At 40.2% G+C, this 288,358-nt stretch overlaps 1 protein-coding gene and 1 long non-coding RNA gene across 9 annotated transcripts; one reads left to right on the top strand and one right to left on the bottom strand.

Annotated features, from left to right (window-relative positions):
* Window positions 1-78,665: 78,665 nt before the first annotated feature.
* Window positions 78,666-199,631, bottom strand: SMARCA2 (SWI/SNF related BAF chromatin remodeling complex subunit ATPase 2). Of its 8 annotated transcripts, none has more exons than XM_082301624.1 (34): window positions 199,508-199,631; window positions 186,139-186,399; window positions 177,699-177,822; window positions 167,885-168,214; window positions 166,928-167,029; window positions 165,244-165,493; window positions 160,028-160,154; window positions 158,608-158,781; window positions 158,210-158,383; window positions 153,279-153,453; window positions 149,783-149,832; window positions 148,629-148,759; window positions 148,376-148,436; window positions 146,416-146,516; window positions 145,992-146,139; window positions 144,337-144,500; window positions 142,667-142,733; window positions 141,985-142,095; window positions 140,242-140,484; window positions 139,838-139,951; window positions 137,730-137,837; window positions 135,208-135,294; window positions 134,259-134,305; window positions 132,729-132,895; window positions 128,945-129,108; window positions 127,989-128,216; window positions 123,975-124,052; window positions 118,247-118,465; window positions 98,355-98,572; window positions 86,885-86,990; window positions 85,519-85,620; window positions 81,441-81,573; window positions 80,202-80,344; window positions 78,666-79,564 (listed from the first exon to the last, which is right to left on the bottom strand). In XM_082301624.1, exons 2-34 carry the CDS (start codon window positions 186,361-186,363, stop codon window positions 79,529-79,531), a joined length of 4,707 nt encoding a protein of 1,568 aa, XP_082157750.1. In that variant the 5' UTR covers window positions 186,364-186,399; window positions 199,508-199,631; the 3' UTR covers window positions 78,666-79,528. The 8 variants fall into 8 exon arrangements, with proteins under 8 accessions (XP_082157750.1, XP_082157752.1, XP_082157753.1 ...); XM_082301626.1 differs by lacking the exon at window positions 199,508-199,631 and adding an exon at window positions 199,194-199,266; XM_082301627.1 differs by lacking the exon at window positions 199,508-199,631 and adding an exon at window positions 198,460-198,475.
* A 13,093-nt stretch (window positions 199,632-212,724) lies between these two features.
* Window positions 212,725-257,854, top strand: LOC309585469. Its single transcript, XR_014227296.1, has 3 exons — window positions 212,725-212,775; window positions 213,308-213,383; window positions 257,741-257,854. It is a non-coding gene; the product is annotated as an uncharacterized lncRNA (long non-coding RNA).
* The last annotated feature ends 30,504 nt before the right edge of the window (window positions 257,855-288,358 follow it).

Below are 288,358 nucleotides of genomic sequence, written 5' to 3'. Positions count from 1 at the left end.
TGTTTTTCTAAGTGTGAAGCATTTGAAATTCTGTTACTACTGGAACTACTAGAGACAGATCTGGGAAGTGATCTTTTCTACAAAAGCACCTTGTCTAGTCTGGTAGGTTTCTTCAAAAGCAGTTAACAATTAATTTGAAAAAGTTTCATTACCTAAAGGGCTGAAATTTATTCCTCTTTTCATCTCTGAGTGGTACTTTAAAGACAAAATAACTATCAACAGGATATTTCGCACCCTAGCTTCTAGGTAGCTGCTTGTTCAGGATGGCTTCTTTTAAGTTTGTCTAGGGAAATACTGTGTTCTAAGAACTGGTCAGCTCTTCAGTGGCAGAACTGGGCTTCTATGGGTTGGCAGTGTTGTGTCTGCTTTGTCCTGCAGACAAATAAAATGCTGCATTATTTGCAGGGGAAAGAGTAATGTTTCTGTGCATGTGGGCCAAATGCAATCTTTGCTGTAATAACCTTTTCCAAGCTACTACTACTACTACTACTACTACTACTACTACTACTACTACCACCACTACTGCCACCACCACCAATACTACTACTACTAACGGTAATAATAATAATGTTATTGTATAGAACATTACATCTACAGATATTACACCAGTGCTATTCTTGGGAGTCTGCTGTGGCAGGTAAACTGTAATACAAAAATAGTCATTCCAAGAAACAGCAACTTGTCTGTAAAAAGATTTCTAGATAAATGTCTTTTGTTCCCATCTTTACTACCCACTCCTCACACATATACTTTGCATTTATACTGCATCTTTTTATGTTCAGCCTGGTTATTTCAGATTTGACAAAGGCCCTTGGGTGGTCAAGGAGTCATATGACCTGTAAGTTCACTGACCCATGTCATTTATGCAGTAAAGCAGTGAGTCTGGAAAAACAGGTAGCCACATGCTTTTCTCACATTCAGAATACTGTTACAGACGTGAGAGGATGTAGGTTCAGCTCCAGCTTTTGAAAGCCTGTGGCTGATTTTGGTTGTTCTCAACAATTTATATGTTTTGCTTTTGGAAGTGGGAGTGAAGTCTCCAAATCAGGTCTCAGCTACTTCCTCTACCTCAGCTGAAATGTTGCACAATGCACAAGGCTTTTCTGCTCAGTCTGGCTGTTTGAAAGCCTTTGTGCAGAGATAAAAACTCTGTGTGTCTTTATGCTCCATACTGTGCACTTCTGTCAAGGTCCAACTTGTTTAACCTTGTTGTGAAAAACGGTGGTGCTTACATAGCCCTGGCCTGGAAACACTGATGAGAAAAGCAGATGTCCTCTCTTGCCTGCCTTTATAATCATCAGGTCAATGCTATGCTCAGGGGTAATTTGTATCATTGTGCACACACTGCTTTGCAGGCTTTTTTAAAGATGATAAAATTCTTGGTCTGTTTTTTGTTTGTTTGTTTGTTTGTTTTTGTAGAAGATAGTTTTAAATACATTCTTCTGGTGCCCAGAATAAAAGCCCTGTAGTCTAAACAGTCTTTGTTTGTACATATATCAAACACTGTCCTTCAGAACCAGACAGTTTAGTTGATGTATTCCCCTTGTTCAGAAACCCCGCTAAAAATCACTGGACTTCATTGCTTTGGGTATTCTCCCCTCTTCTCATTTTAGCTTGTCATACAACTTCCCACAGTTTTTCAGATCTGTCTGTAAGATTATACATGTCCACAGTAAGAGAGAATCTTGCATGCTTTGATGCAAAGCACACAAGATTTTGGGTGAGGGGCTTTCTTTCAGATAAAAAGAAGATACTATGCTGCATACAAATGCCTTGCTTGTCCTGTGGCACTTCTTTTGCTTTTAAAATAGCACTGTGAGCTCTGAACTCTAAACCTCCCAGCTCTAGGCAAACCCCAGGATTCCTCTTAGGGATCTGTCCTCTGGCCAGCCTCCTATGGCAAGAATCAAAAGATAGTTCACAGTCATTAATTTGACAGCCAAAAGTGCAGATACAAGCAAGAGTGTGCAGAGGCTATAGGGACTCTCTTCTTTTTGGAATGGACTCAACACAGATGTAGTGACAGAAGGTAGGCTTAAAACCTTCCTGTCACAACCCTGCTGCACTGACAACATATTATAAGATCCTTCATTCTCCTTGACGCATATTTTGTCAGATGTAACAATGTATACAATAACATACAGTCCTGGAAGGAGAAAGCTATCAGGAAGGTAAAACAGGAAGGTGACATAATGAAAAAACTCTGCAAAAATTGCTCATCTTTTGTGGAACTATAGTCAGATCTAGAACCATTTATGTTCCTCCTAAGTGAAGGGAAATTTCCAGTGATATTTGGTATATCCAGATATATCTAGATTCTCAGCAGGAACAGAATATGTATTTACTTTAACATGATACCTACACATAATTCTTAAATGTAACCAAGCAATTTCAAGCGCTTAAATCAAGACTAGTAATTAACCATGAGACTTGTAATGTACTTTATCTGGGAAAGCTGCTTGCTTTAACCACCATTTAAATCTTGCAGACTCTGCAAAAGCTACAACAGCAACTGTTTTGTAGATTTCACTTACAGGGAGCTATAATGGTCCAGAACAATGTGGTTTTCTGAACATGTTGTAAGTCATGGGAAGTATACATGTTATCTGCCAGCAGAGTACACCTTAGTGGTTTTAAAAACATCTGAGTTCAATTAATTTAACCTCATGTTATATGCAATTCTAACCCTTATGTATGTCAGCAACTCATAACATTAGAGTATCTCTGAGGGGGGGGGAATGCTGAAAAATTCAGCGTCTTTTTCCCTTTCTCCTTAAACACTTAACCCCCCCCATTCTACTGCACTGAAAAAATTGTATCATGACTCAGTCCTCCATGGTCTAAACCCATCTGTGCTGTTTGTTAGCTCAGGCATTAAAGATGTAGATGATTGCTAGTGTTTAACTGCTCTACTTTTTATGTCCAGGGCAGAGATGACTCTCAGGGTGGTGGCCTGAAGAGCAAGGATACTGCAAAATCTTGAATTAACAAAGCATTGGATGTGGCAAGAGTCTGACTTTGGTTTAATGGTGGATTTTGAAACATGTCATTCTTTTCATTGATTGGCAGTTGGGAATCAGAGTAAGTTAGCTCTGATAGACTTTGACAACAACTATTTTTTTTAATAACACTGACTCAGGAAAACTGTTTTCTGTTTGTCTGCCCTATTGCAAGCAACTGCTATCTTAGATGACTGCTTTATGTCTCCATGAATTTTTCTACATAGAGGAAAGCAGGAGGACGAGCATTCTTTTAGCCCTTTTTTGCACATTATTTCCAGCTATAGAATGACCTTAGCTACAAGAACATTTGGCAAATAAGCAATGTCATGTTCACTTGCTGTCCAAATAATAGCTGTGGAGGTGGTTACTGGCTAGAAGGCTCTAAGGCATTCAAATAAAAGCAATTAATAAAATCAGTATTTCAAGTCAGGTGGGCAAATTGCCTTTCTAATTTTGTGGGTTTTTTTGGATTGCCTTTGAAGCACATAGCCTGTAAATGCAGAGATCATGTTTCAGTGAAGACTTCGCTACTACATACCCTAATCTGAAGGAAGGCATTTTCCTAGTGGCTCTTCCTTTCCTGTAAAGAGGGAATCTTGTGCCTATGTACTGGGCTAGGACTTCTTGAGTGTGCGGTCAGCTTTGACACTGTCTAATTGTGAGTTTTTACAAACTGCCACATCTCTGCCTTGTACACAGAAAGCAAGACCTACTTGTTACTCCCTCTCTTTTTGGGTTAGACTGCTTAGGTCTAGGATTAGATAGGGAATTTTGTGTAGCATCAGAAACAGTGGGCTGACTACTGTGTGCAGCTTCTAGCCCTACTGTTGTCTTCTTACAGAATAACAGCTGGCATTACTTGTTGAATCTAAACCTTGTAATCTTTGTGCTTTTGAAGAGGAATGTGGGCAGTGAAGCCCTTGTCTTGTGTTCTTAAAACATCTCAAGGACATGCTGCTGTTTTGTATAAATACAGTAAGGGCCAGTCATGAAACCAATGCTTTGTTTTGAAACCTTATGTTTTTCGCTTAGAATGTTGCGTGTTGTTTTAAAGTGCCAGTGCCTGAAACAAAGCTGACTTATTGTCGAGTAAAAACCTAATTGATTTTTTAAAACTTTGGAAATGTTTAATAAAGTCAGATTGGAAAGAAAGTACATGACACAGACCCTGAGCACTGCTGAGAAGCTGAGCAAAGAACTAAATCAGTGCTCTGCTGCTTTTTGCTTCAGGTTTGCATAAATAATTTTCTAAGTGTATTAAACCCAGAAGGATGAACCCTTCATGTACAATGCAAAACAAAACTAATATTTAGATCTGCAGTTGCTTTGAAGAGGACTGCTTGAAGGGAAAGCAGTAATCAGACCTGAGAGAGTGAAGAAAGATGGATATAGTACGATTTAATTTTGTAAGGAACTTTGAACTTCAACTGTGTTCAGAAATGTTAAAAATAGTCCTGACCTTACCTTAAATAGTGTGACCTTCCTTACCACAACTTGTTTACCAGGACTTGTACTAGCCCCCATAGGATGTGAATTCTCATATTAAAAGACTAATACCTTGTAACATACAAAATGTAAACCACCAACATAAATAAATTAACACTTTCTATCCATCTGGGCTTCATTTTGCTGTGGCATACACAAATTGCCTGGTTTCAGAGCAAGCTAGAGCAAGTAGTGATTAGATCTAAGGCTGTGTTGTGCTCTGGAAACAGAGCAGGAGAACCAAGAGAGTTTTTGATGTTAGGTCTCTGACCTGGTTAAGATATTTTCTCTTTAACATTTCAGTCTCTGACGAAGACTGTCTTAGATTAGCTATAGTTCAGCTAACCTGAAATAAGAGGGTGATAATGAGGCAGAAGAAACTCCGGTCAGCAGAATGTTTCTGCTTTCTGTGCATCTGCCTTCAGTCTCCTGGGAAAGAATGCTATTGCATAGCTCAAACCTTGAGGATTTCTTTTTTACATATTAAATGTCCAGTTATTAGGACCATATCAGGTTCCATTCTATGCGCCCTACTCAGTTTTTGTTCTTAAGGTGGCTATGTAGTTTTTAAGTATGTAATTTAATTATCAGTATGCTATCTTGTTCATAAACTGGATGCTTTCTTATTTTCTCATGTCAAGGGGTTCAGTAGCCATAGATTTACTACACTTGATAATAGAATAAATTTTCATAGTAGAATGCTGTCTCCTGAGAGATTGCTATCTTGTGAAGTTCTGTATTTTGTTCTTCTGGAGAACCACTCATCCAAGAACAAGCTAAGCTTTGCTCTGTTTTTGACGATGGATGAGATCAGTGCCTGATGGGTATGCTAACACAGACATTAAATAATAGAAATTGCAGATTAGAAACTAAAAGCAGCCTGGGGATGTTGTTTAGCATTTTAATGCAATGTGGCTTCCTAGCAATCAAGCTACATTTACTAGCAGTCTTCAAATACTGAGCACGCTCTTTCTAAAAAAAGGTGTTACAAGCTAAGAAGTTCAAACACTCTTCTTCCCAGGTTATGTATGAAGAATAACAGGTTTGTTGTTGAGATCAAGTGAGCTTGTCCCAAGAACTGGTGAACAAGCTAGAGAACAAGCTAGGCAACAAGTTGAAACTTTGAACTGCCTGGGAACATCTGATTATGCATAACTTTCAGCCATACAATTACCTGACACTGCTAGTATTCTGAAAGTGAGCAAGATGTTTGAATCAGTGTGTTGAACTGTTGGCAGATGTACCTGCCATATTTTAAAATAGTTCTATATATGGAAACTTCGTAACTCACTGAATTGTTTTGAACTTCTGGTTTATGAAAAGATATGCGGGACAGTCCTGGTATAGGGAAAAGTAGCTCCTCAGCACCTACCAGTGCCACCCACCTCTGGTCAGGGAGGCTTCCTGGGTAGTATCTTAACCTACTCACAGCTATCAGAGTAGAAGTCCTGCTGTCAGCTTAAACGGAAGCAGAGAAAAACTCTTTGTATCAACATGGCTTCAGAAGATCTTTATTTTTGCTCTCTGAAATATGGAGCTGGAAGGTCTCTTGGTGATGCTGGTTGGTAGATTCTAGCTGAAACATTATGAACATATGGTGATGACTGGTTGTCCCCCTTCTTTCAGTTGAACTCCTCAAAACCCATGAATGAAAGATGAGATTTGGTGTTAAATTGTCCTGTGCTAAAAGCTTACGATCAGTGATCATTTTACAGTCAGTTGAGGTTCTTTAGTTTCTCCACTAAGCACAGAAGAATTTCTGCCCATACACTAACTCTGACATTTGGAATAGTGATTTTATATTAGCCTCTGTTCAAGAGTTACCAGTCTGCCCAAGATGCTGTGAAGAAATTGTGCCAATTTCTGCTTTCTGTTGACTTAGCAGCAACCTGCTAGCACTCCTGGTAAGTCCATTGGCTTGGAGGACCAAGGTTTGATTTAACAACAATACAGTTTATTTTAATAAGAAGATCTGTTCCTGTTAGAGAAGAAGATATTTCCCAGAACACTGATGATTTAAAATAGTGTCTTCACATAGTTTCTTCCTGTTTGCTTGGAACTCCTAATAAGCCTAGGTTTTCTGGATGATTTGGGGCAGGGTGGGGGACTATTGCTTTTCCTTTCAGCTATCTAGTGATTGCTAATAGAAACTATCCATCCGACTCCCTCTGGAATTGCAATAATCATGGCTGAGTTTGCTACATCATTCCCAAGTGACTACCTTGTATATGAACAAGCTAGAGAAACAACCACCATATGAAGACAGATTAAAAGAAGATGAGGTCATAAACCTATCCCTCTTTCTTGTTAAATATCTGCTTGAAATATCAGGGGGTTTGTTTTTCTATCATACTATCATTAGTTTAGTTTCAGTAACCGAAAGGCGCACTGATTTTCATGGTTACACCTGCAACTAGCCCAATTGTTTTGTTACTGAGATAATCTGCTGTGCGAGAAGAAAGGAGAGAAGGGATTGTAACATAAAGTCCCATGGGAAGAAGAGGGTACTTATGAAAGCTAGTATGTACTGTTGATGTACTTTGAAGCACAAATTCTGAATTTAAGACAAACAGAAAGGTGAAAGGAACATGAGAGGGGTAAGGGACAGCTGTGGCTTGATGAAGAACTTGCTCTTGTTAGTCTGGACACAGTGTGTCTTGCAGGTACTATTGTTCTGGCCTTGTGTTGTAGGACTTTATGTCAGATGTGAGTTAAACCAAATTTTTGTAGGATCACCCTCCCTTTCCTACCATTCATTAGAGTTACAGAGTAGTATGAGGTCAGACAATTTCCAATCCCTGAGACCAGATATTCCCCCAAATATTTTAGGCTGTCAAAAACTGGTCTGTCAGATCTGTGAACTGGAAATGCTTCAGCAGTGCTCAACTGCTCAGCCTAAACGTGTCTGTGAAGGGTAGTGCTGCCACTCCATTCCTACCCCAATGTTTTGCCTAATGGCAACTAAGCTATCATATTAAAGCTACATGAATTCAAGCAGTTTGTGAATAGTTCCACAGAAAGAATTGCTGCAATACAGCTGTGCTTCCATGCACATTAAATGTGAGATATAATGAGTTTTGAGAACATATTGCCATATTCAGCTAAGTGGAAAATTCATCTTTTAAATACAGCTGACTGCTTGGAATATAACAGGATAGTGCAATAATTTCACTAGTTGCAAATATGACTTTTGTGGCATTGTACCCTCAAGGCTGATGCCCTTGATGTCAGATATTGTTTCCAGACCTATCAGAAACACACTTAATTAAAAATAAGTTTTATATGCACTATGGGTTGTTCAACATGGCATATCTCAGAGATATACCAATGTAAAGTAGTGGACACAGGCAAAAATGAGTTTAATGTTTTCCAGTGTTGACCTAACTGCCTTTTGACTTTCCTAGGAACTTAGTTTTAGTTTCACACCAGCTTTCCCTTGTTATAGCTTTGTCTTTTGTATCTTAATAGAATCTTAGAATCATAAATTCATGGAATAACTGAAGTCAGAAAAGACCCTTAAGGTCATTGAGTTCAGCTATTAACCATGCACCACTAAACCATATCCACAACTTTTAAACACTTCAAGGGATGATGACTTCCTTGGACAGTCTAATCTAGTGCTTAGTAACCATTTCAGTGAAGAAATTATCCTAATACCAAATCTAAACCTCCCCTGCTGCAACATGAGGCTGTTCCCTCCTGTCCTGTTGCTTGTTCCTTCAGAGAAAAGACTGACACCCACCTCGCTACAACCTCCTTTCAGAGATCGGTGAGGTCCCCCATCAACCTCCTTTTCTCCAGGCTAAACAACTCTCTCAGGTGCTCCTCATAAGACTTGTGCTCCAGACCCTCCACCAGCTCCAGCACCTCAATGTCCTTCTGTGAGACAGAGGCCCAGAACTGAACACAGGATTTGAGGTGTGGCCTCACCAGTGCTGAGTGCAGGGGGACAATCCCTGCCCTGGTCCTGCTGGCCACACTGTTGCTGGTACAGGCCAGGATGCCATTGGCCTTCTTGGCCACCTGGGCACACCCTGGCTCATGTTCAGCTGCTGGCACCAGCACCCCCAGGTCCTTTTCCTGTGGGCAGCTTTGCAGCCACTCTGCCCCAGCCTGTGGCACTGCCTGGGGTTTTTGTGGCCCAAGGGCAGGACCCGGCACTGGGCCCTTGTAGAGCCTCATGGCACTGGGCTTTGTTCAACCTCACACCACTGGCCTTGGCCCATCGTGTCCAGATCCCTCTGCAGATCCGACTGGCCTGTCCAGATTGAGGGATCTGGAGATCCTCTGCAGAGCCTTCCTGCCCTCCAGCAGGTCAACACTCCCACCCATCTTGGTGTTATCTGCAAACTGACTGAGGGGGCACTCAATCCCCTCATCCAGGTCATCCGTAAAGACATTAAACAGAACTGGCCCCATTACTGAGCTCTGGGGAACACCACAGGTGACTGGCCACCAGCTGGATGTAACTCCATCCACCACCAGTCTCTGACCCCACCTATGCTGGTGGTTTTTTTACCCAGTGAATAGGGCACATGTCAAAACCATGAACAGCCAGCCAGGAGAATGCTGTGGGAAACAGTCTTATATGCATTAGTAAAGTCCAGGTAGAAACATTTATAACCTTTTCTTCATCCACTAGGCTGGTCATCCTGCCACAGAAAGAGATCCTGTCAGTCAAGCAGGACCTGCCTTTAACAAACCTCTCCTAGCTGGGCCTGGTTACCTGGTTATCCTGAATGTGTCATGTGATGGCACTCAGGATGAGCTGCTGTATGACCTTCCCTGGCATTGAGGTCAGGCTGACAGACCTCTGTAATTCCCCAGATCATAGAGTCATAGAATCACAGATTGGTTTGGGTTGGAAGGAACATTAAACATTGTCTAGTCCAACCCTCCTGCTATGGACAGGGGCACCTTTCACTAGACCAGGTTGCTCAGAACCCCGTCCAACCTGGCCTTAAACACTGCCAGAGCTGGGGTATCCATGACTTCTCTGGTAAACCTGTTGCAGTGTCTCATCACCCTCACAGTAAAGAATTTCTTCTAATCTAAAATGACCTTCTTTCAGTTTGGATCCATACCCCCTTGTTCTGTCACTACACGCTCCTGTGAGAAGTCCCTCTCCAGCTCTCTTCTACAGGCCCCCTTCAGGCTGAAAGGCTGCAATAAGGCTTCCCCCAGAACCTTCTCTTCTCCAGGCCAAACAACATCCATTCTTTCAGCCTGTCCTCATAAGCCCATCCTCCAACCCTCTGATCCACTTTGTGGCTCTAGATCCTCCTTCTAGGGCTTCTTGTATAAAGGTGACACATTTGCCAACCTCCAGTCAGCTGGGACTTCCTGGGTTAGCCAGAAATATGGTGGAAAGTGGTTCAGTGAGTATTTCCACCAGTTCCCTCAGTACCCTTGAGTGGAATGTGGGGTAGCTGGGTGCTTTGCTTTCCCTGTGTGTCACTCTGTTGGTCAGAGTTGGAGCAAAAGCTCTCAGCACAGCAGGTATTCCTCATCCTACAGCACCCCCTTAAAAATTACAGAGAACAAGTCCTGAAAAATAAATCTTCATTCATCAGGTGTAATTATGCCTTGGATAATTAGAAAGGTGACAGCAATTCTTCAGCATCTAATGAAAAATTATTACTCACTGCAATTACTTCACAGAAAGGTGAAGGCCATTTTTATTTCATGTCCTCACACTAGATAGCCATATGCTGCAATGGAATAAATGCTCTCTGCATGGGGCAATCCATGGAAGTATTTTGTGCTCCTAAAACATGAGACTGGGGGAATCCCTTAGGGGTTTTCTGGGTGCATAAAACAACATTATGATGTAAACTTGGTATTAGCAGTAGCTCAGCAGAGACATGATGCTGAATAATTTGTGTTTCTAAACAGGGGGCCTACTTCCCTACAGGTTTTGTTACTCTGTTAGCTGTGTAGCAGGGGGTCACCACATGTCTTACAGCCTGCCAAGGCACCGCTGTGCTACAAGGCACTACTCTGCTTCAAACACTTTCTTCAACCAGCCAAGCAGTTGGTTTTATCTTCTGACTCACATTGTCAGCTTTGTACTTGACCATGAGATTCACAGGCTTACAACAGAGCTAGGCACCAGTCTTCTGGCATAAAACTGCCCAAGTAGCACGAGCAAGACTGAGGGTTTTGCAATGCCAGTCTTACTAAATGACTAAAATTCCCTTCCTCTTTTTTATTTCCTTTTTCTTTTTTTTTTAACATCTGGAAAGACAAAGGAAGCAAGTTTCATGTTAGCATATAACTATTCTGGCTCAGTAAAAATTTCTCAAACCATTTCCTTATTAAGGCTGAAGGTCTGCAAAAAATAACATCTAATACTTTGGTTCATTTATACAAGAAAAATGCAGCAATAATCGGCATCTCTGAGCAGGGTGCAATACGCGTTGAAACACAGTGTTACATCTTCTGACAACAAGGGCAGTAGTAAATCAGTAGTTAAAGCTGATGAAATATCCTCCAAGCTCAAAACACAACCACTCCATGTTATCATAAATTAATTCTGTGGAGGATTCACAGTTGCTGTCATATGTCTCCTTTAATGCAGATGGATTTCTGTCTGATCCTGCAGACAAACATGTGCAGCTGTGGGGCTGCATTGACTTCAGCAGGTGCAAGAGATTGCAGGTCTCTTAAAGTCAAAAAAACCCAGAAGAAAATGGGTTTTCTCTTTGTATGCATGAGAAACATCCGCTCTTTTATGTGGTAAGGGACAACACAGAGAATCAATCTAAAAATCAGACAACAATCAGCAGTTTGAAGGACTAGGCTTGTAATGAAAATTTTCTGGGAATGTTTCTTTCCTTATATCAATGTGGGTAGTGGGGAAGGCAAAGGAAGAGCAGGAAGCCTGAAAAGAATGCAATGTTATTTTTTTGTCTTGATATTTTAGAAAACACACTTTTTCAGATGTTAATACAGATTTTGTTGCTTGTAAATTGCTCTTTCTTATGGTTTACAATTTTTGTGATATGGCTTATAAATAACTGATGAAGTAGTTCAAGGAAAAGCACAAAAATTGCTTAAAAGGATGCTGTCGAAATGTATGTTACCTTTAAGTTTTTTTCCTAGCCTTGAATATTTAATGACTTAATTTTTCCTGTTTCTTCCTTGAAAAATAGCTCCACCATGCAGCTAAAGAGTTGATCTTTCTACAAGCAGAGCACACTAGTATCTCTGTTATCTTAGTATGTATGTGTTCTGAAAAGATATGAAATAACATGCAAACAGTATGCTTATTATTTTATTAGATACTATAAAACAAAGCCCCTCATGCTTTGTGAACTATCCAAATCAGTTTTGAGATGGTCTATATCTGGTTTGAATGGGACTTCCAGACGCTGAAAGCATGTCAGTGCTAAACACAGGTATGGAAAATGGGAAGACATGGAGCCTATTTTTGTGGAACCCAGGAGACCAGTTTCTCTTTCTTCATACTATTTTTTAATTGAGTTTGAAGTTCAGTGCTCCTCATTGCTTTTCTTAGAGGTGGAGGAGGAATAAATGCTGGAACCATGTTTACTTAAGTGAAAAGTGTATGTCATTCACCGTTTTGGATCCACAATCATGAAATTACAGGGGACCATTTTCTTGCTTCCAGCCACAAAAAAGCTTTCACCCAGCCTTCAGTTCAATACTTCACTTGGCTTTTCCTCAGTCTACACAGAGATGTCTCTTTTGCCTTATTCCTGATCTTTCCATTGTTTTGGATGTATGATCCAAAAATCTGCTATCTAACATGTACTCTTGGTTTTGTATTTATTTGCCATTGCTATTTAGTCCCCAGAGAAATCTTTTAGACCACAATTCAGTCTCTTTTCAAGCACTGTTACGTGCCAATAACTTATATTCTGAAAGACCTTGATATTTTAAAAGAAATAATTATAATTATTCAAAAACTACATGCAAGCTGCTAAGAGTTTAAGACAGACAACAGCAACAATACTTTCTGCTTTAGGAAGCAGTGGCATGAAAGGTGTTCACTGCGTGATGAGACAGGGTGATTCAGTGAAAGGACACGATACAATATTTACAACTGAGTTTTTTTGCATCTGCCTGTTTCCTTGCTCTTGCTGCATTGTATTTGGTACACAACTTCCTCAAACAGTATGTGCTGTGAGGTGAGTAGAAAGTGACAGTCTTGTTACAGCCATTTAGAGTGAATGGATCTTCTCACTGTATAAAGCAAAGCTGAAGTGGTAAGATAAGGGAAAATTTGTGCTGTGGAGGCACTGAATCCATAATCTGTCAGATATCACAATAAGGCTAATTGCTTTCTGGTAAAAGATCTAGAAGTTTTCAGAGAGATTTACAGCTAAACATTTTTTCTAAAAGGTATTTTGACAAATTCTTTTATGTGTTAATATGCCTTGTCCAATACAGCGATTAGGAAAAGTAAAAATAAAGTAAAATTTGTGGAGGAGAAACTTGTAATTATGAAGTTCCCTGGAAATATTTGGAAAGAGAGGGGTACACAGCTTCTTAGTTTAGGTCTAGAGATGAGTTTATTTGCCATCATGATTTTTTATGTTGGCAAGACAGAAAATCCTTTATGATGGTTGAGGACAAATCAAGTGGTAATCATAGATTTCCCACGTAGATCTCCTTCCCCAAAAAGTCCTTGCATTGTCAGTTTATCAGATTTAGGGAATATATCTTAGTGATCTAGTTTTGAGATGTGCTCAGGCTGGCTGGTGACTGGAAGGCAACTGAATGTTTTAAGAGTTCTTATAAAAATGGCAATCAAAGAGTTTTCTTACATGATGTGTCAGTCTCTACAGCAACTTTTCAGGGAGGACGTGATCAGTCTAGAGCAAGAAATATCTTAGGATCTTCACTATCATACTTTATCATCCCAGAATAACACAAATCTCTGGAAAAGTGTACAGCTTGTGGTGCTTCAGACAAGATTGGGTTGCATTGAAACAATTCAGGCTGTGATCCAAAACCGACTGAGGTCAATGGAGAGGTTCCCCATCGCTTTCACTAGCTTTTGAATCAGAGTCTTAAAGATGGTGTTTTGCTGTCAGAAGTGACTTAGGCAGACCATGAAACATAAGTATGTATTTCTCAGAAGAGCTGGAGAACACTGAAACTGGTCCATTCCCTGCAGCTACATTAAGGATTCTGCCTGACTGGCAAAGCTTTCCAGAATGTTTAATCTTCAAATTAATTTGATGGTCCTGCTCAGCACAGGGTAAACACCGCAGCAAACTGTTCTGCAATATTTGTTCGCATTTTTAAATGGATGATTGTCAACAGTGTTTTCTTTCTCTTTGTTTACCTTTCTGATAAATCATTCTAGTGAACAAGTTTGCTAGCTGGAAGGGATTGCTGATACAGCAGACCTTAAATTGGTTGCAATCTGCAGTCTATTAGCGGTGAAGTCCATGCATGCTACAGTTAAAGGTGCAGCTGCAGTTGGCGTGGTTATACACAAGCTGATTTTGTACTGTCAGCTGTGCTGAATGATCTATTTATCCAGCAAATCACAGCACACAGCCATTGCAGATTGAGCTGCCTCCATATCCTAGTAAACATAAGGCTGGCATTGTTTTCTCTCGTGGAGTGACTGTCTGGTACAGCTCCCACCTTTGGCAAGTAGTGTGTAAGAAAATGTATCACTTTTTTGTGATTTATCACCTACTAGTTGCAGGAAATTTATGTATGACAGAGAAAATGCACACCAGAAAATTCTTAATGCAGTGTTCAGTAGTGGTAGGAAAATGAAGGCAGACTGGATGCCTAATTTGTTAATACTTCACTGAGTCTACATTTCTTTTCAAGTAAAGATCCCGTAACATCCATCTCTTGAGAGACTTACTTTTTCTAGTCATTAAGGCCATGCAATGACAATCCAGAGGATTGTACCAGTTGTCTGTTGTGAGCAGAAACAAAGAATGAGTCTGATTCATGATTTGGATTAAGGTTTTAGAAGTCTGGATTCTTTCCTTTTTCATTGCTGTGCGCACTGACTTCTAAGAACTTGCTCAATCTCCCACTGCATTTCTCTACTGTGAAATAGGAAGAATCTCCTGATTTCAGGGGAGAATTTGAGGGTGAATTAATTACTACCTGCCATGAAATAATTTGTATTAGAAGCAAGCAGATCAAAATAAAGACTTAAAAATGTTGCTAGAATGGGTTCTATTTATACTGCAGCGCTATTGTTCATTTCACAATTGTTAAGATAACACAGAAGAAACGGTTGCTGTACACAGGTTTATAGACATTTCTGGAAATCTAGGGGTAGAATCACAGAAGATAAGGGGCTGATGTGTACATCTGAAGCACAAATAGCCAGATAGCTGTGGAGCCAGCCAAGGATTGTTAATAATAACAGCCAAGGATTGCTAGTAATAACACACCGAGAGAAAGAACAAGATGTGGCTGGAGAAGCGGCCATGAAATGGTAGAGCAGCATGTCCTGGTTACAGGAGAAGAGTGCCAGTTTATCAGTATGTGAGTGTAACCAAACTGTGTATGTTTCTGTCATTTTCTGACAAACTGTTAATGATGGGTCATTCGCAGAAGCTGCCCAGTGCACACCTGACGCCTGAGGCTACAAGCTGGGTGTTAAATGAGATAAGGGAAAAGAGGCAAACCCTTCCAAGCAGGGTAGTGGCTTTTTGTCTTCACAAATGACTCAGCTGTGACAACTCCTTCCGGGGAAGAACCAGCACAGTCACATCCATCCTGAGGTGCTTATCTCTGCTAATGGGCCGTAGTGGACTTAATGGCACCAGCAGAATAGGCAGCTGCAATGCCTTAGATCACCAAGGACTTTCAAAACATCCCATGAGTCACAGCGTTACATTGTCTATTGTGGAAGCTCCCTGTCCTGAGGGTGGTGCTGAGCATTCCCACCTGAACCTAAACATATATAATCTTTGGGTTTGGGGATTTGAGACACTTGATGGATCTGGAGAAGGACCAGAACTTCCACGGAACCACTGCTTTTGACAAGAGTGCAACTATTCACCTCAAGAGGACTGCAAACACCACTTGATAGAACTGTGACTACCACCCTGACCAACAGGGTGGTGGATTGTACTCTGACTTTGGGGGTTTAAGCCAGTATTGTCTGTACCACTGCATTTATTGTAGTCTCTCTAGTAAATTGTAACTCTGATCTGAAATCTCTCTTAAGGTAATTGAATGGGGTTCATTACTCCTGCTGGTTTACTTTCAAACCAGCACACAGCACTTTTCCAGGACAAGAATCCTTGTTCTGACTCCTGAGGCTGAGGCGTGGGCATGGACTCTAGGGGTGGATAAGGACCATCAAGCCCTCTGACGCAGTTCCAGAAAAGTCTGAAAGAATGAACTGTGCATGATAACTAATTTGCACAGAAAGCAAGAAACTTAGCTCCAGGGTGGGGAAAACATATATAACAGGTACCCCACAAAGCCTGGCTGCACATGCACCACAGGATCTTGGACACCACGTCAGCTTGACTGGTGCTGGAGCTAGGACTGCTGATGTCTTTTTCTCCCTTTTTACTTTCTTTCTCTCTCTCTCTCTGCCCACCCCCACCTCTTTAATTTATATCTCCTTTTTTCCCTTCCTTTCCACCCTAGCCCTTTATCCTAAACCCACTGCCATGTGCTTATACTAGGAGGTCAGAAACTAACATATCTGTTTCCATGCTAAGTGTGTCATTTATTAGTAAAACTTTTTAAGCTTTTGTGGACCTTCTGACTTTTGTCATTCCCTTTGAACCATGAGCATTTATGAATGTTGTGTAGTCTCTTCTCCTTAAGGGTGGGACTAGGGAAAGAGCTTTTACTCACAGTACATAGTTATCAGAAGGCTATAGACTCCATGGAAACGTTTTGAGACTTATAGACTGCAATCCTTTATGTTCAGAAAGAAATTGTTCTGGAAGGTTAGTCAAACAGAAGAATAAAGTGGGTTTATTATACCATGCATAACTCTTTCAGTTTTAAAACATCATCCACTGTGAAGGACGTGATTATGCACGAGCCGCATGGATAGCGAGATATGCCAGCAAACAGGATACAGCTGAAGGTATTAACTGTCTATAACTAGGTGTCCAGGATGGCTCATCCTGCACACTCATCCTACACAATTCCAAATGGCATGCAAATTTTAGGTATGTATAAATATTTAGTACAATAATCTTCAAGACAAGGCAGTATACTTACAAAAACTGTAAATCCTGCAAGTTTGAAGAAAACTCTGGTTAGTGCTACTGCTTCTCCAAGCAGTAGCAGGATGTCTCCAGCAAGATCCTGGCATACCTGGCAAGATCACAGCATACCTGGTGAACTGGCTTTCCCTTCACGATACTGCTGGGAAATGAGTGCAATTTTAGATGTATTCTATAACACCACCTTTCCATTGGGAGCACAAAGCAAAAGAGGACACTGTGACTGACACTGCAGACAGCAACTTCTAAATTTTTTTTGTCAATGTTTACCAGTCTTCTACTGGGAGTGAGGGGCAAAGAGGTCACTTCTATGAAGTGAAGGAAACCTCTGGGCCTGAAATCAGGCATTATGTATCACATATTAGTATTGAAAACTTGTAGTTTCAAATGTGTGCAGAAAAGATACTAAAAACATTGAAACATACTGCTGGAGCCTTGGGAAGGTTTCATTTTCCTCTTTGGTTTTTTTTTTTTTACCATTTCCTGTTAGCTATTGCGGGTTCTTCTGAACATATCGCTGGAGAATTGAGGAAAAAATGGGAAATTTTTCTTTAGCCATAGGCAGGAATTCTACAGAGTTTCCTTTCTTTTATTAGCAAACACTGAGATGCTTTCCTCCTTTTAAATTACCTGTCATAGCTGAATATATTTATGTTCTGCTGATGCCAATATACCTGCATTATATATTTTATGTTCATATAAACTTTCTTTAGTTCTGTTACACAAACTCCCCCAAAGCACTGCTAACACCAGAAATGACAAAGTACCACTGTTCATCCAGATGAAATAATCATAAGGTATGTCCTAAATTGCATCTTTAGGACTTTACATCTGCTTTACATCCTCTTGTCAAATTCTTAAAAAGAAAATTTGAAAGGCTAGAAACAAATATTCTAATCATTATATTTCCAATAAAACCCTGTGATGTCTGTGGAATTCCCAAACATTCAGGATGCATTGTGCTTTCTGTTCTGTGAGCTATTTACCACTTCTATGTAAACAACTAATGATGCTCAATTTATTCTTCCCTGAAAAAAATTTTTTTCTGGATGTGATGGCCTGGTAGCTCAGTAAAAGGACAATTGCATCTTGCTCTGAAATCTGAAGTTCTACAAAGTGCCCCTGTGTGAGAGGAGGTCAGCGTGTTCCCAGAAGCTGCTTATGGCAAAAAAAAATGTCTCCTGCAATAAGGCACTTGTCTGAACGCTGTGGATAGTGTTTCATAAAGGGGCTGGGAGCTGGTTAAGGAAACATGACTCCTGTGGCCTCTGCAAAAAATTTTTTCTAATAATTTATGGCAGGCCTCATTGATACTGAGCCCTGTTGTCCACACCCTTCCCACATGTTGCAGGCTGGAAGCCAGGCTCCCACTGCAGCTGGACTCCCCACAGCCCCAGCTGTAAGGAGTGCCTTGGTCACCAGTCCCCTGCAAAGAGCAATCCCCCCCTGAACTCTGTTCTGCAGAAATCTGGGACAGCTCTGCTATTTCCTTCAGCCTGCTTTCTGTCGTACATCCGCAGTTGCTTTGGATTTGCTACTGACATGTTGCTCCCTCTGGCTTTGTTTTTTCACTATGTTCAACTTTCCACTGGTGGCTCTGGTCCCATCTCCCACCCAAGGGATGTTCAGGCAGCCCCACATCACCACCACACTGCTGTGGGCCAGGACAGACCACCCATGTTTTTCAGAAGAGTTAATGAGGCCCTCTGTTCATGGTTACAACTCCACACAGAGCTTCCCAGCTCAGATTTTCCAGGACACTGAGTTTAACCCTGCTTTTAAGCAAAGCCAGCAGCAAACCTGATGATTGCTTCGATACTTGCAGAGCTGGATTTTCTGTAAAGGAGAATGGAACAGGAGAAGCAAGTTCAAAGTGCACAACAAACTCCCATAAAGAAGCATCCTTCTTGCATTAACTTGGAAGAAGCTCTAACTCTTATATGAATGGAAGGATATGGGTCCTTAACTTGTGGGAAGCAACCAGTTGTTGTATGGAAAAAATGCTTTGAAAATATTTGACTCCATGAAGAAGAGTAAATTTAATCTGAGTTTTCAGGTGATTTCATTTTGGCCTTACTCGTCTACCCTGTGAGTCTTCAACGGTGTACCCATGCTGAAAAACATTTACTAAAAACTGTCTCCATGAAGAGAAGAGCAGCCTTCTCACACTCCTTTTCTCACCCCATCTGTATTGGAGTGTTGTGAGTAGCAGTGAGCAAAACCAGGTCAAAATTAACACACCTGCCACGTTCCCCATCCCTAGACCAGCAGGAACAGAAAAAACGCAGTTATTTTATTGCACATAGTGCTTTATCATAATACAAATACTAACATCTCTCCATCTTTGTTTCTGAGTAAAGAGGGCTGGACTCATCAGATAATCCAGCAGATGATATTTTATGTGTATCTCGTAGCTTTGTGGGAACACAGTGAGAGAGGGAGAGAAAACTCTTTGCTTTCACTGCTCTGGCATGGTACACCAACCTTGTCTGGGATTAATTTGAGTCCTGGCTCTGTCTGTCTCTTTTATTAACATCCCCAGCAGACCAAAAAACACTTTCATTTAAGAAAGGTCCAGGCTAGTGGTTCTGGAGGCTTTCATTGGAACAGCTTTCATCAAACACTGACGGAGCTTGGGGCAGACCTCTGGCATTGCAAGAGACAGCAGTCTGTAGCAGACAACATGCTGGTTGTTGCAGAACCCATGTATTACTCCCAGAGCTGCCCGCAAATCAACAATGCTGATTCCTGTGTGTGACTGAAAATACACTGCACCACACAGGGACTACAAGGCACAGAATTAAACAACTTGGTCTTTTAGCTACTGTCAGTTGGCTGATGATTAAGTGTATTTTTAAACACTAATCTTTTGCTACAACTCCTTTACAAGAAAAAGCTGTCAAAATTGTCCTTCTTTCCTTTTATTCCTAAAGATGTGTTAGTAGAGAGATTATTATGCTTACATCAGACTCTTAAACTTTTTATACTTTTTTTTTTTTTAGGCCACTGAATAGCACTGAACACCAACCATTATCCAGAAAATTTCTTTTCACCAATGAATTGGTGGACCTGGCAATGCATCCCTCCCGCTAGGTTTTTCTGTGCTTTGATTATCTCTGTAGTCTTGCTTGGGTGTGAGTGCAAAGGTGACAGTGCCTCTGACTTTGACAGTGACTGAATAGTACCAACTATCTGTGAAAAAAAAAAAATGCTTTAGTGAATTTGGTTTCACCATTTCTACTCTGAACTAGCTTATGTGTAGAACTACAAGGGCTTTGAGACTTACAGAGGAAAAAAATGAATTTGGGGATTAAGCTTTAAAATATCAGAGATAAACGGAAGGAGGTCTCTCTTCAGGTTATTTCTGCTGTTGAACTACAGGATCATAAGTAAGTGCAGGTGACACACTCATCTACAACAACCTGAAATACTTCTAGACAGAAAGCGTATCACTGGTGCTGTTGCAGGGCGGCAGGCAGGACTAAACCAGGTCCTAGCCTCTGGCTTCTACCACAGCTTCAGTGCATCCTGAGTGGGAGAAGGGGAAAGCCTAGGGCTGGCAAGATGTAATCCCAGTGAAGCATACAAAGTTAGTAACATGAGATAGTGGCACCCAGAAATACGCTGAGACTGGAAATTTCCTCTTTACCCCCAGCATATTAATTGCCAATATGCACTAACTCCAAAGACACATCTGAAAGAGGACATGAAAATGTGCTAAAATCACTGGCATTAGGATGGAGAGTGTTGGCAGCCGGCATAGTAGGGAGAACTCCTTCATGCCACCTCATTCTTCAAAAGCACAAAAATTGACATGATTTTTTTGAAGTCTTCTGCTGCGCACAAGATTTTTCCAAAGCTATTCAACTGCTATGGCTATTAATCCACATCCCAGATGCACAGAGAAACAAAGTAGTGTAGTGGGATAAATTACACACATTTTGTAGCTATACATCTTCTACTATCTCACCTGAGCAGCTGCAAAGTCATGTGATGACACGGTGACAAGAAGCCAGGCAGATATGCTCTTATTTCAGGCCTTTCAAAGGACTGGGAATTAGCTCAGCAAAAGGGCAAGTCCCGGAGAGTTAAAACTCTTTCAAGAAGCATTTGTCCCTTCAGCAAAGCAATGCGATGAATCACAGGTGAGAAAGGTGCATTCACTTTAAGTGTTGTTGTAAACCTGGTGCAGCTATTTGCAGGTGAGAAGGTCTTGGTGTATGGCTTAGAAATGTCTATGCAAAGCAGGGACAAGAAGAAGCAGTCCAAATACAGCAAGCAAAGGAACTGGAGATTTTCTGCACTTGCCTTCAGGGCGCAGTAACACAGGCACTGAAAGTACTGCTGTAAACAGAACTCATTAATTTGGTGTTTCATGCTGTGTTGATGCATGTTTAGAAGCTGGTTTAGTTTCACAGTCACTCAAAAGTCTTCATTGTGTAGGTCATGAAATAATCTAAATCTATCATCTTGATACCTCTTATCGCATATCCTCTGGGAGATATAAAAATGAAAGACCCCTTCCAGAACTGCATGGCTGGTTTAATCACATACGTCAAATATTAAATATTCAGATAATGTCAGTATGTCTTTTTCTTTTCCTTGTTTAAACTTCATATTTGTTTTCTATTATTAACTGACCATGGTAAAAAAAATATCCAGGCTAACTGCACATTTTCTTTGTACACAGCCATAGACATGAGCTTGCATTTATGTGTACAGCAGGATTTCATGTAGGATTTGGGTATTAGAAAGTGAAGTCTTTGCCCTCCACAAAGTTCAAAACACAGACGTGATCTTGCCAATTATAGAGAATGCATGATCTAAACTGAATAGACTTTATAGCTTACATTGTGCTCATCTGTAAGTTTGTTGGATCAAAACAGAGTTTTCAGCCCTTACACAGTGTCGCATCCTGCATAAGTAAGTGAGCAACGGCTGTGTGTGGAACTCTGCCTGGGCACAAGCAAAAAGCCACCTGAGAGCTTATGGATTAGAGAGCAGAGCAATGTGGGTGATATTGCAGTGAGTGTCTGCTACAAAGACCCAAAGACGTCCTGCTCAGGAGGAGGAAATGGACAAGGGACGTTGAGGGACATCTCAAAACAGTTGAAAGAAGCCTCACATTCAGAGGTCCTCAGACATTAAACTACACTGATACCTGCTGGTGGGCAACACAGCACATCACAAGCAGTCTAAAAGTTTCTGAAGTGTCTCCATCACTTCTTGACACAAGTGATTGAGGAGCCAAGAAAAAAGATGCTTAGCTGAAACTCATGTTTATAAACAAGGAAGAACTGTTCAGGAGTGCAAAGACTGGGGTAGCCTTGACTGCAGTGACCATGAGATGGCAGAGGTCAGGATTCTGAGGGAGAGTAGCAGAGCAAATTACAGAAACACAACCTTGAACTTCTGCAGGACAGAATGTAATCCCTGTAGAGATCTGCTTGGAAAAATCCCATGGGAGACAGCCCTGGAGAGAGGAGGAGTCCAGGAGACTACTGGGCTCCAAGCTCAGGAATGGCCCATGCCAACAAGCAGAACCAGAGAGGGTAGAAGGCTGTGTGGTTGAGCAAGGAGCTCCTAACTTGGCATGGACATAAAAAGGAGGAGTACAGAAGGTGTAAGGAGGGGCAGGTGGCCTAGGAGAACTATAGAAATTCTGTCTGACAGTGGAAGGATGGGTTCAGGAAAGCCAAAGCTCACCTGGAGTTGAATACAGCAGAGTATATGAAGGTAAAAAAGAAAGATTTCTAAAAAGGATCCTCAGGAGTAAAGGGCATCCTATATCGAACGTGGATCTGTGAGTGTATGGACCAGGGATCTGATTGAAAAGAATACAGAAAAGGCAAAGTTGCTCTGTGCTTTCTTTGCCTCAGCCTTCAGGACTCCCCAGTCTCTGAGACAAAGGGGAAAGCCCAGGGCAATGTAGACTCACCCTTGGTGGAGGACAGTCAGGTCCTCTTACAGAACAAACAAACAAACTAGACTTACAGAAATAATGGTGCTGATAATGCCAAGGCTGTGGGGTTGATCCCTGTATTACCTGCTCCGATAGGATTTGGGCTTGATGATCCTTGTGGATATCTTCCAACTAAGAATATTCTGTAATACTGCAAAATTCATGGGTTCTGACGGGATGCACTGGGTGCTGAGGGAGTTGCCTGATATTGTTGCCTGTGGAGTCTCCACCAGTGAAGGAATGCAAAGTTCTGCTGGATACAGTTTTCAGTAGCCTGCTTGAGCTGGTCCTCCTTTGAGTAGCGAGGGTGGACTAGATGTCCTCTGTAATTTTATTCTCCAGCCTCTCATTTTCTTCTCACTATTTCATTTTTGTGCAGGGATGGAATTGTGCACTTCTGGGTGTCCCACAGTGTAAGGGTTGCATGAGCCATCTCCTCAGACACTGCCTCACACATCTGCTGTGTCAACCAATGCCCCAGCAGTTTGGCCTAAGGGGAGAGGGAATGCATGCTTTTTTCCCTAGAAGTCCTAGGCCTTGGCTACTGCAAAGCCAGCAATGACAGAGTTAACCAAGATTGTGAAAGCAGGTTTTTCAGAGCACAGACTAGCTTTCAGCTTGAAAGCATACTGTAGCTTTGAGGAGAGTTTTTCATTATTGGACAGGATCCATCATCTCACCATCTATGTTACAGTTTGCTCAAAGGCAGGCAGATTATGAAGAAATAGCAGCCACATCTGTGCTAACTACATTTATCCCATCTGCTTTTTATTTTATCAACTTGGAAAGTAAATCCTAGTCATCACACAAGCCTGTTTTATAAGGATTAGTGCAAATAGTTTGGCACAGACAAAACATACATATAAAAGTTTTTCCTTCTTGACAACACATATAAAAATTAAATTTCCAGTGGATTTAATTACAGTTAAAAGCTTTCACCATTTATTCAGGACATTATTCAGTGCCTACAAACCTCATTCAAGTAGTTCTGTCTTGGCTGTCATATTTACAACAGGTTATTAAAAAATATTACCACACCATGGTTTGAAATACAGCATGGGTTTGGATGCCCCTGATTTACCTTTACTCAGGTCAGTGCCACTACTGCCAGCAGGTAAAGGTAGGAGACTGGTGTGGATATGGGGATATAACAAAGAGGAGAAGTAAGGGGACACAAGATACAGATCCATAAGACATTCTCCTGTAACTGAGACCTACACCAGGCATCACCAGTAACCACAACATGCAGTACTGTTTATAAAGCAACCAGGCACTTCTCTGTGATCTTGTTATGCTATTAGCCTAAGCACACATAACCTCAATTGTCTGGAAAGGAGAAACCTTTCATTTCTGGTTTAGTTCTGTGGGCACTGGCCATTTGTTCCCATGCCAACGTTGGTTAATTGATTTCTTCTCCCTGTTTTTTTTTGTTCAGATCTCCTCCTTTCTTGTGTATTTCTCTTGAGAAGTCAAAACCTTCTAAGAAAAAAAAGGTTTTACTGCACTAAGCAAGTTGAAGTAATTTATGTTCCCTCTTCCTAATAGTTTTTCCAGTCCTATACTTTTTTCAGTTTAGGTGAATCTTTCTTTGCACAGTGTGCTGAGGAAACATTGCCAATGCCTTGTATAATTACATTAATATGTTCTTATCTCTACTGGAATTGATTAATGCGTCAGACAGAGAGTTTTTGGTCTTCCCAGGTACAGAGAATTTGGTCTCTGGCACTAATGCGCAGCAGGTTCAGTTCTTACTTGCTGGGTTTTACATGGAGTACATCTGAAAGGTCTTTTAAAAGGATTCTAGTATCACTGTCCCTGTTTTACAAAGACAGTTCAGATAATGAAATGACTTGCCCAAGGCCACACAGCAGACTGATAGACAAAATAAAGTGAAGACTGTGTATCTTGACCAACAAATTCTTTGTCCTCTAAGCTACAGATTACAAAGAGAAATCAGATAGGCCTTTTTAAACTAAAGTTTAGAAAAAATAAAGTTAAATATTACAATTAAGGAGGATGGAAGACCTTTTGATAAATCAGAAAGTGACCCCCATATGAAATTCTTTTTTTTTTTCCACAACACTTTTAAAAAAAACCCCAGAAAACATGTCAGAGCACAGAATTGCTTTGTACTCATGACAGTTTTCATCTGTGGAATACAGGCTATCCTTGCCAGGGCAGAAATAATTTCCAGCTTGCAAGGAGACAAGTAGCTGTATTACAGGCTCAAGTAATATTGCAGAGCCTTGATTCTGCTAGACTTACATTTTTTACTTTATTCACTGTGATTAATAGCAGGTGCTTACATGGCTTTTCATTAAGTACTCAAATGCATGTTTGGAAGGTTTTAGTCAAAAAGTCATTGGAAACTGGGACAGTAGAAGCCTCTGAATTTGGGACCTCTGTCCCAATCCACTGTCCTCCTCTAGATTTCTTAAAATGTTGCCATGGTCACCTTTCTCTGAGACAAAGAGAAAGCTTCTGGGAAAGTAGGTACTACTTACATTTCATTGCTTGCATCAAGGTCTGAAAGACTAGCCTTCACTGAGTTTAGATCTTATTGGAAGTTCATAATCATGTTATCTCACACAGAACTGTTGAGGTTGGGAAATATTGGTGAAGATTGCCCTGTCCAACCTCCTGCTCAAAACAGGTCAGCCATGCCAGCTTACTGAGAGGTGTGTCAAGTAACATTGGAATATATCCAAGAGTGGAGACTCCACAACTTCTCTGGGCAACCCGTTCCAGTGTTTGACAACACTCATGGAAAAAACCCCAAAGGTTTTTCTCATGTTTCAGTGAAGTTTCATGTATTTTAATTTTTGTCATTTTCCTCTTGTTCCTTCAAGGGATGTGACCAGGAGGAATTTACCACCATTATCTTTATTGTCTACCCACCACACCAGTCTTAAAATGGATGTTAGGAGGTGGACAACTGGACATCTTGCTGAAGTGCAAAAGAACACTATCCACTTCTCTTTCCATGTTCATCAAGAAAGTCACCCCTTTGTAGAAAGCCATCGGGTTGACCAGATTTGATTTCCCCTCCATGATCAGACTTGATTTCCCCTCCCATTCCAAGTACTCCCTGTCACCTTCTTGTCTGTAAATGGTTTCTAGGATTACTTGCTCTATCACATCATGGAGAAAGGGTAGGTCCCCTCTTTTTAAATGATTTCTAAACTGCTTGATGTCCACTGAAGGTGATCATACATGACTGAACTTTACCACTGGTCTTAGAAGCCTGGAATACTGAGGGTATAAAGAAAGAAAGGAGTAGGGCTTCAAGAACCTCAGCCTTCTCCATATCTTTTTCACCAAAGCTCCCTGCCCACAGTGGGGCTACATTTTCTCTGGTCTTTGTTTTGCTGCTGATGTCCTTGTGAAAACCTTCCACGTTGGTGTTCACATGTGTTGCCATATTCCCTTCCAGATGAGCTTTGGCTTTCCTGAACCCATCCTTCCACTGTCAGACAGAATTTCTATAGTTCTCCTAGGCCACCTGCCCCTCCTTACACCTTCTGTACTCCTCCTTTTTATGTCCATGCCAAGTTAGGAGCTCCTTGCTCAACCACACAGCCTTCTACCCTCTCTGGTTCTGCTTGTTGGCATGGGCCATTCCTGAGCTTGGAGCCCAGTAGTCTCCTGGACTCCTCCTCTCTCCAGGGCTGTCTCCCATGGGATTTTTCCAAGCAGATCTCTACAGGGATTACATTCTGTCCTGCAGAAGTTCAAGGTTGTGTTTCTGTAATTTGCTCTGCTACTCTCCCTCAGAATCCTGACCTCTGCCATCTCATGGTCACTGCAGTCTAGGGTGCCACCAATCCTCATACTTAGTTCCTTCTGGTTTGTAAGTATCTGGTCCAGCTAATCATCTTTTTTCTTGGCTCCTCAATCACCTGTGTCAGGAAGCTGTTGTTTACTATTTTTTCGGAAATGTCTTGAATATCGGGTCTATTGATAACAAAAAGCAAGTAAACCACACTTCTTTCTGAAATATCACATAGCTTCATAGATGTAGGTTTTTTCTAACTGAAAAAATGCTGGCCCCAAGCTGAAACACTCATCTGTAGTGTTTGCTTAATGCACAGATCAGGAGTACATAGGCTTGGATACAGGACTGAGGATTGCAGTGACTTATTCCTCAAATGTAATTGGCACAGATGTCAAGTTTTCCACCTCATCAAGCCGTGGAATGACAGTTCAGATTGTCAGCAAGTTCTCTATTTTAGGAGCAAGACATATATTCTGCTGGACTGCAACTTCCAGAAAAACAGAAACAGAGTTTTGAATCTCTGAAAACTTTTTGCTGCGCAGATCTGTGTATCTGTACCAAATTACATTTAAACTTACATTTTTACTATATTAATTTGCCATCTCATACTACAGTTAATTTGCTGTTTGCACAAGGTTTATTTGCTTTTTATGCTAGTAGCTTTGTTGTGAGGAAGACTTTTATAGTACATCCATGAAGATGTTATTATGCAGTGATAGGCTCTCAAACAGAACTCGGTTTTGCTCCACTCTCTGCTTAATATTTGAATTGCAGCACTAGTTTAAGAGATCTGCTTGGGTTTGGTTTGTGACTTTTTAGTGGGGGGGAATGGTGTGACTGTTTGGATATAAACAAAAAATGGAGGCATAATACCATCCCTGCCCTGCTCCATGGGGTCCCACGTGCCCCCACAGATGCACAGGTGGGTTCAGTGCTACAGTCGGTAGCAAAGAGTCCAGAAGGGCATTTGGGTGCGTTCCGGCAGGGGCATTCATTGCTGCTACACTGTTGAAGGTTACAGAGGCAAATACAAACATGATCCCAAAGTTCACAGTTTTGTCCGGGAGCGGGGAAAAGGCAGGACCAGGGAACAGGGACCAGTGGGGAAGCTCTGGGGGGGTGACGAGGGGGTAGAGGCTGACAGCCAACCAGGGAATCCAAACTGGCATAGATTAACAGAACAGAACAAGCATCTCGGGAGGAGCCCTCTTGGCCACCCCGATACAAAGTGGCTCCTGTGGTACGAGGGACTTGTCTTACTGAGAGCTCTCTGTCCCTTGTAATGTATGTTCACCGGCCACCACAGAGGCATATTTTGTCTGCCAATATGTATTTAATAACTGAGTTTATCTGGAAGCGGAGATGAGGCCTTTTTATTCAGCAAATGCTAAGTCACCCTGTGGGATGGGCCATTACTCATTACCCTTTTATCATTAGTAGCTCTGCAATATTGATTTTCTGTAAGGTTCACTAGGTCTATTCCAAGTCCCTGTCTGGAAAAGGAAATGGAGAAAGGACCATGACTGCAGAAAAGGGGAGACAGCAATACCATGGGCTTAGAGAGTGGTCTTCATGCTGTAAAGGATATCCAGCCCTGTGACACTGAGAGCAGCTGCTCGGGGAACAGTCCTTGCTAGTATGGTGTTCTTACAAAAAGTCTTTCATCCTAGTGGCTGAAATGTCCTGAATCATGGGGACCTCAGGGGACAATGCAGCTTTTACTGCTGAGTAAAACTTCAAGAAGTATTTTGTTTTTCATTTTACCAGCTTTCCAGTCTTCTTGCTCCTTTGGCGTGTTGCTAGCTTCTGCTATAAAGTACAATTGATACTGTGCTTGTTTTTGCAGAGAAGGTGTCACTTGCTAAGTTTAAAGAACTGCATAATTTTCAAGTGCTTTTGTATTACTACACATGTGCAACGAGAGTCTGAAATCTAAGCTCTTTTCCAGGCAGTTATTTAGCACAGAAAAATGAATCACACTTTCCATTTTCTTAGCTAGTTATGTCCATTGTATTAAAACTTGGAGCAAAGTCTACGTATTGATAAACCCACTCAACTTGTGAAATAGCTTGACATCTTCAAATATTTTAGCAAAAAACCTTATTTTATTAATAAACGATTGGTTAATAAGGTAAAAACCTAGAATTAGTATCTGGACTTCTATGTGTTGTATATCTAGACTTCAATAAAGCATTCGACACCATCTCCCACAGATCCCCCAGGATCCTCCTAGAAGAACTGCTTGCGGCTTGGATGAATGGACTCTTTGATGGGTAAAAAACTGCCAGGATGGCCAGGCCCACAGTGGTGGTGAATAGAATTAAATCAAGTTGGTGCCCAGTCACCAATGGTGTTCCCCAGGGCTCTTTTGGGGGTCAGTTATGTTTAACATTATTGACGATCTGGACATTGGAATTGAGTGCCCCCTCAGTCAGTTTTCAGATGGCACCAAGCTGAGTGGGAGTGTTGACCTGCTGGAGGGCAGGAAGGCTCTGCAGAGGGATCTGGACATGCTGGATCATGGGCCAGGGCCAGTGGTGTGAGGTTCAACAAGGCCCCGTGCCGGGTCCTGCCCTTGGGTCACAACAACCCCAGGCAGTGCCACAGGCTGGGGCAGAGTGGCTGCAAAGCTGCCCACAGGAAAAGGACCTGGGGGTGCTGGTGCCAGCAGCTGAACATGAGCCAGGGTGTGCCCAGGTGGCCAAGAAGGCCAATGGCATCCTGGCCTGTACCAGCAACAGTGTGGCCAGCAGGACCAGGGCAGGGATTGTCCCCCTGTACTCAGCACTGGTGAGGCCACACCTCAAATCCTGCGTTGAGTTCTGGGCCCCTCGCTTTAAAACATACACTGAGCTCCTGGAACGTGTCCAGAGAAGGGCAAGACCCCTTGTGAAATCTTTAGAACATGTCATATAAGAAACCTCTGAGAGAGCTGTTTTCCTTTAGTCTATAGAGAAAAGAAGGCTCTGAGGGAACCTCATTGCCCTCTACAACTGCCTGAAAGGAGGCTGCATTGAGGTGAGGGTTGATCTCTTTTGCTCTGCCTGCAGTGAGAGGACAAGAGGAAATGACCTTAAGCTGAGACAGGGGAGATTCTGATATTAGAAAACAATTTTTCACCATTAGGATGATCAAGCATTGTAATAGGTTGCCAAGGGAGGTGATAGAGTAAACATCCCTGCAGGTATTTAACAGGTATCTGGATCTGGTAATATGGTTTAGGGGTGGGCAGCTGGACTGGATGACCTAGAAGGTCTCTTCCAACCTTGATGACTTTTTGATTTCAATAGATGTTTTAGTGTTTTATTTTAGAAGAAAGTAAGTGGAAGGTAGTGAGTAAAGAACAGATGAAATATAAGGGTGACTTGTGTGTTAAGTCTTTACTATTCAAGGCTGGTATGAAAATAAAACAAAATGACATTGTTCCTGGAAAACTGATGATGTCAGGGAATAGCTTGTTTACCTGCATTAACTAGTTGCCTGCTGCAGAGTTGAGGCTGAAACTGCCAGCTATAGGAAATGCTTCAGAAGCTGGTTTTACATGTAAGATCTCATGGGAATGTAATTCAGCCACCACCATGCTAAAACGTATCTCTTCTTCCCCTGTTTGTTGTGCTTTCAGCCAACTCTTGGTATGCATTACAGAATTTGTATGGAGATGGGAAATACATAGAAATCAAAGCATACAACCATTTTTTTTCAGGACTTCTGGAAATTAGAACTATGTACAGGCTACAGCGTGTAGAGATGAGAAACCAATATGATACAGGCACTGGCTAGGTTCTGTCCATGTAAAAGCTAAAATCTGTGCTTTGTATGACAGAGTTACCCCATGATGAAGCTCTAAAGAGTACTTCATCACTTGGTTTCACAGATCCAAGGATTTATCAGTGGTGTCAGAGCTGAAAAGAAGGTGCATTTCATACATGCTGTTAACACATTATTCAAGTTCTTCAAATTCATCCAGGCTTAGCTTTCTCCTCTGACATACTAAATTCTATAGCCAAAGATGCAACTGAAAACAGCTAGGCAGATGCAGTCACTAACCTAAATACTTTCCCATGTTCTTACAGAAGCTGTGTCCTCCGTCTCTCCTAACTGGTACCATCTACACCGCAATGAGACTCACTGCCATGGAGCATGACAGAGTGTTCAATAAAATATTTTCCGCCTCTTTCTCTAAGAGAGGGATAACTTCAATGCCTCAGTGCCTCAACCCCCATCTACTGACATTTAATGTGACCTTAGCGCTGAACAAGTTTCAGCAAGAAGAGTTTAAAGGTCAGGGAAAGCAGCAAGCATGGATGAACATACGTATGAAAACATCTTTACATCTTGTAAAACAAGAAGTTCAGAATTAGCCCTGCTGTGAACAGGTGGACAGGTGTGCCAGTTTCTAGAAGTTCCTAGACAGAGATGAAGTTTAATAGCTAACAGTTTTTAAAACCTTTTAAAAACAGTTCTTAAAAGGGCAGTTTTGGTGCAAAGTTCTTCACCTGGAGAAGCATCTTATTTCTCAAAAAAGTCAAACAGAAATATTTAATGAGTTTTAGTACTTATTTGCATTGCATGCAATTTTAACAGCAGGCAGAACTAAGAACTAATAGAAACCTAACAGACAAAGTCAATTTGATGCCAGATAACATTAGTTCCTGAAAACAGGAGTTGGACTCGATGGAGTTGGTCTCAATGGACTTGAGGATCCTTACGGGTCTCTTTCAGCTTGAAATGTTCTATGATTCTAAATACAAAAAAAAGGGAAGGGAATTTCCTTATAGAACAATTGCATTCAGGAAATGAAGCACAGCACAGAGATTGTTTTGCAGTGCTGATTTCCTTGGCTTGTACTCAAACAGCGCTGTGCTTGTTTCTAGATGATTTCTGATCCAAGCCTTTGGAAAATGTTTTCCTAGAACATGGAATTTCCTCTTGGAGTACATTGGATCTGGAAGCCAACACACAAGAATTTGCATTTTGGCTTTGTATTCTTCAGATTAATTTCAAACCAGATGACTAAACAGAAAAGGAATGGAAGTTTCATAATTCTTAGCTTGAGCACAACATGCAGATAATGTATGGGATATTTGAGGCTGTTCAGTTCAGTTTTGCAAAGTCAGGTGTTTTCACCAAGAATACATCAACTTGAACAGATGATCTTATTTTTGTCTTAACCAAAGTACTTTCGTGAATTATAGGTGTTTTTATGAAATGTAATCAAATGAAGATACTTTCTGGAGTAAAATTTTCCAACACACTTCTCTGACCACATTGCACATCTTGTGTTGTCCTTCATGAGTGCAGAGGATCTCCGCACTTTCTGCCAAGGTCATCTGGGTGGGTTGTACAAGCCAGCTCAGATGGATCTTTTCTGCTAGTCATTCTTTAACGGTAACCTCCAACATGCCAGTATTTCGGAGAAGAAAGGTACAGTTATTCCGTCTTGAAGAAGAGAAAGTCATATAGACTGAAGCTATGTTTCAGGGTTTTTTCCATCAATAGAAAATAAAAAAAACCCAAAAATATGGGTATAGTATATGTAGTCCCAGTACTAAAATGTTCTTCATCCCAAGTAATCATCCTATTTCAATCACTTGACATTCATAGTTGTACTCCCAATGAAGCATGAGATCCCTCAATCATTTTTGTTCTAGTCTTTTCAGATGTAGTAATAAAAAGTTGATGAAATGTTTTCAAGATAAAAGAAAAGACAGAATAGATTAAGATACATCTGTAAGATTGATCACAAGCGCATACTGCACAGCTTCATATTACCAGACCATTTTAGCAACTTATTCAGATTTTAACAAAGCTTATACAGACTTTGTCTTGTCACTCATTATTCCTCCAACTAATTTTCAGCATCTTACAGTCCAATTCAGTCTTCTGTTTTTGCTGTATTCCATACAGTCCAGGTAGAGCAGCACCCATAATGTTTCAGGTTGGATATCCACACCAAACTGGAGCCGGCTGATCTTTCCCTACTTTTTCTACTAGGCTCAAAGAACTTCAGGACAAAAAATTCTGGTTTATTTTAGGTGTAACTGGACTATTAGAGGTAGCACAGCAGTTACACTTTATATGTTCAGACAATCTCTAAAAAGGAGTGGTTCAGACTACCGAGAGAAAAGAAATCTGTGCTAATTTTATAATGCAAAGAAGTGGAGGAGAATGCCTTGCAGACTATTACTGGTACAAACAAAGATTATGCAGGGTAGGTGTGCAGATTAGTGTGCCTTGACTTACATGTTGTAAAACTGAGACTCAGAAGAAGTGAGTAATAAGTCCTATCAACTTCATTTTAAAAGAAAATTCATCAACAGTAGGAAAAGTGGGGAGGTTTTCTTTAGATAAACAAATATACAATAATAAAATGTGGAGAGCAAGCTGCATGTTCATTCTAAGTCACCCTTTATTTACAATCCATAAGGCCAAATTTTTGTTGCTTACCAGTAGTGTGTCACCTTGGTAAAGAACAGAAGATAGTATCCAATGTCCTATTCACTGTAGCCTTAAGTGACCACACACTTTATTTGCTTGATAGACACCTTGCGGCTGACACAGCTAAGCAATGAAATGCTTCCCAGATGTCTCAGTGATGTCCCTATGACAGCAAAGCCTATGTGCTGCAACTTCCCCTAAAGTTATCAGGAACAGGTTCATTATAAATTATTGTTTAACATATCCGGAATATTTTCCTTTCCTATTAAGTGTTCAAGAATCTACAGAATTTGTTGAACCTTTCTGGAGGTAGTGACAAAGTTACGTTCAGTGTCTGTTATCAATAGCTTGAAAAGTGAATGGATGATTGAAGTTCAGTAGCAAACTCATGAAAAACTGTTATTTTCTCCATCTTTGATATCTCACTTCCTGCAATTGGATAGAGCTGGACAGATGTAGAAGACCTTTCACATTAATAAATCCAGACCAAATTTTTCAATAAAACAATTCCTGAAATAATTTTGGCAATGTAATAAGAGGATTATCTACCCCAGCAACCTCCTTTCAGCTTTTTATGCAGAAATCAGGGACCCTGGATTTTTTTCTAGCCTTCTCTAACTACTTTGAAATACGACATTAGCTTGCTGAGTCATTTAATAGTTCAAGTATACTTAAACTGAGTCTAATTTAATATTAATCCATAATTATACTTTGGATCATCCCAGTTTTGTCCCACAGAAAAGTTCAGTCTCCACATTTTGGATAAAGTTGTAGTGATATTCACAATAAAATTTGTATAGATTGTTTTTGTGCTCTGTGAAAAAAAAAATCCTGAGTATAAAACATTAGACTAGCATGGGAAAAAACATGTTTTAATGCAATTCTTAGAAAAAAAGCAGCAAGTCCACATTTAAAAACTTACTTTGGTTGTTCTTAACACTGACAGTCACACAAGTCTATCAGTATGGGTCTGAGTCCCATTTTCAAGATGTCTTTAACTCTCCAGGGAGAATTAATAACCTCCAAACACGGCCATAGATTTTGGTCTTGTTACTGAAAGACAGTCTCCTCAGGAGGCATTTGAAAGGTGTGAATAAATGCTTGGAGTGATAAACCATGGAATGAGTCAAAGATTAACAACTTGCACAGAAACTGCTGTACAAATTATACAATTGACCTGAGGATTTCAGTGAAGATTATATGACTTGAAGTATTTGATACTAGCAAGTGGTAGCAGAAAACATGTTTCTATGCCATGTCTAAGAAGCGTCAGATCCATGGCTTTACAAGTGGTTAAAACATACTTCCTCCAAGTAATATTGAGAAGCAAAGCCACAGAAAACAGAAGGGTCACCCAAAGGGCTTGGGAGACCTTTCTCAGGATAGCTCCTTCTCCAAAGGCTCTGTGGCTGTTTGCACAGACCTTGACAGGTTCAGCCCCTACAGCAGCTTCTGACCTTTTAACTGTGCTTCTCTTTACTCTTTAATACCCCCACTACTTAAGTGAACAAAAGTAGGATCTCAGGTGTAGCTTTGTGTGAAATGCTGGTGCTTATTTCACTGGCACAAATGTTGTTTAGGATCAGTGCTTTCTGCCAGAAAAAGAGAGAACATGATATGCTGGTCTTCTCTGTGTAAGAACTCTAAATATTTGACCACTGGAATGCATCAGATTTATGTTGCGTGTTACTCTCTGCTAAAGATAGAGCCATTCCCTTATTGCCATAGTTTTCAGCTCCATAGTTTAGTCACTCTGCTATAACTTCATTAACTTCAATTAACAGCCATGTCTTCTACCATTTCCCATACAACACTGTGATCTGAGCATCCATTTAAGTCAGATGTACAGTGTATGCCCTTCATCATTCACTTAATGACTAGAGTAATAGACAGAGAACTGTGCTATTTTATCATGATTTTTACTAATTGCAAGGAAAAGTGGAAAACCTGACCATGACCAGTGAGTCCCTTCTTTGAGGAAGACAAATTGTCTTCCGTGTTAATGGTAATCATTAAAAGAAATAATCTACTCCTGTCCACAGGTTAGTAGCTGAACAAAACAGCATACTAAAATGGCACCAGAAGAAGAGCAGCTCCTTCTAGTTTGATTTTACCAGATTTTCCTGCACACTGGAGGCACAGTTTTGTTGCCGTGAATGTTTTGCACTGTATTTCCAGACAGAGATTCATGAAGTGAAAAAAATTTAAGCATCTGCTGCCTGTGTACATCGGTATGTAAATTAATGTATTTAAGCAAGGATACTCAGTGTGGATTTACAACTTACTAACAAGTAACCACTTGAATTATGACAAAGAATTAATCCTACAAAGGGTGCAAAGGGAAGAGGGGACACAGAGGAGGACTCATGGATAGGATAAGGGATTCGAAGATCTTGATTCGCTGGTTTATATACTGTGTCATAGAGAAAGTCTGCTGCCAAGTTTTGGGAACAGCCATTAAAACAGTCTCCCAGAGTATTCCCTTGCTAACATTTTAAGAATGTTTAAGTCAAAGCTCTCAGATCCAAGTAAGTAACCAAGGAGGTCTAGACAGTAGAGAAGGAGGACTGCATTATGTAGCCATGGGCATGGGATGTAAGACTGTCGAGTCCCCTTCCCTGGTGTCACCCAGATGCACTGGAAGCCTCCAGCAGAGCAGATGGGATTAGACTGCAGTTCAGCTAGGTGCCTAGTTTAGCTCTTCACTGATTAATGTTCTGTGTTTGGTTTTAAATAATCAGTAAGAAAAGAATAAAGCAAGGAATAAACAGAAGTTTGGTCCCAGTAAGCCAGTGCAGAAGCCTAGAAGATAAGGGGACTGATGTGTATGTGTCAAACACCGATAGACAGATAGCTGTGGAGCCAGCCAAGGATTGTTGATAATAACAACCTGTGAGAAAGAACAGGATGCAGCTGGAGAAGGGGCCATGCAGAGATAGGGCAGCACTTTTCTGGGACAAACATCCTTGTTATGGCTCCTACAGATAAGCACAAATACAGGTACATCTCAAGGGCAGGAATGAGGCTGAGAAGTGGGCATGGACCTTGTAGGGGAGGAATCAAGACCACTCAAGACCCCCAAAGCCCTCTGGCCCAATTCTGGAAATGTCTGAAAGAATGAACTGTGCATGATAACTGATTTGTATAGAAAGTGAGAAACTTAGCTCCAGGGTGGGGAAAACCTGTCTATAAAAAGGTACCCCCACCAAGCCTGGGTGATACATGGACATGCCATCAGCTGGATTGATGCTGGAGCCATCAGGACTGCTGATTCCTTCCTTCCTTCCTTCCTTCCTGCCTTCCTGCTTTCCTGCCTTCCTCCCTCCCTCCCTCTCTTTCTACTGTACCTCTTTATCCTAAAGCCACTGGCCTGTGCTTATACAGTCCAGAAACTAACATACCAATTTAAATCCCAAGTGTGTAAGTTATTAATGAAATTTGTGGGCTTTTGTGGACCCTCTGATTTTTGTTGTTCCTTTTGGCCATGAGAATCTATGAGTCTTGGGTGTTCCTTCCCCTTAAGGGTGGCATGCCACAGCCAGCTGCCTTAAAGAAGGGAATGTAGGTCAACAAGTAGTCACAAAGATCACACCTTTGAAGGTCAGCCACAGAGTGCTGCCTCCTAAAATGCTGCCCCACAATCAGGCAGCTATGGGTCCTGCCTCTGAAGCATGAAGCCTTTTTAGGTGGTTTTACACATCAAATATAAAAGTTTTGGAAAGAACAGGATGGATTTCTGTTTACCAATATAGAGTCGTGGAGCAATATTTAAAATTCACATGACATAGACAAGCATCTTGCAACATTTGTACTCATCAGTAATTTTCAATAAAGCTGTCAGACCTGGCTGAGGCCCTAAACTAGTCTAAGTCCATGCATGTGTCATTTCTTCAGGTAGACTGAGACAACTTGCTGTATTTCACAGTGCAGCTAGATTTTTGAATAAAAGTAACTGAGTTGCTTTAGGGTAACATTTCTTAGTCATTATTTCTATCTATTAAGCAAATTCTCAATTCTGAATCTGTTTAATTTGAATTCTTCCCTATTTCTGGTGAAAAAAACACACACACAAAAACTAACAAATGAACAAGAAAACAAAAACCAAATCCACAATTGCTTCACAGTCAACACTTCTAATAGAAGAGGGGAATTCACTTGGCAAACTCCGCCTGTTGACTTTGTACCAACTTAAGTCTTCAAATGGGTAACAGTTGCAGCGTTAAGTAATAGAGAGGAAGGGAGAAGGCATCTGTAAACCAATCAGCTGTCCTAAGCACTGTTGTTAAAGTAATTTCCATCCTGACATGGACTAAAGCTATGGAGTTCAGAGCCAATCCCCTCCTGGTGTCAAGGTTCCTCCCCTCACAAAGGATGCTCCTATGAAGGCTTTGGTAGACTTGTGTGGAAGAGAAGGACTTGGGCATTGCTTCTGTCCTTATTGAGTGGTTCTTCTGGGTGCATTTTTTTCTACTTCACTTATATCTTAGCTTCCACATGAATATAATGGCCTGATCCTAAGCAGGCAAAAAAAAAAGAAAAAAAAAGAAAAAAAAAGAAACTCTTGCAGGATTTCTGTAGAACAGTGACACCACAGTAAGTTATTAAATATACCAGTTCTTCCAACATTTCATTTGTAATAGGGAAAAGAAAGCAAACAGAGGGGAGGTTCAGCAGGACAATGGAAGATTTTGGCTTCCAACAAGTATGTCATGTTTGATTTTCAAGCATCCATCAACTCTATTGAGAAAACAAATTGCTCCCTTTTTTCCCTGTCTTGCATCATCTGTCCTTTGTTAGTGCTTTTACAAACTTTATTAACTCAATGGATTGTTAGCATGCATTAGTGTGTTAGTGTGACATGTTCAACAAAACATCCTAGTCATCCAAGATTTAAATACTTCCTGGGAATTCAGTCTCTATGTTAAGTTACAAGATGCTTTGCTTTATCTGCATCATCATCACAAGATGCTATTCAACCTGGGTCCCCTCTAAGAAAGGAAAGAAACATTGAAAAAAATCCCCATATCTAGAGCAAGCAAGATTCAAGTTGCTGCTGACCTCAATGAGCCAGACAGGTTTCGTTCTCTGAGTACGCTGCAATTAATTTTTCTTTTTCAAACTAGAGATTAGCACAGGTGACACATACTTAACCTCACAAATAATCCTCAAATCTGTGAAGCAGATGGATCAAATTGAGGATTGTAAATTCCAAGACTGGCTGAATTCTTCTGTATTTGTCCACAGCTATTTTTCCACAACCCTTCAAATTTTAGTTGATTATAATATTTTCTTTGTCTGAAGTATGGCACAGGCTAGGCAGAACACATCATGACAAGCGAGACTGAGCTGCCTTTTCCCTCCAGTATATGAGGCCCTGCATAAGAAGGTTTCACTGCTTATTGGACACAGAGCCAGTATATTCTAAAGGAAACACTGACTTCATCCAAAATAAGTAGTCTTTGACAGGTAGATTTTAATGAAGCTTCTACGTTGAGATAGTCATTGCCCTCAAGTATTTAGCAAAATAAAAGTTTACTGAAGGTGCTTAAAAGGATTTGTGCCAATTCAAGTTGCAGGTGAACCAGAAAATCAGTGTGAAGCACACTTCGCCTCTTCTGCCCAAGGCCTAAAGGCTACTGAACTGCAACAGGCACTGTTCTGTGAGGAGAGCTAATTGTTAGGTGTTGAAAGGATTTCTCTACCTCTTTTTCAGGGAGAATCAATTCCAATTTGAGAGTTAGATTTAGAGGCAGTCTTTGGACTCCCCTCTACGTTACATTTTTCCAGCTCATGAGGATGGTCCTTGCTGGAAGCAAAGAAATACTAAGCTTATCCATGCTTTAGCAGCCTGTGCCAAGAGCTGGAAATTCCTTGGCTGTATAATTCATCTGCACAAAGGCAAATCAGACTCCTACACAACACAGCTGCATCGAATTGGCAGGCTATGTTTTTGCCTCCTCCTATACTCAAAATGCAGATAAAGCTGTTCTCAGGCATGGGTCTAGCAAGACTTGTACCAAACCCACCCACACTCACTAGTATCAACTCAGCTTCCAGGAGTTCAACAGCAGGGAAAGCTGGGGCACCTCTGTTTGGAAACAGACACATGTCAAACTACACACAAAACCAGCAGCACCCTAGAATCATGGAGAGACATTCTTATATCAGTGATGAATTTGATGCTGAAGTCTGAGTGGATGTTTCTAAGTGCCCCACTCAGAACTTACCCTTCAGTCTTTTTTATAAGAAAAAAGGTGACTTAAAAGCATGTCTTTCATACAAAGTAAATACACTTGATCTTTGTTGAAGCAATGATTAAATTGTAATTTATATATCACAAACCCTCTTGCTTCCTGCTAACTGAAAGAGATGCAAGAACAGTATGTCAGACTCATTACAAGATGCATTTTCATCTTTGTTTTTTTTGAACAAATCCTGATTTGTAGACTGATCACTCAGGCTACATATGAGGACTTGCTGAGATCAGTCCTTGAGAAAAGTAGTCTTCCTTGCTTCCCAAGGACAACTAGCACATTTGCTCCAGCACCATGGTGTGGGGAGTTGAGCTGTGCTTCATCCGACTGATGAGTTGCTGTCCTAGGGGCAATAGGATCCCTCTTGCACACTGCTGAGGTATTTCATTATGTTTCACTTCAGTGTTGCAATTGTAGGTGAAGTACTTCACACACTCCAGTATCAATTTACAGGGCACTGTGTTAGGGTCCTTTGAATGACAATCTCTCCTCACCTTGGAGGGCTGTAACAAAGCTTCTTTTCCCCAGATTCTCTATGGGAACCAGTTGTTCATTCCAGCCACTGATATCATGTCCCTGTAATCCAGTCATGTTGGTAGCTTCATGCCTTTTCCCAAATTACTGCAAGAGTAATATTTCATTAATAGTAATAAAGCAGAACAAAATGGGGGCTTCTAAGGAAGATTAGGCCACAGAAAAAATATGAAATAAAACAGACCTAACACTTAGAGGGAAAATGATAAATATGCACCCAGTTGTCTCTGTGCAGTAACTCAGTGGAATGGATTTATTGCACAGCAGGCTTGCTATTTGTTTTCCCTCTCTTCCCAGCATGGGGGATTTTAAGTTAAACAGTTTTATTCATACCCGAATTCACTTGTGTATCCCAAACTGGCTGCTTGCCAACATCATTGGCATTTCAGGTTGATAACGTCTTAATCTACAGTCATTACAGTAACTAGGAGGGAGTCCGAATGTAGGAACAGACCCTTTCCTGGAACGCTGCCTTTGAGATTTTAATGTAAAGGGCATCCATATTAATTGAAAGCTTACCTGGAATGGCAATATGCATGCAACTGCTAACTTTGTTTACATAGCCATAAAAAATGCACAGGAGTGTTTGAAATTTTCACTTGGCCCCAGAGCAACATTCAACCCAGCAAGTGTCAGCTTCCAGATCATTTGCCAAGGATGTTCATGATATTATACATAGATTTCCCAAAATTTTATCTCATTTTCTAGACAGCAGTGAGAGTAAGAAGTGTAGACAAAGCATTTAATTGTAGCTGAGTCAAGATCTCACAAGAAGTTAGAGTAGAAGGAATCATCTGTTTGATACGGTAAGAAAGGTCCAAGAACAAAGGTTTTCCTTTCCCAAGTCTCCAGTTTCTTAACCTTATTATGATTATGTATTTGTAATAATTATTTGTTTTTTGAGATCATGTATTTTTTGGCTTGGAAACACACTTGTATGTATGTATGTTTATTTAATTTTGTTAAATAGAATTTCAATATGGAATAGGAAAATGTTGTGAGTTAATCCATGACCTCAGCGAACTTGTTCCAACAGATATGAGGAGGCTGTTAATGTTTTTACAGAGTGATGTGATTTTCCATACTCAGCCCTGTCTCTCTAGCCTCACATGGATATACAGGCCAACACTAATTATTCAACACCCTTTGCTTTTGGTTTCAAGCCAAGAAGGATCATCTTGAGGAATCCTACATCTTCTTAACAAAACCTGTTGTCATTTCAAACCTTAGTGGTCTGAGGGGAAATAGGTGATGAAAAGTCACTTAGTCACCTCAACATAATCCGGGTTAATGAGAAGAGTGGCAGGCTGCAGAGAGAGCAGAGAAGATGTGGACAGAAAAAAGATGTGAGGTTGATGTCACTTAAACCTACTCTGATTTCTGTTTGAAACAGGAGGTTTCATACAGTGGCAGCAAGGAGTGCATACCATTGCTTCCCCCAATGACAGGCAACTCTCTTATGAACTGGCCAGAATAAAGGCAGCAGAAAAGCAGAAAAACTGCAGGAGGCAAATTCATTATTTGCAAGAAGAAGGAAGGGATAACCACTCAGACAACCAGGATCTGTGTTTGGTTTTGTTTCAGCTTCATCAGATTTATACTATCTCAATTTGCATCAGATCTTTGTGTCGTTCCAGTTCGGCATTTCAGTCTGAGGCTTTGTTCTGGAAGAAAGTGGGTCAGACAGAGAAAAATCTCAAACTGTATAAAATCAAGCACAAGTGTCTCTATTTCTGATGAAGCATTAACCAAATAATGCTTCCAAGGGAGCACTGAAGGCCAAATAGCTTCTAGCTTGTGGACCAGTTATGTACTAAAGAAAGAGCAACAGAAAGAATGGAATTGCTTGTAGAGATGGAAACAATAAGGTGGTTATTGGCCTTTCAGAAATATGGGCATGAAAGAAAGAGGAAAGACATGAGAGAGTTGCATACAGTGCAATTAATGTCTTATAAGCGGCCTTTCTCCCCATCCCCACTGCCTGACCTCCAGCTGTACCCACCACAGATCTCTTCACTGCCGCTGGACAAAATGCTGGACAGAGGCCAAGGTGGACACATTTCTTGTTTTATTACAGGGGATAAATGCCGGATTAAGTCCTTTGCAAGCCAAGAGCAAAACAGCTGCCTGTAGAAGGATGAGACAAAAGGAGATTGTCTGGGCCATGAGTTCTGCTTTGCACCCACAAGCAATAAGCCAGAGGGCAGCGAAATGTGGCAGTAGAGTGGGATTCCCATGAGGCACCCAGAGGGCTGCTCTTAGCAGTCTTTCTTTGCGTATGCAGCATAAAGGACACACTGGGAAAGAGGGGAACCAGAGAGCAGACCTCTTCACCTGACTTCTGCAGTGACCCTGCTGCTGCCCCCATATCTGCCCATCTCAGAGGAGCAGCTCACAGCCCAGACGCCCTGGGGGCCACATCCTTCTCACAATGCTGACAACGGGCAGATGATGAGTGCTGGTTAATACCTTCACCTCTGCTAGCTATAGCCCACTAAAACCTTGATGAGCCTGTGACCTAAACCCTTGAATCACCCAAAGCACTGCTCCCAAACAGCCCCTAGGCAGCCTCCTGATCCTTTCTTCCATTTATTGTTAATGGCAGGGCATCTACCCACCAGGAGGGTTGAACCCTCCTGTTTGGGAAAACCTGGTGACTTCCCGGGCTCTGCTGATCTGCACCACCAGCAGAAGGCTTCCTGTATCCATAGGCACACAGGTTTAAAACACTTTCTTTTCCATGTCCTTGCTTGTCTTCCAGAGGCTCTTAATCACTCCACAGCTTCATCCTGTTGTTTCTGCCAATGTTCTCTAACAGCATCTGGACCTTCTAGCCTTTTATGGATGCTCTTTACACCTCACAGTAATTAATTCAACACTGCCAAGCACAGCCAAGTTCCCACATCGGACTTTCCCATGCAGCTGGGATAGTACAGGAGAGATTTGGATTCACTCCTTTACCAGCAGCCCCAGTCCCCCTGAATTCTGGACCCAGAAACACATGTATTCTTCACCAGCAGGGCAAGAAGGATAGTTTCTAAAGACCAGCTGCAAGAGGAATCAACAGTGGTTGGTTGAAACTACGGTGAAAGAGTGGATCTTGAAAACATTCCAGAAATTCACCACCTGGGATAAAATGATAGAATAAGATTTTGAGATCTGACATGAGATCATCAAGTCAACTAAAGAGATGATGTTTCCATATCTCTGCAGGCGTGCTGAGGGCCTGGATCACAGAAACTGCCCATCTTTACTGTAGCCTTTACCAGGCTACAATTCACATGAGACGTGACAGGAGATGGTTACAGATAGATTCTGCTTTTGCTTTATGTCCAGGTAATTTCATCTTCTTCCTTTTTGGTCCTCCCAAAATGTTTCTGTGTGAAGCACAAAAGGATTTTGTCTTCTGGCTCTAAAATCAGCTGAAGTTCATTTGAACGAAACTGTAGTTGGGAAACAAATATTATAAGATTACACTAATAACACTGGGAATTTACGATTTTATTAATATGATATACTCATCTGAATTTACTTGTTGATCAAAAACGGGGAAATTTTTCCTTTATTATGAGATGACATAAAGCAGATATACCTGGCTCTTTTCTTCTTCCTTATTTTTATATATAATTTGATTTGGTCCGCATGATGTGTCTTTGTGATGTAGGAAGCAGGAACTGAAAACACATTTCCCTATCTATTACATCAGACGATATTTATTGGTTTAAGACTGTTTCATGGCATTATGCCAGTCTTCTCCTACAAGAATAGGTGAACGATCAGTACAATAATATTGTCAGACCCAGCTTGTCTTTCATGTCTTTTTATTTTACTCTTAGATTCAACATTGAAAAAATCACAAAGCCATCTTCCACGCACACACATTGTGAACAGGCATGTGCAACTCCTCTCCCAAGCCACCAGCAGGGGGGAAAAATAGGATAGGAGAAGGCATAAATTACACTGGCGTCTGGACTGCTAAAATCTAAAGGATGAAAATGACAGCATCAATTCCACCATGGAGAGCAAGAGTAAATTAGTGGGATGAAGAAAAGTACTTTTGTTTCTGTAGTTCATGCTGAGAGGGTGGCTGGAAAGTGGGAATTTTTTTCCTGCCCATAAGCTGTGCTGGGAGATGTAGTCTGTTACTTTTACTGTGACATTGTGGGAGACATTTTCTTTTTAATCACTTAACTGCCATACTGAAGGTTGTTTTCTTGGTAGTACAGCAATTTTGGCAAACAGCTGTAACCTGTACAAGAAGATTAGCATGTACAGATGGTAAGCAAATGATGATTAGTCAGAAGATGGAAAATACTAAAATTATGTATACACCTATATATCTCTTTGAAAAATTTGCTTATTTTTTTCTTACAGGCCCTCTTCTTGTGTTTGGGTGAGAATCAGCAGGGAGCCTGGGGTTTGGAGGAGAGATGAGAGTTGCTGCTGGGCAGGCAGGGGAGGGCAGAGTGGCCTTGAGGACAAGGGGAGGGAAAACTTGGAGATACAGCGAGAAAATTAGCAGAGAGAAAATCATGGGCAGTGCCATGGATTGTGCACATGTACATACTGGGAAAGGGGAATTTTGCAATGAGAAAATTCCACCAGAGAAACTGAACCAAGAAGAAAGTTAAGCTGTGGGATAGAAAGCTTTTTAAAAGAATTTTAAAAACCCCAACCAAACAAAAATATGGGAAAAGGACAAACATGAGAGAAAAAGAGAAAACAAAGACTTTGAAAATGAGAACTTCTATAGGAATAATGTGGACAGGAAAGACAGAGACAACCTAAATGGTATTTTAAAATTTAGTAGGAACATGACATTGTAATGATGATCTCTATATGTGCCCCTCGCCTCCTTAGCTCAACATGTATCAGACTGTGGCACAGCCTTACATAGAAAAAACTATGATTTAGTGAGCAGAAAACGGATAGAAATCCTAAATGTAACAAGGGAAAACTGCAAGAATTTCATCTTAGGTGTGTGTACTATGAGAGGGAAGGAAATTACCAGCTCTGCTGGCATAGCAGGTACCATTGCAATGCCTAACACACATTCCCTGCAGACTCCTTAAGGAAATTGAACTTGTTTCTTTTAAAGTTCAGAAAGGAAAGTTTGTGCAGAAATAGTGATTTCTATATACACCATCAAAATAGTTTGTTGGTTTATTACACAGACAGCCTGAAACTGTTCTTCTTTGTTTCCTAGGACTTCCAAGTCATGTGAATGCTCTGGTACTGCTGGACAGTACAATCTAGTCTTCCATATTGAATAGTTTGGTTTTAAACAGAGGGGCATATTTTAAAGTATTTCTCATCTGCAGGCAGAGGTAACATAATTAAAACCAAAATGCATTGGCAACATATTTTTAATATATTTGTGGTTTCACTTTTTCTCATTTTCTTTTTTCCTTATCTTCTTTTTTCCATTTTCTTTACCTTTTTCTTTTTTTTTTTTCCTTTTCTTTCCTATTTTCCTTTTTATTAAAAAAAAATAATTCCTGCACAAATATTATGAATACATACACTCAGCCAAAGTATCTATACCTACCTAGAGTAGATTTCCTGATCAAATAACATTTTTGGAGATATGACATGTCAAACCCATGTATCTGACTCACTCAACAGTTTAGACCTGAGGCTGAAAACAGACAAGACAGATCAAAAGACACTTTTGTGAAATTAAGACGGGTCAGCATCTGAGCTCTTATAGAAGAGGTCCCTCTGACTTTCACAGAGGGGTCACAGAGAAATAATTGTTAGCACTTTCCAACCTGATAGCTTCAGTGTGGGAACATATCATTGTTATTATAAAAGCTGAGAAAATCAGGACACAGAGAGGTCAACATGATTCCTTCAAGGACAGATAATGAGTCAGAGGTAGACCAACAGAGAGTGTTATTCTTCAGATTTCCAGGCCAGGGTCACAGCTATTGGGTGCACGGACTTGCTTGCCAGTTCCAGATGAGGAACATTTCTAAGTATTTACCACTTGTGGAATTTCTATTTGTACTTCTGATAAAAGCCTCTGAAGTCTGGGAGTCAGGGTCAGACATCTCAATACCCAAGGGGAATTAAGTGTTAGAGAATTAAAGCACTGTTTACACTGGGGGAAGAGTACACTAATTCAGAACCACCTCTGTGCATTTGGGCAGCTTTATGGCAAAACCGCAGTGCCATGAGAGTAACAGGCTTTCCATAGAGGTGACAGTTGTGCTGAAGGGTTAGGGAGATGGGAATTTAGATGCTGAAAGCAGGATTTAAACAGTGCTTGGGTCCTTAAATCCTTTGTAAAATTCAGCCCTTGAATCTCCATCAGTGCTTCTCTTTCTCTATAATCAATTTGTACATCGATCTCTTCTGATTTGAATGACAAGCTAGCAGCAGAAGATCTAGTCCCACTCTAGAATTCTTGCCTATCTGGCTCCAGAAACCTCATCAAAAAAGGAGTTGGTTGCATTGGCAGCCTGTACACTCTAATAACAAGCATTTTCCCCCTGCACAAGATGTTCAGTTGCTGACATGTGGCTTGGCAAGTTGAATTGCATTTGTGCACACAGTGCAGCCAACGGTCCACTGTAAAATGTTATTTATATCACTTAAATGTAGCCATTTCCCTTGACACTTCTAATCTAATACATTGTTGTTGTTGTTTTTAAATTGACAGAAATGGCAATTAGCAAGTACTCAAGGGTGATTGATTTTATGGCACTGGTAACTGAGGCACCACATACACAGACCATCATGCAAGAAATATGCTTGCTACACTAATAAGGCTTTGGACACCTCTTAGAGGGTTGCATTTACTTTTCATGAGTCAAGTTTAGTAAACTGTAGTTTGTCATGGCATGATGTGCACAAAGATTTTGCATTTGTAAAATCATGAGCAAAAAGCTTATGTACCTGCCTGTGTAAATTCATGGTAGAATGAAAATTCATCATTTCAAATGAACAGCTGAATAGTATTAGCTATCAATTAATTTGTCCTGGCAGTTCCAATTTAAGGCGGATCTTCATCTAATTGCTGTGTTGATATGCTGGATTTTCAGCAGTGTAAAGCCTTCTGGTGTCATGGTTGCGATGCTGAAGGGTCATAGAGCTGGATTTTGCTTGTTTGAAGCCATCTTTTTTACTGTCACCAGCACATAGCTCATTATTGAGACATTTAGGAGCAGTTATGGTGCCTCAACCTCAGTCATTGAAAGAAACACAATTTTTCTTGTACTTCAGACCCAGAAGAGTAACCCACAAAATGTAGTTTTTGACATTATTTGTAGCATAACTGTAAATGGAGGGTCCCATCTCAGGTGTTTTTTCCATTTGCTTGTCCACGTGCCAGCCCATCCATGTGGGGCTACTCTGGCCTTTCCTTCAGGTGGAAGTTTCACAGTTGCACCTGCAAGTCCCTGGTTGGCAAACCCAGCAGGTAGGTCAGGTTTTCCAGGAGATGCACAAACGAGCCAGAAAGCAGCCAACTGTGAAATCCCACAGGCTTGTAAATCCAGGCTTGATTGTTTATTTCCAGACATATTGCAGGTGTTTCACATCATGTTCTTATCAGTGTTATTGTGGCTTAAGCAGGAAGCTGCATACCAATGGAGATGGGAGGAATATTTCTACAGACAAGGGAGGGTTACTTGGTGAGGTGAGGGAGTATCCTCACTGCTGACTGTTGTGGCGTATTTTCAGTGAATGACCTTGGATTTTCTCCCTCTTGGAAACCATGGCAACCAGCATTTGTTCTTGTAAAATAATTTCTTGTCTCGCAGTGAGTGATTGTATATCTTCTCCAAACTCTGAGGTAAAATCTCTCCACGAAGAAGAAGAACAAAGATTACTAAAGAGCAAGCCTGAGTTGATTGTTCTGAATTCCTATATCTTAAAAATGTGATACAACATGGTTATCTACTGCCAGCTGAACAACAAGCTAAAGAGTAGCCTCTGGATAATTGTCTGATCCTGTTTCTAGGTTAACATAATTTAGTCTGAAATAAATGCAGACATCTTTGGTGAATGTCAGTTTGTTTCCCCAGTTAGCATCTGACAACCATCAGGAAAAATATTCCAGGATTATACTGCAGCTTTTGTTGAGCTGTTTGGGAATCACTCAGTCATTTCCCTGTTTTTAAATATATTTTAAAATGATAAAGGCCATTCACAAGTTATCCATTCTTCAGATAATCAGTCTGTGTAATTCTCCCTGTAGCACCTTATGTATCCTGCGCTTCATCCATGCAAAACCTCCGATTACCTGGGCATTTGAGGGAAGAAAAATGTCTCCCATACATCTGTACAAGCCAAAACCATCTGCTAAAAAACTTGAACAACAAACACAAACCCAAATACAACAAGAGAACCAAAATCTACCTAAAAAATAAAAATGCGATAGCAGCCAGACTTGTCTTTGCACCATCACACCCATCACTTGTGGCCCCTCACTAGTGAAAAAATGTGGAAAAAGACATGGAAAATCCTCCACACCTGCTTCAGGATCATCTCTGAGGTATGTGGAACTTCATTTCATAGGGAAGAAAGTTGCTGAGGCATTCAACTGTGCTCTACCCATCACAGCTTTGTAGCTGCTTCCTTTCATCTGGAAACAAGGTGCAGGTGCTAAAAATTGCATATTTTAAGCCTAGATCCAAAGGAAACAAGTCCTAAGGGGGAACCAGCTGTTTCTGCTTGTGAGTAATCCCTCTTATGCAGTACCTTGAATCCTTCTGGCAGAACTCAAACAAATCTGAGTGAGGACATGGAAACCTCAAGGACACTGATGCTGTTACAGGCATCTGAGTGTTGGAAGCTGGGTGGGATGCAGAGGCCAGGTTTTCCTGCTTTGTCTTCTGCTTGAGCTCTGCATGATGGCTCTGTGCACCACAGCAGGTCACCAGGTGATGAGCCCAGCTTGTTCCTGAGGGTCCTGGAACTGTCTCTTCTGGCCCCGCAGGAAGGCCCACAAGTTCAAGTCTAGGGTCTTCTGCCCACAGCAAGAGGCAAGAGAGCACCCTGGGGACATGGATCCAACTGCTGTTGCAGTGGCCCTTGTGAGCATTTCATTTACCTGGCTCTCCTTGCAGGCTATGAGTTTCCTGGAAAAGCTAACCCCAGAACAGGTTTGTATGCCCACCCACTACCTGCAGTGCCACCATCTCAGCAGCCCCCATAGCACCCTGCTCTAAGGGCTGCCCTGGGAGCTGAGGGACACAGCTGCTGGAGAGACAAGCTGTGTGGGCTGTCTCCTGACAGCACAAGGGAGCACCCTCTGCAGCCATTTGGTCTCTTCTGATCCTTCGCTTGGGATTTGGGCACCCTTCCTGGAGCTCTAGTCTCTGCTGGTATCCCCCATCACCTGCACACCAGCCAGACTACACAGGCAAGATTTATGCACACTGTAATATCCCACGGCTTATGTGGATACCACGGTATACCAAATGGGTAATACCATTTGTTGCTTTCTTATGTCAGAGAAAAACCTCTCTAAAATAGGCATAATAATGATTCATGGCATTATTAGTGACAATTAAATGCCATACTTGAAAACAGGCAACATAACTCCTATTTCATTACAAGACTGCCCTCCTGCTGCTCTGCTATTAACAGTGACTTCACCTTGCAGCTTTAAATCACTGTGCCACAGCATACAGCTAAGCGAGGGCTCCCCATCAGCCAGCTAACATCCTCTAAGGAAAATGCAGCAAAAACTCATTTCAAGAGGGGCTCTGACAGACACAGGGAGAGCAATCGGGGCAGGTTGCAGTGGGACCAGTTACACGCACCAGTTAAAGGCACTGCTGCCAAAACTACGGCTTCAGAGGGGCCACAAGGTGAATGGGTGTATGGACTGCTGTATGAGGAGGCTCACTGTAGCCTGTGCTGGGGAAGGAGCCCAGTGCAGAGCTCTGTGGTGGGAAAAAGAGGAACTCTTTGAGGCCTCAGATTGGTGTAGGTGCTTGAGACCCCACTGGGGCCCACCACAAACCCTTCTTTAATAGCAGCCATAGTTTAGTCCTGGGAGCATTACTGTACCAATGGATGCACATAGACTTAGGGTGCACACCATCCCAGTCCTAAAGCCTGGGAACCCAGAGATGGGGGTTTTCCCCAGGCCAAACCAAACCATTTGAAGAGGGTTGCAGTGGTGCTGCACCCAGACCTGCAGCAGCCCCTTTCATATCCCCAGCCCTCCTGGGCCACAAAGCACAGTGCCCACATGACTGTGCTGAAAAGTAATGCTTAGCAGACATGTGCATTAACTCACAGATTACCTCTGCAGCCTTTTCCAGCCAGTGACTATGAAGTGGGGGTTGAAATATGAAAGCATTGCATGGGATTAGCCATGAATCTGCCATTAAAATCAACCCTCTGCACTGCTTTGCAAATCTCCATTTGCAGTTATCTGCCTCTTGGACACAAGGTAAAAGAGAGAGGATAAGAAGAAGGGGAGAATGAATCCAGAAACTTTTCAGATACATCTTGTGACTCCATGTCATTTATTAATGATATCCTAGAGGAATGTTCAGATTATTTTAGTACAGTTTCAGGTCAAAATGCCTAAAAAAAGAAAAGGATAATATACTGTTTGGGAAGAAAAAAGTATCTGCTTGTTTTCTGTAATACTGATGGATCCAGGGACAAAACTTACGTCAGGACCTAGACAAACATATTTTTCAGTAGATTAACAAAACAAATTACAGATGGCTATATTCTGTTATTTTAAACTTCTGTGGTTTTTTGTTTTGTTTTGAACCATAGCCTGAGTGAGGAATTCAGTACTTTCCCTGCAGCATGAGTGCCAGAAACATAGTATTTGCATAAATAAACAACCCCCTGAAATTCTTCTGTAATTGCTCAGTTCTGGGTATTGCCCCTTTCAGAATTCAGAACCTTGCAGGCATGGTGCAGTGATAAGCTGGCACCTGCGATGTGTGCGAGGGTGGTCACACGTGCTGTGTGTTGGGAGAGAAAGAAGTCATAATAAAACAAAAACAGTAAAAAAAAGTTGGAGGGGAAAAAAAAAGAGGGGTGAAATCCACGAAAGAGGTAGTTAAATGTTTCTGTGGATGCTCCTATTTTTCTTCCAGAAGAATGTTTATCCTGTCAGTCATATAAAAGATGAGACAACTGCTGGTGTTAAGAAATGACACCAAAACAAAAAATAAAATCACAAAGCAATTGTTGATTACAAAGCAATCACAAAAAAAAATCAAAAAGCAAAAATGTGGTTCCTAGCTTTGGTGCATAGCTCCCTCACACTTGTTTCTTACAGAGGTGCAAGAGAGTGAACAGGGTAACTGACTTGTCCTGTATCCCTCATTTTTCTCACCTGCAAAGAGGTCCAGCAATAAACATTTCTAGGAAGAAAAATGAGATCTGAAAGTGCTTTGAGAGAAACAGCACAGCAAACCAAGAGATGAGAGGCAGACCAGGGGAGAGGAGGGGTGTGTTGTGGAATGGCAGCTGATGCTAGCACATTTCCACGGGCTAGGACAGCAAGGAAGATGAATGGGGACAGTTGGTCACTGGAGGCTGGAGAATGACCCAGCAGTGGAGTTCAGGGGAAGAGGGAGTCTGTGCAGTCAGACTGCTGGATGGGCACTGCAGTTGCTAAATCCTTATTGTGGTACCAAGTACCACTTGGTACTCCTCAATTCATCATTTATTCTTACCAGTTAAGTGGAAACCTGAACATTTCACTTTTGTACCGAATAAATTTAGCATTCTAAACAACCCGAAATGTTTCATTTTGCAGCCGGTGTAACAAAAGTAGAGGAAAAAGCACAAAGCTCAAGGGTGAGCAGAATAGCAGAGAGGGAAGGTCTTGCTTCTTTCTAACCACTGAGGACAAGTGACTCATGTTCCATACACCTTTGTCTACTTTTCTGGTTTTGAGGCAGGGCTCTTGCAGGGGTGGTTAGACTGTTCTCCACTGTGAGTCCTCCCACTTTGTGTGGCACCTTTACAATTCGAGCAGCGTGCAAATGGTTGGGACACTAGTCTCAGAGACAGAGCACGAGGGTTCGTGTCCCAGCTCCACCAGCATCTTAGCGATTTTGTCACAGAATTTCTGTAGCAATTTCCTGGATCAAAAGAAGACACCAAACTTTGATCTCACACTCCCTAGGCAAGTGCAAACCCTGGCAACAAAAGATGTTTCATTGGTGATCTGCCTGTTGCCACCATCCTCCATCTGACCCCCTTATGCAAACAGTATTGCGATGTGCAAAAATACATTATTCAATGAAGAAACCATTTTCTCAAATCCCACAGCTCAGGGGAACAGCTTTCACAACACAGTTCTTTTAACAGCTATAGCAGCAGACAGTGGAGAAGTCTGCGAAACTAAAATGGAGGAGAAGATATGCCGTGTTTCTAAGCAGTAGAAATTAGCCACCCAGTAAGAAAGCACCGAAATACAGAATGACAGTGGCTATCAAAACCACAGAGCAGGGTACATGCTGGGGAAGAGCGTAAGACAGTGTAGGTGTCCTGGTAAAAGCTGCCTGCAAAAACAGAAAGGGGGTGGGGAGCCAGTTTCGTTTGCACACTGTTACTAACCACTTGTGACCAGCAGAGCTTCAAGATGCACAAACGCCTGGAATAATTGGGTCAGTCGTGTCTAGATGCAGAGACAGCTAGATCAGACTTGGCTGTGCTTTAGCTTTCCCCAGGAAACTGTGGTTGTCACAACACCAGAGTTCAGGAGACGGGTATAAAAAATCTGCATCTCAGGGGTTATAAAAACTACCCTATTGTCAACAAACTGAGTGGGCTAGAGGAGCTGCCTGTACCTCAGCCTCCCCTTGCTCCCTGCAGATTGCTTGCATAAGCAGATCTTCAACTTCAGAGGCTAATGAGAGTAAACAGGGGAGATCAAACATACTCCATACTTGTCCTGTTTAAACTGGAGTTGTCTATGAAGCAGGATGCTAAGTCCATGCAACACAGTATGTGTTCAAACCCAAGGATTTCTGTGGGTAGGGAAGGACTGTGGGATTACAGCCTGAATGTTAAGTAGCTTCATCATCTCCACAATGTCAAAACATCATCTGATGCTCCAGGATGGTTCTTTGATTAATGTAATTAACACTACTCTGCCCAGTATGTGAGGCAGTAGGTGTGCCAGGCCTGAGGTCCCACAGGCTCCTGCAGACACAGAGAAGGGAAGGGACACTCCTGGCAACAGAGCTACTCCAGCAGGAAGGCAGCCAGGGCCCGTGGACAGGTTCCCTGCCTTGCTGCCTGGGGGGCTGCAGTCGCACGTGAATTGCCGCAGTGGCTCAGCCTTGCCAGTGTCACTTCTTCAGCATCAATGAGAAACATACTGCTAGGGGAAGGCAATGATAAAGTGTTTCCTGTACAGATTTCAAAACCTAACAGTGGCAATTTGTGTTACAGTCATATCACCAGGTCTCAGACAGACCCGAGTGTCCTCACACCAGAAAAATCAAGCAGTAACACGTTTTTGTTGCACTGTTCTCTTTTTGTTTTCACAACAGAACAAAGCAACCTTGTGAATGAGAGCAGGGGAAATTGATCTGATTTGGTTTTGTTTTGATTAGGATGTTTGCAGGTTCTTGTGACAGCAAAGAGAAAGCTTCCCTAAGTGTAAGCCCCAGGCCCAGGAGTGAGTTCTATAAATTGGATCCATTCTTCTTCTTCAATCACATATCCACTGAAGCATCTCTGCTTCCTTCTCTGATGTGTTTTAGAGGCCACATCATTTATTTTTCATTTGAGTTAAAGTGAAAAGCAGAGAGACCTGCTAGTTAGCAGTAGCACAAGACCACAGTACAAGTGGAATTTAGATGACATTTGACAAGGAAAAAAGAACATTTTTTCCACATAGACATTTACAGATTTTTATACCTACACATAGGACTGCTTCTAGCCTTTGATGCAAGTTATTCTGAAGAAACCTTAGTGGTACAGAAATGTGTTGTTTCATATAAAATTTTTAGGTTTGCCTTCCATTTGTTGTCTTCAACATTTTCAACATTCTCTACAGATCACTGTAATTTCTTTCTTAACTATCACAATAATATCATTAAAGAGCTAGGAGGCAAATGCAAGGGCTTATGCCACAAATGGAAATAGATCAATAAAAAGGCATAGAAAATCACGTGCAAAACAACAGTTATTGAAACAATATTAGCTGATTACCTAAGGTACTCACCAACTTCCTGCATTCAATCACTCCGTATCTAGTAAGTTAGGAAGGAAAGTATTGCATTTAAATATAGATTATACTTATTGTAGTCTCCATAGGATTTGTAATATAAGACCATCCAGCACTTTTCAACTGTGGTAGCAAAAATGTTACTATGCCAAGGACATTACATCATACACTGACCCTGGTTAGCCAGCGAAAATAGTACCTTATGACAGAGCTGTGGTAAAAATTAGAGTTTTATATCATAATTCACAGCATAATTCCATCACCTCAGGGAACAAAGCATGACAGCAGTTGACAGAAATATACTGTATTTATGGACAATAACTGAAGGAGAATTTCAGATGGCATCCTGCTGTGGAGTATACAACAAAATGGGCTGGGCAGGACAATGAACAACAAACACTGCTAAGTGCTGAAAATTAGAAGCAGTGATTCCAGGATCCATCTTTCACTCTCATCTAAAAGGTGGTACTTACTATGTGCCTACGTCCCCTGTCCCACTATTGTTTCAGGAAAAGCCCCCCTTCCTTTCTTCTTATGATAATTAGCTATTTCTGTGGATAAACCATGGCTCTCAAAGGCTCCTTACAAAACTTGCTGTTGGGTGTTGAAGAAAGACACACTACCTGCAGGCTTTAGCAGTTCAGGGGTTTGTTTTCTCTTTTTGAGTCCCTGTGCCTCTGCTTTGAACACCCCCTACCTGTAAGAGTTATGTTTTTTGCTAAAATGCCATTTATGTTATAGGCCTGGGTAAGCAGGCCTGGGAGCCATCCAATGTTCTTTGGTGCCCTCTTTGGTACTGAGAACCACTTAGTCCTTGGGGACACTGGAGTGAGCAGATGACAGATGGATTGACAGAAAGTCAGGAGAGAAAACGTGAGAGGAGGCTGGACCAAGTGCAGAATCAGTGTAACAGCGGCTTGGCTCAAGAAAGGCTTTATCAGCCCAGTTTAGCCTTGCTTTACATTAGCTAGTGGCACATTAAAGCTTTGGGAACAGTTCTCTGCCTATCCACACCAGCAAGGGGTTAAACCACAGCAATCAGTTGCCCTGAAGGCCTGAATCACCTGTGCTTTGTTTGCAAGCTGTACCCACCCTGGGGATCCTCCTGTGGTCTTTCCCCTTTCATGAAGTCTGACCTTGTATTTAAATCTCTCCAACTAATTAACTGCACACCTGTTCCTGAAAATGGGACCTCCGAGAGCTCTATCAGCAACTGGAGATGTGGTTTGCCAAGGTGGGGGTGTACCCAAGCTTGCATCACTTAAACATTTCCAGCCAATCTGGTCTAAAGGGATTGACAGAAGAGATAGAGGCCAGGAAAGAAATCATGGGAACACTTTACACCACTTGGCCTTGATTTACTCTGCTGTCAGAGCCCAAGCACAAGGCAAGTTTGCAATGCTATCTTAGGAGTAGGATGGAGCTTCATGTACCTGCCTTAAGCATCTTGGAAAACTGCTCTAGAGTCCCCATGTCATTTGCTGTGTCTTTTCTTCAGGAGAGTCCCTTGGAAAAGGCAGCACCTCTGAGCATGCTCACAGACAGGCATCCAAGAAGCAGTATCTTGACTTCAAACAAAAATTTCATTCATGTGTTTGAAGGCAGGTCAGAACCCTCATATAACACATATCTCTTTGTCCTAATAGCAATTAGCACATAAATCAAGTCTTGGCTCTTACATGAGTGCTTTGCTTCATAAACAGAATTGTTAAGAGAAAATCAAGGAATGGATCACCTTGATTATTTTGAGCTTACAGTAAGAGAATCAAAATTGAGAGTCAATTCTTCAAAAAAGATGGTAGCACTTCAGAATTTGTCTGCGACAGTCATCCTGTAAATCTTTTTACTTACATTGCAATACCGAAACATCTGCGTGTGTAATGTTCAAAGTTCAAATCCACAGCAGTTAGGGGTTTTTTTCTAATTTATTTATTCAGTCTGTAACAGTACTATCAGTATTATAACTGTGCTGCTGGGAAATACAAAACAACAAAAGGATCCTATATCATCCCCACAGGAAGCTGTTCAGAGAAGCACACACACCTACATCTTGTCAGTGTGTATAAACACCTAAAGGTAGCAAAGCATCTGAACACAATCTGGGGCACCCAGCTCGAGGTAGCCCTGCTTGAGCAGGGGCTGGAGCAGAACACCTCTAGAGGTTCCTTCCAGCCTCAGCCATTCTGTGACTCTGTGGTAAGAGGTATTGCTTTCAACAAAATTAATGCTGTATCTTAAAAAGGCATACAGCTAGTTACTTGTAAGGACAAAGTGCATATTTGTCTGTAGTGCAGCATGCCTCACAGCCCTGTCCTCACCTAGAGAACAACATGTTAGACCAGTTCTTAGGAAGTCACAGGTTTTACACCTATTACATAAGCAGAAGATATGGTCCAGGAATTTTTCATGTATTATCAAACAGTGCTATAAAAGTTGGGTGTGAAATCAAACCAGAAAGTTGATATGCCTCTCCTTAGTGGCAAGCATCTTATGTAACCTACCTTCTATTCATACACATACTGCAGACTGGCAGGTCTTCATCACCAATTTGTTTTAAATTTCATGTTCAACAGGAGTCCAGTGCTGCTTCCTTTGAAATCTATGTTCAAAGTACATTAAGCTTAATAAGAGCCAGACTGGTCTACCTGTCTGAATTTGAAAAGCGAGTCCAATACTTAACAGATGAAATTAAGTCAGAACATTTGCAAATCTTTTCTGTACTCAGCATGTTGTTATGAATGTCTGTGGACATAACTGGGGAGAATGTTAATACAACTGGCTGTTTGCACAGAATAATAATTCTCTGTTGTTAGATTAGTGCCAAAGGAAAGGTATAATTATTTGCAATGCACAAGACATGAGGCTTATGAGAGTGCTGTGTTTTGGTGAACTTTATTTCTTCACAATTGTCTTAATACATGTTAATAATTTTTCTGAGGGATGTTAGTACTATTACGCTTTCTTTCCCTTCTCACCTCCATGCATCAGAAGGGAAAGATTTCAACCTGTGGAGATGCATCAGCAAATCAATTTTTCTAAAGGCAAAATCACTAGATGTTTATCCCATGAACTGGGGTTTTAATCAATGGGGTTATGCTGCAGAAACAAAGTAAATGAGTCTGATTGACTAGGAAACAGCTAAGGAGTGTTGCACAGCTGTGCCAAACTTCAGCTGGGTTAATGTGAATTCAAGTCTGGGGTATAACTTGTTCTGACAAGAGATGAGGCAATGTGTGTCTGTGAGGCTATTACATTACCAGTATTGCTCAGCAGGGTTCAGCAGAACTGTACTCCAAAAGTGAATCCAGTCTAATAATTTCAGATCACACACATTTACTCTGGAATGGTGCTGCTTGAAGTTTCATTCAAAATGGAATTTATAAACTCACTGACATGGGATTCCTTTTTGCATGTGTTATGAAGATAAAAGTAACACTGATGCAATTAGTGCAAAGGTTAAATTCCAGAATCAACTATTAACAATGGTGGGTTCTTTATTTCTTGCTCTCTCCTGGTCAAGAATTGATTTTTTTTTTTTCCTGAAGGCAATGCTTTCATTATAGACAAATTGCAAGACTTCATAAAAAGCAGCTGGGCAGAACTGTAGCAAGTGCATCAAGCAAGACCTCACTGCAAGTGACATAGCAGAGCATTTTGAGCTTAGCATTTAATAAAAACAGGTAACAACAACACTGCTGTATTACACTGTATAGGATGAAATCCCTTTGGAGTGACAATTTAAATTAAGTCAAAAAAATCAACAACTACCAAACCTAAACCTATTACTGTTTTGTATCTGATCCACAAAACAAAAGATTCCAACAGGAATCTGTGTCTAAGATGACCATGACATAAATGCAGTGTATGAGATAAATTCCCAAGAAAGGAAGTAGTCTAGGGGACAAAGATGTAAATAAAGATATATGTTGGGCCATCACTTTCATTTTGGTTTATTCAGACTTATACCCCACAACTTGAATGACAATATTACAGCCAGAAATTAACCCAGTTCTTACTGAAATACTGCATAACCTGTACTGCCTAAGTGTTTGCTCTTTTACTGCTCTCTGTATCTTTCATACACTTAAAATGACAGCTTCCCACCAATGTCCCTGCTACAACACATAAACTTCTAATCCTAGAACACTGTGCCCCTGACCCCTCCTTGTTGGATTGTCATTATGAGAGCAAAGAGAGCACCACACACGTCATACAGGACAGGAGCTTCTCAAGTAGCACACACAGAGATACTTCCTCCTGGTTTGTTTTTTTTTCATTTCTAGCCTGAGGAACACAGTGTATCCTCATTAAAAAAGCCTACCTCATAGAAAATGGTTGTTCTCCAAACTGTGTGACACGGTCGTGCTCTCAGATGTTTACTGAACTTCACTTCTCTCATAGCTGTGGTTCTCTGTCTGCCAAATGTCTTCTCTATCACTGCACCATTTAAGAGGTGAGAAGGAGCTGCATGGAAAAATTGCAGAAAAATTTTCCTAGGTCTTCCTACGAATTTTGTGTCTGTTTTGAAGACTGCAAGCTAGTCACAGCACAAACAGAGTTTTATTGGTGTCAGCTAAGGGCAAGGATATAGTTACTCTTTGCATAGACAGTAGTAGGTAAGCTTGTAATGCCTAAAGTATCACTTTAGGATCAGCAGTACATCAGTTTCCTTGTCCTACTTAGATTGCCTGGATGTGTCACAAAGATAAATGCATTCATTAGAATTCGCCTACTTTGTTAATTGGACTGAAACCCCCTACAAAGACTAAACATTTCAAGTTACTGTCTTTTTCCTGTGGCAGGTGTACTTCATCATGAAAACACAGGTGAGAGAAATTAAGTGCCAGTCATCTGGGAGTTTGGTACCTACAAGGAACATGTTTCTACACAGAGGCAACATCATGCAAAAAACCCCAAACAACTCTTGAAAACATCTTTTAATACATCAGTTCCAGGTAAAGGTTGCTGGTTTGCTGATTCCTGTTTCCCATGATCTGTCCTGGAGCAGTTGGGGTATAACTTCCCAAAGTGTGAGGCACCTGCAGCTCTAGAGAAGCATTCATGCCTTTGGTGTTGCCCATCACGAAGCCAGAAATGCCAATATTACTTGGGCGTCCGTACTGACGTCCTGTATCCACTGAAATTTGTCAGAAACACCTGATCTTGTTCAGCTTTTCCACAGATCAAACTTTTGAAAGAAATTACAGGAAGTGTTCCTCTTTGTAATTGGGTGCATATAAATTTAATACACAGAAATCCACTGAAAATCAAAAGTTTAACTTGGCAGTACTAGTCTTTTTAGATACTTCCTAATATATCTCACCTAATAGTCTTTTTTCATCTCCCACTCAGGCACACATCTTTTTCTATTCCAAGCAAATAATACAGATAGCCACAATGATGGTACAGTCTATAAAAAACATTTGATTTTGCTTACTGTAGATCAAGACAGATGTAACAGTAACACAAGAACAAAAGGAATGACAGAGCACTGGGGTGTTAAGCAAAGTTTCTTTCAAATGAGAAAGTCAGTAGCTCAAGAATCAAGGGAAAAAGATACTACTGCTCAAAGAAGTCACTGTAGTAGTTCTCTCCAGGCAGGATTTCACCCATGATGAAAAAGAGGGATCCACAGAAAGGTAAAATATGAGTGATAATTCTGGGGAAAGCCTTCTTTATTTGGCCTTTATAATAGTAGAACAGGAACAAACAGAAAGGAAAAGCATTTCATATTAGTATCAGGCATGCAGATAAACCCATATGGAACCTATTGTCACAAATTAAAAGTGAAACCAGTAATTTTGGAGGATTAAGGAAGGAGTGGATAACAGATATTGGCAGCATGGCATCCTGCTACAGAAGGCTGTCAAAAAACTAATTACTATTAAAAAAAAAATCATTGTGCCATTGCCATGAGAATGCTAAGAATTATAAAAGGCTTCTCTTTTGTGCTCAGTTGTTAGTGACAGCCTTTCTTGCATGTTCTTCTAATGTATCTAATACTAGTTTCTGTTAGAAGCAGGACAGGTCCCACTCTGGATATTTGTGGTAGTTTATCTGTTTTTACTCATATTTTTGCCTTCCTTTGTTTAGCAGGGACAGTGACCAAAGCAGAAAATGAGGTGGTCAAAAGTGAGGAACATTTCCTCAACTCTTACAGCAGAATTCACCTTAGTTGCTGAACACAGTCCACTCATAAAAGAGATGTCACTTGGTGGCAATCAGCTCTGTTATGGTTCTTCCTAAAAATAAAGCAGATTTTTTTGTAGTGGTGGTTGTCTGAAGATGCAGACAGTGACAAACAGCCTCTCCTTTATCTTTGCATTTTCCTCTTGATGTCTTGATAACACACCCATGTCAAATATTTAAAAGAAAGTCGTTTTTTCCCAATCAACGTATTTACTCCTCCAGAAATGCTAATGGAGACTCAGTACCAGAGTAAGAAAGAAACACAAAGAGGGCAGCAGCACTGTACTTTCATCTGCTACAGCAAGCAGCTGTCAGCACTAATATAAAAATTATCCAGCAGGCATCCAAATTTATGCTAAGTAAACACTTCTTGAATCTATTACATACAGCAGGAACCTAGTTTTTCTTTGGCCTTTGTTCTGAGTAACTATATCCCAGTCTTTCTTTCCTATGGTACATACAGCAAGCCAGTCACCTTGTTGTGGAAGGCCATTAGGTTGGTCAGGCAGGTTTTTCCCTTTGTAAGTCCATGCCAACTACTTCCAGATGCCTTCTTGTCCCTGAAATGGCTTCCAGGATTAGCTGCTCCACCACCTTCCCAGGGATTCAGGTGAGACTCCTCAAGCTCTAGTTCCTCAGATTCCCATTCCCCTTCTTGGAGACAGGAGAGACCCTTGCTTCCTCCCAGTCCTCCCAGCTCTCTCCTCCACACCCTTTTGGTTGCAAGCAGCCTGTAATGACCTAGGCCAGCACCCCCAGCACTTGTGGGTCCATTGCATCAGGGCCATGGATGCCTGTAGGTACAGTTTATTTATATATATCCCCTAGCCTGATCATCCTCCACTGGGAGTAAATGTGCTTTGCCCTGGACTTTCCCACTGGTCCCTGAGATTACTGAGAGCAAGCTATACCAGTAAAGAGAGAGGTGAAGAAGACATTGAATACTTCTGTGGCCTTTGTCACAGGGCTCCCTGCCCACTTGAGCAGTGGGGCCACATTTTCTCTGGTCTTCCTTTTCCTGCTGTTGTCCTTGTGGAAACCTTCCATGTTGGTGTTCACATGTGTTGCCATATTTACTTCCCGATGAGCGTTGGCTTTCCTGAAAATTTCCACAACCAGACAGCATCTCTGCAGTCCTCCTGACACCTGTACCTGCTTCCACCTCCAGCACACTTCCTTTTTGTGTCTGTGTCTAGCTGGGAGCTCCTTGTTCATCCTCTGCACTCTTTGCTTGGTTTCTGCTGGACAAATTTTGCTCCCAAGAAGTCCAAGGTGGTCTTGCTGTTTGCCTTATTACATCATCTAAGGGTCATAATCTCCACCATCTCATAGTTCCTGCAACCAGGCTTGTCTCTGACCTTCAGATCCCTGACCAATTCCTCCTGGTTTGTAAGTATCAGGGCGAGCCAAGCACCTCTGCTCCATGTCTTGTTGGATAAGTGTTGTTTATTCTTGCATTGGAAATGTCTTGAAAATTGAGTTTATTGCTGCAAAAGCACAGTAGATAAAACACTTCCTTTTGGAGAGAACAGTCTGTTACTTCATAGACACAGGCTCATGTCACACTCTGAACTGCTATTGTAGTTAGAGTTATGTTGTTCTTGAAAAGGCTCTTGGACTGTCTTGTGCACTTCTACACGAACCACTGCTCCCTGTTGGGTCCCTCTGTTGCATTTATCACTACCCAAGCTCTTCATTGGCTGCAGAATGACATTCAGTCATTCATTTTCCTTAGAAATCTCTAAGTCTAGAAATCTCTCCATCTTTTCATGCCAGTCTTGTAATGCTCACAACAGCTACACTTCTGAATCTCTTTGTCATCTGTGTTGCAAACAACTCCAGGATTTATTTGGCTTAACTTTGCCATGGAGACAGTGTAGGGTTCTCCTGAGATCACATTCCACAAGAAACTCAGCATTTTTATTAAATCTGGTTGACTGCAAACTAGAAAGAACAATAGATTTCACACAAAAAATAGATTACAGAGGTACTTTAGGTACAGAACAGTTAGAAAAATTAAGGAATCTATATGGCATATGGCGTGGACTCCAGGACAGAGCCACCTTTGCATACAGAGCATGACATCTGATCAGTTGGACACTGACACAGGGGCCAAATCTTAGTTTCACTTTTTTTCCACTGACCAAAAATATTACTTAAGGATGAAATTCCTTTAACAGTTCCTCTAGCTTGCATCCCTTAATCATCAGAAAAGAGCTGCAGCTTCCTTAGAAAAAGCCTTATTGGACACAGAAACCAGAAGCTCAACAGGATGCTGTAAGTTACTGAACCATCATATGCAATTCTAGTGGGAATGCAATTCTTTATTAAACTGAATTGAATGGCTACAGAAAAGCTGGGTGAAGTGCCAGGAAGGAAGTATGGACTGGATATTCCTGCCATTTAACTCTTTAATTGCTAAAAAACCACTCTTCCAGGCACTCCCAGCTCCTCTATACAGAAAGGAAAGAAAATTTTAAGACCTGTGCTAAGAATGAAAATGCCTAAACATGGGGACATGGCAAAAGCAAGGCTGTCTGAGGTATAATTCCCCCTTGCAGGACCAACAAGGGGCCTGTACACAACGGTGCCTTTCAATGAGTCACAGTCTAGTGGTGATCATCAGCATATGCTCCATGGACTTAGCACTAAGCCTGCTTGGCCCCAGGCTGCCATGCTGACCAAAGATGCCAAACTAAATGAGTTAATTCCCAAAACCACTTCATGGGAAACTGTGAGAAGAGGGCAGAGTAGGGGAAATGGTAGGCTGCAAGAAAGCATAAGGGGAACAAAAGGAGAGAGAGACAAAGACACCTACATATAATGCCTGATTAAACATTTCAGCCGACCAAAGCCCTCTGATCAAACTTGGGCAGAAACACATACTGAAAATTCAGGACTATTGTGGCTCCTAATAGAGCAAATTTTTATGGACTTAATTTATTTTCCTAATTAGTTTATATATAGAGCTCTAAGCATAAATATTTGAGAAAGCCAACTTCATACAGGAGAAAACTTAAAGACCTCCTGGAAAGGCTTTAGCTGGCACTGAGGGATGAAAACACTGCCACAAACAAAGCACTTTATTTCAGTGACTTGCTGTAGCCAGAAAAGAAAACAGCTGATCTACTTCTTTCCAGACTCCAGGTCAGTTGGACAGGAAGGAACTTCTTTCAGCCTGAGCAAGCTCTTCCAAGATCTGAATGTCAGCTAACTTTATTATGCCAGCTAATTAAGACTCACGGAGAATGAAGATCCTGCTGAACACAGCGGGATCCCATCACAGGATTCAACAGACTGTACCAAGTCACATGGGGTGAGGCTCCAGGGCTGGTGGTGACCCACATCGACGCGCAGGCTGCTGGTTCTGGGCAGGGATTTTATCTTCTTACAGTCTGTAGAGAAAGTGAGCAGAAAAAATAGAAGAAGCAGAAAAATGTTCTTTCCTTTTCTCGTCTGAGATTCCAGGTTTCTGTATCATTACAAGATTCAAAAACTCCGTAGGTTACAACAGTCAGCTTTGCTGTGCTATTCCTTGGTCAACCACCAGCTGGAATTCTGTCATAGAAGGAATATTTCAACTTGGTTTTACATGCAAGTAAGGAAAAAATGTTTTTTTAAACTCTTGTGTTGATACAGTAAGGTGGCTTTGAGTTGATACAGTGAAGTGGCTGTGAGTTTCTTGAAAAGAAAGTCAAGGTTTGCATTCTGTGTGCTACAAGTTAAAAGGAAGAAGTCCACATCAATGAGAAGTCATGGTCATCTGAAGTTACTGAGTTACGAATTAAGTATATTTCACAGGCTGGTTTTGCATTATGACAGCTGTTGCTGTCTTGCCAGTAGAAAAAGACGACCATAATGAGAAAACCTTTTCCTTCCAGACTCAAGGACAGGAAACAGAGGGAAGAGAGAAAGTAACCAGGAAGAGCCCAGGACTAACACAATCTGAAAAATTTGCAATTAAGAGCCCCTAAATTCTATTTCTATCCATACATTCACCTTGGGGACTTCTGCACTTCCCTGCTGATTAGGATGTTGATACTTTTGGCTTTTGCTCACTACTAAAGATTAATTTCCCTGGAAACAGACACTACAGGCATGAAAATAAGGAAGCAGGCTCTAAAAACTGATGTTCAAAGAAAACTCAGCTCTTTTCCTACCTGTTGAACAGCAATTTTCATCTGTGCAGTCCATCTGCCCACAGAGGTGTAAAATTCTGGATTGAAGTAATCAGCCTGTTGATGCACACAGCTGCTTTCCAGAGGAGGGTTTGTTTTAAAAAGGCCATTCTTGGTTGGCTGTTAAGGACCTGCTAATTGTGCGGTATCACACTTCAAAATAGTGGGTTGTTGATAGTGGGGGGTTGTTCAGAGAATGCAAGATGATGTCTCACTTCACTGGTTCATCTGTATAAATTATTCACATTGACTGGTCTGTGCTTGATTTTGCAGGATAGAGCTCTTCAGAAATTCAGTGGTACCAGAATTCTTGCCCCCAAGTTGAGTGGTACTGATTAGTTTATTAAACTTTGTTGTCTCGCTTCACGTTAGGTTTCTAATTATAAACCTCCTAAGAAGTCCAAGGTGGCACTGTGTGTGAGAGGGTTCAAGTGTAGACATTATGAAAGGTTCTCTATCAGCAAAATATTTTGTTAGTGCCAAAGCATGGAGGGTGTAAATAGAAAAGGCAACCTTGGGAGTTGATTTCTCCCTTCTGCTTCCTGGTGCTCAAATCAATAATTTGAACATTTGACTGCAGGTGGGGTTCCCTCTGAGCTCTGGGAAACCAGTGCTCCCCTCATCGTCTCACAGCAGCTGGGAATTCAAGAACTGTGTGCACCCTCAGACCGCCCCACCCTGTGCCAGAGCAGTGTGGGGAAAGAGGGCATCCATCAGGGGTTGCTCATGGTTTGTTCTTCACACAGAGAACCCCTGCTGGCATCTTATCAGGTCTTCTGGACAAAGTGGAAGAATATGAACAATTACTTTGTTTTTATTTTCAAACGAAAAACAAAACCAAAACTGAAAAAACTGAAAACCTGAAGGTTTGGTAAACCAGACCCTGAGCTGTTGAAGCCTCAGCAAGAGAGGTCACTCCCACCTGCCCTGGAAGCTGCTTTTAAGCTGGTTGCTTGTTTTTGGTCTTTGCCTGAGCTGCGCCACCAGTGAACCCTGCCTGGCCATGGGACCCACTGATCGTTCCATAGCTGTGGGCAAGTGTCTGAGTATGACCTTGGCCGTGTCCCCAGCCCATGACCAAGTTCTGTCATGAGCCTGCACTGCTGTCACCTGCAGCTCTCAGCTCCCCTGCCCTTTCACCTGATCTTAATTTTCCCTTCTTTCAAGGTCTATCCCTTTGCTCTAGGAACACCAATTGTCTCAGAGACTTCAAATTATGACTTAATGTCTGCCTGTAATACGTTCCAGTTGCATTAATTTACAAGAAGAAAAAAACCCAAAGAGCCTGAAGTTCATGGCTGTTAATCAAATACCATCCTTGTGCAGTTGTCCTTGCTTTATACAACCTCCTTTTAAGTTTGTAAATGTTTTCTCAATGTTGTTGTAACATACCAAAATCTGGGCTGTGTTTCCAATGCCCTGAAATGGCATAAATGTACTCCATTGCTACGTATGTGCTTAGACTCAGGATCACATCTGTCATAAAACCAAGAAGCAGATGGATTGCCTAAAAAAATACTATTGCAAAGCATATTTCTCCCATTAAAACCCCATTAAAAAAAAAAGCTAAGTACTTAACACGCCTAAAGGTATTGTTTGTTTGTTGCTTAAATCAATACTCTTTGGTAATGTTTGCATTTTGATATAATTCAGACATTCCCATCAGGCTTGAGATATACCAAGGATTCTTGGGAGGTCTCCTCTTCCTTGGTCTTTTAAAGCTAAGGGAAGAGATGCATTTTTTTACCAGAAGGATACCCTGGAATGGGCTTCCTAGAGGGTGTGGTTGATGCATTGACCCTGCCATTGTTTAAAGAGTATTTGGATGATGTCCTTAACAACATGCTTTAACTTTTGATCAGCCCTGAAGTGCTAAGCCAGTTGGGTGAGATGAGTGTTTTAGGTCCCCTACAGCTGAAATATTCTATTCTATTCAATTCTATTCTAGCCTATTCCATGGAAAGCAGTGAAACATAAGCAAAACATAGAAGCTAACAACTGAGCAAGAAGGCTTCTAACTGCTTTTTAAAACTTTCAATTAAGTTCTTCTAAAGCAAAAGTTAAGTATCTTTTCTAGCATCCAGTGATTCCACCCGTGTCATAGCTTGCATGTGCTGATGTTCACTGTATAAATATTTCTGGCAGTTCTGCTGCCATAATTTCTTCTGGTTGGTTTTGGTTTTTTGTTTGTTTTTTGGGTTTTGGGGTTTTTTTTGTTTGTTTGGTTGGTTGGTTTTTTTTTTTGTTTGTTTTGTTTTTTTTTGTTTTGGGGGTTTTTTTTTGTTGTTGTTGTTTTTTTTTAATTCAGGGTTGTGTCAGAATATCTGGAGTTATAGCAGCCAAGGATTTCTGGCTGCTTAGGAAAGCCTGACATACTGAACCAGCATCATGCTATAACTGCCTTCTGATGCTCTGGGAGGAAAAGAGGTCAATGAGAGGAATCAGTCAAAATTAACTCTGTAGAAGTTCATAGGAACCTGAGAAGGGAAATTAAATTGCATGGTATTTAGGAAAAAATATAAACAGAGGGAAGGAAAGGATGTAAATCTGGTATCCAGGGTGGAGCAGGATGATCCTCTAACAGTGTTTATACATGCATGTAAATATTCCAATTTCCAATTGTAGCAACATAGATTTTTAATACCTTTCCATAAGTATTCTAAGAGAGTGGTTTTCCTAGTGGTTTTTTAAATTGACTATTATTTTTCCCATTTCTCCTGTATTTTGAAATATTAATTTTCAAACCTTGGGGTACTTTGGACAGGAGTCTTGAGATCCAGTGAAACACTGCTGAAGCATCTGAGCTGGCAAGAGCACTGTTCAATAAAAATCAAAACAGGTTACTACAAGGTTCAAAGAATAGTAAGATCTGCAAACTGGTAGCTTAATGGTAGCTTCAGTTCAAACTGGAGGAAATAGAAGTTAAGCCTGGACTTATTCAGGCAAGAATTACTATTATTTGTCATCTGCTTGCTGTTTACGTTAGTTATTGACAGCATAACTCAAATTCCTATTGAATTTCTGTACCTCAGTGCAAACCTGACAGTAATTGAGATGCACTAGACATCTAAAAAGATCCATGACTGAAGGTGCTAAAGAGCGGTATATTTCCACAGCCTGTAACAGTGGTTTCTCCCATTCAGATTTGGAAATATTTTCGTGGGTACCCAATCATTTACAAGCAAAAGACGAAAATTCAGCTGTGCCCCTCCCACAACAAACATTCTGTCTGCAATCTGCAATAATCTGTGCAAGCATTAATACTTATGTAAATAGGACCAGGGATTTTAATTTAGTATTAATTCTGCCTCCCTGTCTCCCAAGCTGAAGTTCCCCCGGCAAAGGCTGCTTTTCCTGGTTGAAATCAGTTGCTTGAGAAAGCAGATTTCCCTCTGCTGTCTGCAGTGATGAAGAAGCTCCTTGACAGAATGGAAAGACCATGTGGCCAGAGGTGGCTTTCAGAGACTTCACAGACTAACGTGGCTCCCCATAGCCACCTAAAAGTGTGCCTGTAAGGCCTGTCATCAGGCTGAAATTAATTTATGTGTCACAGAGCAAGAGATGCTTCAGTAGCGATCTCAAAACTTACTTTCTCGGTTGTGAAAATAGGTGCTTTTGAAACTTCTTACTCATTGCTCACTTACTGAGTTTCATTTTCCTTTAGAAGTCTCCCCAGATTTGCCCTTAGGAAAGTCAATTTGTCCTTGCTATCTAACATCTCAAAGGCAAAATTCAGACCTCTTTAAAGAGGGATAATTTAGGACACAGTTGATGGATTGCTGCCAGTTGATTGAGCACAGTGCTGCTAATGCCAAGGTCACAGGTTCAAGCCCTGTACAGGCCATTCACTTTGGAGTTGGACTGATGATCCTTGTGGGCCCCTTCCAACTCAGAATACTCCCTGATTTTGTGATACAGCTGAGGCCGGTGCAAACCTTGGCACTGATTACTGAGTGTTCAAGCTGTCAGAAGGCAACTGGTACATTTATGTGAGAGAGAGTGTATTTTCAGGCAAAACTAGAAGGAAAAATAGCCCCCCCCCCAGTGAACATGCAAAAGATAATGTATGTGTGACCTTCCTGGAAATGTTCACACTTTTCACAGAAGACTACTTCTGTACCTCTCTGTAATACTAAGGTTTAAAAAAACAGTACTGAAATTTCATGTTTATCTTTGCAGCATTTTTCAAGACTGAATGCTGCAGTCACCTCACATGACATATTGTCAGACCTTGTTAGACTCAAACAGGCCTCTCATGTGATGGATCCCAGTGCTTTATACCAAAGTATACCATAAGACTGAGGTGGGGGCTGATGGTTGAGAGGGATGACAGGAGGTTAGGATGCACGATGTGCTAGAGACACTCTCTTGGCAAGTTCTCAGAGGACTGCTCTCTTTTTGAGCAGTAAAGTGCAAAGTTATCTCATATGAATACTACCTTATTTTTGAAAATATAACTGTGAATTCAGTATGGTAGGTATTTTTCTGAGGTTAAAGTTATCTTTTCATGAAGCTATCACTGTCCGGCACAGTATTTATTAATCCTCTGTCTGGACAGAGACAATTCTGGGACAAGTTAAAAATATTTTACTGTGCAAGCTCATTTAGTTTAAAAGAACTAGAGATTGCTTTTCGCTCAGTGACTCCAAAGGCTGAACGACCCCAAGCTGAACACTTGATGGACTTCTGAAAGGTGAGGTGGCTAGAGATGAGAGACACCATTACACAGTGCAGATGATGCCTCTGCTACTTTGTAGGATTAGTGTCTGTGACTCACCTGATGGAACTCTGATCGATCACATAGTTACATTAAAGGATCTACAGCAGCAAACAACGGAAAGGGAAAGCACGACACAGACTTCTCCTGGAACTCTTGGAAAGCAGTGAGGAAGCCAGTTGTGACTGACTGTTACCAGTGAGGTAACGACTGCTCCCAAGGGCCAGAAATCTCTTTATCAGACAGACATTAGGCTATTAAAAAACTAGTCTGGAGGAAACAGGCAGGACTGTCATCAGAGGAATGGTGACACAAGCAGAACAGACAGTAAGGCTACTTGATGATTTCAGCAGGGATGCCATAGGGGGGGATAAGATGGATGTGCTCAACCAAGTTCTGAAAGGGGATGGGCTGCCCACTCCCACAGCTGCGCTTACCCAAAGGGTGCCCCCTTTATTAATCCCTGTGCCTCATTCAGGGAAGCATGTTCACCTAGAAGAGCTGCTTTGAATTAGTTTCTACTCCAGGGACTGTATCCCAGAATCACAGAATATTCTCAGTTAGACCCAAAAGGATCATGAAGTCCAACTCTTCACCCAAGTGTCACACCATATGCCTGAGAGAATTTTTTCAATGCTTCTTGAACTCCCTCAGGGTGGTGCTGTGACCACTTCCCTGGGGAGCCTCTTCCAGTGTCCAACCACCTTCTGGGGGAAGAACCTTTTTCTGACATCCAAACTAAACCTCCCCTTACACAGCTTCAGGCCATTCCCTCAGGTCCTGTCACTGTCACCACAGAGAAGAGATCAGAGTCTGCCCCTGCTCTTCCCCTCACAAGGAAGCTGTAACTGCAGTGAGGTCTGTCCTCAGGCTGCTCCAGGCTGAACAGACCAAGTGCCCTCAGCTGCTCCTCCTACAGCTTCCCCTCCAGACCCTTCACCATCCTCGTGGCCCTCCTTTGGACACTCTCCAATAGCTTTGTATCTCTCTTATCCTGTGGCACCCAAAGCTGCCCCAGCACTGGAGGTGAGGCTGCCCCAGAGCAGAGCAGAGCAGGACAATCCCCTCCCTTGCCCGGCTGGTGATGCTGTGCCTGATGCCCCCAGGGCACAGGTGGCCCTCCTGGCTGCCAGGGCACTGCTGAATCAGGTTCAACTTGCCACAGATGAGGGGCACGAGGTCCCTTTCCACGGCGCTGCTCTCCAGAATCTCATTCCCCAGTCTGTACACACATCCAGGGCTGCCCCATCCCAGATGCAGAATCCAGCATTCCCCCTTGCTGAACTTCATATGGCTGGCAATTTCCCAGCCCTCTAATTCATTGAGGTCTACCTGCAGGGCCACCCTGCCTACAAGGGAGTCAACAGCTCCTCCCATTTTTATATCATCTGCAAACCTAGATAATATCCCTTCCAGTCCTTCCTCCAAGTCATTAATGAAGATGTTGAAGAGCACTGGCCCTAAGGAGGAGCCCTGTGGAATCCCACCAGTGACAGGTCACCAGCCTGATGCCACCCCATTCACTGTAACCCTTTGTGCTCAGCCCGTCAGCCAGTTGCTCACCCATCACATGATGTGTTTATCCAGCTGTGTGCTGGACATTTTGTCCAGAAGGATCCTGCGAGGGACAGTATTGGAACCTTTACTGAAATCCAAAAGGATTACATCAACTGGCTTCCCCTGATCCAAGTAGATGGGTTAGCCTGTCAAAAAAGTAAGTTAATTTTGACAGGCAGGACTTTTCTGTCAAGAACCTGTGTTGGCTGTGACCGATGAGTGCGTTGTCCTTCAGGTGTTTTTCAAGACTTCCCAGAATAATCTTCTCCATAATTTTGCCAGTCACTGAAGTGAGACTGCCAGGCCTGTAGTTTCCAGGCTCGTCCTTCTTGCTCTTCTGGAAAACTGGGATATCAGCCAGCTTGCAGTCAGTTGGGACCTTTCCAGATTCCCAAGTCCATTTGAAAATCTTTGAGAGAGATCTCATGATGACATCAGCTGGCTCTCTGAATATTCTCAGATGAATTCCATTGGGTCCTATAGATTTACAGGGATCCAGTGGGAGCAGCAGATCCCATACAAGGTCAGGGTCAGCCAGGAGTTGATCATTCTCACAGCCATGGTCCTCCAGCCCAGGACACTGGGGCCCCCTTAATCCATCACTGGCTTTGAGGACAGAGGCAAAGAAAGCATTAAACGTCTCTGCCTTGTCCATGTCCCTGTTTGTGAGGTGACCATCCTCATCCTGTAACAGGACAATATTATTTCTCCGCTGTCTTTTGCTATTAATGCATTTCAAATCTGCTCTTTTTGTTGTCCCCCTCTATTGTGGCTGGCTTCAACTCCAGCTGATCTTCAGCCTGACAAATTTTCTCCCTGCAGTGGTGAGCAGCATCTCTGTATTCCTCTCACATCACCTGACCTTGCTTCTGCTGAGCCTACACCTTCCTTTTTGCCTCTACCTCCCAAAGAAGATTCCTGCTCAGCCAAGCCATCTTCTGCCTCACCTGCTCAAATTCTGACATTTGGGAATTGCCTCCTCCTGTTCCCTTAGAAGATGGTGCTTAAAACGTGACCAGCACTGACGGATCCCAGCACCTGCAAAAGCATTTTCCCAGGGTACCTTACTCAGTAATTCCCTGAGCAGCCTGAAGTCTGCTCTCCTCATGTCCAGAGTTGGGGTTTTGCTGGCACTTTCCTCCTGACAACAGAGAATTTAAGGTTGATTGCTTTGCGGTCGCTGTGGTGAAGATGGCCACCAACCTCTACTTTGCTCACAAAACCCTCTCTGTCTGCAAGCAACAAATCAAGGAGAGCATCTTTCCTAGCCAGCTCTCTTAGCACCTGTGTCACAAAGTGGTCATCCAGGTGTTCTATGAATTTTCTTGACTCGTTTGTGCCAGCTCTGTGGTGTTCCCACATAGTTGAAATCCCCCATAAGGACAAGGGCAGTTGATTCAGAGGTGTCTCTTAGTTCCTCAAATATTAGTTCATCAGTATCACCGTCCTGGCTGGGTGGTCTATAGCAGACTCCCATGATGACATCTGCATTGTTTGCCCCTTAATCTTTACCCAAAAGCCCACTACTGTGGCATTGACAACTGTGAACTCCATACATTCCAGCCCTTCTGTGAGCAAAGAGATAATACATGTGTGACCTTCCTGAAATTCACCTGTGGTGAATGCAGCCTTCACAGAAGGGTATTTTCTGTAGCTCTCTGTATCACTACAGTAAAAAAAAGTGCACTGAAGTTTCATGTTTATCTTTCTACAATGTCTCTCAGGTGTAAACTTTGAACTTGGCACAGACAGAAAGGCAGAGAGAATCAGCCCCAGAGATAGTCAGAATGACAGAATCACTTTAGTATAACCCACAGACAAGGCCAGGAAGGTATTAATGAGAGATGATGTTCTGGACACGAGGGGAGGATTTTCTTGTTATGGGACATTGAGAATGTACAAGGAAGAACTTGTGGATAATATGTAGCAACTATACTTTTGCTTGTATAGCTGACTGTTTACTGCCCGAGTGGTCATTGTTTGTTAGACAGCCTTGCCATTGTTTGCTAAGCAGCCAATCTTAAATTAGGCCACAGCTATTGTGAAGAGGTATAAGAATAGCAGTAGAGAAAATACAGAATCTTTTTACCTTTCTCGAGTATGGATTACGACCAGTGTGGCTTTTATGTCCACTTCGACAACAGCCACAGCGATTCAAGGGCAGGACCTGGCACCTGGCCTAGTGGAACCTCACACCACTGGTCCCATGATCCAGCCTGTGCAGATCCCTCTGCAGAGCCCTCCTGCCCTCCAGCAGGTCAACAGTCCTGCCCATCTTGGTGTTATCTGCAAACTGGCTGATGGTGCACTCAATGCCCTCATCCAGGTCATCCATAAAGACATTAAACAGAACTGGCCCCTGTACTGAGCCCTGGGGAACACTGCTGGTGACCGGCCACCAGCTGGATGTAACTCCATCCACCACCACTATCTGGGCCTGGCCATACAGACAGGTTTTTACCAGCACAGAGTACACCTGTGCCAAGCCATGGGCTGACAGCTTTTCCTGGAGAATGCAGTGGGAGTCACTATCAAAGGCTTTGAGGTTCAGGTAGATGACATGCACACAGTTTCCCTTATCCACTAGGCGGGTCACCCTGTCATAGAAGGTTGGTCAAGCAGAACCTGCCTTTCACAAATCTCTGCTGATGGAGCCTGATCCCTGGCTGTCCTGTACATGCTGTGTGATGGCACACAAGACAATCTGCTCCATAACCCTCCACAGCACTGAGGTCAGGCTGACAGGCCTGTAGCTCCCCCAATCTTTCTTTGACCCTTTTAGAAGACGGGCATCACACTGGCCAGGCTCCAGGATGAATGACTTTCCTGTAACGACTTGCGATGACCATGACTTAAATCTTTACTATCACACAGAAACAGTAGGACAGAAGATGGCATGAAGAAACAGCATTCAGTGAAGTGATGCAGCAGTGGAAATTGTCTAGTAAGGTTTTCTAAAGCAGAAGTAGAATGTTCTTGTTTTGATAAGATTGCCCCTTATGCAGCTGAAATTAATTGTGACATTTTAAATACCTATTTAGTTCTTCTAAGTACTTAGGTGCACTGACATGGAACACTTACCGTCTTTTGCGCATCTGCAGAATGTCAGACACGCTCAGCTTCACTGCTTTCTTCCTTGACCGTAAGAATGGCTCAAAGAAACTTCTTAAAGTGCAGGAGCACTGACATATCCCTAAGGTTATGCCAGCAGAAAACAGCATTAATAGAAACAAGAAAAAGAGAAGCTCTAAGTGAATCGCTGGGCAATAGCTTTTTCCTCCTTCTTCTCTTTCTCATTTCATGTTGGAATGACAAAGGAGATAGGAAATAATGCTGCACAATTATTCACCAACTTCTCTAAGTCTGTAAGGCATCCAAGTACATACAAAATTTACTCCAGTGGAAGATGATGGACAGAAGAGAAGCTATGCTGGAAGCCCAAGGGGAGAACGCATATAACAGATACTAGTACTGTAAAATGGAGCACAAGCCATAATATAAATAACACAAGTGGATACACGTTCACCTCTACCAGAAACCATGTCTGTTTCAGAGAAAGAAAATTACATTTAGCATATAAGTAGATCTTTTTCATTTGCAATGAATTAATTTTACTAATTAAGTATTAGGGTACTCTCTTGAATTTTATCTCCATCTCTTGGTGTGAGAATAGCCAATGTAAAGTTCGTATTTGCAGGTGGCAGATGATGCAATACATAGCTTAAACCCTTGATGTCACCAAAAATGATAAATATAATGAAACATCAGATGTCACCACAACAATGGATTGTGCATGAAAACATGACACTGAATACCAAGAACAAACCCAGCAAGCAGCTACCTAAATTGGAAATTGTCATGAAAATGGTCCTTGTCTTGTGTATAAATCTCCAATACAAGTTTTCTGGTTCCTCTGAAAATGTGTAACTTCATGTTGCAGTTACTTGCTGTGATTCAGCCTCTTTGACAGCAACTTGGCACACAGGGGAAGAAAACAGAAGCTGTCACCACCTAATTGTGTAAGAATTTTGTTCTTACTGTGTCTGCTGTGGTCACAAAAATAACAAGGAAGGAAAAATACCATACAGATTGAAACACAAGCTCTTTATAATAAAGACAGGGGAATACATGTGTCTGATCAAAGCACAGACTTCAACTTGTTCTTCAGCACACTCATCTCTGAGTGAACACAGAGCTAAAAATACGGTAAATACTGCCACACTGACAATCCTCATCAAGCTAATGGAGAGACAATGACCAGCATCTGGAAAGCAGAAGTTACTTCTGCATGAGAAAGAAGTACTGGTGTGTCTGCACCAACTTGCTCTCACTTGAGCTCTTGGCCGTTAAGGGGAAGTAAGAGTGATGCACCAACTTCCAGTTAACTTTTGTTTTACATCATGTTTAAGTAATTTTTGGATAAAATATACTTTCTGACTTACCTCACAGAGAAAAAGCAGGCTGCCACTGGATAATCCATCATGGCATTTTAATTTCAATGTAATTAACAAAGTTACCCTCTGCGCAAACGTGGTCCTTGGCGTTTAGACACTCACATGACCACACAGTCCTGAAGTTCTGTTCCCACTGAATGGAATGTTCAGTTTCATCAAAACAGAATTAGGTAAATGCTGACTGGTGACTTGTTTCACACCCTTTGCTTATTGCTTTTTTCTCACCTACCTTCTATACCTTGTTCAGCACAGAAAAATTACGGGTGACTTGACTCCTCAAATGATATACTTTCAACTGCAAAGGAGTAAAAATTGTGTTATCACTCACCTCTTTGCCTACCCCAAACCTACTTCCCCTTCTTCCTTAAGGTCAATACAACCACATAAACTACTTCTGCTAGCCCCTTTTGTGAACCTATGTTTCAGCTTACAGTTGAAGTCCCTATTCAAAATCTGCAGAAACTTTAAAACATTTCAGAAGCTTTTCAGGGGATGAACAGAGGGGAAAGCAAGAGACCAGCCTAAAAATCTCTTTATAAAAAATAAATTTTGCTTTTAATATCCTGTGTCCCATTTTCTAAGCTAGACTGCGTTTTTGGTAAACCTGATCATCCAAGCATTAATGAAAAAGTGACAGTAGGTTGGGCATTATTAACAGAGCTATTAATGTTCAGGTATTTGGCGGGACTGAGCATGTACCAACAGCTCAATAACTGCACACAACTTTGAGGTTTACCACTGCATCAACTGTGCCTCTGTCTCAGTGCGCACAGAGGCTGTGGCAACATTTGCTGTGTCTTTCTGCCTCCACAATCACTGAGTCACCAGCTTCATTCATGAGCTGAGGGAGTGAAAAATACTTTGCACTGAGGACCAGACACATTTAAGGAGGAAGCCATTTATATTAACAAGTAAAAGATTCTGTATTTTCTTTGTTTCTTTCAGAAGATGTGAGGGGAAAAGAAATATTATTAATAGCATCTGAAATGTATAAAAGCTGTTAAAAGTTTTTCACCTGGCCCACTTAACACTGCTGCCTACTTCCCAGGAGAAATGGACGCATCAAGAAAACCTCTTGCTATTTACTTCACTTTGCTTGTGTTCCTCAGAGCCCAAGCTACACCGTTTCCATTTTTACTACACTATTTCTGAAATTAAGGCAGGAAATGAGCTGAATTTCCTCAATATGGACTGTATGTAGCATTGTGCTTTTTTTTTGGGTACAGTCCAAAAAGTAATTCAAGTGTTTGTCACTTAGTACTAGGCAGCGAATTCTGTAAAAGAGAAAATGGTTTCATCTTAAACACAGATTTGTATGTACCTTAAGTAAAGATTTTCTCTTTTTTTTGGTAAACAATCTGGAAAGTTACGTATGACAACAATTTTCCCAGTACCTTTTTTTTCATATAGTAATGTGCTAAGATTGCCAGCAAAACAACTAATCTTGAAAAATACAGTAAATTCATACAAAGAAACACCAAGGTAACAATTAAAATTCTACTCTGGTAGAAATAAACTCAAATCCCAAGCAAAATAACAGAACCAACTGCAGTGGAGGTATATGCAGGGCTTACACGCTAATACTACTTTATTTTAATGTTAAAAAATAATTGCAGATCTTTTGGGGTTTTCTGAAACTTAGAGAGGAAACGGAAAATATTCTGAAATTATTTAAACCTGATAAAAGAAACTGCAGCTAAGAATTCAATTGTATTTCTTCATGCAAACTGGTATCATCATAAGACTTAGTTATTGACCAAACCCAAAGCTACTTTCAACTTCAACAGAAATGTTGCAGCTTCTTAGTTAATTTTTATTCTCCAGCTAAATGCTCATCTGCAAATAATGAGTTCTTGAAAAACAAATCAAACTGGGTCACTGCAAAGTCATCAGGGACTCTGGGGATGGGTAATGTGATACTGTGCCTTTTATATCCAAGTGGGCAGTTTAAATCCAGTCTAGGCCAGCAGTGACTGGAGCCTACTGCCATATGCTTTTTGTCACATGTTAACAGGTTGATAGACTTGGTTCATTTTGCAGTGAAAAAATAACATTTCTCTATGGTCTTGTGAAACTGTCACTGAAAACTGAACTATCCTCCATCACAGAATCACAGAAACACCATTGGCAGGCAGCTCTGGAAATCACCTAGTCCAGTCCCTCTGCTCAAGTAGGACCATGTCCAGGTGGCTTTTAAGTATCTCCAACGGAGACTTCTCAAGCTCTCTGGGCAATTTGTTCCAGGGCTCAGTCACCTTCATAATAAAAGTTTCATGATACCCACAGGGACTGCCTGTGTTTCAGTGTGTGCCCATTGCCTTTGGTCCTGTCCTGAAAAGATCCTGGCTTTGCCTTCTTTGCGCCCTTCCTTTCCCAATACTAATTCACACCAATGTGAACTGCCTTTGAGCCCACTCTTCTTCATGCTGAACAGTGCCAGCTTTTTCAGATTCCCTGTGTATGTCACAAGCTCCAGTCCTTTAATGGTGTCAGTGGCCCTTTGCTGGACTTTCTCCAGTATGTCCATGTCTTTTCTTCAGCAGGAGTCTACTACTGGACAAAGCACTCCAGATACACCTCACCAGTGCTCAGGTGAGGGCAAGGATCACCTCTCTGGACCTGCTGGCAACACTCCTAATGCAGTCCAGGATACCTTCTTTGCCGAAAGAACGCATTGTTGGCTCATGTTCAACTTGGCGTCCACCAGGACTTTGTGCTCTGCAAAGCTGCTTCAGACAGTGGTCTCACCAATGTGAGCCTCTGAGATCAATGATACCTCTCTGTAAAACAGTTGCTCTTCCATTCAGATGGGGTACACACTAGGAATAAGATGTTTGAAATTGCTGAAGCTAAGCAAAGCTGACTTCTCTCAGTGCAGGGCGAATATAAACAAATGGGCACCAGTCAAATTTACCGATCACTTTTCAAATGAGCTACAAAAATCTGAAGCAGTTAGCATACTGCAAAGCAGCACGAAGAGATTTATTGCAGACACACTCTCAGAAGTTCATATAACAAAGAAATGTTTTGTTTACAAAGAGGCTTCTAGGCTTGTACATTTTTACACAACATATGTTCAAATCTTTTGATTTTGCAGAGTAGCAGCATTAACTGCAGATATGTATTTCAAATGTTTACACTATCACATCTCATTGCATCACCACCACGATACCTCAAGGTAAGACTTTAAATAAACTGACTTATGGGTGGGCTGACTGCCTGCATAACTAACTGTATTCATACCCACTATGGCACATGGACATACATTTCCTGAAAAAAAAAAAAGTTTATTTTATTGCTTTATCACTTGAATTGTAATTAATAATGAATTATGCATTTACATCCAAGTATCAGTCTACTACTTCAATTTTATTCTTCTTACTTTAACATGTGTTGTGTATCTTCTCTCCATCTCAGAAGATACTTCTATGATATTTGAATCTTACATTTTCATTTCAATGTAATTAACAAAGTTATCCCCTGCACAAACACGGCCCTTGGTGTTTAAACACTCATATGACGGCACAGTTCTAAAGTTCTATTCCCACTGAATGGAATGCTTAGTTTCATCAGACGAGAATTAGGTAATTCCTACCCATGGAAGTACCACAGTGGACTTCTCTACAGGAGACACTCCTGCCCTCTCATTGCTACTATAAAAATATTTTTGTGGAACTTGTAACACAAGGCCGCATTTATTGAACTAAATTATTTCTTTATTAGGAAAACACCAACACCACATTCTTCAAAATTACTGGAATTTTATTTGCCTCAGGCTTATGACTTGCAACCAAAGACATTGTGCAAAGAAAGCAAAGATTAAGTACACTTTAGGGAAAAGGTGATAATCCACATTGGTAACATAGAAGATCAGTCTGATGAAAGAAGCCATACGTTACACTATATAGATTGCAATATTCAATAGCATTTTTAAAACCAACTTTTTAATAGAGGAAAAAAAAGTTAAGCAAAGGTCACAGTAGACATAAATTTGATACAATTCAAAAAGCCTTTTTCTGAAGATCATCAAGCGTAAAGTGGAAAAACGTATATGGGGCAAGGTGTATGAAAGCTAACTACTGAACATTTGTAAGCTATTAAACAAAGTTGCATATATGTACCACAGTGTAAAAAATCAGTACAGGACAATAAAAAATTTGAAAACTGCCTGATGAAAAATAAAATAACCAGTGGCTTTTAATGACTTATCCTGGTTACCAATGCTACAAAAGACTTTTTTTTGTTGTCTTTCCGATGCCACTGAAAAAACCTTATCAAATGATAAAACCAGGCACAATCAAACCATTACAAAGTCAAAACCAGCCCATAGAAATATACTATCAACCCACATTTTCCCTCAAAAGGTTTCTTTGTTGTTGCTTTTTGAGGCCCATTTGGTCACAATATGTTACATTTTTTTTTCCTTTTTTACACCATGATATCATATGTTTGTCTGGCACTAACCTAAAGCTAATTTATAGAGAATGAGAATACAGAAACAACCCAATGTCTATTTGACAAAAAGAATTCACTGGGTGTAAAATAGGAGAAAAGAGAAGAGAAGGGGAAGGGGTCAGTTCTGCCAAGAAAATAAACCCTATGGATCACTCATCATCACTTCCGCTTGCTTCCGACTGGTCCTAGAGGTAAGAGACACAAGACAAGTCAGAAATTCTTTCCAGCTATTCTGTGGAATTTGTTAAAGAAGGAAAAATAAAAGGAAGTACAAGGAAGAAATATGACAATTAAACTGATAAATCAAGATAGCCTGAAGAAAGGTACTGTGTTATCTAGTATTTCTCTTTCATGACATTTCATCTAATTGCTGTAGACTTCTTTAGAGAGGGAAGACAGAGAGTCAGGAAACACCAGCTCTTTCTTTCTATCCAGACATTTAAAAACAACTGGGAAGACATCTATTTTCATTTGTTGCAATAGTAGAAGCACCCACCAAAAAAAGGTAAAAAATAATCAAGCTGTAATTTTTCATCTGTGGACAAAAGCAAACAGACCATGAGACTTAAAGGTTCAATGAATGTACAAACAGCTCGTAGAATAAGATCCAAACTTCTTAGACTTCTTGTCTTCCAGCACTGGAACCAAATCTCCCAAGCACACTCAGATACAGTTAACACCCCCACCCAATTCTCTCAGGATGATCACGACATGTTAAACATGGGCTTAAGCATGAAGAGTTGAGAATTCTGACAGCAAGCAGGACAAGGCAGAGACGCAATCACTGCAACCACTTCCACAGTCTCACTGAACAAAACTTACATTTTCATCTTGATCCTCATCACTATCATCATCACTCACGACAGGCTTGGCTTTTGCTCTGCTTTGCCTCTTCTTGCCTTTTCCTTTCTCCCGACTTTTTTCATCCTTCTTATTTAACTTGATTTTGACTTTCACTGATTTTGCTGCAAAAAGTTTAACAACGTACATTAATGTAACATTCACTTATCAATGCTGTCTCTGTTCACAGAAATTCATCTCTGGTAGCAGCCTGAAAAGACATTCCCCTCTGACTTTATATGGACTGTGGAACAACAAAACAAGAGGTATTTGCTTTTATTTCTCTACTTTTTCATAGTTTTAATAATAATACATATTAAACTATGAAGACTGACTTTAAGCTGATCATGTGCATCTTCTTTTCATTCTCAGAATGCCTGGTGTCTACAGGTGGTACATGGTCCTGTGAGAAGATACACATTTAAAAATATTTTCTTCCTTACCCTCTTTGTATAAAGAGACTTTATTTTTTTTGTATTTTGAAGCACAGAAATGCTATGTAGAGGTTACTGGCGAATTTTGAGTTGACACGTTTCTAAAGAACATATTATTCTGATTCCAGAATATCCACTCATTTCCAAATGACCTGCTAAAGTTGCGTGCATAGCACACATGTATGACATGCCTGGAAGGGTGGCTCAGGGCCACATACTACAGCATCTGTAACCAGAGAAAAAGGGTAGCTGGAGCTTGGGTAGATGAACTGGATGGCACAAAGTGCAATGAAGAAATCCCTCCTTTTCCACTTCATCATGTTTCCAAGTCTGCAGGGACTTAGTGAGTGTTCTGAAACAGAGTTCCACTTAGTCCTTGTCACACTGAACAGTATTTTCAACATCATCTAGTTCTTAACCATATGACGAACTTTGCATGCCACATCATGCAAAAGTTGACCACCTATGGATAAAGACTGTCTCTAGCCTTTCCAGGCGCTTCCATTTACAAACAACATGAACAGGCCCTGAAAGGCTGACAAACAATTATGGTCACTCCCAAAGCACCTCTGTGATTTGCTTCTGGCTTAAAAATAGTTTAAGTAGAAGTAAGCCAGAACATCCAGCTGAAAGACTAAAACAACATTAACACCCAAGCAAACTTAGTAAGAAACTATTTCCACCAATGGAAAACAGAACCTTTTAACCAGTTTCCATGCAGAAATAGAAAAACCTCCTCTTCCATCCCCAGATATACTTAATTTTCAGTATCTAGCAGGGGACTCACATTCTGATTCTGACTCTTCTTCTTCATCCTCTTCTTCATCATCATTGCTTTCATCCTCGCTTTCTTCTTCTTTGGCTATCTTCTGTCGTGCACTTTTGAACACAGACTGAAGAACAATGGAATCCTCATAGATCTACAGCACAGGTACAAATCTCTGTCAGAACTATGAAGTCAAGCAGGATCAAAAATTCACAGAATAGACTTTAATTTCCAGTGCAAATCTACAGAGTATATGGCATTTTCAAATGCCAAGTAACAATGTTTGTTGCATGAATTGTACGAGAAATGCCAACATTAATTCTTCCTGCTCTAAATGAAGAAATTTATCAGTAGTGAGCTGCAAAGAAACAACTCTTACAATGTATTACATCTGAAATGTCTAGTTAGTGGTTTTTTTTATTATTTCTACTACCATAGGAACTATAGTGCATTTTCATCAGATCACAACAGCTTTGAAAATCTGCCAAAGGAACAGACTTCAGCAGTAAACACCTTAATTAAAACATGGTTTATTGTCTGGCAATACAGTTAATAAGGACAAATGGTTAGCCATCATTTAATTATCTTTAGTTTTCTTCTGAAATCCAAAGTGGCTACAAGGAAAATAATTTATCTCAAGCAGCTCCCGTCCTTCCTCTCAGATCTAAAAAGACTGAAAAAAAATTAGGGCTTGCTCTAAAATGAACACATGTTCTTAAACATTCTGTAGTATCCAAAGTATCTTGGATAAATCATCAGATTTTCTCTTTAACCTCAAACATGGGGGGACTCTCAAGAGTGATTACTTCTGGCTTGTAACACATTTCTTAGATTAACACAGTAAAAATCTTGTTGTGTTGCCGAATATCTGGTTCTTTGCCATCATGTGAACAAATAATCTTGTGCAGTTTGTTTTGTAAAATGTCAGAAGACAAGCACTGGACAATTCAGCACTAAACAATTAAGAATAATCACCAGAAAAGTACAGAGTCACAGACTGCATTTGATTTTATCATCATCATCATCTACCTTGGCTGTCTGCCATTCTACTCTTCTGCCTAAATACACTTTCTTGTATAAGGGGATGCTAGGTATTTGTGAAAAAGATAATGGAAGGATTTTTGGCTGCCATTATGCAATCTGTACACTAAACATGGTAAAATTGCTCTAATACTTTGTGGGTTCGACAAACTGAATTAGAAAAAGTTTCTTCAGAATACCTAACATGAAATATCCAGCTCCTACTTTTTTCACTTGACCACTAAGTGCTTTTCTTGAAAGACTGCCTCTCACTGTGGATTGTTCCGCATTCTGTAAGTTCCTCTGTGCTTTTTGTTATGAGATGTTTGACTGCTCTCAATCATGGTAAAATTTTTTATATCTATTATCTATAAAAAATAATCATAAATGTTTTGAAAAGGTTGCTCTCCTGTCTTATGACATTAGAGAGCTGTGAGACACCAGAACTTGCTTCCTTAAAGTCAAATAACAATTGACTTTCTCTTACAGCTACTTCTTTTCAAGTCAGCTATTGACAGAACCTGCCAAGTTCCTCCTGAGAACTATTTATTTTTCATATAAATAAGCCTAGCTTATTCAATTGTTCTTAGGAATGGCTCTTTCAACTAACCTTCTGTTTTTTCTCACTCTCACTATTCTAAGACAAAAAGAATTAAAGACCTGTACAAAATTTTATTTTTTTAATGCTGGGTACTACATAGTTAGGGCATCAATGTGACCCAGACTTTCAGAGTTTCCCAATGAAACACAGGGGTTTCAAAAATTGTTTTAACCTTCTTTATGTGGAATTACTTGTAATATTCATATCTATTTTGATACACAAAAAAAACCACAGGGCTGCTTCATGAAAAGCTGTGCAAACAGAAATGTTATTATTTTGACAAAAACCCAATTCTAACAGGTTTCAAAAAACCAAGCAACAATGACAGTAGAACTTTCTTCAAAAAGGGAGAAGTATCAACAAAAGAACTTCGCAACAAATGACAACATTCATGAGAAATCTTCTGTTTGACATGGCATTTTTAACCCTGTACATGTCTGTGTGTCATTTCACCATTACAACATGGTAAGCTTTCCAAAACATTGTGGACAAAGCCTTAACACACAAAGTCATTCTATCCCTGAAAACCCTGAACAAGCTTCCATCTCAGATGGAACAGCTTTGCTCCAAGGAAAAGCAGCATGCACCACACTAAGAGAACACCTGAAGTCACCGTGTGCTTAAACAATCACCTGAATTAGCCCTTTCATTCTGAGTGCACACACAAGTAACATAATTTACTGAAGTCAATTGGTATGTCAGAGCAAAGGTATACCAGAACTGTAACAAAGAACACATGGTAGCAAGGAGGCCTGGAAAACTGGAGGACTACTGCAGAAGTACCCTGCAGCTCAGGGGAAATCAAAATGAATGGTGTGAGAACTTCACAGGAAAAAAAAAAAAAAAAAAGAAAAATCTTAGACACAAATTACTTGGGCTTCATGCTATAAAAAGTAATATTAGGTCTGGTCATTAATAATTAATTTCTGGAACAGAAAATAATACTACAACACTGATACATGTCACGTTATTTCCAAACAGAGTAGCAATATCTACTAACACTTCTGCCCACTCAGGATTATTCCTCTCAATTCTACCACCTCTGCCTAACTAGAGACCGGTTTTCCATAAGCAGGTTGAGTCATTCTGATGATTTCATTATTTTTCCCATTTCAATACTGGTTTTTCTTTACCTCTTTTTATCTACTCTACGAATTCTTACCATCTTCTGAAGTTTCAGTCATACTTTTTGTTATTAATTTTCCTCTACTTTTTTCCCCGTCTTGTTATAATTAGATACTTATAGCCATTTTACTGCTATATGAATAAGCAGTAAACTGAAAATTTACATCTGGACACATAGCAAAATTTTGTCCTAAGCATTCTAACATAATTAATTTACTTCAAAAAGTATTTTCAGTTGATTTATTTGTAGTTGTTTCCATGTAACTGAAGACAGTAAAAATACCACCTGTACATATTACAGAAAGCATTTTCTGTCTCTTGATATCAAAAATAATCACTAAATGATGAACTGAATCCAACAATTCTTCATAATTAATTCCATACTCATTTTTAATTCTCAAATTTTAACATAAACTCCCCAGTTTAGCTAAATGTTATCACTAATGTTTACAAATTTTAAGCAGACATTTGTTATTGGCAGCACCATCCTTCAGCTTACTTTTATTTAGGCTTCTATTAACATCTTTTCTTATCTCTTGCACATTATGGAAGCTGTCTTCATGGTCTCTGTTTCGACTGAATATTGTTTTTGCATCACACTTTTTGGACCTCATATATAAAAATAATCATCCAAGACTGTGTTTCACTGTACTGTGAGACAACTTTCTCATGGTCTCTTATCTTTCTTATCTTATCTATCATCAAGATTTCATAGTATTTCCTTTTGTATCAGCACCCTGTTCTGAATTCTGAGCCCATCAGTGTGTACAAAACATCTGTTTGAGATGAGTTTGCCTTCTAAGCCTCTGAGACTCATCTGGGATTTATTACTACTTTCTCTTAAAATGGACACTGACCTTTCAACAATAAAAAAATTTTAAAAACCAGAGCTTCAGAGGATGAAAAGCTTTATATATACTGATGGATAACCTTGAATTTTTATCTTCCTTGAGCAGAACTGGAGAGTTTTCTATGATGTATTTCCTCAACATCCTGTCCTAGAGCTATACTGTTACATCTGCTCCTTCTGTGATCCACTGTGGAAAACCTAAACTGATGTATCACTCTACACATACTGCTTTTTACCAGAGATTCAAAAAGTCTTACTGCAGCTTTAAAGTACACACATATCAGAAAAAACTGATCTCAGATTTAGTATTAAAACCAGTTTTTCTGAAAATACACACTGCAGCAGTATCCAGTGAATTCTGGATTCTAAGAATGTGGACATTTTTCTCTACTCAAAGTAAGATCTGAAACAGAGAGTTTATATACAAAAATAATAATCAACAAGCACTGAAAACATTACATAGAGGAAATCTGTATGTTCAACAGAAATTGACTCATTCAGACCTGAGATCCCTCCAAGTTGAATGTCTGAGCATTGTGACACAGCAACATGACATCTTTCTCCAAATCCCCAAGACTCCGATATTTATGGTTGCGAATTCTTTCCTGTTGCATTTGTTGAGGAAATGAAGACAAGTATTAATAGGCAGTGGTGCAGAAAGAAGAACAGCAGAGAGGACACTGAATTAATATGAGTCAACACATTAAAGGCTTTCTCTTAAAAAAATTTACCTAAGCATCAAGAGAAGGATCTGTTTAAAACACAGAAAGTCTTCAACCATGTTGTTAATGTAGTACTCAAAAAATGCATCAAGCTAAAGCAGCAAAAATTAAGCAATTTCTTTGTGAACTGCAAGGGTTAAAAGCAAGACAAATAGAGTTCTTTTGGTAAAAGTTCCAGTTTTGTCTTTCCAGCAAAGAAACAAAGTAACTGTAACACAAGTGAAAGATACAGAATTACAACATCACCTAAGGTGCAACATGCTACCTAGACCCCATCTACCAAACACTGTTTGGATCTGACCTGGCTCTTCCAAGATACTAGGCTAGGGTCTAGAGGGGAAGCTGTATAAGGAGCAGCTGAGTTAATTTGGTTTGTTTAGCCTGGAGAGGAGCAGTTTAGAGTGGAACTCATTGCAGTTACAGCTTCCTCATGAGAGGAAGAGCAGGGGCAGGCACTGATCTCTCTCTCTCACTGATCTCTGCACTTTCTTCTTCTCCTGTCCTGACAGTGACAGGACCCGAGGGAACAGCCTGAAGTTGTGTCAGGGGAGGTTTAGGCTGGGTATCAGGAAAAGTTTCTTCCCCCAGAGGGTGGCTGGGCACTAGAAGAGGCTTCCCAGGGCAGTGGACACAGCACGAGCCTGACAGAGTCCAAGAAGTGTTTGGACATCACTCTTAGGCACTGGTGTGATTCTTGGGGCGTCCTGTGCAGCGCCAGGAGTTGAACTTGATGATATGTGTTCGTCCCCTCCAACCCAGGATATTTATGGTTCTATGATTTTAAAGGTAGGGATAGCTATATTGCCCTAGAATTATTACATCTTTGCAAACAGTGTGTTTTTACCAGAGCTCTTGACAGATTCACTATTAGGTCTTTGCAAAAAAAGGCACTGAGATGTCATTTCTGAGTGTGTCATTCATGTCACACTACTATAGTTTGATTTGACCTTGAAATTACAGTGATACACGTCAATATACACTAAACAAAATTACTTGCAAGGTGTGTGACAATCTTTAAAATCTACTCCACCAATACAGGTGCATGAAATATTCATATTGTTATTTTAAAAACAGCTTTATGCTCACCCCTGTGTAAAGCAAAAAGAAATGGAAGGATCTCCACTTCCAAAATTCCTTCATTCCTTACCTTTATTTTTTTGAAGTCCACTGGTTTCCTAATCAATTCGTAATACTCTGGTAGTTCTTTCCTAGATGGGAGCTGAATGAAAACTTCACTTAGCTGCCGTCCTGAACTATTGAGAAAAACAAAGCCATAATGAAAAGAATGACTACAACTTTCTCACAAAACACACATGCACAATCTAATAAGGAAAAATTAAAATAATAAAATAAAATCACAGTTATTCTTTCAAAGAATTAGAAACAGAACCCTGATTTTTAAATTTGGTACCAATAATTAACTTACAATTTTAAATTTGAAACTGTTGTCATAATGTATCATAAATACGTCATTTACATCTAACATCATTAGAGATGAATATGTATGAGAGGCTTTATGAAAGAAGAATCAGGATTTGCATCTGATTTCCACAGTCTTTTGCTGAGTACACTCTTACTGTTTCCTTAATTTTGTTCAGTGATTTTTAGCAAGTCTCCCTTCTGTCACTCTTGTCATCTTCTTCTTGATCACTATATAGTTGATCTTGTAACTCCTCACTATAGCAAACCATACTGATTTCCATTATACTATATGCTGACTGCTATTAGACTAACTTGATGTTAGAACAACAAAAAATGAGTAACTTCTATTAATGACTGTTGGGTTTCTGGGAAGATCATTCCAACTATATTGAAAAACACTACTGCCAATTGTACTTCTTCATTCATTTGAAATAAAGCGATAGATTATCTATAAAACTTTTATACTCTCAGAACACTGCCTATAACGTAGAGGTATCCAAATTTTCTAAGATTCCCATACGTTCCCATTGTTTATCCTTTTTTAATAGCTATTTTAACACTTTCATATTGAAATCTTTTAAAAGTCTTCTTACCTGTCATTTTGCAAATAATATGTGGCTGTAAGTCACCTCGAGAGGAAATGTGCTGATGACACTTGTGGGCTTAGTTGTTTTTGTGTTTGTTTTTGGTTTTCTTTTCCCCCCAATTTTTCTCACTGAGTAGCAGAAAAGAGCTCTCCTGTGAAGAACTGCACACAGCATTCACAAGCATTTCTCAGTGCAATTCACACGCTTCCTTCTCTCACAGCTACTCCAGAAATGCCCTGCTTTCTCAGCTGAATTTTCAGACAGTATCTCAGGAACACCAAACTCCACAGGAGTTGGGCAAGAAGGCTACCAAGTACGGGTATCCACCTGAGCTTTCTCTTGCAGCCACCCTCCAGAGTGGTGCAGGACCTTATCAGACACTTTAAACTAAAACGGAACTGAAGGTTAATTAAAGGAATTCTGCAATGGAGAAAAAGGAAGATAAAAAGCAAAAAGATGGCAACAGCTCTGACCTTTATGGAAGTAACAAATGCTTACTATACAGCATGCATTTCATAATACCTGAAATAACATCAGAATTGGAGAAGGTACTATCTTTCTCATGGACCTGACAGATTAATGAACAAGCAGGAATAAAGAGATTTTCCTCACTTCCTAGGTATCTGGTGCTCACCTAATGCACAATTTTTTGTTGTTCTCATTTTGGTACTGGGACAATGCTGTTCCTTCCATCACAGAGGATGACAATCTAAATACTCTACCTGCAGACTACTAATAGCATTGCTCTACCAAAATCTTGGGACCAACTGGCAGCTAGAGTATTTTTTCATTCAATGCAGACATAGAAACCAAAAGCCTCTGTCTCATCCCGTACATTTGTGTCTGACTTGCAGCAGCAGCAGCCCTTGCCTGCTCAGCAGCAGCTGCCAAGATGCCTCCTTGGTCTCGGCAAGGTTGTGGCACACGCCTGAGTGTGCTCCTGGGCATGGTCTCTGCAGGTGAGGCAAGGCAGTGGGCGTACGGTGTGTCCCTGTTGCAGGAGAGGACAGTGAAATCTATCTACTCTATACAGCTGTCGGGATAGACACTCACAGAGACCACTGGCACCTCGGTAGCAGCTACTAGCAACTTCACCCAACAGATCTAATTTATTTGGGAAGCATCCTGTTACTAAAACAGAAGCAAGCATAAAATGGCCAGGTAGCTGTTCACAGCCAAGTCTTAAAATTTCCCTCCTGCCAGCAAGTAACTGTGAAATTCTGGCCACTGTACCTGCTATCTCCTTTGGTATGGACTCACAAATTCATTACTTTCATACTTTCCCCATCCAAGTGGTTATACAATGGATTTAAAGGCACCAATCTTGTTCTTGACCTGTGTGCCTGTGTCATGCTGCATGACAGAACCTGTTTGCATCACAGACTACCCTCACAAAGTGAAACTGGAAGCAATACAAGAAAAGCAATGCATTAAATACATTCTACACAACTGACTAAACTAATGTGTGTTTCTATTTCTTTGAAAATTGAGGACTTCATTTTCTTTTTTGTTTTGATCATAGAAGGAAGTGTTGAGCAGTAACAGCTGCACCTGAGATCCATGGGATTTCTTCTAAACATACACAACACTATGAAAACAAGCAATTGGATCTCTGAGGCCCAAATGGTATCTTAAAATCTAAGTTTATATTCCCCTTTTATAAAATGAGAATAAAATGCTATAAAGGAGTTTTGCATCTGCAAAACATTTGGACTCCTTAGGAGCATTATAAAGAAGCCCAGGGGGAATTCGACTATTCATTAAGTGATCAGTGCCCACCTTATACAAGCAAGGCACTGATCCTGAGGAAAAGCAAAGCAAAACGAAGCAGTATCCTGTTGCACCATTACATGGCACACTGTAACTTTACCTACCTGCACCTTGGTACAGTATGAATGTGGATTAGCTGTACAAAAGGACTATCACTGCTGTGTTTTAATTTCAGCAGCCTTAACAGAAATCTCTATTTGAGTAAAATTACTGAACCACTGATGCTGGGGTTTCCTCAGCTGTGCTTCAGAGTTTAATACTGAATAGAAACACTTCATCAAAAAGGAAACAGACACCAATAAACTAATTCTGATCAAATTTTAAAACATGTTTAGCCTATTTGTCCTACTGAAACAGCTCCTGATGACTATAGCTTTTAATCTCATGGCTGTATTTTTTTCTCTTTTTTACACCAACACACCCACCCTTATATGGTATTTCATATTAAAAATACAACTCATAAACTATTAAACAGAAATATTCTATTTTCCAGGTGCAAAAACAGCTAACTGTGATTTGTTCACACTATTCTATTAAACTAAAGAATGCCATAGAAAACCCTTAAGCTTTTGCTTGATGTAATTAATTATTAAAATCATTTAAGGCCATTAAAAAAAAGCATTAAGGATATGACAGAAGACTACAGCCTGATTTTGTCTACTCAGATCAATAACAGCTTATTCTATTATTTTTATAGAACCTACACAAAGAAGTACTATCTTGCACTCCTTTTGTACATGTGCATCCATAGTATAAATGAATGCAATCTTTTCTAACAATCTCAAATTGCTGTGTTGTGGATACAGTAAGAGAAAATTAGTAATTATTAATGCAACTCTGATTTTAATCCTTTTGCCCATTTATTAGAAAATAATAACCACAACAAGTACCACATAAAAATCATGCGCAGTAAAAAAAATCACTTATGGTTGCCTAGCAACTAGCAGGCTACGTGCTGAAAGGAAGAAGGAGCAGAATAAATTAAAAGATCTGACTGTGAAAGAACTGTGAGTGACAGTTCACTGCTACTGCATCAGCTCAACATGCTAGTCCCATGTGTGCCCACATTAGAAACACTTGAATGCTGCACAAGTTAAAAATGCATTGAGAAATAATGCTTATTTAAAAAATGGTTTTGCTCAGAAAAATATTTGTGTGCAATGTTTCTAATTTTCTTTCATTTCTGTCAAACTGCTTACAAGGTGCATACAAGCATACAATTCCACCCTTTTAGTCAGTATTGTCTTTGGTGAAATTAAATGCAGGAACCTCGTTTGTATGAGGCTCCTTTTCTATTTGTTTTCCCTGGCAGTATTTGGTCAGAAACAGCTGGCACAGGCCCGTTAAAAGTATATTAAAGTATATTACTACCAAGACTCTCTCCTTTGATTTCAAAAGGTGAGGTAACTATGAAGCTGAAACTGCAAGATGTTCTCGTATTTCTGGCAAATTTCAAACTTTTAACAAATAATGAAAGTAAATTTAGAGTGGGTAGAATGAAGAGTCCTTCATGCTTGCCCAAGTCAGAGTGCTCACAAACAGAACCACGGCTTGAAAACTACAACTTTGAATCAAATGCAACTCACAAAGATGGTATTTAAAAGAAAAGCAAGTGTGGGGGAGGAGAATGACAAGAGCTGGCATAGTGACTTTCAACAGTAACCCAGCTATGTAGGGACATGATTAATTTTCATCAATGCTTAACGGCTCCTTTTTGGAACTGACTACAGTAGTACATGGTAAACCTGGCTCCACCACTGAAATGGAAGCGGGTAAAAATAGTTAAATATGTAACTCCTGCGTTTGACATATGGCTACATACTCCATAACTAGGGCTTGGATGTAAGTAAGAATTACTTACTCTGTGTGTTTGAATACCCAAGAGTATCAGTTGGCATAATTAATTACCAATAGTTAGATCAGTAATGGCTAATTGCATTACTCTCCATGTTACAACAGCTAAAAACCGGCAACTTAAGAAAACAGCTGAAAAGACTGAATAAAATCCATTTCACCTTGAGCTATGTCATCAGAATTAAGAGTACTATGGGCACAAATTTCAACATGTTGGCTTTAATGACGCAGTGAACAAAATGCTAAACACCACAGACAGGAGTAGTCTCTTGCCAAGCAGGAAAAAGACACACAAACTTCACCCTTCAATTTTTTATATCCATATTAGAATGTAGTAAACAGCTACATGATACCAGGAGGAGACTTTGTGAAGTTAATTGGTACACTATGCAAGTCCTTACCTTAAATCTATTAACAGATTAGATGGAAGGTGGAGAAACAAATGAAATCACTGTATGGAACAGAGCTATCAGCATCCTAGGACCCCTGAATTCAGCTGTTGCTATTTATGCAAAGTTAATGCAAACTAGTGGTAGTATCAAACTGGAACCCAGACAGGAAACACTATATTCTGATGCAAAGCAGAAGTAAACAGTGGGTTTGTAAGGAAGTTGAAGGATTACAAGGTATGAGTGACAGAATCATAGAATTATTTAGGTTCGAAAAGACCTATAATATCATCCAGTCCAACCACTAACCCAGCACTTCCAAGTCTACCAGTAAGTGTCACATCCTCACACCTTTTCAACACCTTGGGGACGGTGATTCTACCACTTCCCTGGGCAGCCTGGTCCAATGACTGAGCACTGTTTCAATGCAGTTTTTCCCAATATCCAGTCTAAATCTCCCCTGGAGCAACTTGAGGCCATTTCCCCTTCTTCTGTTACTTGTTACCAAGGAGAAGAGGCTGAACCTCTTTCAGGGAGCAGTTGTAGAAAGCAGTAACTTCTCCTCTGAGACTCCTTTTCTCCTGGCTAAAAAAACCCCAACTTCCTCAGCTGCTCCTTATACGACTTGTGCTCCAGACTCTTCACCAGCTCCATTACCCTTCTCATGGTAGTGGACATGCTCCAGCACTTCAGTATCCTTCTAGGAGTGAGGGGCCCAAACACAGGATTTCAGGTGTGGCCTCACCAGTGCTGATTACAGAGGGCCAATCATTTCCCTAATCCTGCCAGAATAAAGTATGATTCATTTTCTCTACTTAATTTTAACCATCAGGAAAAGAAAGCTAAACTTACAGCTTGTCTTCCTCTGAAATAAACCATAAAGAAAAATCATCACATGAGGTAAAATATAATTTTTAAGCCTGCATGTGTATGATGCAGATCAGCAGCTAGGGCTCAAATCTGGCATAAAAATTCCTTATTCTGAGTTTTCTGACAAGAATTTCTATCAGCAGTAAAACTGCCCCTTCTTTCAAAAAGCTAAAGCATTTTAAGTGCACATACAAACTACATTTTGTGCGCCAAACTGATTTGATGGTGCCAAGCAATAGGATGAGAAAGAACATGCAGATACTGATGCACAGGAACCTGAACCTGAGGAAGAACTGCTTTACTGTGCGGGTGACCACGCACTGGAACAGATTGCCCAGAGAGGCTGTAGAGTTTCTCCCACTGGGGATATTCAAGAAATGTTGGGAGCAACCCTGTACTGTGTGCTCTGGGATGACCCTGTCTGAGCAGGGAGGTTAAACCAGATGATCTGCTGTAGTCCCACCCAAACTGACCCATTCTGTGGTTCTTTGGTTTTGTGTAGTGAAAACATAACATATATAACATACGATTCTATGACATTCATTTCTATGGGTATTCCTAATTTTAGAGGGAAAGCAAGACAAAATAAAAGACTGGGAACTAGAAAAATGTGTGACAATAATGTCAGACTGATGAATTCCAACTTGCTCTCTTCTAAACAGGTGTTTTACACTGCAAGGTTAGAACAAGGTACAAGGGGTGTAAAGGCACTTAAATCTTAGTTTAATAAGTAATTGCAACAAAATCTCAGATTAATATGCACTGCAAATGGAGTCTGCAAAGATGATGCATATACTTTACTTGGGAGAAACAGGATCAATGTGTAACTGAAAATATGTTTCCAGGTCCCTGAATCTAAGGTCTTGGTTTATCACATAGAACTTTTTAAATCAAGGAACGAAGGCCAAATCTATCTACTTATTTCTGTCCTACTATTCCATATGGAAAGATTACAGAACTCTTAATTAAAACTTGTGTGATTTAATAAATGCTTCCAGTCATATAACCTTGTGACCACCATCTTGTATTTTTACGTGTTTCTACACTTCCTGTGTTTATGCTTCCCTTCTTTCCCAGGTGAATTTACTAAGAGCAATCATCTTACCCTCTCAAGACTGGATAAACAAACCAACCTGTTTGCTCCTGTAAAGCTCTCCCATGCTACTTATTACTGAAATAATTATTTACACTTGTCTCAGTGTAAACTAATCTTTTTTGAATGGAAAAGCATTCAAGTACTATATACAGCAACTGAGAAGCATTAACAGTATCACATGTAATGGCATACACCCATAATGAATATTTCCACATCCACACAGTAAGGCATCCACATCCACACAGCATCACAGTAAGGCTCCTGTTTTCTTATGTCTGGACAATATTGATGGATCATAGTTGGTTTTAACCAATAATTTCTCTGCCCAGGTAATTCCTTTTCCGTCAGTTCTACTTGAACTGACACCTGAATCAGAAGAAAAGTTTCTTATTTTTGGTCTGTGAGTACCATATAATGCACTCTGAGGTACTTTACTTCATGCCATTTCTTTTACTCCAGACCTAACTGTGTCCAGTCTGCTGTGATTATCACACCACTACTGATGTTTTAATTTTGGCCAGGACACTGGTCATTTTTACTATGTATCATAAATATATTGTGATCTACGCCAACACAAATTCTCCAAGAAATTTTTTGTTATCTTCTTTCCAGTTTAGCAGTTCCTTTTTCAACAGTGCCTTCAATTAGATATTTTTACTTCTTTTGACTCAGATTAATGAGATATTAGATCTCCTCTTTCTTTCATATTAGCTTATAATGTTCCTGTGGTACCCTAAAAAATACTTTAACAAAATCATAGAATCATAGAATGGTTTGGGTCAGAAATGACCTTTGAAGATAAGCTAGTTCAACTTCTCTGCCATGGGTGGGCAGGAACATCTTTCACTAGATCAGATGACTAGAACTCAGAGGATTCTGACCATCTTTTCTCTCCTGCTTTTGCTTCATTAAAGATCTGTTCTCCAGTTTAGACCAGTATGGATGAAACCTAGATTAATTCAGCTTTCCCAGTGATGGCAAAGCAGTGTAGAAGAGTAAAAAAGGATCTGCATCTATAGTACCACTACATGCTTACAGTTTGATACTGAAAGCTGAGTAATGAGAGCACAGGTGCTGTTTAAAAAGGGAGTAGTGACTTCAATCATAATTTTTACTTAATGATTTGGAGCATGTACCCCACAGTTCTTCAGCCTGAGATATCAGCTATCTGTTTCAAGTTATTCAAAGATAAATATGAAGATAAGATAAAGAAATGCCTATCAATATGAAGAAAATCTTGAAGCACATCACCCAGTACTGGAATCCAATGCAAAAGAGGCTGCAAGAATCAAGTACTATCAACTTGACAAAAAACCTCAACAACTCTCACACCAAAGGCATTCAAGCAGTCCAAGCTGAACATTCTCAGTGTCTTCCATTTTCGTCCTTTTTCTCTTTTTTTAACTATTTTCTTTGCTATATTGGACACACCCCAGATACCCTAATTTCAGGAAACTAATGCTGCCTGCCAGTCAAGTCAAATCTTACTGCAGTTTTTTCTCCTCCAGTGTGTTTCTAGCTCTCTAGAAATATCCAAAGAAAATCAGCTTTTACTTGTAAATTTGTCTCTAAGAATTATTAAACTTATTGTCAATGGAATGTTTCATTAAAATTAGTATCACACTGGGATTCACAATGGGAATAAAAGGAAATTGGAGGATTGCTAAACTGTACTGCATAAAAGAGAAAAATCTATATCAAAAGGTTGGAATTGCACTAAGGACTTGACAGAGATAAACAGCAGACTGATCTCAATGCTGACTTGCAGTTTCTTGCACGGAGTACTTTAACTGAGGTTTACAAGTACAGGGATAACTACCTCTGGACTTCCTTTTTAGAGAATCACGTTGCACTTCTCCACACTGAAATTTACCTCAAATATTGCCAATATGTCTGTTTAAACTAGTTTTGATCTTCACATTTAAGTTGGAACTGTGCAATTACTATTTACTAGAGCTTATTGTTTGTATTGAAATCTTTAGCTTTCCTTGACATAGATAACCCAGTCAATTTTGATGGATGTTTTTTACATAAGGAAGGAAAGGATGGTCCTTGTCACCAGATGCTTACAACTGAAGTCAAGTACTAGACAGTTAGGAAAGCACTTGGAGAATCCTTCCCTGCATCAACATTAGGCAGTGTCACCACAGAAAAGCAGCCAACTAGCATTTTAGATTTTTGTGAGCACCATGGATTTTATGGGTATTTTTGTTTTTTGGTTTTTGTTTTTTTTAAAAAGCGTTAATAAGAACAGAAAAGTGGTTCTGTATTTACAAGCAACTCTTCCCAAAAGAAAGGGAAAATATGAAAAAAACTGCTCAAAGACGTATTAGTTTAGTAATGTATTCTTTTTACTTTTTTTCATGCTGCCCTTTAAACTGCACAAAACTTATTAAGTTTTGTAGGATTGGCTTTGACAAAGTAACTCAGGCCTAACTCAGTAAGATTTTGGATGGGTATCACCTGACCACCTTTTGGGACACAATCAGTTCTCCATGGTCTGGATGAGCCCTCTGGACTTATCATAAAGAAAAAATGAAGCATCTCTTAGCACTGAAAATTTAAGCTAAAGACAAAGATGATTTCAAGCATTCAAATACTAAATACATGAAAACCCTTTTTTTTCCCCAGATGAAACTCATGGCCTACTTTTCTTCCAATTAACCTGTCCCTCTATACTTGCCCCAATTGCCTTCACACACACAAAAGCCCAGAGCTGAACAAACATGAACCCCCAACAAAGCTGAAGGGTTCCAACGTCACTTAATTCTAAAGCTGCAAATCCTGAAAGTATTAATTGAACTCAAGAGCAAAGTTAACCCCAAATATTTTAAGATATTAAAGTTTCTTGACGCCTAAACTTGTAATTCTGTTCTTTCATAGTATTGGGTGGTTTGATGCTAGCTCAAAAAAAAATCAGAATGCAGAAACTTGGAACTCCTCCGTATAACTTAAAAGCACTGAAGAGCTCAGTTTAAGACACATTTTTAATTCCTTATTGAATAGAGCTCCATACACTTTTTAAATTGGGAACCAGTTCTGTCTTGCATAAATGTGGGCTCCTGGGAGAGGAAACAGTATGCCTTGTCACAACATAATAGCTCAGTTGTTAACTTTTTTTGACAGAAATCAGATAGGAACTTCCTGGGGCATGAACATCAGGTAAAAAACCTTAACCTCCCCAGAAGCTATCAGTTACAATCAGTAGCTATCCCCTACTAGAGACCAGCAGAAGCAACTTTGTTTGCTATTTTAAAAGTGAGAGATACCCTGATCAGAAGTGCTTGGCTCCAGGAGAAGTTTCAAGGCCAAGATCTAAAAGGCAGAGATGCTTCCTTGCAGCCTTGACTGGAATACGTGAACTTAAACACTTCTCCCTTCTCAGCTATTCTCTTGGCTGAGAGTCATGGCAAGCTAAATATACTGAGATTGTAGTCAGCTTGCTGCTCATCCTGTTTGTTGCTATGAATGCATTTGTGATACAATAAAATACCTTTTGATGTACTCCAGAAAGACCCCACAGATCACAGAATGGTTCTTTTAACAGTTATGTGCAAAAAAATCATGGATCACAGCAGTGTGTGCTTTACCAAGTACCACCCAAACTACCCTTGTACAGGCAGAGCCAGAACAGTAACTCCAAAAAAAGGCAGCGTTCAAGTTGCCATTAAAAGTCACAGACTGAAAGTTGTTTACAGGCAAAAAATATATTGTTACACCTAGGCGCAGGTCACTGAGCAAGTACTTCTGGACTTTCTCTGAATGCATTTAGCATGAACTTAGTTTATAATAGGTGCTTATATGATCTAAGTAATTCAATGTACAGCAAAGAAGGGATAAACACACAAGAAGCCTTTACTGATTTTTGGCAGATACAAACTGAGTTAAAATACAATGTTTGCAATCAAGTCTGATTCAAAGGCATTATTAATTAATTCTCTATTTCTTGCTCATGAAGCATAGGTGATTTGCAGTTTGAAAATATGCAAAACCAAAGTCTTCAGATAACATTTCCATCAGAAGGAATACTTTTTTCCTAAAGGCCAAATATTTAGCATATTTTTATGCTGAAAATGGGGTTTTCTTGACAAACAGGCTTCCATCTCTCATGTGGACAACATATTTTCAGTATTTCTGTATTTTTTCTTTTGGCAGCTCTGATGCTCATGATATGAGCCCTGAACATTCTGGGCAGTCTTTCAGTCTTTCACTGTGAGACCCATGTAAACTTGAATTAATAAATCTGTAGCCATGTCTTTGAAAAGATTAATTTCAACACATGCTGCACCACTAAATTGAAGGAAGGAAAACCCTGCTCAAGCTGTATTTTCTTAAGTACATATCCTGAGCAGAATGACTTCATTCCTAAGCAAGAGTTCTATGCTTACTTTTTTCTTACTTTTTAAAATTGTGTTTCAACAATTTTCTATCAGACGGGTGTTAAAAAAAACCCCTATGAAGTGTGAGACTTTCAGGATCAGGTCCTAAGAGGAATTACTTTTCAGAAAAGCCATGTCAGCAAGTCTTTCTAAAGACTGAAAAAAATGAAGCCATTATAAAATGTAAAGAGTGATATCAGCAGGAAGGGAGAGAGCACATGCAATAGAGATAGACTGTCTCCAAGCTCACCTATCCTTGTAGTTTATCACAGTATCAATGATAGCATTCATTTGTTTAGTCAGTTTGGGTGGATTGGGCGACAACTTCTCTGCAGGGGGTCTGCCTCTTCTTTTCTTTGCTTTCTCTCCATCCTCCTTCCCAGAATCTTTATCCACGTTTCTTCGCCTCTTTCGCTTTTTAAGCCGGACTTCCTCCTCCATTTCTTCCAAATTGCCGTCTTCAATTGCCTGACAACCATATTCAAAAAGTATGATTTTTAAACAAAACAGATATTGCAAAGGGAAATAAAAAACTATATTTAAAAACAACAATAAAAAACCCCTGCAACTCCATGGGATGCATGTAATTCAATTCAAAATGTTCAGTTTATTTATGAACAAGAGTACAACAAGAAACTGAGTTACTGGCAATCAAAGAGATACTAAATATTAATTTGTCCTAAGGATCCCACTATCATCTAAATACACACGTTATTTATATGAACTTTGAATTCCACACCAAATCAGAGTTTCACACATAATGGCCTGTGGAATTGTCTCAGTAAGTGTATAACAAACATTAATTTTTTTCACATCAGTGTTGGTTCTGGGTTACACAGTTCCAGGCAAAACAGACTTTGACACCATAAGTTTTCAAACAGGACAGTCCAAACCGTGCTCAGCTCCCAAATCCAGTTCACACACAGTTCTTTGTGCATATACACAGAACAGACACTTTAGGCAGGAACAACCCATGTTCTCTTCCAAGCCTTTTAAGCAACTTTTAAATCACCTACGTGTTAAAATAATCTCTAAAATGTATACTTTTCTTCTAGAATAGTAACCATGAGGTAGGCAGAAGCACTGACAGTACACTGGTTTGTTGTAAACAGCACTCATACCATGGGATGCAAAAACCTCATCCCAAAACCCAATTCATACACACAGTCACACACAACAAACACTAATTTCAATTGTTTCAATTACCTGGACATACGCTTTTAACCAGACCCAGCAGCTCTATGCAGAGGGATAAAAAAATTGCTACAAAAAACCAAACTACGAATAGAGGGAATGTGTTCACACACACTATCCATGTCATAAAGCAAGAAGCTGAACTTTTTGTGATTTGAGAAAGCCAACAAAAGAAAATAAATAAAAGTACCAGGTCATAAGAGAACTGAAATTAAAAATAAAAAATAAAATAAAATAGAATATAAAAATCTTAAAACTTAAGGCTTTCTGATTAACGCTTTCTCAGAACCTAACTGATGTTGATATTCATCGCTTTTGCTTCTCAATATTGCCTTGAGTACATGCAAATGCTAATCAATCCTTTCTCATAGCTGAAAGAGCTCTAATCCTAAGGCAATTACCTTCATTTCTCCACGGCACCAAACATGGCTAATATTTATGATCATGTGAGCATAACAATCAATATAAAAAAGTGATTACAGCCCAGACATAATTTTTCTCAATTGTGTACAATGTCTCTTCAAAAACGTTTTGTGAACAAAACCTGATGCATAACACAAAATAAGCTGACATGTTTAAAAAACCAGTGGGATTTTGAAATCTGTTTCCTATGCATCCTCCGATGTGCAAATCCACAGACAAACACAAAAGCAGAATCCTGAGAGACAGCCTGAAACTAGGCCTTAATAATCAAAAGACAATTTACATCATGCTTCCACAGCATTCAGATATCTACTACGAAGGAGGCTCGAGATCTGATGAGTTAGGAAGAAAAGAGAAGGGAAAAAAAAATCTGCACACAAATTCATTAAAATTCATCTGGCTAAAGCAGGACATGCGCTATAAACCACTGAGACTAATGAAGATTAAGAAAAGGAAATTTCTTTGCATATCTTGGAAGCTAGAAAAGCTAATACTAAATACAGCATGCAAGGCTGTCAACAGTTAATGTCATTGCTCTCCTCAAGCACTCAGTTGTACATTGAAACACGGCGAACACCGACTTTTGATGTGTTACACACCTACACATGCCTGTGATGTAGTTCTACTGAATCTTCAAGACGGCAATGAAAAAGGATATTTACCTTACCACTATCAGCAGGCCGGCTATCGGAAATCACAGTTAGTGGGGATAAAATTAACAAGCCAGCAAAGCAGCGAGCTGCTAGTCTCTTCATCAGCTGATCAGGAAAAAAAAGAGAGCTGGGGAAAGGCTATGTTTTCATATACAAGTAATTTTATTTTACTGAAAATTTAATACTGAAAGGATTGTGGATACTGAAATCTGCTGTTTCATTCTACCTACTACAAGGCCTGACGCCTTCCTCCTTCAGCTGGTTTTAATATTGACAACTACTTATCATATTTCTCCCCTTACTATTCTAGGCATTCAAATTAGATTTTTAGCTGGGCAGTTACAGATTCTTGTTATCATTATAACAATAATAGCACAATTAGACAGTTTCATGTATGATTTTAAAACTGAGACTGGTTGCATGCATTTTAAAGATGCATTCATTACAGAAAACATATTCCTATTCCTCCACAGTGAACAGATCAAGTTTTGGTTACTGAAACCAATACAAAAATCTATTCTGATTTACAATAAATTAGAAAAAAATAAAAAAAAAAATCAAGTCATCATTCTGTTAACTTTGGTAACGTTTTGCTGTCCTTCAGAAAACTTCACTTAACTACAACATATTTATATCCTTGCTCACTTGACAGATTTTCTACCACAAAAAAGAAATCACAGTGGTCCTGTCATCACAGAGTTTATTAACATCTCACTTTAGAATTCTGAATAAAATTCTTGCTTAGAGTAGGCAGCATTTTGGAAAATAAATATTAACAAAAAGAAAAGCTAGAACTGAAAAGTTGGGGGTTTTTTTAATTTTACATATAGCAATGTAGTAAAGACAAATGATAAAAAAAAAGCCCAAGTAAACTAATGTATATTCTTGCACTCTTAATAGTGACTAGCAGGTAGCAAATTAATTCTTAGCAAATTACAAATCTACCATCAAATGTTAAAATTTCTATTTAACCAGTAATATATCAATCAATTACTATATTAAACTTTCAAAATGTGTATGCATGAATGTAAACTCAGACATCCGTCTTTAATTTAAGACCTTAGTGACCCCACTCGAAAATCAGTCTGACAATACAAGCAGTATAAAAATGTTGCTATTGTGACTCTTAAGATTAGTTCTCAAGGGACAAATATGTATTTTGTATATAAACAGTAACATTTAGAACTAAACCTGTATGATTTATTCTGTCTCAAAAGATGGCTTAAAACTGTATCAAATAAATCAGTTATCAGCAGATAGATTAATGCTCTGTGCATATGATCCAAGCGTGTATTAGCAACAACATATTTATTAAGCTAATTTATCTGACTGAGCTCTTTGTTAGGAACGCTTACTATTCTAAGCCTTAAGTGCCACACTGAAGAGAATGCCCTTCCCAACCTTTACCAGTATGATAATGATACAAATCCCAGGCACAAATCTCCAGTTCCTGACAGATGATGGGCTGTGCAAGAGTGGAAAATAACACAGACATCTCCCAAGCTCAAATGCCTCTGGATTAGTGAGGTGAACAGCAAGAGAGTCAAGGAAATTGGTACACTAATAAAAATTGAACACTTTCCTTCCCTTAAGGAAACTGGATAAAACAGTGCCCAAAAAAAAGTCTGGACACCTCGTTTTTTTGAAAGACAGCTGTAAGAACTCAATGTCAAATTTTGCAAGTTGTCAGGCATCTCATGAAAGGCAAATATGCCAGTGAAATATGAGGACCCTGTGTTAAGTTCTGTACTGACAAAATGTTCCTGCTTTTCTGACTCATATTGCTGTAACCTAGTCCATGTACACAAAACAATTTCATTTCTAAAGAGGTAAGAGCATACTTACCCATGGATTAAAGAAATCAAAACTGTCTTTCTCCAAAAAGAAGCTTCTACCTCCCAAGAACAAAAATGTGTTTTTCAGGAGGCAAGCAGAAGTTACTTCTGAGACAGTCTGCCTTCCAACTGCTGCTTGCAATTAGATTTTCACCTTTACTAAAGGAAAATAGCTGTTTTGAGGTGAAAGTATTCTTAGGGAATATCGATACAACATTTATACAGGAGCACCAAACAGAAACAAAGTAAGGATAAAATGCAAACTGTTTCTTTCCTCCATCTGAAGGACAGGACATTACAGATATATTCTTAACAACTTCTGTTGAGTATGACATAGCACTGAGACTCAATACCTTTTCAATTCAGAATCACAGATGCAAATAAGGACTAGGTACTAACAGCTCTGAGTTTTATTTCACAGCTGTGTTCTGCAAGTCAATAGTTGTGTAGGCCTTACACAGCTAATATGCATTAAAATAATTTTACAGGAATCATGTAACTCAGGTGTGGTGACAGAATGATCAGTGGAGCTGCCCATCATAAAATCAGCCTTGGTGTCTAAGGCCTGTCTTGTTTAGATGGTAAACCATTGTATTACATAATTATTTTCCCTTTGATTGGAAGTAACTATAGTATGGTTATGAGGAAATTCAGATAGAGTGAAAGCTTTCGGTACTACTCCTAGTCTAAGAAACTGGATACACAAGGCAGAAGTGGTAGGGCGCCATGCAGTAAGTCTGCTTGATGCTGTTCAGATGAAACAGGACATGAACACAGGACATGCAAACTCTTCCTGTGTCCCTCTCCAATTTATATTGAGATGAACATTCAGAGAATTGCCACATCCCTTCAAACATCAATGCCCTGTGCCTCTCCAACTTGCAAAGTTGAAAGAAAGCTATTGTAACTAACATTATCATGTGAAGAAATACCCTAACATGCTAATTAAACTCAATGTTTCAATAGAAAGCGCATAAAACATAGGTGAACAGAAAAAACATACGACCTTGCCAACTCCCTGAACATAAATACTAACGCAACCACATAAAACTTCCAAAAGAATGAGCTTTTTTGAGAACAACAAATAACAGGGCCTTTTACTGACTACTGGCCAAAAGGCATTAAGTTTAAGGGCTGTTAAGTACTTAAAACCAAAAAACATGTCAGTAGTGCAGTAATGAACAACAGATGACTGCTTTGCAAAATGAAGTTCACATTTACCATATCAGAAGAGAAGAAAGAAAGAAAAGAACCCCATGGACAGCTAATAATAAACACCGAAAGCCTTAAAATGGTATCTACCTACCCTTACCAATTTCTCTCTTCAACATGATCCTTCTTGGAATATTGTATTGATATCCAAGAGAAGTTCTCCTGGTTTTTGGGTTGGGTTTTCTTTTTTGTGCTGTCTTGCTCTATTTGAAATCCTATCATTCTTTATTTTACATTTGTTCTCAGATTAAATCTCACGACCAATGAAGATTTCAACTTTCCACACTGCAGTTCACATTCTTAAATAGATCTCTTCAAAATCCAGTTCTTTTGCTTATTTTTTTACCATTAACATTCCTGACATCTGAGACTGCTTCTAATTTCCCCATGCTGGAATTGTTTCTTGGCTCTCTAGAGCAAGTTTTCTTACACTGTACTTGTATCTTCCTATGCAACAACAGGGAGGTCAGTATACAAGATAAAGACTGCGAGGAAGAATGCCGTTAACACTTGACAATTAGATGGAACGCCTTAAGATACTCTATCAGTGCAATAATAAATACCTGAAAATAATTATAAAGATTGATGAAGAGTTATTTTAATTCCATTTCCTCTCCTTGTTCGATATTATTGCACTACAGATTTACCAGTCTAGTTTTTCTGGGACTAAACTAAAACACAATATAGACCAGAATCTGTCAAAGGCAAAGAATTAGTGACTATATCCAGTTCTAACTTGCTTTCATAAAAGTACTGTTTTTTCTAAAAACTCAAAATGCAATTATTGCAAAAACAAATCAACTTGTAATACATCTGGTCTTCTCAGATAGGCTGAACTTTCACCAAATACGGTAAATGTAATACAGTAAAAAAACTTCACCCATGTGTTCATCAGTCAAGAGTCTGTGTCATCACATCATCGAAACCAGCATCTTTTTAAGAGGCAAGGGAAGACAGACTGTTTTCTGTTTTACATTTGAAAATTATTAATACTTGCTTAATTATTTGCACTGAAACTTCAGCTGCCTGTATTTAATTAGACATTAAGGAGAACAATAATGTAAATTATAGCTTTTTCCTACATTTTGATTTAAAGACTGGTGTCAAAATGACCTGATATAACCATGCAAGAGTATGAGTTATCTTTAAAGAGAAATGGTCTCAACCAAAGCAACAGGCATAATATTAAAAAAAAATAGGTATTAACTTAAAATATTAATAGGATCAAAGCTTTTATCTTCAGTGTTTTCTTTTGGGTCTGAGAAAATTGTTTCAGGTCAAATATCCTAATACTTAATCTTGATATAAGGTATCTTAATGCTAAAGCTTCATCTTCAGTATTATTATTATTATGTAAAGCATCATCCAGAGCCAGCACCAGTAAACTCTAAGTTATGACAAGCCCCACTGACAAGCACATACAATTTTCTTTTGTTCCAAAGTGAAATCTTACTAATCTTGGTTAAAAAAAAATCTGTAACTAGTCTCATTTGTCCTTTCCCCAAAAGGCAAACAGTGATTTTAAATGGAACTCCTCAAACTGATTTTGCACCAATGAGATCTTCAGAAACTTTGGGGACAGAGAAATTGAAGAGCACAATTAACTACCCGTGATACCAGGATCCACTGCTTGCCAGCTAAGTGAGCACCTTGAAAGTGCCCCATTAGAGAGAAGGAATTGAGTCATAGAAAGGAACAACTGTATCATGCTGACTATAAAGATACTTTGCTTAACCAATCAGAGCACTGAGAAAATACATACTGTGTCAAGTACCTGAATGTGGAACTACCAAAAATCATCACTATTCTGTGGTCTATATTTACTCAGCCACACTCTGAGAAGATCTACAGGTCTGTAATTGTCAAGAGAGTTTTCAAAACGTCTTGCTAAGAAGACTTAATTTTAACAACCTCTTGACCAAGCCAACCTCATCAAGGAGCAACAGAACGATGGGGGAGGAATTAAAAAAAATTCTATATCAGAAACTATTGATATCATCTTCTTACTCTTCATCACTGAACTGTTTAGTTGTGGTGGGGTATTTTGTTTGTGTTTCCCAAATCTCCTTCCCTTCTGTTTTAGAAAGCTAGATAAGATGCTGAAGAATTCCCATCACTTAGAATAATAGCCTGTTTCCGAACACAGGGAAAAACGCTCTCCTTCAAGACTGGAGGACAATTTATAACAGACTTGTGAAATATTATGCAGGGAAATTGCCAGATGATAAAGAAACATATTCCAAAAGGGATCTTACAATAGCATTTCTCAAGTACAAGGTATCCTGAGTATTTCAGATTGTCTTCCTATTGTTCAGAACCTTACAGCATATTGATAACACAAAGAGTAAGTATCGGTAACAGGCTGCTATTGGAACTAGTCGCAGGTATCTTTGGAGTATGGTTAGAAGTAAAATTGAGAGACTGAACAAGATGTACTGGAAGACTGTAATGAAAAGACTGCAGGCATGTTTCCTGGCTTCGGATTCACAAGCAATCCATCTTGAAGTAAAATCTACCATGATAGAGATGTGTCATTTTTTCCCCTTTGTTCACTGTGTCAGAGACAAAGATGCTTGTTGCATAGACAAGATTCTGGAGCATTTAGTGACTGGTGTTCTTCAGTGAGAGGTGAGAATGGGAAAGATTTCTCCCTTTTTCAATTTTTATAAGCGTTTTTCTCCCTGTCTTATCGAGAATTCTGATTCAGGAAAGCCTACTACTGGAGTGTAGAGATGTCCGTATAGACAGAAGTATTGAGATAATTGGTACTAGAGTTATGCTTTTTCTTGAACAAGTACATTACCTTCTCCAAAACAAGGGGCAAAGAACATTAATTGTATGAGAAAATCACTTTTTCTGATGGGTACCAGGAGGAGGTGGGTGCCAGGGGGGTTGTGATGGGGATTACTTTTCTCATTTTTTCTTAAATTCCTTTAAAATAGTAAGATTGGAATTTAGTCGACACTAAACATGTTTCTGTCCTAGAACAGATGTTCCTTATTTCCCTGGAATCTCAGAGTTTAGAAGAAAAATAGTATCAAGGTTGTAATAGCTTAGCTTGTACTGAGGGTTTTGCTTCCTGAACTTCCTTCTTTGGCCTAAAATAAATCTTTTACTGGAGGGATACATTGTTCTGTTGTTCTTCTGAGATAATTTTTTAATTTCATTTTTAATGATTTGCTAAAATAGTTGATGAATTAATTTAAAGCTTATGAACAAAGTTTAATTTACTAGTATTTCTGTTAACACCTACATTCCATTCAGGCGCACAGAAAAATGTCACAGACGAGGAGGAAATATGCTGCAATGAGGTAATGGAAATACTCATCAATAACAACCAGACCCAAAACCAGTAAGAAAAAGGAATTCAACATTCCAAGGATTTATCATCTCCCACTATAGCTAAGATGTTGTTTATTTTACAAGGGAGATCATGCATACAAAACCAATCAGAAACACACATCTGACCACTAATAAATAGTTACATAGGATGGGTTCTTTTCCAAGTTCTGAGACAAGTATTTACAGTTGCATTTTACCTTGTATTTTGCAAAATATTGTTACTGCTGCAGGTTTCTGGGTAATTCTAAACCATCTTAATTTATCTTTTTTCCCTTGACATTTACCTTTTTATAGACAAGACATTCTTCTGTGGTGGAAGAAGTAGGAAATTTTTACTTTGTAATGTCACCCACTGGCAGACTAGCAGTGTGGATGATGTTTTGCAGCTCATAATGCTAAAAACTAAACATAGACTTCTTCTGTTTGATTTTATTCCTTATGAAAAAATTCTTAAAATTCAATCTAAGAATGGGAATTAATGGATTTTTAAAAATTATTTTTGAAAAAATTTCCAGACGTTCAGCCCTTCTTCATTCAAAAATCTGTCTCCCTTATCTTCTAAGACCCTACTAATTAAATGAGAATACCTGGTATAAAGACAGGGTTTATACCCTCATCAGACCAGCTCTTTGCAAAGAAACTGCAGTCTTGGCTCTTTCCCGGACATTTGCTTCCACTGAACGTTGCAAACATTTGCAGCAACAGGCATCTTCTCTATGGTAAAAATAAAATTGACAATTCTAAGCACTGGAAAAAGATAAGAAGACATTACCAACTCTTGTTCTGCAACATACTCAACAGCAGGATACTGTATCATAGTAGAATGTTTCCCTATAAAGAACAAGATGCCTTTTCTTCCATTATGGAAGCAACATAGGTGACGACTAAAACACAAAGGGATGATTAGTTGATTTCCAGCGTGGAATCACTCGTTTTGAGACAAATCAGTAGTGTTAGAATAAGTGAACTATTTGTCTCTCAAGTAAACAGATATTCAGTGATGCCTTCTAAATTACTCAGAAAAACAGTAGAAGTTTTCTCTTTTTGATTAACAGACTAACGCAAGGCTTCTAATTTAAAGATGAGCATAAGTTTTGTGCCCTGAAACCTAGTGCTCTTAATAATGTAACATGAGAAGCTTAGAGTATAAAGCTTAAACTGGCATTTTTATGAATGTTGAAGTAAGCTCAGCTACTGCCAGTAGCCATACCATCAAGTATTTTTCTTCATATGTTCTTCTTCTCTCTTATATTTAAGTATATTCACATACTCTCAAGCAGTTATCTTTTCTTCCAAGTTTAAAATGTGGAACATAACTAAATGGGAGCAAAACTGAGACAAAATCAAACCAAAACCAATAAAGTATGTTGCAAAAAATAAATATGTGAGAAGAAAAAAGTAACAGCTTTCAGAAACCATTGCAGTTTAATTATTTTTCAGTAGATGCTCACAGATCTCTTTTAACTACTTATTCACAGAAAACAGATTAAGGATTTTTCCAATAGCATGGGAAATTTAGTTTAAAGATCTATCATTATTAATGTAAGTACTCTGAGGCAATTAAGAATGGGAAGCACACAGTGCTAAGAGAGCATGAGATGACAGAAATACATCGCAAGATGTTAGAATACTCACTTCCTGTGCCGGCAGAGGAAAAAAAATTGCTTATAGAAATAGACTGTATTTAAAAAATAAACAGCAGAACGTAGCACTTTATGACAATTCCAACATAGTTTTTTAGTAACTTAGAAGAATTTGGAGGAAGACTGCATAGAAAAAAAATAAGTCAAACTTTGGAAAACTTGCTGAGAAAAGCTAAATTACATGTATCTTTCACGTATTTTATACTAAAAACAGTATGTTGTGATGCTAACTTTGAGCAGTGATGCAGTGAGTTCTGTGTCTTCAGGATGCTTCTAAAGGTGCAGTTATCTGACTGTGCCAGGAGTCACAGTAGACCTGATCCTTTAATATGCATATTACAACCTAAAAGTAAAAATCTAACACGACCAGAATCTGCCTAGAAGGCTTTTTTGTTCTTCTGGGATCAGATGCAATGCAAATCACAGTCTGATGAGCAAAAACTATTACCTAACCAAACACTAACCGAACAGTACAAGGATTCCTGAAAAGCCAATGACTTACGAGAACATGAAGCTTCTCAACAAAATAATGTACAGTATAGTATAGTATAGTATAGTACAGTATAGGTGCATATACAAAAAACTAAAGTAAGGCTGTAAACAGCAAGAAAGTTCTTGGTTCTGCATTAGAAACCCAGCTAAAAATGTCAGATGCAACTGAAAAGAATACATAATGAATATACATGGCACCATGATTTGTAACTTGCCAAACATGCCAATTTCAGGGTACGAAACAAAATTACATGGTTGTGGATACTGGAAAGTTTTTGCAGGATTTTTTTTAAGGTTAAAATTTTACTGCTAGAAGAAGGAAGTACACTATTGTACTCATTAAGCAGTGTACTTCAGGATGACTCAGGAATCTAACAGCCAGTCACGACATGCCTAAGCTTTGGCTGAATAGTTTTTGAGAAATTCAGTCTGAAACTTCCTTGGTTTACCATATCTGTTAAGTTAGTACTTCCATACTTATTTATATACAAGAAGAGACAAGTTGCTATCATTTAAGTTGCTATACAAAGTAGTTGCTATAGAAGAAGCAGAGCTCTGCATACATACACCAGTCCATCAGAAGAATTACTTTTGCCTGCATGCGTACTGCATGAAAAACATCAGCATAAAGACTTCCATCACCTGCTCAGGTCTGCCTTCAGACGACGGCCTTTTACAATAAAGGTCTCTCAAGTTGCCTCTGATGACAAGGCAAAATATTAAATGGCCCCCTTTTCACAGAGTGAATAAATACTTTGGCCACAATATACACTTGGAAAGGTATGAGTAACTTACCCATGTTGCAAACGCAAATCAACATATGAAAATGTATTGTGTTTATTCAAATACTGATTGTTGACAGAAGGTTAGCTACTGCATACCACCTATCACTGTTACTGTAAGTCATGTCAGAAAACATAACAATGCAGTGGACCCAAATATTGAAATGTTTGCTGCTTTTAGTTCCACTGTCATATGCCCCCAGCAACAATAATCCTTTAGACTTTTAATGCAGACTTCTGTTCTTGTGGGTTTTGTGAATAGTTGTTTTTGTTTCAGGTTTAGAGTCATAGCATATTCTGAGCTGGAAGAGACCCACAAGGACCATCAAGTCAACTCCTGGCCTTGCACAGGAGCACTGAAGAGTTACACCATGTGCCTGTGAGCATTGTCCAAATGCTTCTTGAACTTTGTCAGGCTTGGTGACCACTTCCCTGGGGAGCCTGTTCTAGTGCCCAGCCACCCTCTGGGGGAAGAAACTTTTCCTGATACCCAACCTAAACCTCGCCTGACACAACTTCAGGCCATTCCCTCGGGTCCTGTCACTGGTCTCCACAGAGAAGAGATCAGTGTCTGCCCCTCCTCTTCCTCTCATGAGGAAGATGTAACTGCAGTGAGGTCTCCCCTCTGTCTCCTCCAGGCAGTTGATCTGAATTTTGACCCTCCACATAAAGAGTACTGGCATCGTAACCACAGGGCCTAATTCTTCTCATGAAAAATTTTGCACTTGAAACAGTACTGATACAACAAAACCTGAAACCCAGATTTTAAACTCACAGCTTCCAGGCTATGTAAACTTGGTACACATAAGGTATATATAGACATACATATGGTCAGAGGATATATCTATTTCAAAGAAAATGAAGTTTATTTTAGCCTAATGCTAACAGTATTCCCCACATTTTTAAAAAGTAAGTACTTACATGGCATTACTATTTAATGTTTTCTAGAGCAGAACAGATGTACAATTCCACTTATGTTAATATGTGTTACGGTACTTTACATGTAACACTGTATAGTCAAAATCACAGACTAAAAATAAAAAGAATCCTACGAAAGTATGGCACTGTTTTACTGATAACTTGTCCTCATAAACAGCTGTTCAGATTTCCTGACTTGAAGTCTTTCTCACAAAAAAACTCCTATTTATCAAATACTAAAAAATTTCTTTATGGAGAATAACCCTGAAATATTGAAGAAACATTTCAAAGTACTTTTTTAGTTTCCAAAATTAACACTCTCAATCCTGATTCCACATTCTGAGAAAAGACAAAAGAATTTCTGAGAAATTACCCAGTGTAAATCAGGCTCTTTCCTTTATAAACTAACAAAGCCATCCTGCCAAAATAGCGAACAAAAGCTATCAGATAGATGCATTAAAATTCCCTCTCATCCATGAAAAACCAAGAAAACACCCTTTCTGCTTCACTAGTTTTAATTTCACTGCAATGTGAAAGCACCCTTTTCCCCCTTTTCTTAAGTAGATTCTGAATTGAATTTCATGAGAAGGACATGAAAGATATATTCTGTAAGTATACAGAATATAAAAATGGCTTGGTTCAATGAGGCCTTGAAGTCATGTCCAACTTTCTAACCTTTCAAAAAGCAGCTTCCACATGCATAAAACTGATCAGCTTCACACTGAACATCTGCAAATAGTACCTGGGGCACTCTGATGATCACTGGTCACAGACAACACCCTAGGATGGTGGACTTTTTGATCTTCCAGTAACAGACTTTTAAATGTGACTTGTTTTCCTGTACAGCTTAACAACTGGATCTGCAATTCAATACTACAGAGCAGGGTTTAGATCAGAATGCAAATTTCTTTAAATGTCCTGCACAAATACTCACTCACTTGATTGTTAAACAGGTTTAGCAGCAACTCAGGAAACTTTGCAATTGTAACCAAAAATGTTACAGAATAGAAATGAAGAGAGAAAACCAGGGGTACATACAAGAACTATGCTGATAAACTATTCACTGACTAAAAACTTCTTTTTTTCCTCCTTCTAAGAATTTCAGCCTCCAATATAGACTAAAACAGTTACAGACTGTAATGCTAATTTTACAGACAGGTATTCTGTACCTAATGAAGAATACTTGAAGTAGTAAGGCCTGAAGAACAGGCCCTGTGACAAAGCTGACCTCTAGACAAATCTTCCAACCAAATGTTCTATGTATCCACTAATTAGTGAAGTATTATTAGCAATATGATATAGGTATTTACCTTTCCACATTTAGAAGCTGGACAAGGCCACATATGGCCTTGTTTGGGGGCGGCGGATCAAAGACAACTTCCTTGGTTCCTCCTTAAGCCCTGGCCAGGCTTTGGGAGAAACCCAATAGGAGAATAAAACCAGATGTTCCTGCATTAGAAGTAATGGTAGCTTGCTTATTATAAAAGCTGGGCTACTCTCACAGCAAAGTTGGAAGCCTCATTGCCTGCAAAGGTGGACGCACCACATGATTTCTCAGTTACTGGGCATGGTTCTCCAGTCCTTCGCTGTGACACCTTCCCCCAGCCGCTATGTGGATATGGATGAAGGGTAAAGTACAGTAACTGTAATCTTTCATAATCACTTCAGGGATGTTTTTGTAGTAATGACTATGTCATTGATTAGCTTATCCTTTTGTGATTCTTTGCAGTTTTGCATTACAGTAAGTTACACTATTCCTTAAGTTGATGTCTGTCTCTGACCCTATCCATCAGCAAAACAATACTGTAAAATCAAATTCCACCATCTCAGTTTACAAAAAATATGTCTTAAAATACCTTCCTAGTATTGATTCTGAAGTTAAATACATAGAAGTGAAGCTCTCTCGGAAAACACAAACCTACTTGAAACAAGCTGACCCACTTTACTATCTCTGCTATCGAAAGCTGTTAACAGATTATTAGAGAGTGTGTAAAATCAAAAAGTTATTTCAAGTTCCCATTGATCAGGAAATAGTTGAAAACACGTCCAAAAATTTCCTTGCTAGGCAGTTTGATTTATTATACAACATGACTTCAGTAAACATAAATAAAATTTATGTCATAAACAATGCATAAACAATATTCACCAGATATTCTGTATGAGTGAAAGCCAGCACTGTGTATCTTTAAGTAAGATTGACTAATTACAAACCAAATGCATGAATTTCACTCACAATTTCTAGATCAGCAAAACAAGCACGACTTTGCAGGTCTGCATGACATAAATGACACACTGCTAATTTTATATTCAGCTATGAGTACAGACAATTCAGATATATACCTCAGATAATTTTGTACCCTGGCCAACATATAAAACTATTTCAAATTAACAGGCACAACTAGGGACTAAAATTTTATTTATGTCACCTAGCCAGCAATTAAATTGCATGAGAAGCTGAAACCAGATGCAACTGTCTTAAGGGTCTTTTACCTACTCAAACAAATCCTCTGTTTCTGGAAGCCTGTCTTAGGCCATCAAGTTCTTAGTAGATGACCCCTCTCAAAAATAATATGCCATGGGAACCAGCGAAGTATTTTGCAGTTCTGTTAGAAGCAGTGAGGGGACAGAATCTGCTAGAGCATGAAATCCTTCCAGAATATAAATGCTTTGTAGGGTCAGGAAGCAAACCCCTCCTTCCAGATTTTTTTTTTTTTTTAAAGGAAATATGGTTGTCATGCCAACAGTTGGAGAACAGCAGGCTGCAGCGACAGCTAGTGATGAAGCCTGTTTCTGTCTTAAGAGTTTTCCTGGGAGACTGTCAATGAATTACAGGCTGTTCTGAGCAGCAGCACACTCTCACTAAATACTGCCTAAGATTACAGGTTTGGCTTCTGTAATTATTTTGTCCCTTGCTTCCAAACTCAGGTACTTGACCTCCTAGTAAGAACGGAGCTGACATACTTGGTCAGTGTACATGCATGCATACAGACCTTGAGGTGTACTGTCCTTGAGGTCCTGCTGGGATCTGCCACAGCCAGAACTACACTCTCCAGTGTCGCATGTATCAGCAGAGGGTTCAGGGTCTAACTGGAAAGGAGCCAGCACCTATTCCACAGTCAGAGCCGTGGCTGCTGAATGAGGCAAAACTCTTTGGAAAAGAAGAGATCTAGTCAACTCCCCAAGACATAAAAGACACAGCTCAGGACTACATACCAGTATTATGAAACCAACTTACTGATCAGAAATGCAAAGTTTTATTCAGAAAACCCCATGAGAAGATAACTATAAAAGCTGTAACAGAAGCCACAGCAAGAGAAAAATGTGAGGGGCATCCCTTGCTGCTGGTAAATAAATCTCCTTCTTTTGCAATACCGCAATAAAAATAGACCCATGGTTTGGAAAATGGCATGACACAGAACACAGCTAAAAGAGCATCTTATGAATTAAAATATCACTCTTAATTCAGAACTTGTTGATTATTTTCAGTCAGTTCAACTGACATGAAGTGAAGTCATTCACAGCATCCAAGTTAGCATGAAACAATTCACTGTTTTCATGTGCTATGTATGACACTATTATAGGTTACAGTGAGGAACCCACAAGATACAAGTGCCTTATAAAGTAGACAGAAGTTTATGCTTATAAACTATCTGCCACTTTTTTTTATGTTTATACAGTTAAGTATTCCCCTGAATATGTTGCACACCATTATTATGACATCTTCCAGAGATGTCATTACCAGAAAAATCAAACATATTCTCAAAGACATAAAAGTGATGATGCTGAGAGGGCAATGGGTGTGACAACTCTGTTTCACACACATGGAAAATAAGATAATGAAAAAAACCTTAGACTACTTATATTTCATTATCTACCCAATTAGGTAGTTTTATTCTAAACGTGAATAAGCAATGTTACATTATAAATGTAATTCTACTGAAGAGACTGAAAAGTATTAGTAGTTCTTATGCTTCCATTTGTTTCATCACACCCTCAAGTGCACCTGAAAGCATGTTAAGCTATGTATACAGTAAAGTTATACAGTGATTGCAATGCACTGTGAAGCAGTCTGACTTAAGGCAACTTAGCTAATTTGAAAACATGCTTAATCACTCAAGAGAGAAGGGAGAATAATTTCTCACAACAGAGTAACAAGCCATGGTGAAAAAGGGGTAGTGTATGTACTATCTTGCCTAGCAAGGTTTCTAACTTGGCCTCTGTACCGGTTTGGCCAAATTTAGAAATATATCCTCTGAGAGAAGGCACAACCACCCCTCCCCCACCAGGTTCGGGAAAAAATAAATTTTCTTCGAAGGAAAGTGAAGAAGACAAAACCGTTTATTTAACAAACACATGGGAAAGGAAAATAATGTTAAATGGTAAAATCTTTCGCTGTGGAGGAAAAACCTGGGAAAGTGTCAGAGTCCTCCCTTTGGTCTCCTCGGAGCTGGGGCTTGGCCCAGGGCCAGGCCCTCTGTGCTCAGTGGAAAGTCCTCCTGATGTGCTCTGATGTTAAAGCAATCAAGCAGTCCAGTAGAAAAGGGAGAACATCCGAAATTCCAGAGAAGGAAAAATTCAACTCACAGTCTCTCTCCAGAGAACAAAGCAGCTGAACCACTGGCGAAAAAAAGAACTGTCCTGGGCGCAGCAAGCTGGGTGCTTCCTCCCTCCCCTACCGCAGTGGGGAAAACCAATTGCTATCTGTGCGTGACCTTGAACAAGATGCAAACTGCTTTGCAAAAGTTTTGCTCAGTTTTTTCCTTCCCCCTCTCAGGCTCAGTTTAGAGGCATAGAAAGGCACAGGAATTAATTACTGGGCATAGGCAGCGATATGGGATACACATCATAAGGTCACCCCAAGACAGCCTCACAAAACAGTCTCAGAAGCAAACAGTGGAAACAATTACTACCAAGCATACAGGGTCCAGCTCAGAAATCGTTTTCAGAGTAGAACTGTATAGCTTTTTATCAAATTGTGAAAAGTACATTTTATAGAGCTGGCTTTCGCAGATGCGTTGTACATTGTAATGTTGGCTTTGTGGGAGTGGTTCTGTTGTTAAGTGCATTTTAATATTGGTTCTGTGGGAGTGGTTTTGTTGTTATGAGGGGAGGGGGCTGAGTGTTGACTTTCACTGGGGATTGGAGCTAATTTACACGAAGGTTGTACTGAGATAGGAGGATTGTTTTAATTGGATAACATCTAACCAATGAGGGAATGGAAACCTCTTGAATGTATAGAAAAGTAACAACTACCCTCCACGAAGACAACTACACATGCTCTAAAAAGGCGGGATGGGGGAGGAGCCATATTAATTAGTTCAAGACGGTTTTAATATGAAAAATGCTTTATAAATATGTAATTAGCTGATGCAATACCCAGGGACATATAAGGGGGGGTTGCTACTGTTGAGGGTGTGCCTCTGGGTGTAGCTATGCAGCCAGTGCTGTTACTTTTTGCCTTGTTGACCTTGTCTCCTATTAAATCTTTCAAAATTTGATTAAAGAGTGAGTTCTATTTCTCATAAAACAGTCCAGCACTTCAGTGTTTCTAGTGCTTTTAGAAAGACGGAATAGAAGGTATGCCTACTAAATCTCAAAAGAACATGAAGGTGACCTGAAGTTCACCCAAGGACAGGATAAAAATTCGGAGTAATTTTGGTGAAAAAAACTTGGAAATTATTCAACAAGGGCATATGCTAAATCCTCTTAGGAAGGAAAGATCAACTATATGAAACATGATTTTGAAAAGCTAGCAAGGAAGCAGAGCCACAGAAAAAGATTAAGGTCTTATACTGGATCAAAAATTTAACATGAGTCAATACCTTCCATGTTAAAAAATTAATTACTGGACTGTGAAGTGTAAGTAGCATGGAAGTTATGCAAATGAACTCCTTATTCAAATAACACTGGATCTGGAATTCTGATGTCTAGCTTTTGATCAAACTTGTAGAAAGATGTCAGTCACATGTAGAACAACTACGGGAAATCAGTGAAAACAATCAAGAGATCTAGAAAACAGGAACTAGGGGAAAATATTGCATAAGCAGTCGTTATTAACCTTACAAATTTACTTAACTGGGAGACAATTCCTCTATGACACAAAGAAATGCTAAAAAAACGAGAGGTATCAGGCTGTTCTGCATGAGCAGAGTACTTAGGATGATGTAGTAAGTGTAAAATCCAACAGGAAAAGTGGAATAAAATACAATGAAAAGCCAAACAGTTAAAAACTGTGGACTTCTAAGTTCACTGCTCAGGAATGCCTAGAAGAGGTCAGATCCTGAACTATTATAAATGACGCAGGACTGGGTGATTCTGCCTGGAGTATGACAGGGACTGGTGATTTCTTTTAGGCCTGCTATTTTTGACAATAATGCACTCAAAACAAATATTACAGCCAACTCAAGACACAAAACATGAAAGCCAAAGCTAACTTCTATGCTGCCATAGCCAGAGTGTTCCATCATTAAAAGAAGTAGCTTAAAATGACCCTGAGTAGATGTACACTATACTGCAAGCACTTCCACTGTAGGATAGGTAAATGTTCAAGAATCCAGACAGGAATTTATGTTTCTAGATCTTTCTTCTCCACTGACTACTTGAAAACGTCAACTATCAAACCCCTGTAGTTTCATGGACTTGCATAAATTTACAGCTGGTGTATAATTCAAGCCTCTTCTCCCCTAAGCAACACATCTGGATTAGCTCTTAGTACAGTATTGCACAATGCAGTCTCACAAACATCCCATTTGAAACTAAGTAGGTAAGATTTTTACTTATCTTTAGCAAATTATACACAAAACCTACACTTTATATTCTTGTTGGTATTGTCTGTAATTATTCTACAACAAAACTTAGTCAAACCATGTAAATTAGTTTTGCACTTACAATACTTTCTTTTTAAGTTTTGGAAATCAAACCATTATCAAATTTCTGAAAAGCCTTTCCAACAATCATTCCTCACCTCTTTACCATGCTATTGCTACCACACTGAAAAGACACGTGCCCTATTATTAATTGAATGCGTATTTCAAAGAACAGCAAGAGACAAAATCCCACATTTGGTATAAAGTTAAGTGTAGAATCTTCACTTTCAGGTCCTAAATTCTTAAATCATTTATCAAATGTTTTGATCTCAGTGGAGCCAATCAATGCTCAAGTCTTGGAAATTAAATAGCCTGAGAGAAAGAAAACTTAAGTGAAAAATTCTGAATCCTTAAAAGGATTAAACACAGGTATTTAAAAATATAATAAGCTTCTGCAGCACAGAATGTTTTTTAATATGCATTGATTAATAGTTTTCATGAACATTAAAGAATTCTTCATGTATCTGAAAGCCACCACTTACAAAAGTACCTAAAGATGTAAGATCCATGGAAATAAGAAAAGTTCCAATAGAATGCTATCATAGTCCTGATTCGGCACTTAGTAACACTGATTTAAGTTTCTGCAGTGCAGTTCAAAATGTATCTTTAACACAGCAGCAGAAGCTGGATAATGAGGAAATGTTAGGCCTCTCGTGCTCTCCTTGGTGCAGTGTCCAAAATGAAAAGAAAAACCCACCACAAATGAATAAGCTTCAAGTGTAAAAAACAACCAACCAAAAAGTTTCAAGTGTAAAATAAACCAACCAAAAGGTACAACCTACCCGCAGCCACTGTTTCTCTGTGAGAGCATCACTGTAGTCCACATCCCTGCGTTGACGGGATCCTCTTCCAAATATTTTCTCTTCCTCTTCTTCACATGTAAGCCTTTCAACTTCAGCATCATCCTTAATAATCCAGGATGGTAATTCATCCTCCTCCATCAGGCGGGGTTTACGTTTAGGGTTTCTGGCATCCTCCCTGCGACGATCCATGTCCATGCGCTGCAATGGCAATTTGCAAAGGATAAAAAAGTTTTAAAGGCAATTATTAAGTGAACTATGTCAATGCCTACCTACCTAACTACGCTTGAAACTTTAAACAAAGTCCTTCACAGGTATCTCCCTTTCATAATACTCCTAAATACTTCTAAAATGCTACTGTAAAAAGAAGAAGCTACACTCAATTGTTCATTTTCAGTCATATTCACTACTACATAACTAGCTTTCACTGAAGGAACTATGACAACACACAGACAAGTGACACAAAGCAGATCACAAGAACATTGCTGTCCCCATAAGGTTTTACTACTATGTAACTAAAAAGAGTAACTGAAAATACGCTTGTTTTGTGAGCCTGGATAACAGAAGAAAATTTAAAAGTTGGTATAAGAAACAAAGAATCAAAGCAGCATTAATAAATTCAGAGAAAAGCTTGTTCACACAGAGCCAGAAAGCAAGCCAACATGGTTGAATCCCTGAATTTTTTTCTGATCTTCCTGCTGTACTAGACAAAAATCAAAACACAAAAACATCAGATAAATTAGGTAAAGTGTTAAGAACATTAGAAGATAATGTTAAGACTTTCAGCTGAAATTTAAATAATTATTCAAGTGTGGTGAACAATTAACTCAGATGTGGATACAGAGGATACATTCTCACGATCTACTGTAGACTCATCAGTGAGCTGTTTTATAATCCTCCTGGGGAACCATCCATCTCTATAAACTATATGCTGACCTGGCTTCCTATGGTCCCAGGAATTGCATCTGCATTTTCTTAAGTACCCAAATCACGTAATATGAATAGGCATTTCAAATATGCCTTTTGAAGAGTCATATAGTACTTAACACTCAGTAATAAGCTGCTAAGCAGAGAAAACAAACAGATGGCCACCGACATTTCATTTTTGTATTTGAAAAAAATTATGTAAATAGACAGGCATCAGAACTGGCTATAGCTTTGTAAGAGGCTACTGCTTTGGCCACTAAACCTTCATAAAAAACCGTTCTCAATTGTGTGCAAATGTCTCCCTCGTGTACATGATGCTGCAGTTAACACACAATGCCAACTAGATATATCATCATTTTACAACCTTAGCCAAAACACAGACATGCATGAATTCAGAGGTATTATCTCTCCAGAGGGACAGCTCAAACCCAGCCAAATTTAAAAACTGAGGCTTAGTGACGGCACCATTGAATATGCTGAATATTCTCTCATCTTGGCAGTTTTCAAACACAAGCGTTTCTAAAATACTACCTGAGGGAGAGCACCTTACAACTTGTCTTCATCATCGTGCCTTGTGCACTACCTGATTTCTAAACTCGGTGAAAAGCAGAAAGCAAGATGTATGTCTTCAGTCTGCAGGTCCAGTTACATTCATGAAGCAACTATAAATACATGTGGGTATTCCCTATTCCCCATTACTGCAGACAATAGTGAATGGGCTGTGCAGCCTGTAGTTTTATATAGCAGACTTCCATATTTCACCTTTTAATGAACATCTCATTCAATTTGAATTAATTTCAAAAAGTGTCTCATTCAAGCCAGACATGCAGCTTGGTTTATTGCTAACATGACAATCAGAATGCTGCACCAAGAGACAGCTCAAATGGGATAAATGAAATAAATTTCTCTATTATTTAGCAGAGAACTTGAATGAAGTCAGAGACATCATATTTTAATGACATTAAGTACATAAAGCCAATGCTGAAACTTTGGATTTTTTCCCTGATGAACATGATTCTTTGTCTAAAACAAAGACTGAACACTAAGACAGTATATTATAATAGCTGTTTGCTGATATAAAAGTGCTTGGGAAGGAAAATTAAAGACAATCTCAGTTAATCTGAGATTAGTCAGAGATAAAAACTGACTTTGTTTTCTAAGGATACTACTCAAACCATATTTACATCTGGGAAACCTCTGGTTATATCTTCCCCTATCTTTCCAAAACGTGTGTTTCCAAGAGAGATCCACATTATATAACTACTAAAATAATTGTATGTTCACTGTCCTCACAAAGGCCTAAACGCTAAAAATAAGTCCTATGCTACCAATACTTAGACCTAAGCAAAGAACTTGAATGCTGGCACACTCAAGGCCTAAAATTTCCAGTATAGAAAAACCACAGAGCACTGCTGTCCTGTGAATTGTGAATGGTTATCTTAGACTTTCCAAATTTTAACTAAAAGACTCCTTGAAAAAAACATCCAAGCCACTCAGTGTAAAACCAGCAATTTATACACTCAGTTCTACTAGTTTGCCATGTTGGATTAAAGGAGATTGACTGTATTAGCACAACTGGAGTTTTGGTATCCATTTGGCCTTCCCTTGAAAGGCATTTTTTACATCAAAAATCATGACTTTTTAATGTTTTCTTTACTTAAGTAATGTGAACATAAAAAGCAACCATTTTTTCCCAGAAAGAAAGCACTATTATGAAATGAAAAGAGCTATACAGATCACATAAAACCACTGAGTATTTTCTCAATTTTTTTACTATATGAAGCCTCTAAAAGCCACAGGAATGAAGTCCACCTGTCCACCTTCTTTCTGAGCAGTGTATTTAGCTCTACAGCCACATTTCAGGTCCTGTGTCAAACAACACTTCTAACCTGCAAAGTGGCTACAGAAGAGCTTCTCATGGAACTAATCTCTCTTGTTGATTGTTTTGTAACTGCTCACTTCAAGTAAGTAAAATACATGCTTTTACACACCTAAGACTAGTTAAATGAACAAACCCAAACATTTTTTCTTGGGTATTGCAGTCTCCTAAATTCTGATTACATATGCACAACTTTAAAAGGGAATGAGGTGGCACAGAGATCACTACAGTAAGGAGAATACAGACTACTTTCTGCTCTTTATCTGACTATGCAAGACTTGAAATATTGATAAAAAGACAAACAGCTCTGACTACTAGGCTTGCTTTTCAGATTTTTCCTTTATAAGAAACAGTTTACAAAAATTAAAACCAATCTTTTTATTAACATTTTAAATTATTTCTTAGCCATTAATATTTAACTACACTCTTTCTGTCTTATAATTTTCAAACCCCCTGCTTTCAAAGCATGTAGTTTTCCCTCTTCAAACTTTTACTACCTACTACCAACTCCTTACTTTCCCTTAAAAACTTCCATGTAAATTAATATGAAACACATAAATTTAGCCCACACAGCTTCATAAATGACTTGGATGCAAGACTTGAAGGGATACTAAGCAAGTTCACAGACAATAAAAAACTGGGCAGAGCTGGTGACTCCCTCAAAAGCAAGGAGGGACTGCAGAGAGACCTCAACAAATGAGAGGACCGGGCAATCACCAACCATATGAACCATATGAAGTTTAAAAAGGAAGAGAGAGATTCTGCTTCTGGGACAGGGAGCCCTGGATGTAAAGGCAGATGGAGGAATGAGATGTGCAGAAAAGGACCTGAGGGTCCTGGTCAATGGCAATTTGAACCCGAGTCAGCAGTGCCTGGCAGCCAGGAGGGCCACCTGTGTCCTGGGGGCATCAGGCACAGCATCACCAGCCGGGCAAGGGAGGGGATTGTCCCACTCTGCTCTGCTCTGGGGCAGCCTCACCTCCAGTGCTGGGGCAGCTTTGGGTGCCACAATACAAGGATATAAAGCTATTGGAGAGTGTCCAAAGGAGGGCCACAAGGATGGTGAAGGGTCTGGAGGGGAAGCTGTAGGAGGAGCAGCTGAGGGCACTTGGTCTGTTCAGCCTGGAGCAGTCTGAGGACAGACCTCACTGCAGTCTAAAACTTCCTTGTGAGGGAAGAGCAGGGGCAGGCACTGATCTCTTCTCTGTGGTGACAGTGACAGGACCTAAGGGAATGGCCAGAAGCTTTGTAAGGGGAGGTTTAGGCTGGGTATCAGGAAAAGGTTCTTCCCCCAGAGGGTGGCTGGCATTAGAAGAGGTTTCCCACAGCAGTGGTCACAGCACCAGCCTGGCAGAGTTCAAGAAGTGTTTGCACAGTGCACTCAGGCACATGGTGTGACTCTTGGGAATGTCCTGTGCAGAGCCAGGTGGAATCGACCCTTGTGGTTCCCTTCTAACTCACCATATTCTGTGATTCTGTGAAAACTGTCTTCACTCTAGGCTCCCCAACTGTTTTACAATCTGTTTTATAGCCTTCAAACTTAGTACTAAAAGTTGAAGCAAACAGGCATAAATTCACCAGCTACTTTCAACTATGGATTAGTTCTTTCCTTCTGGGTTTGAAGGAGAAATCAGAGGCTCTTTTCCAGCAGCAAACCCACTTTCACAGAACTCAGGGTATGTTCAGTCAGATGATTTTTTTTTTTCTGATCAAATGGCCATCTCTTGTCATGTAAATGTCATGTAAATCTCCTTACACCCAAATCACTGATGGAAAGTTTAAAAAGACAGGTGTCTGTAAGCACTCACTTTCTGTGCAACTTGGCTTTAGTAGTACCAGTTCTGAGCAAAGACTTAATGAAGCTTAGCACAAAAGCACTAAACTGGCAAGTCCGCAATGGCAAAGTAACAGTCATATGGGGTAATATGGCCTTTTCCAACAGTGTACCCAAACAATTGTCACTTACGTGAAAAGGACTGCTGCACACTTGTGTAACAGCAAATTTTTACAGATGACTCCTTGAGCAGAAGACAATGAGGGACTAAAAACCTGTATTGGTTACACAGGTTTTGCTGTGGTCCTATCAGCAGTTGTTTCTGTGGACACCACCTTATACACTTCCATTTATGCACATACAAGTGTCTCTCTTGTTCCATCTTGCAGAACAAAGCAGCCTCTGTAGAGGGCATGGTGCTTTACCTTCAGTACTTAAGTACTGCCCTGTACTGGTGTCAGTGAAACCCAGAGGTCCTCTAGCAATCCTCAGATTGTACAAACAATAAAAGGCAAGAGCAGTACCTACAAAGACATTTGAGTAATTATTCCATCAGTGCTGCAGTAGCATAGACAAAAAAAGGAAGTACTAATAAAAAAGAGTGGCTCACATTTGAACCACTACCTCTATTTTGGTAACTGTTCAACAGTTGTAGCAGCAGACACGCAGCTAACTGGATTCTTGACAACACCATCAACAATATCCCAGTTAACTCACCAAGAAAACAGCATTGTTAGTCTACTAATTTACTGCCTTGTTAAGGTTCTGTAGTTGTCCTTGCCATTATTGAAGGCCGAAAGTAGGAAGAAATGTTGAATAGTAAACATATGCTGTAGAATTAGCAAGCCAAACTGTGACTAACATTTTTGCACTACAAATTTCTCAGGTTGCGTGAACTTCTTCCTCCAGACTGTCAACTGTTCCACTGACAGCAAGCATTTCTGAAGTCTTTCTGTCATTTGAGCAACTCTGTATTTAAGCAGACTACACTTCTTTCCTCAGATGAACAATGCAAGTAAATAAAACCTGTTTCTCCAGTAAAGTTTTGAAAAACTTGAGTGACAAAAAGATTATGGTCTTTGTTAAAAACACTAGAGAAGATAATTTATTTATGATTATATCATCCTTACCATAAAGAGATCAAATTCCTCCTCACGTCGAGCAATCATCTGATTCAGAGTCTCATCATCAGGAACTTCATCTTCTTCCTGGTTAGAAAGACGGATAAAATTATTAGAAAGTACTCACATGAACCTAGAAGTAACAGCCTCTATCAGCTCAGAGCTCCACTGACCCTCTCTTGCTGACAACATATGTGAAGCACTTAAAACTGAAATGAAAACTTTTGAAGTGTTTAGCTATTCAGAAGTAACAAAATAACATACTAAAAGTGACAAATGAGACTTATTACCACCTTCAAAATTCGAGAATGAGGAAATGAGCAAATACACAACCAGGAAATTTTGGGTTGTGGTTTTCCTGGGTCAGAAGCACATTTAGTGCTTTGGTTAAAATGGATGTGTTTCTGTTCTGCTATTCTACAGTACTCCTTCAGAAATACCATTCTACATTTTGAGGTCTTTCCCATCAAAGCCAGGGGAATGAAAAATTTCTGATTAGATGAAAACAATGAAACATGTTTTTATACTGGAAAATAACCCTGCTGAATCACTTTCTCTTGACCATTCTCTGCTTATGAACTCAGATGTGAACATTTTACTGCAGACAAAATGGATTATTTCACAAAAACAGAAACAGACACTAGAAAAACAATTTAGAACTGTAGTGTTCAATGGAAAATGTTAAACCTGAAACAGTTATGATACCCATTTTAAAACAAAGCCCTCAGTGTTCACTCTTCCTCCCTGAATTATTCTGAAACCACAGGAAACAGGTTATTCTACACGTGGTTTTCGGAACCTATATTACAGTATACTACAGACCTGCAATTCTTGCCAAAACCTCATGTTTTGAACCCAGCTTAATGAGACTACAGAATGCTGCATGCAGCATCTGAAAAGCTAATACCCTTTTTTTCAGGGTGGCTTTTTTTCAGAAATAGAAAGTCATTTATATATCTACACATCTTATCTTCCCTCCAGTGTCAGGATTTCTACACCTCAGAAAAAAACCCCAAACAGTTTTCATTAATGCTATTCTCAAGGAACGCCTTTGTACCTTGATCAGCATATAATTTAAATTGTAACATGAACCAGGCAACTGGGAAAGTGATTACGAGAGCTAGGTCTTCTCACTTCTAGTCACTGCTCCTTCAGTGTTCACAAAAAGGAAATCACGTGGTTACACACACAAAGAAAAAAAGGTTCTTTTATAAATGTGACCATCATGAAAGTTCCACATACTTCCTTATTATCTCAGAGTAACTTTTGACCTAAAAAAAAAAAGTGATCCCACAGTAGAAGCTGTAATAACAGTGTCCACATTATCAGCAGTTATGCTGAATAACCCTGTTGCCAAGCAGGTAGGCTTGGTAGAAAAAAAATTATGGATAAACTCAAGTGCAAACAAAAAATTACTCTATGAACAAGTTACTTAAAATCAGTTGTTGTACACTGCTATTATTCTAAAGAATCTTTCTAAATACACAGAAACCACCTCTCTGCTTTATCTAGTACTGCTGAAAGAAAAAACAGATCAAAAAGAAGAAAGAAGAAAGAAAAATAACTGAAATGTAAAAAAAGCTACTAAGAAAGTACGAACAGAACATAGTACTCTACATGAAAGTGTGAGAAGTCTGAAGCATGCTTAGCATGGGAATATTTAACTAGATGATCAGTAAACAGTACCTTTGTTAGATGTGCTACTCCACATTTGCAAGTCAAATGTGTGTCAATATTGTTAATAATTTAACTTTTAATTGAGAGATTTATTTTTTTCCCGTCAATCTCCCGTTTGATACTGAGTGCTGCTGCAATGAAGGAGCAAGGGTGACCAGCGAAGGATGGTGCAAATTCAATTCCTCTTAGTACTCAAGAGTTTGAGTGTTTGGGCAGAGTTTTGCATAGTCTCTGTTCACAAAGAAGCATTACTTTGAAAGCTTCAGCTACAAGTCATTCTGCAGCATCTTAAATGCTGTAAAGACTGATACTGGGCTATGGAAAAGAAACTTTTTTAAAATCTGCTTTCTTTGGAGACCAAGTATATTTGAACAACACACAAGAAACAACTTGTTCTTAAGTCATCTACAAAATAAGGCATGTCACACAGGCCTGAGCTACAGCCCTGACTTCTGAAACACTGTCAGATAAATGCTTCGAAACAAATGCACACCTAATTTAAAAAAAATTCATAGGACTACTGAAAATGTCTGCTGGTTTCAAGTTTATCTATCTACTCGTATAGGTAGTGTGGGTTGCTTTAGAACTACAGGTTTACTTAATGAAAAGTGGTACATATGTGTATCATCAAATTTCTGCATTAACACCACAAATAAAAGACAATCACTGATAAAAATGTTTGCCACTCTTCTTTAATTTCTATGAAAAATACTAAAACAATACAAAATTTCATCTTACTCATGCTTTATTCCTTAACCATCTGCTTAATGCCCAAGGACATTTTGTCTGTAAGATGGACCCGGGGGGCAGGGCCGGAGCCACAGGACCTGGGTGCAGGTCGGTTCAATGGATGGGGGCCAATGGCTCAGGGGCTCTCGGGCTTGGTGGGGTGCAGAAGGGAGTGCACCGGGAGTGCTGTGCTGCTCTTCGGGTTTCTTTCGTTGCCACTAGCTGGAAAAAGGTTCTGTTGGTTTTTTTCTCTTCCCTTCCCTTGCCTCACTGCCTCCCTTCCCTCCTCGCCAGTCCAGGGAGCCTGCGGGGTGGCCCTGGCTGGTCCGAGCCCGTGTGTTTGTTCCCCCTCTGGGCATTTGTTGTATTTTGAGGGGTTTTTTCCTGTTCTACCCTGTTTTGTTTGGTGTTAATAAACAGTTTGGGGTTTTTTCTCCACTTTCACTTGCTGTTACCAATCTGTCCCACCGACGGAGGAAAAGGGGAGGCTCTTTTCCCTTTGGAGGAGGTGCTCATTCCGGAGCGCTTCCTCCTAAAATTTTGTCTCCAAAACTGAGATATTTTCTATATTCACAATGCAGAGTTCACACAAAAGGATTAATGACTGAAGAACTAAACTCCTCGATCTTTGAAACTTTACTTCATGTAATGAAGGATGCCAGTGAAACACAGGCTATAGAATCTTCTATCAGTGTGCACCTTATTCAGACATACAAGGCACACTCAAGAGGCAAAATCACTCTCAAAACCTTTGTCTTTAACCAGTACAGGGTATTTTCAAGGTGGGAAAAAGTCAGTGCTGAACAAGAATTTCAGTGTGTGTGTAATATCAGTGTAACTGATAGATTCATTTAATGTCTCCCAAATATGGCTTTCATCCAAATACTGAATTTTGTTCCAATTAAGAGAAGAGTTTTGCAGTGACAGGTGAAAGAATAGGTTCATCATTCCACACTCACAGTTCCACAGAAGAACACAATGAAAAGACAGGCACTCAGTGACTCTATAACCTCACTCACCACTATTGTAAGGAAAGACTTGACAGCTGTTTTTAAACAGCTAGTTATTTCTCAAAGAGGAAGTAGTGATGAGAAGCTCAGGCTGGACACAGCACCAGAAAGAAACAGTTACTTTTTGGCTTGTCCTAAGCCCAAGGCACATCAAAGCAGATCTTAACTCTTAACTAGGTTCCAAAAGAAGCACAATAATCATGTCCTTCAAGACTGAAACTAGGTAGTACTAGCTGCTCAGCATGTCTGAAAATCAAACTGCCTAGTTTAACATATATATTGGACTTAGGAGCTGGTTTGTAATCTGTTCTGGAAGAAAATCTTTGTTTGAATGCAATTGTTTGCCAAAATGGGTTTTAAGTTACAATTCAATGCCTAATTCTACACTAAGATTTAATCATAACCATGACATCATAACCACTAGGTTACAGCCTATTACTGTGACCATAAAAGAAGAAAAAAATTAAGTTCTTTTTCTGACTGGACGGTAAGAATTATAATGACATTTCTAATTTCAAGAGTTATGACAATCTTTGTAAATGACGAATAAAAGAAGAGTCAGTACTTCCTGAAACTCTCTTTTAGCAATTATTTCTAACTTCCTTACCTCATTTTCTTCTTCGTGCTCCAGTATAGCTTGTAGGAATGCTCTCCGTTCATGGCTTGAAGATTTCTGATCAAACATTCCTGCCTGAATAACTTTTTGATCTACATTCAGCTTATACTTTGCTGCAGCAAGTATCTTCTCTTCCACACTGTTCACAGTGCACAGTCGCAGGACTCTAACTTCATTCTGCTGACCAATTCGGTGAGCTCTATCCTGGGCCTGCAAGTCCTATTAGGCAAAGAACACAGAGAATAACTTAACAGAGAGAGTGAACACAGATATTCAAACTCTTCTTAGTCTTGCTTCCCTTACTTTACATGTTGCTATTAAGTATGATGTGATTTGCATATACTTGCACAACAGCTGAAAACACCACATAGTTACGTACTTTCTTACAAAAAGAAAAAAAAAAGGTGGCAAAGACATAATTCAGTTACCTCTTCTGGCTTTTTCAAATAAGCCAGAGTGGTACGATATCCTCTTTTCCTGGTGATCTGTATTTACTACTAACCACCAGAGTAAGATCAGTGCCTCAGACCAAGACTACTGCACTCACACGGTCACTGAATTTTGTGAGACAGGTAGCATTCAGCATAGCCTTTACTAAAGTATTGCAAACTATCTACCAAAGACTAGGGAGCTGGTTATTTTATCCTAAGGGTTAAAGAATGAGTCCAGTTATACAAATGAAGCAGATTTGTAACACTCCTAGCACAGAGGATACCCTGAGACTCAGATAAAATATATATGGAGGCACAGAACTAGCTAACCAATTAAAACCAAAACATTTCCTCATTGTGGCAGTTTGCCTCACTAATTCCTCACAAAGAAGCATTTTATCTCCTATTTGGATTTTTTCCTTTCATCCCAAGCTGTATCATCTATTTAAAGAAGCAACTCAAAAAAGCATCATGTATTCTTTGCACATTTCACGAAGGTAAGAAAATAAAAATAACCTGATGAGGGTTCCAGTCACTGTCAAAGATAATAACAGTGTCAGCAGCCTGGAGATTTAAGCCTAGCCCTCCAGCCCTTGTACTCAGTAAGAAGATAAAGTATTGTGATCCAGGTTCATTGAACTTCTTCAACAGAGCAGCTCGATCCTCTGATTTTGTTGTGCCTAAAAAAAAAATAGAAATATTGTATAATAAAGATATGAACTGAAATAATATAAATACAATGTCTGTTGCTGAAAGTACATGGGAAAGGGTTATTTTAATGCACTACATTTTGACACCTCTGACATATTTTCTGTAACACTGGCCATGAATGTTTAGGTCAACTGCCTATCACACCTACAAGATGGACTTCTAAAGGTCTCTTCTAATGCATTTGTTTTGACATTCCTAAAGTAGATCTTAAAATGTTGGCTAACATTGTTATACCTTTTTATAACTCACATAAATTTCAATTGAAGCTAATATATACAAACAGAAGAGAGCTCTAGTTTTGATTAATGCCTTCTGGCTACAGCAACATTAAATATTTTTAAAATACTTGTACTACTTATATCGAGATTTATCAAAATGTCACTATTTGCCTTCAGAGTCATAGTTAATACTAAAAGACTGAGAATTCTTAAAATGTCCCATCTTGAGGGTGATATATGTACAGAAGATGAAATTACAAAATTTTTTTTATTACTATGGTGGGTTGTTCCCCAGCTACTTTCCAGATACAACGCCCTGCCTTCCCAAACTCAGCAGTGTATGGGGAGGAAATAAGACAGAAAAGCTCCTGTGCTGAGATAAAGGCAGCTTAATAAAAGTGAAAGGCGTGTACGCAAGGACAAGAGGAGGAATGTATATACAACTTCCCATCAGCAACCAGATGTCCAGCCACTTCCTGGGAAGCAGGGCCTCAACACCTGTAATGACTAATTGGGAAGACAAATGCTGTAACAAGTAATGTCCCTGCATCCTCTTCTTTTCCCTCAGGTTTTACGTTCACAACCCTTTGGTCACCTTGGGTCAGCTGTCTCATCTGGGTCCCAATTCAATGCAGCCTGCTGGCCTTGGGGGTCAGGGGTGTTTGGAGAGAAAGCCTTGACACTGCAAGTGCTGCTCAGCAATAGCCAAACACTGTGTGACATCACTGGTGGTGTTACAAACCCTGCTGAGCCACAAATGCAAAGCACAGCACTATATGGGCCACTAGGAGGAAAATTAACTCCATGCCACCTGTAGCCACCACAATCACACAGCCAAACTGCAGGCCCACCGCTGACCCAGCGAACCCCACAATAAACACATGAATTGGGCAGGAAATACTCCATGCAAGAAGACAGCTGGACAGAACCTGGATAGACTGGATCCATGTATAGAAGATATCTGTTATTATGAAACTGGAAGAGAAAAGGTTTATCTAATTTAATGAACGACCCAAAAAAGACAATGAGGTATATTTACCATACTATGTCTTGCCACAAACATTCTGGCATGAAAAAGAATTCATTCAAAAATACATGATGTAAAGTAATCTAAAACAATTATAATGCAATGTAATTTATCTTTCTTGAATAGAAGTTTTAAAACACATGCAGGCCAGAGGTGTGAAGAGGGGCTTCTTAGCATGCTAATATGTTCTTCAGACGGTTTTGGTATTCCCTGGCACAGTGAGACAGCTCATTTATGTGTCCATTTCATAATCCCATTTTACATTCAAGGATAATATTGGTTCAACTTCACGTTCATTAATATTTGTAAAGGATGAGACTATTTCTTGGTATTACTTTTTCTTCTGAATAAAGCGTGAAGCTAAGAGTCAATTTAAAATGCTGTTAAAAAACATCCAGAAGAAACTTCAAGTCTCACTTACACTGTTCTCTATATTTATCTTAAATCATTGCTTCTCTGTTAAAAAAGTATTCTGATAAATGCTGCTGGCATTAGTAATACTATAATGTGTGAGATAAAACATTAAGTAAAAATGACCACTATTTAATAAGCTCAGTATGAGGCAGAGATCATCAACATGGAAGAAGACCAAAATGGAAACTTCTTTCAAACAGATTTAAGACTCAGGTGGGATTCACTGTTTTTAGTTTTCATTTCATAGAATTGCAGGAATCAATTAGAGAATCAAATAGATTGGAAAAGACCTGTGAGATCATTGAGTCCAACCTTTGATCAAACACCACCTTGTCAACCAGACCACGGCACTGAGTGCCACATCCAGTCTTTCCTTAAACACCTCCAGGGACAGTGACTCTCCCACATCCCTGGGCAGCTCATTCCAGTGCCCAATCACCCCTTCTGTGAAGAAATACCTCCTAATGTCCAATCTGAACCTCCCCTGGTGCAGCTTGAGACTGTGTCCTCTTGTCCTGTCACTGGTTGCCTGGGAAAAGAGCCCAACCCTCATCTGGATACACCCTCCTTTTGGGGAGCTGTAGAGAGTGATAAGATCACACCTCAGCCTCCTTTTCTCCACGCTGAACAACCTCAACTCCATCAGCTCCTCCTCATAGGACTGGTGTTCCAGACCCCTCATCAGGTCTGTTGCCCTTCTCTGGACACGCTCCAGCACTTCCATGTCTTTATTGGAGTGAGGGACCCAGAACTGGACCCAGAACTGGCAGCATGGCCTCTCCAGTGGGTACTCACTCAGCAGAGGGGGACAATCCCTGCCCTGGTCCTGCTGGCCACACTGTTGCTGGTACAGGCCAGGATGCCATTGGCCTTCTTGGCCACCTGGGCACACCCTGGCTCATGTTCAGCTGCTGGCACCAGCACCCCCAGGTCCTTTTCCTGTGGGCAGCTTTGCAGCCACTCTGCCCCAGCCTGTGGCACTGCCTGGGGTTGTTGTGACCCAAGGGCAGGACCTGGCACTGGGCCTTGTTGAACCTCACACCACTGGCCCTGGCCCATGATCCAGCGTGTCCAGATCCCTCTGCAGAGCCTTCCTGCCCTCCAGCAGGTCTACACACACATCCAACTTGGTATCATCTCTGAATCTACTGAGGGTACATTCAATCCCCTCATCCAGATCATGCACAAACATATTGAACACTCAACAGAGATATTAAACAAAATAAAGATACTGGTATCTACAATGTTTCTAAATCCTCTTTTTATTTAAAGTAATAAAACATATCTACACATGAAGAAATTGAGGCTTTTTATATTCCTGTGAAATTCAGGCATGATGCTGAAATTCAGCTATCCTGTGAAGAATAGCAGTTGAATTTTAAACAGATAAAAATGAATTTATTCCATTGGAATAGAGGCATTATCATCTCTTATCATGAGAATACTTTCAGGCAACTTAAATAGTGATGACTAATGGGGACCCTGGATTTTAAACCCTGTGTGAAAAAGAGATGAGCCTTTAAGCAGCAAATTTATACATAATCTGCACTCCTGGAATGGACCTGAGTCTTTATCAAAAGAATCCATTGACCAAATGGTCTGCAGGTTAAACAGATAAAAGAAAACACTGAAAGAGACAGAGAAAATTACTTCTACCGACAGAAGCAAAAGTATGTCTTTCTCAGTACCTTGTCTGGAAGAATATGGGAAATTCTAGTAAACTGCCCCTGAAGGGTCTACTGCCATAATTTCATGGTAAACACACTTGCAGAATTATAAAATAGTTTCGAACCTGTTTACACTTTTTTATAGTGATAACACAGCACTGTTATAGAAACACTGGGAGGAGAACCCAAGGCTCCCATGCCCAAACTAATGAAGGATGCTACCTCCTACCTTATTATTTATCCTTTTTCTCCATTTAGCTTACCATCAAGACGCAGGTAAAGGAAATTTCGAAATGCAAAGTAGTCTTCCATAATGGTCATGAGTGATGTCATTTGACAGAAAAGAAGCACACGATGGTTAGTAGCTCGTAACTTTGGTAGAATACGATCGAGTAGCTCAAACTTCCCTGAGGCCCGATAAAGTTCAGCTCTGTTGGAGAGAAGCAGCACAGTAAATGCCAGAATAAGCCCCCATTTGAAAGTCTGTAGTCATTATCATGTCAAAATATAACAAAAAGACTAATTTACTTAATCTAAACAAGACTAATAATTTCCTGATTTTTCTTCAATTACAAAATCTGTCCTGACTTTCAATCACACAGAGTATCTTTATAAAATTCAATTCTTTTTCATTATTTATTAAAACAAACATTATTTCTCAGCCAGATAAGCACTGTATAAGCTAAGACATTCACCTGCTATTTAATTTTCAACTGGCATTAAAAACAACTTTCAATTGCAACTGCAGTTTCAAATTGTATGCATCGGGCATATGTTGGAAAGAACCCCCTTTCCACTCAACTATTACGCACATGGAAGTGAAATACTGCAAACTGAACTAATATACGGAGACAGCAGCAGGAGTCTGACATAGGATATACTCTTTAGCCATACAACTTCAGTTGTCCTGAACAGTGTTCACCTGCTTTGATTAGCTACACTTTTGTCTTCTAATGCAAAGAATTCCAAATTGACTCTCAGCACTGAAATTCAACCCATAACACAGAAAATGAGTAGAAGTAAACAGGATGTCTAAAGCAGCATCACAGTGATATACTTTAGAGAAACAAACTTCATGCAATTTTTCTCTAACCTTGAGTCTGTACTCTCAAAATACGACTTATCATTAGCAATGGTACAAAATCCAGAAGGTACAGAGCCTTCTGATATGCACACATCTGTAATCAGCCAAAGACTAAACTGTTTAGGAGACAAGTATTCTGGTATTCTAGCTAAGGAGACAAACAGCCTGGTATACTAGGTAAGAAAAAAAAAAGAAAAGAATTGTCATTAACACCTATACAGGAAGAAAGTTAGGTGGATGACATACATTTTTTGTTTAGAAAGCATCTATTAACCTGACAGTTGCCCAATGCGTCAAGAAAAATAAAACAGATCTTTTTTCATTTCTGATAATGGAAGAAATGCTACTTTAATTTGGAATAAAGTTAGTAAAGAAGGTAAAGTAGAAGGCAAAAGTAGCAAGAGAGAAGAAAATCCTAACAGGTATCTCTAGAGTCATCCCAATGAATTTCAGATGGTGTATTATTCCAAAATAAGGGGAAAGGAAGACACGAGTCTTTTCTGCCTGCCATCGTGAAAGAGTTGGACAGTCATGAAAAGATCTTGTAACACTTCTAGTACTAATAGGTTTTGATTTACATATGTGCCCTGTACTTCCTCTGCCTTTGTATGAACTGCTTGAGTTTGCTGACATGTAGCTTCCAGAAAAAGACTGTGATCATTAATTCCAATACAACACTATGGACAGGAGGAAAAACAGGAAGAGTTACCCATTAATGACACCATTTGAGTAGCCCAGATGTTCAGCGAAGGACTCCTGCAAAGTTATAAGCAATAAACATATTACAAACTACACAGTAACCAAAAATTACACTTTCTTATAGAAATCAAATTAAATATCTGAGTGTTGAATTTTGAGTTCAATGATGTTCATACTCTCAGAAACCACCTTGTGGCAACAGTGCTCTGCTTAATGTTTTCCTATACTATTATTTAAAATTCATGAAGAAGTGACTTCTGCAGCATACATTTTACCAGATTACAAATACAGTAGAATACTAACTAACTTATACTAATTAGTAGACGATCCATCTGCAAATTACTCAGTTTAATTACTCAGCATACAAGATAACGAAGAATGAAAACTACAATAGTAATAATAATAATAATAATAAATAATAATACATCACAGTAGGTAATTATATTTTCATAAACATAGCTATCTATGACACTTTCTATCTTTTCAGACATATTTATGTACTTAGATCCTATTGAGAGATGTTATATAGATAGTACATTTTTGCTGAAAAAACAAGATGGATGGAATAGAACAATTTAGTTGGCACTGTAGAAGATTAGCAGTCTGCTAATTACAAAGATTCTACACATAATATTTTGAACTAGTGTCTATATGTCATAAGGTTGGTGTATGTGGATACTAAGTTGCTCTGGGTTGTCTTAAATTAACAAAAAAACCCCTCACTTTTTAAAGACACTATTCCATAAAATTAAATACTTTAAAACTAGACTTTGGATTATCAATACAAAGATGGCACTTCTTGACTATAATAAATGGGTTTTTTCCAAATCTTTCCTTTCCAGTATAAATTATATGGACAGAAATGCCCCCTCCCATATACATAAGCTTTAGCAGCAGTTTTCTATTATTTTAGCCATCTGAATAAAAACAACTCTCAAAATCTAACCTATCAGTCTTACCTCAATGTGTTGAAACATGTATGGGTGATTGCATATCTTTCTCAATTGCATGATAGTGTTCATAAGAGTTTTTGCTCCACCTTTTCCCTACAGGTACAAACAATGCAAATCAAATGATTAATTAATTAATGATTAAACTAATTAATATATTTACAAATACAACCTTTTAAAATATTTTTATCCCAAACCCAAACACTGCATCCCTAATAAAAAAAACAAAACGAAAAGGAAACCAAAAAACCATTAAAACTCCCCAATAATAAAAAACCAAACCAGGCCAACCAACCAAACCAAAACAACAAAAATCCAGAACAGTTGTCTTGCTGTCATCTGTCGTAAGGATGCTCTGTAATGAAAAAGGAAGACCTGGAAGTAATCCATGAAGCGCACTACATTTCTACCTGCCATATTCATGGTGGGAAGCAGAGCAGCTACTGTCCTGATTATTTATACTGTTTATTATGAAACCATACAAACTCCGTAGTGTCTGAACTCTCTAAGAGGAAATCATTCTAGCTGGGTTCTATTCAATTCCACAGTAACTTCTCCAGTCTGTTAACTTGGTATATGGGTTTCTCACTCCAGCCCGAGTAAAACATCAGGCCACAGGTAAAAAAATGTTAAAGCTCACCAAATTCATGAGTCGTCTTATTATTTATGGAAGTATATTCTCAAAACACACACTACAGTTAATGGTGTAGAACCAGGACACTCATCAGTCAGCTGTGCTAGAACTAACTGTATGGTTTAAAATTAACTGCAGTTGGTCAATGTAAGTTTAAGAACATTTGTATCACATTAACATTGCCAAAATCTTGTTGCTTTCAAATGCCATTTTGTTTTGTTGTCATTTTATAAAAATATAAACAGAGTGGCATCAATATTCCAAGCTTACTATATGACTAATTTACATTTATTTTTAAAATCTCAGCCAAAACAATTTACCAATTTCAAGTTTTAAAACCAAGGGAAAATACACTACTTGACCATAATACATACTAGCAATATTCTAGTCTTTTCTAGGAAGTACACTGAAATCATAACTTTCATCTAGAGCAGAGATTATTATCTATTTGAAGGGGGAACTCCACACATTTAAAACTTGGTTTTCTTTCCAGGATCATCTCACATTTGCTCCAAAATGCAGTTCATATTTGTTATAAAAATAATCTCCTAGAGCTTTCCATCTTAGCAAATTGTCTCTCATCTCAGCTGGGTCCAGGCCAGAGCTGCAGAAAGACAAGATTTTTTCCTAACACAATAGTTGTTTGATCATTGAAGCCAAGCGGTCTTAACGACCACCTCCCTCTGCTGACAACAGGCAGCAGTGGTAACAGACCTTGATTCAACATTTAAAGAAAAAAATTAGTTAAGAAAGGGTTGCAAGAAAGGCAAAATTTTAGTCCCTTGGGGAGAGAGGAAGGCAAGGGAAACGTTCAGAAAACAGCAAAGGAAATTTTAACTGGTTAAACACAAAGCCAGGTAGAGAAACAGGTAGGACAAAATACACAGAAGCTTCTGAGCAGATGAAAAGAAAGAGATCAGAAAAGGAAGGAAGTAGAAGACTGTGATACAAAATGAAATTTTAGGACAAATATAAAGACATCAAACCGAAAAACTGCTTAAAAACAAAAGTGAGGAACATGAATTAATGTCTAAAAAATGGTCGAACTATGAAGATGAGTTTCAATATCCAAGGCAAAAATCCTTTGTCTGGAGTTTAATTAAGCACCAGCAAAGAAAACAATTTGACTGTAAAGAACTAGGAAGGTAAAATAAGATACTGAATAGAAAAATCACCCACTGTACCAATGCAACCTGAAAAAGGATTATGGAAAGACTGTATGTGATTGCATTGCATTAGCAATATACACAAGAGGGTACAAACTGAAACTGTTACATTCTAGATATTCTGCAGTGTCTGTTCAAAGTATTTCACATTTACTACAGTATTTCAAATTTGTTATTACGTGAAAAGTTGGTGGAGTGGCAAATTCTTTACTCTGTATTGACTCGATCAAATCCCATGACAGCATAACCAACATTTACTAACACATAGTCTAAATCTGATTATATGACTTTGAATCTTACTGATCTCTTAAAGAATTTTGACACCAACAGATCTTGTAAGAGTGAACGCAAGCATACAGTCTTAGCTGACTGAAACAAGACTTAACTAATAGCTCTGAAAGATAAGATAAATGACCTTCTGTCGCCATTGCTGCCACAATCACAATTATTCAGATGTATTATTGAATTAAACTCAGCCAAGGGAAATGCACTCTTTTCTCAAACATTGCCTGTTGGAAGAAAGGCGCTGCAACTACACTGAATACAAGCGGTATCTTCCCCTTGTGAATAGCTGCAGCCTTGTAATTGAAAGGCATGCCTGAGATTTCTCTTCCTGTGACAGATACCTGCAGTAAGAGTCTACACATTAATTTTATAAAACAGAAATCAAATTGTTAACATGTTCATAATACATTATTTTCTTTATATTTTAGTCTTTCTTTCTTTCATACCTTCTTGTCTTTTTCAGAACCATCTGTGAGAAGGATTCCCTTGGCTTGCATGTGACGGTACAGGATCTTTTGAAGAGCTGACATATCACATTTGATCACATATTCCACCTGGTGCAAAAAAACAAAAACAAAAACAAAAACCATAAACACAATGACATAATAATGCTAGTAGGATCTAACTGCAGATTCTTGTCATTCTAGAACAAAACAAAACAACCTTACTAATCTTTTATCTGTACCATAACACCACATAAAATTTCAACAACCAGCACTCCAACTGCAAGCACAGCAATGAGTATCTCAAAAGATTATCCGTGAGTCACAACTGCAGTGAGACAGCTGGATCCTAACGATGCAACTGCAGGATTACCAAACATACTTTATTTCTCACTCTGTAATTTTTAAAATCTAAAAATAATTTATAATTAATTTTATATTTAACATGCAACTAAAAAAGTATTTTATGTTTCATAACCCATGGAATTTATTGTGTCTGTTAAGCATTATAGAAATATTAAGCAAAGCATTATAAAAATATCATCACTGTATATCTAGCAATTAAGAATCCCTCACAGAGTCTAACTGGCATAATATTTACCTAGGTTGTCACAGAAATATGCCATTTTCTCAACATACACTAAAACACAGGGAATTAACACAGTATTGTATGACCCCTACATTCAGCCTAACTTGTTCAGCTTTTTAAAACTCTATTTAGTTTTTGACTGCATACTAGATTTAAAAACAGTAACACAAAGACTTCACACACCAATTTTATGTCATTTTTTCTACTGCCCAATGTCACTATGTTTCTAGTAAGTTATGTTAAATAAAAACTGTAATATAACAAAACCACACTAGTGACTAGAAATCCTTCAAGCTGTGAATAAAAGACAAAGCATAAGCTTCCTAACGTTTAATAAATAAAAGGGAAGAAAATTATCAGGATATTTTCTTCTCAGAAAGACAGGAGTATGAACTCCTTAAAGACAAGTGACTTTCTTCAATGGCTTCTTCACCAAGATTAGCAAAAGCAAATGAACCTTATTAACAGGCTTCAGTCCCCAAGTTCAATCCTCAGGGTTGGATGAATTCCTTTTTTCAAGATGATGGCAACAAAAAGAAACATAGCCTTCTGAGTATGAGTGTGTATGCAACTTGAAAATTTTCCCTCTCCAAAGCCTATTATTGGATTTATCAAACACAGTGGCTTGATTTCGGTATTATTTTCAAATGCAAGTATGTTTTATTCTCAAATAAATGCCTTCTGAGGGTATTGAAATTTGACATTTGAAGGAACAAAAATTTGCAACAGCAGTAGTGTTGACATGATTATAAAGATGAAAAATAATTTTTAAATGCCTTTCTTTGTATTGTCTCTAAGCATCTGTAGAGAGTTCTTAATTCATTTAGCCAGTCAGCTTATAACACATCTTACAAATATTACAGTTTGGTATGGTTTTAAATCCAGTTGACCTTAAAACCAAATTTTCCTTGTCACACCTTCAAATTTACTTTTCTTTATTTAGTTGCTGTTGTTATTCCGGGAAGAGGGATGTAGAATTGCAGAGGAGGACACAGTGGGACAAGATGAGTTACCCAGAAATAAAAACAATTACCTTTGAAATCAGAAAATAATTTTAAGTTCTGAATTTAAAAGCCACTAGTTAAAAAATTGGTGTAATTTCAACAAGAGACTTCACACAATTCCTGGAATGATAATGCAGGACCAATTGCGCCTGCTTTATGAAGTCCAGTAGTCCTTCAAGAATTTCAGTGAACTAGCTTCAGCCCAGTTCAAGGAGTAGGATACAGGACAGAATTTTATGCTCAGCGTATGGCTGACTCACAAATTGAAACCAGACTCCATAGAAAGAAGTTGCATATCTTACAGCGGTTACAACAAACACATTTAAAGTTGGTGAGGAATCCTGAGAATGCAGAAACTTCAGGTACTCAGGCTTCCTCAGTGATCAGCCTTCTCTGAAGAGGTATACACAAACAAATACTAAAGAGGTCCTCTTCTGCAAAATAAATCTGAAAAAGGGGCATTACTTAATGCACAGAAAGAATATTAAACCCTTTCCAGAACTCCTCTCATTGCAAACCTTTTCTGGCAGTTGAGACTCAACCTCTTTCTTCAATCTTCTCAGCAAGAAGGGCCGAAGCACTTTATGGAGACGACGGATGATCAGAATAGTTTCTTCCTCATTTAAGTCCACCTAGAGGAATTTATAAAAGTCACTACAAGGCAACTCAAGTACATTAGGTAATGTCTTCTTTCACATGAAAAGTTAAGAATGTGCAATAATTACTTGCATCTTACAACCAAACTGACTGGGTCAAAAAATACACTTTAAACATTAAAATTTTGGTATTATAAAAAAGGGGTCTTTTAGTTAAATCCCTAAGTACCAGAGCAAGTTCAAACACTAATCCTTCTGTATAAGCTCTCTTCTGTTTTCATCAAAGTGGTTTATTTCTGATCTTTTAAAAAACACTGCCACAGTACCCTTTCTCCAGTCATGGCAAATGGAGCATTGAACCACTGTTCAAAGGTGCTGCAGCTCTTGAAAATGGTTGGAAGAAGGAAATTGAGAAGAGCCCAAAGTTCAGGCAATTTGTTCTGCAAAGGAGTCCCAGTCAGCAGGATCCGCCGAGGGGCCACATAGTGAGTATTCAAGACCTGAGTCAGCTTGCAGTGATGGTTCTTCATTCGATGGCCCTCATCTACTATCATGTACTTCCACCGAATCTGAAAGAAAAAGAAGAAAAGTTGGCGAAGTTAGAACAGGCCAGACTTTGTCAAGTTCCTCCCAACATGTAAAGAACAAAAATACTTAAAAGCCTGAGACATTAGTCAGTCTCAACCTTGAGGAAAGCCAAATCAAGCATTATGCAACTATCAGTGTCCTTGCTAGCAGCAAACATAGAGACAAACACTAGGTATGCTCAATCTGATGTTGAATTCTGACTGCAATTGAAACAGGAAACAGCAGATTCCTTCCATTTTTGGGAAAGAGATTAGAATGACTGGCTCTTCAAGGCCAGAATATGGTTCACAGTGGAAGAAAGAAACCGCATAAACTCCAAATAAATCTGTCTGTAACAAGAACCTTGAAAGGAGACAAAAGCGTTTTCAGATAAAGTAAGTATGCTCACAAACAACAGCAACCCTGAACTTTGTTTCAGCTAATCCTGTGTTTTCCCTTGAGAACAAAGCAGCATAATTAAAATCATCTCCGTTACTTCACTTTCAGCCAAAGCTTCTATTTCTTAATATGAAATCTTAAATGCAGTCACAGCAGATGTTGGAAGCTGTTGTTCAAACTCTCTGTTACCATCTGTACTACAACATGGACAGTTAACACAAGTGTCACACTGACCATGTGACTAGGAAGGCCTCAGTTTGTACTTTTAGAGGTACTACCTAATTCCATTTCCCAGGACATGATGAGTGGCATAGTGCTGTCGTTCCTACCTTTCAGCAAGAGTGGGAAAAAATAGGGGAAAAGGAACATTAGGTAGTCTCAAGCTGTTTTCAAGCATTCAGAATGATGCTAAGAAAATGCACTGCCTTTGTATTAGACAGGACAAACAAGTAATATGCAGCAAATATGCAGCATGTAACAGACAAAAATGAAGTGAAAATGAACAACAAAACTCAGGAAGACCATACAGTTTCTCTGTATAGCAAAATACTTCCTTAGTCTGCTTTGTGTGCACATGAAATAGTCTTATAGTACTGTAGTTTTCATTTTAATTCATTGTATTTGATACCTACCTGTAGACAGTCAGTGAGCCCCTACTTTAGTCTGGATACCAAATTCATGATATAGGTAACTATTCAGTCACGTGGGGAAAAGTGACCACGTAGCTGGAAGGGCTCTAATAAGAGTGAGCGTCAGGACAGAAATAACAGAAAAAATTAAGTCACTGATGCAGATTAGGCTGAGTATTATGCAGAGGTGAGAAAAGTAATGTTTTTCCAAGGACAGACAGGATACAGTACTGACAGAACTGCACAGAGGAATTAGTCCCCTGGCCACATTCAGGAAAATCCTAGTGTTTACATAAGGGAGAACTGTGACAGAGAAGTTCTATCAAAAAATGAGGAACAGGAAAGTAAATGAAAGGGTTAACTTTTACTGAAGGACAGAACAACTGGGAATTTCCCTATAAAACAAAAATGTGTTTTGTGGTACCATTTGAAGGTGTCTGGGTCTTGCTGTAGAGAGATAATAGTTAAAATTACCTTAGCAAGGATATGTTTGTCCTTTATTATGTACTCATAAGTAGTTAAAAGAACGTTAAATTTTCCACTTCGAAGCTGAGGAACAAGTGAGCGGCGCATTGCAGGTGTACCCTAAAAGAGAGAGACATGTGAGCTGTTATTCTCTACTTTGTTGAAGAAAAAGCATTGTTTTTATGAATTAGCAGATGATGAGCAACTACATGAACCTGCCACCATACAGTAAATAATACACTGATGTAATTCCAGACCTTTCAGAGTGCTCCTTCCCTAAACCACTGCTAGCCTGTAAAGCTGCTTAAGGGGCTTATGGAAAAATATAGACGGTGGTCTGGTCTCCCTACAAATTGCTTGGCTATATCTAGCTACTACAGCAGCTACACAAGAAAGTATTTAGCTATGAATAAAATGTTAGGTAGTTACCATCTGTAACTTTCATCGAAGCCTTGCAATGTGGTAATTAACAATTTTATTCTGCATTTTGTACAGTGGTTTACAGTTGTTTTACTTCTACAGTCTTTCATAGTTTGTTACAGTCTTCTTAGTATGATTAACTCACACTGCTTAGTATCTGATATACATGACAAAACCTAATGAACAGTTTAAAAGTTTGCTGAGACAGAGGAAAAACTGCCTCTAGTTCTCATTCCTTCTATTCTACAGTCATATAAAAAGCAAATCAAACCTTGTAAGATATCTTCACCACAGAAGGAGCCCATTTGTCAAATTCGTATGTCCAATTGGATAAAGTCCTATCATAGAGATTATAAAGAAGAAGTAACATTTCATCATTTGCAAATCAAACTTTATAAACGTTTCCAAGTGGTTGCCAGCTTTTCAACATGTTTTATGTAATCAACCCCCATAAATAACAACATATTTTAAAAATGCACTTTATGTACCGCAACAAAATACAAGCATGTCAGAGGAAAGTAACCACAAAAACAAGTGTGAAACACTCTTTCAGCTTATATTCAGGGCCCTTTTTGAAACCAGTAGAAGTAGTATTTTACATGGACCTTTATACTTTGGAACATAGTAAGGATAAGAACAATATCTCTGAACAAAAAAATAGTTTTTTAACTTCTTCTATACCACTTATCATCCAAAAATGGACATGACAGCTTTTCAGATACAGCCCAACAAAACTGATAATAGACTTCATCTGTGTTCTACTCAAGCAGAACTACTCATAGTACCACCACTGCCACTACGTGCATCCATTCTTGCACTGTTTCTGCTGTTTGATCACAACAAAAAATTTCTTACTGCGAAGCTCATTGCTATCATGAGACAACAGCAAAAAATAACCTTGAGGTTTTTCAGCTGCTAGCTGGTTTTCTCCTTCCTAGTGGACCAATGATGGCAGCAATACTAACAACTTAGAAAAGGCAGAGAAAGGCAGCTTTTAAAATGTATACAAGAAAGAACTTTCAGCTCCTCTCAGTTTTTTAAAAAACAGAGTACTTAAATGTGACTTTTTACTGTGCCCACATGAAAATTGACATTAATACACTCCCGCTATTTTTGTTTCATAGCTCTTCTCTCGGGTGTTTCTTTTCAAACTAAGCTTATAATTGTACCCATACAATTAGGCAAACCTGTGGCATTTATCTTAGTCAATCAGTTACTACTGCAGTGCAGCCAGAAGACACCTCAAAAGAAATCAAGAGATGACCACAAATCAAATTTATCCTAATTTTAGAACAAATTTGCATGCTCAGCACAACTGGTGGACAAACTGGCTAATGAAATTACCAGAAACTTCTGAACATCAATCAAGTCAATTACACATAAAAATAAGAAAACAACTCCTCAACATCCTATAAGAGTTCTACAGTGCCTGACATTTTTCATTCAAATCACTAAAATCCACACCTGACCTTTGGAGAAAGGAAGATGCATTAGAAGAAATGTATGAAACAAGTAGCATTTTGGAAAGTTAAGGGAAAGCAGGCAGCACAAGAAATAATCATAATCGGCACACCTGCCGGAAGTGTGCATATCAATCAAGACTATATATATCCAGGGGTACCTATACAGTATTTAAAAGATCAACCTCATTAAAACATGCTTGCATGGTATCAGATGAGGCACCAGCTGCTTAAAGAACTAAGCAACAGATTTTTAATATCAGTTAAAAGCTGAAAGATGAAGTGCATGCATATAACAGGAAAGAAAAAACATCCCCCTCTTTTGGCTTAAGAGTGAATTACAGTAAATTCAATACTGTTCATCAAAATTAATAGAACCAAGTGTTTTATCAGCTTTCTGGTTTTGCCAGTGTGTTGTGTTCCAAACAAACCAATCTGCAGTGCTTATGACAATAATGCCGGAATGAGACCCATTACTTACGACAAGGGAACAATGATGAGATAGGGGCCATTGAGTCTTTTGTGCTCCATCAGGTAAGTGATGAGAGCAATAGTCTGTATTGTCTTTCCTAGTCCCATTTCATCTGCTAAAATTCCATTCAGATTGTTATTATAGAGAGAAACCATCCATTCCAGTCCCTGGAGCTGAAATGAAGAGTAAGAGTTTCACTTATTTAAAACTCACAAAAATAATTAATAATAAAAACTTAATAATAAACCAGCAGTATGGGACAAATGTCCAACAGAGGCACTCATATGTAAGGCTGATAAATGCCACTGCAGGAATTTGTTCCTCAATTTCAACACTGTCAAATGCTAACTTTCTGCGTGTACTTCATGACATTTGCCTGTGTCAGTTAAAATCTTTCAAAACGAAACTTGTCAAATCTGCACAGAACATGTAAGCCTCACAGTTGCCAACTGTATCACTGGTATGCTAAAACTCTCATAGCATATGTCCACTTAGCGTCTGCCATCAAAACTCCACGTCAGAGTAAGCCACCTTTGTCCAAATATGCCTTGTGTATAAACTTCCAGAGCTGGAAGGAAGCCAGAGTTCTGTAGCTAAGCAATGTCTACATAACAGAATTTCACACACCAAGGAATACTGCTAGGAAGCACTATTCCCTTCTGTCAGACAGATTTCCACATGTGTGTATCACATTACTGATGGATTTGTGAAGTTTCTGCTTCTAACATCCAGAGTTTTCATATGTCTCATGAATGGAGAGAGCAGGAAATTAGGTGGCCTGAGAAAGTTCAGAGGGAAAACTCTACAATACATGCTTGAAGTAACTATCTGTTGTCCCTGCAAGACAGTATCCAAAATAATGCTGCCAATTCACTGGCTTTACATACACGTGGACTGATTCATATTTACAATTAAGCCATCAAGAGTTGACTGGAACCTGTAGTCCCACCGTATGTCCCACTTACAAAGTCGCTTCAGAATTGAAAAAAGGAAAGCTATTGTGTCTGCATCACTATTCGTTATGTGGAGAGATACATATACACACAAATAATGCTCTGACTAGAGAAAAGGTGCGGGTTTTTGGAATCGACGAGGAAGTTGTACAATAGCAGAAGTGTAGAAAACACATGTCAAGGACATTTTCAATCACCTGTGCATCTAGGTCATGGTCAGAATACTGAACTTCTTGGTTACTAAATCCAGTGAAAGTCTGTGAAGAACAGGTGACACCAACCTCCATAGTAAAATATTTTTCTTATTTTCAAATTGTATCTATCACTGCACCGAATTATTAGGATCTTAAGTAAACAATAAAATTTTAAACTTTTGAATACTGAAAGAAGGAAAATACTGTTAACCCACCACAAATTAAAACACTAAGAACAGAAATTACAAGTCAATGAGAAAGCTAGCAAAATCAAAATATTATTCATCTGAAATGAAAAAAAGGTAGAGGTTGCTGTAAAAAGTTAGTATTATTTAAGCAGTACGTATGAAACATTATCTGTGACAGGTGTCATTGCTCTGTCCATATTTCCAAATTCTAACCTACTAGAGACTTTGTATTTTTTAACAAGTTTTCAGTTTGCCATATGAAATACCACTCTGAAATGTTCAGCATAATTCCAAGTTTCAAGTAATTTAATGTTTTAGTGATTTCTCACCTGATAATGTTTTAATGTGCCATTAATAAGAAGAGAAGACTGCTTTTCCACCCTTTCTGTGATTGCATGAGCAACAGTGTAGTAGGACTGAGACCCTCTAGCACTATACTGCATGCTATATTCATCATCCACATCTTGTTTGGCAGTCCTGGAAAGCAGAAAAGGAACTTAAGTGAATTCCCACGAACAAATATTTTTTGACCATGGCTCACATATATATGTCTAAAGAAACAGTACAAGTCCTCAATTGTGATGAGTACACCAAAGGGTGCAAGATTATAAACAGTATATAATTAAATGATCATGTTCCTTCTCCTGCAGATATTCATGCCTCAAATCACTGTACTCTAGAGAAAGCTACTCTTGCAAAATGTGACTGTAAGAAACCATGGTTCCAAACAAACAGCACTTAACAAACACTCACTCGATTATTTGCTTTGCATCTTTCTCAGAAACTTCCTCGCTGTTAGGATCCAGGAGTATCTTTTCATCTGCTTCTAGTCTGCTTGATTCTTCTTCCTCATCCTACACAATACAGAAGAAGAACAGAAGCTCTGGGAAGTGTAGTATGTTCCTCAGTCATACTTTGAACTGGCATTCAGATACTGGTAGCTTTCACTGGTCAGTGGTTTACGACAGACATCTGAATCACAAGGTTCAATTTACACCTGCTCTGCAAGAGAACTGCACTGCAGCATAACAAGATGATTTACTTTTGACATACATTAACTGGCAGGAAGTCCTAAGACTTTGAAATAAAAACTATTTTCCCCTTTAATGATCTTACTTTCAAAACGCTTTCTCTGACTACCATATTCATGGAGAGTATTCCAGAATCATGGGGTTTTTTATGTTGTATTCTAGATGTGTGATGAATTAATAAAGCTTAAAAAACTGTCAACTACTGATTTAGGCCTCTAGTTTCTTAATTTTTTAAAACCAGTTATTTTTACTCTTTTTAAAGTAACTTGTCTTTTGGCTACAGTTGCAGCAGACAGCAAAAAACTTAAAATCTCATTAAGTGAGATTCTGAAACCTGACAGGTATCAGGCCCTTCTCTCCTCTCTTAATAATGACAGTGATGCCTTTTCCTGGTCTTAAAATCAAGAGTCATACATGGTTAGACAGGGAAAAGGGATTTTACCTTGGTATTAATTTTAAGGATCCTTAGGTGCACACATCCAGGTCATATGCATCGAGATGCCCCCCGCCGAATATGCCCCAAAAGATCAGGTGTAACATTATAGGTTTTACTAATTAGCATATTTATCAAAGATTCCCCAATGAGAGGATCGAGTGAGCCCCCCTCCCCAAGGAGCCTTCCCCTGGATGGTTCTATCTTAGTTGATAGAATGTGTTCTGGAGAGGACCTTGGGGTCTGGGGCACACTGATCCCTAGCTACAAAGCTTCTAAAATGTTTAGTCTCTTAGCTTGACAAACAAGTCCAAGAATGTAGGCAAAAAGCACTAAGAACACAGATGTTGTAAAAAGGTATAACAGGGGTATAAAAGAAAAGGCAAAAAATCTTCATGGCATCAACAGACATGTAGAATTGTATTACCAGAAATTAGTCCTACAAAGGCACATACTGTAACGTCACACAGTCCAGTCAGTTTCAGTAGTTGTTTGGTCTAGTATTGTGAAGACTGCTAAACTTAGGAGATCTGAGTTCTATACCTAGTTCTGCTACCAGGCTGTTGATGGAACATGGTCCCTCTCTATTCCTCACTTCTGTTCTCTTTTAGAAGGTAATGATGTGAAAATGCTATGCAAGTACCAGTATTCATTATTCATAGTACCTAATATTATGACCCTACTAGCCTGGGATCTTTGTGTGTTAATTTTAAGATTCTTTTTAGAATTTTTGTAATAATAGTATTTAAATCACCATCCAAATACTGAATCAAATAAGCCTACCCTGAGAAGTCTGAATATAAATCCCTGGCATAATTCCTAACATTTTAATACACATAATATATAAGTAGCAACCATGTTACTTTATTGCCTATAAAACCTCTGATGCATAAACCTTGAAGATGCTAATTTCCTTCAGCACAAAGCCACAATGCAGCATTTCCTGAGATGTATTTTAAAATAGGAACCCGCTTAATTCTCCAGTTCATTATTATTAATAATCGGAGTAAAATACTCATTCTTCCTAACCACAATTACCAGTTAGGCATTTAGAGTGCATATAAAGAACAACTGCTATAAATCAAGAACTACAGAATCAATTAATTTTCCTGTTTGTATTAGTCTTAAAGCACCTACACATCTGCTATCACTTCCCCTCTCTTCACTACGAAGAAGGGGAAAACGAAATATGAAATAAGTACTTGTTTTTTACTGTATTGTCCCAGTATTTCTTTTTAAAGATACATACCTCCTCCTCATATTCAGAGCCACTCTCATCTTCACTGTCTGATCTGGGAGCAACTTCATAGCTGTACAAAAATGACAGAAAGACTGTGAATTACAGTGAACAAGAGGAGGTAATAGGTTCAATACATGTCCTATTCAGCTTACATACACTATATTAAAATAAGAATAGAATTGGTAAACAAGAAATAAAGTATAACATGGAAAGTATCAATGCAAATAGAAAAAAGAGTCTACTTTGTACACTAACCACTTACCCAGGGTTCATTTCCAGCCAAGCATCCAGCTGACTTGCTTTGGGTGCTTCTGGTCCCAGAAGAACTTTGCCTGTTTCAGTGTGAGTCACTTTGACTGGAAGGTCACTCATCTGACTGCTCTCATCTATGGGCTAAAAATTCAAGTGACATTTTACACCATAAGGTAAGTGAATTTCATGCTTGTCTTACATAATTAAAAAACTAATAGTACTATCAAAATTCCAGTTCTGAACAACCAGCAGAGTTTTGTTATTAGATGCCACACTTTCCCCACATGACTACTAAGCAAGCACTGAGTCACAGTACTTCTGTGTGTAACATATTCTATATGACATCCACAAATATATCCCAATATTCCAAGTAAATTAGAAAGAACAGCATGGAAAAGAATACATTATTGGTTTTTGTCAAGACACACGGTATGTATTCTTGCAGGCATTTAATCCTGTTATTTATACCAACAGATATCTGTAACAAAAAACATACAGTGACTTGATAGCTTTTTTTTTTTTGAGAAAAAAGAATCAAACAATTTAGCTAGCTTTCTAAGTAAAGGCCTGTTTTAAAGCTCTGAATGAGGCAGCATATGCTCTGCTACTGAATGAAGAATATTACTTGAAGAACGACCCAGAAAAATTACTCATTTTCATTTGCTTCTGAGGAAGAAAGAACTTTCAGATATCTTAATCCATCATTACACTATATTCTGTCCTGTGACTGAAAGGAATTTAACTACATGCAATGTCAACAATATATTTTTATAAAGATGAGAAGATATATATGTAAAGTGTTTATGAGCTCAAACTAGAAAGTAAGTTGTCTATATACAGACTGCAAGAAAAGTATTTCTTGTAAGCACGTTACAAAAATGAGAGACAGACTTTAGCATACCCAGAATTCTTCAATACACTGAAGTATATTCAATATACTTCTCGTTTTAACCTTTGATTTTCAGAATAGTGACAGGCTAGCATAAATGTTAACCCAGGTAATGATTATTCTGTTTATAAACAACGGCTCCCTGAACAGTTGCCATCATAACTCTTTAAAGTTACAGCCATGACACACAATCCAGAACAATCATCGGAAAGGTTTTTTTTTTAAAACCAAAAACCTACAACAAGAAAAAAGAACCACCTTGTAAAAACTCATACCTCTCCATCGGGGCCAAGACCAGATGCCATTCCTTCTGCATTTTCTTCAGCTTTCTAAAGCAAATGAAGAAGTGAAAAATACTATGGTCAGATTAAAAGTACAGAAAGAATACTTTGTATGATGTAAACATTTTGGATCATGAGTATGTTTCACTTATTTCTGAACAGCCTGGGATTCAAGTTAACAAAGGTGTGGATGGATATAGACAGAGATGGGCCCTAACAATTAACACACACAAAGCATTTACTAATGGTACCTACTCACCTCAGTCAATGTTATAAATCTGCATGTAAGAAATGGTTGGCCCACTGAATTTCTGGTTCAGATCTAGAGCTCAGCTGCTCATAGGCTACTCTAATGCAAATAAAATAGTAAATTATTTTCATGTGATTTACTACTAATTTCTTCTAAACTGCTTTAATTTCCATTTTGAAGGTGTCAGCAGGCATCACAGACTGCTGCGTATATTCATGCAAGGCACTTTTATCTTGGGTATGGATTTTGGGTTTTTTGGTCTGACAACTAACTAGAAGAAGTATTTTGGGAGTTCTTTGTACTATCTCCCAATCATGCATAGACCACAATTACTCAAATTAGAAACAAAAGGAACCCTGGAGTTCTTCACTGGAGAAAGCTAGATTTTTTTCTCTCCAGACACCAGCCTGAGAAATTAGCAGTATCTTCCTCAAGGCTTATCCTCATTTACCTTACTTAAAAATGTCAGCATAGTATAAGGAAAAATGAAAGACATATAGTTTGCTTCTGCATTCAAACTTTCCTAAACAATTCTGAGCAAGTAAGCACATTTTACAGCTTCTCCTTACGTCACACTGCTGAGTTTATAGTACTACAGCAAAATATTATTCTGGATACTTATGTAAATAGACTAACAACAAGAAGTTATCTCTTAAATTCTGTTTTAGAGAGAGAAAACTTCCAACTTCCAACTATTATCAAAGCACGTGATAAATATGGACCATCAAGTTATTCCTTCTTTTGTTTAATGACTATACTTGAGGAATAGCTGCACTTCTTAATATTGATATTACCCTTAGAAACTGCTTCAGCCTTTTTCTTTGTCATTGAAGTCCATTATGTAAAGCATAAACTAGAAGTGAACATGCAGCAGCTGATGCTTAGTAGGAACAACAACAATACAAGCTTCAAGTCTGCCTGCTTCAGCATTTCTAGGCAGCAGGTATGACTGCTGGCAAAGAAAGGAACTGCACCAGAAGTGAAGATTTTAAATAAACACATGGGCAGGATAAGCTATGAACACACTTATCAAGTCTTGGCTGAACACACTGCAGTGACTTAGGATACTTTCTCCCTGGATGAACCAGGGCTGGGATCCATTCTTTTACACAAGAGAATGCTGTTGAATACATAAAGATTGTTATAGCTTAGCTACAGGCAATAGAAAAGAACCTTACAACTCAAATCACAGAAAACCAGTAAGCATCAGGGCTGTTCACTGGGAAAAAACCATGCTGACAATTTAATCCCTGAATGGGAGAAATCCCAATATTAAAAGTAGGAAGGCACGTGTTTTTCATTTTGACAGGAAAAACTACTAACAATAAAGTGAGAGACTGCATAGCAAGTTGAACTAGCCTATCAGACAAAAATTTCATATGGAGTATTTTTTTCTTATCCATGACTACAGTAGAAAGCTAGAGACAGAAAACAGAAACAGAGGAATGTAAAAAACAAACAGGGAGAATCTAGCATGAAGATTACAGAAACTGTACCCCAGAGAAAGAATGGACTAATCTCAAATTTTTTTCTACTAAGAATATAGGGTTAACTTGGATATTTTATAATGAGTCTGGCAAAGATTATTTCTTCACCATCTACTTCCTCACTGCCATTCCCAGGAGAAAATCCTAAGAACTCTCTTTTCTCATTTCTCTGAAAGTACAAAACATTAACTACAGGTGGTAGTAGACGAAACTTTTGTATGGATTACAAAACTTAGAAGCCTGAGGACTGAACGTGTATGACTTTGAAAAAAGACACAGTGCCCACTAATTGCAATGTGTTCTGCAGCCATGCAATGACAAATTCATAGAATTCTAGATTAAAATAAAGGGTAATATTTGCGTAGACTCCTACTTCCTTCACAGATGAGCAAAAGATTGCTGGGAATAAGTTAATTACAAACAAAAGGATGAAGATGATCAAGACAGAGCAAAGATATTTTTCTCTTTTTTGCTAATATTTTTAGGTTTTAGAGTGGAATATATATAAACACTGAACACGGGACATACTTCCTTTCAACTTCAGGGACAGAAAATTTTATCTTTACTGACATGGCCAGAAGATACATTGTTTCTCATAAATACTTCAGCTAAACTGACATAGAAAGAGAAACATATCACGAATGTGGATAGTTAAGGGCATATGTATTTATTAAAGTTATGCAGTTACTCCACATGCTGTCTCATTAATGATTATCTCTACCATGCATTCCAATAAATCAGGCCTGTTCTCACTGGTAATACAGGCCAAGAACTGCATCCAAATTACATCTTAATTCTGTAGACAGGGTATTGTTCCTATGTTAGAACATACCCTCAGGAACCGAGGTTTCTGTGACAGCAGGAGAAAACATTAACTATTTTTTTAGGCCATTAATGGCCAAGATCAGTATTTTTCCATGCTGCTTCTTATTAGCACATTTCCAGTACTGTTAGCAAACCCTGTAAACATAATACTTGTATTTGTAGCAGTAATTAGTAGCAAACCAGGCATGGAAATGGATTATAAAAATCCTCTTATTCATTCTGCAAGAGACGAAACATACTTTGAGGTCATAAAAAATTACAAATCATTCCTTAATCACTATTTCACACATGGAATCATTTTTTTGAAAATTGCACTGTTCAATTTCAACAACTCTCTCTTACAGGGTAAAACATTTCATATGAAGAAAAGTAATCTTGAAAAGTTTCAATTAAAGGTTAAAAATGCACAGTGAACAATACTACTGGCAAAATGCCCATTTACTATAATAAACATAGCCAAGTTTTTTAGCCATTTCCAATGGTCCTAACAAAATGGACTGAGTCAAGTATATAATGTGGAAGTCTAAAACAGGTGCCCTGCATGAAACAGCTACACAAACCAGACTCTTGCTATCTTCTTCACAGAGTATATTTTTGATACCTTGAACTTTTGGGTACATTAACCCTAACTTACATATCTGTCCCAATTTTACCTGTACAAAATTTATGAGCAAATTATGTTACAAGAAGATTAATGTTAACAGCTAATAATTTTATAATCCTGCCTCCTTTTCACCTTCTTTTGACTTAATAACAGCATACATATATTTCAATAGAGAGAGAGATGAGCTCCCTCAGTGTTAAGAATTTGATGGTGTAGATGTTTTTAGATGTCTGGTCTGCATATGACAATCAGGCATCACTACATTTATCAACATTTAAACTGGATTTGAAGAAGAAATGGCTTAAAAATATCAGCTGTAACTACTTGCCTTCTTTCTTCTCCTTCGCTTCTTCTTCTCTTTGGCTGCTTGCGCCTGCTTATGCTCCCATACCAGGTTAGTCAAGTTAGCCACGTACTCATCCGTCTGCTGCAACAGGTAGGCTAGGCGTCTGTCTTTCTTTTGATCAATCAGCTTACGGTAGCCTTCTTCATCTTCTGCCTAGTGATACAAAAGAGATGCCAGTCATGACAGAAATGATGGCGGACACACACCAACTCCTATGTCAATAACCAAGTGTTATCTTAGGTTGTCATGATCTGCAGAAAGGGACAGCCACATCGGTGAAGATGATGATTGTTGGATGATAACGCCCAGGAGTCATACATTTGTATCAATACATCACAGAATCATATGGGTTGGCAGGGACCTTAAAGATCATCTAGCTCTAATTCCCCTGCCATGGGTAAGGATACCTTTCCACTAGACCACCTTGCACAAAACCACACCCAGCCTGGCCTTTAACACTTCTAGGCATGGGGCATCCACAACTCTCCTGAGCAATCTATTCCAGTGTCTCACCACTCTCACAGTGAAGTATTTCCCCCTAATATCTACTCTAACCACACTTTCATAGAACCACAGAATTGTTACTAGCGTTGGAAGATCTCAAAGATATCAAGTACAAACATCAACTCGACACCACCAGGTCCCCCAATAAACCACGTCACTAAGCACCACATCTACATGTTTTCTGAACTTCCCCATGCAGCCTGTTTCAGTGCTTGACACCCCTTTCTCAGTGAAGTACTTTCTTCGGTGTAAAACCTGATCTAAACCTTCCCCGGCACAACTTGAGGCCATTTCTCCTTGTCCTATCACCTGTTAGCTGGGAAAAGAAACCAACCCCACCTTGCTACAACCTCCTTTCAGATGGCTGTACAGAGCAATGAGGGCCCCACCTGACCCTTGTTTTCTCCAGGTTAAACAACCCCAGCTCACTCAGCAACTCCTCACAAGACTTGTGCCCCAGACCCTTCACCAGTTCTGTTGTCCTTCTCTGGACATGCTCCAGCACCTCAACATCCTTCTTGGAGTGGGGTCACAAAACTGAGCAGAGGATTTGAGGTGTGGCCTCACCAGTGCTGAGTACAGGCGGACAATCCCTGCCCTGGTCCTGCTGGCCACACTGTGGCTGGTACAGGCCAGGATGCCACTGGCCCTCTTGGCCACTTGGGCACACCCTGGCTCATGTTCAGCCGCTGTCAACCAACACCCCCAGGTCTGCTTCTGCTCTGCAGGTTTCCAGCCACCCTGCCCCAGCCTGTAGTGGGGTTGCTGTGACCCAAGGGCAGGGCCTGGCATGTCACCTTGTTACAATGGCACTTTGCCATTTCACTGGCCTTGGCTTTTGATGTAGTCCATGATACAGTTGGCTTTCTGGTCAGCAAGTTCATATTGCTGGGTCCTGCTCACCTTGTCATCCACCAATACACCCAAATTCCCTCTCCACGAGGTGTCAGAAGGTCACACTTAAACTGAAGACAGTATGAAGAGCCATACCACAGGGGTCCATCCTGCATCATGTTGTGTTTAACATTACTATCAGTGACACAGAGGAAGGGATAAAAGGCACTTCAGTCAAGTTTGCAGAGGATGTGAAATCAGGAGATACCTGTCAATCTGCTCAATGGCTGGGCAGCACTTCAGAAAGACCTGAACAGGCAGAGAAGTTGTGCCATTTCTGACGTTAGAGGTTTTCAAGACAGGACTGAAAGAAGCCTTGAGCAACCTGTTTTGAACTCGATGTTAACACTGCTTTGGGAAAGTGGTTCGACTAGAGAGGTCCCTGACAGGCTGAGTGACTCTGAGACAAGAGATTCCATGATTCTACACATTTCACTCTCATGGACTAATGACTGGAAAAATCCGCAGCAGTTATGACTGGCAAAGGAGGAAAAAAAAAATCAGTGCTATATCAGGCAGATGGCAATGTCCTGAAACAGAGATAGTGAGTCTTCTACTGAGATGACTTTTCAAAGACATGAAGTGCAGGTAATTCACCAAGAGGAACAACATGGGAGCTGGACGTAAAATTGCATTTAGTCCTTTTTCCAGTATGAATACAGAACCTTTTCTTCTAGCTGTTAAGTGAAAGATAAATCTAACAAAATAAAACTTTCACTGTTCTACTCTGGTGTTATTTCATCTCTTATAGAGGTCACAATCAGAAACAGGGTTCACCAGATAAACCCTATCTCTGAGTCACCCTGGAAACTTCTGCATCCTTGTCATATTCTGTGTGTTGGACATACAAGGAATATTATTTTCATGTGCTGTGACGACATAATACAGCATGTCAGAAAAATAAAAGTAAAGTAGCAGACATGCCTGTCTCAATTTTGGCTGAAACAACAAATTAAGAAGTATACAATGCCTTATAAAAACCAAACATAAGTAAAAAATATTTTAAAGATGATTACTTTAAAATACAGCACTCTGAGAGATCTCCTGCTTTTCTCGAGACACCAGAAGAGCATACAGTTAGAAAAAATAGCTATAATGTTCAAATTGAACTTGCAAAACTGCTTGCAAAATTCCATTGTTATGTTCAACCCATCAAAATTCCAACACTCAAACCCCAAGTTTTCAAAAAAAAATTACTATTGTTTTTGTTGTTTCTAATGTTACTGAATACACAGTCTGTGTAATCTAGCCAAGGTACTTGTTTTATACATTTAAGTTTGTCTTGACAGTATCTTTTTAAATCACACCAATGCCCATTTTTGCACATGATATATATACTACTACTAATGAGCTGTGACACAAGCACCATTTCTAATCATAGTAAATGAAGGGAAATTTGTGGAATGAATTCAGCCTTCCTGAAAATATATGCAAAAAGTTTTAGACACAGCACATTCTCATAGACCATGCCAAGCATCTGAGAGGAGGTAATATTTTAAAACAAAACCACTAGTACGCATCTGTGAATTCCAGATTTACCACAACTGGACTAAAACTCAATAGACAAAATAACCCCATTAACAAAACACACGGATTGGTTTTGCAGAAGGATTGAGCAGTAGGTGCAAAACCCTAAACTGAAAATGCCTATGAAATTCTGTATGTACGATAAGAGGTTAACCAGTCATGGTGAAGGTGTTTTAGGAGAAAGCACTGATAATCTGGGCATTCAAATCTACTTCATACTTTTCAGCAGTGGACATCTTCACTACTTATCACACTGCATATTCAATTTAACATAAGCTGAACTTCACAAGATACAAAAATATTTTCCAAATGTCAGTATTGCTTTTATTTAAAATCAGCTCCTTTTTTGCTAATAATTAACATTTTTACAAGCTAGGTTAGACAAACTGCTGATGATTATCCCCAACTATAAAAAAGCTCTGTAATACTGATTACTATGTAATTTTGAGAAATGCCCTAGGGCCTACACATTTGTTATTCTCTTATGCAAGTTCTTAATTTACACTTTACACAAGCTTTTATTTCCAAGTTTCTATCATTGTTACATTTAACTTTTTCTGCATTTCATTTTTTAACTTTAAAACCAAACTGTTCAGCTCATATTCATGGTGGGAATAGACTCTGGACAGGAACTAGCATTTATCTCTACACCTCTATTAGATACTTACTGCTTTTTGTCAGCAGGTTACAAAGTAAGCTTGTCAATTTCCTTTCATTCTGTGTTGGTGAAATGTTAATAAAATGTCAACCAATGCTTTGAAGAATTTTTTCTACCCCAAGTCACTGACATACGTGTACGTATACACTGATCTGCCTACGCTTCAAATTCCAGAATTATTTTAATTCCTGAAATGTAGGCAGCCCCCTGACTGGCTCCACAGCATTCTGAAGAGATGTCGTTATACTAATGTCTTTTCCTGGTCTTAAAATCAAGAGTCATACACGGTTAGAAGGGATAAAGAGATTTTACCTTGGTATTTATTTTAAGGTCATATGCACCGAAATGCACACTGCAATAAGCACACCCTCAAAAGATCAGGTATAACATTATAGGTTTTACTAATCAGTGTACCTATCAAAGATTCCCCAATGAGAGGCTCAAGTGAGCACCCCTCCCCAAGGAGCCCTCCCCTGGATGGTTCTATCTTAGTTTATAGAACGTGTTCTGGAGAGGACCTTGGGGTCTGGGGCTTTCTGATCTGTAATAACAAAGCTTCTAAATTGTTTAGTCTCTCAGCTTGACAAACAAGTCCAAGAATGTAGGCAAAAAGCACTAAGAACACAGAAGTTGTAAAAAAGGTGTAACAAGGGTATAAAAGAAAAGGCAAAAAATCTTCATGGCATCAATACATAAACCCATTTTACTCTGTTGTTAGAATGATACAGCTGATACTGTGAGGGTATAGGGAAGAAAAAACCATGAAGTAGTAAGGAGTGTGGTCTGAAGCATTACATGGGTAGAACTGACTGCTATTCATTCTCAAGATACACGCGCTATTGCTATGTACTTCATATGTGGAATCAACCGTACGTAAAAATTGTGGAATAATGCCATGAACAAGGTAATAATTCGAAATCTTCAAAACTATACACCTAGAAATAAATCAAAGCCCATTATTTGTAAAATGGACCAACAGCCTTGCAATTATACAACAGTATTAGTATATGAAGTTAATAAGATTAAGTTGCTGTTATTCAGAAGTGGCTGTGCTAAGTTTTCATGCCAGTAAACAATCCCCAATTATTCCTACACAAAAACCTTAAAAAAGAAGGAGCAATAGGTTAAATTGAACAGTATCACACTCACTACATTAACAGAAACACACATAACAAACTGTAATAGTTTGGGATTTATATCTTTTTCATTACAGAGTACTTCGCAAAGGAAACACATGGGGGTGGCTGAGATAGTATAGAAGGATATTAAAAGAATACAGTATGTAACTTTAACTAAAATAACCACATTCCTTCCTCTACTTCTTACCATTAGTCTCCTCATTCTTTCTTTCTCAATTCTCTCAGTTTCTTTTTTCTGCTCACGTTCAGTGTTGGCATGCCAAGTTGCCACGGCTTTAGAAAGTTTCTGAATTTTCCCAGCGACTGACCGGTGGTACTCTTTAAAATCTTTAGCATGCTGCAATATGCTATTCAGGTACTCCTAGAAAGAGAATCAAGTTAGTGCAGGCACTCTGACATAGCAAGGATTTGGAATCAGGAATACAGGAGTTCTAGTCTTAAAGCCTTATAATTACGTATCACACCACTTGGGAGTTTTTTAATCAGAAGAACTCCAAAGATAAATAAAATATGTAAAAGAGAAGACCTGCCCAGCAAAGTAAGGTGCATATCTGTCTGGGGCAAACACCTAACAGGTTAAAATACCTGGTGCTTCTGCCTACGCTTCCTCTCCTGTTCTATCTTCTGCTGTTTCTCAAGCTTTTCTGTCATACGAGCCTCTCTCAAAGTCTGGCGCTTGCTTCGTTTGTAGGCTTTAGAGTTCAGTGCTGTCTCCAGTGTTGTGTCACGACGCATGCAGGCTACCACCTCTTGTCTTAGCTACCAGTGGAGGGAGGGGGGAAAAAAACAATCACTCAAAAAAATATAATAGCTTTTAATAAAACAACTTTAAACACTGTTATGGCAGAGTAAAACAGTAAACAGCTCAAAATACATCCCAGCCTCCTCTTTCCTTTCCATTATAGTTCTGAAAAGATACAGTATTTATATAGCAACAACTACATCTCTTACCCTAAACAAATCCTAAACCTTCACAGAATGGTCAAAAGTGTTAATCACTTTCGATCATAATTTCTTCCCTCTTTACAAGATGCTGGTAACAACTGTCCTGCTGCAATAAAGGGGGCCAGCCAAGATGTTACACCATCAAAATAAAATGCAAATGGACCTCATACATAACGCATTTTCTAGTGCTGGACCTGAATGTAACTGACAACTCATTTCATTGCCAGCTGTATAGAAGATAGGTGGGAGAAGTAAATGTTAAAAGCTTGGAACATTATTGCCATAGTCCCAGCAGTAGAGCAGGGAGAGCCTGCTGCTTTTCATCTGACCTCTGACAAAACTTCATTACAAAGGAGTGCCAAGGGTAGAAGGAAGGAAGACTTGGACACCATGGCACAATTACTGCCAAAGCTTTTGTCAGGAAGTAATTTTCTTGACCTGCCAAATTGCATCTTTGTTCTTCCAAACTAGCTGTAAAAGCCAATGGCAAGAGGCCTGTAACAGTCTGGCAGTGTGATTCCTTTTCTGAGATTCATTTGCTAATATAGGCACTCAACATTCAACTTAAATCTTATGTATGAACCTGTTATTTCATTTTCAAAGTCTGTGCCATAGTGGAAATCCCAAAAATGGATCAGAAAAATACATCACAAAACACCAACATACAACTCTTATTAAAACAAGGGGACTTGTGGAAATACAAAATATGTCTAGGAAGAGGTATCTGTTGAAAAGATCTGTGCTGAGAATCAGCTTGCAGCCTGTCCAGCCCTTGTTTTGTCTTTGTGCCAATGCCATGTTCATTATGAAAGACGCAGTTCTATGGCCACATTCTAGACCGGAAGATAAAGCAAGGAACAAAAGTAACACCTGCACATTTTTATTACCAAAACAGAATAAAATCTAACATTCCTGTGACTTGCTTTTTGGTTGTTAGCTCTCATGCAGAATCTGCTTTCAGTTTGCACTGCTGCAAAATCTCTTTCCAGTTTACTCTTTGCTGCATGAACATGTTTGCTTGTGACTGCTATGAAAATTTTCCTCAAGTAAATTGCATTACCTGGCGCTGGAAATTCAGTAACCTAAGTGCCTTCAACTCCACTGTAGCTTTGGTTCGCAGATCAGGGGGCAGAGAACCAGGCAAGTTCTCCAGTTCCTGGATTCTGTGAGCAATTCGAGCCTGAAGCCTACAAAACCAGAAAACTGAGTAAGACACCAAAAGAAATATGAAAGCCATTACTAAAATTATATACTAAAAATAGTCAATTTAACACAGGCATTTACATGTCTTTTTGTGTTTTTTTTCCTGAACTGACAGGCTTTTGCAGAGATGACACTGGGTATCTTTTCCCACTTTGAAAATAAATTTTCAAGTGATCAAAATGTCACTTGGCCTTTCTTTTCAATTAAAACTAGACACATGAAAATAAACTTGGGAATTCTATTTTACACATGCTATTCGGGATTCTGCTTTCAAACTTGGGTGTTATTTTTACGCAGTGTAGTCAGCGATGACATGGACAGTACTTGCCTTAATATCTGGAATTCCATCTCTTTATTTTATTGACAAAGTAAGTTTGTTCATAAAGTATTCACAGTTATATAGCTGCTACTGTTAATCAAATTGTACTTCACTCTTCCTTTAGAAATTCATTTTGCATTCATTTGCAAATTCAAGAGAGAGAGAAAAAAAAAGAGTAATAGACAAGAAAGACAGAACTTGATTTTTTCCAATTTTAATGTTACCAGAAGAATTCTAAAGTTCTTGGAACAACAAATAGGATGTAATGCTGCATTACTGCAGAAGACTATCTTGGTGTCTTCAAGAGAGCAAAAAATGGAAGCAGAATCAGATAAGTAATGTTTGTCATACAAACTGAAAAGCAAATCAAGAAGAGTTATTTCTTAATTAGAGAGAGTTTCATTCAAAGTTGAAAATACTTGTCTCGGTCCAGAAAAGTTCATTATTCCTGCAGGAAAAGTCTTCATTGAGAAAATGGCATTGCCTTATTTTCTTGTTTCCAGTTTATATACTACACTAAAAAAAGTTCACATTTTGCATAACTGGGGATTCCAGTTAGTAAGAAGATATTCTAGTTCACCTAAGGATGTAAAATCTTGAGAATTAAGTGGTTTAATGGAGAGAGGTACTAGTGTACATTCATACGCAAAAGCAGCCAAGCTGTTCTATATCACATGCTCTACCTGTCACTTACCCACACATGGATGCAGTCCTGCATCTCAAGGATTATTTATTATTCTTTTTCCCTTTCCAAATAGCTGCAGTGCTTCTCCTGAAACGATCACCTACAAAACAGTTATAGCCAAATCCCAGTTTCCCTGACTTTAATGAAACCTTAAGGGAGCAGTCACAACCTTTCCAAATCTTTCGAGTTGTGAACTTATTAAAGCAACTGAATACTGAACATATTTTCAATTTCTTTTTCCATTCTTGTTACCAACGAGTGTTCTTTCTTGTACTGTACATGAGGATGAGCACAAAAAGTTAATCCAGGCTCTCCCTGAGGTACCTCACGGTTTTAGCTACCTGATTGTAAGAGCCACTTCCAAATAAACACTTAGTGAAATGTTGACTTACTAGTTCTGTCAGAATTGGTTTGTTTCTTTAACTACAGGTATAAAACATACAGAAGTGCTTGCTGATGTAAAAGTTTACACAATAAAGTTCAAGCAATTGCCAAAGGTGGGTTGGTCTTTACATTGCTATTATTAAAATTTTCAACAAAAATCCAAATATACATGTTTCTTGAGATATGTCTAAACATAATCAAAGCTCACAGAGTATGCTTATTATGTACCATCAACACATCATGCAGTCCACTCCCATATAAAACACACTTCACTGCTAATAATTATGTTTTTCTCAACTTGAGTTTATAAAAAAGTGGATCAGAAATAAATGCACTTGAAATTTTATCATTAAATTACAGGGCAGATTAGTATATCCAGGATCACTTTCCTTTCAACTATTTTCCTTCATACATTGAAATGCACTGAGCTACAAACAATGACAGTTCAATGCTTTGGTGGGTGATTATCCACCCTTTAATAACCCAGTCAGAGGGAAGGTATAGGAACAAAAAAATTAGTACTTCTAAGTCAGTAGAGGTATTACCTCAGAAAACTTTTATTGTAACTCAGATCAATTCTCTATTTAAAGAAAGTCCAGCATAAAAGAAGTTGAAATACTAATGAAAATCTACAGTACAGATATAGAAGAATAAAGAAATGACAACCAGATGGGTTATATATGAACCAAAAAAAAAAAAATTCTGAAGTTTAATTCCATATTTTTGTAGAAGTACTATTTACTCGTATTGCCTACAGTACTAGTAGAGTAATGGTAATAATGTTTTCTTCAGTAGTCAGTAAGATTTTTGAAAGAATTCCAACCCAAGTAAATGCAAGAACTGCTTGAGCTATCTCTCACCACAGCCACCTTCTAGTCTTTAAAGAAAATGACCGCAGTTTGTTGTACTGATGGTACCTTCATGGAAAAATGCTAACAGCTGTTAGGTAAAGAGAATCCAAAGAAAAAGGTTTTCTAGATCTTTTTACAATCACTTGGAGGATATCATATCACCACTTAAAGGATGTAATAAATTAATCTTTGCAGTTCAGCAATTTATCTTCATTTATCTTCTGAATGTACACAGAGATCTCTCTGCAAAACAAGTGATGCACACCCATTCCTCATTAACTTGGGTCAATAGCAGAGGTTATGGCTGTACATTCAAACCTGTCTGGCATGGATGCCATGCCGTAAACCGAGAAGATACCTAAGAAGATACTCTGCAGGTAACAGAAAGAAACCATGTATAATCTGTAGGACATTACCAAGTGTATTATTTTTTAATTAGCAACGAGAATGAGAAGGTGGAAAAAGCCTTTCAACATAATAGAACAACTTTAAATCATAGACATTATTATCTTTAAGACAGCCCCTCAATGAGATTAAAAAGCTGCACTTTAGTTTGAAGAAAGCATTAAGGAGAGTTTTATAAAAACATGGTATTGGATTTGCGTGGCTAGGTGTTGCTAGCAGGGGGGCTACAGCACTGGCTTCTGAGAGAAGCTGCCAGAGGTTTTCCCTTTGTCCAGCAGAGCCAATGCCAGCCAGCTCCAGGACCGACCCTCTGCTGGACAAGGCTGAGCCAATTAAAAATGCTGGTAATGCCTCTGTGATAACAGAGTTAAGAAGGGAAAAAAAAAAGTTACTGGGCCCATCTAATTGTGGCCACAGAAGAACAGGGTGAGAATGTGTGAGAGGAACAAACAGACACGAAGATCAGTGGAGAAGGAGGGGCAGGAGGCGCTAGAGGCAGCAGAGCTAAGATTCCCCTGCAGCCCACAGTGAACAACATGGCAAAGCAGCTGTGCCCCTGTAGCCCACGGAGGACCACAGGGAAGCAGAGATCCACCTGTAATTCAAATGGTTTTCAAAGTATAATGCCCCTTTATTAAAAGGGTTTAGTGTGAGATCTCAAGAGCCAACTGTTTCATAAAGCTTTCACTAATCTCAGTGGTTTCGGGATAAGGATGTTTATTTTGGCTTTTTTTCTACTCAATTTTTATTAACAAATTGCGAATGCATGTTTCTGAATTAAACTTGCCTATATTAAAGCTAAATCCAGCACCATTCAAACCACAGAAGCTGTCAAACTGCTTCTTTCAAAACTTTTGTCTGATGTTATTTATACAGTTTTAATTAATTAAAAGATTTCCAGGAGTTCTACATATTCTGGAATTCAATGCAAAATCAAATACCAGTAATGTTCAACATTAAAAAAGCTTGGATCTTTCATCTATGTTCAAGGATAAAAAAAAATACATATAAAACCCTTCTGGCTGCAGAATCCCTATCAAGCTTTCCTCTTGCTCTGCCAAGAACATCATTGTATTTAGAACCTAACAGATATGATGCATCTGTAACTGGTTCTCTATATCAGAAAAAGCATCAGCGTTATTTTTTGTCACTCCTCACTTTTCTCTGTTTATGTACGCTAAGACATAATAGCTTGGCACAAAGAGTGCAACACAGCAGGGCGAAAACACATGAGGAGTAACAATTTGAGGTTAATTGATGCAGAAAAGGTTACATCATACTGGCTATATGATTCTTGGATGAAGTTAGTGTTACAATTCTTCTGTCAGAATAACTGTGAAACCATAAAACGGTGTGTTCTACAAGCTTTCTGAAAAAGATGCTGGAAAGTAGTGATTGCTCATGCTGAAACCGTTACAGCCATTCAGTCCTAGGGAACATGGATAAGACTGGCAGAATGACAACAAGAACGCACTGATAGAACTACTTACGCAATACCAGATACAAAATGTAAGAGCTTTTCTGTAATCAAGGCCTGAATTCTGGGCATGGCATCACACCCAAAAATGCTTCATGGTGTTTTACCTTCATAAAGCAAAAGTCATTAAACCAGTTTTCCATGAGATCACCATCCCTCTTGGCTACCTTCCTCTACAAACTCAAAGTAACAATGCAAGATGCATCATTAGTCCAAAACAGGTAATATTCTGAGTGCAATTACTTCCCTCTGATAATCATCAGGAACATATGTTAGGTGCAGGTCAAAATCCTTCTGCTGCCTGGGAGATTCTCAAGGTCAGTTGTTAAATAGGCTTGATGATGAAGAGTGAAGAAGTCTCTTTCTAACTCCAAATGTTCTGCCCTATACTTTGTAAGAAATACACTTCATCATCTAAACAGAACACTCAGGAGGCAATTTCTGAAAATCATGCTTCCTGGTACACTATTTTTTTAATCTTGCCTGTGACTTTCTTATTCTCTCCACTCTTCAGTTGTCCAGCCAAATCCATCATACTAATAAAATGTGGGTTTGCTGTGGCTACTAACTCCAGCCTTTTGACCCTCTCTGTTTTCCTCTAACTTCCCTTTGTTTACAGTATTGAAAATCTTGTGCACTAAATTAGTTTCTCTGTATACTACAAGGATTTTGATTTCCCTAACTTGCAGTGTTTGCAAGATTCAAGTAATACACTAACTCAGCAGAGCCCTTGAGCCTGTTTTAAACTTAAATGGTTTGCAATGATACTGCCAGCATGCTTTACTAGTTCATAATTTGGGGTAGAATTAAGTAACTGTTTGGTTCGATGTTTGTGCACTTCTTGGTAACACAGCTTTTCTCTGGAAACTTTGTTTAGACTATTACCACTACAGCAGCAAGGAGTTCCAGTTAAGGATGTGAAAATCATTTTAATCTTGTTTTTCATTTTTACCTATATTCACGTTCTTGGAGTATTTCAACAGGATCCAATCCTTGTGGCTTCTGGATAGGGCTGATGCGGTTCTGCTTTTGCTGCAGCTGGACAATGGGTGAAGGTTGTCCAGGTGGCGGCTGTGGTACAGAGGGCCCAGGCATGGTGGCAGCAGGCTGGTTGGCAGGGGGAGCAGGAGATGGCCTCCCACTAGGAGCTGGCGCTGGAAGCTTTTGTTGTGCATTGGAGACATTCATATCTGGGGCTTGGCCTGAAACATAAACACTACTGACTCATAACACGAAATATGGAAAACAGGAAGAAAATCTGAACACAGGACATGAAGGTAAGGTAAACATTCAAAATCACCACGAAAGGCACATTGAGACTACACTGTTTTTTGAAACAGACATACTAAAATGCAAGTATACCATACATTGCAAGAAATGGCCGAAAGAAAAACAAAACACATGAAACTTTATGATGAATGCCATTTCTTTTGCTATTCCTGTGGACTTTTAATTCTAATGTTACAAGAAACAAAACAGCTGTAGAACTGACTTCCTGCAAATCCAAGACCTCATTCTACCTCTTGTTCACTATCCTTGCACTAGTTAGAAGAAAGCATCTATAACCCCAACCTGACAACAAGAAGTAGGTATGATTTTAGACTTCTATCAGAACTTGATAACCACATGAAAATTTTTACAACTGTATTGATAAATATCTGCCAGATATAAATAGCTTTTGTTCCATTATGATCTCCCATTAATTGTATTTCTTTCAAATATCAGGAACTCAATTATTCTAATCATCTTGAAAAGCAACACCTCCGTTAACAAGCAAATAGTACCTGTCATTTACAGTCACTAAGGGTCATAGATTTCAGAATTTCATTATGACAAGTTACCCATACATTCAGATGTTCATGAATTCACTAATAACAGACATTGCTAAAATAAAGATGTCACTTAATTGTCTGTAGAGTCATAGTTACTTAAGCTAGGGAAAACAGCTACAAAGTACACCTGCAACCTTGTAATCAACCTTAATTTGAAACCAACATCCTGAAATCTATAGAGATCACCATTTGTCATTCACACATCTGCATCAAACTCCAGAAAAGGAACTTGAGCACAAGCTGTAGATTCTGTATTTAGCCACACTGCATTTCAGCTTATAAAAAGAGAAAAAAGGAAGCCAATCAAAAGCCTCTGTGCAATCTCAGTTCTTAGGGAATCTGAGAAGTTGAATGACTAAACAATGAATGACAAAAAATTTGAAGACATGGGGAAAGAAGTTACACTGTTCATTGACCTCAAAGACTACACTGATCATTCAAAGCTATTCAACTCCAAAAGAACAAAACAAGCGAAAGGAAACAGCGTAATTCTACCATGATTTGAAAACTTTTGTTTACAGTAGCAAAGGTGAAAGACAAGCTTGCTACAATTAAGCATGTTCAGGCATGCTCAGAACATAACTTAAGTTCTATGCATGTCCCTCAGAAAACTTACATATCTTGTTCTGATTACAAAAAGGTGCTTCATGTTCAGTCTGTCTAAAAATTGAAGTAATTTTATGTGGGTCTTTCCCAAATTAATAAAAGGTTAGACTCTCCTTGATTAAAATCTTCAATACGACTTTTCTGCACAGCTTTTTACTTTCCTTTTTCATTTTTCCCCACATATTTTGCCCACTATACCTTCAGTCCAAGTTTTAGGGGTAATGGCAGCTGTATGTCCAGGCATCCCTGGAGCAGGCCCTGGTCCAGTTGCAGCACCACTCATTGCATGTAACCCAATACCTGCAATTTGACAGAGCAAATAAATTTGCTAAGACGCAAAGCATTTCCAAGATTGAAAAATCATTGTTTCCTAGCATGCTAGTCTATTCAGGCAAGTAGTACATTTCTTCACTAAATAAGGATTTAAGTGGGCTTTACTGTTAATACATACACCTAATGAAGTGTATCAAAATCATGTTTCATGAAAAAAACAACTTAGGAGCAAAAGCCATATTCACCAAAATAAAGAGAACAGTGACATTATTAAAACCTAAGAAAATAGTACCATCTTAACTCTCAATTCTAATGCAAACTTAGTAATGGAAGTGTTCAGAAACTACAGGTGCAGCGTGTTTAATATAACACAGTTTTCTTACAACCAAAATGTGCTTGCTTACCTTACTGCAACATCTACTACCATTGTGAGAAAAAAGTAAGGACACTTCCTTTTCCTTATGTTTTTCACTTAACAGCACACTCTACATGGTTTATTTTCAACAACCTAAATCATCAGTCAACTTGATCCAGATTATTTATCTACTTTCCTGCATAGCAACAGGAGACTAGAAATTTACTCAGAAAAACAAGGGTAATTGCTATCAGTAAAGTACAATTAACATTCAAAAACTGCCAAGCATATCAGGACAGACACTACTGCATAGTGAAATAACTTCTATTGCAGTTTTGACAATATCCTATTAATAATAGATGTGTTTTATGCACTTGCTCAAGCTTAATACCAAAGGCCATGCTATTCACTTTGACGCCAGAATACAGTCCCGAATTACAGCCCTGCACAGCACCCATTTCTTAATCTATCACAGGTAGAACTTGGAGAATTATCTGAGCAATGATTCCTACCACAGATTCACTTACCAGACTGTCTGTTGAAGGCACTGGGAGGCTGCTGCTGTTGAATGCCAGGCAGGGTTCTCTTGCCCTGGACAGCAAGCTGGAGGTTTTCGGGTAAGGGCTGACCCCTCGCCAGCATTTTGTATGCTAAAATTTGAGCCCGCAGCTGATGCAGCTGTGCAGGGCTGAAGGGGGAAGGCCCTCTGTTAGGCTGATTCATAACTTGTGGGTCTCCTGCTATAATGGGTCCTGGCTGACTCGGAGTCATCTGAGGTGGTGTTGGACCTCCTCCAGACATTGGACTGGACACGTGCTCTGGTGCTCCTAGTGGAGATGGGTGTGGAGACATATAACCTAGAACAGGTAGAAGAATCATAAACTTGCCACTCTGCTAGTTAAACCTAAATTCCATCCAACTTTTTAACAGTACATAAAGTAGAAAAGTGTCTCTCTCATGTCAGGATAGCTGTAGCATTTTCTGCAAAGACAAAAGTGCAATCCAAAGTTCCCTGGCATATCAAGATAGCCTCAGGAGCTCCTCTTCAAGAAGAACTACTGTTACTTAGTCCAATAATTGCTAAAAATAACAATTACCTGCATATTTGGAGTAAGACAAACTAAAACATAAAATACAATACAGAAGCCTGGGGATATGGTGCTGTTTACTAGAACTCTGGAAAAATGTTTCTTTGTGAAACACATGCAGCGAAGTCTGCCTAGTTTATAGCTTAATATTCTAAGTTTGATGTACACACGTCAAGGAATATCCATTCACTTCTACAGGCCCTCCTTGCTAACGCTCACCAACATAGAGAAATAGAAATAAATAGTATTCACTTTCTGTACAATTACTCTTTAATTTATACAAATTAAAGGTTTGAGCCAGACAAAGTATGTTCAATACCTTTTGCCATCTGGGTGCTCAACAACTTGGAACATCAACTGCAAGCACAAAAATCACCCTCTGAAGAAGCTGCTGAAGAGCAATCACAGTTCTGAAATGAACAGTGCTTGTATCTTATTACAGCACTTGAAAATGCAGTGGTTTTAATTCTGAATATTAATTACACCTACTAAATATTTTCCTGAGCTTCACAAAGCCCAACAGAGAGCTGGTTTTTGGGGATTTTGTCCACCAAGAGCGAAAAAGAGGTAAAAATATTTACTCACTTCGCTCTGGTACTTTGGAACACAAATAACCTTCTCACAAACTGTAAAAGTCTAAAAAAAATCTGTCAAAATCTAGAAATCTTTTGGCTCATTTCCATATTCCATGTTCATAAGCCACAGATCATAACTCCGAAGATCATGGTACAGTTCATGATTCTGTGACACATAATCTACTCTTCTCCCAATTTTCCTGTCATTTTAAAGTGAAACTACACCAATTCCATCTATATGTACAGATCACAGAAGAAATTTTGCTCTTTCTTTAGCTTCACTGTTCTTACTGACCCTTCAGTAAAGGTATCATAGTCAAAACCTCGAAGTAGTCTCAACTTTTCTGGGATGACAGCAGCTGTAAGTCACTAGAACTTAAACAAGTGAAGAGATTAGATTGTCAAAGAACTGAAATTTGTGCTCAACTTAAATAAAGGTTGTAAATGCATGAGACAGAAGAAAAAGTGGGTAAAGAGGGGTTTGTGATGGGAAGAGACCAGACAAGACAGAAACAGACCAAGTTCAATTTAAAGATGATGATGACAGGAAAGGAAGATGATTTTGGCAAGCGTAAGAAAAGTTACATGGTTCAAGAGAAAAATGAGGGGAGAAGTTCAAAGAAAAGGAAGAAAGAGACTTTAAAAATTTAGAACTACTGGAGCTATATACTAGTTCAATATAATAATGGTCTGTACATCCCTTGGTGATAAAAAGTATGATAAATAACTGCAAGTTTACTCCATGTATTCATCTTCTTCCACCAACCTACTTTTACCTTTTTTATTTTAAGAAAAGAGGGGAATCTACAAATCTCTCTTGCTGAGCACACTGCATAAAAAAAGCACCCATCAAACCACAGCAGAACAAAACATGCAATTGCATTAATGGTTTATAGTATAAAATGGGGTTTATTGCAATATTTATGCATTATTACATTTCTGAATCTCAGGATTTACCTTAAATGGCACCTAATCAGAATTACATTGTTTTCTGAACTGCTTTTGAAAGAATGGTTTCTGTCCCTCCTCAAGTTATATTGTCCAATTTATAAATTCCGTAATGACTGAGAGATTTCAGACCCAAGATCTTGAACTGCACCTGGACTACAAAAATTTAGAACAGTGGTCTAAGATGCTGAGTACTTGTTTTCAGTCCTGACAGTTTAAGCTGCAAAGTCTGTGACTAAGTTTTGCACAGAGCAGTTTACAGAAGCAGATGTTTTTTGATCTTTCCAGATATGTATTTATTACTTACACTTTCTCTCTTCCTCAAAGTCTGTATCAGGGTTCTTAACAATAGAAAACTGTGCTTGACAAGAGGAAGAAAGAAAACAAAATTCCCATAAAATATATTAGGAAAGAACAAAATCCTTCCAAACTTCTTGTAAAGGTGCCAAAATGTGGCATTTACACAATGTCATGATGTTATATGAAAATTTTCCTTTTAAGTCTGAAAACTTTCATACAATGACAGTGACAAAAGAAACAGACACAAGCCTGTCCTAATAAGGTATTTACACTACTTGCTTTTTTCCTATCTTATTACAAGTACTCTAACACAGATAAGCATACACACAAGAAGATCCCCCAAAATTGCGTTTAACCACCATAAAATACATAACCTACAGTTCTGAACAACACAGAGAATAGAAGTCATCCACTACCGGGAAAGGGAGGCCAAACAACCCTGCCTATCATTTAAAACTGTGGTAACTTCTAAGCTTTATCAGGCTTCTCCAGATCTCGCCTTTTCTGAAAACCTCGAATGACGGTGATTCTTAATCACTCTAATGCTGAATTTCCTTTCCCGTAAGCCCCATCAGAATTCCGCTTACACAGTTTGTAACCATTACTTCTCTGCTATTACTGTGCACCTTTGAGGAGTGTCTTGTCTGTCTTTCCGTAATCCTTCAATGGGTTATAGAAGAGGCTGCATCAGAAACCTTCTCAAGTTTTCCTACCCGTATGCATAATCAGAAACATATTTAATCCCCCTCTGGTATCACCTTGTTCAGCAGAAATACATCACAGCATGCCATAAACAATGCGTATTCTTTACAGTATTAACATTGGAAGAAATCCTCGTTCTAACACTTCGCCAAGTACTATTGCAGAGCAGACTGTACACAAAGTTTCGGCTTCAATTGCTTTTTGTTTCACTTCAGTTAACAGAAACAATAACATCTTTCTTTTCTGTTTTAAAGCTGAAAAATCAGAGCGCTAAAAATAGAGACACTTTTTTCTCCAGTTTTAATGCTAAAATGAAAAAGAAAGAACACCTTCAAATGAATTCTAAACCCTAGTAATGACACAGAAAGAATCAAAGTTTTAGCAGTCCAGACACTGGAATGTTCAACAGAGGTTTTGAATCTCCACTCAAATTTGGTAAGACTTAAACAACAAAAGTGTCTGAAGATCACAGAGGTCACATCTTTATGCTAAAACCAACAGCAAGGGTGTACTTGTACTCAAGAATGTGACTGTAAGAGAACTTTTGGATTTGCAAGATATAGACAGAATTGAAGAAATCTAGCTTTGTAACTCACTGAACTATCACTTCAATCATCAATTGAAGCTAGCTTAAAAAGCAATGGAAAGGAATCAAGTACATCTCCGCAATACACAGTACAAATGCATAGTGTCCTGGAACACAGTGAAAAATATGTCCGTGTTGGACTGAGGTTACAAACTTTCTTAAGGCAAGCAAAACATAAAATTTCCCTCTTAGTGTGGCCAGGGTTAACAAAAGTTCTTGTGAAACTGAACAAAGAAAAAGAGAGGTGACACGTGGGCAAGTAATTTAAAACTAGGACAGCAGAAATAAAATTGTTGAGAGGTCTTACACTAGCAGGCAGATGAGTAAGGTGGCAGGTCTTTTCTCATCTTTAAAAGTCTGAAAGAATTCAGAAAAGTAGGTGCAACTAATTTAAAAACACTAGGGACAATGAATGTTGCCTGTGAAGTAGCAGTATATTAGTGAATTCTCTAAGTTAAAAAATGGTGTATCTTTTTAAGTTCAACAAATACTACATGATTATTAAAAATTAATACAGATCAAGTCCCAGAATCCTAAGTTCCTTCAGCCCTTATGTTCCCATTTAAAAACATCAAGAAATGACAGCCAAACAATTCAAACTGGTCTGTATTTCAAGGCTGAAATTTAACTTCATTTAATTTTTACAAATCCCAGAAAAATATGTAAATTGTTTATTCCAGTCCATTTATATATTTTTATGAAGTCTTTATAATACAAATATTTTATTTTATATAAATATTTAGCTCATCTTTGCAATTTCTCCCCAATCCCCCTCAAAAGTCAATTCTAACCATGATTTTAATCAGTTGGATAAGTGTTTAACAAATTACATTAAATTTCAGACTCCTCATATACTGCGAAATTCACCACAGTTCACTTACAGAGTCCGAAGACGGTTTCTAACCCAATTCAAAATCAGTAATGCGCAGTAAGCTTACTATTGAAACAGCTAAATATGAAGTTGGAGCAATAGATTTTCCATTCACTTAACCTATTAGCATCAAAACAAAGGTATTAAGACTAAACTGGGACATCATTGCGCGTAAGTTCAAGAAAAGAGAATCTGCCATGAAAACTAGTAAGGAATGTTACCCTCTCTCCAGTTTGGCAGTAAGACTGGAAGGAGTAACTGTGAGGAGAAAGATACCAACTTACAGTATTTTCCCCCATAAATTTATATCAGACTTCTGAAAATCATCCTATTGCAGTATGCAATAAAAACATTACGATCTGTCTGAGCTAGTAAAACATTTTTTCTGGATGACTCACATCTCACTGAGCAGCAAGAAAAAAAAACCCCAGAAAATAAATAATAAAGTTGCATACCTTAACGTAGTAATTACTGTTAGTTTAAAAAATGCAAAAATCTCAGAACAGTAACTGCCCTTCAAACAGCAACAGGCACTTAAGTAAAATGAGAAAGTTCATGCAGATTTAGCTTTCAAATGTTCCTGATTTCCTCATCATTCATTTCACCTCAGAAAATGGTAGTTAATTATTTAACACAGACTGTAAGAATCATTACTTCCAAAATTCTGTATCAACTTTCTCTTTCACAACTGTAGGCTTGATTTACATAAACTGTATCTACAACTGCCTGTGCAGTTGCCAATTTACTTCTAATTTATTTCCCACATTTGTAAACATGTCTTTTATAAAAAAAAATCTTGCTTTTGTACTTCGAGACAAGCTTTTGCAAGATTTCCTTCTTTACCAAAATTACTAAAAAGAACTAAAAATACTGCTATTGGAACATCTGCCATTTAAATGAAATCTCATTTTGTGATCACTTCCCATTGCAAATGCCATACAGAAGGACTATAGACTATGGATTAATCACAACTGCTCCACTCAGATCTCCAAGAACTGAAGCATTTTATGAAGACCATCCACCCTGCCACTGTCAAAAAATATAAGGGCATTGTTTCCCACTCCAGCTTACCAGTTCTTCTCAGAATCTTGGAGCCTGTGAACAGGCAGATTTCTGTCAATAAGGGACCATTACAGCTACAATAGCCTACCTAACTTGTCCAAAACAGACCAAAGACTCTTGACCTCTAAACAAACTTCTCCCTTTAGCCTATGAAACAGATGAGTAAGACATCCAGTGTTGACTTAGCTTTTGTATGACACAAAAACTACCACCAATACTTGGGTAATCTTTGTTCCAAGGGTTAATTATCTTCATTAAGTAAGATACAGCTATTTAACACATTCTCAATTCAAATAATTTGAATTTGCAGGTACTGAAATACACTGCCTCCTTTTTTTTTTTTCCCTTTAAAGGCTCCATCTATTACAAGCCCTTTTACTATTTGGGAATGTGCAGACAGATCAAGTATTCCTTTAATTCTCTCATCAGACAGATTAAAAAATGGAGTTCAACATTTTCCAGGATAAAACAAACACACTCTTCTCATCAGTAAAAACCGCTTTTTATGAAACAGTTTATACCCCTACACAGCAAACTGTTTTGCTCCTAGACATACATTGTTGTTGGCTGTGCTAAAATCTATGCTAGAAAAATAAGCCCATTCCTCTCAGATTCTGATCAGCCTTTGTAAACAAATTAGTTTATTATTTACTGCTAAACCTCTGCGCTATATATAATTTTTATCTGTACTGACTTTAAACTTTTCTCCAGATCACAAATACCTTGAACAGCACTGAACCAAAACAGACTTTTTTTAAAAGACTAGAAAAATCCACAATTGGATGATCATCTTCTAATTATAGGTAAGTTTATAATCTATCATTTAATTATCTTAATATATTAAAAGCAGATTATACTGATTTTACTTAGTGATATCTTTCTTTTAAATCACAGTATCACAGAGTAACAAGCCAAGGAATTTCTATAACTCTACCAGGCAGACAAAGTTTTGTCTATCGTCACTGCTACTGGCTTTAACGATGCAAGAGAAGCCCCAAACATGGCCTAGGATCGTTTTTCCTGACAACTGTACAAATCACACCCCTTGACATTTTAATGAAGGAATTTAGCTTATGATCTCCACAAAAAAATAACAGGCTTGTTTGACTAGTATATAAAAATAATTTAATAGTATCATGTTTACATAACATATAGTAACTTTGTCAGTCTAAAGGCTGACTTTATGCAATTCAGAAGGACTTGGACAAGCTCAAGAAGCGTGACTATGTGAACGTCATGTGGTTTAACAAGTCCAAGTACAAGGTTCTGCACAAGGCTTGAGGTAAACCCCAGTATCAATACATGCTGGGGAGTGAAGGCGTTGAGAGCAGCCCAAGAAGGGCTTGGGGATACAGGTGGACGAGAAGCTTGATGTGACCTGTCATTGTGTAGTCAAAGCCCAAAAAGCCAAAGGTGTCCTGCATCCAAAGCAGCGTGGGCAGCAGGGCCAGGGAGGGGAATTTGCCCCTCTGCTCTGCTCTGCTGTGCTGAGACCCCACCTGCAGTGCTTCATCCAGCTCTGGGGTCCCAGCACAGGAAGGACATGGAACTGTTGGAGGGGATCCAGAGGAGGGCCACAAATATGACCAGAGGGATGGACCAGCTCGCCTGTGAGGACAGGCCGAGAGAGTAGGGCTGTTCCCTCTGGAAAAGACAAGGTTTCAGGGAGACCTTACTGTGGCCTTTCAATACTTGAATGGGGCTTACAAGAAAACTGGAAAGAGACCTTTTAAAACGACTGTAGTCACGGGACGAGGGGAATGGTTTTAGACAATAAACTCAGACTCGATACAAGGAAGACTTTTTTTTTTTAATAAGTGTGGTGAAACTCTGGCCAGGTTGCTCAGAGAAGTGATAAATGCCCCATCCCTGGTAACATTCAGGGTCAGTTTCAGTGGGGTGCTGAACAACTCTGAAAAGTAACGGGGCTCTTATCTAGCTGGGGATGTCCCTGTTCACTGCAAAAGGGTTGGACAGAAGGACTTCTAAAGGCCCTCTTCCAAACCAAACCATACTATGCTTCTATGATTCTGTGATTTTTTCCAAAAAATTATTCTTGATGGTCTGAATTACAGACAACATTTTTATTTTACCTACAACAATATTTACTGATACTTGGCCATTCTCCCTAAGATTTCAAATTAATGGGCAAATTTAGGATGATTCATTTCCTGGGGTTGTGGACTTATTCAGCCACTTTACCCCAAATGCCCCCCCAAAATATTAATTAGTGTACATTTATCTACTTCAACTTGAGGACTACAAACAATAAGCCATGAAATAACCAGACCTAGCACTAATGAGGTGTATTTCCTATTTGACACTTATATTGTTAAAAATTGTACATAATTGTGTACTGCAAGCTCAACTTTCAGACATCTACAAGAAAGTGAACCTTGTAGTAAGTCTTGGTTTCTACGATACTCAACCGAAGATTTTGTCAGGACTTCAAGAGCTACCAGGCATCTTTCCATGGATTCTCAGAGAAGTCCATACTGTCCTTCTGCCATGGGCATGGGTAAACCCTCCTTCACCACACTGCATATTTCCACAAAATTTGTAAAAAAACAAGTGTCCTACTTTCTTTAATGCCATGGGAACTCACACAGAAAATATCCAATAGGCTGACAGGCTATTAAGGAACCTGATTTTCTACCCTGAACCTGTACATTAATGGCAAAAATGTGCAAGTCTAGTAGATGGCACTTTGCCCAGAACAGCACTTTGATCAGAACAGCATCAAGTGCCATCACCACTTTTTTTGTGGAAAAGGCAATTGTCTAAGAACAAAAAAAAATTGAGACATAGAGGCAATGAAAGCTAAAACAGTCCTCTATAATGTAAAAAAAAATATTAGAACTTCTGGGGTTTTTTTTGACCGTTTCTTTTAAAAGCCTGCTCCACATCAGAACTCTAGTAATATCTGTTTACATTGTAACAGTTGCTGGCATACACAAAAAAGAGAGTAGGACTCTGTAGTCTCTAGCCTGACGAAGTTGCTACAAACACAATCAACTTTTTGCAGTGCAAAGCAACCTGGAAATCTGACCACAGGCAGCACAGAAAAAACAACTCAGAAGCTACTTGTTTTTGAAGCATTTTCAACCTATGCTCCTGTATTGTCAGTACACAATGTATGAACTGTCCCATCTTCATCTTTAGACTAAATGCTTTGTTCATTTCATCCCAAGCAAAAGTGCCCCCTAAATGCAAAGACAAGCAAAATTTGTCTCTCAGATGATCATGCTTATATTTTGTTGAAATCAGTGAGAAAGTTTCACCTGATGAAGATCTTGTCTCTGCCAAGTCAGTTCTATTTTACTTAATTGATATTGAAAGGTTTAATGGAAAAACATTATTTTCTAATTATCTGGGTCCCGGACTGGGATTCAGCTGGCAAGTTACACACCAGAGTTTCAGTTGCATACCACTGAAAAGCCACAAAGAAGTTCAGGCTCAGTCTTTTCACTGACTTGTACCTGTTTTCTCCTTCCAGCATTTCTCTTATCCTATGTACGCACATCAAACAAGGACCACCTCCTAACAGATATGTACAGAGTGTGTCACACCAAGAGCCTAATTTCATTTGGGATTCTTCAGGTGTTGTTGTAAAATAATTAACCATGCAACACAGAAAGCTTTATCTGCTGCCAAACTAATTAATACTAGCAGGTGTTTCCAGTTAAATCTCCAAAATACCAAGCTGCTCACAGAATGCATGTCCATTTATGTTCCAACCTACAGGACACAAAGAAGTCACACAGCAATGTGTTAAAAGAGTTTCTATCTTCTGGCATAAAAAATAATTCACTTTACCAGAAATTACAGATGTTAAAGAATGTTTCTCCAGGTCTGCTTGGATTCTTCTCTTATGATTACTTCACCAAAGGATTAAAATAAATCATATTATAGTGCATTTGCATTTACAGTAGCCACATAACAAGTAAGTTGGTGGGCTTTTTTTTCAGAGATGCGAACTGAAATCTGCGATAGACTTGCCCCAGGCACAGACTTGAACCTTAGCTTTTTTCCAATACATGCCTGATGGACACTCCAGAACGCAAAGGGATTCAGTTATTTGCCTTGCCATGTTTAGCTTTTCCAAACAAAGCTGAAAGGAAATAACTGGCAATCTGTTACATGGAACTACAGACTCTTTGTGGAACAAGGGGCCCCAAAATCGTAAGAGCATGCACAGTATGGATAAACCTTGGCTATGCTGGTCCATTGGACTCTGAGGTGGACCCATTCCAGGATGAGGAGGTCTCATACTCTTCATGGAGCCACAATGAACATCTTCAACCATTCCTTTTTCATGCAAGCCATCGACAGACTGTGAAAACAAAATAGGTATTTAGAGATACTATATAAATCCATTTCAAAAATACCAACAAATTGAACCCAAAATCTAAACAAATACATGAAGTGTAAAAACTTCTTTCAGCAGCCATTCAAAATAAAGAAAACCAGAAACCTTTGCCCTGGAATTAGACATCTGGGGAAGCACAGAACACTATTAGATTGATTGCCCCATCTGTTTCCTTTTTGCCTTTTTTCTTCCTTATGAACTGGTTGGCAATGGCAGGGAGGCAAATTGTCCAAATACAAACACATAACCTGTACTGGCCTCATATTACAAAGCAGTGTTTAACACACACTAACTTATGAAAGTAGAGCCTGTGGCTTAATGTGAGTTATTTTTAGTCCAAACTTTGCCCTTTCAGTCACTGCTCTAGTGCAAAGTCCCAAACATTGTTTCTCTTCAAAAACAAGGGTGACATTGCAGGAGGTAACATCTTCTTCACCAACAAAAACAAGGATAGCCAGTCAAGGAAGGGAAAACAATACTTGTGCTCCCTACGGCTCCTGTCACCTCATACACTCCTCAGAAACTACAGTGCCCATGGTATCTCAAACGCAATAGCTCCAAGTGCTCTCTTTAGAGAGTGAAGAGAAGACAGCGTGGAGTCTCAAAAACATGCTGAAGGGCATTCTAGGCACTGAAAAAGGCTCCATAATACGAACTGAAGGGCTCTGAAAGTGAAAATAAGGGAAAAGTAACATCAGAAGGAAGATGTCCTAAAAAACAATGAAGTTTTTCATGAAAGCAAAACTTATATCCCTAACTATGGAAGGCAGTAAGCCAATTAACTGCTGACTTAGAGCTCTGTAAGGCTTCGTATTAGGAAGGAAGAGACTGGCATCATTTACTTAGCCTCTCTCTACAGAAATACGCGGCTCTGCCCCTCTCTAACACATGCAAAATAAATGCTGCTCTTGCAAACCTTAATGTGGATGGAGAACTCGTGGTCTGCTTTATCTAAATGTACATCTATTTATTGAGAATTCTTTTTAAAAAGAGACTTAAGATAACCTACTTCCGTGGAAAAATGTAGGGAGTTAATTAAACGAGTGCGCAAGAAGCTGTATCAGCTCACAGAAAAAAAGTGTCACATTTCTTATTTTTGAGTAATTTGTTGCACATGACTCAGTTTCAACAGAACTAAACTAAGGTCACCCTTTCTACAAAAGAAAAAGTAATTCTAAATTTCGATTCATAAACCCTCCATATAAATTTTCTACTTTCCATTGCAATCATCAGATTTGACTGAAAGCACCTTTAAATGTACAGAATTTGTTGTTGTTCAGCATTTTTGAAGGATCTCACTATCACTTTTCTGTATCAGAAGTTTGGGTTAAAAGGAGGAAAGTTACAGAAAACGAAAAATAAAATGGACTTTCCATGTTTCACTGAATCATTTAATTGTCATGACAGTATAAAAATATTTGTGAAAATTAATTATATCAGAAAAATATCCACTACTCAAGAAGCTATTTTAGATTACAAGAACTTGGGATATGGAATAGAAATGTAGACACAGATGACTGACACATTAAAAATAGTTACACTTTGCTAACCAAGTAAATCCCAGTGCCCTTTTCTGAGACACGAAAATCTCTCTCTCTCTTTCTGTCCCTTCTTATAAAGATAGCCAACACAGAACAGAACACTTGCTTCACATTCTGCCTGCACGAGATGAGTTCTACAGAAACCAAAACACCTGTAAAGCTGGATGCATTCTTATTTTGTCATGGTATGTGTTGGCTGCCATGGTATCTTTAAGGCTGCCAAGAGGAGGAGACTTGCTGGTAACTTGATCTGATTTCCAGAACAGAAGATTCTAGCTGTACACATTTGTGGTGTAACTGCAGGGATGGGTTTCACTGCACTAATAGGTGGCAACCATGAAACCTCTGGGAATGCAAACAGCTCAGATGGGAGTAAGATGGGACACAGCATGTGTACATCAGAAGTACAAGCATAAAGAGGGTGGGGAAAGGAGTTTTCTGTTAAAAAAGGGCAGCAGAGAAAAGCAAGTATGCAGCCTTTGATAAAGGGAATTTAAAAAAAAAATCAAGCAGGAACAGAGAGGTAGAGACTTGACCGTACAAGAAAACTTCAATTCAAGGCATGCTTCTCTGGAAAGAACTGATCAAAAGAACAGGATTTTGTAAAAAAAGTACTACTAAAAAAAACCACAGACACAAAAACAACTGTAGCAAACTGAAATGCTCCAAGCCTAATGGAAGGGAGACAGAACATACAGAAGAATGCAGCTTGCATCTGTGCATTTGCAGAACTTATGCAGTAAAAAACCTGAAAACCAAATTCATTAGAACTCATAAATCAGCTTTTTACTAGCAAAAATACAAAAGATGAAGATGGCATAAACTTCTGTGAAGCCAAAATTAGTTTTAATGGTTACGCAATTGCTAATGTATGCAGAGACTGGTACTTCCAAGAATGTATCTCATCTAAAAGCACCTCTACTGGCTATGGAAAAAAACATATAAAATAGGGGAGGGCAATTCAGCAGAGAACAGTGGTGGACTGCAAGAACTGAGGAATAGTTATTTCTGATAACTTTTTTGAATGATTGTACAGTTACAGAGGATAACTCTAAATCTATGCAACAGGTTAAAAAAGTACAAAGGGGATCTTACACACAATATAATTTCTGTAAATTCTTCAGTCCTCTATAAATAATTCAAGCTATCTTCCACAATGACATTATTGGGATAAGAAAGTAACCTATATTACCAGTAAAGCACTACTATCACACTGGGGTACTTTTTTTATTTTAGTCTTCTAATATGACAGAAGGGAAACAGGAAGTTGAGACACATTCAACTTTGAGTAGAAATTACAATTTTGATTGGTCCCTGTAAGTAAGGACACAAGTACTGAACAGGCCAAATAAACAGTGCTTCTAGAAATAGAATGAGGGATGAACTTCAACTGTAGGCTAGCACATGCCTATAGACTTGGCAGACTTAGAGACTTATATAATGTCTAACGCATAAGGAACATTTTGCCTACAGTGCTTTTACTACGAATTTAGCAACTAAGGTCTTCTCACAGATACATCTCAGTTTGACCTATTTTCAGGTAAACTGTCACATTACAATGTCTGGGCTTTTTTTTGTTTGTTTGTTTTAATCCACTTCTTAAAAAAAACAACCAAGCAAAAAAACACCCCAGCCTTAAAATCAAAGACTGAGCACCAGACTAGTTTTTCTTGTAGACCATGCATCCTCTAAAACAATGGAAACAATGGAACTACACAGATCAAACAGCAGTGTACTGTCATGTAACTGCCACTTACCTACACAGCATAACTGAATGCATCCCTGATGGACAACCAGTCTGACTGCGGTTTTTGCAGCAGGAAATTGGCCACCAATTCCATTAATCTCTAAAAAATCACTACATCACCATTTTACATATGTTCTCTGTTGATTTTTCAAGGTTGGCAATACTTACTTTTTTAACTAACATAGACACAAACAACAAAAATAATGCAGGGAACATGCCTGCTGATGTTGCATGCTGTTACATCTAGGACCATGACAGAACTACGTTGATTCTCAGAATGTCTACTGTGCATAGATCTGTTACCCATTAATATTTGAAATGAGAAACCATTTGCCTTCTGTTTTAATGGAACATCGAGTGAACAACTAATATATTTAGTAAAAACTACTGTACTTCTGAAGAATTTTTTCTCTCCCTCACTTTTTATCTCACTCACCAAAACCAGTTAATATTGCCCATGACATGATTGTAGTTATTCCACAGTCAGCAATCATTTACAGTATACCACATTATAAATTCACAAAAGAAGTGATTATGCATCAGGTTACAATTAAATGGAAGAGAAAATAAACCGAGAGCTCACAGTACTCTATCCATCCCTCAACTGAGCACTGTGCAAACTAACAATCTACAGTGTTGTTATAACCAAAAGTTAAGCAGTTAAAAACCATGTGGTCCAGACAGTGAATAAGAAGATACAGAAGGCTGCATCATAGAATCATAGAATGGCTTGGGCTGGAAGGAACCTCAAAGATCATAAAGTTCCAAACTCCTTGCAGTGGCAGTCTCTAGACCAAGCTGCTCCAAGTCCTACCCAAACTTGCCCTGAACACTTCCAGGGATGGGGTATCCCTGAGCTACCTGTTCTAATGCCTCACTAGCCTCACAGGAAAATAATTTCTTCCTAGTATCTAACCTAAACCTCCTGTCTTTCAGTTGGAAACCATTTCCCCTTAGCCTGTCACTACCTGTCCTTCTAAAACGTCTCTCTGCATCTTTCTTGCAGGCTCCCTTCAGGTACCGGAAGGCTGCAATGAGGTCACTTCAAAACCTTCTCTTCTCCAGACTGAACAAACCCAATTCTCTCAGCCCTTCCCAACAGGAGAGATGTTCCACCCCTCTATCATCTTGGTGGCTTCCTCTGGACTCACTCCAACAGCTCCATGTCCTTCCTGTGCTGGGACCCCAGAGCTGGATGCAGCACTGCAGGTGGGGTCTCACCACAGCAGAGCAGAGGGGCAGAATCCCCTCCCTGGCCCTGCTGCCCACGCTGCTTTGGATGCAGCCCAGGACACGTTTGGCTTTCTGAGCTGTGAGTGCCCACGACTGGGTCATGTCTAGCCTCTCACCCACCAGCAACCCCAAGTCCTTCTGGGCAGGGCTGCTCTGATCTGTTCATCCCCAGCCTGTAGTGATACCAGGAGCTGCCCCAACCCAGGTGCAGTACCTTGCACTTGGCCTTGTTAAATCTCATGAGATTCCCATGGACCCACTTCTTGAGCTTGTCCAGGTCCCTCTGGATGGCATCCCATGTGCACATGTGTCAACTGCACCACTCAGCTTGGTGTCATCTGCAAACCTGCTCAGTCCCTTTGCCTATGTCATTAATGAAGACATTAAATAACACTGGTCCTATTAGCGCAAAAAGTATTACCGTATCCCGCAGCCGTAGGGAGGAGGAGAGACATCCAGCAGGCAGGAATTGTGCAGCAAGATTGATGATTCTAATTATTTTACAAACTCTTTCATAGACCTTTTTCTTCATAGTCTAATTGGACAAAGGATCAGCCACCCCCTGGGTGGACTGGCTAGAAGTCCTAAACATCCATTGTCAAAATATTTTTCTACTGTACCATAAACATAGTTCTACAAGGTCACAGGTGTTCATAGTTTCTAGAACTTCTGCTATTATCTTCCATGAGAGACAAAAGTATCTCACGGCTTAGAAAGAAGCAGGAAAATTCTTGCTAGCAGCATTTTTGTATCCACATGGTCCCAATACAGACCACTGAGGGACACTACTTGTCACAGGTGTACATCAGAACTCTGAGCCATTGACCACTACCCTCCAGATGTGACTGTCCTACCACTTTCTCATCCATCTAACAGTCCACTCATCGAAACCATCTCTCTCCAGCCTAGAGAGAAGAGTGTTGTGGGAGTCTGTGTCAAAGGCTTTACCGGTTCAGACTAAAACCATGTAACCCTGTTCTGTCTCCAGAGAAGCTTTTATGTGGATGCAGAGGAAAAGTAAGATTAGGGCAAGGAAGGCAGCAATGCTTTCTTTTAGTATCTTCCAGCTTCCAGGTATTTTTTCTCACAAGACTCTCTGAGGCTGTTACGGTTTATCTATTTAGCAGTATCCCTGACAGACTTCTTAAGTATTCCTCCTTAAACATAGCTGTCATGCATCCAAGATACGCTTCAGTAAAATGTGGAACTGTATTTGGAAATTCGGTTGATAATCCTTAAGAAACTAGCAAGAAATGTAGTTAATTTACTGTTTCTGTCAAAACTGTGTTACGTAAACTAATAGTAAATTTTCCTGTGGAAGGGCTTTCTGGTTACTAAGTGAATATGCAATTTTTAGTTTTCATAATAACAGTTCTTAAGTAAACATACTTTAGGAATTACGATTTATTAATATAAATTTGTTTCAATCCGTGTTTTCGCCACAGACTGATCCTCTGGATTTTTTAAAACTTTTTGCATTATATTATTGTTTGTAAGCTAGCCAAACATCTAACACAGAATGAAGTTGTTTCAGTTAAGCATGTGAATTTTAAGAGGAAGAACCACATCCCAACTGCATACATGTGTACCCCACAAGCAATTGTATAACTGGGGCACTTTTGGTGCAATACCCCATTTTTACTGCATTTCATTTAAAAAAACAGTGTTATGCTATATCATGGCTTGAAAGTCAACATATTTGTTATAGCACTAAGCAAACAGAAAATGTTTATCTGGTCCAGCTGCAGGTGGCTGACCAGCTTTTTAATTACACTGAACAACACTCAAGTAATATTTGCAAAATAATCTAGAGACACCCTTCTACAGCATTTCTTGGACCCTTCCAACAGCTATCACAATACACTATTTCTGGAGTTGCACAGAAAAACAGACCCAAAACCTCATCTAGACTGAAAATTAACTATGATTTTATTTCATTTTTTTCTTTTTTTTCACTTGTATCAGCTCCACAGACCCATTTTCTAGCTTAATCATACACATACGAAGACAAGCTGGAACCTCTGAAGTGGAAACCTAGAGGACAGCAAGGCTGTTGCTACCAAAACAAAGACTTGTGAAATTACAGTCTTTATTCCATTATCAGAATTGAGGTATAGAGGAGGGAGAGTAATTAACTGTAACTATAGTGAATGATCATCTTTGAATTGGCTATCCAGACTCTTTGTGGTGCATTTTTCAAAACATTTCAATGCCACCTCAATGGTCGAATTTCTACTCTGGTTCACAGAACCTTGTGAGATGCTCTCTGAAGTCTCTGAAAGAATGTTGTGGGATGACATTTGTTGGTTTGTTTCCAATTATAACACAGGATTAAATGGCTGATATAACAGGATTATCAGTAAAAACATAATGTGTGAAGCATTCAGCAATTCTACAGAAAATTCCTGGTGCCATCTTCTTCTACAAGTAGAAGAAAAATAGAAAGGAATGAAGAACATTAAGAACCCCAGCTGTGAAGTTTGGGGACAGAGTTCTGAAAAGCTGGGCTGTAACTGACCCCACAAACAAAAAAATGCCAACTGCACATGTCTAATCTGGCTAACAGGTAAATCAGATACTTCAAGATTCAAATGCAAAGGTTATAGTTACTGCACATACTGACCTCTCAGAGATTACAACATGTCAGTACAAATGGGAAGCTGGATCATAGCCTCCCTCACTTCAGCTAGTCTTTGTGCTATTAAAAATTTTTTAGTTCTTCATGTAAAAGATGGTAATGTCATCTCCCTGTTGATTGGACAAACTGACCCATATGTGAGAGTGTCAAAATGAAGAAGATGTCATTTCAAGAGGAAAATTAAAATATGTTCCTATTACTTTAAAACAGTTTTTTATTGCAGTTTTTTCTGTATGTGCATATAACAATTCCAAGTGGAATCAACAATAGCTGCCAAAGTGTTTTCGATACCTTGGCTCTGTAAGCTGCTACTACACATTTCTGAGTAGAACATCAGTGCAATTGAAATTATTCTGGGTTCTAAATCTCTGGTATACAACCAAACAAAAACAACAATACATGAAGAGACTGTTCTCACAAAGGAATTTCCACACAGGCAAGTAATTCCTCAAAGCAAGAAAACATTGATGATAGTCTAAGCACACATACAATTTTAACTGTGTAACAATAACCACTGAAATGCAATTATTGACATGTTTTACATGACACAGTTTTATACTCCTTTGTAAGACGGAGTCCTTATAATATAACTTGAAAGCCACATTTTTCAACCACACTTTCAATATGGAAGAGTAAACTAATTTGTAATACAAATTCTTTAAGGTGGATTAAGTTTGTTTTGGTGGCGTTTTTTTTACGAAAAAGAACAACAAATTTCACACAAAATGAAAAACCACCCCAGAAAAAACCACAGTATGTCCAAACAGACAAGAAGAAGAAAAAGAGGAAAAGGTGGTTAGAATGGTGTGCCTTTAAGTTTTAACACTATCATTCATTTTCTTCTCCCTTGTAACATCTGTCTTTCTGAAAAGTACAGTTTACAAATGAGGATTTGCAAACTACTAACTCTATAGTTCAAAGTAGTCTACTAAGAACAAGGAAACTGTGTTTAACCTGATACATGAATAATCTTTAGTAATAAAGAAAGAAGTCAGAGCGTAGCTGAAATTTTGCAGGTGATGTGTAATAGCAGTTAAGCAGGTCTAAACATAGTTTAAGTAGATTTTTCATCAGTGGAGAGAACTCTACGGAAAAAAGGTTCGCTTGTAATGAACTATTACCTTATGCATTTGATGCATGCCTTCCTGTGGATAATCTGTAGGTCCCATTGTCGGCATTGGATGTGGGACACTGGGCGGACCAGGACTTGGCCCCATCATGCTGTGAACGGAGCCAGGAGATGGCCCTGGTCCTGGGCTAGGTCCCAGAATCGGTCCAGGTGAGGGTCCTGGTCCAGGGGAAGGACCAGGATGAGGCATGGTGCCAGGGTCTGTAGGCGTGGACATCTATTTTCTGTCTCCTTTTCAATTAGCAGAATAGCTCTAATAACAAAAACAAAACAAAACAAAAACAAAACCACAATTTCTATGTGACATTAGGGGTATTGAAAAAAATTTAAGTAAAATCTACTGGCAATTCTTACACACAGACGCACACACATACACATACATATACATAAACATGCAAGCTGTCATCAGCAAAAAATGTTTACATGATCCTTAATGTTGCCCATTAGCTTGATCACCCTTCTAAAAGCCCACTAGAAAGATAAGGATCCTGGTAATTCCATCCATTTCTGGACATTTGTATGGTACTCACAGAACAAAGCAGCTGGTGTGCTATGAGAAACATCTACCAGAAACAACAACAGTTGAACTGACTTGCTATCACCAGATGTGTCATGTGGGCCAAGCACAGCACAGCAGTACTAAAAGCCGGAAAGATAGCTGGGCATCTCTGTAACCTGCGTGTCAAAAATTCTTTCCCTAAACAGCTGTGACTAGCCTTAAATTTGTACTTGTGAGATTCATGGTAATACACTGAAACAAGCATTAAAGGAATATTAAGACTGTTTTCAGAACTTTTTTTGCACTTGCCTGAGAGCACTGAGACATACATGCCTGGAGTGGCTTACTGGGCACAAGCAGAGCCAGTAGTGACAGTGACAGGTTGGAACACGGCCTAACTGCCCCAATCATCCCTTGCCGAGGCTAACAGCTCCAGCATGGAGCCATGGAGCACAGCAAGCAAGGCTGGAGCCAGGGGAACCACAGCAGAGCGCCGACACCCACACAGAAGCAGCAGCTTGCCCTAGAGCAGCTGACTGAGTGTGAGCACAGACAGCAAGGATGGCGGCTGCTCCCACTCTCTCAAAAGTGGTCCTAGTGAACGTGACCAGGGCACACTGGCAGAGCTCCCCTAGGACCATTTGGAAGCAGCCAACAGAGGCAGCGAACAGACCCAGCAGCTGGAGAAGACAGGCATAATCTTATTAGTGTATGCTGCCTCAAGTATGGTTTTGACACGCCACAGAACTCATTCCCCCTGGAGTCACTGTACCAGCCATCAGAAGCCTCCAGCCAGCCAGACCATCCAGTAATAGATGCACCTCTTCAGGACTCAAGTTGCCAGGAGTTCCCCAGCCTCACTGTAAGGCTGGGGCTGACCATCGCTCCTGTCACAGAAGATGTGTTATTGTAAATGAGCTGTCGCCAGGTGAAGGAGCCATGGGACTAAGTGAACAGCCTGTGCAGTACTCCTGAGAATGAGTGAGAGATTGACGGGCTATTCCCAAAGTGTCTCAGAAGTTTCAAACCTCCACTGAAGTGAAGATGCAGGTGGACTCAGAACCCTACCACGCAGTAAGGCAGAGGTCTCTTGAACATGAACACTGGAAGGTGGTCACTGGCCATTCTAGGCAGAACACTCCTGAAAACTTGAACACATCAAATAGCACTGGTACCTTTCACAAGAGGTATGATGTCCTGAAACTGGAAGGACAGTCAACTGATGAGGTAGATAAAGGCCTTTCTGGGATGGAGGAATCACCTGGGGAAAGACAACCTGCCACCCTCATCATGACTGCCCCTGTTAATTAAAAGGGAAGGGTAGTTGATACAGGTGACTCCCTTCTAAAGGGAACTGAAGGCCTGCTATGCAGACCAGACCCAAGCCACAGGGAAGTCTGCTGCTTCCCAGGGGCATGTGGTTCCAACACTGGGTGTCATTGGCAAAATCTGCTTTTTTTTTTTATCATGGCATGGTCTATCTAACAGTTGGTGTACTGATACATGAAGGGATGCACCTTTTGCAGTATGGAAAAAGGTTTCTAGCACAAGAGCTAGTGGGGCTCATTGACAGAGCTTTAAACTGGATTGGAAGGCAGGAAAGGATAAAACCATGCTTGCCAGTGATAAGTGATGGGATGGCACACCAAAACTTGAGGAACTGAGATCACTCATGAGGTGTAGGCTACAATGAAGAGCACGGAGAAATGAGCAAGGGGAAGCTTCGGCCCAGTGCCAGAAGTATCTGGCATAAATGAAACTCAGTGGGATGAGTCCTGTAACTGGTGTGCCGTGACAGATGGTTACAGGCTCTTCAGAAGGGATAGGCAGGGCAGGCAAAGCAGGGGGGTAGCATTGTTAGTAAAGGAGGGACAAGAACGTATGCAGCTTACAACTGGCTACAGCAGGGTTGAGACCCTCTGGGTTAAGATTAAGGTACAAACAAATAATGAAGATGTCATCATGGGAGCCTTCTATAGACCATCTAGGCACAACAATGACATCATCTAGGCACAACAATGACATCAGTTCTTCAAGTTACTAAGGGACACCTTCAAATTTCTCCTTCTGGGGTAATTCAACATGTCAGATGTTAACTGGGGACACCACACAGCTAGCACAATCAAGTCCAGGAGATTCTTAAAATGCCTAGATGCTACTTCATGGCTCAAGTACTGAGAGAGCTGACTAGGAAAGATGCTCTCCTTGACTTTGTGCTTTTTCACAGAGAGGGTCTTACAAGTGACATGGTGATTGGTGGTCTTCTTGGCCTCAGTGCTCACAACGTAATCAAGATTAAAATCTCTGATAGAAGGGAAAGTGCCAGCAAAACCCCAACTCTGGACATGAGGAGAGCAGACTTCAGGCTGCTCAGGGAATTACTGAGTAAGGTACCCTGGGAAAATGCTTTTGCAGGTGCTGGGATCCGTCAGTGCTGGTCACATTTTAAGCACCATCTTCTAAGGGAACAGGAGGAGGCAATTCCCAAATGTCAGAATTTGAGCAGGTGAGGCAGAAGATGGCTTGGCTGAGCAGGAATCTTCTTTGGGAGGTAGAGGCAAAAAGGAAGGTGTAGGCTCAGCAGAAGCAAGGTCAGGTGATGTGAGAGGAATACAGAGATGCTGCTCACCACTGCAGGGAGAAAATCTGTCAGGCTGAAGATCAGCTGGAGTTGAAGCCAGCCACAATAGAGGGGGACAACAAAAAGAGCAGATTTGAAATGCATTAATAGCAAAAGACAGCGGAGAAATAATATTGTCCTGTTACAGGATGAGGATGGTCACCTCACAAACAGGGACATGGACAAGGCAGAGACGTTTAATGCTTTCTTTGCCTCTGTCCTCAAAGCCAGTGATGGATTAAGGGGGCCCCAGTGCCCTGGGCTGGAGGACCATGGCTGTGAGAATGATCAACTCCTGGCTGACCCTGACCTTGTATGGGATCTGCTGCTCCCACTGGATCCCTGTAAATCTATAGGACCCAATGGAATTCATCTGAGAATATTCAGAGAGCCAGCTGATGTCATCATGAGATCTCTCTCAAAGATTTTCAAATGGACTTGGGAATCTGGAAAGGTCCCAACTGACTGCAAGCCGGCTGATATCCCAGTTTTCCAGAAGAGCAAGAAGGACGAGCCTGGAAACTACAGGCCTGGCAGTCTCACTTCAGTGACTGGCAAAATTATGGAGAAGATTATTCTGGGAAGTCTTGAAAAACACCTGAAGGACAACGCACTCATCGGTCACAGCCAACACAGGTTCTTGACAGAAAAGTCCTGCCTGTCAAAATTAACTTACTTTTTTGACAGGCTAACCCATCTACTTGCATCAGGGGAAGCCAGTTGATGTAATCCTTTTGGATTTCAGTAAAGGTTTCAATACTGTCCCTCGCAGGATCCTTCTGGACAAAATGTCCAGCACACAGCTGGATAAACACATCATGTGATGGGTGAGCAACTGGCTGACGGGCTGAGCACAAAGGGTTACAGTGAATGGGGTGGCATCAGGCTGGTGACCTGTCACTGGTGGGATTCCACAGGGCTCCTCCTTAGGGCCAGTGCTCTTAAGCACAGTATCAGAGAATGGTTTGGGTTGGAAGGGACCTTTTAAGCTCATCTAGTTCCAACTGCTGTGCCATGGGCAGGTATACCTTCCACTAGATCAGGCTGTTCAGAGCCCAGTTCAACCCAGCCTTGAACACTTGCAGGAATTGAGATCTACAACCTCTCTGATCAATCTCTGCCAGCGGTTCACCACCCCCACCATAAAGAATTTCTTCCTAACAGCTAATCTAAGTATACCTTCTTTAAGTTTAAAACCACTGCTCCTTGTCCCACCACAATGTGCCCATATAAAAAGTCACTCTCGCTCACTGTTACAAGGCCCCTTCAGGTACTTGAAGGCCACAATGGGGTCCTCCTGAAATATCCTCTTCCCCATGTTGAAAACCCCTGCTCTCTTTCTTCCACAGGAGAGGTGCTCTACTTAACCCTCTACAACTTCATGGCCATCTTCTGGACCTACTCCAACAGGTCCAGGTCCTTCTTGTGCTGGGGACCCCACACATGAACACAGCACTCCAAGCAGGGTCTCATGAGGGATGCTAGCCACATTTCTTTTGATGCAACACAGGATGCAGTTGGTTTTCAGGGCTGGAACTCACCTTCATAAAAGACTTGGATGAAGGACTTGAAGGGATACTAGTAAGTTTGTAGATGATACAAAAGTGACAGGAGCTGCTGACTCCCTCAAAGGCAAAGAGGCCCAACAGAGAAACCGAGAAAAACAGGAAGGCTGGGCAATCACCAGCCATAAGAAGTTTAACAAAGATAATTGCCAAATTCTGCACCTGGGATGGGACAACCCTGGATGTACAGACAGACTAAATGAGATCCTGGAAAGTAGTGCCACAGAAAAGGACCTAGGGCTCGTGACCAAGGGAAGGTTGAAAGTGAGTCAGCAGTGCCTGGCAGCCAGGAGGGCCACCTGTGCCCTGGGGGCATCAGGCACAGCATCACCAGCCGGGCAAGGGAGGGGATTGTCCTGCTCTGCTCTGCTCTGGGGCGGCCTCACCTCCAGTGCTGGGGCAGTTTTGGGTGCCACAGGATAAGAGAGATATAAAGCTACTGGAGAGTGTCCAAAGGATGGCGACAAACATGGTGAAAGGCCCAAAATGGGAAGCACCAAGGAGCAGCTGAGGTAATTTGGCTTGCTCAGCCTGGAGCAGATGAGACTGAGGGGAAACCTCATTGCAGCCTACAACTTCCTCATGAGGGAAAGAGGAGGGACAGACATTGTTACTGTATCTCTTCTCTCTGGTGACGAGGTACAGGACCTAAGGGAATGGCCTGAAGTAGCGTCACTGGAATAGGCTCCCCAGGGAAGTGGTCACAGCACAAAGCCTGAGAGAGCTTAAAAAGCGTTTGGACAACATTCTCTGGCACATGGTGTGATTCTTGGGGTGTCCTGCAGAGGACCAAGAATTGGACTCAATGATCCTGTGGGTGACTTCCAGCTCAGGATATTCTGTGATTCTATGACTTGATACCTTGGGATCCTGTTTCCTTGCAAGTTAAAACACAGAGATGCCTATGAAACTTCTCAGTTCAAAATCTACAGTTCTCTACAGCCCCACAACACGACCACAAAAGGAATAAAGGTATCAAATGTTCACAACTGCAAACACCATAGCTTCCTCTAAGAGGCCTATGTTTGGCTGTACGAAGAACAACACACACTTCCACACAACAAGTAGTTCTTACATGAGTCAATCATGATATTGCAAAATCTAAGACTGACACTCTCACAGCTGAGTTGCTCTGTGCATTATAAGCAAACTTCAATCCATTTAACAAAGCAGATACCTAGGACCACCACCATCCAGAAAAACGCACACAGAACAATCAATTACAAAAGTACTATCAGTACACAGCATCCCGAAATATCTGACTTCACAAAAGACATCTACCTACACCTATGCATTAAAATGGGTATCAAAATCTTCCCCTCTATTCACCTATCCACCCTATTTAAAATTCAGCTTGTAGTTCTCATAAAAACTGGCTCCAGTCTCAGGCCCATTAGTTACACTGCCATTTACAAATACATTAAACATACCCTGTATGCAAATTTGAAAAATTTAAAATTCTTTTTGCTAGGATAGCAAGTGTCCAAACTATGAAAAACAGTAGGTCCCAGAGGTGAATGTTTGCATTATGTGCACCAGATCAAGTTCCTTCATCATCTTTCTTTGAGAGAAGATAAACTCACCCAATCTCACATAATTGGGAATTGTCTTAAACAGATTTGTATTCAGAGATTTTGTATGTCAAAGTACACGTGAAAAAAAAAAAAGTAATTTATAAAATCTGTATCAAGGGAACATAAAGTACTGGAAAATACTACTTAAATGCAAGTAATAAATCCTGTCTGAAGACAGTCATGGAAATAAAGAGACAAAGCAATCTTCTCTGGCAACAGTAGTTCACAAAATTAAAAAAACAGGCACTGATCTAAACCAGAACGCAGTATGGCCCTCCCAATTAAGTATCTGTTCACAGAACCAACCTGTTAAAAAGTTTATGGTTTAGCATGTTTCAAAAATAGTTTAGTTTATATTTATTAAGTATGAGAATGCATTAAAAAAAACCATACAAATTAGGCACCCTGCTCTCATTAAAATTCAGTAAAAGCTAGATACCTAATTCATTTAGGCCCTTATCAAAGTCTCATTAAAGTCAAAGCAAAAATCTACAAAAAGACAACAGGCTAAACAGTGCCCAAGCTCCATGCAGATAGCACTGGTATTAGTTTGGCTAAATTCTGGTGCCAGCAATGAAAAAAGCAGTATGAAGTCAACTCCCTGCCAAAGCCAGTGTTGACCTATTTATTTGGACTGCTTTTCATTGAGTAGTGCCCATTAGAATTAAAAAGCAAGGGGAAGGAGAGGCAAAAAAAGTAAATGTTTCCAACAAATTACAAGACTATAGTACAATGAAAAAAAATAAAAATTCCATCTTATTGTTCCAAATGACAAGGCTGTTGGCCCTGATTCTCAAACACATTACATGTTGTTTAACTGTTTTTCAAGCGTCCAATCTTACAATTTCAAAACACTCACTGAAGTAATATTACTCACATGACTTCAAATAGGATGTTTTTTTTTTCGTGAACTGTAATCCCTTACCACCTCTTGGATTTATTTAGATCAACATGACCAATTCTCTTTTGTGAACAGCCCCGATAACTACTGGCAACTGAATTAGTTGTCATGAATCACATGGTTCCTCCTGTGGTCTCAAAGAATTTCTCCACCTCTGCTGACACAACCAGAGCTAAGACAGGGAAATAAAAAAGGCACCTATCCTTTGTCAGAGTAACTTCAGCCAGATCCAAATACAAAGAAGAGCCACAAAACCAAGAGCTGAAAATTAAGAGAGACACTTAGGATCTCTGCTCAACTACTTCTAGCTCAAATGGTTTAGGACAGTGAATACCTACACTGTAAACAATTTGAAATAACAGTCCCTAAGCATAAATATTTCTGCACTGTCATTTTATATACACCGAGAAAGTTTTGTAGATGTAAGTAATTCACTGTACAATAGGACCCCCACCAGTTCAATGTTTCTATTACACATATTTTGGTATAAAGCTGCTACAAACCCAAAGGTAACAATGGCAGGGATTTTTTCACATGAGGAAATATTAGCAGATCCCAAACGAAAACACAGCAGGTAAAAAACTATTTGCATCACTTTGGAATTCAAGACCAGCTGTACACCCAAAAAGATCCAGGGATTACAGACTGCTTTGACAGGGCACACACCAAGTCTAAGAACAGATGGAGCAGTAGGTATTTATAATTCTTCTAGCTAGTTCCCTTCACCATCCAATATAACTTCTGCCTTTCCTCTCAACCTAAACTGAACCTCAGCCAGGATGTTTTGGCCACATCTCCTGCCTTGGATATGTAGTGAAAAATAAGGAAACTATACTGCTTAGAGCTGATCAAATATGGACCCAAACAACAGCCACAAAGATACTGAAATACTGACTGTAACTTTGTCTTCACAGAAAAATAGTTACAGTCTGCTTCTCCCCACACATTTCCAACTGAAGTCACGATTCACAGGTGGCTTTGAAAAGATAAACTGTAAACTTCTGATACACTACAGGCTAAAGGAGCTATCTTTATTATACTACCTTAGAAAACATGAAATTACACTGTCAGTGATTTGTACTACTTGCATAATCTGCTAACTATAATCAAAAGAATATGCTCAAAGTAGAAGAGCTGATTAATAATGACAGCAGCTCATCATCATAAAATAACTTAGCATACTTTCAGTGTTTTGTATTGTACAACTTCTGCATTACCTTTCATCATGATTTAACTATTGTCATTTGATTAAATGACGATTCAATCAATAAACATGTTCACATGAAATAACGAAGAACCAGTGAAAATACTCAAATCTTCAACTAATATATACCATAGTTATTAGTTCACATAAGAGAAGCCAAACACACTAACAGCTGAGATCCTGCCTCTTGCAGTGGAACACCTGCCTTTGCGCAGTCATGCATGCAGTGTCAGTGTAACTTGAAAACCCTCTGCAAGGGAATTTGTAGTTTAAAACACAAACCACAGAACCAGAAATGCTGAACCTTAATTACTTATCCAGACACTTAGGCCAGAAGAAAAAAACCTCTGCACATGACTTTAGCCGCATGCCTAGCTCTCTATCAGAAACTGTTGCAGGCATCCCAGCAGAGCACAAAACAGGTGGAATGCTTACACCAGAAACGTCATTGTGGAGTCATGTAGTGTAAGATCCATTTTCACATGCAGAGACAGTTTACTTTAGGATGACAGTCAGTACTCCTCACCTTGAAATATTCTTGTAGAAATTCTTATTCCTACTGCATAGCTGTTTCAGCTTTACAGGAAGTTCAACTTTTCTCAACTGCTCTAGCTTACAGCCTACCCTCTTAGGAAAAACTCACATCAGCAGCAAAAAATGACTGGCTAACAGCTGGGAGTTGAATGTACTCCAGACTGTCAAAAGGCATAATCACAAATCAGAGTGCACACAAGTTAGGCTAAGCTATGCTGCCAGACTTTACTGTGAAGACGCCACAGCACAGACATATGATCCTTTCTGATAGCTTTGCTGCAGAAGACAGTAGCCTTCAGGAAAAGAGGACAGCTAGATAGCTGCAGTCACAAGTTTAATTGCCATTAGACAATGCCCAAGATCAAGCCCGTATTTGCTACATATGTAGGTTCCACTGTAAATTTCAGGCACAGAAAACTGATACAGGCCACTACTGAATGGTCATGGATTAAGTTTTCATACAGTGAGCTTTACTACGGGTATTAATCACAGTTATTGAACATTGTCTTCTCATTCGATTCTTTTAAAAAAGAAGCCACAATGAGATACAGGCAGAAGGAAAGGAATGCACCACAGTACTGACAGGCCTTGGCTTTACTTAAACAGGGAAGGAGAGGAGGAAGAAGGGAGAAGATTGTTTTAAATACAAGTTACTTGTGGGAAAGTATTGATGAAAACATACATGAAAAGTGTATAATTTCTGTAAAAATAAACTTATTTTTAACATTTTCTGAAAGGTCCCACCTCTAAGTGATCCAGCTGGGTACTCAAACTCTGAAATGATAAATAGGAAATATTCTCTGCCAAGTAGAGACAAACAAGAAAATGTTTATGCCTAATAAGTAATGACTTTACACATGTCAGAAATAAAGACAACAATTTTCAGTGTTAGTCTTCTTATTCTACTATATTTACAAACTATCAAAAGATGTATTTAAGAAAGCTTTACTTTCTTCCCTTATTCATCCTGATTTATTTTATCTTGGAAGTAAGATATGAGCTCTTCTCTAATGCCAATTTTATGACAAGTGATCTTTATGCCATAATGTGTTTACTATTCTACTAGAAAATCAGGAAAAAAACCAAACTAATCTGATAAAGTCCAAAAGTGATGGAGGTCCAGAAAACACCCTTTACACATAGAGAACTTTTCACTGCAGCAGGAAATACAAGAAAGTGTAACAGACATTTTGATGAGTAATTTGCAAAAATGTTCTAAATCATACAAAGAACTAGAAGTTTCCTTCTGAAAAGGATCACTTGTAGTTCACAGCAATATTACTCACCAGGACCACAAAAAACATTTTTTAAGTTGCTACTGTGAACATTCTGACCTTAACTTCAAAAGTCCAACAAAAACTGAGAAAAGCATATCTGGAGATAGTAATTTCAAACACACCTTTGTCAAGAATATATGTAATGTAGTAAGTATGCCAGCTGAAGGACTTTTTGTCTTGTCAATTTTCAAGCCTCAGGTGCTGGTGAAAGCATTTTTCAAACTTGACAAGAAACGCTCACAGACCACTTCAGAAATGAACAAAAGAAAAGATCTAAGACTTCTTTGAACACACTCTTTTGGCACACGTTCTATGCAACACCACAGAAATACCAGTCTTAAAGCTGAGATATAACTCATGAGAGAAATAGTGTTTTTAACGAAGCTTTACTCTCAGCTCTGGCAAGTCCACATATGCTGTATGATACACTCTAATTTTTAAAAGCTCACTATCCATACAGTCTTTCTGTTTTCTATTACTGAGATAGATAGATAGATAGATAGATAGATGAACAGATAAACAGATCTATATATACAGACACAAAAACCTGCCTTGACATAAGCCTATCCTTCTGGTACACTACTTTTTTTTCCCCTTAGAATAACAAAAGGACAAAAGAAACAAAGTCAGAGACAGTAATAGGGCAATTAGATTCCCAAAGAGAAAGTGTGCCGGTATTTGCACAACAATAGTAACTTGCACAGAAGAAACTGCCCCACCCCGAACGAGTAACTGGTATACTACCAAAGAAATTAAATTCTGGTATAGTGTTTATCGTTTGGGTCTGACGGGCTGTGGTTAAAACCACTTAACACTTTAGAAAGCTAAAGCAAAACAGGAGAGAGCGCAAACGGAACAACGCCGTGTCACAAACCCCAGATCAATTCTTCACTGAAAGCATGCAGAATACTTAAAGCGGTAAAAAACCCGACCAAACAAAAAACCGAAAAACCACCAACAACTTAAATTCTTCAACCGGTTATTTACTTGCATATTCACACTGCCATAAATATTCATAAAAATACATCCTAAAAAGAACAGCGTTAACGTAAAGTTCGCTAAGTCTGAGTATCGAACATAAGAAGCAGATAGCAAGAAAAAACAAATTCGGTGCGATGTACGTAATCATGCAGACACTTTTACACTCCCTTTACTTGACCATAACGCACGCACAGGGAAAAAACCAAAATAAAAACAACCCAAGCCAATCGTTAAACTGTAACTTCAGATCGAGTTTAGAACAGCTGTAACTTTTCCAGCCGTGCGCAGTTTGCAGTTCCACCATTATAAATTTAAGAGGGGAGGAGACAACGTAAGAAACTCCATTTCTCCACGCACCGCGGACACAAGGAAAAGCCGCTGCAGGGGATCCGCGACCTGGGAACCCCGGGGGGCGGCGGGGCAAGGGCGGCCGCTCCTCCCTCCCTCCGCGGCAGCACCGCTGCTCTGCCCTTGGGTGCTCGGGCCCTGCAGGACGGGCGGCGCGCAGGCCTCGGCGCCGGGCCGCCCGCCACCTCCCCCGCAAAGGCGCCGGGGCGGGCGCGCACAACCAGCCGGGCCCTGTTTTCCCCCTCCAGCCTTTCTGGAAAGTTTTCTCCCTGGCCGACAGGCTGTAAAACGTCCCTGCCTGGAAATGCGGCCCCGCTGCCACCTTCTCCCGCCCCTCCACGAAGCAGCGAGTGCGCTGCTGACGGCAGTGTCCGCGCACGGCCCCGTACCTCGGCCGCAGGCGGGCGGGCGGGCAGGCGGGCCGGCGGGAGGGCGAGCAGCCGGGTCATGCCTCAGGGCTGGGCTGGGCCCGTCTCCCCGCCTCTCCTTCCCTCCGCCACCATGTCACGCCGACCAAACATGTCTGTGCGCCTGTGTGTGGCGGCGGTGACTTCCTGATCCGCCGCCGCTCGCACAGGCGGAGGAACGAGAAAGGCCACCCACCCTCCTATCGTGCCCCAGCCGCCGCCGCGTCCCGCCTCTGCCCCGCAGCGGCCCGGGGACGGGCTCCGCTGCCCGCCGGCCCCGCCCGCCAGCTGGCTGCAGCAGCTCTCTGCCGCCCACCCCGCCTCCGGCAGGGCACAGAACTTTTCCAGGTGCCAAACACCGCCGTCCCCTCTCCCGACATAGGGGCAAGCGACCCGCAGCTACCTGAGCATCCGCGCGCGTGTGCATCCTGGCTCCCGCCCGGCCGGGTTAAAAAAAAATAAATTTCCGCGCACACCGGAAATAAAACGCTTTTTTGCTTGGCAGGCGATTCCAAAATTCTAAGCGCATGTTTTGTGCTACTCTGCTTGGGGGTGGGGATGAGGAGGAGGGCGAATTTCTGCAGGGAAAACGGGAGGGGTACGACGACATGCAAGCTATTTTGGGAAGTAAACCGCGACACCTTTACAGCAGGAGTGACTGCACAGTTAAAAACAAGAGACCGAAAAGCAACAGGAGCCGCAGCCCGTCGGCCGAAGTCCCAGCCCCCGCTTCTTTCCCCCTCCCCGGTGTGTGCAATGTTTGTGACAGACAGACAGCGAGATGATCCGGATCACGGCCTCCCTGGCTCTGCCGGGGAATGCCGCTACTCTCCTCTCAGGCGAGACCGCTCCCCCACGCACCATGTTCCTCCCTCCCCATGCCTCCCCACTTCCCCTGGCTCGGCTGGGTCTGCGCCAGCGTGTGCCACGGAGGAGAAACAGCCCCACCGCACCGCGCTCTGCTACCTCCGGACACCCTGAACTTCACCCTGCGACCCCCGGCAGCTGCGGCGGAACCGCCCACGGCCCGTCCGTGTGGGCTGTCGCTCCCCAAGGATCTGTTTCTCCCGTGGCCGCGTCGCCCGCAGCCCGTGACACGCTCGCTGGGCGGCAAGACCGAGAGTGCCGCTGACTCACGAGTCAGCCACCGGCGACTCCGTGGGGGTTCTGTCGCTCCCACTCCGGAGATCCGCATCGTGATTATTCCAGAATAATACCAGATCAAAAGTTTCTTCTCTCCACCCACTGGGGGATATAAATATTGGGGAGGGCCGGGCGCCGGGAAAGGTGGGGAGAGGAAGCAGGTGGCCGGCGGGGCCGTGCGCGGGGAAGGGGAGCGATGGAGAGAGGGAAGGTGGGCAGGGTACGAGCCGTCGCGGCCGCTGACAATAAAGGACCGTGCCGGGCACGGGGAGCTGGCGGGGTTGGACCAAGTTGCAAGTTGTATTTACCTTCCGCCCGGGCGGAGCACCGTGCTGATTGTCGCTCCTCTCCCCCTTCAGTGAGTCACCCGAGGCCAGAACCGGAGCGAGGGACTAGATTACGAACATGACTTCATTGGTGACAGCCATTCCCTCCTCTTCCTAAACTCCTGCCCCTCCTCCGCCCCCCCCGTCGCGGACGCCACTGCTCAGGCAGCGGTGTTCCCATTGGTTCCCTGGGCAGGGAGTGCCCGCCCCCTTGCGCAGAAGGGGCGGTTCTATTGGTCCTAGGAGCTGTCGCTCAGCTGAGAGGCGGGGGGGGCGGAGGTGTGCAGGCGCGCGCGGGGCGGGGTGCGCTGCGCTCCGCTCCCTCGCTGGCCGTGCGGCGACGGGCAGCCTGCGCTCCGATCGGGTGCCGCCGCCGCGCTCTTGTGCCCCTCCCAGCTCGCCTCTGCGGCGGGGAGAGAGGGGCAGGACTTCTTTCCGTACGAAGGCGGCAGCAGGGCGCGGGCGGCAGTCGCGGGAGTAGTTTGGGGAAGAGGTGAAGAAGGTGCTGGAACTGCGCCGTGCCTCTGCCCCGCCGGAGGGGCGGGGAGGAGCCAGCCTGACGGGTCTTCGGTCAGCTGTGTCTGGCTGTTGGGAGTGAGTGTATGTGTGTTTGTGTGTGTGTGCGTGCCCAGGGCGGGTGTCTCACTCCCCTTAAAAAAAAAAAAAAAAAGTAGGGGGAAAAACTTAGACCCCGTCCCCTCTCTCCAGTGGCAGAGGGTGCTGTCGTGGACGAGAGGAGGCTGCTGAGAACATTCCAGCAGAACCGGCCTGTCAGGCAGGCTGCGGCTCCAGCGGCAGCGCCGGGCTGCCCGCAGCTCCTCGCGGTGCAGGGCCGGGGGGCGGCTGCTGAGGCAGATAGAAGGAACCCGGGTGAAGAGCCGCGGTGGATCTCTTGTTTCTGAGGGATAGGGAGGGAAAACAGTGCAGTTACGTTTCTTCCGTCTTGTTTGCAACACTTGCTTCCCTTGGAATAGATTTTTTGCAGCTGGTTTGGAAGTACGCTTTCCTGTTCCATGTGCTGCTGCCGTTTTTTGGGTTGGTTTTTTGTTTGTGGGGTTTTTTTGTTTTGTTTTTTGTTTTGTTTTGTTGGGGGTTTTTTTTGGTGCTTTAGGTGGTTTACCTGGTTTGCAGGGGCCGTTTTTTGTACAAGCTATACCTGTTCGTGTAACAGGCGACTAAGTACTTTATTAAAATAATGGGCCCGCCAGTCTGAGGGGTTTTTTTTCTTGAACGCGAGTTGTAGAGACAAAAAAAAAAAATACAGCCAGACTACCGTACATGGTGTTACATGTAGTTACATTTTCTAAGATCATGTCACATGGGCGGCATTTGCCATTTTGAAAGCAGTATATCTCCTACTGTAAATTTCACTTTTTACTGTGGGGTAAGAATGTTCATAGGAACCTAAGTAAAATCAGTAGCTACTACAGATACTCAGGTGATTGAGTTTAACGTGAAGTTCCTCTTCTGTGGTCAGGTGGAGCAGTTAAAGACCTGAAGCAGTGCTGGGAGCACCTTGTAGTCTTTAAGTGACAGGTATTGTTTACGTGGTGTTTAGCTTGGAGAACTTTTTATTGTTCAGTCATCAATTTACAGTGCTGACAATATGATGCTAATTACTACTGTTCCTGTAGTTTTCCAATGTAGTTGTTAGTTTCATCTTATTTTTTATGTAAATGACCAAAATGCCAAAAGATAAGTGTGTAAGAATCAGTGCTAACTGGACAACACTAAGCATCAATAAAGTAAAAAGTTTAAAAGGCTGTATTTTCAGTTCACCATTGTCAGTGAAAAATATTTACTTGGGAACAAATTCAAAGAAATTGAAACATTCAAATCTTTATATACAAAATAACTTATGTCATCATGTAAATCTTTTGATCCACTTGTAATTTATAGCTTTGGTTTTAGCTTTGTCTTAAGCTGCGAACTGGTGTCTAAGAGATAAAAGAATGTAGTTAACATTCTTGGAAAATTATGCTAATAGAAATGAAAGTGGTAAAGAGATCCTTTTTTATTATCTCTTTTTTTTTCTTCTTCTTCTTAATACGCTTTTCTTAATACTGAAACTCTCATTAAGCAGTTATTTGCGTTTGTGGTTTGTTTTTCCTCCTCCATTCCCCAGCGTATATCTGAGGACTGTTTGCCTTTTCTCTCTGCAGAAGAGAAAACAAACATTAAGTAATGGAGGGGAAGTTTTCTTTCAAGATGGCTCAACTGTTTGTTGGATTCAGCAGCATTCAAACCATTCTAAACCAGGTCAAGCCATTCTTTTTGTTAGAAAGCATACAGAAAAGAGAAAGAAATATAAAGTTGATCTTTCAGGCAAAAGAAAAAAGGCTTCTCATGACTCTGGGATAAATGCAGCTATATTTAGTTAATGATTATGTTTATTTTGGGAAGGTTGCAGCAACCGATTTCATTTTGTGAGAGCATGAACGTGCCTGTTGCTGGTGTCAGTCTGAAGGCTTTTTCTTCTTGTGTTTTGATGAACTACCATTGAATCTCATTGTAACTTGTACTAAGGGGATGGGAAACATGGGGGTTTTTTTGTCAAAGGAGGCATGTTCAACTGATACGAAAAATCTTAATTGGAAGGGTCTGTAAGGCTTCCCTATATGAGATTCAAGTAGCTGAAGCTTTGTGCATAATGGATATGTAAACATGATGAATAATCACACACTATAGTATAAATTTGTTTTTCCCCTATTTATTTATCTAACATAGCAAAAGGAAGAAAAGATGAGGCCCCTTCACTTGAATTAATGGTGTGGATGCAGCCAGTAATTGTAAAATGGCACGTAAAATTCTCGAACTAGATGAGGTATGTCTTTGACTAGCTAGATACGTTGTTGTAGAGCTAAAGCTGATTTATTTGAAGAATGATACCAACATAATAAGTCTGTTTAAAAACTGATGTATCAGTGGAACTCTTGCAGGGACTCTTCTACCAAAAGGAGATCATTACCATCAGGGAGTTCCAGTTATTTACAGCAACCTCACCATTACCATCTTGAAACCCCTGCTGGAACAGTTAGTGATGCTATTTCTGTGTTTGCTACCAATTGTTTGCCAGAGACAATTGCACTCACTGCAACAGAAATAGCAAAAAAGATTATTTTTTAATATTTCAGCCAGTTCTTAGAAGAATCCAGCTGCTTTAGCCTGGGTGGCCAGTAAAAAAAGGCTAAAGCTAGAACATTCCAAGATGGCTTTATGATCAGGCTTCTGCATAAAAACCAAAACGGAAGAAAAGTGTTTTTCATGTGTCCAGGGAAATCATAAAGAAGTGAACTTGCCATCCACAACTCCATGGGCTCTGATGGGATACACCCATGAGTGCTGAAGGAAGACATGATTTCTAGGCCCCTCTCAGATCTTTGAAAGGTCATGGCAGTCAGGAAAGTTGCCAGAGTACTGGAGAAAAGCAAGTACCATCCTGGTCTTCAAAGCAGGCAAGAAGGAGGACCCAGGAAGCTACAGGCTAGTCAGTCTCAACCCCTGAAAAGGTGATGAAAGTTTCATCCTGGAGGCCGTGTCCACACACGTGGTAGACAAGAAGATGATGAAGGATAGTCACAATATTTAACCAACGTGATTGCGTCTATGCTGAGACAACTACCTGGGTGGATGAGGGAAGAGCAGTGGATGTTTTGCTGGACTTAGAGCAAGAGTTTTGACACTGTCTCTGGTGATATCCTTGTAGGCAAGCTCAGGAAGCATGAGGTGAGGTGCAGTGAGAACTGGCACCTCGCTGTCTGCTCATCCAGCTCATGCTTCCTGAGCTTCAACCGCAGATCCCAGACGGTTGTAATCAGTGACACAGGGAGGCCTGTCTCTAGTGGTGTTCCCAAGGATTCAGTACTGGTCTGGTATGGTTTAACTAGTTCATCAGTGACTTGGATGAAGGGGCATATACCTCCTCAGTGATGTTCACTGACGACACAAAGCTGGAAGAAGTGGCCGATATCCCAGAGGGCTGTGCAGACCTTCAGAAGGACTTCAGCAGGTTGGAGAGGTGAGCAGAGAGGATCTGTCTGAAATTCAGCAGTGTGTTCAATTCTGGGCTCCTCTGGACAAGAGAGACTTGGAGCTCCTGGAACATGTCCAGTGGAGGGCAGCAAAGGTGGGGCTGGAGCATCCCAGTTATGAGAAAAGGCTAAAGGACAGGGCCTATTCAGTCAGGAGAAGACTGTGAGAGGATCACATCAATATGTATAAGTATCTGAATATCTGACAGGTGGACGTCATGAGGATGGAGCTAAGCTCTTCTCTAGTAATGCTGAGTAATGGGCAGAAGCTGGAACACAGGAAGATCCACCTGAACATGAAGTTCTCTACTAATTGAGCACTGGAGCAGGTTGCCCATAACAGCTGCGGAGTTTCCTTCCCTGGAGTACTCAAAAGCAGTCTAGACAAAATTCTGAGTACCATTCCCCAGGGGATCCTTCTTGAGCAAGGAGGCTGGTGATATCAAGTGGTCTTCTCATGACCTGTCTGTTAAATGGGAACAATACATTCCCTGAAGTAGGTGAATCCAGGGGGGAAGGTTACTCTTTAACCATCTGTTGTTCTCCAGTATGTAATGAAATGAGTGTACCATACTCTATTGTTGTATGTGGAGTGTGTCTCAGCCTGGTATGATTGAGAACAAAGTCAATTGGAGCTGGTTTGAGCTTTTCCTTCTCTTGTGGAAGAGTTAATTACTACTTAATTTAAAAGTAAAATTTATGTTCAAATACAACTTTTATGAATGTGCTTGGTACTCATGCCCCTTTTCCCTTAGCCTCTTTTTTATGGAGACATGCTCATCCATCTGCATTCACAGGTTTAAAAGATAGAGCCTGTTTCAAAGTAGCTTCATTTGCTCTAAACTCTCAAGGTGTGTTTGTGAGTGTGATGTTGAAAAGACAATATTCAGGTGAGATCTTTTCAAGGCTAAACAGAGGGTACTAACAATCTCCTTGGTCAAAAGAGCCTTTCTAAATTCATTCCATAATAAAGCTGGTATGTGAGAAAGGTGAGCTGGCTTGCAGAGATAATGTGTTACTGTTCTATTCATTTTGTAGTCTCTAAAGTTCTGGAGTTTGGTTTACTGTCACATTTTATGGAAGAGGGTAAGCACATGGTGGTGTTACCTCTTTCTCCCTTTGTTCTTTTCAGGCTGCCATTGTACTTCCCAAGCAAATAGTCCCAGTTTTGTGTGTATGTTTTTACAAGAGTAACTACACCTGATTTTGTTGAATTTTATCTTAATAGTTTCTGAGCCTCTGCAATTTCTCAACATCCATTTCAGTTCCAATCCTCTCTTCTGAAGTGCTCGCCAAATCCCACTAGCTTTGTGTCAGCTGCAGATTTTGTAAACATACTCATTTCTGAAGAAATTTAAAAGACTATTAAAGAGAGCCATGCCCAGAATAGATTTCTCTGGTACTCTGATGTGTCCTCAGTTATTAGGCATTCATTCCTGTGTGTTGACCTGTTGTTGTTCTGGCATCCCGTTATCTTCTTGTGTGCATGTAGTAAGATGATTTGTTTTCTAGTTCTGGCCCTTCCTGGCCTGTTGCACAGTCTTCTGGAAGCGGTCAAACGTCTTTTGTTCAGTGGAGCAAACCCAGAATTCTCAACCGAAGCCTGATTTCCTAAAGAATCCATTTTGCTGTTCTTCCTGTGGTTAATAGCGCTCCTATGACAAATGTGAATTTGCCCATCTTTAAACATTCTCTGAGTTTGCTTCTTGAGTACAAGATGCAGGTAAAATCTCTCATGATTAACTTATTCTGGTGTTCCTTTTTAGAATCATGCTAATTACTGGGCAGTGTCAGAATACATAAAGAAAACTACCACTGTAGAACTTTGAATATACTTGATTGGGAAAAATAATTTCTTTGCTGTATGATTACAAAGACTATGGTGATTCAGTTTAGTCCAAGTGAAAAGCAAGTATCGAGGACAATGGGTTTTTTCTTCAACTAAGAGTCAAGTCAAGCCACTATTCAAAGAATGGCATGTATTACATGCATGTAATATATGTTCTAGGTTGGAATATGCTGTTAGGTTAGAAAGGAAGTCTGTTTAGGCAGTGAATATTGTCGGCCTTTGAAAAGCATGACTTGCACTGAAAGTTCTGTATAAATCACAGCTGCATACCAGGGAAATCTTACATCTGTTCAATTAGTAGAATTTCCCATAACTTGTTTTTTTCTCCTCCATGCACTTCTCGTTCCTCCAATCAAGTTTGAGTTGTGTTCCTCTCTTTTTTCTCACAAGTGTTTATCTTTGCACTTTTCACCTTCCTTTTTACAGTTACCTAATTTTTTTCATTTGCTTTAAGTTTTGTTCCAGAATGTTTTTTTCCTTCATCAGTGCTGTTTAAGCCAGTGTTACTCACAGTGGAATTACACTATGTAAAAAATACTTCTTTGTGTAAGCTACTGCTCACTGTTTAAACAATGTTTGGGAGCCAATTATGACTACTTTCTCCTCTTCTTGAACAATGGACTTGGTTTTGCCCAGATACAAGCATATTTAAGACAGCAGAATCTAAGTAAAGCTGAATTTGGCATGACTTTAACAGGACTTTCATCCTCCCTAAATATGTGTTTTTTCTCATACTTAACTTCATCATATGAAAGGGGATATTCTTGTCCTGGCAACCAGGAAAATAAAGAGCACAGACAAAAAAAAAAAGAAACTCTACTTCTCATTCTCCAAAGAGAAAATGTAGCGATTTTTTGTTGTTGTTTTCACAGTATTTTTCCAGGGTCCTGTTGTCTGTTTCATATGTCCTTAGTTTTCGGATTATAAGGTTGTGAATCCACAAGCAAGGCACGTGTTATATCAATATTTTTTTTTAAATTCTTAAGCAGTAGAATATGTTTGCAACTTCTCAGTCATGGTATCTGTTTTCACATAATACAATAGCAAGTGAATACAATTAGAACATGCTGGTAAATTTTATAAATCAGTGCACTGTATTGAAGTATGTATATGAAGTAGCAGAATATGTTAAGATTTTCTCCTACCCAAATGTGTAACATTTGAGACAAGTCCTGGAATGTCTCATTAGCCTTCTTATCTCAAAAATGTATTTTATCAAAAATCAACCTGGTGAGTATGATGATAAGGGAAAACAACAGTAAAATGGGGAGGGAAATGGTCTGTTAAGAGAGGATTGTTTCAGTATTTTCTTAAATATGTTCTCAGTGTGCAAGGGCAATTTTATTGGGTACCCTAACACAGCTTTCCTAGGTGAGTGACTGCTCTCTGCTCAGTTACACAATTTGATCAGATGTACCAAAGGCAAATAGCAGATCTGGGATGCGTAAGTTTTTCTAGAGGCTATCGAATACCTGGATAAATTGGAGCTATCTCTGCTGATACTCAGCTTGCAGAGTAATCACAAGATAAAGCCTTAAGGGTGTTCTGTCTGTGCTCCCTTATGAGCTCATTGCTAACTGTTATAGGAGGTATTTTTATTTTCAATTTATACTTCTTCCTTACTAAATCAGATGCATGAACATGCAATACAGCTACTCAAGAAGGAAGATATGCAATTTAAAATGTGGAGTTTTGAATTCAGCTGGCCTTGTCAATATGCAGACTTTTTCTAATTTAGTGTTCACACTCTGGTTAGGACATAAGAATAGTTTGCTTCTGTTTAAAGCTAAACAGATCTTAAAGCTAAAAGATCTTAAAAATAAATCCTTCATTGTGGGATGGTGTACAGGACAGGCCATTCAGCAGTGCCAATGGAAGAAGTAGATGTCAGCTTTCTGCCACTGTTGTGTTAGTCACTGCTTCTAGTGATCTGCTGACACAGCAATTCATATGACCACTCTTTAACACAGATAAATGGGGTTAATTTTGACTGGTAATGTAAATTGGGTGTGGTGAACATGACCCAGCCATGGGCACTCACAGCCCAGAAAGCCAGACGTGTCCTGGGCTGCATCCAAAGCAGCACACAGCCAGCAGGGAGAAGCCCTGCCCCTCTGCTCTGGTGAGACCTCACCTGCAGTGCTGCAGGTGGTCCCAGCACAGGAAGGACATGGAGCTGTTGGAGTGAGTCCAGAGGAAGCCACCAAGATGATAGAGGGGTGGAACATCTCTCCTGTTGGGAAGGGCTGAGAGAATTGGGTTTGTTCAGTCTGGAGAAGAGAAGGTTTTGAAGTGACCTCATTGCAGCCTTCCGGTACCTGAAGGGAGCCTGCAAGAAAGATGCAGAGAGACGTTTTAGAAGGACAGGTAGTGACAGGCTAAGGGGAAATGGTTTCCAACTGAAAGACAGGAGGTTTAGGTTAGATACTAGGAAGAAATATTTTCCTGTGAGGCTAGTGAGGCGTTAGAACAGGTTGCCCACAGTAGCTGTCGACTTCCCATCCCTGGAAGTGTTCAAGGTGAGTTTGGATGGAACTCTAAGCAACCTGGTCTAGTGAAAGGTGGTGCTGCCCATAGTAGGGGTTGGAACTAGATCATCTTTAAGGCTCATTGCAATCCAGACCATTCTATGATATGAGCCAACCCATTGCATTTTGGCAAAGTAATGCTGCTGCAGGCTGTGTTTTTGACATGTTACAGAGAATTCCATTCTTCACAAGAAATGTGATAGGTGAAGGCAACTTTTAATCCAACAAAACAGGTGATTCCAGAAAGAGTCATCCAGTCATAAATGGGATATCATAAAAGGGATAAATAATTTTGTGAAAAAATTGTGAATTCACATAGTCTGTCTTAGCCAGGAACATTTCCGTATTAAGAAAATACCTGTGTTCCTTTTAGAAACCCTAATGAGTTGTTCAGCCTTTTTACATGTTTTGTACTGTATTACATGTAAATTCTGCTACTTACGTTGCAAGGGTTTTGTGTTCATTGTAGCAGTGACTTTGCCTGCTGTCTGTGAGCTAGAGGCTGTTTGGCCTTTGCCATCCTGTACATGTTAAACTTAGCAGCAGTTATGGAGCATTGTTTTAATACATGATGTTTTAATCTACCTGAGTCATGTACGTGAGTTAACTCACAATCAAGTGCTTGACAGCTTCTGGGTAGGATAAGTGATAATGATACTTACTGTCCAGTTTGTCTTGTGCAATAAATGGTAAGTTAGCTGAGACGGCTAAGAGACAGTTAGCCTCTGGCAAAGAAAGTTCTCAGAACAGCTGTAACTACATACTATATAGCTTGGAAAATGTTCATACTTTCAGAAACTTCGGTATAAATACAGGAAAAAAGTCTGTCGGTAGATGAAATTGTGAGGCTCAGCACAGATTATTCTCACCAGCTTTGTTAGAGACCTCCTATGAAAAATTACTAAACTATTCAAGGTTCTACTAGGCTCAAATAGTGCTCCTCTCATTACAGCTCTGACACAAATTTCAGTAGTTTGAAATAAAATTTTTTAATAGGACATTACCCCATGGCTAGGCTTCCTCTCCCATAAATCATAAAACATTTTCCTGGAATTGGCCCATTAGATTCTGAGTTGTTTGCGGAGAGCAAACTACCAGGTCTAAGTTTGATGGTGCTGTTCCAGTTTAATGTGTGATAGCTGGGGTGTGGACATGGCGCTGCTTCTTAAGCCAAAACCACAGAGTGGTTTTTGCTGTGGGACTTTGTGGATGTCTATGGATATGGAGACTCTGTTAGTGCCAACTTCACAAAGTCACCTGACACTTCCCATGAAGAGAAAGTACAGCCTGCTGAAAGAGATTTTACATCATGGGACACTCCATTGTCCTGGCTGGCAGAAGGCAGAATGGTCTGTGTGTTAGTAATGTCTTCAACTGCTGCAGCAGTTTGCTGCAATGCTTATGAGTCAGAGCCCTGTATCTCTTGCCATGCACTCTTTAATGCACAGGTGGAATATAATATATGTGTGAAACTGTTATCACAATCAAAACGTGTTCTGGTGCACCTGATTGGGGTTTTTTTGGGGTTTTTTTGGTGGTTTTTTTTTTGGTTTTTTTTGGGGGTTTTTTTTTTTTTTTTGGGTTTTTTTTTTTTTTTGACTTTTAAAAGCCTTTATCGGTCTGAAAGCCTCTAACTGTCTCAAATGTAGATGTATGTAACCTAATGGTCTTCAATTCTTTTCCTAAAACAGAGAATAATCAGAATTATATTTTAATGAAGAACTGTTAGTGGGGTTATAAACTTGATTTTTTTTAATGCTTTTTGTAACTAAAGGAGCAGAGTTGGGTACTACTTTCGAACAGTGTTAAAATAACCCATTTCTGATGAGAAGATACTCAGAGGAGTTAGAAGCCGGTCACACAGAACTTAACAATGGTTTTCAAATATTTGTGTTATCAACTGTCACAAAACAGAAATTGTTTTCCTCCTTTCACTTCCTCTAGAGTGTATAAAACACATGCAGTTAACCAACCATTCTAAATTTCTGAAAATTTACAACTTACTAAAAAAATCTGGGACTTTTCTGCAAAATTAATGAGGACTTTTTCCACAATAAGGTTTGTATAGAATGACTTGCTTAGAGCAATAACAAAATAGAGCAAAACAACTGTCAGGTTAATCCCTGCAGCAGAGAGTGGGAATCTGGGAAAAAGTTGTCATCACTTGTTATCTACCTAGTTGCAGAGGTGTCATAAAGTGTCTTAAATGACCTGAGTGTACTTGAAGAGTGTTAATACTAGACAACGAGGAGAAAGATGCAACTAAATCTTAACATACTAGTATCTGGAGGAAAGTAGATAAGTTTAATAGCTCAGAGTTCATTTGTCCAGGATAAAAGATGAAAGTATCAAGGAAAATAAGCCATCGTGTCACTGTGGATTTGTGCTGGAGAGGTATTTGTCTAATAGAGACTTAACTCTAGTGCACTTGTTAATTTCAGTAAATATAAAGGGGTGCGTTTAAATGGGTTATCTCTGATTAGAAGCTTTGAAAGGCAATGTGATTCCACTCCATGGAAGCCAATGAGCTAGGTAAACTTCCGCTCCTTAGTTACAAAGAGCCTGATATTAATAATCTGGGTGATGACACTAGGTTGAGATGTTGTTATTATTATATTGTCCATAATGCTTATAATTTTGTCAGTTGTTTCCTGTATTATTTATTGGCCCATTGTATTTGCTTCCTATTTATCAGGGCAAATGGATTTTTCTAAGCATGTCAGGGGTACAATCCTCTGCCTCACTATTGCCTCCATGCATTCTAATGTGTGCTAACAGTAACATTAAGGACTATGGCTGTGCACCTTTTGCCCTTGACTGCCATCTGCCTTTTCACCAGGCCCAGTACTGTGATAAAAATTATCAAGCAAAGCAAGCTGTCAGTGTGGTATGCCTGGGTATAAGTGTAGGTTGACATTTAGGTTCATGAGTGTTAGTATGTGTGGTGTACAGATTGGTAAGCAGCACATGTGCATAATTGTATTAAACTTGCTCAGGAGGCTTTCAAAAAATGCAGAGAACCTGCATTCTGCTGCTGCACCTCTAAGACTGGATGCATTAAGAATAATTAACAAGGAAGGAAACAAATTGTGAATGGATAGGTGCAAGCAGACTGAGATAGAAGAGTAATAAGACAACCATCCCCACAGTGACCAAATAAAGTGACATTTAAAAGTTAACTGGAAACACGTACTGGAGTGCTGTGTAAGAAAACCCCAGGGACAAGGAAACAAATACAATCACTTTCAAAAAAACATGCTAATATAGCCCTACATGTAAGGGATATAATGACAAAACAATCCCCAAGCTAGCAACAGTTTAATTGGAGATGCAGTTGCGTAAGCCTGAAACAGGTATGAAACGTGGAAATCTCTAGCAAAGCATTCGTTATCCTGCACCACTGTAAACAAACCAAGCTACTTTTTTTGTCATTAGAAAATCATTAGGGGCATTATTGATAAATTGGGTTAATTGATAAATTGGAATTTATTATCATAAATTTTCTTGCTTGTGGAAGAGGTGATAATGGTTCAGGTAACAGGAAAATTGTTTTGAAGTAATGATTAGAGTTCTGTCTCTCTCCTTCTTCTTTCAGCTCTTCTTCCCACATTACTCCCACTATAGTCAGCCATCGCCCTACCTGTCCTCCTTCAGGAGGACTTACAAGAGACTAAGCTTGCTCCTTCTGCCATGGTGTAGGACAACCAGGAGAAGAAAAGAACTCGGTTCTTTTATTGATCCCGTTTGCTCTTGCTTCTGCCTTGCATCCCTCCAACTCTTTCCTCAGAAGCCAAGGTTATGCAAATAGGAAGTAAAACCACCTCTTCAGGTTGTATAGATTGCTGAAACAACTGATTATTGCTGTCTTATTCCAAATAAAGCAGATAATCTGCTAATTTGCTTCCTACTTTGCTTGGGCAAAAAGTTGTTTTTTTCACTTGTGAGAGACTGAACAGGCTGCATTTAGAATCCAGGAACGAGCTACGTTCAGAGCAGTCTAAATAGAGATTGCACAGGCATGTCTGTTTCTGAAGCCACTACACAGAGGAAGGACTTTCCGGAAGAACCCCTAAGAGCAAAGGTGTGGCACAAATCCTTGCACAGGGCAGATCCAAACTGGAAGGTTAACCCTAAAAGCACCAGCAACATGTTAGATTCAGAAACCATCCCAAGAGTTAAATAGAAATTGCCTACTTAGAAGCTGATTGGCTAGTGGGACAGACTCTAGCTAGTGTTGTTGCCTGGGAAGTTTACCTACAAAATCTGTGACTCAGCATAGACTTTTTAAATAAAGGAGTTGGACCATGTGCATGGGTAAGGGCAGTAGCAGCCAGCCCAGTTAGCAAAAACTCATGGACTGTTGAAGAATAAGTCAAATACACTGGAGACTGTGGGTTTCATTTGTACATAGTCAGCATCCACAGAGAATAACATTGACAAGATGTGAAAATGTATTACTCTGGCAAATCTAGAGATGAGGCTCCATTATCAGCGTCAGTGATGTATCCATTGCTATTCCTTGCTTCCTGTGCATCACCCATTAAACAGGCAAAATTTTGGCCATTTTGAAGAATGAAGGACCCCCCCCCCCAAAATATTGTGCCTTCTAAATACCCATTCTCTTTCTTATACCTAGTTCCTGTGGGTTCGAGTGGGGACTTTTTTGTTGTTTTGTGGGGCTTTGTCCCTGTTTTTGTTTGTTTGTTTTTTGTAAATCTGCCTTTAAATACACATGAAACCTGATGACTTGCATCTGTGCTCCTAGCTGGTATGCATGGTCTGCCTAGAAGAAAAACGGCTTTTTTCTTGCATGAGGGGGAAGCTGAGGAAGCACAAGAGAAGGTAAGAATAAGAAGTCATAATGGGAATAAGAAACAAATCAAGTTAAAACTGATTTATGGGAAAAAATTCAGGCCAGGGAATGTGAAATGGAGGTTCCTGGCAGTTAGTGGGAAGCCCATTTGACTGAGCTAGTTCTTTCGCCTCCTCATGGCTGCTGCAGGTTTTTCTCATAGCTGGCATGTAATGTCAAAACGAACTTCTATGCTTTGTTTCATCTGATAGGTGTACTTGGAACCTCCTGAATAAGCAACCAACACAACCTTGCACAGAAGCAATTATGATTGTAGTTGGTTAGAGGATGATCTCAGGGATAAAAAAGACTCAGTAGAGATTGTAAACAAGTACCATTTTTATCATGCTACCATGGCTCAGGTACCCTATTAATTTTTGTTATGGTTAAAGGAGTGTTATACCTATTTAAGAAACAAGTGCCTTAATGCTGCTGCAATTGTGGAGAGGCTGAATTGAGGGTTAAGGCAATCCACCTTCAGAGATCTCAAATTTCAGTCATGATGAAAGTGCTTTTTTCCAGGCATGGCTTATTCAACCAAGGATTACATTGTTGTGTAATTTTACTCAAGAAACAGCCTGGCTATTAGGAGACACTGGTGAGTAGAAAATTTGTTGTTTAAAGGATTGTGATTGTGATAGTTACCACAAGCCCTGCAACACACCATACAATCAGTTTAGGAATGGAGGTCTGCAGTTATATTGAGGTTTGTATTTGATGGCCAGGCTTTGCCAGAGGCCCTCTGGAAAATCAAAGTGCTGGTTTCAAGAATTGGTAAAGATGTTAGTGCAGATGGTACTTGAAATATCATAGATGGAACCTTTCCTACTGTATTGTTTCTGAAAGTACACGTGTGATCTGGGTTTGTACCTCTTTGGAAATTCTTTTATTTTTAATTCAGATAACAGCAAGTAAATTTCTGCCAAAACACCAAAACATTATGGAACTATGCTGCACATAGCTACCATATTTTCTTGTCCTGAGAAATTCTGCTTTCTTTTTTTTTTTTTACCTTGTCTTAAAGAAAGCAGCATTAAATTGTATTGGAAGCTAAATTGAGTAAACTGTACCAATACTGCTGTTCAGATCCCTACCACTGGCTTTCTTAATATGTAGTCCTGGCATACGGAGCCATGTTAACACGCGATGGTAGAATTTCTAGCTAAGCATGCCATGGTGGTGCATTTTCTCCCCCAGTGTTTCCTTACGTCTGCAATGACACTGTGGAGAACAGTATTCTTGTGCTGCAAATGTACTTTGGCCAAGCACCTAAATTCTTGCAAGTTAGATAATCCCCACTTTGAAAGCATGAAGACAGCATGCAATTTCCCTGAAAGAAAGAATAAATTAGTGGCAGATATATGGACACCACATAGAGGTCAACTCTTTATCGAATATCTAGCTGGAAGGAATGTCGAATCTGTGTTGATAGTGTATTTCCTCTTACGGCTCAATGACTTGCATTAATCACTTGATGGGAGGAAGAGGGATATTGCGAAGGCATTCTGTAAAACAACCACTGTCAACAAGAATTTTGACAGTTGAGTTTAAAGACTTGTAGTTTTAAATTTGGATTCTATTTAGTAAAAATTTTTTAGAAAACAAGTTGTCCAAGAATAGATAGTGAAAATAAATAGTGACTTATCTTACCCTTGTAATGATTTGCTGAGTATCTTCACAAAGTGGAAGTGTTTGTAGGAGGATGTACTTCGATTTCAAATACAAGCAGGGCTTTGTAAACATATTCAAATCACTGTGCACATGGCAGCTTTGTTTGCTCCTAGAACCTACTCTAGATGGGTTATATATTAAAAATCTCACACAACAGTTACATTATTGTGCAATTACTATCTTTAAAGGTTTGTTAAAATACTTTGCAGTTTTCTTTCTAATACCGTAGAAGGTCTGCTATCCATCCAATCATAGATTTTTGCATTACGAAGTTATTTTGGCGCCATCTCCAAAAAGCACATTACAAGTGTGCTGCAGTATTGGGCCTTTCTGGTTTGCCATGTAGCTGGATGCTGGCTGGGTATCTGTGACTGTTCAGTTCCAAAAGAGCCATTTTGTGGTTGTGAGGTTTGGGGTTTTTTTTGTGATATGATTCATAATTCACTGTCTTCAAGATCCACCACCCACAACTACTTTTTGGCCAAATTTAAGACTGGAAAGAGGGGACCCAGTAGTGACTGAGTCACTTCTGTTTTGTGCCAACAAGTTGCTCTCTTGCTGATTAGCCACCTGCTTTTGATCTGGATTATATCCAGACCTGCTCCAGCTGGCCAGAGAATGGGAAAGTCGGCTGTAGTCAAGGATACCTGCAAAGCACTGAGAGCTACAGCAAAGCATCTTTGAAGAGAAGCACAGGGAAAGGCAAATTAAAGGGAGAGCAAGGGGAAAAAAAAAAGGCAAGGAGCCAATTTCTGATCTCAGCATCACTGATGTCACTAATATGAATTTGGTCCACAGAGTGCTGAGGAAATGAGAATAGAAACAGGTCAGAGAGAAAGGTGACAGACTAGCACAGGTGACAGGGAGGGAAAAATTAATCATGTCTCAACTGTAGTCTTAGTGGCTACTCTGCTTTAACACTTGTAATGTCTTTTACTCATCCAAGAACATAAAATTAGTAAAATAATTCCAACAGACTTCTTGTCTTTCATAGCAGCTCCAGCCAGGGATTTGTACCGGTGGTGCAGTTATCTGCAGATCCATTTGAAAAGCAATATGCACAGATCTAATGAAGAGGAAAAGGTTTAAATCTCATGTTTCAAGTGAAATCCTATAGTAACAAACATCCTTATACTTTAGATCTTCCTTCTTGTAATGTTCTACACATTTCCAAGGCTGCTTAATTTTCCGGTGAATACCAACAGGCTTCAACTATGCTTTAGAACATGTTCTTGTAAAAAAGTGCAACAAACACACAAAAAACTACCTTCCTGAAATATTTTCTTTTGAAAATGTTTATGAAACTCCATTGGTGAGTCAAAAAAGATAAAAATAAATGTTAAGTTTGCTGCAAGGATTTATTTAGTTGTTTCACTAGACTATTTGTTCTGAAAGTAGTTTTTCTTCTTCTAAAATAAGAAGCAAAAAGTATGCATGAAGAACCCTTCATCTGCTTTCAAGTATTCTTCAATCTAAAAAAGCTGTGTTTAATTAATTATTTTTTTATAGTGAGTCCATTCTAAATTCTTTCATTTTTTTGAACATTTGCCCCTCGAAAGTTTTGGGGTGGTTTTTTTGCTTGTTTTGGTTTGTTTTTTTGGATTTTTTTGGTACATTGACCGGCAGTCATAAAACTGAGGCAAATAGCTAATTTCATGTGTCTAGGTACCTACAAGGGTTAATATGATTCAGTATGGTAATATACATTGCAGTTACTGCCTTTCACTAAAGAGAAATAAGGCTTTGGAATTCTTTGTCCACTTGAATAGCAGTATGATTTTTGGAAGTGCTGTGTTTGAGAAGTCCTGCTGAACTAAGGAAAGGGAAGCATTGTCTCATATTCCTATTTGCAGAGAGTACAGGGGTTTTTTGCTGGATTTTTTTTTTGTATGTGTGAATTTATTGGAGATTGTCTTTGACTTGAAGCTGACAAACTTTGTCAAGCTTGAAAAATAACCTTTCACAAAAAAGAAAAAAAGCAAAGAAAATTCTACTTCAGTTAGTTACAGTCTTAGACATAACTAAGACAGATACTGCATATTAAAATACAGACATACCCCTGCCCCTAGAAACAACTGTCATCTGAGGTCAACAGTTTACATTAATAAGATATTTGAAATTCTCATTTCCAGATATTTCTGTTGCAGTTTGATTTCTTTCGTTGTATATTACCCCAGCCACCCAAATTTGCGAGTGGAAGCAGTCTTACAGCCTCAGACAACCCCCTGTAGAACTGCTGCTCACACAGGACTGTCCCTGTGTTTCAGCAGCATTGCCTGTAGTATTTAACACTTGTCATGTTTACAGATTTCCAACTTGAAGCCTAAACAGAGCAGGTGTGTGATTAGCTAATTAACTCGGCCAGCTGAGCTTTTTAAAAGTTAATTTAAGTGTAGCATATATTACATACAGACCCCAGTTTTTAATACTGCTGGATGAGGTCATTCTCTCCTAATTTGGAAGAGGCTTCAGTAGGGATAGATACATATTAGGGGGTCAATAGGATTGTACAATTCTCTGCAATGGAAGTCAAATTATGTTATTCAGCGAATATTTATGTTTAAGATTTGGAAATATCTGTAGGTTTTTGCAACTCAGTTCCAAAGTTGAAGAAATTCCAGCGTTTGAGATGTCTTGCTGTAGTAAGTTTACAAAATACCTTAATGCTATTATTTTGGAAAAATAAATATAATTGTTCTTTGTATTTTCTATTGTACTTATATTTCTTGTAGAAATAATTTTTGTTTCCCTTAGCAGCAGCTGGAGCTGAGTTATGCTCCATATCTTCCTGGTAAAATTTGTCTAAGTACAACCATTAGGGACAGAAATTTGCACTAAGCTGCTAGTATAAATTCCAGTATGCTATAAATGCAGCCAGTCCCCTTCTTACCATGGCAGCTTCTCTATTGGTCCATTGATAAAGGATCTCCCCACAGTAATCCTCCTTGGAAAAGTGATCTGCTCTTTGTTGTATGCTTACTAGCAAATACGAGTGAAACCCCGGATGTGATTATAAAGGTTTCTTCCTTTCAAGCTTGATTGTCTTTTCTTTATCGTGTCTTAACCAAAAGTCTGCTCACTGCAAAGATAGCCTTCTCCATTTGACCTGGAGAAGGAGTCACAAGATGATCATGTGCAGCACACTTCCATGTTTGCCTCCCAGCAGTTCCTCGTCTCCTATCTGGCAGCTGCTAGCTTGGAGGTGAACCCCATGCTGCACTGGGTTGGTCCAAACCAGATTCCACTTCAGCTGTTTCCAAATAAAAAGAATCATCTTTCAAAGTTGAGACTGCTGTAAATTGCCAACATTTGTTAACACAAAGCATAGTTGTGAAGATGTGATTTGATTACATAGGACCATAATTCTCAAATGGTCTGATTTCAGGCAAGTGCTTTGAGAAAGACCCTTCAGCCTCTTATTAACACCCCTTTTATATGCTGCTCATTGAGAAGATCCCCCTGATGCATGAATTGTGGCCAGGAATAATGAGGATATATTAGAAAATCTTAGGAAATGAGATGACACTTTGACATGACTATGACTAGGGTCTATAACTGACATCATAGTGGTGGGGTTGCTCTAATCTCTGGCAGAATGATTTATCACACATTACAGAATACATGCAGATAAGTTCCTTGTATCATATATAGTAAAAAGATCCTGAAATCCCTAATAAAAATGTTTCTCTGAATACTGTAGTGCAGAATTATATTAGATAAATGTGAAGTATATGTACTGGAAATGCATCAAAAAAACTGTTTTTCTCTAAGGATAGAAGTGTATTTGACCTCTTAGAAAAAATGGAATTTAGCACCATCTGAACAAATATTTTTCTGCTGGCAATGCCTGCTGTTTCCTAAAAGGATGTTCTAGTTCTTCGTAGGATTCTCCATTCATTTGCTGTTTGTACAGTTTCACAGTTTCCCTAAGAATAAGAGTAAAGAAATTGATACTTCAGACTCATCTTTCTAGCTTATAGAAGTGACAGAGAAGACAACATCCTCTTTCTAAGCAAGAACGTTCTGTTTTCTAGCTTACAGACCACAGATAATGCATGGGAAATTGCTTGAGAAAGTTCTCATGATTTTTCTTGAGAAAGTTATGGAAGAGCTGCTTTTTTCTCATTCTTTCTCAAATCAGGGTAATGTAAAAAGCAGTCTCTAGTTTGAATCAAGGCACAGTATTCTTTAAGTTGTCTAGATGCTATACAATTTCATGTAACATGATGTAGGAATTTTTATCTATCTTGATATCATGTCAATAACAATATTAGCACAAAATAATCAGTTTGAAATATTTTTTATTCTATCCTGCATGTTAAAATTATTTGTTTCTTTGATAGTTTTTCAGCCCAGTCACTTAGTCATTCCTATAACTTCCTGTAGTTCAGAGATTCCAAGATATGCTGCAAGTACTGAGAATAGTTGGAGGTTAAAAGAAGTGCCAAAATCTGTTTTAATCTTCACCATGGTTTGAAGTAAGAAAAACATCAAGGCATGCTTTAAATGCAAGCTGAAAGTCAAAGATGCATCTGGTATGTAGGAAGTGCTTGTATAGCTTTTTGAACCCTCCAGGAAATGGATTTATATATTAAATATTTATAGCTTAGCTATGAGTCCTTTTGTATTCTGGTTTCTTCACCTTACAACAGGTTGGGTTGCAGGCAAAGTTACTTATTCAGAGTTTTGGTGGTCCGGTCTACTCTGAGTGTCATTGAAGTGGTGGGAAGTGGTGTATTGCTGCTTTTCCACAGTGACTTGCAAGCTCTGTAATGTAAATACCTTCATTGCTTCACAGCTGGTGCAAGTGGTTTTCCCATAACACGTTCATATTTTGTCCAGAAACTGTAATTCCATTTTTTTTTCCCCAAAAGAGGGATTTTCACTCCTGTAAAAAAACAGCCTGCAAAAGGCTGGCTATGTGTTGTGCTATATGTTTCTCACAGCTTTTTAGAAAGCTTTTAGAATAAAGATGTTTTTAGAGAAAAATATTTTTCAACTTCCAGGTATAACTACACCTCCAGATATAATCAGAATGTGACTATGCTGGTTTTCCCTAATTTCAGTAATTTCATATCATTTTTGCTGTAACATTTTCCTAGGCATTGTGACAGAAGGGGAGAACTTAACATTCTTAAATAATAGTTTTTGATCTTCTGTGTAATTTAGCTTTTTCTGATCCATCTGCCATTGCACAGGAAAAGGAAGTTTTCATAGCTGGGGCACATCTTTTTTTTCCTGCTTTCTGACTGGAAATGTAACCTAGTATGATTACAGCAAAGAATTTGATTTGCACAAGACTTTGGGTATTAATGACATTGGGCACCATCTGAATACAAGTTGCTCAGAAGAAATCCATGAAAAAAAGACAACAAAGTAATTTTATAAGACTGAGACTACCACTCTCACAGTTTCAACTACCAGAAGTATTCCTCTGTGGGTTAGTTTCTTTCCTGACAAATTCATGGGCTTCACTTTAACAAACATAGGTTAAAAAATGAGGATGAAAACTAAGCAAAAATCCCCTAACAGTTCTTAACATCTGACAAGATATTACAAAATGAGCACTTTGTGTCCAAGTAGTACAGTTGTTAGCATCACTACCCTTACAGTAAAGAATTTCTTCCTAATAGCTAACCTAAACATGATCTCTTCCAGTTTAAAATGATTGTCCCTTGTCAATATCTGCCCAGAAAAAAAGTCCCTCTCCCTCGTTATTATAAGCCCCCTTAAGGTACTGGAAGACTACAGCGAAGTCTCCCTAGAGCCTTTTTTTCCGAGATGAACAAGCCCAGGTCTTTCAGCTTGTCTTCACAGGAGAGGTGCTCCATCTCTCTGATAATCTTCATGGCTCTTCTCTGAATCTGCTCCAACAGTCACGTGTCTTTTCTGAGCTCATTCAGCACTCTAGGTGGGATCTCACAAGGGCAGAATGAGGGGCAGAATCCCCTCTCTTACCCAGCTGCCCATGCTGCTTTGGATGCAGCCCAGGATACGATTGGCTCTCTGGGCCATGAGCACACACTGGTGGGTCATGTCCAGCTTTTCATCCCCAAGAACCCCCAAGTCTTTCTCCTAAAAAGGCTGCTCTGCTCCCAATGAGTTCTTCTCCCGGTCTGTACTCGTATCTGGGACTGCCCTGACCCAGGGGCAGCACTTTGTGCTTGGACTTACTGAACTTCGTGAGATTCCCATGGGCCCACTTCTCAAGATTGTCCAGGTCCCTCTGGATAGGTTCCTGTCTTTTCATTGTCTCAGCTTCTTGTCATCTGCAAATCTGCTGAGGGTGCACTTGATGTCACTGTCGATGTCGTTGATGAAGATACTGAAGAGCATCAGCCCCAGACAGAGTCCTGAGAAACACCACCCCTCACTGGCCTCCACCTGGACATAGAGCCATTGACCACAAGTCTCTGGCTGTGTCCATCCAGCAGATTCCTTATTCACTGAATAGTACATCCATCAAATCTATGTCTTCCCAATTTGGAGGTAATGATGTCATTTGGGACCATAAAGGCCTTACAGAAGGAGATATGAGACATCTGTCAATCTTCCCTTGTCCCTTCCATTGCTGTCACTGCATCATAGAAGACCACCAGATTGTTCAGGCATTTGCTCTCAGTAAAATTTGCTGGCTGCCTCAAATCACCTCCTTGTCTTTTCTGTCCTTCAGCATATCTACAAGGAAGATTTACTCCATGATCTTCCCAAACATGTAGGTGAGGCTCACTGGTCTATAGCTCCACAGATCTTCCTTTCTCCTATTTTTAAAAGTGGGAGTGGGGTTTCCCTTTTTCCAGTCTCTTCACCTGTCTGCCAGGACTTTTCAAATATGATGGAGAGTGACTTGGCAACAAAAGCCACTTTGCTCAGGACCCTGAGGTGCATTTCATCAGATCTCATAGACTTGTGGCTGTTCAGCTTCACCAAGTAATCCCAGACCTGCTCTTTGCTTATAGAGTGCAGGACTTTGCTCCCTCAACACCCACAGATAGGATCAGGAACTTGAGAGAAGTGGGAAGCCTGGCTGTCAGTGAAGACTTACGGCAAAGAACTTAGTGAGTACCTCAGCCCTCCAGTTACCACTGGTTCACCCTTCTCACTTACCAGGGTGGATACTCTCTACTTGGCCTTTCTTTTCTGACCTATGTACTTACAGAATCCCTTCTTGTTATTCACATCTCTTGCCAAGTCTTGTTCCAGCTTTGCCTCGACTTCCCTGGTGCCATCCCTACACATCCAAATTATATCCCAGTACTCTCCCCAGGCTAACTGTCCCTGCTTCCACTGGCGGTACATTTGTTTTTTACTCCTCAGTTTGATGAGCAGACACTTGCTCAGCCATGCTGTTTTCCAGCCTGCCTTCCATGATTTCCAACACACTGGGATAAAGATCTCTTGTGCTCTACGAGAGCTCTGATCAGCCCCTCTATTCTTAAGGAAAGTTACCTAGGGGACCTCATTCACCATTTTTTCCCAACAGCTGGAATTCTACTCTTGCAAAGTTCAGGGTCTTGATTTTGCTTCTTGCCAGGCCCAAACTCCTTGAGATCACAAACTCAACCAGCCTTGTTACGGCCAAGGCTGCCTCCGATCTTAACTCCTTTGATGTGCTCACCCACCTCATTAGTGATTACCGGGTCCAGTAATGTCTCACCTCTGGTTAGTTTGTCTAATACCTGTACCAGGAAGTTGTCCCCTACACTCTCCAGGAGTCTCCTGGATTGCTTGCTGTATTGATTTCCCAGCAGATGACCAGGTGGTTGAAGTCCTCCATCAGGATGAGAGCTTGTGAGTGTGATGCTTCCTGTATCTGAAGCAAAATGCCTTGTTGACAGGCTCCCCCGATCAGGCAACCTGTAGCAGACCCCTGCCACCAGGCGTCCTTTGTTGGTCTGCTTCTTGATTTTCACCCACAGGGTCTCAGTCTGTTCGTGGCCGTTTCCCAGAGGAGCTCTTCACGATCTGACCCTTCCTTAACATTGAGCACAGTGCCCCCACCCCTCCTTCCCAGCCTGTCTCCTGAAAACCTTGTGGCCCTCAACTGCAGTGCTCCAGTCATGTACCTCATCCCACCATGTTTCTGTGATAGCAGTTAGGTCATAGTTTTCTAATTGCACCATGGTTTCCAGCTCCTCTTGCTTGTTACCTGTGCTGCATGAATTGGTGTAGAGGCACTTCAGTGGGGCTATCCACCTTTTCATTTTCTGGGAAGAGCCCTCTCTAATTCTTATGGGATGATTTACAGGTATTTCCCTGCTGTTCCCTAAAGTGCTGTTGTTCCTGGTTCCTTGCTGATAAACCAGTAGAGCATCCTCTTTCTCTGCTAAATGTAGTTTAAAGCTTTACTAGTACGTCTTGCCTGCTTGTTCCCCAGAGTAAGTGTCTGAACACTTCAGTACCAAGGTTTGTTTAAGCACAGCACAGAGATGTAGCAGTGTTTATAAAATGTATTCCTAATTCTGCAGAACCCTGAAGGCCAGAGCATGAAAAACCATCTGGAAATAAAAAGAAAGGAAGGAATATTGTGCTGAGTCTAATAAGGCCCATTCTTTTTTTGTGAGAAAGCTGTTGAATGCATGACCATGTGCTCAACAACAAATAATGCCTAAATAAGCAAGTAAGGCCAGCTTCTTAATAATGATAATCAAGGTCAACATTTTTAAAAGTGCAAACTACTAATTACAGAAATATGGGGCCTAATCTTACAGTCTTTCCCACAGGGAGAGTTTTCTTGGCTACACTAACAGTGCTCACCAGTGTAAATATTGGAGTCAAAGAATGGTTTGTGTTAGAACAGACCTTAAAGATCCTTCAGTTCCAGACTTCTTGTCATGGGCAGGGACACTTTCCACTAGACCAGGTTGCTCAGAGCTCCATCCAACCTGACCTTGAACACTTCCAGGGACAGGGTATCTACAGCTTCTCTGGGCAACCTGTTCCTGTGCCTCACCACCCTCCCAGGAAAGAATTTCTTCCAAATATCTTATCTAAATCTACTCTCTTTCAGTTTGAAGCCCCTTGTCCTGTCACTAGAAGCTGTTTTAACAAGTCCCTCTCCAGCTTTCTTGTAGACCTCCCATATGGACTGGAAGGCTGCTTTAAAGTCTCTCTAGAGCCTTCTCTTCTCCAGGCTAAGTTCAGCTCTCTCAGCATGTCCTCATAGAAGCGGGGTTCCATCCCTCTGATCATCTTTGTGGACTTCCTCTGGACCTGCTTAAACAGGTCCATGCCTTTCTTATGTTGGAGCTCCAGTTATAATGTTTCCATAAGTGATCCATTCATAGATGCAGACAAATAAAAAATGTCTCATTTCACCTTCTTCAGTCATGAGGGAGATACTTGGGTTTAAAAGCAGTTTATTTAGAAGCTCTTGGAGGAGATTCAAATCTGACCAAAACTCAGGTGTTCTGAATTTCGTTGATTGTTTAATTTAAATCACTCCTGCAGAGTGATTTAAATTGAGCTGGCAAAGTGAGTAGATAAAAAAGCAGGCAGACTTTCATCTTGTTTCCATTGTTTATGACAGATTGGGTGGTGCCTGGAGGAAGGTGCCTGCATGTATAAACAAGCTCTAAGGTAATATATTGGCAAGTCTGCATGTGCTGAAAATTGAGCATGCATCATGCTGAAATGATGCTTCCTCAACAGAGAAAAACAGTCTTTGTAGATGCTTGTCTCAGAGATGTTTCACAAGATGCCTAAGGTTTTTGGAAGAAGTGGTACAGATGCCAGACTTGTTAAACTTTCTCTAAAAATTAACCTGTACCCACTGAAAATGAAATTAAATGTACTTACTCCTAATTTTCTATGCCTAATAGGGAAAATACGTTCGTTAATTTTGGTTAATTGAAATTTGTTAGATAAATTTAGATGAAACTCAGCCAATTTTCCTTCCCTACAAGTTCTTCACCACTTCTGTGATGGTGTTTTCCACAGTCCTCAGATTTGCCAGAGATTATTTTTCTTGTAATGCTGAAAAGTGAGAATTTATTCAGGTACTGTTCAACTTTTTCTGTAAACCTTCCTTTCAGAAAGTATATCCAACTTCCTGCATCTCTCTGACCATGGGACATAGTATAACTCTGTGCTATGCCTGGTTTTGTGTGCTGAACAAGTATTTTCTTAATTTTTGCAAACACTCAAATAATTTTAATTTCATTCCAAATTCAATCTCTTTAATTCCAAATTAAATTTCAATCAATCAAATTGTTGTAAACTTTCACTCACAGATTTGAGTAAATATGATATTAACTAGCATGTTCCCTTTCTCTATAATTTTTGGAAAATGAGCCCTGGTTTTGCAGGCTGGCAGTCAGGACAGAATATTTAAATCACTTAACATGGAAGAGTTTAGGTCCCTAGAAACTAAGTGGAAGCATGGAATCCATGAGGGCAATGAAACCTTAGCCACTGAGGCTGGTGGGCATTTGTAGCAGAGTCAGGTACATCAGGTTCCTCAGTGCTGTGTCTGTGTGGTTTGAATATCTCCAGGGACAGAGACTACCACCCTCTCTGGAAAACTTGTTCTTGTATTTGATCACCCTCACAGTATTTTTTTTTTCCTTGTGGTTAAATGGAATGTCTTAGTTTGATTTGTGCTTACTGCCTGTTCTTCCTTCACTGGATATTACTGGGAAGAGTCTGACTCCATTTTCTTTATTCTCTTCCGTTGAGTGTTTACACACATTTATAAGACCCTCCTGGGACCTCTCTTGTTCAGGTGGAACAGTTCCAGCTCTCTCAGCCTCTCTTTCTGTAAAAGGTGCTCCAGTCCCTTCATTGTATTTGTGGTCTGTCATCAGACTCATTCCAGGATGTTCAGTGTGGCCCAGACCTGGACCCAGCATCTGCATGTGCATCACCAGTGCTGAGGAGAGAGAAAGGATCTCATCACTTGACTTACTGGCAGTGCTCTTCCTAAAGCAACCCAGGATACCACTGGCCTTTTTTGCCTCCAGGGCACACTTCTGACTCATGGTCAACTTGTTGTTGACTCAGACCTCTGGCACATTTTCTGACAAGCTGCTCTTCAGCTGTTCAGCCCCTGTGTGTAGCCCCACTGTGTGGTGGACTCATGTATGTCCAGTTTGTACATAAACCTATTTAAGGGTGTAGGCACCTGAGTTTTCATCCTAAGGTACTCTACTACATATCCATACCTAGGCTGCAGCTGGCTTGACAGGTCTGAGAACTGCTTTCCGGGTCATGCCTGAGCCAGTTCAGAGGTTCTTTGATAAGTTGTGCTCTGCCTACAGCTCCAAAGGGATCCAATGCTGTGACTGTGTTTTTAGCATGCACCTGAATGTGTACTGTCAATGAATCATCCCAAAAGAGAGCAGTTGTGGCCATTTTAATTCTTAAATACTGCTGGCAGTCCAGCTAACTTTCTTTTTTTTTTTTTTTTTTAATGCATCAGAACTTGCTCAGCAAACAAGGAACCAGGCTTTTTGGTTTTCTCCAATTTCAGTGTCTCTAATATTTACGGGAACTAGTAAAGCCTTAGTAGCTCTGGGCAATGGGATGGCTCAGGGGCTTAGGTTGCTGTCTGTCTGCTTGCAAAGTGACAGTGGCCATGGTATCTGAGCACCTCTGGAAAGACAGCTTGTTCCTGCAGGCCTACAAACAGCATCCAGCCTAACTGAGCTCTTGAAAGTACTATCATGCCTGGGCTGATCAACAGCCTGTATGCACTGGCCCAAAAAGAAAATGAGTTAATTTGAACTTGGGTTCTCTGGAAGCTGTGATTTTGAACTTCCTGAATGTCTTGGGGCAACTTTATGATGCTGTATCCCCTACCTGTTCAGGGTGGGTGGGGCATGGGGGTCCATGAGGGACCTTAGTGGCCTGAGGAAGGATTACACTCAACAGTCTGATGAATTCATATTAAGTTGGTTAGTCTGTATTTGGGATGCTGCAGGCGGTAATACAGTTCTGGACAGCACTGAACCAAGGCATTTGGAATCCCTGTCACATGATCCAGCTATTGACCAGGGGATGGTAAGGGGGCCTGAACCTCTCAGTCTCTGGGCATAGCTCTTGAGAAGTGTGGGGGAAAGATATGTGTGCTCAGATGATATCTGTATGCAACAAACCGTGTGGAAGACCCTAGAACAAGGGATTCAACACTTGAGAGAACTGGTGGTGGTAGAGCTTGTCTTCACAGATGACCCAACAATTAGGAGTCCAAACTTGGGAAGGTGTACACCAGTGATATGGCTAAAACTCATACAACTTAGGCCATAAGAATACACTTTTGCTTTAGCAATGATGAAGCAGGATGAAGGGGATGAGACCATGCCTGCTATGGTGAAGAAGCTCCGAGCATATGCGGATGCTGTGCATGGCCCAACACATGCAGGAATCGCAGCTGTGGAAACACATCTGCAGAAAATGGAAGATAGGATGCAGGATAATCACCAGAAGCTCGGGGACAAGGTTAAAGAGGGCTTTCTCCAAATCTCGTCAGTATGGACCAGAGGTTCTGTTACCAAACGTGGGTGTCCCCCAGCTAGAGAGAGAAGGTACACCCCAAGAGCTGAACTATGGTTCTTCCTGTGTGACTGTGGGGATAATATGAGGAGGTGGGATGGAAAACCCACTTCTGCCCTGGCAGCATGAGTGCGTGAATTGAAGGAGGGCAAGACTCAGAGAGGAAGTTTCACCAGAAAGGAAGTAGCTCCAATTGCCCAATACTGTCAATTGCTCCAATACTGCCAGGTATGATGGAAGAGAAGATGACATGTCCAATCCCCTTGAAGAAACCTCTAAAATGTATGCCTAGGGAAGCAAGGATAACCAGGACTAGCGGGGCCCTGCCTCTAGCCAGGTAGAGGCCAGGGAAAACCATGTTTTTGGACTGTGTGGATTCGTTGGCCTGGAACATCAGAAACACAAAAATATGATGCCTTGATCGATACTGGTGCACAGTGCACCTTGATCCCATAGGGACATGTGGGGGTAGAATCTGTTTCTATTGCTGGCATGATTGGGGCGATTGCAGGATTTGACCCTGTTGGAAGCTGAGGTGAGCCTGACTGGAAATGAGTGGAAGAAACATCCTATTGTGACTGGCCCAGAGGCCCCGTGCATTCTGGGCATAGACTTCCTCCAAAGCGGATATTTCAAAGACCTGAAGGGACTCAGGTGGGCCTTTGGAACAGCTGCTGTGGAGGCAGAGAGCATTAGGCAATTGAACACCTTGCCTGGGCTGACCAAGAATCCTTCTGCAGCTGGGCTTCTGAAGGGAGAAGAGCAGCGAGTGCCAATTGCCACCTCAACAGTGCACCGCTGGCAGTATCGGACAAATCGAGATGCTGTGATCCCCATCCACAAGATGATCCATGAGCTGGAGAACCAAGGGGTGGTCAGCAAGACCCACTCACCCTTCAACAGCCCCATCTGGCCTGTGCGCAAGTCTGATGGGGAATGGAGACTGACTGTGGACTATCGTGCCCTGAATGAAGTGACTCCACCGTTGAGCGCTGCCGTGCCGGACATGTTGGAGCTCCAGTACGAGCTGGAGTCCAAAGCAGCAAAGTGGTACACCACTATTGACATTGCCAATGCATTTTTCTCCATTCCTCTGGCAGTAGAGTGCAGGCCTCAGTTTGCCTTCACCTGGAGGGGCGTGCAGTACACCTGGAACCGACTGCCCCAGGGGTGGAAGCACAGTCCCACCATCTGTCATGGACTGATCCAGACTGCACTAGAAAAGGGTGGGGCTCCAGAACATTTGCAGTACATTGATGACATCATTGTGTGGGGGAACACCACAGAAGAAGTGTTTAAGACAGGAGAGAAAATATCTAGATTCTCCTGGAGGCTGGTTTTGCTGTCAAAAAGAGCGAAGTCAAGGCACCTGCTTGAGAGATCCAGTTCCTGGATTAGAGGTTGCGCTAAGCCTGATGTGATCAACTGCAACTCCGGTGACTTCAAGGGCTGTTGTCCCACTGTCACCCTCACTGAAATTACTATTTCAGTGACAGTGAAATAATTCCCATCAAATACAAATTACTTAGAAGCATCTGGATAGAACTTAACCATACAAGTTAAACCTATTTTTCATAGCTATCATCAGTGAACTGAAGACAGGAAACCAATCTAATCTGTTTTATTAAGTTGTAAGAGTTGGACATGGCTACACCACAGGTAAGTTCCTATAGAAGCTTCCATTACAAACACAAAATCCTGTCCAGGGAAGCAGGACCAGACTATATTAGAAAAATTAATTTCAAACAATTAACATCTGTTCATTGCAAAAGCAATTTGTCTTGCAGCCACTACATCAAGAGAGAGAGGCATTTGTCTTTGTTTTAAAAATGTAACATAACAGTGAAAAGCAAGAAGACTGCCAAAGACCAGACTGAAAGGACTTGTGGGTTTGCCAGATAGGTCAGAGTTGGGATTGTTTGCCAGTTACTGACCTGAAACATCTCTACTAGGTCTGACTGGGATGAAGATCATTTTCACCATAACAACTCCTGTGGTGCTGGTAACAGACTGACATTTCAGATACTGCTGAACAGTGTTTGTGCAGTGTGAAAGCCTTCTCTGCTCACTCCTACCGCAGTGAATAGATAGGAGTGTGTGAGAGGTAGGATGGGGGCACAGCTAGGCAGATAACCCAAACTGACCAAAGAGATTTTCCATGCCCTATAGTGTCATGTTCAGCAATAAAAGACAGGGAAGAGTGGAGTTAGATAGGCTAGCTATCTATTGCTTGGGAACTGGTGGGGCATCACTCTAGCACAGGAGATGGTTAGTGATTGTCCTTGTGTCATGAGCTCTGGTTTTTTTCCCTATTTCTTCTTCCACTTTTCCATTGCCTGTTAAACTGTTCTTACCTTGACCCATGATTTTTCTGGGGTTTGCTCTTTCTTTGTGTCTTTCCCCATAAAACTCTCTTTGGGGGTGGGGAAGTGAGTAAATGTCTGTGTAATGCTTAGGTGCCCACAATAGTTTAGCATAACTAATATAAATATCAGTTTTCAGATAGGTGTGTGTTTAAAACCCATGAACTAAGGAACTGAAGCTTTTTGTAGAACAGGATTGTGTGCTCTAAAGTCCATGGAAGCGGGGAGCATTGAACAGGCAGAGAAATTCCTCACATTTTCTGGAGAGTACTATGTGGAATGAGGCAGGGCCTCTGAATCACTCCGGACCTTGCCTTGTCTTCTTTGTCTTTCATAGTCAATGGTGGTGACTGATGAGACAGTCTTTAAACTGCAGCCACCATGAGAAGGCTTTTATCAAGACAGATGCGGATTGCTAATAGCACTTTGCTTGCTTGTTTCAAACCATTGTGTTCTTTCCAACCTGAAAGTTTTACTGCCCTTTGTGGATTTCATGTTTCATGGAAGGCTGGCATTCGTTTCTCCTAAGAGAAAGCTGGAAATGTGAGCAAAACTGCAAAACCATGATTTTGAATATGAATAGTCAAAATATCTGCCTGGTTTCGCTGAGGAAAAAGTAATTCACAGAGGAAAGTTCCATGCCCTTAAAAAGTTGGTTAAGGACATAGAAAATATATTTATATGTTCACACCCAAGGAACTGATCCTTCAATAACAAGCTGCTCTAGTGTGTTATCCTTGAAGCCAGCACATCTCTGCTCTGCATCATCTGAATGCAGGGTCAAGTCCTATACTTGCTAAGGATTGAATATAGGGAGCGCAGACACAAACATTATACAGGGCCTGGCTGGGGCGGAGTTAATTTTCTTCCAGATGGTGCTCTGTTTTGGATTTGTGACTAAAGCAGTGGTGATGGCACCATGTTGTGGCAGGGCTTGTATGGCACTGGAGCTTTCTCTTTTCCCAGCTCTGCCTCAGCAGAAGGTTGGGGGAACACGAGATGGGAGAGGATGTAACCAGGACGCTTGACCCAAACTGACCAAAGGGATATCCCGTGCCATAGAATATAATGGGTGGAGAGGGTTTGGGGTTTTTTTGAATGGAGGCTTTGCTTGAAGACTAACCTGGTGTCAGTATCAGTGTGCTTGTGAGTGGCTTCTTTGCATCACTCGCTTTTGTTTTACTCTTGATAATTGTTGTTTTCTTTCTTTTTCCTTCTTCCTTGTTCCTTCCCTTTTTAAACTATTTTTATCTCAACCCCTGAATTTTCTTTCTTTTGTTCTTCCTATTCTCTCCTTGTCTGACAGTGGGGGAGTGATAAAGTAGCTGTGTGGGGCTGACATGTCTACCAGCCTTAATCCACAACACATCTTGCCTAAAATAATCATCATCTGTGGCACCTGCCAGGCAGAACTCTCACAGGACCTGATTTTCACTGACATGCATGAAGTTACTAATGGCTTAAATGTTTGTTGAATAAGGCCCCAAAACATAAAAGAGGCATTGAGGCTTCTGGGAGGGAGAATGGCGCAGATGAGTTTTATAATATTTAGACAAAATAATTTTTTGACAACTGACAAATCTTACTTTGTGTATCTATAGAACTGCTTTTAAACAGGTGGTTCCGGATCCAGTTTGCATGTAGCCATCAATCTGTTCAACCCAGAAGAGAGTCTCATTTGAAAGCTTGTCTATTGAATTGTGACTGGTATCTCCATAATGGCAACATTTTTTAACAAGTTGTGGCAGAATGGCCCCCCCAGGAGGTCTTGTTACCTGTCAGCTGATGCGATAGCTCAGGGCATCTTCCCCCTCACATGCATTTGCTAATTGCTGAAATAACTCAATCAGGACAGCTTGTCTTGTAGCAAGTTATTTAGGCACCATGGAGGTGACATTCCCAGCTGACAATAAATATCTTGCCTTGAAAGCAAGATTGCAGGAAGATAAGCTTGAATTTCTGAGTGACAGACACTGCACTACAAACTATAAAAGCTACACCATACTTTCACAAAGCAGAAATCTTCTGCACATTCCCTGGAAATGTGTGGGGATGTCTCCTCGAGATTTGGGATGCCTATCTTGAGTCACTCTCTTGAGGGTTGAGTGAAAGGTCTCTGTGTACCCCGTCGACAATTCGGTGGTAAGTCACATTGACTCCTAATCTCTATTATTTCTTTGCTAGCTCTAGTATAGGTACCTTACTGTCATGGACTGTTTTATGTAATCTACTAGTAGTTCTTTTGTTTTATCTTGTGTAGTAACTAACTCTATTTAAGGCCTTTTATCTGTTAATCTCCTGTCTATTTAATAAATAATCCATTTTATAATAGACCTAATCTGCCATTCTTGAGAACTTGTGAGCCATAGCAGTTCAGGTGCAGGTCACCTAAGCAGAGCTGCTGTGAAAAATCTGAGCCTAAGGCAGATCTGTCCAAAGCTCTCACTTGATCCATAACACAAGTGTATGAAAAAGGACTTACATCTGAAAAGGCACCAAGACATTCACATTGTTAAAAGCTTTCAGTATTTTTTACCTCCTGGACAGAAGAATCATGTATCAATAACAGTGGAAAAAAACTAACTTGGCTTTAAATTAAAGATTTTCTTTATAACTTAAAAGAAAACCTGAATGCTGAACCTGCGCAAATGCTCTAATTTATTTATTTCCAGTTCGGGGGGAAGCTAGTGATATCTACATTGCAATACTGCCTTGGTATAACACTGTGTAATAAACATTTCTCAGTAATTGCTAGCATTAGTGTTACACAACCACTAATGCCTTACCTTGGGTGCATCATCCCAGAAAATACTAAAATGTGAGTATTTCCCACTTGGAAAAGCTGAGATATCACCTTAGCCTTTCTCTACTTGATTTAATGTGCTCTAGCCAATATCCTGTCAAGCTGACATTTGAATGCAGATAACACTGGCATATATATATATATATATCTGTAAGTAAAAGAAACATTTCAATACTACTGAGAAGAGATAGAATGTGAATAGTTTACCGGAGACTACAGATAGTGAACATGGGAAATATCTTTTTGAAGCAACAAACACTGATCTGTTAATATCAGTGATTACTCTCATATGGTGAATTAGGGTTACTTGGACACTTATTAGACAGTATTAAACATAACCTTTGGATAGTTAAATGACATGTAAATTAATTATAGCATAAACAAGTGATGCTTGCATGAGTTTTTGATTGGATTCAAGATCAGAATATGCAAAAGCAGTCACAACTGAGCTGGATGTTGTTCAGCAGATCCTGTTCTGGTTTTTAATCACAGGTTCAGAACTGAACATCATTCCAAACGTGTGGTAAAGTTAGAGTTTTCTGTCTTGATTTATGAAAATAAAAAATGATCCATGGCCTCTAGCCTGAAAGATGCATCTCCTACTATCTCTTCTAGCTGAGCTCAACTGACAAACTTAGGTTCGATCTACTCCAGTTCATAAAATATGGAGATATTGGCAGGGACTTTGCAGCTTTGGTCTCGTTTCCCTGTCACAGTGGCCTGTAAATCTATAAAATCACATCTTTCTGATTACTTGCTTACACTTTTTGTCCACGCCCACTCAGCTGACATATGCTTTTACCAGTCACTCTTGATAAAACAGCTTGAACTAGAAATAAATGCTGATATAAAAACTCATAACACACCTTCAAATCCACTCTGTTGAGAGCAAATCTATTTTCTTCTAATGAAGGTACAGCTGCTTACAGAAGTGATGAATATGGCACTGTGACAAGACATAAGCATGTATTTAACTGTAAATTGTGCTTAAATTGCCAAGCACTCTCAGACTTAAAGTATGTGTTCATTTGAGCTGTGAATTCTGTTGCTGATTCTAATAACTGCAAAGAAAGCTGCTAAACTGATGATGCAATAGGAGTTGAGATGGTGATAACTGTGTCGGTATCATCTTAAAAAGTAGATATTTTTCTCCTTGTTGTGCTTGTAAATGCCATGACAGAAGAGAACATGGCTTTCCAGGCTATTTATTTGTTTGTCAGTTTGTTTATTGTTAGGATTCATGAAAGAGATGTAGGTAATTGCAATGGAAATATTTTCCATGGGGTTTGGGTATTTCAGTAGATATTTATGGACAAGGTTAGCCTGATGACAGATTTTGTAAGAGTATAAGGGAGTCTAGTGAAGTAATTTGAATCACTAGAAAAGGGGACCAATGTCAATCAGGTTTCTTCAGGGCTTCCAAGCAATGTTGTATACTTGTGACTATTGCACCAGCATGAATAAGGTGCTTCCTTCTCCCTGCAGGGTAGCACCACTGAAAGAACAAGATTGAAATACACTTGTTCTCATCATTGCTTCAGGTATAATTGAAGAATAACTGGTTTCAGGCAGTGAAGGCTGTGACTGAAAAGCATGTAGCATCATGCAGTTTGAGCTAAATTACATCCATGCGATGAATTAAGCATAGACTTTGTGCTTTTTGCCCAGGCATGTTCAGCAAATGAACTTCTTTAGTAAGGCAGTACAAAGATGCTGTACTAGACTGACCTCCACAATACTGGAAGGAAAAAGCGTGAGCCTGGATCATGAATTAACTTAGGTGAGGTGTTTCCTTTATGTGATCTGGAAGGGCTGAACATGTTCATACCACGGGTAAGTCCACATAGAGCTGTACAAAGCTTTAATCTTCCAGAAAATGGTGTGAGTGTTCTGCAGTCTTGAGGTTTTTTCAGGTTGACCAACAGTATTTTTCCTGGAAATATGATGTTTGCTGTGAGCCAGCCTGCTCATGTCTGCTGTCCAGCCTGTGCATCTCCTTCCAGGGTGTGTGAAGCCCATTCTCTCTGTCTGCACATTCTTCTCCCATCCTCTGCATTTGAATGTTTCCTGGCCACTGTCTTGTGATTTTTGTTTTAATCACTGCTTTTTCCTCCTTAGCCATTATTGCATCACGCATTGTGAAATGTTGATAGGCTTGGAAGTCACTGTATGAATAATACCATACTTTTTATTTTGTATTGTAATAATATAAATATTTTCTTACAGCATCCTTTCTATTACATATAACACAGGGTGATTCATTGTTACATGCACTCCTTACATTTCAGAATGTCAAGTGCTGGATCAGACATTACTCTGACGATGTGAGAAGTGCCTTTGTCACGGTTTCTTATGTATTTACACCCCCCACTGGGTGACATATTCTGTTGAATTAACTCTGAAATGATACATTTTCTATCAGCACACTTATGCTTGAGAATGTATTGTACTTCTGCTTTGGTTTTTACAGCAGTTGATTAAGAAAGGACTCAATTAACTTCATCATATTCACAATGAGGAAGGAAAATGCATGCTGAATACTTTAGTTATAGAGGTGCATAATAAGTCGTTTGTTGTTTCATGGGGTATCCCAAAATACAAGTTACAGTACAGATAAAAAATGAAAGCTTAAGTTGCCTAAAGATAATAGTTTAGGTAGCACTGCATTTGTAAACAAAGAACACTTACACCAAACGTCAGGATGAATATTTTTTTCCCCATTTGGAGAATCTATTATTAGCTTTCTTATTTCCATTCTGGCTTAATTTTCTGCAGCTTGGATTGGCTCTGGCATCATTATATTTCAGGTTCTTTCTACTATTGTGTCCATGGCCTTACTTATCCATCATTTTATTTGGCTTGCCGTTTCAGATGTTAGATGTAAGCTGTGATATTTATCTAGGCTCTCACAATAAATGGCTTTGGAAGAGTCACTCAGAATGCTTTGGCAATGCCTCTGTCCACCTCTTGAAGAGCAACCTGATGGAACTACCTTCTGTCTGATTCAGTTGTTCCCTTCGTTCTCCCCTCCATCAACAGCTGTTACAGAAATTTAGAAAAATGCATGTATTGCATACACACGCACACACTCCTCAACTGCTGGACAAAGAACACTTTACCACTTTATACCCTTCAGATAAATTGTAATAGACCTCTGGCAACTCCTGTTAGAGAAGGTGAGTTACTACACTGAGCTACACAATAGCATACATCAAAAAAGATTTTGTGTTAATCATGGAGGGTATCACAGAACTGCCGGAATTTATCTGGATTCAGCCTATAAAAAACATGCAGATGGCAGTTTTAAGTCCTATAGGCTGTCACTGAGCTGAGTACCATAGAATAAGAGAAGAAGAAATTACTGAAATGCATAGTTATAAATGTCATTATTTTTTGCAGGCCGAACCAAGTATTCAGCCTGTTATATGGGTTGTATCCATGTTATATCAATACAGGTTTTATCAATACAATTTACGCTTGTATGGATTATAGGCTCTGATTCAAAAGGAGAAGGCCTATGTAGAATTAGCCTAACTTCCCATTAAGGGGAGACTAAAATTCCGTGGCTTTTAATTAAAATAGAGAAGTTGTGTTATAAAAGTAAATAAAGACCCAGGTGATTAGGTGCGCCAGCTTTTTGCAGGGCAAGCTGATCCATGCAATCTAGTCCCATTCACACAGGAGTAGATTGATATCAATTGTACAATGTGATCTTTGTTGCCAAGATTTTCTGTGAAGCCTATTAATGTCTACTCTGGTCAAAGGAAAAATAGTATAGGTCATTGAAGAAAGTAGAATACATAGAAATAGTGTGACTAAAGTACAATAATTTTGCCAGACAAGGAAAAAATGTTATTAACAATACTTGATTCATACTCTAAGCTTACCACAGACACTAACAGATGGACTTGCCTGTGAAGAAGGAAGCTGAAATAACCATTGCAAACAGAAGCTGAACCATGAAAGTGGAGCTGGAGGTCCTGGCCAGAATACCTCTTAAGAGTAAGGTATCCGAAATGAACAATGCAGCCATAAACAAGCTAACAACATTTGGAAGATTCAGGAAGAGTAGACAGGAAAATAAAACGTGTAGTGATGACATTTTCATGGTCTCACTTTTTATGGACCTCCAACCCTACCTCCTTGATTTATAAGTTGGGAATTTTTTATGCAAAAGTATGGGATCTGGTAGAAAAAAATGAGGATGGTATTAGAATGCAGCTCCTTCTGTGTCACAGAGAAGGAAGTATTAATCAGAGCTGCACAATAACTGCAAGCAGCTGAGAATACCCATAAATATGGCTGAAGCACAGAGCTTTCTGTGCAACCTCAGAGGCATATTGAAATGACAAAATGGAGAAATAATTGCCAACTGGTGATGACCATCACTGTTCATCATGCTTTGCATAGCAATGAGCATGCTGAGTGCCCTTCCCTATGCCCTGGGTGAGCTGTTGAGACTTTGTTAATGTTGCAGGCAAATGAGAGTCAGGTGGCAAAAATGTTCACTGTAAGGGCTTCTTTCTCTTCCATCACTGTAAACAGTATCATTCACACTCACAATGACAGATAAGGACTTAATTCATAAAGAACACATTAGCATTGAATGCATTTGTGATTATTTACTTATTGCAGGAACCATGTGCGGATGAAGCCACCTTGCCTAGATGTTAATCAGAGAATTATAGGTTATGGTGAGTTGGAAGGGACCCGAAACAGTGAAAGTGTTTTGAAAACTTCTACAAAGGATGTTTGTGTAGAGTGTCCCTGAGAGTCCATGCCATTTTAGGAGGAGTGTGGCAGAGGGAATAACCTGCAGCCCAAGAGGTGATTTCTTCTGAATTTGGAATAAAAGGGTGTGGAAGTTCCTATCATGAAAGGAACAAGAAAATGACATTCCTGGCCCTTTTTGGTTTTTTTAATTACTGTCACTTTTTCTTCAAAACCTATTTCAGCATGGCTTCAATCGGACATTTTCCAGGTGCTGGCACTAAATTTTTCTTCACAGACAGATGTCTGAAGTGAATTGTTCCTTTTTTGGTTTTCCAGAGTACAGCTCACTTTCAATTAAAGAAGCTGAGAACGTTCTCTATTTTCCCATGGTCCATGTTGTTAATTGTGGGCAGCTGCACAGCCCAAAGAGAATTCCTGAAAGGACCATGCTTCAGGGCTGTTAATTTGTTGGCATGGCTTCATGGGTATAAAGAGTGTGTTTTAAGGGATTTGCTAGCAGTAACTCCAACAAGAGCTTGTGATAAGACAGATAGTGACACAGCAAAATATCCTTAATGATTGATTCCCATCTTTTTTAATATTAACTTGGATCTCAATATAAATAGATCAGGGCTCTGTTATTGATTTGCATTTACATGATTTCCATTCAATATGTTTTTAATGTAGTTTTGCCTTTGTGGGGCTCAAAATCACAGAACACAAAAATCACATATCTGTATTCAGAATATGTTAATATACTTATTTTATCAACCTGTTTTTTAGAATATACTTATGCCATTCAAGTGATTTAGTTCAAAGCTAAGGTCTGGTCTGCCTAGGAATTGGCAAAAAATGGGCAATCTTAACTCAGACCAGATCTTTGTGGTTTTCTTATCTTGATGTAAAACCTTGTGATGAAATTCTGGGTATTAGACACAGGAGCACTACATAGGAAGGGCAGCTGAAAACCTCACAAGCCCATTATTATGGGTAAAAACTCCTTCCATCATAAAATTATATGATACATGGTGCCACCAGAAAACATGGTAAAATAGACTGAGCTGGCATTCTGTTGAAATTGGAAAATTAAGAAATTAATCTAAACCAAGCAGTCCGAAGCACACAGGGGTGTGTGCTTATATGCATATGGGAGCCTATAATGTGCTTGAGAGTAGGAAGGACACATTGTATGATTCATCTTGCTGACAAGCAGAAACATTATTTGATGTCTTAGATGGAGCCCTAATAGTTCACAATTTTGAATAAAGACTCTGGATGCAGTTTTGATAGACAGCAAAATATCTCTATGGTGAACCACCTTCCATCTTCTTATCATTCAAAAGTTGTCTTATTTATTCATTTATTCCTGAGAAAGATAAAATTTCAAATAACAGTTTCCATTCTACTTTTGATGCAATACTCTTCTAGTGAATGAAACACAAAATTACTAGTCATTATTTCCTTTCTCTTAGTCTACTGTTGCCTTATACAAGGTGTAGGGTGTACATGAAAAAAAAAAAGATAGTGGTACTGCTGTTCTACTGTGGCAAAGAGAGAAAATGGAGAGGAAGAGGCCTTTTTAGACAATTTCCATCATAACTCTAGTAGTATGTCATAGTAGAGGGGATGTGTCTATTATTAGTGGACAATTAGACTATCCAGCATGAGATTTTTGCCTTTCAGCTAGGCAGTATACTGTGGGAATTTAATATTGGAAGTTTTAGTGCTTTTGGAACATAAAAGTTTTTGAGCTACACTCTCCTGATAACCCCAATACACAAGTTCTAACGCTACATCGGTGAAGTTGATTTATGTATGAATAGAAGGCTAGCATAGATACCTGAAATAAACCATGAGAAATCCAGGCTGCTGCACTTAGGTAGAGGAGACACACATTGAGGTCAGATGGAAAAGCCAGAGGATTAACTTGCGCAGTTTATTTCTCTTCTTCTCCCCACGTTTACTCACAACAGGCTGCAAATAAAATCTTAGGGAAAGAGCACAAATGCAATTGTGAAAACCAAGGAAGAGCTTTAGAGGTCACAGATGAAGCTGTCATTAAAAGAAAAGAAGGAGGCAGTTGAGGACATTACAACATTCATGTTGGCTGAATTAAAAACTCTTGAAAGTCTTTCCACACCTTTAAAGAGATGCAGAAGTCAGTGTAACAGAAAATGGAGATACAATAACTAGACTGAGGTCTGGATTCCCTTAAGTGTTAAGCTGACAGCACTCCTCAGGACTGCCTGGCCCCTGGCCATGTTTGTGCTTGGAGAGTTCTTCTGTTCATAAGGCTTTTTTAGGCCACAAAAAGGCAGAACTTATACATAAAACTTTACTAAGCTAATTAGCCCAATTAGCTATCAGTCTATATGCTATGGAAAGACATTTACACAATATTTGTACTGTAGGAAAATCATACTCCTAACTGAAATAAGGATGTTGAAAATCTAAATGTGTGTAAGCTAAGGACAACTTGTGTCAGTAGAATTTATTCTTGGGAGGGCTGATAAGATGACCTTCTGTAGCTAACCATCCCATTCCTTACCCATGGACAGCTCAGCTGTGTGAAAGACAACTGAGCTGCATGTAAAACAGCTCCTGAACAGCAGTTGCAGTCCAATTATTTTGAAATAAAATTATAACCTTTTATTTCCAAGACAAATTGAACTGAACTATGGCATTTCAGAAGCAACCTAAGCCTCTGTGTGCCAAAGGTTCAGTACACTCAATACTTTCTCTAAAATGCATTGAACAGCTCTTGGGTCACCCAGAAGCAATCTCCTTTTCTCTTTAAAAACTGTGTTTCAGTTTATCTGTGTTTCTACTGTCCAAGTAGACACCTCAGTGCCAATATCCTGGAATAATCAGCGTAGGTGACATTGCCAATTTCTGCAAGTTGATACTGCAATCCCCGTGAGAGTTGATAAAGGGGATGATTCACATTCAAATAAACCCTTGGCTCTGACAGTCTGGACAGTGTTTTCCCAACATTACAGCAGGGCCACATGTGACACTTTGTTAAATTTGCTTGCTCTGTAGCTGCTAAAATCATACAAATACATCCATTTTGAAATGGGCTTTATCTCTTTCTTCCCACCACTGTCAAGATGTGACTGGGTATGCTAGAGAAGCTGGTGGAGGTGAAACAAAGCTCTTTCACAAGGTAAGGCTGTCTTCATCTCTGATGAAAGTAGGTTTTGCTATGTGAAAGACTTGACTGCATTTGGGGTTGATTCAAATTTTCTTGGTGTGCTCTTGTCTTCTTTAGATATTGCTATTTATTTGTAGGCATAGCTGGAAGAAAAGTCTTTCAACTGTTACTGTCATGATGTGAGTCTAAATGCTGGATGAACAAAGCTGTTGGGACCCTGCAGTCAAAGGTCAATGCCTATGTATAAACTGCTGAAATAAAATCAATCCACTGTAACCTAAGTCCTTCAAAGATACTGGCAAAATGCCAAGAGGGGGTCACCCACAGTGCCAAAGCATAGGTTGCAGTGGCCATCAGCCAAGATAAACAGCACATTGAGGGGATCTAGTCTTGCAGACCAACAAGCCTATACTGTGTAAGTGCCACATATCTACTGCAAAGACGCTCAGGTAGTGTCACTAAATTCCCAAAAGATCATGAGTCATTTGAAATGGGCCAGGTGGGAAGCTAACCAGTAATTGTCCCCATGTTACCTAGATAATGCCTACACAGATGCCCATCAGACATATGGCAGTGAATCTAGCTGAATGCACACTTCAGAGCTCGGCATCAATGCCAGCTCCTGGTACTAAGAAAGAGCCTGTCATGAATCCTACTGCATACGACCTTGAAAGAGAACCTTACCAAGCTTACTTTTGCATCATACCACCCTGCCTAGCCTTGCTCTACACCGCCCTTAAGTTTGCTCTCTGCTCTCAGGAATTGATCTGCTCTGATCTTCAGCACACTTGGAGTATAGAGGAACCACACTCCAGATGTCTGCTGCCTGCACTGTCAGTGGCCTAGTGATGTTTTTGTTATCTAACTGGGCTAATGGGCAAGCCAGAGCAAGCAAAGAGCATGACGGAGGAGGATGAGTGGTTCTGCACAGGAAAGGAGTGTCCTGGTCCCAGCCGCAGCCCACACTAGGAGAGGAGTGTCCCGGTCACAGCAACTTCCCAGACCTCACTGTGCACTCCACCAGGCTCTGCCACGGCATCTCTGGGACTAATTCCTCCCCACTCTGATGAGGCAGAGGAAGGCTATTCATGCACTGAGGGTATGTCAAGACATACTGCATGTCAAGACACTAAAGTAATTAAAAAGATCCCTTTAAAAGAAAGACAAAGCACTGGATGTTGTTGATAGACAAACTTGAGCAGGATCTTTCTTTCAGAGATTGGTGTGCAAGCATGTGTAAGACAGAGGTGTTGAGCAGATGGCCTTCTCTTTTTTAGGTATGGATGCACTGTGGAATTTTATAAACTTCATGAAAGGAAAATCAGGGCAACACAAAGCTATTTTTCCTACTTAGAACTTGGAAGTAAGGTGAATTTATCAGCCTCAGTGGTGTCCCCTTTGAACGACAGAATCCCACAAGGAGAAAAGGCAGACAAGTAATCCAGCACAGCATGGTATGGCTAAAATTATCTCTGTCTTGTTTTGTGCACCTGGAAGAACAAACTTTTTGGTACAAGGTAGATGTAACTCAGTCTTCATGCTGACTCACACTTGGCAATTAACTGAGGAAAAACTGAAAAATATTATGAATTATTTATTAATAATTGGGACTCTGTATGTGTGTGTGCAAATAGACAGCTGCAGCTCAATGGGACTGAGAAACCTGATGGACTGCAGTGAGTACTTCACTGGCTAGGTCACCAATCCCTCTTTTCTTCTCTTTCTCTTTCCACTCTTTCATATACTCATCATATAGCATCTTTACCCATATTCAAGTGATCAGATATAATTTAATCCTCACAGTCCCTTCCTGCCCATCTACAAAAGAATTTGTTCCATTGCAGTGCAAAGTTGCAATGTTTATTACATCTCTGTCTAAGATGAATCCCAAAGCAAGCATTTTATCCTCACTCATATAATCATCATAAGGTAGAAAATGAAATTTCCAAAATCAAAAAACTGTAGGAGAGCTTCAGGGAAATGCATGTCAGTTTTTATTTTGATGTACGCTATGTTTAAAAAAAACGTCTGTGAAGGGGAGGTGGTGAGGAGAGGAGAAAGATACACTGAGTATCTTCCAGGAGATTTCCTCTCTATTACTTAATTCTTTGTATTGGAGAAGGAAGGAAATAATCTCTTCTTGCTGCCTGGAGTGAGAGTGAAAGTATTCTGAAGAGACATTGTAAGAACTTTATTTAGTACCATGGATGGTTTCACATTCCCACTTGCATCTTAATAAAAGTAAACATCACCTCAAGGTTTGCAGTGAGCATATAGCGATTTTTAAAACTTTGGTGGGATTGGCAGATAAATACTTTGTATTCTGAGATGATTTAGAAAGGAGCTTTATCTCAGACTAGTGAACTTTATCACCTGGTCCAGAAGTAAGGAAGGAGCTGGGATTTATTGTGTGTTTATCCAGGTGCAGAGTGTTACTTTCCAAAATGTATCCTGCTGTTTATTTCCTAGGAGAGCAGAGTTTCATTCCTAATGGTCAAGGGCAGTTGAATATTTTAATGTCTTTCTCTCTGTCCCTCTATTCTCTGTTTAGTAAGACATTTAAGCACACACTGTGCTAGCTCAAGAAGCAGAGCTCTGTATTTCTCTCCTAGTGGCAATTGAATCCTCTGTACCTGCTTTCATTATTTGGATGCATCTTCAAAGAAATAGCTCTTTTTCTTTTATGGTTTTCCTACACTAAACATGGTCTCTCCTCACTCCTCTCTGCCATCTCCTATTTACACTTACAACTACTGTCAGTGTCATCTGTGCCTGCCATCTGCTTCCGGAATGTTATGAAGCTGTAATCACAGGACATTTTGAAATTTATTCATACAAATCAAAGATATTCAGTAGCTGTCAGGGGTGGATTTAGAGCTTAGAAAGGCATAGGTCTCCTGGCAGAGGCTTTCAGAAACAGCAGCTGGCAGAGGGAGGCTGGAGGAGGTTTCCCTGCCCAGTTTTCCATCCCACCTGGCTCCTGACCTCTAGCATTTTTGCATTCTCAGGGCTGGCTTCAGCTGAGATCAGCTAACTCTGCCAGATTATTTGCAGTTTAGTGGTGAACATGGATCTGGGTGAGAATGACACCAAAGGAATTTTTCACTTGTGACCCCATTTATGCCTGGTCTGTAGAAGTGTATAACCACAGCAGTAATCTCTGTCTTGCTCCTTTTACAAATAGGCTGTACCTCAGTATATATTTTCTCTTCATTAATGGAGGCAGGGGCTACTTTATTAAGTCCAAGCAGTGCCTATTATAGTGGCCTAATCCCTATCAAGGGCCTCTAGATGCTTCTCTAGTAAATGGTAGTAGTAATATCAGATGGGGAGCTATCTGTATTTTTCCACATGGATAGCAGCTGCTAAGGATTGCTCCTGCACTGCTCAGTTTATCCTCTCAACTTCCAGAATAATGGAATAGGTTGCAATAAACCATATGCATTATAAGATGGTGTGGACTGCTTCTACTGATCCAAGAGGAGTTCTACAAAATGAAACAGCTAATGTCAAGGACCCACATACACAATATGCACATTTCAGGATGGTGGAGTTTTTGCTTTGGACTTTCTCTCTGATCTCCTGGACTGATCTGGGGCAGAAGTGCCTTAGGTGCAGTCTTGGTGTGCAACTTCTAATTTGACTTCATTCAAGGAAAGACTGATCCATGCTCTGTGCAAGTCAAGGTGGAGGTGATGGAGAACTGCACACTTCTTATAAAACTAGAAAGCTGATTTTTGCAGCATGCTCCACTGACTTCAAAACTATTTAAAATCAGTTTAAAAATGTTTACTCTTTCACAGTTCATTTTCATACATTCGGCGGATTGGTGTGCCTTGCAAAATGTCTCTTCTAGGTCTCCTGTTTTCCAAAAGTACTTTCAATATGTCAGTGTTTCTATAGATGTCCCTAAATGGAATCATCATTATATAGGAAAAGCAACAGAAATTAAAAAAGAGCTGTTACATATTTCTGTAAAAACAAATCAGTTGCTCAGTGGATTCCCTTTTCCCCCAAGACCTATAGAGAGCTGGAGATCCGACCTGAATATAATGTGCCTATGGCCTCAGTGAACTGAGTGCACACTGCCTGTGCTGCCCATGCCAGCTAAGCTGTTGTGGGCTCAGCTAGTAGCTGGAGGCAAGACAGCTCAGGGTCCTGGAGGCTGTAGACACAAGCCAAAGATCTGTGGTCAAATGCTTGGCAGGTATTAGACCATAGAAACCAAACGAGTAGAAAAATTTCATTTGGCTCTCTTGTTGCTGCTGAGTCGATGTGTGGGAATACAGAAGTGTGACCTACTGATTTGCAGTGGCAGTACATCAGCTGAAGGATTGCAAAAGCAGGATGGTTTAATCCCAGAGGGTTTATTTTCTTTTTAAGTTAGGGGGACATCTTCAAGATGCACAAAAAGGAGCTAAATATGACACATGGTGAAAACAGGAGTAGTGTTTTCAAGGGATCAGAATTAGGATGAGTTTTTTCCCTGTAATTGTCTACCTACCCCCTGGCTGGTGTCACAGCACTTGATAGCCTTCCCTCACAGGTGGGAAAACTGGTGAAGGTATATTTAATTTGAATTTTAAACCCCTGACAAGGACATCTTGAGAGGAAAGGTTAGTTGTCTGATGCACTGGCTTCACGAGGGATGTGGCTGGTACCATGTCAGCAAAGGCTGACTATAGTGCAGACGAAAGGGCAGGCATGGAAAGGACCCATGAAGGCAACGGTAATGAGAGGGAAATACCAAAGACAGGGGAGAGGCCATAGTATAATACCACCCTTGATGAAATGCCTGAGCCCCTTGTCCCATGGTGGCAATTTGTTGTCTTTACTGTCAGGTAATGTGGATTGGCAGCAGAGATCTAGAGATGGGGGAGGAAATGGTGGTTGTAGGCAAGCAGGCAGGAAGGCACTGAGTCCTTGAGTCATGCTGCTCTGGGGAGGCTGTTGTGGGCATACAGTGGTGAAGCAGGCAGTGGTACCTACCAAACCCCCATTTTAGTGCTAGGGGGTGATTAAGACTCCAGGCAAGCATAAACGTCTTTGTAATCGTTCAAATCATCTCACAAAAGGACTGTGTAGTTTAAATGAACAGCAGATTACTTCAGGTGCAGGTGAAAAAGGTACAAGTAGTTTTGCTGCATTCAAAATGCACCAGAACAACTGAAGCTTACTGGGACAAGTTGAAGCAAACTTCATCTCCTTGCTCCATCACACAGATCCTGTGTGAACATACTAATGTGCATGTTTTGGGATGGGATAACAAGCCTGTTTACCTATTAAGCTGCTTTCACCATGAGAAGCAGATAAATCTTAACAACTCAGACAAGGAGCCTTATCATGTTCATCATGGAGTTTGCAAGTCCTTGTTCTGGGTCATAGCAAGCAGGTGTGACAACAGGGGTTGGAGCTAAGGCCCTGGTCCTGCAGCTGTGTCCCTGTGCCTGGCCTACAACCGCTTGGATGGGGATGAGGCACCCATACCTGTCAGTGCATTGTAGTGGTCAGCAAGGATAGGGGGCACAGCCTGGGGATGGAAAAGGGTAGGTTTGATTATAGCGCAGGACACTGGAAAGCACCTGGTGCTCCTGGGAAGCAGAAATTCAAGGTGGGATAAGACCATTTTCTTCTTGCTTAAGTTAGCCATACATAGACTTGCCTAGATTTGAAATGGGTGGGGTGATTTTTAGAAAATATTTAGCAAGACTATTTTAAAACAGCTTGGCTCTTGGCTAGTTAGAGCTTCACAGCTTTAAACTGGGTTTGTTGTATATGCTTAGCTACTAACTGTCAGGTATAAACCAACAGTATATTAGTGCGTATTAGGCCAGTATACTGTAAACTCTGAATCTCAGCCTGTTTCACACAGTTTTGTCCCTCACTAATCTTATATCTGTCCTTGAAATTAAAAAGTTTGCTGAAGTAATTATTGATTTGTAATAGGAAATATTGTGGAAATTATTTTTTATGTGCAGCCTGCAGTAAAACAGGTACAGACCAATGTATCATGCATACTTTACAGAAAAATCTGACTTTGGTAGTAAACTCTGCAGATTTCAAAAATGTTATTTCATCAAATCCAGCCCAGGATTCGTAGTAGAACCGAAAGCAGGATTGACTTCTGACTGTTCAGGTTCAGCGCTCCCAGGACTGTCCTTAAGAGGCACGTGTTTGGGGGAACTCAACACCTAGTTTCCTAAGTTCCTAGATCTGATCTTAAGTGTGCATCAGGAAAATTAGGATACCCCAGTCTCAGAAGTGCTGGTGTGAAAGCTGAGAATGTGAAGTCATAAAATAGCAAATGGCAAAATTAATTCGGAAGCAAATAAAGCAGAGAAATTTTTATTTGAATTTTCTTTGTTTTAAAGTCACAAAGTGGCAAATAACATGATTATACAAATAATGTGATTTTTCAAGGTGCGTCTTTCTAGGAGATTCTGATCAAGGCTTACTCTTTGTTTTCTATATCCAAATGACAAATATTTTGCCTTTTACAAAATAATTATTTTAAACCCAAGGGCTGGTACCTGCAGATAAACTTATGCTTCAGCACACTCTTCTGACATGAAAAGCACTATAAATCACAGTCTAAACTGCAGTTTCACATCCTCTTAGAAACCACTCTAACAGAGGCATGGCAAGTCATTTAGGTAGTTGGCAGAGCAAAGCCTGGCAGTGCATTTACACTGCAGGCATGTAACCTGTTTTCCCTTCCTCCATCTGCTGCATCAATTTGGTATTGGGTAGGCATTATGCAAAACAATAGCTGCTACCATTTCAGTAATATGTAGAATTCCCCTTTAGCTTGCAGCCTTTTCTATCCTTTCCTATAGTGTCAAGATTTTGACATCACACACTTGAGTGCTTTACTGAACCTAAAGGGAAAGGAGCTAAAACATGCTGGGAGGTATCATTTTGCCAGGAACATGGTAGACCCTGAGAAGACCATAGGCAGATGGTCCATTAAATGCTTGTCCTTTGCAAGGGTGGGAATATCACTCACAGAGTGAAAAACGTGGCCTTGGCCCACCCCCACAGATAGGAAACCTGCATAGAAGAGTGCTGCACACTTTCCAAGGTCAGAGATGGATGGTTTTCCAGACAAAGACTGGGAACACTCAGCCTGGAGGAACCTGCAGGACTGAACTGACCTTCACCTCTGTAGGTAGAGCAGAGCAGTGGAGCAGGGTGTTGAAGCATCACCAGAGCCAGCCTTGGTTCAGTGGAGGCTGCAGGGAACAGCAGAGCTTCAGGGAAGCTGTCCTGCACCAGGTTAGTAAAGCACTGCTGAAGTTACCCAAGATTACTGCCCCCGTACTCTGGGCATAAGCCATGACCAAAATGTTTCAGTGCAAAAGGTGCATGATTCCCGTGTGCCTTTCTTATGGGAAATATTCCTCTGAGATACTGTGGATTTTGGGTGTCACTACTATCCTTGTTTCACCAGTGCCAGACCCCAATCCCACTGTGCCCAGCTGGTGCACTCAGTGCAGCTGCTTGATGATAGAGAAAACATGAATTGTCAAAGTAAAAACACTCCAATAATGGGAATGGGAGATGAGAAAGTAAGTGGTAACAGCAAGGAAATTTTAAGGCTTTTTCTCAGCCAGAGAGTTTTAGAAGTAAAATCAGGACATGTAACAAACAAGGACGAATTGAAAGTATCCCCATGTGTCTTGTTTTTCTTTTCTCTTATGCTCAGATTTGTACTGCATTGTAGCCCAAACTCCTATTAGAGACATCTGGTTCAAGTCTGTAGGTTTATTTGTGTATGATTCTGGCTTTTTTTGTGTTCATTTTCCTCTTTTCCTCCCTTTTATTTTTGATTCTTTCTCCCCTCTAGCTTTACTTTAGTAATATTTTGTCTGCTTTTGTCTTCTCTGTTTCTCTTTTATCTTCTCCTCTCCTGCCTCTCCAGGCATCTTTAGCTGCACTTGTCTGCTCAAAATGCGCTATCTTGCAGAGTCAGTAGATCCTTCAGATCACCTGTGCTCAAGCTTTAGAAAGACATCTTTCTTTTTTTTTTCTTTTCCACAACCTTTTAATGTCTGCAAAACCAACTGCAGAGTGGGAGAGAGGCTCTTCTTCCTTCCAAGTACACAGTGCCACCTTTCTTGGAAGTGGTTTTCCCTGATTTCTGCAGCTAATAGAATAATTTCCCTTCCTAGCTGCTTTGATGAGTGTCTTCTGTCTCTCAGTGAGTGGGGCACCTGTGTGAGGGTTGTTGGCATCCAGACATTTTATCATACCCTCTCTCAAGTAATAGGTTTGATTTTCATGTTCATTAAAGTTGCTCAACACATGATAAAGTGCTGCTTTTAGGACTCTCTAGTCTCCCAGGTTGGTGTGATAGGGGTTTTGGCACAAGTGAGAATAAAGGCCAATACTGTCATTACCTGCTGTTCAAAATGACTTGTTACTTACTTTTCTTTGTGAAATTGGTGCTATCAGTGGTATGAGAGGAGGAGAATGTTCTTGCTACTAGAAACAGTGTGCAGTGACTTGAAGGATTTCAGACTCATTCACATATTTGCCTATTAGGTAGTGCATGATGCTCATTAGGTAATACACCTTGAGGCCAGTTTTGGTCTCCAAAGAATAAAAAAGCCTTTCTTTTTCTAAAGGTGCTGTAGGGTTTATGCACTTTAGGATTTAATTTTATTTGCACAGCACAGATGGCCCAATCACCTCTGTCTTCACGTGGAATAAAACCAAGTATCTCAACTGCAAGAATTACTATTTTGCAGGTGCATTCATTTTCTTCTCCTTGGATAAGTTCATTTGTAGGACGTTCATGAGAAGAGCTTTTTCATGGCCTGAGCTTTGTTTAGTTCAAAGGTGCATAAAGCCCAGTTACCACTAAGCACATCAGAGAAGATATGATTCCATATACTGAGTCTGTCTGGAGCACTATTTTGCTTTAAAATCAATGCCTGATTTGTTTTTCAGTGGTTTCCCCTGAACAAAAACTAGAGAGAGAAACTCTGTATTCATTCTTTCATTTATAAAACATTAAACCTAATCTGTGCTCAAAAATAAATAGGTCTTTAGAGTTTCGGAAAGCTGGCATTTTATGTTCCTTCATAGTTCCTTTTTCAGTCAAAATTTCCCCTTTTAATAACTTGTAGTAAGTCTGTTACACAACATTGGCACTTCTTCACCTCATACTTTCATAGTAAGTGTTGTAATTTGTTTCAAACATTTTCTTTGTCAGTGGGACAACATATACCTCCATTAGGTGACCTTTTAAATTCCTTTTTTGTGAAGGAAACAAAACCAGATGTCAAGTCTAAGTAGGTTTTCTCTGTATTTTAAAGTCTCCCTGCTAAAGTATCTGGTTCATCACCCTAAAGGACACAAGAAGCATGAGCTTGTAGATATCTTCTCAAGGTCACCATTTTCAGTGGGTGTATCTACACTAAGGCACTACATTGCACAATGACAAAAATTGCCAGCCTTTGTCTGGTGAACAGCCAGGTCTCAAATCTGTTCCAATTGCAACCTGTTCTGTCTTCATAAAGAGTCTTCTGGAGTTTGCAAAGCACTGTGGAAGATAGAGAAATTCTTTAGTAGTTTAATTATGCATTCAGTAAATCTCATAATAATGGGGTATTATATTTAATTTTATATTGCACTTATTTTTAATAAAATGCAGACTATTAACTTCAGATGTCAGAATTCAGCTAGTTTGTACCTTTCTAGTCTTTCTTCAGGCTGTCAACAGACTTTGAAAGACATTATGATTCACATACTGTTCACCTTTCCATTTACACCTCAGAAACAGAGCATTAGAGACACTGTTAGTAAGGACAAGATAGACTGAAGGAATTCTGCAGAAGTGGGTAAATCTGACAGTAATTTCTGCAGTGGGAGTGAATTTGCATGTATTTGTTACATACACACACATTATATACATATATATATGTATATGAATTTGCTGCAAGAGATCCCTGATTAATTTAAAATTATGGTCTGATGTAATTCTTTCACCCTTTGTCCCTTTATTGAAACATTAATACATATTTTGCACTAGGTGATGAAAACAATATTTTACTTCTGTCTACCTCTGTTTTCCACAACAGTTTTATTCGTTTATTTTTTTCTAATTCTTTCATCACTGTCATTTTTATTGGCTTCTACTTGCAAGTTCAATCTTTTAATTTGCCCTGTGTAACGAAATTCTTCTCAAATTACCTGCTGTTTTCCATTGGCCAATGTGGCTACCTCATTATTCTGCTCCTTTGTTTCTTCTGTGATCATCCCTCTTTTTTTTTTCAACCTGCATGATAGACCAAAGATTCGGCACAAACTAAAACTTGAAAATAGATTCCTTTTGATGCGTACCAAGCTTGGGGCTCTTATGACATGTTTTCATTGCAAATGGTACACCTAGAAACATGTGGTTCAGGCAACTGTGAATACTTACATGAGTCTTGTCATTTTGATGTCTTCTGACTAGAACTTCATACATGTGCTCTTACCAACATGATAGACTGCCTGTATGGAAGGTTTTTGCTTTTTTATGGCTTCTCACATCCTGGTAAGAAGCATACTTTATCCATAGTTCCGTAAAAGTGGAATTAATGTGTTAAGTGTTGAAGTGGGGTCCTGTGCTTCCCTCTTCCCCTGGCTCCTCAGAAAAAGTGTAAGTTGTAAAGGACGTAGTGCATTCTGTCTAGAAAGATAATGGTATTTCTTCCTTTTGTTGGTGTTTGGCAGTTCACAAGTTGGGTTTTTTCTCTGCAAGTACCAGTTTAGCCGCGCACAATGCGTTACTCTACTTACCAGGCAACTCCCATTTTTCACTTAGAAGTGACATTCGTGTAGTAAAGCTGATTACACTTGAAACAAAACTTTTGTATTGATGCCATAATGACTGATGTAAAGTCCATTTTGTATCATTTAATGAATTACTTCAGCAACTGACAGCTTTTAGCCCAGGTGGCCATTAGCTGCCAGGAAATACCTGACCCAAATCTTACTGTTTGTTAGCTGTGGATGTCTGACCAGACAGCCATTACGTCAAGTATGAAATAATGGATTTTCCTTTTCTGCATGTTGAAAAGTTAGAAGCTGAGCTGCCCATTGCCATGGATACATGAGCCTGCTTGCAGACAGCACGTGAGGCACTGGCCATGAGATAAACAGTCCCACCACCCTCTGCCAGCTCCATCTCGCTTGTTTGGGAGGCAGTGAACACTGGAAATGTGTTTTTCCCTCCTGCTTTCAGTGGTTTTGCTCTTTCAGATGTGAACAGTCCTTTTCAAGGAGCAGAAGGAAAGTCCTCACACTTTGCCTGACCCAGGGTAAAATGGTCCTGATTTGAACCACATTTGGGGTTAAGTTTACAAAAAGTCCGAAACACCTTCCACAACAAGAAATGTCACTATTGAATTCAATAGAATTTAGATCTCATGGGCAGCAATAGGGAATCCTTGAAATCAGCTGTTGTTATGCCAGTTTCTGGTGTTTATATTTCTAGCTTTTGAAACTTTGCCAAGGTAACTTTCAAGGCTACAGGGTACTTTCCTCTTGTTAGTTAAGTACTCCTCTTGTTACAGTTAAGATGCTCCTTGTCCTGATTCAGCATTATTCCAGGGTAGAACACACTGTTTCAATACTTTTGTGACACTAGAAAAGAGGGCTCTTCAAAGGAGAGGCTGAAGAGGGTACGTAAAAAAGATGTTTGTAAAAAAATTTTTTTACAAACGCATGTAGTGGTAGGACAAAGACTTTAAGATGAAAGAGGGTAGATGTAGATTAGATTATTAGAAGAAATTTCTTACTGTGATGTTACAGTGGGGAAACTGCAACACGCGTATCAAACAACGAGGCCCATGGAAAAGAAATATATATGGACGGATTCTTGATAGATGTTTCAGAGATGTTTATTTCTCCAGCCGCATGGCCAGAGGTTTTGCCGAGAAACTGTGGCAATCGCGGGACTCGATGGTCCTTGCCCGTGCAGGGGAACACAAAACATCCAATGGGGAACGAGGCTGACCAGGGGCTGGGAAACCCTGTGCCTCCCTCCCAGGGCCCCTCTCCCAGGACCACATGGCAGGGGGGAGGGCCCCAACATTTCACCCGTTTATTTTTAACAAAAAGAGATTTAAAATTTAACATTGAAAACAACTGGATAAACATAACAAGGGCAGTTTCAAAACAAAACAAGCCACCCTCCTGAGTCTTTAAATGTCCAAACAGATTTTCTGGAACATCTTAAGGCTGACAGAAGGGAGACAGGACTCTCCAGGCATGCTTTGTGGGGAAACTGAGGCAGGAGAGGGTTTCTTCCATTTGTACCCATTGGAACTCTAAACAACAATAGTTAATTTCTTTCCTCCCCCTCTTCATCCCTCACTCGGCATTGGAAAGGGATTTTTGGGGAAACAATTGGCAAAGGCATGGTTTTGTGAGGGAAACCATGGGTGAAAAAATGGATTGGGAATACACTGAGGGTAATATGATGTAGGGTAAAAAGGGAAAGGTGGGATTAGGAAAGGGAGACTGTAGGGGGGGCTTATAATGGAGATATTGTCTAACATGACTACAATGTTTAGCATATATACTGCCTTTCACAGAAACTCCATCAGACCCAGTGACCTGCGATGCTTGTAAGCCTTTTCTACCTTGCACAATTTTGAACTCCACCACCTCTCCATCTCCCAAGCTTGGGATGCATTTTTCAGGGTTATTCTTTTTAATAGCCGTTCTATGAACTAATATGTCTTCTTGGTTGTCACATCTTGTTATAAGACCATAATTTTCTTTAACATTTTATCGTTTTACTATTCCTAAAACCTTAGCTACAGTGATTTTTTCCTTTTTTCAAGTGGTTGCTGTTTTCTGTCTCGCTGCGTTTTTGCTTTCTCTTTCACTTTCGCTCGCTCCCGTGTTGGAATTGCCAGGGTTGTCAGTGCTGCCGGGGCCGTCGGGGCTGCTCATGCCTGCGTGCTCTTCCTGGGATCACATTCGGGACCACGCGGGCCAGGCCAGGCTGGGCTGTTCAGCTCCCTGCGCACCGCCTCCTCTGCTCTCAGCTGAGCTGCTGCTGCCTGGGGCCGCGCCCACGTCTCAGCCAGGCCCCTGAGCAACGACGCCCCTGCGCCCTGCTCCAGCGCGCCTTTCAGTCAGGCACGGCTCCGCTCCACCACCACCACCACCACCAGCCGCCGCCTGTGCGCCGCCCCTCTCGGTCGGCCATTCACAGGGCTCACTCCACCATGTGCCGTGCGGGGCCGGGCGGGCACGGCCAGGTCACCCCGCTCCCACTGCGCCTCGCTCTGCTGCCAACACTGCAGCTCGTGCCGCTCCGCCTGTGTGCGGGAATTGCCTCGCTGCTGCTCAGAGAGCACTTGGTCCATGTGGCCGCGGTCGCACGGTCCCTGAGCCAGGCTTCCCTTCGCCAAGACACAGGTGACATTGTTCAACGGTCTCGGTATTTAAATAATATTCACGAGAATATTCTTCCATCAGCATATATTTTGACTCAGAAATTAACTGTGTCCAAACGGTATTCAAAAAGTGTTTGGTAAGAATTAAATCCCAAGAAACGTAGAAAAAGTTCTTAAACAACCATGAAAGGAAATGTTTCAGTTCCTTTTGAGCTTGAATTAAGCTAAAATTTACAAATCGTTCTTCAGGAATCTTTTCAAGTTTAAGATAAGTGTCCATATGCGGCTCTGAGAGACAAGTCTTTCCATGGTTCCTCCATAGTTTAGAGATGTTTTCCTGTTTCAAACAAAACAAGAAGAGAAATTCAGCGTTTACTCACAAATCAGTCGCTGTCGTTAGGGATCAGGGATTGTTCTGCTTGCAATTCTCCACCATTTGTTACAGTGGGGAAACTGCAACACGCGTATCAAACAACGAGGCCCGTGGAAAAGAATATATCTGGACCGATTCTTGGTAGATGTTTCAGAGATGTTTATTTCTCCAGCCGCATGGCCAGAGGTTTTGCCGAGGAACTGAGGCAATCACAGGACCCGAGGGTCCTTGCCCGTGCAGGGGAACACAAAACAACCAATGGGGAACGAGGCTGACCAGGGGCTGGGAAACCCCATGTCTCCCCCCCAGGGCCCCTCTCCGAGGACCACATGGCCGGGGGAAAGGGACCCCAACACTGTGAGGGTGGTGAGGCACTGGAACAGGTTGCCCAGAGAAGTTGCAAGTGCCCCATCCCTGGAAATGTTCAAGGCAGAGTTGAATGGGGCCCTGAGAAAGCTGATCTGGTGGAAGGTGTCCCTGCCCATGACAGGGGCATTGAAAATAGATGATCTTTAATCTTTCTTTGGATCTGCCAACCCAAATCTTTTTATGATTTTATGAATTCAGGCTGCCAGTACTGAGATGTGCACAGAGCTTGTCTGGTACACAGTGTCAATGGCTGAGGTGTAGATAGAGGCCCAGAATTCCACACAGGGAAAAGTGAAATGTTTCATACATTTTCTGCACGTATAAAAGCTAGGCAGTTCCAGCAGCCTACATCTGAAGCTTGCCATAAATTTAAACACTACTGCATCATCTAAATGTGCGTCCATCACACAGAGTCAGGGTTTTCATTAACAGCCCTATCAACAAAGCCTCAGTGATACACATTTGAAAAATGGATTGTGTTCAAGCATAGAGAAATTTATGATTATACAGACTTCTGATTCAATAAATTATATTAAATTTTTCTGAGATTCTTCTTTTTCTAAGAAATAGCACAGACAATAGAGTTTTACTTAAATATAGTTAAGGCAAAAAAACCCAAAGAACATTTTATTTCTCCTTATAAAGCTTATAAAGTTTCTGACATTTTCTTCAGGTCAGAGATACTCCGTGCAAATACCTGTTCTGCCATTCAGTCAGTCAGGGAAAATCTGAAATCAATCTCTTCCCTGGAATAATTGCTCAGCAAACAGGATGTGTGTAATCCATTTTTATTATTAATACTTCAGTTAAGATTCAGGTACCATATTTTGCTTCTTATAATGAGCACAGTTTTACAATGGATGTTTGGAGTTTACAGTACATAACATCACTGACAGCTGCAGAATGCCTGTTAAGTGCACCAGAACTGGATTAAATATAAGTACATTTCTCTGGGCAGTAACAGTGTAGAGAGATAAATTTCAACATATGTCTACTTTATTGTAGGTGCAAAAACCTCATTTTCCCTGTTAATTCAGTGCATGGACATATTTGTTATCATTTTGTTTATCAGCAAAGCTATCTTACTGCTGTTATATTGCATCTCAGGTAGAGAAAGACTATCAGTCGGTGAGGTCTATTGCAGAGAATGCTCGTGTGTGTTTCCAGTCCCAATGATTTTACAGTATAATTCCTAATATCCCCATATGATTTGTGATAAAGACCCAAGATCATGCATTTCCTCCTCTCCTTTTTTTACACTGTAGGAACAGAAATTTTAATTTCTGTAAGAGGAGTGACTTGGCTGATTCCTGCATCCTTGATTTTCTTCTGTGCTAGCTATGTCCTGAGAAGGGCAAACAGGAACAGAGAGGTCATCAAAATAAATCTCTCCACCTATTGACTAGTTTATGTTCAGGTTTTGCATTGGTGGAAAATATTTTCCTGTTTCAAACAAAGATTAATTCCTAATTGCCCCAGTCCTCATGAGGACTTCAGCAGCTAGTTAAGAACTGTCTTAACATTTTTTTAATGAGGCTCTTAAGTTGCAGACCTGCATGGGGAGGCCTGGCAGATTGATTACATCACACTGCCTCAAACCCGCCAAGGCAAGCGCTATGTGCTCACAATGGTAGAAGCCACCACTGGATGGCTGGAGACCTATCCTGTGCCTCATGCTACTGCCCAGAACACCATCCTGGGCCTGGAAAAGCAAGTCCTTTGGAGGCATGGTATGCCTGAGAGAATTGAGTCTGATAATGGGACTCATTTCAAGAACAGCCTTATAAACACCTGGGCTAGAGAACATGGCATAGAGTGGGTGTACCACATCCCTTACCGTGCACCAGCTGCAGGCAAAGTGGAACGGTGCAATGGATTGTGGAAAACCACCCTGAAGGCACTGGGTGGGGGAACTTCCAAAAATTGGGAGCAGCATCTAGCAAAGGCCACCTGGTTAGCTAACACCTGAGGTTCCACCACTAGAGCTGGTCCAGCCCAATCTGAATCCCTACATACAGTAGATGGAGATAAGGTCCCAGTAGTGCATGTCAGAGGTCTGTTAGGAAAGACTGTTTGGGTTAATTCTGCCTCAAGCACAGACAAACCCATGCATGGGGTTGTTTTTGCTCAGGGGCCTGGTTGCACCTGGTGAGTGATGCAAAAGGATGGAGCAAGGCGTGTATTGCAGGGAGATCTGATTGTTGGGTGAAAACCACCTGTAATGTGGAATGCCTGTATACCACTGCTTGCTGAGTGTCACTGTCACTGTTTGTACATAGCTCTGTATATATATATACATGTATGTATTGATGTGTGTGTGTAGAACTAGAATATATTAGTTTGGGCATTGGGCCAACGATATGGGATAAGGGGTGGAATGTCTTGGGGGTGACTTTGTGATGTGTATCTCTTACTGCTGCCCCATGCCCAGAAATTAATTTAGTGCCTTTCTGTGCCTTTAAACTGAGCCTGAGAGGGGGAGGAAAACCTGAGAAAAACTTCTTCAAAGCAGTTTGCAGCTTGTTCAAGGTCACACAGAGAGACTTTTTTTTCAGCTGTGGCAGCAGAGCAAGAGTGGGGAAAACACTCTGCTTGATTTCAGCCAGTTTTTCAGCTCCTTTTTCTTTCTCCAGAGAGAGATGGAGAGTTGAACTTTTGTTTTCCTGCTGGACTGTTTCAACATCAGAGTATATCGGGAGGAATTTCCACCAAGGCCTTGGCCCTGGAGGTGGGACCACTACCCTGTCCCAGCTCCAAGGAGGGGGAGAGAGAGATCTATGAAAGGACTCTGAAATTTTCCCATGCACCATCCTTCTCACTGTCTGTGGGGTAGTGCTGGGTCCAGTTTGAGCCCAGCTGTGTGACGCTGGAGCCTGATATCTTGGGTGAAACAGCACTGAATGATCACAAGATTATTGTTCTCTCACTGTAGGGAAATCTGTTTAATCTCCCATAACAGGCTATTCACTGACTAAACACCGTGGTCTGGTCACTGTGAAGAAGCAGACTATGCACAGTCAGAAACAGCAGCAGGAAAGAATGCGCATCAGGGAGCACATTCTTCCCCTTACCCTAGAGATACTGAAGAAACAGAAGAGGAAATCTGCTTCAAATTGGAACCAAATCACCTGCAGCAAAACTTTCATCAGAAAATGCCCAGTATTAGACCCCAGCTTCTAATCTGTGTCAGGCTTTTGTTAGGATTCTCTCCCAAATAACACATTTGGTAGGACAATATCAAGGATATATTAAAGAGATAGTAAATTTAGTGTCTCATATAGAAAGAACTCCATTTTTAAAGTATTAGACCTGACTCCTGACAGTGGGCATACTGCAGACCCCAAAAAGCCACTCAGGCACCATCTGCACCTGTGGAGGGTGCAGCCTGTCCTTGCTATCACTCAGAGGGAAGAGAAGGAGAGACATATTCTGCACTCGAGTTTGTGGTCACAGGCATAACATCCAAAGGCAGTATGGTCTTTAATGTGGGAAGAAGAGTGTATAATTCATTATGAAGTTTAGGCAATAAAATGCTCTTTTCCCTAGCAGCAATCAATGCTGGTCCTCTGTCTCCTGTTTCTCTCGCAAACTTTTTTTTTTCTTTTCTTTTTTTTCAGAAACCCGTTCAGGACTCAAACAGCAGAAGCAAAACAACAAGATAGGATTTTCCTCCCTTACTGCCCCACCCTGATAGAATGATTTTATCACATAATAGCCAATCTAAACAGTGCAGTGCAAATCATACTTTGCATGAAAATGTGAAAACAGTGTTACCACAGGAATGAACTCTGTTTAGGTATGGGGTGAGCAGAAGCTGGCTGCTCTCTTCTGAACAGACCCATGTGGTACAGCAAGAAATCCACAGATTCAGGGAGAGCAGGAGGAGTACCTCTCTTGGTTTTTGCCACTTAGCTTTGACTTTACTGCCCAGAAGGAGATATTTTCAGATGCAGGAAGCCAACAGGAAATTAGCAGCAGGGAGATTTGTCCTCTACCCAGAGAGTCAAGTGGTTCAGACCAGCCTCATACCTTTTATATGAAAGCAGAATTATCTGCATACACTCCAGCTGGCACTGAATCTCTGTTTACCATCACTCTTCAGCTTCAGAGAAACAGTAAATGACTCCTTGCCTGTACAAAAACCAGATTTTCATGGGAAGACAAATTTAGCCTTCTGCCTGCTGCATTGCCTTGGCCCTTTGGAATGAGACTGCTAAAAACGCTCAACAGCTTGTTTCCACAGATTTTATACTGTGCCCTAAAGTCACATCATAATCATGTAGCTAGCACTGCTGCTGCCTACATGTCCCCGTGCTGCAGGCAAGAGCATCCAGATACACTAATGCACTACATGGCGCCAGTCACCACTTCCCAGAAGTGTGTAGCTGACATGAGTGTTGGTGATATTCTGTCCAGACATCTCTCCCATTCCCATAAGAGCATCACAGCAAGCAATCGAAACAGCCCACTTGTCAACTGGCAGTCACCCATGCTAAATAACTGGATGCAGCCCTATAAAAGACTTTTAATATATGCTTCTCTGTCTATATTTGAAATGCCCCATCTCATTGTTATCAGGAATTATTAATAACCTTTCACTGATTCCTGATAGTTGGTGGTAGGCATCAAGCACTTGTCCAGCTGTGGTTTTGAAACACAGTGAGAGAAATTTGATATAATATTCTTCCCACCTTGGCTATCCATGCTTTGTGCACCCTTATCTAAGTGGCTTCAACACTTCATACCTTCTGGTTCTCTCACTGCTGCATGTCAATATTGCCTATTTATTCTGCAGGGAACATACAGGCTTTATTTGCATAACTGTGAGTGCAACAGGGCCCCAAGATTTGGTTGAGGCTCTTGATGGTCAGTGTTCCTCCTGCAGGCTTGAATTTTAGCACTCCTCTGGACTCAGGCTGAAGGATGCACACACTCATTCAGGCTGGGATTCAAAAGCAACAAATAGTAAGGTGACGGATAGCTACGCCTGGCTTTTGGCATGTAAGCAAAGGAATTAGCAGGCTGTAACCACACAAGCTTAAAGAGCCTGGAACAGACTGGCAGGCACTGACGTTTGTGTCAGCTGAAAAAGAAAGCCACAACAAAAAACATGGAACACAGAACAGTAGTACTTCAGAAAGGAAATCTCAGCTATTTGCTGAATGCCATCAGTTGAAATTTCTAAAGACCAGAAGGCCCATTTTAAAGTCCTCAGCATGCACAGTCAGGGCCAGGTTTTCAGTTAAGCTCAGTTCCCATGGAGGCAGCTAAACAGGAGCCAGATTTTTAAAAGCACTCAGTATCCAGCTGTTTCCATTGCAAAAATTCTGTCCCAGTTTTTAAACAGAGCTCAGCACCACCCAACAGGCTGTGTTATTTCAAAAGCTTGCCCTAAGTGACTTCACAGCTGGTGTCATTGTTTCATTGGCTACCTGTCAGAGGATCAGACCAGCTCCATTTCTGTCTTCTTCTACCTTTTCTGAGCCCTGATGTGGTCTGAATAATCTGGACTATCAAATAACTGTTCTGGGTACTGTACAAAGAGGGAATATCAAGAAATGCACCACACAGACTACAGCATGATGAGCTGTGCAGTTCCACCAATTTGCCATGCGCTTTTGAGCTGCAAGAGCCAGCATTGTGCTTTGACCTGCCAATCATGCTGACTCATGTCAAATTAAAATCTTCCAAATGTCTGAGTTTGGAGGTCTCAACCTATTTTGACATGCAGATAAAGTCAAAAGTTTCTTTCTCCTGAAGTCTGCAGAAACACAGAAAAGACAGCAGACTCCATGATTCAGGGAAGACTGTGTGGCAGGTGATGGAAAACATTATCTGGTTATCAACACTTGCAGAAACTGCAGTCTTCCTTCCATCAGTATTGTCAGTGTGAAGTTTTCTCAGGGCAGGAGAACTTTCCCTTTGCTAGGAGAAGCCAGCCTTAGTGGTCCTAAACCACACACAGCTCTTACACTTTCTCTCAAACTTTCTGGGAGCTTGGAGGAAGTGCTCAACGTACAGCCAACATGGGAAAGGATAGTATCTTCTGGTCTAGTGCCTACTGTCTGCCATGGTTCTTGTATAAGCAGAGGGGTGTAATTCCGAATATGGAATGAATCGTGGAAATTCTCAGAAGGTGGTCTACCAGAAGAACCAGAGTTTCCTTTCATTTCATTTGTTCATGTTGGGACTTTGGTTTGGGTTTTTGTATTGGGTTTGGAGGCTTTTTTGTTTGTTATTTCATTTGGGTTGTGTTTGAGGGTTTTGTTTGTTTGCTTGCTCATTTGTTTGGTTTTTTGTTTGTTTTTGGTGGGAGGTTGTTTTTTTATGTGAAGATCCAGGAGACAGAGAGGGAAGGGCAAAAAACTGAGTTGGTTAAGAAAGCAGCCCACCACACAGACAGGCTCAGCACTCTTGGGCATGGGTAGCTGAAGACACTTTTCTCCTTTCAGAGAGAGTTTAAAATGCTCAAACCAAACTACTTCAAAGAAGAAAAGGCCTGAAGAGCAGGTGAATTTCAGTCTTTTTCAAAGATGCTGTTCATTTCCCTGTTGGAGAGGCATGTATCTCCCCATTTGAAGATTCCTCCTCTGTCATTTCTTCCTCTCATTCCCTTGATCCCCCTTCCTGTGTGACCATGTGACATGCAGCCATTTGGTGAGAATCAAGAGAGATACTGGCAGTTTGGGAGCTGTTTTTCCTGCTTATGTATGCAAAGAACATGATTGCTAAGTGCATCATCTGTTGTAATTTGCACATCCACACACATCATAGATCAGGACAGTCTTCCCATAAGGATGCAGTGCTTTTTTTTACCTCTCTGCTTTTCTGGGCAGTAAAATATTAGGTCTCCTGGACCTCCTTGTGCCACAGGTTGAACAAATGCCCTAGGAGGTGATCCCTTCCCCAAATAGCTTACACTCTTAATACAGCTGCAGAGAACCAGGATGTGAAGCAGTATTTCTCTAACTCTCTTACTTCACAAACAAGTTTGAAATTACTTGAGAAATAATTTAGATAAGTCTGCAGCAGGTGTGAGAAGTTAGCAATGACAAACCCAGCATTACAAAAGCACTCTGCAGTCACAGACACACCAAGTGGGAGCTGTGTTGCTCCCAAAGATTATCTGAGCAAAGGGCAACCATGGAGCAGTCAGTGAATACCGGTTTGCAAAGCAAAAATAGCAGCTGAAAAGCAAAAGTAGCAGCTGTGTACTAATAAGAGGACAAAATACTGGGGGAAAAAATAAAGAAGGAATCTAGAGAGACTATCAGAGGAATTTCCAATTGGCGTCCCCATCAATTGTGTTGATTCTCATGGTCACAGCAATTTGACTTCTCATGATCTTCTGCAGCAGAGGGCAAGCCAATATGCTCCTTAAAACCTTCAGATGCAGGTCAGACAAAGCCCTCACCTGAAAGTGCAAACAGCATAGGCATATTAGAGACCTCAGAAACCAGCCTTGTGCTCCCTGATGACAGGGAAGGGGCTTGTTGTTGTTCCATCTGACTCCCCTAAGTAAATATGCAGCTCATAGTGTGTCTTGAATTCCTTGAATTCCTTCATTTCTTGCAGAAGATTCCCCAGTTACCATTTAGGACCTTCAGCAATAAAGCCTCACTGTCCACAGACTTTTTTCAGTCTGTGGCAGACCCCACAGGTGTTTATATTAAGAGTCCTTCACTCACTGGATTCCGACCGTGTTGTCTCAGGGAGCCTCATCTCCCTCCCTGGTGCCTGGACTGTTAAGTCTCCTTTTAAACAGAGGTTCAGAAGAGAAAATTTCTCCTCAGACAGCGGTCTTTAAAACAGCACTGCACCTTGTGTGAGCACCTGGAGGGCCCACTGAGCCTCCATCACTTTTGGAATGCCAGTTGCTTCCCAACCTAGCTCTTCTGCTTAGTGGAGCAGAGAGCTGCATTATTGGATGCTACTTTTGTGCAGCAGCACCAGGAATGGGGGAGCTGGGGGCTACCAGTTAGCACCAGCCATTTTCCACACATGTGCTTTCAGGTTCTGCTTTACATGTGCATGCAAAGTGCTCTTTTCCTCCAGCTGCACCACGGGGACATGGCCCCCAGGTAGAGCCACAGCCACTAGAGGGCATTTGAAGGACATCAGATCACCGGGTGGCAGGTGTCTGGCCAGGGGATGAGCCAGCCGTGCCGGCATGTCCCACTGTGCCAAGCTGTGTCATGCAGCAAGAAGTCTTGTCGCAGTGCCTTTCTCGTTCTGTCTTTCTGCAGTTGCCCCTGGGCACTCTGAGTTAGAGGTTTGCAGAAAGCATTGCATAGGTTCTTCCCATGGATGAACTGCTGCAAATGGGCAGTAGCTGAGGTGGAACAATGCTGCTAAATAGATCACTGAACAACTACAACTCTCTTCATTGCACCCTTCAAAATAGCTATGCGTGTAGATATCGGACATAGCTTTGGTTTTAATCAGCCACCTGCAACCTCTTCATTTAGTTTTTCTTGAGATTAACTCAGAAGTCCATGATTTTCTTACCTTTTGCCATCTACTCTCTCTTAATGGAGAGTGTTGTCCTCAAAGGCCAAACTTTAACAAAAGCATACACCTACACTTCGTACCAACCTCTATCAAGTCCATTTCAGTAGATGAAGGAATTGAGTATGGCCTTCTATATTCCAGGTGAAGGCCAGGGCCATCAAAACAAAATATTTGCATCACCATATATTCATCACCACATAACTGTCTGCCATTCAAAGGGAATGCCTGACACGGACCATATGAATCCTTTCAGTAAAGCTTAAAAACCTTCCCCAAAGATCCTCTTTACTTCTTTCTTTTTAATTTATATTTTTTCAAGAGATCAGCAGTACAGAAACAGCATGGGAATACATGCACTTGCCCAGTGGCTTTCTGCACGGATGAGTTCCCATGGGAAAAGTTTGCATTGAAGAGCTCCAGGTTGATACTTCTGGCAGCCGCTCCATGTGTGTTGGAGAAAAGGGATAGGCAGGACAAGAGTGAGCTTCCACTTGCAGTGGGCCAACAAATATCAGAACAAGACTGCCTTGGTCAGTCCTTGTCTATTGTGAGGTTTTTTTATCGTCTAAGAATGACCAAGTGCTGCCTCAGTTATCTCCACATCAAATTGCTTGGCAAAACTTCAGATGCTCAGGAGTGGCCTCCTGGAAACGAGCAGGAGTCTTGCAGAGTTGAGACAGAAATCTAATGCTTTCCATAGACTTGAGAGAAAAGATGCCAAGCCAGTATTGACTAGGACTGGTCAAAGGCTACAAAAGCAAAAAGGGAAACAGTCTGTCTATTCCTCAGTCATTCTCAGGCTGAGTCAGATGGACTTGTGGAGAGGATTGGGAGCCCTTTGGGCACAGGTCCAGAGACTCAACCCTTATGACTGTCACAGCAGCACAATGCCATGACTCATCACTATGTGCCAGAATGCAGCTACTGTGGGGTGGGAGTGATAGGCTGTATTTAGCTCAGGACACACACATTTGAGGTGGTATGAGCACCTGTCTGCTCTTGGAAGCAATCCTGATGGACATGATATAGCGTTTGTGCTCTTGTGGTTCTCACTGGGGTTGCTACATCACCCTTCTGCTTTTAGGAGCTTGGATTGAGCACATCAAACTTTACAGTCAAGAGAGGCACTTTTATACAAAGTCATGCCTTAAATCTTACCAATAGATCAGGAGGCAGCACCGGGATTACTTTTATGCCAGGGGCAGGGACAAGAGATATTTCTTGGCACAGTAGCAGACCTGTGGGTAGAGCTCAAGAACCTTGATAATGTTATTCTGAGTCCAGTATCCAGCTTTTTTACATAACAAGTCAGGTTTTACAGACCTTGAGATATCTGTTTCCACGTATGAATTAAGACCCAGCAAACCACAAACTGAGCTAATTAGTATATTTTTCCCTTAAGAAGAGAATTAGAAAACACATTTGTACTGGGAATTGCAAATGATACATTCTGCCTGAAGGAAAACAGATTATCTCTCCAGCAGGAAAACTCACATCCCCTGGGTTCTGCAAGCAACTCATGTTGACTCTCTTGTTTTAGTGTGTTGGGGATTTGAGAGGAGTGATTTGAGGCAAGACCAATGGGGAAAATTCTCTCCTTGTGTTCTCTTTCTCTTTTACATGACTGTCACACAACAGGTGATGAACAGGCTTCCTCAAAGTCATTATGGCAAATGCAGATTACATTTCATACACAACAGACATTGCAAATCTTGATTGGTACATTCTTTAATGATATACTGGTTTCAGGGAGGCCATAGGCGCCATTGCTGATCAATAAGTAATAGATTATATTTTTTTCCTCCCACAGCATGAGGTGCTGCATGAAAGGAGGACTGAATTAAATAAAATAAATAAACAAACTAAATAAAGTTCCCAGAGTGAACGGAAAGCACTATAGTTACACAGTTAAAACTCCCTCATGCTGCTGGTTTCAGGATGGATTTGTCATCTTAGGCTACTTTGGTGACACACAGGTGGGAGAAGAGTAGTGTCATATCATAATCCGGCCTACCACAAGAATGTGGTGTTTTCCTTGGACTGCTATGCAAATTCTGGAGTCTACCTTTGAAAGTCATCTGATCAAGATCTTGAACAAAGTGGGGCTATTGCAAAGATAATCCAGAGGTTGTCTGAGGAGACAGTTCACACATATTTGACATGAGAGGACATGAGCTTCACAGATCACATTTCAACAGTGACTTTACCATTTGTCAAGGCTGCACAAATACTGGATTTTAAAGTTGAAATTAGCTGTGGAACCCTAAAATACCACTCTTGGAATCTTGGTTTCTGGTTTGTGAGTCTCACCCTGATGATGTGATGTGGACGACACTGCCATGTGCTAGTGAAGTCAGCATGAAGAGGTTATTTTTGCAACATCAGAGAGGAAAGAACAAAGCAGAAATATACTTTCAGTGTTAGGTGCAAAGAAATCCTGTATTTAAAAGCTGTATTTTTTCTCTTATATTAATACAGGTATGGGAAAATCTGGGATACAGATTTCAAACAAAAACAATGTAAGAATAGGTTCTGCAGAGTGGATTTTGTATTTCAAATTTTAGTGTTCTGCATAAATTGAATAAGTTATCATTATTGCTGTGGAGTTATGGCAAAGTAAATCTACTGGATATATAGAAATTATAATTCTGAGGATTACGTCAGGATTACATCAGGACAAATAAAGGCTGAAGGTGAACTTTGGTCAGGCACTAAATATAAAATAAGCATACTGTACACAGACTTCTGAATAAAGACATAGAAGCTTGAGCAATTTCTTAAAACAGCCAAAACATCTTGCTGACCTGTATTTGCAGGGAGGGCCATTCCCCTTATGGTATAAAACAAGGTTCAGTGGTGGGCACATATCAAAATATTTATCAGTATTTGTGTATTTGTTCTAAATCACTTACTAGTACTAGTTGACATGCCTGTATGGGGGTACTTCACAATTTTAAAAATTAAGCAAAAATGAACATTCTTCCCCCCCCCCCCCCATTGGTGGTAATATATGCCGTCATACTATAATAATGAGTTCTGCTATGTAGGCTTTGAGAATAAAAATGTAACATGTAGTCCTGAACTTTGTCATCTTCCTGGTAGAAACACAGGGCAAATTTTGGAGGTGTTTATATTTGCTGACAAAATATCTAGTTACCTATGCATAGATGCGTTAGCTACTTGTAGATTTTAAAACATATGCTAAGCAGCTGTAACCATGCAGGGCTAATGCCACATCGAAATCGTTAGCCTTCTCCCTTCTCCTCATTCTGACAGCTGGAAGAAAGGGCTGTGCTCTTCTTCTTGTGTAGCCAAGGGTCTCTCAGGAGACACATCTTGTTGAGTAAGGAGTGTGCCTCAAGAAGGCACATAAACATGAAGTGTAGAGCATCTACTGACTTTGATGGGCTTCCTCTTGTTACTTCCTCCTAATCCCATCTCTCAAACTCATATTTGGAGCGGGTAAGTAACTTTATGTGGGGATTCTTGTGGCTCTAAAAAAGAGAGTTAATTATACAAGAATCTTTCTGTGAAGGATAAACTGACAACAAAGTATCTTACTGAGAAGAGTGCTGTTTTTCTACATCTCCCTCATACAAACAAATAATAGCTAATAACATTAATTGAGCAGATTCTAGTGCAGCTGGCCAAGGAAAGTATTTGTCTTATGCTGAACACCTTCTGTTGCACTCTGCAAACACAAGCTGCTAGAATGACCTCAGCACTTCTTTTGCTTTTATTCAAAGTCACCAAGATGTTTATGATTCAGTTTCCTCCCTATCTCAGCAGTGAATACGTACATGGCAAAGGCCTGTAAATCTGCCATTCAAGCAGCAAAAACAACAACATGCCAATCCAATAAATTACTCCCTCACAGTGTTTTCATTATACAAAGAAGACTTTTTCTGTGCTCTGTCCAAGAACACCATCCTGCAAAGTTTGCTTTATAATAAACAAGGGAGATCCAGCAGAGATGGGCAGCAGATCAGAGGAAAGAGAATGTCGTGTAGACTAAAGCAGGGTGAAAAAGAAAAGAAAGCATAATTATTGTTGAGCATGTTCTTAAATTACTCAGTGATTCTGTTAAATTCACTTTCCTACACAGATTAATTTTTTTTTAAGTCGCCTTTCGTGGCTGTATTCATTAATACCTGGATATTTAGCAGTGCTGTGAATGGTTTGCTATTCTTTCCTGCTTTCTGAGTAAGAAAATGAATTATTTTCCTGTATTTTTTGGTGTTGATCCACTAGTAAGGGAAAATCAACCAACAGGCAGTTGAAGCAAATGCTTTGTGGGAAAATCATGAATTTATATATGGCTACAAAGTGTATTTCAGAATCTTATGAACAAAACAATCTGTCAGAATGTAAACTAGTGCATCCATCATTTACAAACGGAAAACTGCTTCAAACTCACTGAGTAGTTTGCTCATTATAATTTGTTCGACTTCAAAGTATGTGAAAAAGGAGTGAGTAAAACAATTTTGAAATGCCTTTCTCACTGCCTGATGCCTCATTTATACATCTGCTGATAAATAAATGCAGAAGAAAGATGGTGTTAAAAAATAATTTTGTTTCACTATTGCTACTTTGCTTTTGAGAACTAGCATAGATTTGATCAGCATTTTTGTTTCCTTATGAAGGTAGATTTTCAACATTTCTTTATTATTTAGGAATAAACATAAAACACCTGCAAACAAAAAACCCTCAAGAATCTCAAACCAACCCAAACAAAAAAAAACACAACAGCCCCCCAAAAACACAACAAAAAACCTCCACAACACCAAAACCAAACAGCCCCCCCCCAAAAAACCCCAACACACACACATAAAAAAACCCAAGCAAAAAACCAAAGAAAGGCAAAGAAAAGCCCCAGAAATCAAAAGCTACAATCAGATTGGCTCAAACATTTTATGTCCCTAAGGACTTGATTGTCTTCCATATCTCTGGGCTCAGCCTGTTGCACAGGCATCGATGCATTTTTCTCCTTCAGAATAAAAGCCATTTTCAGTTGTGGTAGGAAGTTACATAAACAGTTTTTTTACCTAACTCAGGAAAAATAAGAGGAGGAAGAGGAAAAAACAAGCAGGGGGATTTTATCTGTTTGTTGGATTTCTCTGTATAGATGGCTAGATTTTAAAAAACAAGACTCTTGCTTCAGTAGCTACGTGTTAGAGCTGATGCCAGGAAAGGAATAAAAGTGGTGAGACAGAGAAATGGAGAGAAGGTCAGAGCCACTCCTCTTCAACAGAAGAATGTTGAAAGAGAACAAAGGGGGAGGATGAGCAGAGAAGAGCTATGTGAGCCTCAGAACAAGAGGGAATGGCAGAAGTCTTGAAAACAAGAAAAACAAAATTCAACCCTTTCTCCATAGAAAATAATATTGAAAGCAACAATCAGCTGAGGAAGGTGAAACCTGGAGATTTTGAGAAAAGATTCAGTGTTGGAAGTGTAAGAAGAGGGGGAAAAAGAGAGAAAAATCTCAAACCCAAGGAAAGTCGAAGCACTGCAGGAAGACAGAAGGAAGAGGTCAGCTCCGTCTCTGTTCTTCTGCGCAGCAGTAGCGGGGGCTCGGCGCACATGTGCATCTGTACAAGGAGAAGGGCAGAGCGGCGCACAGTGTGTCTGCACTGCAGCTCACTAAAAAGAGCAGTTTCCAGAAGAAAAAGACACACACCAGAGTGATTTAGCACCAGCTGTGCTTACTATTTTTTTTAATGGGTTTTTCCCTTGTGTTGTACAAAGAAGCCTAATTTTGAACAGGATATTGTCCTTGCATTGCTTTCCCCTGTAGCTGATGTTCTTGTCAGCATCTCCTGCCCTAAAATACAGACCACATTGTAATGATGCTGCAGTGCACTAACTTTCAGGGACAGCGGGAAGAACATCCCTTTGATAACTGTGAGGCCTCTACTGCAAGAGTAGGAACAAAAGCCTTCAAAAAGGGGTGGCCTGGCTGCTCGGTATTAAGGTATTTAGTATATTTTGTCAAGAAACACTGCAAAATCACAAAGTAACCCACGGGCAAAGCACAAGGCCCGAGGAACAATGGGAAGCCAAGGGTGACTGCTTTTTAGTAGCTTCAAAGTACCTTGTTGATAGCAGCATGGTAATAACAGTGCTTTGCAGACAGCTGTGCTCCTTCGTAATGCACTGTGTGGGAACAAGGGAAAATTAAGGAACACAGAGCTGGTGCCCAGCTTCCTCTCCAGCAGCACATGGCCCCAGAGACAGGCAATGCTGCCCAAGGCAGGAATAAGTGCAATGTTCATTTTCTGTGTTGCAGCCTGAATGATCAGTTCTAAGAAAAACAAAAAATGGCAGATTTTAAAAAGCCTGCATCCCAGCTGTATGAAAATACCCTAACAAAGTCACGGTAACAGCTTTCTCCTGCCTATTTCATGTCTACCTATAAACTTCAATACCCTGCTATGTCACAGGACTTAGAAAACTATTTCTGCAGACCTGATTTAGGAGCTGTCTGTGGAAAGATTATCTAAGATGTCTATCTCAGATACCTGGAAAACCTTAAGACACTTTTATGGCAGACAGCTGTAATTATCTAATACACCAAGAATATGATTCAGTTACACATCTATTGCAGAAGTAGAGCCAAAAAAAACCACAACAAACTGTTCAAGTCTTTGCATTTCTGTAACTGCAGAAAACTGGGGAGTCCAGTAACCCTGCCAAGGTGTTAGCCGCCAGGACTTTTATTCAGCATGCTATGTGTCTGTTCCCCACAGCCTTGCACTACAAAGGAGGTCAGGACACTGATTCCTTCAGGCATGTGGTGGAGCTGTGTGTATCAAAGACAATACTGAAAATGTGGCTTGAAGCAAGAGTAAAATCTGATATCTTTACAGCAGTGTTATGTCGCAGAAATACTGCCTTGCTTAACTACTCTTGCTGAAAAGCCAGCCAACTCACCACAAAATAGGAGAAGGGGGGTGGGGCTAACACAGAACAGGCATGGATTTGCCCTTTGAGGTACCCCAGCCAGCCAGGCTGTGGGAGCACAGCACCGCAGTCACAGGGGGCAATAGCAACTCAGTCAAGTGGGCAGCCTGAGTCATGCCAAGTGAGTTCTGTGGAGAGCCTGGTGCTCTTTACAGAGCCATAAGTCAGCAGCCCAGGAATGCACTTCCTCACAAAATGTGTAAGCCTGTGTGTATGCATTCCCTAAGGACCTTGGAAAGAGGACATGACTTCTGGTGCCAGTGCTGTTTATTTAGCTGTCTGCTCCAGACCAAGGCAGGTGAGAATTTTTTCAGATTGTTATGATGATCCCCAACATTGCCTTATTGAAACTCAATTAAAATCCTGCCATCCTATTAGCCATTTTTTACTTAGCCTTTCCTCAGGCAGATTCCCAAACACTAAGCAAAATGGACCTCAGGATCTAACTCAGGGAATTTATTTTCTTCAATCACAACAGGAGAGAATGTTTTGTTCTGCTCTAAGAATCTGAAAAAGATTTGTAAAGTACATCCACAGAAGAAGTTTCCTCTGGAACCCTCATTTCCTGGCTGCAGTAGGCCTGTCACATTTCTACTGATTCATTGTTCAGCTTCAGGAAACAAAACAGCTCTCAGTCCCTCTGCTGAAGTTTGCTCCCTTTGTATCATAGCCTGTGATAAAATCCTAACTGTACTGTCTTGGGTATTCACTGCATCCTTGTTAAACAGGGGGGAATACTTGATGCATAAATTATCCTGTGCTTAGTTTTGCTTGTAATATCATTTTAGAGCATTTAGAAATGCTGGACTTAGCCAGCATTTATCCTCACAACTGTGGCAGTTTCAGTCTCAGTGACTTGCTTGCTAAGCATACAACACTGAGTTTCCATTGTAAGCAATGCCCACAGTCTCTGAGTGACAACAGAAGGCTCTCTCACCAAGAAGCATTCACCTTTCCGCAGAGAACAGGCTTGTACATCAAGTTCTGCTCAAATCCCTGCACTTACCTTAAATGCTGTGAATGGATTCCAGCCCTCTAGTCCACTAGCTAAGCCAAGGAGAATGACAGTCACCCAATTGCCCAGCAGTCACACAGTTTTCTGTTTCCAAGTGTGTCTTTCCCTCTACCTTGACCTCACCTGGTTTTGCAGGTTCCCAAAACAGTGCACCAGGAGAGAGAAACTTTTCAAACCTGCTTGCTACAGTGGGCTGTGCCTCCAACACCACCCAATGCACTTCACTATATTGAAATGGAGTCAGCTGCAGCAGGCATGAACAGGATCAAACCCTGGTGAGTTTTAGATCAGCTGCAAGACTGCAGGCAGTCCTGCCCACTGCAAAAGTACAACCCTCCCCTCAGGCCAGGGTAGGAAGCCTTCATCTCACCTTAGCTAACCTTGACAAATGCTCATGTATTCTCATATAACTTCTGGGAGATAGGCAGTTGACTTCAGCTCCTGAAACAAAATTGTCCGGATAGAGGCCATACTTGGAAAGAATTTTAAAAAAACTATTAAAAAATCCTGCTCTGTTTTCCACAAGCAGCAGAAACTCCCTCATTGGCTAAAGGACATCACATTAAACAGAGAAGAGATGTTGGAAATAACTACGCTTTTTCTTAGATACACTAACAAGAGGCAGTAGCCTCATGGCTCCCCTAGCATCTGTGCAATATGTTGTTCTGTGAAACAATCCACTTATACTTTACTCCTCATCTATCAGTAGTGAAGTGCTTTTAAGAAGGTAATGAACCACTCATTCAAGATCTGACGAAGGTATCTGATTGAAGATACCCAGGGACATGCTCAAGACTAAACAGAACCGAACATTCTCTTTAGGGAAGAGAACCAGCAAGCAGGCACTGTGTGTAAACAAAACTGTCCCCACAAGAAAACATGATGACCATCATGACAGATTTGCTGTCTTAAATGGACACTGAGACTTGGTCAGGGCGTGCGAGCTTAAAGGAAAAGGAGTGAGGCGCGTGCTTCAGAGCTCTGCAGTTTGCCTCAAGTCATGAAACAATTCCCCTCTCATCCTCATTTTCATCCTCTTTCCAGAGCAACACCACAACTCCAGGTTTAGTAGCAACTGAATTTTTTTTCCATTGAAGAATTCCAGGAAAAGTATCATGCCTGAAAATGACCACTTCATTACTTGTGAACTGAAGCAGCTGAGAAATGCTTTGAGAAAGGACATCCCAAGATTAAAAAGAAGGAAATGGTCCTTCACCTACTGTTGAGCCTTATGTCTCTCCCATGATTAAACTTGCAGTATCTGGTTTCTCTGCTGCTCTGTGACTGCTCCCATCTGTGCAATTGTGTTGGGGTCACTATGCTAAAATCTGCAGCTGTCCTCAGCCTTTTCCTTGCATATTCATTTGTCACACCAACGGTTTTCCACCTGAAGGGTCTGTTGGCAGCAGGAGAGTCTCTGTGAGGGTATTTGAACACCTGCCCTGAAACAGCCATTTCTGAATTTCACTGGGGAAAAGCCACTAACTGGTAGTTCCTCCCCCCTGTTAATCAGTGATGGGGACTTACAATGCCCCAGCACACATTTCTCAAAACACAGTTTTGCATCTAACGTGGTAAGCATCTAAATCTAGCTCCTGATCTGAGCAGTACTTGAGAAAAAAGCTCTGTCACACAAGCCCACTCTGAAGATTGATGTGCATGAGTTCCTACAGCACAGATATCCCCATGGCTACTAACCTCTGCTTCAGCCTGCTCTGGGAGAGCCAGTCCATGACCATATAAGTTACAAAAGCTTCAGCCAAGTTAAAGATATCCCTGAAGTCTGGATCTTAACAGTGGTACCACTCAGCTTCCTTTGAACTGGAGTCCTATTAAAAGTGTTGAGTAATTTTATCCACAACAGCAGTCACAGAAAAGCACAGAAGAGGATATATTAACACAAAAAATGGGACAAGGAAAAAGATAAATCTGTTGTTTTTACCTGACAGGCATAGCCCATCTCCTGGAGAGGTCACCTAGGGCAGTGGACTGGTACATTATGTCTGCAGAACTGTTGGGAGACCGTGTGCTTATGCAGAATCATAGAATCATCTAGGCTGGGGGAAAAACCCTACTCTGGGGCAGGAGATTCATCTAGTCCAGCCAATAATATTGTCTTCTTCAGTTTAAGGAGAGCTGAGTTAATTGTAAATCCCATCACAAATTCCTTCATATGCCTTGTTATCAGGAGATTTTTATATTTCCTTTCTTTTTTCTCTGCTATCAGTGATTATGTGATATGTTGGTACACTTCAGCAGTGTGCCCTCATATTCAATCCCTTGAATCCAAGGATTGTACCTCTGAGAAATAGTATCACAGCACCAAACCCACATGCCGGCTGGGCTCCTCACTGTGCAGCACGCTGTTCAGAGCAGGGAGGCAGAGCAGGGCTGTGCACAGCTGGGGCAGCTGGAGTCTGTCTGCCACGCCTGCCTTGTGCTTCTCTGGAGCCACAGGGCTACTCCACCACTGTGGAGCCCTTGGGCTTCTTCTGGGGCTTTTCCACATGCAGAAGAGTTATAGCACTGAACTCCAGCCTTTTATTTACAAGCTTTCCATGAAATGGGACTGGTGAGTTGAACCAGGCTGAATGCCAAGTGCCCACCAAACAGCTCTATCACTGCCTTCGTCAGCGGGACACAGAAGGGAGACAAAATAAAATGGAAAAGAATTCATAGGTCAAGATAAGACAGTTTACTAAGACAAAAGTAAAATAATGCTGACTCAAATAAAGGAAAAAACACCATGATTTTATTCTGTACTTCCCATCAACAGTGGACCACCTCCCAGGAAGCAGGGCTGCAGCACATGTCGCAGTTGCTCTGGAAGGCAAACACTGTAAATAACCAATGCTCTCCCTTCCTCCTCCTTTAGATAACTTTTATATCTGAGCTGACATCTTACGGTATGGAATATCCCTTTGGTCAGTTTGGGTCAGCTGTCCTGGTTATGTCCTCTGCCAAGATTTTGCCCATCCCCAGGCTGCTGGTGGGAGGGTGGAATGACAGAGAAGCAGCACTGATGCTGTGCAGAGCTGCTCAACAGCAGCCAAAACACTGCTGTGTCACCAACACCTTTGCAGGTACCAATGCAAAGCACAGCGCTGTGGGAAAATGAACTCCATCTCAATAAAATTACAACAAACAATAACGTTTGTATTAAAGCTCAATTGTGCACTCATCCGTGTTGTGTGTCCTTTCCCAGGTGAGGAAGTGTGCATGAGGAAATGTCCCATCATCTCCTTGTGGGGATAAAGTCAGTGGCTAATGTGCATAGCAGGGTCTTAGAGGTTTCTGGAACTCATAAAATAACAAAACACAGTAAATATGTACAAAGCAAATTCAAGTGAAAATAAATGAATTTTCTTTCATCGTTCAGAAGCAGTTGGATTTTTAAGTCTATAACACAGCCATATAGTTTCTTTAGAACTATGGGGTGAAAATTCAGGTAAGTTCAACTAAGAGAATATTAACTATTTTGTGTGTCACGTTTGAATTATGTCTGGGATGTTTTCATTCTCAGAGAAGTGCTCAATATGGAAATGTGGTTTCTGGGAATGCAAATAGCTCACACAATTTTTTTGGCAAAGATAAACAAATGGATGTTTGCACAGGTGTAATTAAGCACGGAAGAGGCAAACCTCTGCGCAGAACTGATTCACAGTCAAATTCATGAACCTTAAAAATCCAGATTACGTTGCATGTTTCTGTGTTATCAAACTGCTGTTTCAGTGACTTGAATTACCAGGTCTTCAGAATGATGTAGCTTAGGTGATAACTTTGGAGTTTAAGGTGAAATTGGTTTAAACTCTGACAGTGTCAGTGTGTGTGGAGGGGTGGGCAGGACAATGTGCCTTATTGCAAGAACTGGAAGTCCATCTTCCCAAACACAAACATATAACACTGCAAACCATAGAAATTATTGAAGATGAAGGTAGTGTCTAGCTTCATGGCAGTGTTTCTTTTCCAAATAGTGCACCAATAGATAAAGAATATTCTTTACTTTGAAGAATTTGTGCTCGTAATATAGAAGGAAAAACAAAACAATGTTTGGGACATAGGTAAGATGTTTGGGGATGTCAAGTATAATGTGGGACTCTTCATAACATTCCAAACAAACCTAACTCTGCTATTGCTAATGTCAAAACCTCAATCCCTACAATCGGAGCCATAATTCAAACAAAATTTCCTGCAACTCCAAGGGCTTACTAAGTCTCATCACAGGAACAGACTTTCCCAGTTCTTTACTTCTCCTTTGCATCAGCCCAATCTGAATTCAACAAATTTCAGGAAACGGAGAAAGTTATGAAAGAGTTTAAATGCTATTTGAGAAATCTTCTGTCTTCCTTATGATTAATACATACTCAAAAAGTGTAACAACCAGCAGATGTCTCTGCAGCCACTGATCAGTGCTACACACATGAGGAAAGGCAGGGGGAAGAATTTAATGAGTGAGTGTTTTACTTTAAGTTTTACTTCCAGAAATGTCAAACCTGCACAGAAGATTCCAGAAGAGCAGAGACTGACAACATTATAGCAGCACTCCCTAGGAAGGAATCAGCCTCTTACTTGGTTTTACAAATAGCAACATGAATGCCTTAGAACTGTCTGTTTTCCGAGTGGTTTATCCAGAATAAAATTTTTCTAAATTTGGTGTCTTTACCTCAAAAACTCTTTGCTCTCGAAAAGGGCAAGCTTGCCATCCCTGGAGCTAATCTGTACCCGTACTCCTTGTCCTCCCACAGGTGAAAATGACTGCCGCAAACATCCCCTGCTCTGCTCCAACTCAGGGCATGGAGCTTCAGGCTTTCCTTTGCTAATGTATACACAGAAACATGTGAAAAAAATAATATTCACCACACCAAAACAAGACACTCTGCTGTACATCAAATTCCCTCCATGGGGAGAGGATGAGCTGGAAAATGAGGCAGATGATAGTTATGAGTCACTGTATTTAATGTGCTATGGTAAGGCACTTGAATGTTATGACTGTGTGTTATGACTGTGAGAGCAAGCGAAGAAGCTATCTGATAACAAAGCACATATTTTCTACCACTGTGAATGATTTGTAAGCCAGTGAGTTGCTGACTTGCAGCCTAATGTCTCCTGGTAGAGTCATCTTTATTGAACCCTGCTGATAGTAAAGTTTTCCCAGCAGGTAGATTTCTGTAGCATTTCTGTCTTGTACAGAGGCAGTCCCTCTTGCCACAGAGCTATGGTCGGCTTTTGTCTGGAGACAACTGAGGAAAACCTCAGGGAGCCCAGCAGAAAGACAGAAGCTCTTTGAAGCATTATTTTCTCTTCCTGAACTCTGGGTGGCCCAAAACCAAGTGTAACTTGCCACTGACTTCAATGGACCCTGCTTGCAGACTGCTGTAAAATGAGCATCTCTTACCTCCTCACAAGTGGCATGAAAAAAAATGCTGAAGATGTAGAGAGGCTGTTGGATGTGAACGAAGATGCAGAGAGGCTGTTGGGTGTGAATGCAGTTGTTGCATGTCTCTCAGGCTGCATCAATGCTGTAGGTGGTAGGGAGCACAGGCTGGGGCTGCATGCTGAGAAAGGAGCTCTTGCTCTGCCTGCTGTGTCCCCTGACCTGTTACACTACATGCAAGGTACGGCCCTTGCTTTAGCAACAGTCCCTGGCAGTAACACCTACATACATACACGTGCCATTTTGTGTAAGATGCTAACATGTAACTCACTTCTCTTGATTCAGTTCTCAGATTACAATATATGTGTAGAGCCACAGTCTGTCTTCTCCAGATTTTCTAATTATTGAAATTCAAGAGCCCCATTTCATTCAGATAAAGCAACAGGAAAATCCTACTGGTGTTCTGGTTCTTGACTGAAGACACATAAAAAATGTGATCCTTCTCCTTTCCCTTCCAAGGTGGTGGGTCATTCACTTTGCAGGGGAAAAAAGGCTAGATGGTGGTAGACTTTACTATATGGCATATGTTCGTATGAAAGGTTTTTATTTTTCTTATTCTTTAATTTCCATGAATTACATTTTATTTCTCTCCTCTGTCTTAAATAAATAGAGAAGCAAGATTTATATATATATATTTTACTACTATTTAATGAAAAGCCTGCAGTTCATACCTGTGATACTTGATGTATGATGCTGCAACAGGAAAAGTAGCTAGTCTTGTTACAGACCTTCATCTTAATTATGAAAATTTTGAATTTAAATATAGACCTGAGCATACAAAATACAGCACTAGACCATCTGTTAGTTTTCCATCTGGACTCATTTGCAAAATACTCTCTGTTTCCCTCCTAAACACTATTTATAATCTTCCTTGGAAAAAAGTATGACTAATCTACGGCACACAAGAGATAGCTATTTGCATGCCATTTTTAATAGAAGTGGCTGTATAGTTCCAAGTAGTAACAAAATATATTTACTTTGTTTTGCATATAGGTGTAAAAGCTCACATGGTTTCTAAACGCACACACAAAAAATTTTCCTATCATACTGCTTTTAACTAGCAAAAAGTGAAAATCTTCGAGGTGTCTGATTTAATGGAAGAGTTACAAATGAGGATGAACAGTTAGCATTTTGAAGTCCCTGACCAGGACTTTTCAGTGGTTCTGAAGTGTCTCGTATTTTTGTCTTGCGCAGTCTGAAATGTCCCCAGGAGCCTGATTTCTGGAGATGAGCATTCAGTTTATTATAAAGTATCTTGAGCGAAATATTGCAATATTAGTGTACTCCCTAGTCGTTTGGTCCAAACCCATGTTCCCCAGACCAGTAAAAGCGTAGGTAACGGGTCTGGCCATACCTAAAGCAGCAGTTGCAGGGAGCCCCCTGGAAGATACATGCATGAGGCTGATTTCATAGTGCCCTCCAAGACCATCTGTGGGTCGCCACCAGTGCCATCCAGAGCCACAAACAATGGGCTGCTGAGAGCTGTGTGCTGTGTTCCCTCTCCACTCAGTACCATAGAGCAGTGAAGGCCTCATTCCCGGGAGGCTATTCCATAGTCACTCTTATACACCTTGGAGTAAGGTATCCTGAAGTACTTTCTCAGGTCCTCCTCCCTCCGCTAAGATGTCATCTTTGGCAAAACTCTACTTCGGAGTTGCCAGAGTGGAAAGCAAGAAAGGGCTTTTTTCAAGGGTTTATGATTTGAAGGGCAACTACTCAACAGTATCTTATTCTCCTCTTCCCCTTCTCTTCATTTTTCAGTGAACAGAAAAATGTTTTTAGACTCCCCTGCTTGTTTTAATTCTTCATAAAAAGGCAAAGGTTGATTTCTCCTGACTAACTTGCATGCAAAGTTCTGAAGAAGTCTTTTGCAGCATAATGTTAAGTGATCTTCAGTGCTTTTTGGGTTTTTTTGTGACGATAAAACAAATTATGTTCTAGAAAACACATTTAAAAAGAACTGGAATAAATTGCCAGGCCCCCCGGCATTGCTTCTTCAGGCTCTCATTTTCCATTGCTCTTGGTTGTCTGTCTTTCTGCCATCACCATGGCAGGACGTTTTAAGTTCTCTGCAACTAAGACTGCTTTTTTTTCTCTCCCAATTTTCAGTACTACGCATAAATGCATTGTTGCAAAATGAAGCTTGCATGTGCAGCTACAATACAGCCCTCCCCTACACCCCAAATCTGAAAAAATGTGGTCCCTGACTACTGATTGTGAAATGTATCACACTTGAAAAGTTGCAGCAGTCCATATGCAGAATCCTTTCTCTAATACTGGCAAGACCTGAAAACACCATGCAGCAAAACAGTTTTTATTTTATGTTAATAAGAACAAAATGACACCCTAAAATACCAGCTATCTTTTAAATGTCTTCCTGTCAAAGATGAAAAAACTGCCTTATCTCAGAATGTTGTATACATTTACAATGAAATAGAGAAAATCAGAACAGATGCAGGAGGTACAAAAGACACATGAGTGTCTGTACTGAGTTCAAATGTCTTTAATGCAAACATTAGCAGCCATTTACTAACAATTTAATTAACTTCCCCCCACCCATCCCACCTAGTTTTCCATGCTTTCAATAACATGTGGCAACCATAGAGTGCATTTTGCAGACATTCCCCCCTCACAAATAGTTACATATTTACAGCTAGACGCGGCTCAGGAACTGAAGAACACTGTCACACACAGCAGGCACACATGACTCCACAGATGAGGCTCAGCAATGTGACAAAATTTGGGCTATGTGGTGTCCCCACTCAAAGTGCTTCAGACCCCTTTATGTACCATGGTCCCTGCTGGCTCCTGTGTGCTGGTGATGGCCCTACCCTTTGCTCAGTCACCCATTTTCACTTGTGTGACAGCTGCAGTTAGACCCGCCGCTTGGTACCAGGACTGTCTGAAGGCACTGCTGCGCCTTGTCAGAACCAGCCATGCAGGCAGCCTCCTGGAGAGACTCATGCTGCTCCATGGGACTCAGCCAGCACTAGGAGTTGCAGATGTAATTAATACTTCCCCTGAAGTTTCTCCTCTTAGTTTCCAAGGAGAAAATAGAAAAAAGGTGAAACAGGACTCTTTATTAGCTCACTGCTAGGGAAACTTACTCTTGAACTTTTGAAGGTCCCTCTTCTTGAGCCGACATCAGCACTTACCCTTCCCTGCTAAGTCAATGAAGCTATCAGAAGTCCAGTCACTATTTTCTGCTGCATCTGGGATGCAGACAGGAGAAAGGTACCTACCTATTTTAACAGTAACCTCAGGGGTGTTATGCATGATGTTTGCAGAAAAAACCCAAAATGCAGCGGCGCAAGGCAAAGGCAAGGGAAAAGAAAGGAAAGGCAAGGAAAGGCAAGGCAAGGCATGGGCAAGGCCAAGGCCAAGGCCAAGGCCAAGGCCAAGGCCAAAGGCAAGGCAAGGCAAGGCAAGGCAAGACAAATAAAATATCCTATCTATGGCAGAAACCTCTGCTTTCTTTCTGTTGCCCAGGGGGAAAATCTTCCCCACAAGGAAGTCTTGTGTCTAATTTAACGTTCTAGATGCAAGCACTCTCAGCCTCTGGGTTAGGATGAGGTCAAAGGCACAAATGGCACAATTTATGTTCCTCAGTAGACCAGGCCTGGTCCAAGCAGTTACTCTGTTTGTATGAGTTCAAAGGAAGTGATTTTGAACTCTAAGCTAAGGTTTAAGATGAAACTCTGTTTCACAGATATGCAATAAAATTTATGTACCATGAACATGCAGATCAGTCTGTAATAGGCACAAGTTCCACGGTGTAATGTGTCCTGTAGTAAGAAAGAGTAAATCTTGCACAGTCGTTATGGTTAAGTAGAAATGACCCAGTTTTCAGAAATGCTGAACACCCACTTTTTTTTTTGTCAGTTCCCGTAAGATTTCCAGATGCTCCTGACTTTTTAAAATCCCCATACTCTCACTAATGCAACTGGGGCATCGCATACCTACAAGTCAATTCTTTGGCAAACAATTTGGTCTGGGGTTTTTCGTCAAGTTTGTTGTTACTTTAACCCCCAGTGCTGGCTACTTGCATAGAAATGGCTACTCCTTCTAACAGGATTTTTTGAATCTGTTCTGGAAATCTCTTTGTATTTAGAGTCAGACTCTAAAATGTATTTTAAATGCTTTAGAAAACTGCACTTAAAAAAAAGTCAGATGGCAGATTCCTGGAACAATTTTTTCCGTTTATCTTGCCAGGTTAAAGGAAAATCTTCCATGGCAACATAGCAGCTTTCACCCATCCATTAACAAAAAAACTTTGATTTATTTTTTTCATTGTAGTAGGTGTAATTTCATTCCTCTTATCATAATGTCTATTTCACATACCTTGCTACTCAACAGTCTTTTATTTTTAGTCATTTGGGTTGCTTATAAATATACATTTTTCAATGCCAAGTGAATTATCAGCCTATTAATAACTTTATACAGCCTGAAATGCCAGTCTCTCTCTTTCTGGGATGTGTGTATATTCTCACTTTCTGGGATATGTGTAATCCCTATCTAGATTTTTTTTGTTGTTTTTTTGGTTTTTGGGGTTTTTTTTAACTCTTGCTAAATAGAAGTACTTTGTACATGAGAAGAGGCATTTCTGGAAGAACATTATGCAGGTGAGGATCTTGTATTTTAATGCTGCTCCATTTGAAATTTAATCTTGAAATTATTTGAATAGTGGTTTAAATAATGGCTCTCTGAGACTGCTACAGGTGATTTAGTGGCATTCAAGCTTAGTGGTAAAGACCTCATGAACTTCATATGATATGCCTTTGAAATTAAAGACAGCAGATATTTGACAGAGACTTTTTAAAAAACCCACATTTTTATGTGTATTATGTGTGTCTGAAATTTTTCACAGATATGGTGACCAGCAATGTTCATTCCTGTCCGTAGAGGTAAGAACCTACAGGCTTGTGTATACATAGCTCTTAAGTCTTCATGGCAAAATCAAGACCCAGTAAGAGGCTTTCTTTCATTCTAGTCTTTTCCACACTCAGCCATTTCATAGTACTTCAATATACAAAACCAATGGCAGGTTTGAGCCCACATGTAAACCTTGCAGATGTTTCAGTTGCAGATCTGGCATTTAGGGGGATGTGTTGCTGGGGAGTGAAGTAGAACAATTTTTGTCCTTTGGAGTACAAGGAAGAATTGTGAGGATTGTCTAAATCCATTGTTCATATTCTTATTTTTTAAAAGGTATCCGATGACTGTCATTACTACTGAGCAGCATTACTTCATCATCATGAGGTATATCAGAGAAAACACCACGTGGCACAATATAGGCACAATCTAGGATTGCAATGTGGTTTTCCTTCTTAGGAATCATGCATGCAATCAACAACTACTTGATTTGTCTTGGAGAAAGGAAGAGTAAAATTGAGTGGCAGCATCCTCTTCAATACCTTTAAGCATGATCCCTGACATTTTGATTAATAGCATGTGTGAAAGAGGATGTGGAACGAAGTGGGATATTTCATCTCTGGGTCAAGGAGCCTCATCAAAGATAATTAACTTTGGATTGTGCTTGCATAGACATACCACAGAGCTGCGTGGCCCTGGGTGTGAATCTAAGACCTTGGTTAACATTTTCATTCACTCTTTGTTTAGCAAGAAGATTTTTTTTCCTCTTCAATCTCTCACAGTTTCCCTTGGCTGTAGTTCTGAAGATTACTCTTCTCCCATTCAGAATCTGAGCCTGTATTTAAGAGCTGCTTTACATTAACGGTCTTGTATTAAATTATTCTCTGTTGCAAGATTCTGATTTATCTATAGATCCGTATTTTTTGAAACCATTACTTTTTACATCATTCTAATTTATGTAGCCGTTGGTTTTGACTGTCGAAACATTTTTAATTTTAATTACTGTGTATCATGCTTCTAGGTATAAAACTGTCAGATAAATCTGAGTATCTGCATAAACGTGGGGAATTGCATGTGTTGTCACTCAACAATTGCTGGTGGGCAGTTAACAAACTCGTGTAGAATCTCTGTTCAGCTGCTGCAGAACGGCACTTGTATGATGAACTGCTGATTAGTTGTCAAACCGTGTACAGTTATGTCTTTGATTCTGAACAACGTAGCAGACTATTCAGATTGCCCAACCCCTCAGCAAAGTAGTGTGCACAGCCAACTTTACTTCAGTCAATCACATATAAAGTGCTCATTTTGCAGGGCATTTCAGACAATAGATTTCCTCTGGCTTCTAAGAAAAAAAGTGACATCATTTACTATCTTGGGTGGCCAGCATACAGGTGACTCCTTGCCAGTCCTTAGGAGCTGTTTTGTGTTTAGCCTTTTCAATAAGGATAAGCCTATTTCTGAGTACAAGGACTGGAGTCCCTCTTCTCCTGCCCGGGAGAGGAGAAACACTGAAGTGCCTGTGACTCTGTGCTGCTGACTGCACACCGGAACAAGGCACTGTGAGTGGTCAGTTATGTCTGCACAAAAGAGGTTTTTCTTCCTGGTGAGGGTCTGGACCAAGGCAAGCAGAGGACTCACAGCAGTGAGGCATAGCCTAGCCCAGGCTCTGAGCTCCAGGAGGAGTGAGGGTCCCCAAGCTGGCAGTGGCACTGCTGGCAGATGGGCTGGAGCTGCATGATGCCCATGAGTGTAGTCACGGTGGTTCTATTGACACACAGCATCCCATAGCAGCCCTCCAGTGCTCCTGGAGCCCAGCTCAACAGCAGTCTCTTGAGTCTGCAAGAGCTGTGGTTTCCCCAAGAATGTCAGGACAACCTCGGCCCGTACCAATATCCTGGTGTGCTTGTTCAGCTGGACTGTGCAGACATGTGAGAAATTAACATCCACACTGAGCCCAGAAGAAAAATGATTATGTTTTCCCCTGCTGTTTTCTGCCTGGGAAGCCACCCCTCTATCAGTTTGTCAAGCAGACTTGGGTAATGGAGCTCCACTACAAGAGACAGGACTTTCCAGACCTCCCTGGACCTAGGGACCTAGGGTTGGTTAACTGAAAAATGTTTTCTCCTTTTCTTTTTCCAGTACCACACAATAACTTTCTGTTCATATAAGTTACCAGTAGTTGGTACTCCCGCAAGCAGTTCACTACTTCAGAGACACAGGGAAAAAATCCTTGTGTATTTCCTACACTACCTACTGACTTTGTCTGTCTTTGCTGTCCCTGTTTCTCTTGTGTCCTCTGGTGTTTGTATTTGAAGTTCCACAGAGCTGGGGCTGCATATGTCTGTGTACACAGCACCTGGCACAGTGGAGGAAGCCTGCTTTGTGCTCCTGCGTTACAGATAAAACATTTTCAACCTATCAAGCATAGATAGGGAAAAATGTAAGGAGCAAGAAGAAACAGGTGCACAGATGTTAGTGGCCACTATCACTCAGCACAGCCAAAGATTGCTGCAATGCTTCTGTGAGTGTTCCTTCAATTAATCTTGCTGCAAGTTAGACACAAAGCAGATCTTTTGGCATAATTCTCTTGCATTTATTCCTTACTTGGCTCATGTCAAGCTTGTGACTCTTTTGTTATTTCTACTCTTATTGTTTCACTATTTAATGAATAGCCTCTCTGAGGTAAAGAGGTAATTGCAGTGATCTTTTGATATATCCATCTTTGCTTTTTCATTTTGTGCCTCAGGTGTTCAAATTGGATGAACTTTACTGCCATCTGGAGATATAGTATTTTCATTTCTGTTTGTCATTTTACTTTTGAATTTCATTACAGAGCCTCATTCCTAGGGTTTAAAGAATAAAAGTGTTTTGGTGTTTTACTAACTGTAATGCTGTACTTCTCTTGATAGCAATTAGGTGCTGAAAAAAAAGTCACCTCTGGCATCTGATGAGAGTGTTTAAGATTGAACCTAGTGAGTTAATTCACCTACAGGTGGATGTGTGCAGGTTTTTGGTGTCAGAGGAGGATGATGCCAGTGCACTGCAGTCCTGCTTGTGGTCAGTCCAGGACACAGGGGAATGAACAGATAAACCATGCCTTCCATCTGAAACCTATCAGTATCTGGAATTGTTGGAATTCCAGCCAGTGTCAAAGGTAGAATTTTTGGGTTGGTGTTATTTTCTGCTGCCCTGGTGTTAGCTTTAGTTCCTGGTGTAGCAGTTCCATGCTTGTGTAAGAACACACCATCTGGGACATACACTATTGGTGTGAAAGTCTGTATAAATGGGATACAATATCTAGTACAAGAACCAGGAAATGTTGTGTCAGACCCTTGAAAAACATTTTATTAGACTGTGGTGGGTTGACTTTGGTTGAATGCCAGGTGCCCACCAAGCTGCTCTATCACTCCCCCTTCTCAGGTGGACAGGAGAGAGAAAACAAGATGGTAAACAACTTGTAGGTTGAGATAAGACAGTTTACTAAAGCACACAAGCAAAGGGAAAAAAGTATTCTCAATTTCCCATCAGCAAGCCATGTCTGGCCACCGTCTGGGAAGCAGGGCTTCAGCAAACTCCAGAAGGCAGACATTCCTCCTTGCCTCCCTCTTCCTCTTCCTCTTCCTCCTCCTCCTCCTCCTCCTTTACTTAGCTTTTATATCTGAGCTGATGCTATCTGGTATGGAATATCCCTTTGGTCAGTTTGGGTCAGCTGTCCTACTTGTGTGCCCCCCCCAGGATCCTGCCCACTCCCAGCCCAACGATGGGCAGCAGAATCTTGGAGAGACAGCATTGGTGCTGTGCAGAGCTGCTCAGCAGTGGCCAAAACACTGCTGTGTCACCAGCACCTTTGTAGCTACCAGTGCAAAACACAGCCCTGTGAGGGCTCTTCTGTGGAAAATCTCAGCTAGACCCATTATATAGACTCCCTTGGAACTAAGGACAAAATTATTTCAGTACAGAAACCACAGACTATCAAAGGAATCAAGTTTAAAACAAATGAAAGGAGATATTTTTTGCTCAGTAGGAATTTGGTGTGTGAAGCTCCTTCCCCAAGGAAACTGTGGATAAAAACCCTTTTTATTCCATCAGAGGAAGATGGTATTAAAGTTGAGAAGACAGAAGGTTACTCGGCAAATCACATCTGAAAATAAGTGAAGGATGGGAGAGACTTGGAGACATGGCAGGGAGATATGCTTTTATTGTTCTTATTCTCACCTGGACAACTGCGAATGCCAAGTAGTGGAGATGGGCTGCTGGCTCAATGCACCCTCCTTTTGAGACAACACAGCCCTTTTATGTTGTCCTTTTATCACGACAAACCTAATGGCGGGAGATAAAGGGTTTGATGCAAAAAGTATCGAAATTACAGGTTGTTTATAATTCGTATTGTTTTACCTTGACACTTATATGTTAATTAATTAATTTTTGAAAGCTCCTGCTCAAGTGAAGTAGTAAAAGTAGGATAGTAGTTCTGCTACAATTACACATAAACTTTTTTCCTACTTGACATAACGAAGAGCACATTTCATCCATGCACAATAACCTTAAATGAGACATTTGCGCAGTGCTGCTTTTCAACAGCAGCCATTCTTACTATCACTCTTAAAATGTTTGTGCCATTGGTTGGAACATCTGTGAAATTCTTTTTCTCAGAGATCCATGCTTCGGTAAGAGAATTATATAAATACAGGGCAGAATGAGTGTTATAAAAATGTTTTGCTTTGCTGTAATAAAATTATAATAAACCTGGTTATGCTCTTTTTGCTTTTAAGAACTTGAATCTGCAGGGGAAAAAAAAACCGACAAGAACCAAATTTCTGTTTTGGAATACCATCATGGCCAGGAATTCAATTAAAATGACAAGAGCTGTTTTATGGCTAAGTTGCATTTGCAGAGAGAAGAGCAGCACAGGGAGAAGGATGACAAGTTCCTTAAAGCCCATTCCTCCTTCCCCCACCAATCTCACCTGATATTTCATGGCCCAGCTGGTAGCTGGAATTGCAGCACCTGTGATATTTCAGATGTCGTGCACTGAGTTGCAACAAATTGTCTTTGTCAAGGCACTGTATACATGAGGGTGCTTTTCACTCAGTTCCTACTCGTTCATCCTCAGTAACATGTGACCTCAATACTCATTCTGCACACCTCACATGACCCACTTGTGGTCAGTTATCAGGCGACAAAACCCATGTCAACAGGAATTTGGTGAGACTGACTTAGCTTCCAGTTGCTAGTTGTTCAAGGTTTATCGAGCATTGTGTCTTTAATTAGGGAACTAAGGTGTAAACTGCAGTGTCCTTTGCAATGTCACACCTGTGGGAATAATTTCAAGAGTCAATTGCTGTTGCTGGATGGTAATCAGGAACCCAAAGGGATTCACATATGAATAGTAAATTAAGGTGCACCATAGTAACAGGAATTTATACCTGGAGCATTAGAGTTCTTAATGACCCCATTAAAAGGAATTAGGTCATTTCTTATTTAAAGGATCAGGAGATACTGCATTTTCTAAGGATACAAAGAATGCACATGAGCAAGACATGAGGGCTTTTCTGTTGTCCATTGGTAAGTGCTGACGTTGAGAATTAGCCTCCGGGGACAAAATATTTCTTACTTTTTTAATGACACAATGTCTAAAAGTCCCAGGTGCTGACTGCCTGAAAGAAGGAGTGAAGTTAGGCAAGATTATTTCCTATGTTATTCTGTAACTGGTCTACACAACTGTGTTCCACAGAGAAGAGCTAGTAAGTGAGAAGGTAGGATTTACAGCAAACAGACTAAGGGAATTTCCATTTTCAGGTGTTCTGGCTGAAGAGCCAGATGGGACAGCACTTTCTAAAACTGGTAGGACAGACTCAGTTTTCTCTTGCAGAAACACTGAGGACTGAGAGCTCTTTTGTGGCTCATGCTATCAAAGTGAATAGAAAAAGCTGGAATAATCAATGAAGATAGGTGAATATACTGCATGGACACACTTTCCGATTACAACTCACAACATTTTCAAAGGTCTGATTTGAGCACAAGACACAGTCGTGATATTCCACACATCTCAACTGAGCACTGACATCACCATTTTTGTTCTGAAAGCCATCTCCTTAAAAATTATGAAAACCATTGGTATTTAATCCTGACATAAATGAGAACATGTATTTGCGTAGCTTTGGTAAATATCACTGAATCTGAATGCCAGTTCCCGCTTGTCACTCTTAAGACACACTTTGGGGTTAGTTTCAAAACTCTAATCCAAGCCTTCATCAAATCCAAATCCATGTGCTGGACCACTTAACCCAGCCCAGCGAAAATGTATCTGGAAAGTAAATCTTCTAGGCATGAGTAAAAGCAATTGGATAGTTCATGATAGTTCATGACAAGAGCATCATAAAACTGGTGAAAATGAAGAACATCTATGTCTGTGCAGCACTTTGCTGCCAGGTTCCCCAGCCAGTCATATTAAGTGTTAGCCACTGCTCTGGTGCCTCGGCAAAGTAGCCCACTTACACATACAGAAGCTTGTCTGTGTGTTGAAAATGGTCAAACCATATTAAACCTCTGAAAAATTAACAGAAAAGAATGCCAGAATGTTCAAATCTTACACAGAATTCTTGGCAATGAAAGAGTTATTCACTTTACAAGAAAGAGGTGGAGAATGTGACATTTTTTGAGAGATGGAAGCTTAAGCCTCCAACCTTCCCTTCTCAATTACAAAGCTAACAGGCTGTACAGATTTTTTTTCAGAGTCTGTTTAGGCTGCCAGGTTCCCTTCAGAGCAAGGGCAGTCAGCAGTGACTAGAGGCTGTAGCTGCGTCCTTTCTCCAAAGATCTGGGAGATGGGATCTGTAGCACCCAGTCCCCTGAAGAAGGAGAACACCATTGCCACAAGAGATATCTTGCCTTTGATTACCTGTATTCAAAGCTGACTGTGCCCTTCAGGGGGATAAGTGCAATGAAACATGTATGATTTTTTTCTCTCAAAGACATATGACCAGCTTTCAGTAGAATTTTGTCTTGCCTAAAACTGCTTTTTCTACTCTGTGAAAGGTTAGCACTTGGCAGTATATCGCGAAATAGTAACTTCTGCTCACACATAACAATGTGAGAAAAACCTGTGCTGATAAAGTCTAAAAGCTACAGACATTCCACATTATATATAGTGCCTTACAACTGGAGCACCATCTGATGAGCTGTTATTTTTCTTCTGGTACCTATTATTTTGCATTTAAAAGAAATTCAACAGAACAAGGAAATAAGCCTTATTTTTTTATGAGCTTGTGCCCTATACTTCTGCAATGTATTAACAATAATTAGTTTTCTTTCCCTCTACTCTTTACTCAGCACATCCTTCAGGTTCTCTCTGCATTCCTGGAATACCTACTTCACTCCCTCTACTATCAAAATGAGACTACATGGTTTTAGGTCACCTACATGATGAGACCTGATGGCCAG

Source organism: Coloeus monedula (genome assembly GCF_965178545.1).
Source record: "Coloeus monedula genome assembly, chromosome: Z".
Taxonomy (NCBI): Eukaryota; Metazoa; Chordata; class Aves; order Passeriformes; family Corvidae; genus Coloeus; species Coloeus monedula.
The sequence above is the reverse complement of the archived record's forward strand: the minus strand, read 5'-3'. Positions and strand labels throughout refer to the sequence as shown.

What these genes read in the sequence shown, in the direction of transcription:
- SMARCA2 (XM_082301624.1), bottom strand. Translation starts at nt 186,363, where the DNA reads ATGTCCACGCCTACAGACCCTGGCACCATGCCTCATCCTGGTCCTTCC. An exon ending in CTCATCATTGTTCCCTTGTC is followed by an intron (nt 142,734 to 144,336) that starts GTAAGTAATGGG and finishes TCTCTATGATAG; the next exon opens with GACTTTATCCAATTGGACAT. An exon ending in AGCACGAAGAAGAAAATGAG is followed by an intron (nt 124,053 to 127,988) that starts GTAAGGAAGTTA and finishes CTTTCTAACCAG; the next exon opens with GAAGAAGATGAAGTTCCTGA.